The 231,754-nt window shown below is 41.9% G+C and overlaps 9 protein-coding genes and 2 long non-coding RNA genes across 32 annotated transcripts; 5 read left to right on the top strand and 6 right to left on the bottom strand.

Annotated features, from left to right (window-relative positions):
- Positions 1-16,171: 16,171 nt before the first annotated feature.
- On the top strand, positions 16,172-94,219 carry CNOT4 (CCR4-NOT transcription complex subunit 4). 8 transcript variants are annotated; one of them, XM_063396208.1, is made up of 13 exons: positions 16,175-16,559; positions 50,529-50,772; positions 58,030-58,227; positions 60,966-61,052; positions 61,577-61,678; positions 62,417-62,542; positions 67,137-67,261; positions 71,293-71,448; positions 74,103-74,160; positions 74,620-74,869; positions 76,728-77,225; positions 91,806-92,018; positions 92,802-94,219. In XM_063396208.1, exons 2-13 carry the CDS (start codon positions 50,599-50,601, stop codon positions 93,101-93,103), a joined length of 2,289 nt encoding a protein of 762 aa, XP_063252278.1. In that variant the 5' UTR covers positions 16,175-16,559; positions 50,529-50,598; the 3' UTR covers positions 93,104-94,219. The 8 variants fall into 8 exon arrangements, with proteins under 8 accessions (XP_063252281.1, XP_063252282.1, XP_063252283.1 ...); XM_063396205.1 differs by having other exon boundaries at positions 67,137-67,270; XM_063396206.1 differs by lacking the exon at positions 16,175-16,559 and adding an exon at positions 17,259-17,339 and having other exon boundaries at positions 67,137-67,270.
- A 6,483-nt stretch (positions 94,220-100,702) lies between these two features.
- Positions 100,703-108,659, bottom strand: LOC134550016 (sushi domain-containing protein 3-like). 4 transcript variants are annotated; one of them, XM_063396226.1, is made up of 6 exons: positions 107,608-108,659; positions 105,733-105,921; positions 104,578-104,713; positions 102,595-102,774; positions 102,109-102,289; positions 100,703-101,145 (listed from the first exon to the last, which is right to left on the bottom strand). In XM_063396226.1, exons 1-6 carry the CDS (start codon positions 107,783-107,785, stop codon positions 100,879-100,881), a joined length of 1,131 nt encoding a protein of 376 aa, XP_063252296.1. In that variant the 5' UTR covers positions 107,786-108,659; the 3' UTR covers positions 100,703-100,878. The 4 variants fall into 4 exon arrangements, with proteins under 4 accessions (XP_063252296.1, XP_063252295.1, XP_063252298.1 ...); XM_063396225.1 differs by having other exon boundaries at positions 102,109-102,292; positions 107,608-108,656; XM_063396228.1 differs by lacking the exon at positions 102,109-102,289 and having other exon boundaries at positions 100,891-101,145; positions 107,608-108,650.
- A 7,510-nt stretch (positions 108,660-116,169) lies between these two features.
- LOC134550020 (uncharacterized) lies at positions 116,170-117,208 on the bottom strand. Its single transcript, XR_010080232.1, has 2 exons — positions 117,072-117,208; positions 116,170-116,481 (listed from the first exon to the last, which is right to left on the bottom strand). It is a non-coding gene; the product is annotated as an uncharacterized LOC134550020 (long non-coding RNA).
- A 102-nt stretch (positions 117,209-117,310) lies between these two features.
- Positions 117,311-138,999, top strand: LOC134550015 (solute carrier family 23 member 1-like). Of its 6 annotated transcripts, none has more exons than XM_063396219.1 (12): positions 117,311-117,450; positions 120,593-120,742; positions 122,033-122,190; positions 125,098-125,257; positions 126,600-126,781; positions 130,128-130,248; positions 130,568-130,724; positions 130,910-131,163; positions 134,194-134,358; positions 135,204-135,312; positions 136,389-136,484; positions 137,644-138,999. In XM_063396219.1, exons 1-12 carry the CDS (start codon positions 117,397-117,399, stop codon positions 137,910-137,912), a joined length of 1,875 nt encoding a protein of 624 aa, XP_063252289.1. In that variant the 5' UTR covers positions 117,311-117,396; the 3' UTR covers positions 137,913-138,999. The 6 variants fall into 6 exon arrangements, with proteins under 6 accessions (XP_063252289.1, XP_063252290.1, XP_063252288.1 ...); XM_063396220.1 differs by having other exon boundaries at positions 130,481-130,724; positions 135,291-135,312; XM_063396218.1 differs by having other exon boundaries at positions 130,481-130,724.
- Positions 139,000-139,131: 132 nt separating this feature from the next.
- On the bottom strand, positions 139,132-154,300 carry STRA8 (stimulated by retinoic acid 8). The gene is made up of 8 exons (XM_063396230.1): positions 154,111-154,300; positions 152,334-152,409; positions 150,824-150,908; positions 150,252-150,404; positions 147,098-147,380; positions 145,764-145,840; positions 143,970-144,081; positions 139,132-140,438 (listed from the first exon to the last, which is right to left on the bottom strand). The coding sequence occupies exons 1-8, from the start codon at positions 154,216-154,218 to the stop codon at positions 140,364-140,366; spliced, it is 969 nt and encodes a 322-aa protein (XP_063252300.1). The 5' UTR covers positions 154,219-154,300; the 3' UTR covers positions 139,132-140,363.
- A 987-nt stretch (positions 154,301-155,287) lies between these two features.
- On the top strand, positions 155,288-173,959 carry WDR91 (WD repeat domain 91). Of its 3 annotated transcripts, none has more exons than XM_063396214.1 (15): positions 155,288-155,453; positions 157,153-157,332; positions 158,335-158,542; positions 159,383-159,465; positions 161,627-161,751; positions 163,517-163,694; positions 163,957-164,115; positions 166,155-166,369; positions 166,820-166,970; positions 168,411-168,505; positions 169,033-169,201; positions 169,896-170,004; positions 171,443-171,555; positions 172,278-172,475; positions 173,326-173,959. In XM_063396214.1, exons 1-15 carry the CDS (start codon positions 155,331-155,333, stop codon positions 173,488-173,490), a joined length of 2,271 nt encoding a protein of 756 aa, XP_063252284.1. In that variant the 5' UTR covers positions 155,288-155,330; the 3' UTR covers positions 173,491-173,959. The 3 variants fall into 3 exon arrangements, with proteins under 3 accessions (XP_063252284.1, XP_063252285.1, XP_063252286.1); XM_063396215.1 differs by having other exon boundaries at positions 155,289-155,453; positions 166,170-166,369; XM_063396216.1 differs by lacking the exon at positions 155,288-155,453 and adding an exon at positions 155,815-155,977.
- Positions 173,960-175,528: 1,569 nt separating this feature from the next.
- CYREN (cell cycle regulator of NHEJ) lies at positions 175,529-177,884 on the top strand. Its single transcript, XM_063396201.1, is given in 4 exon segments — positions 175,529-175,786; positions 175,880-175,946; positions 176,299-176,458; positions 176,461-177,884. Coding segments are annotated over 4 exon segments (414 nt in total). The 5' UTR covers positions 175,529-175,667; the 3' UTR covers positions 176,529-177,884.
- Positions 177,885-178,037: 153 nt separating this feature from the next.
- Positions 178,038-186,223, bottom strand: TMEM140 (transmembrane protein 140). 5 transcript variants are annotated; one of them, XM_063396198.1, is made up of 5 exons: positions 182,507-186,223; positions 181,539-181,632; positions 180,421-180,539; positions 179,658-179,771; positions 178,038-178,875 (listed from the first exon to the last, which is right to left on the bottom strand). In XM_063396198.1, the coding sequence occupies exons 4-5, from the start codon at positions 179,668-179,670 to the stop codon at positions 178,265-178,267; spliced, it is 624 nt and encodes a 207-aa protein (XP_063252268.1). In that variant the 5' UTR covers positions 179,671-179,771; positions 180,421-180,539; positions 181,539-181,632; positions 182,507-186,223; the 3' UTR covers positions 178,038-178,264. The 5 variants fall into 5 exon arrangements, with proteins under 5 accessions (XP_063252268.1, XP_063252269.1, XP_063252266.1 ...); XM_063396199.1 differs by having other exon boundaries at positions 180,453-180,539; XM_063396196.1 differs by lacking the exon at positions 181,539-181,632.
- Positions 186,224-190,672: 4,449 nt separating this feature from the next.
- AGBL3 (AGBL carboxypeptidase 3) lies at positions 190,673-195,871 on the bottom strand. Its single transcript, XM_063394990.1, is given in 5 exon segments — positions 190,673-191,852; positions 191,854-192,022; positions 192,024-192,195; positions 192,198-192,276; positions 195,785-195,871. Coding segments are annotated over 5 exon segments (813 nt in total). The 3' UTR covers positions 190,673-191,546.
- A 1,279-nt stretch (positions 195,872-197,150) lies between these two features.
- On the top strand, positions 197,151-216,654 carry LOC134550009 (uncharacterized). Its single transcript, XR_010080231.1, has 9 exons — positions 197,151-197,235; positions 203,743-203,836; positions 204,248-204,505; positions 205,115-205,666; positions 208,483-208,663; positions 208,781-209,000; positions 210,685-210,772; positions 211,132-211,417; positions 211,999-216,654. It is a non-coding gene; the product is annotated as an uncharacterized LOC134550009 (long non-coding RNA).
- On the bottom strand, positions 215,395-217,866 carry PDE6H (phosphodiesterase 6H). Its single transcript, XM_063396202.1, has 3 exons — positions 216,641-217,866; positions 216,340-216,380; positions 215,395-215,471 (listed from the first exon to the last, which is right to left on the bottom strand). The coding sequence occupies exons 1-3, from the start codon at positions 216,778-216,780 to the stop codon at positions 215,395-215,397; spliced, it is 258 nt and encodes an 85-aa protein (XP_063252272.1). The 5' UTR covers positions 216,781-217,866.
- Positions 217,867-231,754: the final 13,888 nt, after the last annotated feature.

Genomic DNA, 231,754 nt, shown 5'->3' with positions numbered 1-231,754 from the left:
TAAAATATTTTAATTTATTTTTTAACTTAAAAAAAGATCACCAGGATGACTCCAGAGTCTCTGGTTTCTGATTGAAGTCCCAAAAAATAGAGACAATAATTTTTGAATTTGAATGTCAACTAGGGTTTACAATCTTATATAGGGGAGGGGGGGAAAAAAAGCCAGCTCTTATAGGAGTTATCCTGTGAAGAAAGCTGCATTTAAACTCAAAGTATGTGCAAGAAAGGAGGGGGAAAAAAAAGTACCAGGCATGGAGAAAAGAAAACAAAAAGCATGTTTACACACTTATGGCTCTGGAGCTGAGGAACAAATATCAGTATCTTAGAAGCAGTCTGTGTCTGAAGTCAATTTACCATTCTCTGTCCCAGTAGTAATCAACATCCTTACAGACATTCCCTCCTGTATTACTTTTAGGATAAAAGAATTCCACCAAAAGTACTCATTTTTAGTTCCAGTAGTTTTCCCTCTTCAACTTTATTAAACCAGTATTTCATGGTTGCAAAACCATGTCCAATGAACTATGGGAACCATGGGAAATTGGCAAAATAACTATCTTTTTTTGCTTCCATAGATCTCCTCTATAATGGGATGGCAGAAGGGGTAATAGAGAAAGAGCAGTGATCCTGGGAAAAGAGTGAATTGGCAAGGCAGCTGTAAGAAAAAAGGGACAAAAAACAGAGAAACTGTTTCATTTAGTCAGAAGAGGAGAGAGAAACATTTTAGAAAAGGGGGGAATTCCCAGAGTTCAATAGATGACTCAGTTCTCAATAATTTGGCCTAATTTGTTGATTTAGTCAAAGGCCCCATACTTCTTTGTGATTTACCTTTTCCTGGTCTTAACCATGAACAGACTAGACCTATAATGATGAGAATGATAGTGAATTGTTAATTTTATTGTAGGAAATGAAGAATGCCAGGCAAGAGGTAAATGTAGAAAAAAAAAAAAAGCAGTTAAAGCCCAAGCAGCTGAACTAAAGCAGTCTTGCTACCTGGGTGGGGCATTCCTGTATCTGAGGGATTTACTCCGTGATGGCAGAGTCGGCGACAAAGTATCTCTATAAGCAAAGTAGCAGGGGTAGCACGTGGTTTATTGTGGGGGCCTTGCTTGTAGCTGCTAGACACAACTAAAGCAGGCCAGGAGAGCAGGAACAGAGAACGAGGTTCTGAATACTGTACAATAAATATCTTTCCAGGTTGAATAGTCTGTGCTGGACCAACCAATCTAATGCAAGATAACAACATTTACATACAGCCAATAAAACTGTCCCATTACCTAAGGCAAGCAGAAGGGTATTGTTTAATCAAAGGAGCTGGCCCTCAGCTTAGCACATCATTATTCACTAGCTGATGGCCCTGTACCCCACACCCTAAATCTCAAAGCTTGCTTTCATTTCTATCTCGCTTGATGAACTCATACTCCCAGAATCTAAACCACCATATTTGCAAGGTCTTTCTACTTCATCCTTCCCAACAGTATCCTCTCCTGTGCATCCTTCCCTGGGAAGGCGAAGCCGTAGTTCTGCTCTTGTGCTGTGCTGTCCATGTGCCACCCCAAGACCCCAGACTATGAAAGGCAGGTATCACGATAAACTTGGAGATGCATGTGCATCTGGCCACAGCAAATGTAGTGGATAGCCTGAGGTTTACTTCAGTCTTTCCTTCACAGCGATTCTAATTTTGATCTTTTTCCTTTATACATTCCCTGATTTTCATAAAGTTTAGGAGCTCTCTAGACTTTGGTCAGATTAGGTTGGAATTGACTCAGAAATTGCAACAGGTTTGTTATAAATGTGGAATGGTTAATTCATGTTCTTATAATAAATTAGAAATTTATAAAATTGTATAAAGTGATATCAGGCAAAAGTTTATGTTTTAAGAGATTTTGCAGCAGATGGTGAAACTGACCACGCTGAGACAGCCGGTGCCCCATTCAGAAAAGAACAAAGGAGTTTTCCGAGAAAGCCCGCAGCTGCCCAAGCACCAGGGAGGGGACCCCGAGATAAGCTGGCACCAGCAACTCACACCTTGGGTGCCAGCTTCGAGGACCATCAAGCAACATCCTCGATATCTCGAACACTCATCAACTATAAGGACCTATTGAAATTGGACATTAACATTTGAACTAAGAAAATAACTCTTTTCTGCTTGGTCGGGGAGACTCCCGAATTTGTTTAGTTAGTGGGGAAACAATGGGGAATATGGGGAAATATTGCCAGGGGCAGAATAAAGTGTACAAAAACCAAGCCCCGAACCGGGCTAATTCGTGAACTGTTGGGGGAAGATAGCAGGCTGCCAGACCCTGTATCTCACGGTTCACCCTTGGCATTTCCCGGGAAAGCTCTGTCATGTTTCTCCGCTGTTGGTGGGTTATCGAAATTCTGTGATTTGATTTGTTATTAATAAACTAAATTATTATTTCAAATTGGAATATCTGATTGGCATTTATAACAGGTTCAAAAGTTACTGAAAATGTTTGGCTTACAGTGTGATTTTCTAAGCTGTGTTTCCTTAAGAAACTTGAAGTTTTAAAGAAGAGAAAGAAATAAATAATTGACAAAAAAAAAAAAAAAAAAAAAAAGCGCCTTTCTCAGGCATTAAGAGCTGTCATATTTCTTTTGGCATTCAGATACTGCCCGATTGCACCCACCTTCTTTGAACTCTGTTGAAGAAAAAAATCCTTTCTAGCCACTGCAGATTTAGTATTTTAAATTTCCAGATAACTCTTTCGTCTCCTTGCCAATTGACCTAGGGCCACATAGAAATAAGAAAAAAAAAGCCTGAAATAGTGGACGGAAAGGTGTAGGTCATTGGGCAGCTGAACTTCAGAAGGAAAAATACCACATTTAGCTCCAGCTGCACAGCATTTATTATATTCTTTTTCTGTTAGCAATGTGATATTTTAATGCAAAAATAGTTGTCACAGTTCAGCTCCTAGTATGGATGAAGTAAGGCATCTAGATACACCATACTATACATTCTGCACATATTTTTATTGGCTTAACTGCATCCATCCATCCATGCTTTAATAAGTAGGGAAGTCCATGAATAGTAATTCTTGCTTATTCTTGCTTTATTTGGTGTCTTTTAATTTAGATTTTCATTGTTTACCTGGGATCACTGGCTGGTTTGGTAGTCTATTTTTGACAAGTCACTATAGGGAAAGAATACCTCATTCCACTCCCTAACAATAGCTCTCAGCAAGTTCTGCAACACAGATGGGTTCAAGAAGGGACAATGATGTCTTTCATCCTTAATTACTAGACAGAAATCTGTGAAATATCAAAGGTAGGCTGACACTAAATACCTGGGACGGATATTAATTCCCCTTGATTCCAGGGGAAGGAGGTTCCGAATTGCCTGTAGGGTAGCAAATTCTGCTTGTGTGGTGAGAGACCTACATTATTTTCTATAGGTGGAAATAACTCATAGTAATAATTAAAATAAGCTGCACAGAGGGAAGCTACTCTTTGCAAACGGTTTGTGATGTACTACAGGGTGTAACATTCTCAATTTTTATAGTACTGTATTTTGTGGTTCATAGTCAAATCATACATCAAGATACGAAGATAATGACAATGATATAATTTACTCTCTTTACATATGTTATTATTAGCAGGAAGAATAATTATTAGCCAAAACCCAGTATTGTTCAAATGCCTAAGGGGCCCTGCTTAATTTCCTACCTTTAATCTTCAGCGTCATTATGATCACATCCTTTACATCTGTATCGCATGATGGACAAAAATGAAAAAAGGCTTTTCTGCATTGCAGGTGAAACTAAAAAAGTTGCCTTGTAGAAGTGCATCTACATAAATAGACCAGTCCTTGCATTGTGAAATATGCCTCTTTCCCAAAAAGCCAAAAACATTTCTGGCTACTAGTTAGACCATAAAGCTTCCTGGAGCTGTTGTTTTGACTGACACTAACTCTGTGAATCTGAGCTTACTGTTTTGTAAAAATGGGTATAGCATCTCACAGAAGGCCTGGAATGGCAATTGAATGGATCTTCAGCCTGGCCCCATCATCTGAAGAGAGGAAAAAGAATGTATTTTTTGTGTTATGTTGGTTGGTGTAGTAAAAAAATCCTGAATTGTCTTACTGTGCTGACTAAATTTCCTAGAAACTTCTTAGCTAGCTATAATCCTGTCTTTGCTGCAAAAAGTGTGCTTTATACATGGAGGTAGTTAGCTTGCCATCAAATCTTAGAAAAGAGTCTGAGACCTTTCTATGCAGCATTTCTCAAGGAAATAACTTTGTAATTTCTCTGTCTTCCATCCTTGACATTTCTAGTGTCACCATGGTATCTAAGCTCATTGAAGAAACTGTGTGAGGTTGTCAGTAGCTTATGCAAGTGGTTTATATAGTCAAAAGCAGCAATGAGCTAAATGTCCTCAAAGTTATATGAACATCTTCCTTGGTAGGGAGAAGGGGGAAAAGAACAACAACAAGAGCTGCCGTGCCTGTGTAAGTGAGGACAATTAATGACTATAGGCATCTGACCAGAAATGAATGCCTTGATTATCAATATCCTGCTTGTCAGTTGGGTCTTTATGATCCTTGTCCAGGCTTCAGAGGTAAAATGAAAATACTGTTCTTGGCTGTGTGTTGTATTTGAGTTATTTTTTCCCTAATTCCTGCTTTGGAGCCCTTGAAGCTATCTGTCTTGTTTCTTTTTCTTCTCTATTATGGAATGAAGAATACCCTTTCTTTTTTTGTAATAATTTCTTCATTCAGCTACTGAGGGTAGTGAGGCAGTTATTAGCCCAAAAGGTGATCCCATTAGAATAACGATGTTGCTGTTAGTAATTGACAACATGAGGTGCAGAAACCTGCAATCAAGGAAATGCTGGAAAAACAAAGCATAAGAAAAGTGGAGATATTCGATATAGTAAATAGAATTCTTGGTACATCAACTGCCTTATTGATATTCATTCTGTTCAGGGATTTACATATCAGATTTAAGAATGGTTGATGTTTTTGCTAGTTGTCAGTTTTGCTTATTCAGGCTTTATCCTGTAATTCAGGATAATTCTGAGCACTTTCTAAAGCATGTTGTATATATTCTGCAGCTGACTTATATACTTCTTTCATCCTTTTGGGTTCCCACCCAAGAATGGGTAGGGTGAATAGGTGCAAAGCTGCAAGAGTGTAATGAGTTCACTTGGGCAACACTGAAGATGTGTAAAGTTGCACAAAAATGTCTGTGCTATAAATGTAAAGCAGAGGGTTTCGGTAACTAGATACAATGCAAGAAATGGGAGAGGAAGTCAATTTAAGCGAAATTGAAATAAATCATTACTTTATACTTACAAACTGAGTGGGATTGATATAAGATCCAATAAGCCTCAGCAAAAGGGTATCTTGCAATGCCATCTCTACTGCAATGTAAAATTGCTTCACAAATTATGTTGCTGTTAATTATCTTCCCAGCACTGTCCAGTTCTCTGGAGTTCTCTGGGCAGAAGACAAGAAACATCATGTACACAAAAGATGTATGCAAATTATGGCTTATGCCCTTCTAACAGTTACTAAAATACTTTCTCTGTCATGATGCTCTGAGATAACTTATTTGAAAAAAACTCTGTCCAAATAGGTAGCATAAGAAAGGATTTGCTTTCTGCTCTAGTCCATTTTGTGTTTCATTTAAGTTTGATGAATCAGGAAGAATTATGTTCAGGAGCAAGAATCTCAGGGACATAGACTGAACAAATTCAGTTTCTGGAACAAGAAATTGTATTAATTGGTTCTAATGTCAAAATATTTCAGTGGAAGTCACATGTCTGTTAAAGTCTCCTCCTGCTGTATTTGCATCACTCAGCTGCATTCCTAGGCATCTGCCTGTTAACAGTGTAATTTTGTTTCTCTTATGCATCACTGAGTCCTCTTTAATGAGCAGTCTGTCTGCAGAAACAAGTAGTTATGGTGAGGTCCAGCCCAGAAGAAGCTTGAGGTACTGACTCATTCTGAAACACTGAGGGAAAAGTTTGCTTGCAGGAATATTTAGACTATGCCTACACAAGGACGCTAAGCTATGAGAAACCCCTAAAAATTAGGTGGCCATAGTTTTAATGAGGATTTGATTGTGCCTTTTGGGTGTCTTAGTTTGACATTGTTTTATACTGGATGATGATAAATGTGTTTCAAAGTATGTTTTCCCAGAACTTCTCAGAAAGTCTAGTGTCAGTTTTGAGGCAAGATCCAAAGAGCATTATAGGGAAGATTGATGCCTTCCTTTTACTGGAGGAGTTCAGATTACTTGTTCAGGTAGTGAGAGGCTTGCTAAATTCTTCCCTCCCAGCTTAATATACAACTGCTACCTTCCATGAATGTTGGATGGGTCTTTGGCATTCTACGCTCTCAGTCTCTTGTTAGTGACACTTAATTTTGTGAAAACTTCCACCAGATACACAACTGGAACCTGCAAAATAACAGGGCAGAGAAAATCCCGCCATTCAAAAGGCTAATCTGACCACCAGTTGAAGAATATTTCTCTTACGATTTGTCTCAGTGATCAAGTCGTTTTGACAAACACATCAGCATGTGTTTGACTCAAACAGTAATTCACTGTCTTTTCACAAAAAAAAATATAGCTTATGTATTAACTACTTTGGAGGGTTCTTGAAAGCCTGAGCCATATATGAAAGTAAACTACCAGCTCTGTCAACCTAACCAGCTACAACCTTTTTCCTTTACTGATATTCCAAACCTAGGCAATCTGTATTCATAGAGTAGATTTTTTTTTCTGATTTCAGCAAGAACAAAATCATGCTTTTATTTTCATTGATCACAGCTATACTTCTAGTTTGTTTGCCTACTCAGATAAATCAGTGAGTCATATAGCCCCAGTGCTCTCAATAAACTGATTTCTTGTTTGAAAGTTGTCTTTTCTCTCTATTCATGGCTCTACGAAATAATGATCCAACTTCAAGTCTTGCCTCACAGGAACTTCACGCATAACATGAGAAAAGAACTTCTTGAGGAGCTAGTATCCCTCTGGAATTAACAGCTTACTTCATTTCTAGAAATCTCTGTCTGTAAGTAACTTACCTCCTCTTTAAATACTGTGCAACCACAAAATTGGACAAAGTTACAGAGATAGTTACTAGCTGCCGGTATTTAAAATTGAGGGGAACAATACAATGCAGTACAGTTAAGGGCACACTCAGCTACAGTATCACCCAGGGCTGTGTGGGTTATTCTCACAATGCTTCTCTGCCCACATCCCACATGTTCTCATCCAAATCATGGCTGCAGGCAGCCATAGATAGCTTAGTAAGAAGTTCTTCAATTTAAGCTTGGCTACCATTGTTAGAACCAATTGACACAAGGACTGCTGTGGTAGGACAGGAGTCATCACCTCTTTGGTAACATTTTGTCACATGCTGTGACATGACCAAACTGCTGAAGCTCAGCCATTTCCCAGTAGGACACACCTTGCAGGTAATTGTGCTGTCAGTCTGCTCCATGGCAGTTGTCAGCCCTCTGCAGACTGAGACAAGCAGACCTCCTGTAAGGAGGACATGCCATGCTCTAAACTTTAAAACCCTATATAAGATGAAGATGAGCCACGAAAAACTAATTTGACAACTAATTTGACTCTCTTTATCATCTTAATTCCACAGTTATCTGAGAGGAAAGGTACCAATTAAAGGTGAATGCTGTACCAGAGCTAAGTATTCTTAAGGAAGTACACCGCTCAGAATATTAGACAAGCACCTTTTACAGTTTTGATGGTTCAGCCATGTCAACAATTAGAAAGCAATGCCTAATAAAACTCAGTTAGGCCACCTGGTCCTGTTCTTTATAGGAATGCAACAGAACCATTATTCTTTCAGCAGTTTGCATGTGTTGAGACCTGAGCTTTTTTTTTTGTGCCTGAAAGTAGATGTACCTCAAAAAAATAGATACTTTGCCTTTTTAACTATTTTTAAATAAAATCCATAGTGGCATTTTCACTTAAATTATTACATTTAAATAAACTTCAATTTTAATGAGATCTTGACGATGAAAATTAACTCCCTTGCATTTACTAAGATCTCAGCTGAGATAACTCTGTCCTGAGGTACGAATGTATGACTTCACTCTAGTAGGAAAGGTCTGAGAGTGTTCCCTCTGATTTCTATGTCTTTGAAGTAGGCCTGAGATGAGTCAAAGTATATACTGCTTAGAAGAATGAGGAAAGGTATATATTACACAGAAGGAAGGAAGTCCAATGTCTAGGTTCCTATCTGCAAAGAGGAGGAGTGAAGAAGCAAGCAACCAGGGACTCACTTCTCTCTTGTCCCTGATTTTGGGCATCTTTTTACACAAATGGGAAGCAGCTGGCTACCTACCTAATCTTAATGCTCATAATATTGTACATAGTGTTTTCCACCATGTAGGTCTAATATTCAACACAGAAATCCCGTATGGAAACTTGCAGAATGGAACTGTCTTTCAGAGAAGATGAGTTTTCATTGGCCTCAGGAGAAGTTGCAAATGCTCAGTTGTTTTGGAAATCAGGCTACTTTCATGAGATCCCATGCAAATATAAACACCTAAAAGTTTCAAATTTTGTGGCTTTTATACATTACACTGGTTTGTGTACTGGTCAGGAGAAACACTGCTAGGCATGGACTAAAACTAAACAAAACACTGAGCATATCCTACCTTCTTCCCATGACAATCTGACAACTGCACAGTACATTTCATACAAGGTCCAACATACAAGTTTGCATAAAACAAATTATAAATACTTCAGGCAAGCATGACATAATACACTATCAGTGGGAATGTTTGGGGCACATCTGTTCCGAAGCTTTCCATGCAAAAATTAATTTTGGGTTCCCAAGTATGGTAGCAACAAAAGGAAAATAAACACGAGAAAACAAAATGAAAGTAGTTAAAATAAAAATCAGCAATTAATTTATTTTCTTTAGCAAAATATGGCATCTACCAGAGGTTGACTGGCTGCAGTTTAATATAACCTATTTAATAAGAGGCAATTTATCATTCCTTAAAATCCCTTGAAATGCTGGATTATTAGGAGCAAAACAAACTGGGTCTACCCAGGGTTTCAATTCCATGTCTGGCCTGTTAGCAAGAAAATCTGATATTCATACACTGATGTACCAATGATTTTAAAAGGTTGCCAAGGAAAACATGGTACAATTTTAAAATTCATATGGAAGAATAAAAAAATGTATATTAAAATGGAAAATATCTACCATGCTTTAGGTATCTTGGTTAATCTATAAAATACGGTCAGGATATCAGCTTGGTGTCTGCTCCCTCTGGATATGTTCCCGACTGATAGTGGCTCTTGGCCTGGTCCTGTCATGGTGCAGAGTGCCAGGGGAAAGATGGAGCAGAAGGGGAAAGATGGCAGAGCAGCACAAGGCACACAGCACAATCTTCCCTCTGTTGGCACGTCAAGCACAGGCTGAGAAGTGGAAATGTTCTCTATTAGAATATAAGAGCCAAATTTCTCTGTACAACAAGCAGACCTATGTCATACAGAGTCTCAGTTACAGTGCTGCCTATATGCAAAACTGATCTAATTATTCTGGGCTCTCTCATTTGTCATCCTTATGGCTGGTTTCCTGCAGCTCCTTAAGGAACATATTCCTATTTCTGATTCATAAATGCTTTGACTTTCCTACTTTATCTATTATTTTGCCTATCTAACCTATCTAATCTCAGGTTTGTCTCTCTATCACCATTATTTATATAGCATAAAATTAACTGCAGTAGCTCACATTCTTTTTGGCAAAAGGAAATATATCTGTCTGGAAAATTGCAAGGTTGCAGCTGGAGCTTGGCTGGTGCAATATATTTACAAGTGTCAAAATTCATGCTTTAATGCAACTTGTCATACATTCTTGACAGGTGAGCTCCTGTCACACCTGGCTTATGCAGAACCTGAGTTCCAACACAAGAAAAAGTCAGTGGAAGTTCTTGTAACGGACAGTTCCTATTTATACAGCAGCCATTGAATCAATATGCAGGATAAAGTATTGCATTTTCTCAAGTCATGCACTTTTTATTTCATCTCAACAAATCCCAGTACGGCTGAGGCATTTTTATAAGGATGTGAGCAATTTTGAGCTCTGTGGAAAGTGCTGAGTGCTGTTGGATGAAGCCAGAGAAGGGCAGAAGAGGAAAAATACATTCCTTTGAATGCACTAATATAGACAGCAATTAAGGAATATGACAATAATGAGCAAGTGTTCTGTCTCATAATGTATGTTTTGCTTTAAAGAGCAGGTGATGACTCCCTGAAAACAATAATAAGTAACATAATGAAGTCCTGTCTACACAGACATGTTACTTCAAATATTTCAGATGAGTTGGCTTGAGCATATTTGTAATGATTGTTTTAAAGTCGCTGGACTTTCTCTTTTGTATGAATGAAACCCAGGCTCACCAGCCCTCAGCTATGAGCTGCATCCAGTTTATGAGAGGATTCTGCCCATTTTTAAATAATTTTCCCTCATTGTATAAAGTGATAAGGTTTATTTGCTGTCCGGCCCCTGAGTGCCCTCTTCTGTTACAAGATCATCTGGATCAAGTATGTTAATCTCTCTTGCTAAAGGCTGATGTCTTCCACTGTAATTCCAGTATGTGTGTGCTCCTCCAGATGCACACTTTTTTTTTTGAGCACCACCACTTTGCCTCCCCAATATTGTCTCATGGGTTATGTGTATCAGCATATTCAGCTCCAACTTTATGCCTCAAATATTACTATTTATAACTGTTGATCAAACTAAATGCAAGAGAGGGACATTCCTGAGAAATGGACCAGTGCTGCCATAAAGCAAAATAATGGTGGCTTTTCTACAGGAACTGAAGGGATGTGAACAGGACCTCCAGGACTTCTAACAGGCCAGAATGGAATAAGCTGTGAAAGATTTATCCATGGGAAGTCAACTGCTGAACCCCTCTATTGTAATGGACCCAGGTGGCTTACCACAGCTGTCAAATGATGTCACTTCAAATATGGAGTAAGTATAGAGCTAATATTTTTTTCAAACCACTGAACTGAAATGCAAAGACTGAGGTTACAAATAAGCTGTTTGAAATCCAGAAAGGAGGTTAGACTGAAAATGCTGCTGAGAGAAGTATTCCTATCACATCCTATATTACATTACAGCTCTGCAACTGAAAGCCAGGTAATATCCAGATGCCATCACTGGCAGGGGAAAATGAGCTGTATGAACCATGAGCCTCTTTCCACATGTTTGGTGCCACTTCTCTACAGTAGTCATCATGGTGCACCACAAACAAGAACCCAATCTTGTCTTCCCACCTTGCACTGCTTGCTATGTATCTGGGCTCGCTGCTGCTCTTCTTGTCCCTCAAATAATGTGGCAGCATCCCATGAGTTAAAAGGAATACAGATTGCAGGGCAGGCATATTTATTGCAACAGCAAATGCAGAAGAACAAAAAGCAATCGCAAACATACTTTGGCTCGTAGTTTGTTCAGCATTCTTTAGCTTCCTTTCACATTTTATGAGATGAATTACCAAAATTAAACATTTCAAAATGCTGAGATTACAAAACACTTGTAATCAAACCTTTAGCAATATAAAATTCTTGAATTCAGGCCAATTGCTCTACATTCTGCTCCATTTCAGTGCACCTGCATGTGTTACAGGAGATCTTAGGGCAAAGACTGTGCTCCATTTCTATGCACAGAGCAAAGCAGTGCAGGCCTCTTGGTTTCTTATCTGTATGGTCTCTCTCACTTTTGTAATTGAATATACTTGAGTACCCTTCTATGCAATGCTGCACATCCTTCTGATTTATCCATTGCCTTTTGCTGTAAGACTTTTTCTCAGCTCATGGAAACATGCTTCAAGGTAACATTGCTACAGAGGTGTGTATAAAACTGCAAACTCAAGTCCTGCTACTATTCAGTAGCAGGACACTATCTCTCATTTGCCCAGCATCTTCTTCCCTCCTTCCCATTCCAAGACCAGGCCAGGATTTCTATAGAAAAGAGATGTAGAGAGAGAGAGAGGCTTCTTACTTTTTTACACACTGTGGGGTTCCCTGAAAACAACCACTTCCTAGGGAAGCCCAAATTGGCAAAACAGATGGGAATGACATTCCAAAATTGATTAAAAAAAAATGAAACCTATGATCATTGACACCGAGTTCAATGCAGAAATAACAAATAATTTCAATTTATCTCTGACAACAAAGCCCCCATTATGATGAGGAACTTTAGCCTAACAGTTTGCTTAATGAATAAAATATACGTCAAAAAGGAAAAGGAGGATAAAAAAAAGAAGTTCAAAGATTCTGTGCATGGATTTCAGTTCAGAAGCCAGAAGCAAAAGAAGAGCTGGAAGGATGTTTGTGACAACCTGTGTTAACTTGGACTTCAGTGTCTAGATTCAGAAGAGTTTGGGACAAGGGAAAAAACCACACAGGAAGACTTGCTGTAAACTGTGAAAAAACCACAATCCTCTGAAGAATATTCAAGTGCACTCTGAGGTTAACAAAGAGTGGGAGCTTCCTGGAGGTCCCCACTACACTCTTGCCAAAACCAGGAGTGATTTCTACTTTCATTTGCAAAGATAGGTGCACTTAGCAGATAACGTGTGCTGTGCCAGAGCTATGATGAATAAATAAGGTTATAATGAAAAAAATTGGTTCTCATTTTCCCCTAATAATTCAGAAACATAACAAAGATACATCTCTCTCATATCTTTGGCTATAATGCATTTAGTTTGTCACCACTCTATTCTCCCATTTAAGAAAGAGCAGGACAATTCACTTATCCTGTTTCCCTGAGCAGCATGGAGATCTCCTTCTCCTCTCATGGATTTCCAACAAGACCTAGTGAACATCTGCCACTTGCAGCAAGTATCTATCAGATTGTTTGTAAGGCCTTAATTTCCCAAGAAAGCCCTTCATTATTATTCTACAGTTAGTTAGAACAGTCATGCATTTCCTTTCTCCAGTGCATTTGCCGAGTAAAAGGCATCATTAGTCAGAGAAGCAGAAAGATGTTTTGATGTCCAGGAGTAAGAAAAGGATCGACACATCAATAACATCCATTGCAGTCTGCAGAGCAATTCTTATTTCTGTTTCAGTAAATAAGGCTGAATTTCTAAAAACCCTGCTATTAACCATTGTATATCATTCTATAATAATATCTGTGAACTTTCCTGTAGCGATCCATAAGGCTTTGGAGGCTTTGCAGAAGTTTGAGAAAAATAATTTTTTTTCTATTTCGAAACTAAACTTTAAGTCTGAAATATAGGCACATACATTCGGCCACTGCTGCCAGCAGAGCTTGGGGTCATGATCCTTATAAAACTGGAAGTATTTTCTCAGTACCAGCACAGTGAAATGTACGTGTGATAAATATTTCTAGCACATACTGGTAGACCATTACCAATCCCAGTGAGCAGAAAGTCCACATGTAGATATGCTTCTGTATTGTTTCTTTGTTGCTGAATATTCAGAGTGCAGATGCTTTGCAACCTTTACCAACCTAAAGTCGCAGCATAATTACTTTCTATCCCAGCCAGGCATAGAATTACTAGATCTCCACCTCCTTGTTTTCTGCCACTATCAGTACACCACCATCATGTCTTTCTTTTGTCCTTTCTCTGGACCCTTCACTGTTTTCCTTCAAACATAGCCATTTGAAATGGTGGTGGCTTAACACTGCAGGAATCCTGAAAACAGCTTGGCTTCATGCCAACCTGCAGAATCCTAGCAGGTTCCTATATTTGTTCCACAAGACAGTGACTGGATCATTGTCCGGGAGAACAATTTCCCAGTACATGGTGTGAATCAATGCATGACAGTGAGTATGCAACAAATGTCAGGGAACTGGGGGTTGAACCACAATATATAAATCATATGAACAGACGTTTTTACTCTAGTTAGTACATACTGGTTATTTCCAAGAAAATGTATTCCATAAGCCTTTCTTTATAAACATGGAAATGATTTCTTAGAAATAGTCCTGCTAAGTTATCAGACCCATTCAAAACAGACGAAACCCTAACATTTCCAAAAGTAAACAAGGTGTCAAAATGCAGTTAACTAACGTTATGAAAGCAATTACAATTACTTAAAATAAAATTACTTAATTTTAATATGTCCTTAATTACTTAAGGACATATTAAAATTTTAAAATGGTCACATGATGGTCAAGTGAATTATTTATTTTATTTTATTTTTATTTTAGATTAAAGAAGAGGTGGAAGCAGGGATATGGATAACTTTTGGTAACATCAGACAGAGTAGTCTTCAGCCATGTAGATTTTTTTCCTCCATTATTTTTGGATGCTGCTGCTATCTGTCCATGCAAGTCTCAGCAAAGTGATTTCAACAGATTTTTACTAAGGAAAAACTCCTTAATTCTGAATTAAAAGAAATCACAGAATTCACTTAATATTAACAACCTCAATTCTGACTCAAAATTTGCAGCTTTTAGTTATATTATTTGAAAACTTTTCTTTCCAAGTGAGAGTACTTGCTTTTATTCAACAGGAAATGTTGCTGGGTATTAGGTGTGTCAACAATTAATGACATTACTTGCATAAGTTACTTACATAATGGGTACTTCTGGAACCTAATGGTTTATACATCAGTTGACAGGAAAATGTAAAAATAGTAAAGGTTTTGAGAAATACATTTTTATATACATACATTCACCTGAATTAGATTAATATATACTAACTAGTTACTTTTACATTAATATATTAAGTATATGTTACAGTCTAAGATATATGCAGATAAACACAGAATTTCTCACTTATACAGGTGTTTACATTCCATTTTATGTTTTGTTTTCTGAATAACATTGCATTTGAGTTCATACCAAGACTACTGCTGAGAACAGCGTCTTTTTTTATGCAGACCTGGCTCTTGACTACAGCAAGAAGCAGTAAAGTTAATTGATAGAACTTTCCTGTGGAGGATATACATATATCAGTCTAAAATTTAATATGCACAAGTTAACATTAACTTGTTTTAGGAAGGAGAATAAGCTATGTCAACACAAGTTCTGCTGTTAGTAGAACAGGCATATTGTACAAAGCTGTACTAGTATAATACTTCAAACTAAGAAACAAAAGTAAAGAAGAAAAAAATCCATACCATTAAACGTAATAGTTGTGCCAGTGCATTCGGTGATGAACACCTCTTTGTCCTATCACTTGCTGAAATCAGTAAAATTCTCAGGTGACTATTGTCATGGCAAAAGTAGAAATAGTTTGTGCACTGAAGGAGATAACTGATAATTAAACACCTGGGATGAGGCTGGCTGTGTGGAGAGCTAAGGATGCCAGGGCAGGAAAGCCACAGGAGAGTTATAACGGCGATGAGTAAAAGCACTATCTGTTAGCTGAGGTGATGAGGTCTTTTGTGCAGCATCGGGGATCACACGAAAAAGAGAGGGGTATGGGTGCCATTTGAACAGGTCCATAACCCAGGGTGTCTGTGGTAGAAAGAAGAGATAGAAACAGTATAGTTTCTCTGAGTTTCTACAAAATAAAAAGTGAGAATAAAGCGAGAGAAGAGAAGGGTGAGGCGGGAGGCGGCGCGGGGGTCCCGCGGCGGGAGCGCGGCCGGCCGGCGGGCGGGGCGGCGGAGGGCGCAGTGCCGCTCTGCCGGCGGGCGGGGGCTGGATGCGCCGGGGGGCAGAGCTGCCCGTGGCGGCTGTCGCGGGAGCCTCGTCCAGCCCCGACCGAGCCGCTGACAGCCGCGTCAGGTGTTCTTGGGAGAACACAGCACAGCGCATCCCCTGTTGGTTGTAGCCAACGACCGGCAAAATCCGACGGGGAGGTACACGGGATCGCGTCGACCCGGCAGGGGGAAAAAACCCCAAAGTAACATCAGTGACAGGAAAAAAAAACCCTAAAGTAATCAGTCCAGTGCCTGAAAACCGTGCGGTTCAATGTCCAGCAACAGGTGGCTGAAGTTGCAGGGGGTTTACGGACAGGGACTTCCCGGAACAGGGCGGCGGGGCGGCCCCGCCCCGCGGAGAGCTCCGGCTCCCTGGCCTGGCGGAAGAGGATTGTGCTCCGATAGGCCCGGCACGGACACCACCGCCCCCGTCTCCTCCGGCGCCGCCTGAGCCGCCGCCGCCTACAACTCCCTTCATGCCCCGCGCCGTCGCGGCCGCTACCGTCGCGCCCCGTTTCCTCTCCCGCGCCGCTCCCCGCCCACTGCCGGCAGCGCACGCGCAGCGGGGGCGGTGTCTGGGGCAAGTCTCCCCAATGTAAGATGGTGGCCGGGCTGGCAGCGGAGCGCCCCGAGCTCGGAGATCGCCCGTCCCTCGCGTAAAGGTCGTCAGAGCAGCTGCCTGAGCGCCCGACCGGCCGCCGCCGCACGTCCTGCTCCAGGAGCGCCGCTGCGGGTTTCTCCCCTTCGCTTCTCTCTTTCCTCGCCGCCTCTCTCCTTCCCTCCCCACCCTTCTCCTCCTTTTCCCCTCGCCTCCTTTCCCACACGCTCACTCAGTCACCCGCCCGGCCGCCCCCGCCGTGCCGAGCAGCCTGAGAGGGAGAGCCGCGCACACGCACCGCGGGCCGGGCAGGCAGGAGGAAGGCGGGTGAGTGCGAGCTGAAGGCCGGGCCGGGAAGGAGGGAGGGAAGGAGAGACGAGGAGGAGGCGGGGGGGAGCCGAGCGGCTCTGACTACGAGAGCGCCGAGGCTTCGCTGGGACGGCGCAGGCCGCAGCCCACCCGCCGGTGCAGCCCCGGCGACGGGAGGACGCGCCGGGCCGCTGCCGGGAGCCGAGGGCACCGGGCCGTGAGGGGAGGGCGCGGAGGCGAGCGGGCGGCCCCTCTTCCCCGAGGGCACCAGGGAAGGGGCTCCCTCCGTGTCGCTGGCCGGAGGGGGCTGTATTTATTTCCTCCTCGCTCCCCCAACCCCCTCGGGCGCGGGGAACCCATTCGGCCGGGCCGGGCTACCGGCCGGGGTGGCGGAGAGACGGTGGCCCCGGAACTGCTCGTATTTGCCGGGGCAGGCCGGCGCGGGCATCGCGGCGTGATTCACTTAGAATTTGCGTGGAAATTTCCTCTCTCTCCTTCTTCCTCTTCCTTGGAGCCTGGCTCCATTCCTTCTTGAAATATGCAGTTTTTTCCTGAGGGAGAGGCAAACAGATGGTGAATGGCAGCCTCTTAATTTTGGTGTTATTTTGGACAGTCCGTGCAACCTTCTGAGATCTGTCTGTCAGTAAAATAACCGGTATGTAACTTTTTGTCTCCTGCTTGCAAAATCCTAGAAGCTCTTTCCATTTTGTGTATTAGCAGAAGCAAATGACAAGGCTGTGTATGGGCGCTCGTCCTGCTTCCAGCGACGGTCCTACAGCTGTACCTGCCAGTTTAAAAGTGAGCAGCCGGTACCTTTGTATGTGCAGTAAAGGGGAGGGAAAATACACTAGTTAATTATTTTAAAACGCTTTATTACCATACAAGAAAGGATTTAATTGTCCTTGGCTTGTATGCTTCTGACACTGTGGTAATACCAAGTATGCCATTCATAGAAGAAGCATTTCTCTCCAGAGCATTTGTTAATGTAAGCAAAACCTATCAGCTAGTTAAAGCTGTGGAAATTCTAGACCTACAGATGTTGGCTTACGCCTGTCCAAAAGTTGCAGAAGTTAATGTTGGCCAGTTGCATGTTTACTGAGCCTATACATGTTTCTAACTTGCTGTGTTTTAATTGTCTGTATTTTGTTTTAGTTTTGAAATGTCTTGACTTGAACATCCCTATACTTTGACTGCATATTCATGTAAACATGTTGTCTAGCCCTAATAGAAGAGCACACATTCTGAAAGATAATTATGTAGAAGAATGATTTTTTTTCTAGCCCCCTTCACTGCTTAAAAAGGAAAGGGAAAAAATAAAATACAGGCTTATGAAGAGCAGGGAATAAAACAGCTGTTTGACTCGAGAGGGTGAATTAGTTTCAGATGGCCTACAAATAGTCAAATATACTGCTAGTTTCTTAGCATCTCTTTAATAATGTGATCTAACTCATGGTCTAGGATTCAGCTGTGCTGCATCTTAGGCTTTTGGAATTCTGTGACAGAGTTTCCATGTCATAAACAAGATGAACACATGCAAATGTTTAGAAATACTTGGCAGTTGGACTTGTCTGAATTGCAAACTAAGTTCATTTTAGGGGAAAAAATTGTTTTGGGAAGAGAGAATACAGTGATAAAATTATGTCTCCTTTTGACTTGCATGTTTTTTCAGGTACCTTTTTGTTAGCTTTTAAAATTAGGAGTGTTGGAGGATCCTAGCAGTTTTTCTCTTTACAGAGAAAAGGTGGTGAGTGTCTGTCAGGAATAGTGCTCCACTAGTTTCTTGCTATCTCAGAAAGTTTAGGAACATCCTTAAGAGTGCCCACTAAATAAAAAACTTGGGTTAAAAAGGCTGGTGAGAGAGTATACACAAACATGTGACTTTTTATTTAGTTAAAAATAATCTGTATATAGAAATACATGTTTTCTTCCTTCACGGCTGTTGTTCATAGAAGTTAGGATATTCTTTGTGAGTTAAATGGTTTTGAAATAGCTCTGACCAAGATCCAAAGTATGGGCCCTGAAGGCTTAATTCTGGCAACTATTTCTCTAAATATCACCTACCTCTTTGAAATAAATGAGATTATTTCAAATAGACAGCTCTGTAAGCACAGGTACTGTTAAGTGGCTGATCACAGATTGCATCTTGGGCCTTGGTTTGCTCTGGTAAGAAGATGAGGCTGATCTGTAGGCCTTAACACATGCTGAAAGAAAATTACTTGCTCAGCAAGACTGCTAGGGTCAAGGGTTCCTAAACTTTCACACGGTGATAGTGCCTTAGGTTATACAAACCACCTCTTGTCCCACTTGCAGTTATGCTGTATTGCTGAGATAATTTGAGTAAGTGCATATGTGAAGGACTGCATAACTTAACCTTGCTTCAATGTCCTGAATGCTTTCTCCCTTTAAAGATGTTCATGCTTTCTTTTTTTGTTTTTTTTCAGTGTGTATCTTTCTACCTACTTAGTCCCCTTTTTATTGGATGGTAAGAGTGTGAGGAGCTAGAGCTTTATGAATAAATAGAGTCCCCATCCCTCTGGGCCACCCTCTTGTTTCTTGGAGAATAGTCTATGAATTTATTCCTTTCAGAAGGTTGATTAACATTTGTTAATATTTTAACAACTGTAAACACTTTCCAGACTTGGAAAATTAAATATAGCAGCAAATGATTTGACATGGCTTGAGCTGCTGCTCTGACCTGGTTATTCCTGCAAATAAATTGGGAGGGCAGTGCAAGTGTCTAGCAGGAAATACGAATATAACATCTCTAAGTAAAAGCATGTATGCGTTTTTGCATTAGACTGTTTGGATCAGTTAGATGCATGTTTTTACCAAACTTTTTTTTTTCTGTCACGCGAGAAACTGTGATGTGCTTGGTTATGTCAGATGGCATTTTTCTTGTATGAGTTTGAAAGAGGAACTTTGATCGTTTCTTTTTTTCAAAATTGTATTCAGGATTATACAAATTTAGCTAGCATTCAGAATATATGATTTTGGCTTCTGGTTAGCTGTGATTAGACTGGCTACATCAGCTCAAAGGGAAGAATTAGTGTTTAACTAGTGATTTCCACATATTACTAAAATCAAGTAAGTTTTGTGGTAGTGTGTTTCCTTTCCTTTCCTTGCTTGGCTGTTCTGGGGGCTTGACAACTCCAAGGTATTTCTAATAGGAGTCTATCATAATTTAAATGGAGCTTGCAAGAGTTTTCTAAAAACGTATGTACAAAATAAGGTATTTATAAATCTCATGTGTGTGCTTTAACAACTTGAGGAAGCCTGCATCCAAAGTTATAATGACAAATACAGGCCAAGGGAATGACACTTCTCATCCTTTTCTGATAGCTATATATTTTTTGTTCTGGAGCAGAATATGTTACTGTTGATTTCATAATGATTAATCAGTTGTTAGTGTGTTTTTGTTAAGGTGTTTCATCTGTTGCTGGTTATCAAATTGGGGAAAAATAGGTTGGGACCAGAATAAGGGGTATTTTTTTTAGTCTTTTAGTCAGAGTATTAAAAATAAAGGTGGATGTAGAGATCTAGCAAACATGCTACTGAACTTGGTGGAAAGGGAGCTTGGATCTTTCCTAAGGCTTGTTCTCTGATCAATGCTGTCTGATTTTGATCTGGTTCTGTTCTCTTGCAAGGGAAGAAGAGAAAACTTCATCTGTCTGTGAGTGATCCCAGCATCTGTTTCTTGTATCTGGGTGTTGTCTTAAGAGCAATAGATGCCTAATATGAAGTGGGTTTCACTTGACTACAAAATCTGATGTAAAGGAATTGTAGTTCTGCATATCTTGGTTGTGAGATGGAGGGTCTCTTGTTGTAGAGATCCCTTTCTGGGTTTTGAGTATTTTACTTTTCTCAGTTTAGCAGTCTTTCATTGCTGGAAAGTGATATTGCAGTATTTTGTATTTGACTGCAAGTATCAATTATTAGCACTGGAAATTTGGGGTGGTGTTTTTGTGTTGTCGGGGTTTGGTTTTTTTGTTTTCTTTTTTCAAATGAAAGTAAGTGAAAGTGCGAAAATGGCAGCATGCTTCTGTCTTCACTTCTAATGAGTTCTTCAAATTCAGAACAGAATCATTCGCAACATGAGCTGTATAGATAGAGATGGCCAAAAAATGTGATAGGCATGTGTACTCTGATTTTCAATTAGGGTTTCATCCCAAGTTTTACTTTGGCCCTTTTTTAGGCCTTTTTTGTGGTTTAGTGCTTAAGTTTCAGACTGCTGAGGCCTAATCTTTTCCTTTCTTCACAGAAGGGGCATTTATTTTTTCCCAGTGTGGATGTCCTTAAATGTTTTTTTCCATATAAGATTTGATATGCAAAAGTAGTAACTAAAAGGGTAGCAGTCTTACTCCTTGTAGTATCAGACACACTGCATAGGAAGACTTGCTAAGTTTTCAAGTTAATTTTTTTCAGGAACACTGAATTTAACAGATGAGATTTATTTGAAAGCAGGCTTCATGTTATATTTTGGTTTAAAGTTTCTTTCACCACTATGGATTTAATATGATCCTGCTTGAATAGTGTATATTAATTTTAAATTGTTATATGAGCTAAAACACCTCAAGTGTGAAATACTGTACTTGCAGGTGGAGTAGTTTTGTTATTTCTAAACCTGTCTCTTATTACATGTTACAGTAAGTTGCCATCTTGAAAAAAAATTGAATTTGAGTGTAGGACTGGGAGGAAGTAATTATATTTATATGTGCTTTGGAATTGCCTACCTGACGGGGTTTGTGATAGGAGTTTTGATGAAGGTTATGTCCCAGATAGGTAAGCATGGGGTGGCTTTTGTGTAGTTTGTTTTCTGCGGCAGCCTAGAATTATAGAAAAAGAGGATAGGGAAGAAGCATGTAGCAATAATCACTAGATATGGGGAGAAAGTATTCAGCTGCTTTTTTGTCTTTTCTCCAGATATGATAAATGAAGATAGGTATGTGTAGCTATAGCTATGCCTGTCAGTTAAAAACCTAAAGCTTCTCTGTGATCTGTAGATATTACCTTGGGCTGTTGGACATTGCAAAAATAGAAACTGTTCCCTGTCTTTGAGTAGCTCCTGCTCCATGATGTGACTTTTATTTTTATTGAATGAAATCTAGAATTAGTCTTCAGTATCACATTCATAAAATGTGTCTGTCCCCTGAGAGCCCTTAAACTAGCATAAAATGGAAGGCCAAAACTTGCTAGGTCAAAATTAGTGTTTATAGGCCAGCATACCCAATAGTTTATTCGAATGCATTTCCTTCAATCAGTGTGAACTGTAGGGGCCCCTAAACTCCAGAAGTTACGTTAAACACACTGGTCTAAATAAGAGAGGCCCAGTAGCATTAATCCAATTTGTCTAGTGACTTAAATCTTACTGCCATTTATCATGTAGCTGCTGCTCCTCTGAACAAAGCTTCTTGCATGTGGTTCTGTTGATCATTTAGCATGTTGAATCCCTTTTCCTAAGAAGGTAATCTTCCCTTTTATGAAACTTCATCCTAGGTTAAGGATCAAGTAACTTATAACTGAGGAACCGTGCTAGAGAAGTTAGAGCTTCCTCCTATCTTTGAAAGCTCATTTGCTAATCCTTTCATTTGGTAAAGCATATATTTAACATATTCATGTAGTTTCACAGTTAGTGGCAAACTGGTTCTAGACCATAGGTGGTAGGTCTGAAACCAGAAGATGATTGCTGGTTTTCGTTTAGTAACCGTTAGTGTACATTGAAAATATGGAAGAACGGCTGGGAGGTTTAATGAAGTAGCAGTTCTTGTGTCAGGCTGTCTTCTGCACATGGGTAGTGTTATGGATGGATGGAAACTGGATGACAGTTTCATTTGAGTCTTGAATAGTAGTTATAATTGTAAGCACGCATCAAGGTATGTCCATTTTCATGTTTTCACCAATGTAATGGCTTCCTCCTCTCATTGAGCCATTTTACAGACATTAATTTCTTAAATTTTTTTGCGCATGGTCTCATTCTGATTTAACTTGAGGCTTCGTTATTCTCTGGGGTGAGGCAGGGGCATACTTTGTATGAGAACTATTCTTCTGGTTACTGTGGTATAAAAACATCGCACAGTGAAACTTGGTGAGAGCCAGCTGTGTTGTGTGACCACATGACTCTGACGGTCTGAAGAAAACATCATACCTTGGGCAGAAGGAAGTCTGCAGTGGCGCATGGCTTTTATTCTTTGAGCATAGTTGTATAGAGTATAGGTAAAATGAAGAGTCAGAAAACAGGCAGCTATGGAGTAAAATGGTTATTCTGTCTCTACTCATAATTAATACCAGTTACCGTGAGGGATTTTTTCAAAAATTCTTTGCATATATCAATTAAACTATTGACAGAAGTGAAGGAAAGTTTGTTTTCAAACATATGTAATTTGGTGTAATGAGGTGAGAGGGAGTGAGGTTCCTTTTGGCATTTGCAGTGCTGTAGTCATCCACTCTTAACAAATGAGCCACTTAGTACCAGCTGCTTTTTCTGCAGTATTCAGTGTGTGCCACCTCTGAAAGCACAGTGAAGATAACTTCTACAGAGGTGCAGTGCAGCATCTTTTGATTGTTTTATTTTTTCCTGAAACTTGTAATGGACTCAGAAAATAACATAGTATATGAAAGTATAAGGAAGGAGATGGACTCAGTGCCACTCTGTTTTATTTGGGTTTTTGTTTTACTTTTTTATTTACTAAATATAAAGTCAGATATCAAGAAGCATCTTCTCAAAGCTGACATCAGCATAAATGTTTCTGAGACATCCTTAATCTCTTCATTTTATATTTTGTTTCTTCTGGTTTTAAAGGAACTTAAAACTATCTCCCAGTTCTTTGTTCTTGTAAGGTGATTGTTTGATTTTCTTATGGGTTTTGGTTAGTTTGCGTCTCATATGGGCTTTTAGGCTTCTCCAAAGGAACTGCATTCACCCGCTCTTGGTAAAACCTCAGACCTGTCCCTTAGTATTAAAAAATAACAGCACTTAAAGGACATGTTGGGCAAGTGTATTTGCAGTTAACTTGAACTTTTGTGCTTTTTATAGCATATATTTGTCGCAGTCTGACAAAACATTTGAGATTTCATTCAGCACTTCATATGTACCAAATGACTCCTTAACTTCACCTGCCTGAGTTAATGCAGCTCCAGGTAGTGGAGGTAGCAGGAGAAGGAATTTATATAAATCCAATACTACACATCCTGCTTAAATTTGTGGAAGCTGATGCTGTTACTTCTCATTGTTCTCCCCTTTTGTCGTCTAAGAAATGGCTTTATGTGTGTCTGTCTCTAAAATTTGTTTACTACAGCATATAGATTATCTTCAAGCAGTTCTTTATGTTCTGTTCCTCACTGGGATAAAGGTGCTTACATCAATCCAGGACTTGATCTTTCTCAATTTTGTTTTTTTAGTAACAAATATGTATTTCCCTGAAAAGCAGAAGAAGACAATTGTAGCTTGTGTATTAGATATATGGGAATGGGTATTTATGATGTGGGTGAATATTGTACAAAGCAACTATCTATTTGGATTTCTAGCAGGTATGTGGAATATGAGTGATAAGAGGGTTCTTCCACTCTCTGAAGCTTTTCTGTGCTTCTCATTAAATGAATTGTTTGCTTTTTGAAATAAATTTCATTTTTAAAATTATAGAAAGGAAAATAAAGTAAAATTCTAAGTATTCTCTGTGGAAGCCAAACCAACTCCAAACCGGGAGTGAGTGTGACTGTAACATGGTAGATGTTTTTACCATTTTTTTTTGTCTCAGATGTCAGTAATGTTATTGAAACAGCATCCTGCTCTTGTCTGAAGCAGATGATATCTTAAGCATAGTATTTTGATTTTTCATACTGAACTCCAAGTTGATCTTTCTTCAGCTAATAGAAGTGATAGCTCATTGGAGTTATTTGTTCTTGTATTTTAATTAGATGTACCTTTTATGTTATCCAACTGTTTTATAAATTACTAAAAGAGATATTTTATTGACTTGAATTATGTGCTAGAGAATTTCAGATTTTAGAGAAGCTTCACTCTTTGTCATTTTCAGTATGAAACAAGAAATAAGCCACAGGCCTCATTTCCACCTACTTTCAGATAGTGCCACAAATTTGAGCACAGGACATGTGCTATATTTGGAATTGACTTTACCTCCCAGATACACATCAAGAAAAAGCTGAAATGGTTCACTTATTTATTTTTTCCATCAGGCTTTGTGATTACTAGCTACAGGGGCTGATGTTTTACCTGCTTTCTCATTCTTGAAAAATTCTAAGTGTAGGTACCTTGGTAACTGTAGTCTCTTTAAAGTGGAAGTGGGTTTGTGTATATTAAACTTCTATTGTGTCTTTACAGTTCTGCCATGCCTTTTATATTGTGTAGCAGCAGTGCTCATGATAGGGAACTGTTATAATAAAACTTTTATTTTTGAAGCTAATATTGCAAGTGTAGACTGTTTTTCTCTGTTTCAAACATGTTCTCTAACTACATTATCATCAATAGGTCTATTCCATTGGGTAAAGTTTGCTACTTAAATGTATGTAGGATCACAGGTTTAATTTGTAAGATTTTGGTTTCCTGCCTTGAGCACCGCCTAAATGCACTTAAGTTCTAAAGCATTTCTTTTTTGACTTAGGTTTAAAGTGGAAAGTATAGACAAGTTCATAGAATCACAGAATGGTTTAGTTTGGAAAGGACCTTAAAAGATGATCTCACTCCAGCACTCCTGCTGTGGGCGTGGACACCTTGCACTCTCCTAGGTTGCTCAAAGCCCTATGCAGCCTGGCCTTGAACACTTCTGGGGATGGGATATCTACAGCATCTTGGGACAGTTTTTTTCCAGTGTCTCACCACCCTTGTAGTGAAGAATTTCTTCCTAACATCTAATTTAAGTCTACCCTCTTCCAGTTCAAAAGTTTGACTCCTTGTCCTATCACTTCAGTTCCTGTTAAGAGTCCCTCTCCATACTTATTGTAGGCGCCCAGTTAGATACTGGAAGGCTGCTATCCAGACCTCCCTGGAGCCTTCTCTTCTGCAGGCTGAACAACCTCAGCCTCATAGGAAAGATACTACAGCCCTCTGCTTATTTGTGGCCCTTCTCTGCGCTGCTGAAACAGTTTCCTCTTTTTTATGCTGGAGACCCCAATTAGTTATTCAACTAATAATGTGCTGTCTCCTAGTTGTCCAGCGTTTATTTAAACCTGTGGCTTAAACTGAGTTGCCTCTCCTGACTCCGTAGTGAGGGGCAAACATTGTCACATTTTGCAAAAGTCAGGTTTGCTTTTTTCCACTTGTGACTAAAGATACTGTGTGAATGGCTGAGAGTAAAACTGGGGGCGGTGGCTGCTGTCTCACAAGTTTTAGGATGAGTTTGAAGAGGCTGACCAAGTCCTGCTTATTCCCTGTATTTCTTGGTAGTTTCTCAAGGATTCTGAAGAATGATTTTAAGCCCGTGTGAGGATTTATTTTATTTGTATGGATTCTTTTTTTTAATAGGCTGGATGAGGAGTAGACTTTTTTCTGACATACTTGCTCCCCTTCAGCTGTGAGTGAAATACAGAATGTGGTTTTCCAGAGAAATATGGAGATCTGCGGAGAAAATGGCTTTTTTTCTCTCTAAAGGAAGCATCACTGCGTCTTCCAGTATCTCTAGCCCCGCCCCCCAGCCTTTTCTTTTGAGAGGTGTTGGAACACATTACACATACTGATAGGAGGTATATAAAGCTTTGGAATACATTTCTTCTTCTTCACTCCTTCCCCCATCTCTGGGATTTCTTGACTGATTAGTCATGCCGTGAATTTTAATAATTCCTGATGTTATTTGCTTTGTCAAAGAGTGTGGGACATTCTTCTGAAGAGCTGTTACTGTCCTGAAATATCTTATTGTTAATCTGATGAGGAACTTAGGAGGATTGGGGGGAAGACTGATTCAGGAACTTCTGTGTGTAATTGTTGGTAGGGTACTATACCTTACCAGGAATTTGCTCCATTTGCTGGAGTACTTGTGGTGTCTTCGTTAATGTTTTTACCTTTTTTGTTGTTTTTTGCCTAAACCTACAATTGTTTAGACAGCCATCCTCCCTGATACATTTCTGATCTTTGAGGCTTGGTTGTTGGTTTGATCTTTTCTTTCCCCTTCAGTTCAGGGAATCTTATTTTCTTCATAAGTATCTCTGTGTGTGTATATAAATATGAGCTTGTAAAACTACAACTCTTCATTCAACTGTATGATGATTTTTAGAAGTTTCTCCATAACTTTTAATTCTAGTTTAGAAGCAGAGCTGCAGCCTAAACAGGAGCTGCTCTCTTTAGAGTTGATGTACATCGTAGAGAGGGGTTATAGTGAGCCCAGAAAGGCAGCGTATAACTCATTTTAGTTATCCTAGAGCAGATTTTAGTATGAGGTCTTAGTTCCTGCAGTTGTATCTGGGGATGTACACGGATAAAGGTAACAGCTGCTTTGCATCAAAACTTTGTGTTAGAAGATTTTAAATCTAGCAGATGTGTGTAAGAAATAACAGTTTGCTACAATTCTGTCTGCTGTTAGGGAAATGCATCCTCAGGCTCCAGAAAAGACTTTGAGAAGCAGAATGAACTAATTGTTGGAGTACCTGTGGGCATGCAATTGAGCATACTGAACCAAGCTTACTAGAGTGGTGTGGAAGGCAGGCAAGAGACAGCGGGCATGCATTGAAATAACTTCATTTAAGATGAACGTGTTTCTCTGTGGAGTATTCAGGACAATTCTTGGGACAGGTGAAGGAGATTCTGGAGTGTTCAGCTTTGAATATTTTGATGCCCAGCTTGATAAGGCACAGTATAATACAGACTTATTTTGGTGATTCTGATTTGAGAAGGAGGTTGAATAGAGAACCCTAGAGACCCTTTCCTGTCAGAATTATTCTGTGAATCTGTGGCAAAAACTGTGACCATCCTCTACTTTTTGAGTATAAAACTGTCCATGTTAGAGCTTGAAACTAAAAATCAGTGATGAGCCTGTAAACTCACATGAGGCTTAACAAGACCAAGGGCAAGGTGCCTGCACTTGGGTGGGGCAGCCCTGGGTATCAGCACAGGCTGGGGATGCACAGGTCAAGAGCAGTCCTGCTGAGAAGGATTTGGGGGTACTGGTGGATGAGGGGGCTGGGTGTGACCCAGCAATGTGCACTAAGCCCAGAAAGCCAAATGTATCCTGGGCTGCATTCAGAGCAGTGTGGACAGCACGGTGAGGGAGGGGATTCAGCCGCTCTGCTGTGCTCTGGTGAGACCCCTGAGACCCCACGTGCAGTGCTGCATCCAGCTCTGGGGTCCCCAGCATAGAGAGGACATGGACCTGCAAGAGCATGTCCAGAGGAGGCCACCAAGAGGTTTAGAGGGATGAAGCACCTCCTCTCTGAGTAAAGGCTGAAAGAACTTGGGTTATTCAGCCCAGGAAAGAGAAGGCTTTGGGGTGACCTGATTACAGCCTTATGGTACCTGAAGGGAGCCTAGGAAACAGATGGAGAGGGATGTTTTACAGCATCATGTAGCGACAATCAAACTGAGAGTAGGTTTAGCTTAGATATTAGAAAAAATTCTTTACTGTGAGGTTGGTGAGACATTTGGCACAGGTTGCCCAGGGAAGCTAGGGATGCACCATCCCTAGAAATACTCAAGGACAGGAACACACAAGGAGGGATGGTGCTCTGAGCAACCTGATCTATTGTGAAAGGTCTTGCTGCTCATGGCAGGGGTATTGGAACTAGATGATCTTTAAGGTCCCTTTCAATCCAGGCCATTCTGTAATTCTGTGTTAATAGGCTTAAAGCAGATAGTGTGGCTTCAGTGGAAGTGCAGGAAGGTTTATTTAAACTTGAAGTGCTCCTTGGTGTAAATACTGAAGCTTATGGATGTAATGTAGCATCTCTTGCACTGATGTTTCATCTTGCACAGGATGTTTATCTTCCTAAAATTCTAGGTGATTGCTTAAAAATTCAGTGATGAAATGCTCAAAAGGGAGTGGGAAAATACCAGGCTTGCCAGTGATGAGCAATGGGATGGTGTGCCAAAACTTGAGGAAATGAGTATGAATGGGATCCCTCAATGTGCTTCAGGAGGTGTTTGGCTACAAAGTACCACACCTGAAATGTTTCTACACCAATACAGGCAGCATGAGGAATAAGCAAGACTAGCTCCAAGCTTTGGCCTAGTCCCAGAAATTTGATGTTGGCCTAAGTGAAACTTGGTGGCATGAGTCTTCTGATTGGAGTGCCCTGTTGGATGGTTGCAGGCTCTTCAGGAGGAATAGGCAGGGCAGAAGAGGTGTGAGGGGGGTGAGGGTGGCATTTTTTTTTAATAGTAGGGATGGAATCTGTGGAGTGCACAGTTGTCAATGGCACATTCAAGAAGCATTTGCACAATGATCTCAGGCACGTGGTGTGACTCTTGAAGTGTCCTGCGCAGGGCCAGGAGTTTGACTCAATGATTCTGATGAGTCCCTTCAACTCATCTTATTCTGTGATTCTGTCAACTTTTCTGTACACTGTCCATGGTACTGCAGTTGCAGACATTTCCCTTCCACAGCTGTAGTCAGGCTGAGACTGTGTTGGAATAAAAGTGATGTAGTACTGAAGTTGGGCTGGATTGTATGTGTGTGGGGTGGTTGTGGGTGTTTTTATTTGCAGTTTCCCTTGCAAGATTTTTCTTGTTTGTCCTTCAGATTAGGTACTTCTGTCCAAAGCCCCAGGAAGGGCAGCGATACTGTGTTTGGTTAAATGTTTGTTTCTGTAGTTATGTCTGTGTAGAAAGTGGGAGAAACATACTTTACTGCTGTTGGCTGAAAAGCAAAATATAATTTTGATAATTCAGAGTAATTTCTCCAACTGCAAGTACACTATGGTTTATCTTATGGCAGAATTTAGTCTAAGGCCTTTAGGTAGCTTCAGTGTAATGATCAGGACTATGAATAGAGCTCCTAATGAAAGATAAAATAAGTGTTGAACATCGTAATGGTGTTTCATATCTTCTGCAGAGTCTCTTGGGAGAATGAAGGAAAATCTGGTCCTAGCAATTATCTTCATCTTTTCATTGTACCGATAGATAATGTCCTTTACAGTAATTATTCTAGATTTTGCAGGTATTCTTTCTCAGGCTTGGGAATTTTGTTTGAGTAATTAGAAAAGTGTTTTTAAACTAACTCATTTTTATGTTAGTATTGCTCTTGGATGAAATATGAAGGACATGTAATTTTTCAGCACATTAGGACTTGTATTTCCTTAAAAAACAAAGCACTGGACATTAATTATCACTCTTTTGACTCTTAAGACTTGTGGGGGTTTAATGGCACTTGCAAAGTAGAATTAGGGATTGATAAATGAATAAATGTGTTTGTAAACCTCTATAGAATGCTATGTAAATGTATGTAAAGGATGTATGTAAAAGAATGAATGTAAAGGAAGTGTTTGAGCTTTGTGTGTTTAGTACTATGGTTCTTTTTATCCTTTTTCTTTTCTTGGAATTGTTGAACTTAAAAAGGTGTTTTCTGTTGTGGGTTGTTTGTTTCCCTCCTATATAATTTATCAGTGAATTACATCTGTAATAATATCGTCTTTGTTTAAAAATACAAGTGTAACATCTGTAACAAGTGTAAGCTTTTTTGAAAGGTGCAGTGAAGGCTACTTATATATGTTCAGTTCTACATCATAGTCCTTTTAGAGATACTTAATATAAGAAAACTATTCTGAAAGACAAAATGGCTTTTATAGGTTGATGAAAGTTGAGAAGCAGATCCTATATGTTTTGTGGATAGCACAAAGTAAAGTAAAGTAAACTTTTCAGTTTAAGCTGTTCTAAGTTATTTTTTTCTGTGCCAAGTACATAGTGAGAAGGAATTCTAATCGTACACCATTGCAGTTCTACCTGAAGTACTTGGCATTATTTACATACCTGTATGTAATGAATTTTGCCACCTGTACCCCAAATTTGTTGATCTATGAGAAAAGAGCAAATGTGAGATTTGTAAATATGTTTAAATAGGAAGCAGATGTAGTTGAGATGTTCAGCAATGATAATGCTGCCTATTACAGTCACTGTGTAATGACTGTATAATAGATACTTCAGGGATTTTTTGATCCCATTTAAACTGATGCAAGATGCTTATTTTACTGCTCAGTTACAATATGCTGAAGGCTGTTTTTTTCCTTTTACCTTGTCTGAAAAGACCTTGCTGTAGCAGATAACTTACAATGTGCATGTTCCAAGAGTATCCTAAAGATTTTACCCCTCCAACCCCCTCAGTATAGCTATTGGTTTTCTCTGCCATGATGTAGTTCATTTTAATCTATTTACTTTCCAAACAATGTTTCTCCTTTTGCTGTTCACTGAGAATAATAAGGTAAATCACTATTATTTTTTAGGCACACTGCAAGATAAATTTATCTTTAATGGTGATAAAAATTTGGGATAGTAGTTTTGTATCAAGTGCTGAATGTAAGTTATAGGACTTTTAATATATCAGTGAGTAATTACTGAATTTTTAAAGTGTCAGACTTTGTCATTCTGTTCCCCTGTCCAGGATGAGGGCTGCAAAGTAGCATCTTGTTGAACGCAGAGATAGTTCCTTGTGTTAGACCAATATACTAGTTCATTATGTATGTTGCTTTTATTAAAGATGCAATCTCAACCTACAAACCCTGTGGCTTTTTTGGAGTAGGATGAATGTAGGAGTGTGTGCAAAGCATAAGGATGTCGCTTCTTCATCTTTGGCAGTCTCAGGACTCTGCAGAGGTGTGCAATGCTAGGAGAAGACAAGTTTTCTTTCCCTTCATGTTCACACTCATCTTCTTTTGTGGCTGTCCTTGATCCATGTCCTGCTGAAAGAAAACTGCTGTGGGCATGTGGTTTGTCTTTGGTACCTCTGTGTTCAGGTGTAGCAAAGTGACTTGTTTTCATGTTGAAAACCTTAATTCTGGAGGCATGTGCTATTTTATATGCTGTCTGTGAATTTAATCTAGAGGGAATACTCCATGTCCTCTAACATTCTTAATCTTATGCATAGCCATGTTTTTCAAGGACTTAAAAACCTGTGTGACTATTAATGCCCTTTTTGTAATGTTCAGAACAATTTTTAGTCTTTCTTAGAAACTATTTTCACATGAAAGTTGAAAAACTAAACTGTGGAGTGTTCATTGGAAGATAGTTACTGTAAGTGTAGTTCTTTACCTTGAGATTCCTTATGGAGGAGAAATGATATAAATTCTGGGTGTGGTTGGTTTGGAGCTCTTGCCTTACAGAGAAAGCAGCTAACCTGGCAGCTGTTGCAATCTGTTACCCTAAGGAACTGGGCAGTGGGAAGCATGTCCTTGCCACTGCCTGATGTCAGCATGCTTTCCTCCTCCTGGGAGAGGATGTTACTCTTCTATTGCTCTATAACTGGATTTCTTCTCTGTACTACTTACTCCACTCAATGAACATTTCCTTCCACAAGGTCAGGGAATTGAGTTGCTGACATTCCAGCAGTAGCAAGAATACTTCATCCCTTTCCAAAGCTTTGCTGTTTATATAAGAGGTGGGATTTTATCTGACTGACATTCTGCTATAAATTTGGGAACAGTGATATAGTTGAAACCTACATACATAACCAGGTATTAATAAACAGAATGGAAGCAAAATGGCAAGAGAACACCACAAAACCAGAGGTGGCTTTAGTCACCCTGACTATTCGTTGTTAAATATCTACAGCCATAGTTATGCTTTATGGGCAGTCTGAGCTACCCACATCTTTCTATGTGCATTATGTTATCAACGTAAACTCTTGATAGCATCTGATTTACCTATCTGTATGCATAATACTGATGACAAGCCTTTTCTATTACAATAAGTAAGGATAAAACACAAACCTCTTCCAAAGACAAGTGTCCTGTCTTGAAAAGCAGATAAAGATCTGTAATTTTATTAAGTCAGAGGAGCAAAAGATACTGTATATGGCCTTACGGTCTGTACAGATTACTTTATCCTTTCTTCATTACTGTATGAATCTGGCCCTTTCGCAGATGGGTATTAAAAGAACCTGGAATGTGTAGACTGTTCCTTGTCAGGAAGCAGATAACCATATCCCTGAATAATATGATATTCCTCTGCTGTCTCTCCCAAGCCCTCAGAAAAAATGTTGAGAAATATTTTTGTGTAACTCAGGGAGTAGAACTAATGCTAAGTAAATCTAATGATTTTGTTTTGAAAGGGGACATTGCTATTAGGGACAGTAGCAACCACTCTACTTTGATGCAGGAACAGTAATATGAGTTTTCAGGTTGTTCTTTAAAACACTTAATTACTATTCAGCACCTTGCAGATGAAGACTAAACCACACTGTAAAGTTTCTATTATAGGTTTGGAATCATATGCACTAGCCCACACAATAGTAGCAGTACAATATGACCCATTGTTTTATTTTCATATTTCTGCACATACATTTCAGATGGAGCATCTGTGTCTTTAATTTTGAAAGACTTTTTCTCATCAGATTAGATTCTGTGTTTAACTGTTTTCCTAAAGTATATTGCGTGTCAGATACATCCTGTAGTAAGTACATATAGTAAGATAAATGTAAAAAGCACACATTTGTATTTCATTCTGGTTCATTATTCCTTGGCCTCCTGATGCCAAGACCCTAGAAATTCTTGTAGAATGCAACTGCTGGGCTGATTTAGGTTTATTTGCATATTAATTTCTCAAATACCTTGATTAGCAGGGGTTTATGGCTGTTTATAACAGCTATGTAGGTTAGCCATTTTCCCTTTTAAAATTAGATTTGCAAATTATTTTCCTCCAAACTCAGAGTGTAGGTTGGTTTTTTAGAGAACCAATTTTTAGGATATGTGTGAGTAATGCTGTAGATATGTCCAAGACTCAAATATCATAAATCTTACTGAGTGGAATGTCTTAATGAAGAGACTGACTTGTCAGAAGAGTAGTCAAGAATCGTTAAGCTCTGAAAACCAAAGCACAAGAGTCAATAACAACACGTCTCAACCGTGTGGTCATAGCAAGGGAAAAGAATGTTGTTTTGCTGCACTCTCTGGATTCTGTTCTCAGGGGTCTTGTACACCAGTCTGGACACACTGAACAAATCTGTCCTGAGTAGCTGTTTTACTTGGCCTGGGTTGCTGGAGGAATTAAGGAGAAGTAAAAGTACAGACACCTCTTGGTTCTATAGGTTCTCAGTTTAGGAATTACTGATCCTAAATTGATGTATGTGATAGATTGATTATATGGCTGCATTTAGTGTTAGGCTTGTTTGGAATCTATTGCTCTTTCAAATTGCTTTTTGGTACTACTGGCTTTCTGAATAAAACACCAGGTATTTTTTAAAGAAGTGTCTGCAGCTTGTAACTTTACTTCTTGGTGGCCTGCTTTGATACATTTTTGTATGGGTTCAACTTCTCTATAGAAAACACTAGGAAAGCCTTCCTGAACCTGTAGAGACCTCTTTATGACCACTGTCTTGAAAGAGGAAGGATTGTTCTACTGAAAGTCTTACTATGGATTGCAATACTGATCAAGAAACAAAGATGTTCTTTCTGTATTTAATATTCTAGACTTCCTGCTTTGAGACTTCTCTAGAATCTCTGTTCCTGATGTTTTATCTGGAGAGGACTGTGAAGCTTTTGGCACTGTTCAGCCCTGAGAACTTTTGGTGATGATCATTGTGCTGGCCATGCAGAGTCTGGCACTGTAATAGACCACAATAAACAGAGCGTTTTAGTTGTCCCTGAGAGTAATGTGTATCCAACATAGGTGTACAGTCCAAAAAACTCTCTTCCTGACGCTCACATCTCTGGCCCCAAAGAAAAAATGCTTGCACTGTTACTGATGCAAGACAATTTTCTACTTGTGTTTCTCCCCATGGGGAAAAATGACAGTGATAATCAAGCCAAGGATTTCTTTCTTTATTTTTCAAAGAAAGCTACAGCTTTTCAGGAAGTCATGATGGCATACTAAGGGTTTTTTTTCCCCACTTGCTTTTTTTGATACTTCCACAATCTTTTAACCATACTAGGCTGGATGACGTGAAGCCTTAGTGAGGTCAAGTACCTGTCACAAAGGCAAGGATCTCAGCTGCTGTGGAAGGCTTCAACGCAAACTCGTTCAGCTTGTTTTGTAGAAAGGTAAGAAATATTTTACAAGTGCATTCAGATTTTACTGAGATCAGCTTGTTTTGTAGAAAGGTAAGAAATATTTTACAAGTGCATTCAGATTTTACTGAGATCTAAACATTCAGCCTTCTGAGTCTATTTTCATTGGTCTCTAATACAATTAAGGAATGAGTTGTAGATTTTCCAGGAATGGAGCATACTTGCTGATATATTCTGAAAGCTGATCCTGAATATAAGGGATGTGACACTTAACAATGGTGTGGGTTTTCTGTTGTGGTTTCAAACAATGAGTGTTTTGATAGCAACCTAATCCATAGATAATACCATGTTCTTACAAGTTCTCCTTAGCTCTTGAAATCTCATGTAGTCCTATTTTGGGGAAAATTCGGATGTTTTCTTGTGAGGTGGTGTTACTACAGTCATCTCAGCTTTGTTAGCACCAGCCCTCTGAACTCCCATTTTGCAAGACAGGCTCTATACACATAATGTATGATGTCTCCTTTATGTCTAGTGCAATTGTTGAGTACAATAGGCCTTGTTTAGAAATGAGGGATTCTTTTGTAAAAAAAACTGTGCAAAGAAGGTTGCAGCTTGCGGTAATATGCCAGAATTTCAAGGTTTAATGTTGCTTTTTCACAGTGTAGGTGCCTTGTGGGAGGGCAAGGAAAAGACCTCACCTTGATTCAAGATGCCAGTTATCTGGGGGGGGCTAACAGTAGCGTTTAAAAACAAAATTCTTGTATATTGAGCTCCTTGCAAGTCTTTGATAGTTATCTTGTAAATCAAAAGTTTTTGGAACACATTGAATTAATTCTTAGAACCATGGCTCTGGATTGTGATTGGTTTGGAGTTTTGTCTTCCCCAGGAAGTGATTTAGGCTTTTCTCAAGTTCCTTTAATAGGGCCAGATTTGTAAAGATGAATAGATGTTTGTATGCTGGTTGTATGAATGCCTATCCAGGGACTTGTCTCTCATTCCTGTTTGTTGGTGTTGTAGGTTTGATCATCACCAGAAAAAGTAAAGAGCAACTTGATTGTGGTACTGACTTCTCTGGGGTGCTTGCCCTTGCCAAGGAGACTCGGGCTTTTTCTGAGCCTGCCCAGGCTATGTGTGTTGATTTGTTTATGCTCACTGACGCTGGTTGCAGGATGATCTCTGTACTCCTGCCATCCTCCTCCCTGGCTTGTTGGTCCATTGTGGAGTCTTCCTCATGCCTTGGATCTTAAAAGATTTAGATAGACTATTTTGATCCATGACAGCCTGCTTCCTCTATTTTATACCTATGAAGGCAGAATCAAATGAGAACAAGCTTGCTTTGGCAGCCAGCTGGAAGGATACATGTAGGCTCATGTGACTTGACTTTGATTTACCTTATCATAAATACAGCATTAATGTAAAGTTCGGCCCTAAATTATTGGCAGAACTGGGCTCAAACTCTTAATCTGAACAAATAAATGATTAACTAATTTTCTTCCCAGAAACTTTATCCAGGGCAAAATAAAAATTCATGGATTGAAACACTTGACTATATTGTCCAGCTAAGAGTATTCAAGCAGAAAATGATTGAAGATAATCTTTCCCTACTGAGAGGGATTCTTGACAGGTTTGCTGCCAGGTGATGAATATGGGCCCCACGGACACTGCTCAAACTGGGCTTGTATAGCCTGTGGGTTTGTTTGGTTTGGTTTTTTTTGTTTTTTTTTTTTTTTTTTCCCTGCACGTTTTACATGTAGCAGTACCTGTAGTTCTTCAATCAGCTCTGACTTCTGTGTATGTTGATGCTGCTCTTTTCCAGAATTTACTTCTGTTGCTCTTTAGATTAAAACTGCCCTCTTGGCTGTTGAAAGCCATTTGCTAATAAGAATTAACAGTACCAGCGTGAAAAATGTTAGAGGAGAGTCCTTCTAATTAGGCAGTATGAGGCTATGTAATTTACTGACTGTAGACATGTTGCTTCTTTTTTCTTCAAATGTTTGGGATTTCAATTGACTGGCTGTACAGATTATGTATGAAGCTACAGTGTATTAGGAGGTGTTCGGATCTGGTTATTTGAGATACTGCTGTGTCAAGAAAAAGTTTTATGTGTAGTAACAAGAAAACCAAAGAATAGTATGGTCACAAGCAGCTTGTTCCAAGCGGTACTTAGCAGTAGGTAAGTTAGTCTCTTCTGTGAATGCTGAAATTTTGGAGCTGAGTTATAACTGTTTTTTCAGTGTAATGATGTTCTAGTAATACTACAGAAACATCTGTCCTCCCAGTTTATGAGAAAATCAAACCAATCGCAGTGTAACTAATGTCTATCTCGCTGTTATCAGTTCCTAGTGCCTAGAAGAGCATGCTTATGGACAGTATCTCAGTGCTATGGGTAAATGTTTCTCCATAATAATATCTGGTACTGCTCGACACAGAAATGCTTTTTGCTGTAGATTTGCTTATGATGTCTTTTAAAGTCTTCTGAATGAAAGCAGTGCAATGCAACAGTGAATTCTGGCAATGTCAGGTAGTACCTGTTAGCATGAAAATAAAGGTGATGCAGCTGCAAATCTTTGCATGTAGTGTGAGTGTGGTTACCAGGCTGATTCAGCAGTTTGTAACATGAAATTAGCTTCTCATAGGTTTAATTGATCAGAAACATATTTCATAACATTCAGCATAATTTCCTGATGTACTTCTACAAAGAGCTGTGAAATTTCATGGAATATGTATCTGTTGCCTAACTCCTGGTAACCATCTTCAGGACTTCTAATGAAGTTAGGGTGGGAGAGCTTCCCTCGATTTAAGTTAAACATGAAAATCTTTATACTTTCCCTATCTTTTCTGTGTGAAGTACAGGTTCAGCAGGTAAGAACTGGGCTTATCCTCAGTTGCCTGATCAACATGTGTCACTGACAAGACTTTGTGAAAGTAGTTATAAACTTGTAGAGACAAACCTAGTCAAACTCTTAAGTAAAATGGCTTTTAAAATAAATATAAACCAGAATTTATAGCTCTTTTGCATAAAAGGTTTGGGAAGAGATTTATTCTTTAGCTCACTGAAGTTTGTTTCAAAATAGATCAAGCATTAATTGTTTGTTTTTATAAATTTTCACTCCTTATTTGTCACAAGTAGAACTTGCATTGAAAAATTAGTGAATAAAGAATGAATGTGCATGTATGGAGGGAGAAACTTTTGCCAACTTTTCAGGCCATGTGTACTAATACATTGGAGCTTCTATAGTTACCAATGGAGGCAAGAAATGCCAGTTCTAGACTATGGGTTAATATATTTAAGATCTCTGTAATATTTGGTAATTGGGAATGTCAATTCACGTGTCAGCATTCTATAACTGATTGCTGATTGTCACTCTCTTTCTCAAAGTCTATTTTTCTTGAAAATTCAAAATGCAACTTCATTAACTTTGGCTTGGTGCTCCTAAAGAGAAAATTCTGGCATTGTTCTTCATGTGCTGAGTCAGGAACACAGTCAGATCTGTTGGATTTTTTTTTTCCCTCCTTTTCTTTCTTTCTTTTTTTTCTAAGTGAATTGTAGACCACAGCATATTCAAAAAATGTGAGTTACATGAAGAGAAATTACTGCCAATTTACCTGATTTAAAAAATATCCCAAACTCTTCATCTTGATTTGACCATATGTAATCAGAGTCACTAAAAGGCAAAATACTTGATTCAGACTTGGAAATACTTTAAATAATATAGTGCAAAAAAGCTGGTAGTCTGTCAGAAGCTGTTATTGCTCCAGCAGTTTTCCTTGAGTTCTGTCTTATGTAGAGGAATGACAGCAGCTGACTATTGCTCCTACACCATATCGCTAGGCCCAGAATTATAAAGTGTTTAATAGTTTTTAAGTAAATAATTTTGCTGTTTCTGTTTAATCTTGACCTTTTCAAGAATGGCTTGTACTGTGATTACTGGGTGGGGGTTTGATCATGATCACTACTTACAGTGAGTAGCCATCTGCTGATGCTGCTGTTCCTAGGGCTGACCTGGGTATGGAAATACTGCCTTGAGACAGAAAAGTGTGGTTCCTGTTGGCTTTCCAGGGGAGCAGTAGCAGTTTTGGAGGGCTCTCTGGAGTTTCCTCCATTGTTTTTTGACTCTGATTAAAAAAAGATTTCATTATATTCATATTAGGCTGCTTTTTTTTTTCTTTTGAGTTCTTTTTAGAAACTTTCAGCAGTAAGGCATGCTTCTGGCTGATGTTGTATCTGTACTAAGACTTGCTTCTGGCTGATGTTATATCTGTACTATTTAAACTGTTCTGATTAACACAGTTCATACTTAAAAAGACCTGTGAAGGCTTCATTGCTTCTTGTCATCCAGTAGGACACTGAGTTGTGAGGAATAAAGCTACAATCTGGACAATCAGATGTTGATTCGGATTCTTTGTAAGCATCCACATAATTTCAGAGTGAAATGAATTTTTTCCCCCAAGTTCATGTTAGATATAAAGTACAAACTGGTAGGGAAGGCATTGACATAGGTGCTTCCCAGTTTGTGACCAGGGAAGTGATGCAGTAGTAGTTTGTGTTTTACTACTGTAAGACAGCATTTCCAATGTAGTACTCTGTGTGGCTGTTGACTTGTCAATCAGTGTGTCATACAGCATACTTTATGCCAGTCTTCTAATTTCTGGCATCAGCTGCCAGTGAGTCTCAAGATGGAATTGTGGGCACTGAGAAGTGCATGGACTCTGACAAAGAGTTTTTATTCTTCTGAACTCAGTGCTTTGCATTATTACTTGATTAGCAGAAGCACTCAAGCTGGAATCACTACTCATCCAGAACCTATAGATGAGCTGTATAAGGCTTTCTTTCTCTGTCTTAAACTTGTTTTGGTGCTTCTCTCCCCTTCTAACCCAGTTAAAAAGTCTTTTTGGTTTAATGAAGTTCGGAAAAACGTGAGAGACTTACTACTATTGTTGTTAAGAAATCAGTAATTGGGCTGATGTTATGTTCATGTTTGCTGTTTAAAATTACTTGAAAGTTGCATAATAACTGTTGCTCTGTAAAGGTCAAGTTATTTGAAAATATTGGACAGCTGCATGAGTTGAAGCCTAATAAAAACATTTTCATTGAGAAGATGGAGAGGAAACAAATAAACATTAAGTACTCTACCTGGTTTTTGAAGGTTGTTTTAAATAAATTTTTAACACATAAATAACAAACTTTGAGAATTACTTAAAATTTCTTCTCAGATTTTCTGGTCTCTTAGTTTGCTTTCCTGATTTCAAGGATGCAATGAAAGGGAATTGAGAAATAGTTACTAACCCCGGCTGGATCTTCCATACCCTAGATCTGAAGTGTATTCAGCTGTGTTATTGTAACGTGAGGGGTAGTGGATAGGGAGACAGAGAAATGATGACTGGAGTTCTCTTGATCATGAGACACACAGCCTCTTTTATTGTTCCGAACTGCCTTATATAGGGAGTTCAAAACTTCTGGCCCTAGACACTGATTGGGTTCAGTCTTAGCCCTGCCCAGCTCCTTGAGCAGTGATATGTCTGCTCTCTGGACTGGCAGTGACTGGCTGAGGTGTCAGCACGAGCTCTCTTATTCACCTAGGGACTTCAGGAACAAGCCAGGTCAGCCAGACTGGACTTGTTATGACCAGATTTATTTTGTCTAGTTAAAGACTAGCTGTGACATGTTATTAAGCTTCAGAGTAAATAATTCTTGGTTTTATTTATGTCTCAGTAACAAGGAAAAAAGGTTATCTTGTATGTTGATTTATACTCTTTCTACTCAATAAAAGTATCTCCAACAGTCTGTGAAATCACAGTGTTCAGGGGGCCTCTTGACTAGAGACAAGGTATATTGGATGGTCAAACCCCCACTTATGCATGAACAGAAAAATTAGTACTTGCTGTGTGTCTTGTGTGAGGGCTTTTTGATAATACTAGTATGTGGCTGCTACACTTCCCTGGTTTGTTATCACTTAATATTGCTGTGACAACTTGGCACTTCACAAGGAGAGTAAAGAATTTGGAAGGGTCCTGATACACTTAGCAGGTTGAGAAAAGAAACCATAAGCTGTGATCATGCTGATTTGGGTTGTATAGCTAATTTTTGACAAACCATTTTGGTAATTCTTAGTGGCTGAAGGAATGTGTGTGTGTCTTTATAGTGCATGGTGCTGCAAATAATAGTGCATATCTCTTCAGTGTGATCAACTTCTGTCCCTTTTCTGTGCTTCTTCCTCCCTGCCCTTAGCAGTTCTAATTTTCCAAGTATTATTCCCAAGATAATTTCAGAAGTGTGTGTGTTAGCTACTGGATACTATTCCCCCAAGACCAAAAGTGCAGCCTGTTAACAATTAAAGATCTTAGAATTTTTGTAAAAAATCCTGAGAAAAATTTCATATGTAGTGTGCTTCTGCTCTGATGACAGGTTAGTTTCTTTAATTATGCTTTGTTCAGTAGTGTTTCTGTACCTGCTTCTTCAGGGGCAAATAAGAGATAATTATTCCGCTATGGAGGAAGGCAATTATCTAATAGATACTTAAATCTCTGGAGACCTGTTTGCAGGAGGTTTAACTGAATATTCTTTTTCCTTCATTTGGGTAACATAAATATCCAGGAATTAATAAGAAAACTGCTTACAGATTTTTTGCACTGGCCAGTATAACTGCTGTAGTTTTAGAGAGTACAGCTGGATAGGCAGGCTAGGACTTCTAAACATGCTGCAGTGGTCTTGTTTGTACTGCACTTTGAAAATGCAGATCAGGAGTTTTTTATAATGTAAAAGCTGAGCTGTCCTTGAAGTTAAAAAAAATCATATGCTTCATTCTGAACATACTGTATTGATGGTGTTCTGTGCCACATTGTTCTTCAATGATGGTATAACTTTCAGATCAGAACAGTAGGAATATTAAGTCTGTGTGAACTAATGCAGCTGGAGCAACAGGTCAAAAGTAAATCCTTCTGGAAAATTATCTAGAAGGTGATGAGCGCAGGCAGAGTTATGCAAATAAGATATTCAAATACAGTCTTACAGCCTCAAGTGGGTTGATTTTTCCTGTATGTGTAAGAATTTCTGGGTCATTGCTCCTTAGAGGATGTGGAGCTCTTCAGACCTGAGCTGTTCTTTCTAACTGGATTTGAGAATATTTGCCATTCTTATTAAGTATACAATCTAATACAAGCTAACACTATAAACTTGTATTATAGAATTGCATGTTCTCACTTCTTCTGTGAAGAAAGAAATGGACTGATAAAAACTCTGATACCTGGAAGCCTGGAACAAATGCTGGTTTTTTCATCTTTTGGATGAAGGCATCTTTCAGAAATGTGAATAGCCTGATTGGTGCCAGGAGATCAAATGAAAATGGGAGGTGGTGAGAGGCAGAGAGCTGAAATGTGTCACAGGAGATGGAAGAATAGCCTGAATGGCAGTGCAAAGGGGAAAGGTATTGGTGATGTGGTGACTTGGGGTGGCATGTTGAGTCTTTGTGAATCTTGGAGTTCAAGTTCTACATTGATCTGTAGATCATGTATAGGAGTATGTAGCACCTTAGTAGGGACTAGATAGAACACAGCATTGTGGAAAAATTGAACTATGGCACACTGTGTAGATACCCCAATGGCAAAACAAATGTTTCTTGCTAGATACAGCTGTGTGAGTGTCATAAAGACACTCCATTTCCCAAACAGCCTGTTTAATAGCCACCTGTGGTTGCTGCATGATTGGCAAGTTGGTCTATCTAGATCATAGTTCTGACAGCGACTGGTAGCAGATGCTCTGAACAAAATGTACAAGGAATGCAGTAGCACCGTTTTCCCAGTAATGAGAGATTTAGGGGAATAGTTCGGAATTGTTCAGGTAGAACATATTTCATATTTAACAGGAGCTGACAGATTTTTGGGGTCTTTTCAGTGTTACATGTTATGGTCTCTTCAATATCATTCGACAACAATTAGTGATATATGATTTGCTGTATACAAATGTGTACAGGTATAGCAAAATACATATTTTGCTTCACTTGATGCTTAAGCATCTGCTTCGTCAGGAGGAAATAGCCATGCTGGAATATGTCTACCAATATTACATGGTGTCTGTGTGTGACAGAGACTTAAAATATGTAAACTAATAATTGTATAGTCCATTTCTAATTCATGATCCAATTGCTTTAGATATATCTATATATAATGGTGCTGTAAGTACAAAAAAGAAATGGGGGCATGCAGAAAATGGAAAAAAAGGAATTGCAGAGCTGAACATGAATGAATGTGGGAAAACAATTTTTATGCTCAGAGAGCAATAATATGCTTTCAATTTCACTGAGTGAGATGACCTATATGCTGGGATAATGTTGTCTTGTATAATTATGTCCAGACCCTTTATGAGCTTGTGGATGAATTTGTTGAAATCTTGATTTGGCTTTTTCACTTTCTGATTAAAATACAATGTCTTGATTCGGTTCATGATTAGTAAGAAAATAAGTTATCTGAGTAAATAATATCTTACTTGGCATTCATGTGTCACTGATAGCATGAAGTCCTTTATGCAGTGTTCTGGATGCTGTAACAATAAACCAATAATGACCAATTCTTGGTTCAGTTTAGATGAGAGAAAATTATCTTTTTGTGGTCCATAACTTCTTTCTCTTTGCCACATAACTGCCTTGAGATAGTTTGTGTTCATATTGGGGGGATTTTATAAAGAGTGATCAGTTCCTTTTTCATTTAGCAGTGTCATCTGGCTATTTTTGTTATTAGCTGCTGTCCTGATTTAGGGCAAATTTGTGAGGAAACTTCTGAAGAGGTCCCTCTAGAAAGCAGGTTCAAGTGGCTCCTCCCCTGCTGCTATTATTATTGAATAATATTATTCAATTTTTTTATGCTTGTGAATACTTGGCTTGTTAAATAAACAGTTTTTTCCACTTTTCTCCAAGAAAATATTTTCCTGAACCAGTAGGGGTAGGGGCCACTTGAACATGCTTTCTAGAGGGATCTGTTCAGAAATGTCCTCATAAATTTGCCCTAAACCAGGGCAAATACATTTTTTGAAAGTGTTAGATAGAAACTTTTTCAGAAACTTTTTCTTTGGCTGAGTTTTACACTGTTGCTGAATATTCTGCTTGAGCAGTTGCTACCTCTAGATGCTTGTTTCTGTGTTTTCACAATACTCGAGCAAGCTTCTCTATGGCTCTGTGATGATGGAGATGGAGGATTGATTTAGTTAAATATGACCATGCAAAGATAGTTATGTTTTGGTCTTCCAGTTCAAGTGATGGTACGACTGCTTACGCTGGCAGAATTCTAAGTCTCAGACCATGAGGGTGAGCTCCCTGGCACCTGTAGGGAGATACAAAGCAGAGGAGTGTCTAGAGGCTTCAGTTTTGACCTCTGAGCTAAATAACTTGGGGATAATCCTAGCCAGCCTAAAAGTGTTTTTAGAAATACTGAGATGACTACCTGATTCTTGGTCATACTTTCCAAGCATTTGGGACTTTGTCAACATCTTTATTTTTCTTAGATGTTGTTTGTACTGTGATCAAAATGTAGCTGCAGATCACAAACAGTAATAAACATCCCAGAAGGAGCACAAAAATGGAGGAAAATGGACTTTGTAATTACTGGGCATGATTTTACAGTCAGTAGTACATTTTGCTTTAAATATTCTGCACAGTCAGGAAATAGAAGTAGGAAGTGAACTTTTCATTGGTCTCAAATGAAAATTAACTTGGATGAATTCAGGAGCCTGCTTGCTTGATACTGAAGTGTCTTTGTTCCCAATCAGTAACAGAGCCATAAAACTCAGGAAAGCAAATCCCCTTTTCAGTACTCCTGAAAATTTCGGCTTTCTCATATGTCAGTGTTGCTGACCAGGTGATTGTAAAGTATCACTGTACTTTGATATGAGTGAAGGGCTGATGGGAGAAAGGGACCCTTCTTCGGTAGGGCTCAAAAAAAATGACAGGCAAATACAGGGTAGCCTGTCAAAGCGGTAGAAAATTCTGTGTGAGTTTCACAGATTCTTCTGAATTGTGTGGATGACTTCATGAAAACATCTAGTCTTGTGTCTGTTACAAGAATTTGGGATATGCATTAGTGAACTTTCTGCCGTATGGATTGTCGAGTAATGCACTGAATCTCCCTCACTTCTGTGTGCTTAGATCAGTAGAAATGGGCTTTTCTTTGTGATGTGCCTATGAAAGGTTTTAATGTAAAGCTTCAAGTGGTCACTGCAATGCAATAAAGCGATAGCCTTTCTTACTTGCAGTCTGAAGAAGGTGGGTGTAGTTCTCCTTTCAGCAGTCACTAGTGGGAGCAGATAGTCTTAAACGTGCCTCAGCCACTGTTGCCCCCGTGCTGGCCAGACAGAGGGTGCTGTGGTGACAGAGCTGCTGATTCTTCCTTGATTCAACGAAGGGATGACCAATTATACCTGCTGTCTGTAGTCTGCTTGTCTTTCTCCCTCCAGCTTGTATGTGGATCAACACAGGTGAAGTGTAGAAAGGGAAGTGATGCTTCAGCAGAGTGGGGGCAGGGGTCTTGGAAGGGGGAGCTGCCTTCCCAGTGGCATTATGCAGGCAAGCATCTACATACACTGAGGCTTTGAGACTTCTCATGGCTGATGAGTTTCAAGAGATACAAGGCCATGGAAAAAAAGCAAGGGTTTATGTTTGCGTAAGTTTATTGAGTCCTTACTAAAGGTTCGGTGCATAGACTCTGACCTGTTTCACTTCAAGTGTCAGGTATGTTTGAACTTTAAGTGAAACATTAGCTAATGCTTGTCTGGATTTTTTCCTTCACGAGGCCCTAAGTCTCCAAATACTTTCTGGGATGTGAGTCTTTACTGAGGTTTTTTGTGACTAGATTTTGATAAGTTTTGTCTGTGACACTTTTATTTTCTTAAAGCAAGTAGCAAGGCTAGATTCAGGCCATTGTTTGAGAAGAAGAATGTGTCTTTATTCTCTGGAGCTAGCTGCCCTCCTGGAGGAGAACTTAAACTTGAAGGGATGTGTTTACTAAAATGAACTGCTAGCAAATGGAGATCTCGTGTCTGCTTTGGAGAGATGAGGAGTGTGTGTCAAGTCTCAAACTGCTGAGGAAAAAGAATGCATAACAAGCTAATTTTTGCCCTCCCTCCTCCCCTCCTTTTTTTATGACACATTTTAAAATTAAATAGGGAAAATATTCTGCTGGAAATTGGACTTGCTCACCTCAAGTGCAAAAGGGAAAGGCAACAAGCATCTGCATCCTAAATGGACTGCAATCCCTTCCTATACTAGAAATTAAGTTGTGTCTAGGTGAGTACCCTAAAATAGTAGGTTCATGTCTTCCTCAACCGCAAAATCCAGAGGATTTTATCAGGAGTAACAATTGTTTGGTGAAGCTGGTTAGACACAGCTGTCATCTAAGTAAGCACCTAAAGTTAGTAAAAAATTCTCCGTTTTTTCCATTCTGTATGTGTTTGGAAAATAACTTATTAGTTGGTACAGTAGAAGGGATAAAGCACACAACTTCATATTTCTGTAGTTTGGGTATTACCTTTTGCACAATCACTACACTTAAAGCATGCTGCGGACATTGCTTCTGCTCCATCCCTGTGTGAATGTTTTGGCACAGTGTCCTGCAAACAGGATGGGGAACTGTTGGAGCCATATTTAACTTCAGTTACTGGATTTTTGGAAATGCACATGAAAATTCTAGCTGCTTGTAAAGCACGTGTACATGTGCACAATCTTTCCCCTTTTCTACTCCTGAGACACAATTAACTCAGTCTCTTTGAACTTGATTCCAAGGACAAAATATTCTGGATTAAGCACAGCATGTAATATTGCCTTTTGTTTTTTGCTATTGCTGCAGTACTTTCCCCATGCTGTTAATCTGGAGTTGTCTGGAATAGTGTTAGAGCTAACTAGTTACTCTGTGTTTCTTGGTAGTGCACGAACTATATGCAGAATACATTTTTGATGTCTTACTATGCATGTTATTCCAGTTTTGAAAAAAACAAGCACTATTCTGATGCAGATTCCGGATAAAAATCCCAGTATATAAAGCCTTCTGAAATGGAGACACACTTCAGTGGATAATCTCTAAATGGGATGCTTGAATGGTCTGTGACCAAGTAAATAAATATTTCCTTGGCTTCAAGAAACAAGGCATACAGCTGCTCCTTACTCCTTGTTGTAAAATAATGGGCCATTTGCTGACTGAAGCAAGCTATTGACATTATTGCTAGCAGCTGCTGAACTCTTAGTGTTAACTTAAATGGCTCATAAATGTTAATTATGTTGCAGTTCTGTTAGAGCTCATCTGCATATCCCAGAGGCACTAGCTAATATGTCATGCTTTTTTTCCCCATGAACTGATGATATTTCATAGTGGAGATTCCAAATAATAACTTCCTAAGTAAGTTCAGTAATTTTACTGTAGCAGTGAAAGTTTCTTCAAAACTGCTCTTTTAACTACAGTTTCACTAGTACTAGTATAGCTTTACTTAAATGTGTTTCAGTGGACTCAGAGCTGCTGAGCATGTTGTGGAATGAGTATGCAATAGAAGGGAATGTGCTGGGTGCTTACTGACCTGTTGTTGGGAGATCTGTGACAAAGTTAAATCCAAAGCCAAACTGAACAAAATCTGTTGAGTTTATCCAATGCTTTGGTTTAAAGTCACTTCCATATTGTTATAGTTTTGCTGCTATACAAGTGTGAAAAGTTTACATGAAATGTTTAGAGGTGTCCTGGTTTGGAAAGACAGATATCTGTCAGGGAAAACTGGAGTTTCCCTTGGAATGGAGAATGTAAAACCCCCTCCCTCCAAATTATTACAATTTTACAATTAGGAGCTTTCAGGCAAAAATATGAGAATAGGAGTAACAGTTCTTTACTAGGAATATTAAAAATGCAAATGCAGCAATACAAAAACACCAAGCAAGCAAATGAACAAAGTCCTAGAAAATCCTGACGGGTCAGGAGTATGACCTGACACCCAGTCGGCCAGAGTGTTGGAAGCAGTCCAAATGAATCCTCCAGGAGTGACAGATGTGGTTCTGTTGGAGTAGAGATGATCTTGTAGTGGCGGTGAGATGAGTCCAGTCTTCCTCTGAGAATCCGGTGGAGAACAGGCTGCTTGGTGTTCTTACATGTCAGTTTTCATCTTGGTAGGAATGGTTGGCTCCTCCTCACTGGGTAGAGCATCTCACAATGGGATGATGTAATGTGTCATAGCACTGGTGAGCCTAATGGCCCATTAACAAAAGATATTCTCCCCTGGAGGGTGGACAGTGGTGGAAGAGATAAGAAACACTGCCCCACTTGGTTTGAAGAGATGGTCTGTTATCAGAAGGCATCCGCCCCATTCCCCCCCCCCCCCCCGCTGGTTTTAACAGGTGAAATAGAATACACTATTTTTTTTTTATTACATAACCCAAGACACGGGCTACTGAGAGAAAGTTTGTTACCTGCATAAAAGCCACCTGAATGGTGTTTTGGGCCTTTTAACAGTCCCTCCCACTCTTCAGCCGGTGGGGATGTGTTCTTAAAAACAAAACTCCCAAATATACTAATCCTTTTTTCCCTTCAGGACAGATTCTACTAGTGTTCTTTGTAGAAAACACTGGTATATTTCCAAAACCTGGTTTTGAGACTGTCAAAATGATTGTGAATATAGCATGAATGAAACCATAGATAATGAAATCAAAGGTGCTGTATGATCACTGAAGTTTAACTCTTTGATTTTAGTCATTGTGACAGTCAGAAAGAGGACAGTGTTGTTGCTAGTGCATACTATATAGAGAAGTTATGCTTACAGCATCTAAAAGTTGTTCTCTCATCCTTTTTTTGTGGTCATCCAGTGGAACTTTTCTTCTCAAGGGCAGTGATATATGTTTACCAGAACTACACTTTGTGCTTGCTTCCTACTGAACTAGTTGTAATTGTAGGTAGTCTGGGCTTCTGGTATCAGCCTGTGAATACAGGTTAACGTGGTGACAATGTAGCCATTCCCATACAAAGCTATATGCTCTCTGCTGTGTATTTGGTTGTGATAATTTGGATGATGCATTGGTTGTGTGTATGTGTGTTTGTCCTCCTCAGGATTCTTTCCTCGCTCTTTGTAGAGGAATTTCTGTCCCTGAGGTGGGGGACAGGGTGCAGACAATGACAAATATTGCAGACTGATGCTAAATGGATCCGATCCTGTATGGTAGGGGGTCCCAACTTGAGCTGGAACCTCTTGGTCTTTTTAAGATAGACTTCATGCAAGGAGTATGATATGGGGTGAGGAAGATCAAAATACGACCAGTTGTTTGGTTTTTCCTTTTTGGGGGATGGTGAAAGTATCAAATCAATGCTATGAAAGGCTAACATCAGACCATACTGAAATCTGTGAGCAAGGATTTGATCTCACAACATTCAGTCGGCTTATTTCCAGGGACAGAATTAAATGTGACTCTTCAAATATATGGGTGTGAGAATTGCTTTCTGAATTTGCTCCTACAAGCCTGGAGAAATACTGCACACACAATAATACACAATCTAGTAGCTTTTGGTTAGAAATGAAACAGAAAACTTTTTGGGAAGGTAGAGGAGGACTCCAGAGTGTGTGTGTGGTTCAATTATAATTCAATTACAATTACTGATGTTTTGGGAAAAACATGATTGCAAAAAGAGTTCTGGATTTAAAAAAAACTTTTGAGTTGACTTATTTCTAAAGAAGTGGTGCAGTTCACTAGAGCTAGTATGACCATCCAATTATCAATTCTGGTTACATCTTTTCAGTATCTTTCAATGAGTTTTTAGTTTTTGTTCACTTTTTCCTTTTATTTTTCTTCCAAAGATCCACCTGAAAAATCTGCTGTTGCCCTTGATTTCTGCCCCATCTACTTGCATGCCTCATGCACTGGATGGAGACAGCTTGTTGAGATTAGATACAGTTTCACATATTCAGAGTGGTACTTAAAAGAAATGATAAAGAAGAAAACACCCAAATTAATTATCTCAGTGGTGACTCCAAGTGTCTTGCTTTGAGTCTGAAAGTAAATTTTCTGTACTGCATCCTTAAACTGAAAATAGAAGCATACTCAAATGTATGAATTCAGGAAATAAGAAAATGGTGATTTGAATACTGACCATCTTCAAAAATCTGGTTCAGAAATACCTCCTTGTGGTTGCACTCCAAACTACAACTTGTGTTTTTTCAATCATATGGCATGTATTTTGGCGTTGGCGTGAATTGGGTGCTGATAAAAAGCATAACTGACTTGGATGAAAGTTTAACACATGTAGAGAGATGCATACCTGAAAAATTATGGCTAATGAAGTAGTCCTAAGGCTGATCTCAGATCAGTCTGTGGACCAAAACAATGAGATAGACAAAAGAAACAAATTGTCCTGAGTAAGAAGCTTTCCTTGTTTCTGTTTGTTAAGTCTGTAGCATATTCAAAAGTCTGAATGGATGACTTAAATGTTACTGCAGATCTCATTGTTCTAAGTCTCTGAGCAAAGGAGTAAATCGATCTTAAAAACATTAAGTCCTGCATTCAAGGATTTGACTCTGAATTTGTAAAGGACTTCAAGAAAGCAATAGTTAAAGGAGGTTAACATACATAGCATATGACATAGCAGACAGCAACGTATGGTGTACACTGATTTTTTTTCTCCATCTACATTTTGAAACCCAGTCAGGCTAGTGAACTGCCAAAGTACTTGTCTGTCCGGGTGGGGTGGGTGCATCACCAGTACAATCTTTCATATTATTTGTGAGGCTCTTAAGTAGGAAAAAAAATCAAGTTGATTTGGCAGAAACTTGTGTTTTAGTAGGTAACTTGCGTGGGGAGAAGAAAACTGATGAAAAACTGAAATGTTAAAAGGTACAAAAGAAAAGCTGTCAACCATTTTAATATTTTCTCCTTTTTTTTTTCCTTCTTGCAGATCTTCAAGTGCTGACCTTCTTGGTCTATTAAGTTATTATAAAATTTTGCTGCTCTGTGAACATATAAAGATGTCTCGCAGCCCTGATGCTAAGGAAGACCCTGTGGAATGCCCTCTTTGCATGGAACCTCTGGAAATTGATGACATCAATTTCTTCCCTTGCACCTGTGGCTACCAAATCTGTCGTTTCTGTTGGCATCGTATTCGCACTGATGAGAATGGACTTTGTCCTGCTTGCAGAAAGGTAAATCCCTGGAACAGCAGCTTGTCTTGCATATTTCACAAGGCTCTTGCATTGTGTTGGTACCAAAGACATCCTTTTCCTTGAGGGAAGCAATCATCTAGTCATGGCCTAGATCAGGGGTGAGGTGTTGAAACTTTCAGATTCTGTCTGCATATGTATTGAAGCTGTTGTGAAGCAGCTGGTCTGGGTTCATTAAATTCAGAACCGGATTGATAGGGGAAGCTGTGGATCAGAACCAAGGCATGCTGATGCTGAGAGAACTGCCAAAAATAAAAATCATTTGAGCTGGGGTGCTCATGCATTAATAAAGTCTTTTCAGGAAGAGCAGTGAGGATTCCAGCATCAGGGGTTTGCTGAGAGCTAAGGTTCAGCTAAACTGACAGAGCTGACTGAGAACCAAGTTTGTAAAGCACTGCTTGTTTTGTTTGTGGCTCTGGATAGTGGATACTAAATGTATAAAACCTTCAGAAAAATATCCAGTGGTGTTAAATTTTGAAGCATTTCAAGAATCTAGACTGTCTGTTTGTCTAGTATTCTGATCTTGTTGCCAAATGCTTGAAGGTAGTACCTGATATCTCCCTGTGTCTTGATGTCTGGCTGATTTGCCTGGCCACCACTGAAAACCTCACTAAGTTGCCTGTTACTTCCTTTAAATTATTTTATTTCTCCTTCCAGTCCTTTGCTTAAACTCAGTATTTCTTTATCTTCAGTGTTTAATAAAATTCTTTTTCAGTATCTTCTTGTCTTTAATGACTTCCCTTCACTGTAACTTTCTTGCCTGGCCTTTCTCTTCTTGTAGTTGCAACTACTTATGTCGTCTTGTTCTCCTACTGTTTAATCATGATGTTGTCCCTAGTTTATGCCTCCCTTGTCTTCCTGTCTCATGTTACAGCTTCCTTTTCAGACCCCAAGTAATCTTACTTGGTCTCCCTATCTTTATTCACTGCCACAGTATTTTATAAGCACTTCCAGTCATATTTTCTTGCTGCTCTTTTGAGCTTTGGCTACACCAGAGCTGTTACTGTTCACCTGTGTTTGGATGCCTCTGCAAGCCTGAAGGCTCTACCACAGCAACATGTTTGTTTAGAAATTCTACAAATTTGCTGCAATATTTGAGCTCCACCTTCTACAAGGAAGATCCACATGTCATCAGCCAAATCATTCTCCACTTGGGGATACCTACTGTAGATGACACATGCTGTGTAGTAATTTCCCAAAGTACAAGAAAATTTCTACTCTTCTGATACAACATGAGATTTCTGGGATTTCCTTGTCTGTGCAAGTCGCTTCATTTTCCTGAATTTGTTACACTACTTTTTACCTGTTGGTTATTTGAAATTTGTGAAATATATTTGAAGAATCACAGCAGCAGTGTGCTATTCACTGTCTTTGGGTATCTGAATTCTTTGAAATATGCTGAACTCTTAAATGTGGAATACTCTGCCCTGTGATTGGATGTGCAAATATTTTGGCTGATTGGATACAGTTTGCTCAGAAAAACTTTCATGGGGAAACCTCAAATAAGTGCTACAATTGGAATGAAACATACTGACCATTTCTGGAGAGAAAGGAGACGTCTTCTTTCATAACAGATTATGTTGATACTTTCTTCATCCATGGACTGCAAGATATTCTTGAGCAGATTTGGAGCTGTATGGCTGGATTGTAAGAGGTTGGCATAAAAAGTGCTGGCTGAGGAGGACATTTCTTCCGTTGCATAGAGAAAGACATTGTGATGCAGAGACCACACCAGGATCTTGGGAATAAATCATCTTGAGCTACAGAGTTGCAGTATTAAATAAGAGAAGAAGCCATCTTTTGAAGTGTGCTGGACAGAAGGAACCAGGTATGTGTATTTGTGTTCAGTGTGTCTAAGTAGTCCCTGTCCGTGCATAGTAAGGCTTTTGGGGAAAGATCTGAGCGTTTTTCTGTTTGGAACTGCTATAGTGTACATTAATTGTGGCCTCTTAAAATGCTGAAGCACAGAACACGACAAAGCAACAAATTTTTAGCAGGAAAGTTTATAATAGATACTACATGGTTGCAACAGGTATGCCATATTTTTATAATGAGCGTACACGTGCAGGATACTTAGAGTGGAATGGACTGTGGATAAACGTATATTAAAACAAGGATGAGTACGTTATTCACAGTTACATAACAGAAATTTACTATTTGTGCCAATGTTACTGAATGCCATATGATTTACCCAGTAATTTGGGCACTAATCCATGAAGAGGAGCAGTGAACAAGTTCCCTATTCAGTGGTTTTGGTTGAAGTGTTTTGGGGAGATTTTGGAGAAGTCTGTAATAAAATAGCTGGCTAAATGCTATAGTGGCACTTATGCCATTAGATCTTAACTGTGCATTGCACATATACCCCCATTATCTTCCTAAGTTTTTCTTTAATTCACTTCTAAGTGAAAAGATGTTACCTTGTGGTTTCTTCTACCCGGGAGAGAGTACTTCTACATGTTTGAACTGTTACATAGCTTAACATCTGCACAGGCAGAGTATGTTCATGTGGTTGCAGTCAATTGATTTAGTCTGCCTTAAGTTTCCTCCTGTGAACAATAGTAGTACACAAACATTTGCTTTAGTAAGGTGCTAGTGTGAATTAAATGCTGGTTGGAAACTGGTAGTTCTTATTAAAAACTTTCTGAACTTCATTCGAATTCTTGTGAAATAGACTCGGAAAATAGTCTGTTTCTAGAGAAATAGAAATTCTTTCTATTTAATTCATTAACTGCAAAAATCTCTACTTAAAAAAAATTGAACTGTCATGCTTTGGGTTCCTGATGCCCTTCGGAACTATAGATGTAGCTAGTTGTAAGATACTAAGCAAGGCTTCCTGGTTTTTCCAGTTTATTGATTTCTTAACTGTGAGTGAAGTAGCTGCTAACTAGTCAAATTAGAATGAAAATATGCTGTCTTCAGAAGAGATTTCTGTAGCCAAAGCGGGTTTGCAGGTCAGCAGTCTACCTGGTTCTGATTGTAAAGCCAGTGATTTTCATCTTTGCAGTGATACTTCTGTTTTCCTTTCTGTAAAATTCAGCAGTCTAAACCCTGTTTGTCGTGTGAATAATACATACCATCTCAATTGCTTAATTAGAGTATGCCACTCTCAGCCCTTAGTGTCAGTTTCTGCACTTTTCAAATCTAGCAATAAAAAAGCCTAGCTTGTTCATGTTTCTCAATTGCTTTGTTTTTCCTCAAATAATATAACTTGATACACAGTTATTTCTGTGGTGTGGCTTTGACTTTCTCTCCAGTTCCTTGACTTAGTAACCTTGATTTCTCCTAGAACCTTGTGTTGGAGATGGAGGGAAATAGTACACTGCTAGATGTATGATCAAGAAATTAACATGCTTTGAGCATGTTTTTGTCCATGTTTCTCCTGCTACTTCTATGTAAAAGGAACACTTCATCTTAACGTACAGTCTTCAAATATCAGTGTTTCCTCCTATTTTAATCCCACAACTGAGTAATTTAGTGCAACAATTGATATTTTAAAATAGATAGAAATTGCTTTTTTTTAAATGTAAGTATAATGGTGTATACTGTTCATAAACCTTATTGACTTTCTTTGTATTTCTTGTTTCAGGACCTACTTGGTAGCAAGACAACAAGTGGGAAATGTTGGTGCATCCATTGAGTGGAAGGAATGTGACCCATCTGGAATAATAAGAGCAAAGTCATAGTAAACTGTGATAAATCACAGCTCAGTTTTCAACTATTGGGAAATGGGGAAAAAAGACTGAAAGAAAATGAACCTTAAATAACAAGACAAAATTAGTCAGGAAGATTGAGAATTCATCAAGGGCCATCTCTGATTAGAGAAATAAAGACTTCAAAAGAGAAATTCAAACTTTTGCTCAAGTTCTTGTAGGGACTACCTTGCACTTAGTGTAAAGAAAATTTGGTCATATTCTATGATGGCACACTTGTTTGGGGAACCTCTATGGTTTTTTCTGAAAAGCTCTGGTATAACTTAAGTGAAAGATGTCAGCTAAACTTAGTGAATCAGTGATATTGATATCTCCTAATGTCTTGCATCTGAAAATGCATCAATGCTTATAACACTTGAGGTAGCTACTTTGTTTAGATTTCAAATACTTTGTCAGCCAAGGCATTAGAGACAGTATGTTAAGCAAGCGCATTGTTTAAAAACCAGTAAGATGTGGTCATGTCAGTTGCATTTCCACTCTAGTTATGGCAAGACCTGAGAGCTTCTAATATGTATAGTCCTCTCTCTGTTTCTAATTTGTTGGGTTAGACAGAATAAACAACGTACCAAATGGTGCTGTGAGGTACACCAGCTGTCAATCCACCTTGCTTGGCTTTCAGAGACTTGTTCCGGCAGTCTTCAGTGTATGCACCTGTTTGTAGTTGAACCATCATCCAAGTTCATGAACTTCAGCACTGTGGGAAGCAATGACTCTGAAGATGAAAAAAATTATTCTCCTATCTGTAGACTGATTTTGTCCTTTATTTGGAAGGAAAATGATTTCTAATACTAGAATTAGTTTCTGAAGTGCTGATGCTGTGCTTATTTGCCTTCCACCCTCTTTAAAAGTGCAATATCTCCTGATTTGTTATGCAATGCACATTACATAGGTAGAAAACCATCTACCCCTCAGTTGTGTTTGAGTTATTCTTGGGATTCAAGAGATGTGTGCAGATTCATTTACAGGTCCTGCAAGTCAAGATATCAAACTAGTTCTATTCTTTGGGAGCATTATAAGAATGTCATATGAGTGATATACATGCAAAACATGTGTTTAATACAGCTCTACAATATCTAGTGAAAACATTGGAAGATTACATTGCTCAAACAAGTGTGGTTATCCATGGTGGCAAACCAGTTACTGCTGCTGTTTAATGATTGAAATTCCTATTTGGCTAGCCTCAAGCTTTCTGTTGAGATGGAGACATTTCTCTTCCCGATTCTGAAGTTGCTGCCTAGTTGTGTTCCTACTAGGACTTTTTGTGCTTTCCTGTAGAAATGCAAACTACTCTTTGGACATATAAATGTTCTGTTAAGGGTTATGCTTGAGCTACCAAGGATTTTTCCTGATTCATGTTCAGGACCTCCAGCAGCAAATAGCTCTACAGAGAAGAAATACCCTGTCTGACTTGCTACTCACTTGAGAGTATGCTCTGAATGTAGCTATACTTGGCAAGAAAGAAGCTGATGAATTTTAGCACCTTTTGCTGTAGTTTCCTTGGACCTTCAGGAGCCTTACTGAACCTACTGGAAACCATAAATGCATTTCTTACACAATACCAGAGAGCAAGCACTCTTGCAAGTTTTGCCTTGGATAGTATGGGATGTGGAGTGGGAATTCATCTTTGAAAGAATGGATTGTGGATATGATAGGACATCACTTGATGTAGGGCAAGCCATATTTTTGGAACTGTATCTGTTATACTGGTGCACTTTTCTTCCCATTCCTACCTGAACTCAATGATAACTGAGTTAACTCACTCTTTGCCCTGAGTAGTCTTTCTTTCCTGTAAAAACCCAACATTTTTATTCTTTAGTTTACATGATTGACTAATACAGATTTTGAGAAACTCATTAAGTATAATACTATTCTGCATCTCAGGAATCTTCATATGTAGATGTGCTAAAACACAAGATGATAATTTGCTATAGCAAATCTCAAATGACCTTTCTAGTTGGTCATTTGTGTTCATCAAGTACATTCTGAAATCTATATAATATATTCAGTGTTAACTCAGTGTAACGTATCTTTTTGAGAAATGTTATGGTTTTGACTGTTCTTCAAGGATAACTTGAGTCCTTATTGTGTTTTCATATTAAGGACACCTTCGACTACTGCTAAAGTGTGTTACACATTTAAATTCCCTTGTGACACTAAAACATATTCCAGAGGACTTGATGTTTGACTGTGAGATGCCATCTGCTCAAGTCAACTGTAGCATATTTTAGAAGATATCTCATGTATAGCATAACAATGCTGAACTTGAAACTGAAAAATGGATCTGAATTTGTTTAGTGATGTACTCAGAAGATTATCAGGTCTGAGCACTTTGGTGGCTCTTTGAGTAACATCATGCAAGTAGGAGGAAGATATGGTTTTACCCTAAACATACTAATCTGCTGTAGATTTTTCTCAGGTTATTTCGTATGACAACTGGTTTTGTAGTCCTGTCATTAACATGGGACAGTCAGAAAAAAGTTAAATTGATTTTTGTTGGTCTTGCACACTGAAACCTTTGATTATGGTAGTACAAGCTGAGACCTTAGTTCAACATACTGGTGAGCTTGTGCTTAGCTTCTTTGTCTTAAGTCTTTGTCTTAATTCACATCTCCCGTACTCTTCTCATTTTTACTTCTTGGTGTTTAGAAACTCTTCTTTTTGAGATCTATTTTACGTACTTGTTTTTGTGTTTAACATTGCTTTCTGTGTACAGTGTGAAACCTGACTTTTTAGTCTGAAAAAACTGGGACAGGTAAGGAGTGTGGGACTGCTTTGAGGAGTAATCTGGGGCAGGCGACAGTGTGCTGTAGTCTGCAAGACAGAGCTAAAATAGTGCCTTTATAGCATGAATAGAGCAGTCTTTCTAGGTAACTCTGAGGATACTTATACTTCTGTATACTTTTGAGATTAAAATATAATGTTATATCTGTGTTTGAGGAGTTAGCTGTAGGAGGGAGAGACTGAATTTTGAACTGTTACATGAGTATGGCAAGAATACTGTTAAGTCAGCATGCATTAAATTTGTTGAAATCTGATTCTCCACTAGAAATTGACCATGTAAAGTTTGAGTAGTATAATGGTGTTACTGTCTTGAACTTAGACCACTGAAACTACATTTGCATTTTGATTTCTTATCTCAGTCTTGAGTACATTTAAGTACCCAGATCTATATCAGACAATAAATATAAAGTGCATGCTTTCATCCTGCTTACACTAAGCTCTTGTTAGTGAAATTACAACAGAAGGCTGCCATGTTGCAGCTGCTTGTAATGTTACCAAATTGACTAGGCAGCTGGGTTAGAATGTGGTTGTTGCCCAAATCAATATAATGTCTATAAATAGAAGAATTCCATGGAAATATGCAAGATGTTTACCTTTTCCAAAGGTCTGAATATGCTTCTATAATGTGGGTGGCCATAATATTCAGATCATTATAATAAAGAAATTTTTGCATTAAAACATGGTGATTAATGTTTTTCAAAGGTGGAGTTTTTTATGGGTTGGTTTTAATGCTGTTTGTTATGTTTAGCCATATCCAGAAGATCCAGCAGTATACAAACCACTCTCCCAGGAAGAGCTGCAGAGGATAAAAAATGAAAAGAAACAGAAACAAAATGAGAGGAAACAGAAGATATCAGAGAATCGCAAACATTTGGCCAGTGTACGTGTTGTACAGAAGAACCTTGTCTTCGTGGTAGGGCTTTCTCAGCGCCTAGCAGATCCAGAGGTGAGCAGTTCACACCTGCAGATCTTGCTCTTAACTTGCTGCCTTGAAACATTGGAATACCCTTGTGTCTCCCTGAAAGGTACAAAATGAAGCTGTGTTGAAAAGGTTCACTGCCATGAGGCCCCCTCTTCTTAAGAGAATTTAGTTCCTTCCTCCATAATAACCTCAATAAGTATTTGTCTCTGTTTTAGGGAGTACAGGTGTTCCGCGATTTTTTTATTTGGGTGGGAAGTGGTTCTTTTTTTAAAAATGAGAATTTAGTTTTAAGCTGAAATTTAGTATAAGGACTTTTCAGGTACTCATTTTCCTAGGTTGGATCTGCTGGCACTATACAGCTGTGTGATGAATCACTAATTCTAAAATGGGAGCTTGGTTGGATTACAAAGAGCTGATATACAGTATATATACACAAACCTGTAGAGACAGAAGAAGAAAGCCAACACTTGGAAGTATATACTAGGAAGAACCATAAGGATTATGTCCTTAAGAAGTTGTGGGGGGAAAATTAATAAGAGGAAGACCCTGGAAAAAGTTGGCTTACTGCTCTGCATCATCAAAACTAAGGTTTTCATTTGAGAAAACTGATTATGTTTCAAATGCTTTACTTACTTCAGTCATCAGTCATCGCTGCAGGTGGCCAATGGAGTAAGTGCTAATGCATAAAAATATCTTGAATTAGATATGGAGGAAATGTATTGCAGGATAAGATAGATGTCTTCAAAATTACAGTGCCAGGTTAAATTCACCTTATCAGACTAAATTATCTGGAGAAGTCTCAAACAGAAGTGGCTGTTTCTGAGGTCTCAGAGTATGGTCTTATGGTATTTTGGTAGACTGGTAAATAACAAACGAAAAAACCTGGTTTTAGTGAAGGAGAAAAAAAGGAAGGATAAGAAGGAAAGAGAAAAGATCAAGTTAAAACTGATCTGGTGTATAACACTTCAGTATGTACTAAAATATAACAGCAAGTATTTGCAAGCAGCTGTCAGCACTGGCTTGGGGCTATTTATCATTGAAAAATGCAACATGAATGTACTACTGAAATTTAATTTCTTTGACCAGATGGAGGATTTGTAATTAAGAGAAATAGTAGTAAATACAGTTGATTCCTTTTTTTTTAAACCTCTGAGAATTTTATAGTGAATACTTGAAGTAACTAGGAATGGGTTTATTTGGGGGGTGAGGGTGTACTCTACTAGGTGTATTGGTAGCAGTATTCTCAGTGACATACCAGAAAATAACATGTACTTACTGAATGTTGCATATAGCACAAGATGACTTGATCTTCAAGAAACTTAGCCTGAGAGAGATGAGCTAAAAAAGTACACAGTATATTCAAGTTTTCTACTTAAGCAGGCAAAAAACTCCTTCATAAATTGAGATTATTTGGTGGGAGCTTGGCTGCTATGTGCTGCTTCTGGAAATATGTCTGTGGATCATAATGGAATACAGATGGATCCTCTTCTGTTGATGTGCTTTTAGGAGAATTGTGAAGGCTATGCTGTCATATTGTACCAGGAATATAATCTACAATATGCTTGGGTAAAAGGGAAGTTTCTTTACGGTTGTCATTCTCTTCTGGAATGATGCCTGGAGAGTGGGGGTAGTATGTTTCAAGAGGGTATAGACCAAGTGAAGAGCAGTCAGAAAAGACCAATGAATGACTGGTTGTCTGTACAACATACCAGGTAGTTCTTTGGGATGTTCCAAGTGTGATGCTGTTGGTTGTTGAAGGCATTGATGCTTCCTTGGGAAGGGAGAGGGATAGTTTAGTTCTTGCATCAGTACAGTTTAACTGCACTATCCAATGCTAATATGAAGATGGAGCAGAGGAAACAAATCTTCCTTTATAAACTCTCAGGTTATTATCTAGAACAGAAATGCCTTTATTTTGTCTAGCTTCAGTTTGAGTAGTCTACTTTTGCACCTTCTTCCATCACAGAAATGAAAAAAAAAAGAAGGCCTTTGGTATAAATGTGTCAAATATGTTGCCAATTTCATTGGCACACAGGTGAGGGTTATTCAGCAGAGTTGCTTGATATGCTGGTGATGTTCTTGCTTTGCACAGAGTCCCTAAATGATGTGTTAGTATTAACTGATTACAGGAAGGGCACAGCAACTAATTTTTTTCCTTTATGGATGTGATAGTCACTCATTCATTTCAACATGTTGATTCTGGTATGTTTTTTCTTGTCCCTGAAAATTTTCCTTTATTGTCTTCCTTTACTTAGTCTAGTCTTTGTAAAACTTGAGATTATCTTGAGCTAATTGGTTTACTCCCTTTTTCTTTGGAGTGTGGGGCATGGTAGTCAGGATTCAGCATATTGTACCTAGTAATTAATACAACCAAATACAAGTTTAAGGTGTATGGTTATTTGGAAATGAGAATGAATGTGATTTTTATTTTTTAAATCAAATTATAGATATATGCAGGAACATTTTATGCTGAATGGGATATATTTTACCAGGGTGGGATTTGGGTAATCAGAGTACTGGAAGAATTTTTTAAAATACAGCATGAAATGTGGGATATTTATTGTTAAAGTTCTGCAGTGACAACATACTTCATATTGCAAGTAATCATGTTTTTATGTTTCTAAATCTAAATCTTTGTGCTCTTCTTTTAGGAGAGACCTGTTTTTTATTAGTTAAAGGTTTTAGCTGCACAGTTTCACAGAAGAATAAATACCCCTCGGTATGAATTATAAGTATACCACTTGAACTTTCTTTTCTTGTAGGTTTTGAAACGACCAGAATATTTTGGAAAGTTTGGTAAAATACATAAAGTTGTCATTAATAACAGCACATCATATGCAGGCTCACAGGTAAGTAGAGGTCTTAGTAATTTTTTTTATTTTAGTTCCTTTAGAGAATATATGTGTGCAGAGTGAATCTAGGGCTCCCTGTTTCTGATTAAGCAATAGGTAAGAAAAAAAGGCCCTGCAAGAATCAAATTACTGTTAAGTTACTGAGGCGTTTTCCAACCAGACTCTCAAAGTTGGATGCAAAAAGCAATGTGGAAAGATTGAAAATTGTGAGGCAGAATGAGAAACTTCAAAGGAGCAGCAATGTGATATTTAGCCACTAATCTGTGTTTTAGTGATAAAATGTCTTTTAAGTATTTTTAGAACATTCATGCAACAAACATACTGATGCATTTCCTCTTTTCTTCATTCTTCATGCATCACATATGAGTTTTTATGGCTTCTGCCTTATTTGTCAGTTTCTTACTAAAAACATCAAGCCCTGAATATACCAGTTTCTGAAGTGAGCAGCTTAAAAGGTGACTTAATGATCAGATCTGTCTGGGGAAAGAAAAACAAGTGAATAGTCTATGTTTTCTTCCTAGGGTCCAAGTGCCAGTGCATATGTAACCTACATCCGGTCAGAAGATGCCCTCAGAGCCATACAGTGCGTCAATAATGTGGTGGTAGACGGCAGAACACTTAAGGTGGTAATAGTTCTATGGTCATGGGTATATGTTCTAGAACACTACTATCAGGGATTAGCATACAGTTTTATTTGTATGGGTATGCTTGTATTGCTGAACAAGAATGTTCAGTGCATTGGCTTTTGACTTGTCTTCCTGATATTAATCTCAAAATGGAAGTTCAGTGAGCATCCAGCAGCCAGTGTTTTGGTGGGTTAGCAGATAACTTCTTAAAACAAAGTTTGAGACAAAGATATGTACCTCCTCCCCAAGCTCACAGTGGCTTTTTTGTTGTATAGCATGATAGTACAGTGTGAAAACCCACTGTTTGGTTTCACAGAAAATTTCTGTAGTCCATACACACCTCTTAAAAACTCCCTGGGAAATCAAAGTTTTTTTCCTTTTGGTGTACGTGTAAACAGGTGTTCAGGCTGATTTGGCCAAATTGGTGGCTGTAGAAAATCTAGTTACTATTCACTTCCTGACCCTGCTACTTGCCTCCTTATGATTATGCAAATATTTACTGAGGCTCTTACTTAGGCATTTATTTAGATTGGATGAAAATAAACATACATCCTAATTATCTGATCCTCAAGAATCTACAGATTTCTTACAAATGTACTTTTTATCCTATCTGTATCAAAAATGCATTATGATGGCATTTCAAATCTTGAGGTAATTTTTTAAAATAGAACTCTTTTTTTGTATTATATGGCTAAAGACGTTCTTAACCTCCAGTATTTAATTTTTTTCCTTCAGGCATCCTTAGGTACAACAAAATATTGCAGTTACTTTCTAAAAAATATGCAGTGTCCAAAACCAGACTGCATGTATCTACATGAACTAGGTGATGAAGCAGCCAGTTTCACAAAAGAAGAAATGCAGGTAAGTCTAGTGAATGGGAAACACATGAAATGTGGTATGTATGTCTTACTGTCTATGATTTAGTCTAATATATGTAATGTGTTTGCTGAATGTTATGGCAGCGATGAATTTTGAAATCCTAAAGGTGATTAACCAGTTGGGTATTGCAAAGAACAGTTAGTTCATTTTTTTTCATTGCATGTTGTTTTTAAAGTCTGAGAAGTCCGCTGAGTGTCCATGAGGCAAAAAGATGAAGAAAATCTCTTAGCCAAGAATTCATATAACCTGAGCTGACTATCCCTTTTTTCATACTAAAGTAAGGTAGTGTCATTTTAGATCTCTGTGAATGAAGTTAGTGCAGATCTGGGTTTTACTGTAAAATTCATGTATATGGACAGTTATCATGGATTGACTCTTGTGCTGTCTGACCAGGCTGTCTGAATCCCTATAACCCTTCTAGCCTGTGAAGCGTTTAGAAACCATTTGCAAATAAAATGTTGAGGGTCACTATAATAACACATGAAAGACAATGCTGGGATTTTTTTTACTATCTCAATATCAAAATGCTTATTGTGTAGGGTAGGGAACCAAGTAAATGGATAGCTTTACTGTCTCAAATGTGTTGCATTCTGAGGTCTTTTGGTCTGCCTCCATCCTTCTACATGAGGTATGGTAAAGCTTTTAAACTCACGTATGCCAGCCTTGCATCCATGCTGTAATTTTTGCATGTGGTCTGTCCATGAAGTGGAGGTTCCCCACCCTTAGTGCCAGCACAAATGTTGTTCTAGTAGAATTTTTTTTATGTGTTAGGCTGATGTAAGCCGGAAAATAAAGAAGAATGTCCATATCTATTAAATACTTCCCGCAAATTATTTCTGAGGATTTCAGCAGATAATTGCAGTAGAAGGAGAAATTCAAGGACAAGTTGCAAACCAGGCCACCTTCCCTGTTTGTTTCCCTGTATTTCTCCCACCACCTAGATCTGTTGCATATGCATGTTTGAGGGTAAGTTCCTGCCTAGTCTTTTTAGTTTTTTATAGACCTATCAGCCATGAATTTATTTAATCCATTTTTAACCTGTCGATACTGCCAACCCTTTAGTCTTTTGTGGCAGCAAGCCCCAGAAATTCACTATCTGTTTTCTAAAGTGCTTTCTTTTGCCTGTGTTAAACTGCTAACCAGTTAAGTTTTATCAAGTGTCCCTTAATCTTAGCTTTGTAGTGCTTGCTGAAAGCAAAACCTCTTATTCACCTTATTCATTGCCTCTTTTGATGTGGCAGAACTTAATTTAGTCTTCCCCAGATTTCTCTCCAAATCATAGTTTCTGGTCTTTTAAATTTCTTTTTAAAGCAATTGCTCCATTTCTGTGACAATACCTGTTGCTGTTCTCTGTGCTTTCTAGCTGTTCTCTTTGAGATGCACAGCTCAGGTGCATGATGTGACGGAAGCCAAGTTTAATTTATTGATTCTCAGTGCATTATACATAGTGTGATACGTGCTTTTTTTTCATTTTGTTTTAGATTATTTGAAGTGACCTTCTTAGTGGTGCCTAGCGCATCTTTTGTGGCTAGTGCATAATCAATTAACAGTTTTGGAGGTCTGTTGGCAGTAATCTCAGCATCCTTCTTCTGAGCTGTAACAGCCAGTTCACAGATCAGGAGTGGGTTACTATGGTCTAGACTGCTTTTTCTTTTTTGTGTCATCTAACATGTCCTTGGTGAAGCTTATTTGCCACCATTTGCTTGTTTGCCAATTTCTCTGGGGTTCTTTTGGAACTCCTCATTATCAACATGGCAGTTTATTACCCAAAAAGCTTGATATTGTCAGCAAAAAACTTGCTTTTCAGTCTTTTCTTGTGCATGCTGATGGTGTTGCATAGAACTGATACCAGTCATCAGTCCTCATTGCTTGCTTCTGCACCCTAAGGAGTTATACTTTGAACCATCTTCAATTCACACTCTCTTCTGTGGCAAATTCATAAATAACTGGTGTGAAACCTTACTAAAAACTTCTTTTGGACGTTTTGTGGAGCCTTTTTATTTATGCTTACTGACTCTGTAAAGAATTCATGTTAGTGAAGCAGGGTTTCCCTTTACAAAAGATACTCAGGTTCAATCCCAGTGACTTGTGTGAACATTTATATTTAAAATTGAACCATGAATTTCTATATTTAAAAATTATTGTTATCGTTATTATTACCTTGTAATCTTTGGAAGGGTGGAGGTTTACTTAGCAGCCCATAGTTCACAGAATTTTTTTCTACGGCCTTTTTTGTAGAATTCAGTGGCAAACTCTGGCCTGACTGCTAGTTAAAATTGATAGGTTATGTACCTTTGTCAGGATTTAATTTTCATGTATGAGTTTCTTCACAAGTCTTGAGTGGATTTTTACATCATCTTGGTGACTTACATGAATCTTCCTTCCCTGTTTCTTGTTACATTGCTTAAACTTTTGAATTTCATACTGCTTCATTAAAGGTAATTGGAAATTACACACCTGATAAGTACTTTGTTCTTTCACTATGCCAGCTTTCTGGCATTTGGGTTAGTGTCAGTGAATTACCAGGTTTTTAATGTAATGAGATTGAGTGTTCATTGTTGCAGACTTTGTATTTAAAAAAAAAAAAAATCAAAGGATGAATTTGTATTCTAGGTTAAATAATTAATAGATCTAATTGTTGTGGCAAACTAAAAAGAATTGGTAGAATTCAAGGAAGTCTCAGACTGTGAAACTAGGAATCTTAGGTGGATTGGAGATGCAAAGTTTGCCCTCTGGGTTGTCTGTTATAAATAAAACACAGTTACTGTAAGCTCCTGTATAGGATTTTAATCTTGTTTCTTTCTTGCATTTATGTGGCAAGTAAATGAACTTAAGACTGAGCCCTGATGTACCTGGCCATGGTATTCAGTCTTTAGTCACTGAAGCAAGTTGAGAGATTCAGAGAGGTTTCTTCTTACTCAGCTGCTTAATGTTTGCAAATCGTTAATTGTGCAAATCTGTGCATCAACCTAGTGGCTGCAGTCATAGCTGGATGGTGAAAGACGCATTTCCAGGGTGCAGAATATCTCGAGGTTTGCGTTTAGGCGAGCCATACTGTAGAACCACACTTTTTCCTACTACAGGTAGCAGTTTGGATATAGACACTGACAAAGTGGGTGAGATGATGCATGCACCAGATGTTTCAATCCTTCTTGAGAGGTGTATTAGTTGACTACATAAGGATGTGTTCAGAATCAAACAGCATTGGAGAACTGAGCAAAAGAGAGTAGCAAAAGAATGGAGGCATTGATAGGGTTTGACCTGAAGTATTCCAGTGAGATATGCTGTTGACCTTCTACAGGCACCCATAAGGGAATGTAGTTTATCAGCAATACTATTTTTTTGTAGCTTGTATGTTCATGCTTAATTGTTTAAAAAAAAGTTATATTTTTCTCTTAGGTTGTAAAATTTTTCTTGGGTTATATCCACATTGCCTGTGCACTAATTCCATTCTTGTGCCAACAAAATATTAAGGAATTAATTAATATTTTTAAAAAGTTAAATTTTATATGTACAAGTAGTATGAGAGCTTCTAAATCAATACTGAAGGATGTAATAGATAATAACTTTGGTGTTTCAGACTTAAGAGTCAGAAGACTTGACCATAAATCTTGGCACTTCTTTCCTTTGGTAGAGGACATGTTCTAGTAATCTGGAAACTATAGAGAAAAGCTATTCAAACTGTAGAGAAAAGCTAAAACAAATTCAAATATATCTTGATTCAACTCATAACAATACTTAACTTGCAAATAGTAATTCTTAGATTGGAGTGTCATAACAATATACAAAAACTATGCTCATCTTGAAATTCACATGTTACTTTTAATGTTGGGAGTCGGAGTAGATCTTGCTGGATTTGTTTAATATATTAAGCCTCAGAATGTTATCTGCAAGCTAGACTGAAAAATACTCTCTTCCTTCACTTGCTAGCTTCTAGTACTCTGGTGTTGGATTGGACCTCCAGAATTTCTGAAAGCAATAAGTTGTTCTCAATTGATTCAACTACCTGAAAGAATTTTTCAGTTATTAAAAAAAAAGATTTATCAGTTATTGCTTAGAATATGCTTAACATGTCATACACCTCAGTTATTTTATTAAGCCAATATAAAATTACTTTCTTTTTGGAAGAACTTTCTCTTTAAAAGGAACTCCTTGTTCCTTCCCCTCTTCTGAAAAGTTTAGTACGGTTGAAGTATGAAATACAGGACTGCCTTGGAGATGTCCCTGTTTGTGATTTCCGTGGTATATTTGTGAAGCTCTTGATTAGAACGGAGGAGCAAGTTGTAACAAGGATGTAGGTGCTCTTCTGTTTTAGAAATCTCAAAAAATTGTAAATAGGTAGGTACATCCAAGTGATTTCTTGGCATGTTTTAGAGCCATTGAGATCACATCTGTGCTGAGAGTGAGAAGCACTGTTTTGAGTTTGGCAGAAGTGATCTGATAAGTTGTAAAGACTAACTTACTAAGCTTTGGGACATATTATATATATAGGCATATAATACATATTTTAAAAGTTATAACTATAATTATATATATTAAACCAGTATTCATTCATTGAGAGTTTCTCTTTACTTAGGCGGGTAAACACCAGGAATATGAACAGAAACTACTGCAAGAACTATACAAATTAAACCCAAACTTTCTCCAATTATCTACGAGTACAGTTGACAAGAACAAGAACAAAGTGACAGCACTGCAGAGGTATGATGCGTAAGTACTGATGCTGGACTGCCTGATTAGTCTTTCTGGTTATTCCAAAGAAAACTTCTATTCCTGTCTGATCCTCCAGATTGCCTACTGTTTTTAGTAACCATTACATGATAATATCTGATAGGTTTTCTCTGTGGAGAGATGTATTCTTTGGAAGCAATATTCTCCAATTTAAGGTTCCCTCTGAAGCTGCTCCATTCTTCCCCTGTACCAGGCAGGAGAGGAGAATTGGAGGCACAGAAGGTAAAGATCAGAACAATTCACTGGAGACAGCAGTGAGATGAGAAAACAAACAGTAACAGCACCAATACAAATGGCAGAGGGTAGAAGAAAGAGTTAAATGACTCACAAGTGATTGCTCACCCTATGCAAGCCCCCAGCAGGACTAACCACCTCGTTTGCTAGGCTGTGCTGACCCATAAGAGAGCCTTTCCCCAGTCCCCAGAAAATGACTTATGGTGGTATAGAATTGATGCTTCCTTGTCCTACCCATGCCCCTTCCTGGCTACTGCAAAAATTAACCCTGTCCAGGCTGGAACCAGGACCCATGCACCACTTCATTTTAAAACAGAGTGTGTGTCTGCATTTGGATCAGTAGTTCAGAACAAGGTATTCTGAAAGAAGAGCTTGTATTTTATATTTGCAAAACCAAATGTATTTGTTAAAGACTAGGTGTCTACTTTCTTGCTATGGTGTCATTATACGTGCAGTCTGTATTTTTATAACTAAGATACCTTGTAACCTTATAAGTTTTTTTACATCATGATTTATATCCAGTCCATATATTTTTTACTATGCTGTAATTGCAGATATCACTTATTATGGCTTGCTAGAATAATATTCTGTTGAAGTAATTTGTTCAGTAAGTTGTGGAAAGACACATGTCCATATAAGTATATAGTCACACAAAGATAAATGAATGTCTGAGGTTACCAGTCCTTAATTATTCATTCAAATGTCATATTTAAGATAAAGAAATAAAAACTGTTGGCAATTTCTTCTGCTCCTTTTTGTAGGAGTTTGATAAAGGAGATGGGCAGAGGAGAATGTGAAAGCTAGATTGCACTTCATATGTACCTTGGCCCTTTATTCAGGTTTTGTGTTGTGTGCCAGTTCATGCACTACTGAATTTTTCAGACAGTAGTTTGCCAGTGGCAGCATCACTGCACAGCCGTCTAAACAAAAAAGTGGGTACTGTATCTAAAATACTATCAATGCATCTTGAATGAGCAGAATACAATCCTGAGAACTGGTATTCCAGTTGGTCTACTGGGACTGTTTTCTTTAATTTCTGGAGGCAGTTTCATATACAATTTGACTGCAAGTGCTCAGAGCTTCCAAAGAAATCTTTTTTTCTTAAGGACAGAGCTGCTTCTTATTTCTCAGGCACAGGTTCAATATTGACTTCAAAGGTAAACTGCAGCAAGCGAAACAAATATACCACCTCTTGAATTTGGGTATTGATTATTTTATGTTTGAAATCTGAACTAAATTTAATTTTGAAACCAGCAAAACAAATTATACCAGTGTGGGAAGAATGCGCTATCTGAAACTGCAGCCAACTTTTAAGCCTTTAGGAAGCAATTAGGAGTTGGAGTTTGGCCAGTCTGGGGTGCTAACATTTAGCACTTATGGAAAAAAATGGCATGTTACTCTAAAGGCAGCAAGTGGTAATTTTTGGAGGTAATTTCTCTTGTCAGTTGAACAGCATAATCACAGCTCAGACTCTGTTCTTTGCTAATGCCTGGGTACCACCTTTAGGGATACAAAGTGAATTCCTTGCAGCTGAGATTTTAACATGTTTTGTCAAGACCCATCTCAGTACAAAATGTAGCGTCTGCACTGGTGGATGCACATTGTTCTTTCACAGTTTCTAGCCAATTGGGTTCTTGTAGGATTGGTGTTGTACGATTCATTGATATGATATTCATATTTCTAGAAGTTTGTCACAGCCTATGACAACTCTGAAGTAGTTCTTGTGTTTGTGGGGTGCAGAATTTCTGTTTCTTAATGGAATAGAACAGAAGTTGAGTTCTAAGTGGTGTAGATGCTTAAGTATAAATATCCAGTAGTAGAAAACAGTTTGTTAAACTCTGGTAAGTGTTTTTCTACAATTGTTTCAATTTGAAAGGTTCTACTTGCAGACCTTTTCTTCCTTTTGAAGACAACTTAAAATCCCCAAGGGCCACTTTGTGTACTGTCTCTTGGTATGTTACTTGATAGTCATGGTGACTATATTCTCTTAAAATTTGAGATACATTCCACATTTGAAACAGATCAAGCTTTTTTTATTTTCTTGATGACATTTTTCTTAAGAACTGAAATGAATGTTTTCTTATGCTACAAGAAGAACCAATTATGAAGCACATGCTGATTTTTTAGAGAATAGCCCTTCAGAGACATGCAGCCTGAACTTAACTAACACAAAAAAACCCCAAAAAAACCCCACCAAACAAAAAACCAACAAAAAACCGCACACGAACAAAGCCCTCCACCTCAAAACATAAACCGATTTGTTTCTCCCTTTCTCCTTGGAGGCAAAACTGACTTTTAACTGGCATTTTAAAGTTAGTTTTAGTATAGAGATGGCTTTGCACTGTAGTGAACATAAATTTGAATATTTAAAATAAATCAGTTAATGGATTGACAATTTTGATATACCTAGATTTCAGTTCATTTTGTGCAAGTGAGACTATGAAATGACAGATATGCTGCTGCTGCTGCTGTCTCTTCATTCCCTGATGTCCTGTATCTGATCAACTCACTAGCTCTAACTTAGTGCAAATGTGTGCAAAGCCAAGATGAGATCTGTAAATCAGGTCAAGGTGTTCATCTATGTACCTATTGTATAGGTAGTTGAAAAAAGATGGATACACGGTAGCAAATCTTAAAGTACTAAGATTTGAGGGGAGTTACTATTACTGATTTTATCTGAATAGAAGTAGGAAACATTTGTGTTGCTATAAGCAGTTCATGGAATTTCTGGATTCTGACTGTGAAATTAGTAAATTGACCTAAAGATGTAGAGTAAATGTTGGACCATGTAATAGGAGCATACTAACATAGGAGCATCAGGAGGGACATACATGTTTGTTTTGTTTGGTTTTTTTTTGTGAAAGCTGCTTCCTTACAAAGACGGGACTTGGACACTAAAACTAGTTCCTAATAGAAGCAAATGAAAAGCTACAGGTAATGTAGAAGAGCTTGAGAACACAAAAGCAGATCTTTTATAATAAGATTGCAAGGTTAGCAAGCAACACTGTATTTGGATCCATTTGGTTATAGACTATATTCCATTTTGCTTAAATTTATACAGAATGCAACTATTTACAGCAAAAACTTGGACTTTGAGTCCTCTCTTGAACTTTTTTCAGTTCTAATGTGCACTCTAAAATGAAATTTAATATTACTTTATAAAAAGGAAGTAATTATTGCATTAAACTAGAAATGAAGGGACCAGTAACTTGAACACTGTGTTTGTCTGGCTGGTCTTATGGTCTGTTAGGGAAGCTGTGGATTCCGGTGTAGGTGTAAAACCTAAAACTTCATTTGTTGTGGCCAGGCTTGATAGGGCCTGGAATATAACACATGTATTAAAAAAAGAATGACTGAGCTCATGACTTACAGAACTTAAAAATGGTTATGGGCTAAAGCAGGTAATTCTAAATGAGGTATGCAGAGGTCTGGACACTTGAACTATTGATGGCATTTTTCATTTTTGTTTACATTTTTTTCTTCTCCCTCAAACGAGCAAGTTTGCACTTTAGGATTGGCAAAGAAGCTATCTATTCAGGAAAGAAAACAGAATTCCCTCTGGTTTTCTCTCTACCCTACCTATCCAACTAATTATTTTTTTTAAGTCATCGCCCTTTAAAATCTGAAAAATGATATCCAGATAAATCTATTGTTATGGATTGTCTGGCACAAGGATTTATTTCCCTGGTGTTTACAATTTTTAAAACACTTTCTTCATAACTTGAACTCTTCTATTTTTTTTTTTTTTTACTCTTGCCTTTTTCCAGACCCAACAGTAATAACAAAGATGCCTGGCCATCATTACAGAGTTCAAGTAAATCAGCCAACGGTTTAACAATGGAACACAGGAAAACGCCTCCTATATTAGAAAATGGCACAGACCCAGAACACATGACTCCAGATGGTGCAGACTCAGATTTCGGGTAATTGTGCTGCCTTTTATACTTCAGATAGCTTGCTTTCTCTCTCACTGATTGGTGTGGAGGGAATGATTCTTCAGTCTCTCTGGTTGGAGAGCTGGATACAAATCCTGATCAGGTCACAAAAAGCTGGGCTTACTGTAGCCCGTATTAAAAAGACTGATTGGCAGATTGTGCAGGAGAACCCTAACAGGAAGTTAGTAAGTGACAGTACAGGTAATGGCTGAGAGGAACAGAATAACCAGGGGATCAAGAGCTTGTACAGCTGCACAGTCCCAGTCAGAGCTGAGTCCTTCCTTTTTTTTTCTATACAGAAGCTTCCACAAAAGTAACACACTATTTGCTGTACATCAGGAGGCTTGCCACTTGAAAAAGCTTCAATAGAGGCAAGTTAAATGTTAGGGCTAAAATACCTATCATTTCCTTCCAGTGATGTGTTCCAGAACATAACACAGAGGAAAAGGTTCCCCAGTTACCACTCAGAGGGACAACAGGGCAGCAGATTCAGCTGAGGCTTCTTTGTGTAGAGGAAGTAATTCATCTGCTTACAGCAATCTCTTATTGCCAGTCAACATTTTTTCTTTTTTGATGCTCCTCTTGAATAGAACTGGTGTCTTCTTCCACCTTATGCATCACTTGCAGTTACAATCTTAGTCTGTAATCATGCTGGTTTGTTCTTTGTGGACCTCTTTAGGTAATAAGTGTTAGGCTCATTCAGAGGTTGGATGGGAAAAAAGCAAGGTAAACCCTAATATTTCAAGTAGTGGTGCTGCTGATTAGGTAGCCAGACTTGATTTTAAATGAACTTTGACCAATGCATTAAAATGGAGAGTGTAGTTAAAGGTGGTGCCTTCTTAGTCTAAATAGCAGTCTCATTGAGGAGTGATCCAAGAGTCTGTGAATTGCATCTCAGTAGTGACATGCAATTCTTGGTGGTTTTTTTTTGGGGGGGGTTTTTTCTTTTCTTTTCTTTTTTTTTTTTTCCCTTTTTTTTTTTTTTCTGAAAAGAAAGTATTTAATGTAAATAAAAATATTGTAGTCAATATATAATTAGCCTTATTCATTCCTGAGGGCTGGAAGTCTGTCTTGCAGATAAAGACACCTTAGGCAGGTTGGAGTATAATGAACATTGTCATAATTTAGATTGTCAGTAAAAGTTGTCTTGCTCGTAGCTTTTTAAACTGCAGTATTGTGACTGTTAGCTCTGTAGGACAAGAATTTGGCTGGAATATCAGCTCTTCAATCAGAATTGATTGTGTAATGAAGAGTCTACAGCAAACTTCCGTGCTATAGGTATTTGGAAATTACTTACCAAAATGGAGGAGCTTTATTCATGCTGTTGGATCACTAAGTAGAGAGTATTTGTAAATCTTCACTGGAGTAACACAGTGATTTTTCTTTTATAGTCCTAAATATTTCAGCTTAATTTGTCTGAGATACTGATTCAATCAGTGCTCTTTTTTCACAAAGAAATGTATTGATGATTACTCTTACAGTTTCTTCTAGAATGGAAAGTATTTCTGCTGGGTTTTGATTAGTCATTTTGGGGTGAGGGGAAAAATTACAAGTGGAAGAAATTTTATGAATTGTTCACCTTACTATATGGCTGTATGCAGTAATCAAACTTTGCAGCAGCAAGGGCTGTTTAAAAACAAGGTGTATCTAGAATCTGAAGTCTGCACCTAGTTAAGAGAAATTGTTACATGTATTTTTCAACATCATGACTGTAATTTGACTTGTATCACTTTGTGGCCTCTTAGGGGAAATGAAATTCATGTTCTTACTTCTGATGCTTGTTTGTAGAATCTGTGTATTGGCCTGTGCAGTCTGATGCTTTTGCATCTTTTCTCATGGGTAGTTGAAAATGAGAGTACCTTGAAGTTGCAAAGCAAAGTTTTTAGTGTGAACTTCAGTAATACCATTTCATTAGTGCGGTATTTACCATGATTGAGGCAACTCGCAGATGCCCATAAGAATCTTGAATCCTGAGATGTGCCATTTCAGCCAAGTCACAGTAATTTGCGGTGAATGGCTTTCTGAGGTGGTTTTCTGCTGTATCTTCTTATCCTTACTTTTTGGCAGTTTTTTATGTTATGTTTTTTTCCCCTCTGTCATCTCAAACATCAATTTTTTTTTAACTTAGGACTAGTGTCTGCTAGTTAAAATCTTAAAGGTTGGTGGGAAGTTTAACTTGCCACCAAGACTAAATCGTTAATTTAATGTTTTATCTCTCCCAGATTTATTTAGGATTTGTATGGAAGCTGAAATCTTGTGTGTTTGGAAAATAGATCTTTTCAAGTTTCTTTACAGTAGTATCGTAGATGGAACTGACAGTTACAAAATACTGTCATAGTATAGAGTTCTGGGGTTTTGTATGGCATAGAGTTGCTATGAACACGTTCAAAACTTTTCTTTTGTTCCTTAAGGTGGTCAGCAAGCGGAATGGAGAGTAGTGAAAAGTATTACAGTCTATGACAAATGATTGGAGTGCTTATGATTAAAAAAGCAGTCTCATAAAAAATAAGTGGACTTCTTAATTCCTACTTCTTAATTTTTGTCTTTATTTTAAGGCTTTTCTTCCACTACAAAAGCAAATGTTGATTTTTCACATTAAGTACTTGAGTGTCTTACTGTCTTTTTCCCTCCCACTTTTACAGCCCTATCGATAAACCTTCAGATTCCCTCAGTATAGGAAATGGTGACAGCTCTCAGCAGGTAAGACACAAAGATAAGTGCTGTGAAAGAAACAAGTGGGTTTGAGGACTTAGTGCAACTTGCAGTTGGAGAAGCAAGTATTTTCTGAAGTGTATCATAATTGGGCTTTGGAATGGGCTGTCTCAGGAGGTGATGGAGTCTCCGTCCCTGGAGGTGTTTAAGAAAAGACTGGATGTGGCACTTAGTGCCATGGTCTAGTTGACAAGGTGGTGTTTAGTCATAGGTTGGACTCAATTATTTCAAAGGATCTCTTTCCACTCTACTTGATTCTGTGATAATTTTAAACAAAATTTAAAAATGCTATTGCTAAGTTGATTTTTTTGTTTGACCTTGTGCTGAGCTATATATTAACAAACCTAATTGTGACCAGAAGTTTTGAGGAAACTTTTCATCTGAGTTAGTAAAGAATATTTTATATATAAACTCATGTCCTAATTTTTCTTTCTCTCTTGCTTGTAGATAACAAACAGTGACACACCTTCACCACCACCTGGTTTAACAAAACCCAATCCAGTTATACCCATCAGTTCATCTAATCACAGTACACGGTCTCCTTTTGAAGGGGCTGTAACAGAATCCCAGTCACTCTTCTCTGACAACTTCCGGCACCCTAACCCCATCCCTAGTGGGCTTCCTCCATTCCCCAGCTCTCCACAGACTTCGAGTGACTGGCCCACAGCACCAGAACCACAGAGCCTCTTCACATCAGGTACATGCACAGACTGCATGGCTGGGTATTGCTTGCTTTTGCAGTTGCCTAAAACTTTTACAGAGTTGTACAGAGCTTAAAACTCTGTAGAAACTAAAACTCTAGGTCTTGTTCCATACTGTGCTTTCTGCCCCTTACAAATGGTTACAATTTGTCACTCAACTGCAGATGAATTGCAGTGACCTAAGGGTTTCTTCTTAAAGGAGAGCTTTCAAGCTGCATTGCTAAATTATCAGAGTGCTTATTTTAGTTTTTCTTAGCAACATGCGTAGGATGTGACGTGTATGCTTTAATATTTAGTGTTACAGGTTTTAACTGAGAGTGGGGAAAATACATGGTATCGGTATATATTGGTGTGATAATCTGTAATTCTAATATCAGAAGCTGTTCTGTAGAATTTAGAATTTTCTTAATATCCTGCATAGTTATCTGAAGGTGTCTATCTTCTTCTGAGGTGAGAGTCTATAAATTCGGACAAGTTATATTTAATTTCATCAGCTGAAAGATAGCTGTATTTTTCAGTTACTGTCCTGTGAAATAGCTTGTCATATGCATGAAACGTCATTTTGGTTGTAATTATGTAGTCTTGGGAATGGTTAGCAGTATTTAAGAGCTCATAGATTATAAGTCTGAGGGGAATTGTTAGAAAACTAAATGAAACAGTATCAGTAAAAAATTGAATGTAAATAATATGATATAGTTGGTGTATTTAGTGATTAGTCATTTTTTGAGGTTTGTCTTGCTCCTGGATATCATAATTCTGTTTGTAAATAATATTTATTACCAAGGAAATTCCCTTCTGCTAAGGCACTTGATGCACCAATTTTGTGAGGATTTAAGTAGCAGTGAGAGACGATTTCCAGGTAGTAGAGATCATAGTTAATATAAAGTGTATGGTTGCTGTTTAAATAAGAATGAAAAGGACAAGTTCTTATTGGTTTAGCAACTCTATTTATCGTCATGGATTTTAGAGTGAAAATAGAAGTGTACATTTCTGCTCTGAAAGGATACTGAAACTTCTTAAAGTGGCGGACCAGGTCCCTCCAGCAGAGGGAGTTAATGTTGCAAATGATGCTACCCTGTACTCAGCAGCTTGCTTGACCACAATTTTGAGGAAAAATAATGTGAAGATAGACCAGCGTTCACTGAACCTGAATAACAAACTTAACACAATCATGAAAAGAAGTAGTAACTGAAAATGAAGACAAATTCTGATAACTTTTTTTGCAACAGTGCCTCAAAATATTTTACAAGATCTTGTAATGCAGTTCCCTTTTTTATTTTATCATTGTGTCTCCTCAAGAATTTGGCTTATTTCTCTTTAAAATGGTAAACAGTAGGAGATTCTTTTGTGGGTTTTGTTTGTTGGTTTTGGTTTTGAACTACTGTTCTGAGGTTTCTTCTTTTGAGCGGGAACATCCTGCTTTTCTTTTTTGCACAGCATTAATAGTGAAAGCAGAATATTGAACTGAGTAACAACCTTATTTAAACTCTGCTTGTTCACATTTCTGTGAAGTAATGGGGGTAAAGAGGGTTCTAAGTGAGTGGTCGTTGGTCTCTTTCTATTTAGGATGGTTCCTGAAAATACTTTCTGGATAAGGCTTTTCTATAGTTCAAGAACAGAGTAACTGTGCAGTAAAAAATATTTGCTACTTCTAGCACTTCACCTTTAGTAGAAGTCTCTGACAGTTTGATGTGAAAATGGCATGCTAAGCTGATGCATAAGCTGTCTTTGGGGAATGTAGAAAGTATTATATGAAAGATGGAAGACTACCGTCAGATACACAGGCTGAAGTTTTTATATGGAAAAATGATTTCTAATTCTTGTTCTAAATCCTATTCCTTTCTTCTCCAACAGAAACTATACCAGTATCTTCCTCCACAGACTGGCAAGCAGCTTTTGGGTTTGGTTCCTCCAAACAGCAAGAAGACGACTTAGGGTTTGATCCCTTTGACATCACCCGCAAAGCCTTAGCAGACCTGATTGAGAAGGAACTGTCAGTCCAAGACCAACCTTCCCTTTCGCCCACATCTCTTCAGAACCCTACCCCACACACTACGACTGCCAAAGGGCCAGGTTCTGGATTCCTGCATCCTGCTGCACCCACAAATGCCAACTCTCTCAGTAGCACCTTTCCAGTCATGCCACAGAGGTTTCCACAGTTTCAACAGCATCGAGCAGTTTACAACTCCTTCAGTTTTCCGGGCCAAGCAGCTCGCTATCCTTGGATGGCCTTCCCACGCAATAGCATCATGCACTTGAACCACACAGCAAATCCCACCTCAAACAGTAATTTCTTGGACTTGAATCTCCCACCACAACACAGCACAGGTCTGGGAGGGATCCCTATATCAGGTAGGTGAATATGGACAGCAGTGAATATGACTTAATTCATGCTCTCAGCTTCTCTGAGTCAGAACAGGAAAAGGAAATAGCCAGCAACAAGCAGTAGACTATTATCTCTTGACTGTCATACTAGGTTATGAACAGAGGGAGGAATATTGTTTTAAACAGGTCCTTTGTATAAAAAAGAAAGTAACTGGATATTTAGCCTTGTAAATATTGAGCTTTATAAGGAAGGTGGAGTATTATGTGCCCGCTTAATTTTGTGCCAAAACAGATTGGTACTTTGGTTCCTCAGTCTTGCCAGACTGGCTTTACTTAAGAATAGGCCCTGGAAGTGCATTGTGACTTTCATGTTGGCATGCAGGCGTTGACCAAGGTTCATAAAGTTGTGCAAAAAATTGTAATGATGGTCATTTGTGCCAAATGTCTTGGCTGGTTTGTTCCCTCTTGCACATAACCAAATGGCTGCACAATAAAACATTCAGTGCTGTTCATTTCTGTACTTCAGATGGCCTTAATATTATGCTAATCTTCACTAAATGGATGTTTGCAGTGTGTGTAAAAGGATTCATCCTGATTCTGAGGGTTGTGATGTTGGAGAAAAATAAATGTGCAGTCATGCCAGTTTAGGCTGCCCTGAGTAGATTAATAGGCTCTTGCATCAAACATTACAACTAAGGAGCTAATTGTAACAATAATTGTCTTGATTAAAAATTCACTTCTGGGGTTTGAAATCCTTCCATACTTCAATTTAGCTTGTCCCAAACAAACTCTCTTCTTACAACAGGGGAAAAAATTGTATTACATGAATCATGAACTGCAGGTAGAAAGTCTGTGTTAGCTCTTTGTAACCTTGAGGTGGAGAAAACTGCTCCTTGAGATGTTGCCAGCATTATTTTCTTTTCATTGGTTTTAGAAGTACTAGCTTTACTATAAGAAAGTGACCTAGGAGTACAAGAACTAATTTTGGCTATTACTTTGCTGTACTTTGTCCTCTTTGAAGGCTTGTTGCAGCTGCCATACTGCTGTAGGGTCTTTAGACTGATTCAAGTATAAATATGGTCCATACTACAAATGCAAGTAGTTCAAAACTCTTTATACTTGCAATGGGCAAAGTTTTATGCCTAAAACCACTGATAGTGGTTGCACAAAAAAAAAATTTGTTTCTGGTACTGAGTAACAAAGTAAGACATCCATAGTTGCATTGTTGCTCCCTTTATGGTAAACTACATAGAAGCTGCAGAAGAACAACAGGACATCACTTTCCGACTCTACCACTCAACTGTAAGAACTCCTACTTTTGATGGGTCAATAACAAACCTGTTTTATGGCCTGAGGTACTAGAAAAATCCTTTACTGTTGAAAAGGATCTGTTCATAGTACAGGGTGATTCCAGGTTTGCAAAAGTATTGCATTGTTTTAATTTTAGTTAGAAGCTGGAAAGTGGAACATTTTGTGTTTGTAGAAGAATTGTAGATCTTTTTTTTAAACTTCTGAAGAGGAGTTTGTGTGGTACTGGTTGATGCACAGCCCAGGCCATGTACTTGCCCCTTATGTTTTAAGGTAACAGAATTGATGTCGAAGTATGTCCTTTTTTTATATGCAACTGCTACAATCAAATACTCTAAAAATATTTTTGGCAAATACCACACTAAAAACAAAATAAACACCTGTTGTAGTAACATGGAAAGTTCCTTTGCATTTGTTTTAATCTCTTGTTATAGAAAACATTGCTAGTTGACTGACTGGCAGATAGCAGTTGCTGCCATGCAAATACTTCTCAGCTGATGTACATCAGCTTTTATCTATCTTGAAAAAAGAGTAATTTGCACAAGGACAGATTACTCCTTTCTCTTTTCCTGCTGCCAGAAATCAACTGAACTCTCAGTTCTGGTTTAGTTTGCTGGGTTATGAGTTTGTATTATTTGTATTTATTTTACTGCTCCAACTGCTTCAGAATTACAAATAATTTGAAAGTCAGGAGATGACCTAATAGCTCTTTTCTTGTGTGCTGACTTAATAGTTTCCAATTTATTGACTATTCTTTTTTTTTTTTTAATCTGCATCTCGGCTATGGGTATCTCAGCGAATCCCTTTTATATTCTGTTTGAAAAAATAATTCCTGTTCTTTGTATGCTTTTAATCTATCAATAGTAAGTATTCAATTACAGAATTTTCCTAGTTTCCTTATGTAATTTACAGATACATTTATCTGGTGGAGTTGGGGAAAGAAAGTGGTGTCCAAGTGCAAAGAACTCGTGTATAAGACTTCATTTACAGTCGTTTGTAACATACCCCAGCTGACCTGCTAGAAAGGCAGTTCACATCATAAAGTTGTTCAGCAGTATGGAACAGTTAGTTGTAGTACACCTGAAGCTCCTTTTTCTTGGCTCTTTTATTAGTCCATGTTAGGGGCATTTAGTAAATGTTACCAACTTGGCTGGTTCAGATGTAACAGGAAAGGAAACCAAGTGCAGGTGAAACTTCACATTCTGTCTTGTAGCAGAGACCCTCTATTGCTGTGAAAGACATGTGTTTCTTAAGGTCTTCAATCACAGTTTTTTACAGGATTATAAATTCCTAAAGTAGCTTATACTGGACCAGTTACTGGTAAAAAAATAAAAGCGGGTTGAGAACAGGCACATTAGTCTGTGTTGCCTGCCGTATTTAATCAACCCTTTTGAAGGTTTTTATTTATGTCAAGCAGATCTAAAAACTTCTATAATAAATTCATATGTTATTATAATATTTTCTAGGCTTTCTAAATTCAGGTTGATTTCCTTAGGTGTATTTGTGGTATGGAAGCTTGTATTAAGAAAATGGTATCTTTTAAACTGCCACTGTTTCTGCTTTAGGCATTATTATTCACATGAATTTGAAATGCTTGTGTGTGACATGTTAAATGTAATTTGCTGAAACTGCCTTTTGTTTATTTGATCATCAGAGCTGTGCTGTATTCATAAGCTCACAGCTTAAGCAGGGCTGTTCTGTGATGTGTACCCAATATAAATGGAGGAACACAGGCACTACATTTTTTTTTAATTAAGCTCTCATTTAAGAATAATGTCTGTGTGTAATTTGGTTGCTTAGTTCTTGAAGTAGTATTTATTATCTAATTCTGCAATTTCCAGTAAAATGTCACATGATTTTATTATGCATGTACTTGAAATGTCATATTTGTCCCTAACCCATATTTAAATGAACTTCTAGGTTGATTGATTCCCAAAGCAACTTTTTTTCCCTTCCCCCACTGTATCATTTTTCAAGCTGTAGCAGATGTTTAATGTTGTCATTTTCAGGGACAATTAAGCTTATTGCTGCTCTCCAGAGTGGGATTGATTAGATGGCTTACTGTGAAATTATGAATGTGTAACTGTGGAGAAAAGTTCAGTGACTTCTTCATGGACAGTGTGATTGTTGCTACGAGCAATCTTACCCTAGATTGTATGCAAGCTATCCTAAGAATATTGGCCAGCAGCTATGCTTTGTTCTGCAGATAATGCCAAGAGAAAGATTGATTTACTGACAGTAGTGTGTGGGGGGGTGTGTGCCTTTATTTTTATTTTACTATAAGATAACAGGAAACTCTCTGTAATTTGATAGCTAGTACACTATCATCTTTGCTACCCTACTGCCTGGTGGTGTGTTCAAACATAATAGGTATAGTATGGGATCATAGAATAAGGTAGGATTCAGTTTAACAGTGGGCTTTGAGACAGAAGCTTACAAAATGAGATATAGGCATAGTAATTTGAAAATAGAAATATATAGTTTTATTTCTTGAATTTACTGAGTGTTTGGTAGTCAATTGATTTTGTTACATACAAGTACAGTAACAAACTCAGAGTTAAAAATATTAGGAAAAAGTTGAAAATGGTTAGTCCACTTTCCCCATCAGTTCTATGCAAGATGAAGTTTTGAAACACTGGCTATTACTTCATTTATTAATTTCATAATTACCATGAATGTAAAACTTAATTGTAAGCTCCCTGTAGCCTATAATGAGATAGTTCGAACTCTTCCAAGACTACTCCTACACAATAATATGTATATATTCTTCCCCCAAAAAATCGTTGAAACCTTTGAGTTGGAAGGGACCCACAAGGATCATCAAGTCTAATTTCTGACTCTGCACAGGGCAGCCTAAATATTAAATCATATGTCTCAAAGCATTGTCCAAATGCTTTGAGTATTGAACAGAGGCAATTTTTGTATATCATATGTATAATAAAAATGTAAATAGAGGAAAAAGTGAAGTGGACACAGATACAATGCATAAAGAATTAAACCCTATTTAGGATGGCGAAAAATATTTTATTCATGGTCTTTGAAGATAACCATTGTAAAGTTCATCAAGATATTTTAACCGTGCAGCTGACTGATACAGAAGCTGCCGTTTCTGTGAGCTGTTCCTGATATTTTAGGAATGTGGGGGGTTGAATGTAATAAGTCTGTGTAATAGAATATAATGAAGAATCAAAATTTCATTCTCTTAAGACCTTTTAGTTTTAATGTTGTGGCTTATATCGGTTGAATATTTGCATCCTTATTGATGATATTGTGTATATTTAAAGATGAGACAATAAGCGGGTAGACAGCTCTGTTAATTTTGGATATCCCCCAGCCGTGTCTGTGCTAGTGGTGTTGCATTCCTTATCCAGACACAGATTAGCATATGTGTTTTCATGTCATGGTTGCATTTAAGTTTTTGTGAACCAGTAGCAGGTAGCAGAAAGGACAAAGCAATGACAGTTTTATCAAGAAGGTCCAACATCTTCCCGCTTATTTTAAATACCGAGCTTTTCCATTTCTGAACAGTTTATGGTTTTGCATCTTCTCCTGCTTTAAATTTTCTGGCCTCCACCGTTGAACTTGTCTTGAACATCAAATCCTTTCTTGACTAATGCTGCCTTTTGGACAAGATTTTAGAAAAACAAGGGAAGATCGCTATATGTTTGCTGTAGTTATATTATTTAAAGACTATTTACAGCACAAAAAAGGATGAGATGTCAGAATAAGGGTTAGTATGTTTTCCCTTTAATACTAAGATTCCTTGTCTGACTTGCTGTTTTTCCATAACATAATTGCATTTCCATTTGAGACACGGTTTTTATTTGGTCTTTGTCTTTTTGTCTCCTCTCCCTGGGTTGTTTCTATTTCCTGAAAACCATGCCTTGTTTTATACAATCTTGGAAGGAAACAGAGAATTTGTGGCATAGCAGCTGACATTTTCTGTTAGTCTCAGGATAATAATTTGATATGGGGTTTTGGGTGTGTTCTGCTACTGTGTCTTTTTAAAAGAAGGTTTGGGCCATGTGGTATGGCTGTTGAGGTCAGCATGCTGTAAAAATTCTCCAGTTGCTGTGTAAAACCATTGTTTAATCTCATACTGTAGCAACAAGAATGTCACTTAAACAGTGGTGCCTCACATCCCTTTATTTGGATGCCATGGTCGAACATTTTCCTGTACTTTTCCTCTTGACTTGACAGCATATGAAAGTTTTAATGCCTGTTTTAAGTATTGGTTTCCTTACTCTCAACAGTAAGAGAGGCATTAGTAAATTAATTTTCTGTCCTAGTCTTTTAAAGAAGACTGCTTGCTCACTTGGTGGTCTTCCTTGATATTTGGTTTTTTAACAGCAGCTGGGCAGAAAACATGGCAGCTGAATGACATCTTTTCTGTGCCCCCTTGTTAGATCTATGCCTGCCTGAAGTCTTTCTCTGATTAGGGATAAATACTGAAAATAGCAAATCTGGTGAACATCTTGCTTATACAACTAATAGTTGTAGGTGCCATGCATTTCCAAAGGCTTCTATCATTTCCAGAGTGCAGAGCGGCTGCTCTCAGAAGTAAATATTGCCCTGATAACAGGGTCACTCCTCATTTGAAACTGCTTTGAAGTTGTAAAATGAAAAGTACCTTCTGTCAACCCTCAGTTGTTTCCATTATTGCTTCTACTGATCCTTGTATATCCTAGTTTCCTCAATAAAGGTGATTGTTAGTGCAGCCTTTGCCATAGAATATTTTGTTCTTCTCACCAGTCATTTTGCTCACAGCACCCCATTTTTTCCATGGAGGTTCTTAGTCCTCCATCCTTCCTCTTCAAGGAGATGCTTTGTGTGTGTGTGTATCGTCACCTTGAAATTTGTTCCCCTTTTATTCTCCATCATAACTAATTTTCTGTTTCATTAGTGAAGAAGTGTTCAGCACAATATGGTATTAATCATTTTTGAAAATAAACTTTTGGCTTGCTCATTTCTGTTTCTCTGAAGGAGTTTAGTGGGGTTTTTTATGCATCCAGCTTTAAACTAAATTAAATGGAAATGTGATTTCAGATTAATTTCCAAAATTTTAAATCAATGTCAAGATTGTCAAGATTGAAATATGCTGTGGCTATTCCTTTTCTTAGCTCTGGCGTCTTGTCCCTTAACTACCATACACTTCCTACATTTACTACAAAGGCTTGGCTTCCTTGGTGTAATCTTGTCATGATCTCTGAGAGAATTTCATCCACAGCACCTGTCCTTTAAGTCCTGCTATTTCTTCATCTAATCTCATCTCATACACCCACCCTTCCTTCCAGTGCCTTTTCAGTGCTAATACTGCAACTGTTTTCTAAATCCTGTTGAATTTTTTTCCTATGATTATATAGGTGATATTGCTTCAAATAAGGCTTGATACGTAAATATCTGTCTTTATCTCTCTAGCTTAGTTTTAAGCTCTTACAAAATTTTTAAAATCTTTGATTGCAAGATTTTTAGGTATGACAGTGAAAGACAGGCATCCTGCTTCTTTGGGTAGCAAGATGCCTATTTTTAAAAGCATAATTTTATTTTGGAAGAAGAAGATGTATGCAACAAAGGAAAAAGTGAGAAAAAAATCATCCAACTTGGCTGCAATGTATCAGAGAAATGACTAATCACATTAACTCTACTACATTTGAAATAACCATGGGGTTGGCTGAAATAGGTGAAATAGGTGGCCTGAATAGCTGACCTAGTCTGCATTCTGTACTGTTAGTTGTGACAGCTTCTGTGGTAACTTTCTAGAAACAGGAAGAAACAAGCAGACAGGAGGTTTTTCACATCAAGTGTCATGACTGTTTGTGGCTGTAGCAGTGTCACCAGAGGAGTTTCAGCTACACTAAATGTTGGCTTTTGGCTAGGTTTTATGGATGAAAGGCTGCATTTAATGTTAATAGAACCTCTTTAGGACTGGTTCACCAAAACTTAGAAAGGTTGTTTCCTTTCACAGGTGAGATCTTGGGATGGCCCTGCAGTTGTGTAGGAAGCAGTTCTGTTTTCTTACATAGTGTATCTCCTTCTTCCAGCAGATAGATGCTTAGCCTTGGGATGCTGCGTTCTCTTAGATGCTTTTCTGAAATTACTTCAAAATATGCAGTAGGTCACTGGCATGAGTTAAAGGTGCAACTGTCTTAGTGGTGTTAAAAACATGGCATTTTCCTTTGAAGGACTGGAGTCTTTAAACGGAAAGTGGGTGCACCTGGCACTGTCACCTCAGTGTCTAACAAAAAGCTGTGCCTTGGCATGGACCTGAAATGTTGGCTCTCTCTAAGTCCATTTAACAAAGTACCAGTAACGACTGGTGCATTTCAGCAAAATGTACAGGTAATTCAAATGCTTTCTGCATAAACTTTTTTTAAGTGCTCCAGCTTGAAAAACTGAGAGCAAACATATTTTTAAAAATTGTATTGGGGGAGGAGCATGAATGAATTCTGAAGGAATAGCAGCAACTGAAAGAGCAATTTTGCAAATAGTGTTTCTCCTCCCAGTACTGTCAAATCACATTTGTGGGGGAGAAAAAAAACATTCCCATCCCTTGCCAGCTCTTGGTTTCTTCTACACAGCTTCATTTGAATTTCGTCTTCTCCTCAGAGGAATAATTTCAAAAAATCTATTTTGAAAATAGGTCACTTCATTTAGAAGACAGCATCTAATAATCAGAATTAATTTCATGTCATGGAAGGTGAAAACTTGGCTTTCTTGCAGTTTATCTAATTTTCCCACAGAATTATTGAAATAATCTACAAATATATATAAGCCTTAATTGTCTGCAGATGTGAGAAGATTCAAAATAAGTTTATCATTTGCCAGAGTATGCTTTCATTGTGCTAATGCTGGTCTCAAAGCTTCAAGTCAGAGGGCTAGTTGATTGGTTGGATGTTTCTGGAATCCAGAATCTCTGTAAAAAGATACGCTTTTGCTAATTGTTACTATAGCTTTGAAGATCTAGCACTTTTTTATTTTGCAATTTCTAGTTATTGCATTACCCATAGGGCAAATTTCAAATATTTTGGTTTTATTTATGAGTGTATCTATCCAATTACATTTGTACATGCAGGCTTTTCGTTTGAAGTCGAAGTCTGTTGTATTGACAGACAAGGTAGCCTGGTGAGATTGAACCCATATGCATGATGTGAGAGGAAGCAGTTTATGTTAAAATGAACTTTATTTCTCAGGTAAATGGAATTGCATGCTTTCTGATATTTTTAATCAAACTGTTCTGTCTGTAGGACTCAAGTATCTATTTCATTTGTTTCAGTATCTTAAGTCTTTGTGCTCTTAGATTAGATTTGTGGTAATATTAAAGATTATCAGCACCAAAACCTATTTTCTTATGGAGTCAGTAATAAAAACTAGTGTGATTTTCTAGAAACATTTTGTTGGAAGTCAAGCATGTTTTTCAAAGCAACTTGGAATCTCAGTTTGGAATTGGCTTATAGATTAAAATTGGGTCACTGGCTGTTATAATTATGGTTTGGTCTCTTGGGCTGTGGTAAGTGTCAGTCAATCACAAGAACCCTCCAGAATACTCCAGTAAAACTGGTTTTCTCAAGCCTAATAAAATTCTGACGCTGTACATGCAAGCAAATATGAGTCTTCTTACTGTCCCCATACTCATGTTATAGAAGGGATTTCCCCTGAAAATAAATGATATTTTCTGACTCACAACATATATTTAGTCACAGAAAGCTTAAAAGTTGTACTGTCAGATCATCATCAAAAAGGAAGTTCATTTAGAAAATCTTATTTTTTTTCCCCTATAAGTGTATACTTTAGAGTTAATATATTCTACTTCATAGTTTGGCTAACTGGCAAATTAAATTGCAGTTGGATTTACTTGACATTGAAGAGTAGTGTGCTTCTCTTTACATGGCTGTCCTTTAAATTGGGTGGAATTACTATAACCATGGAAATCAATATGGAATAGAGATAAAATGTGCTTTATTTGTAGTATTTTAAAGCTGAGGTTAGACTGGTGTCTCTTGTCTACCAAAGCAAATTTTCTGTGTATATGTACATAAATTGTTTGTATTTGTGCCTCTTTTGTTTCCCTAGCTCTTAGAGCTCATGACTTTTAAACTCTCATTTGAAATTTGCACTGTGAAATGACACTTAAAAAGCTAGGGTTTGTGAATTGTTTATTTGTTTCCCATGTATAGACAATGTTTGTGAGGCTTTTAAAAGTTCACTGCAAACAGCTTTACCTTCTAGTGCTCCTGTCACTTGATGTCTCCCTAATATGATGAAGGGCTGCACTGCTGTTTAAATGTGGACAGTTTCCATCTTCTCTAATCTGCCAGTAACATTCTTAGGCCTCTGTGAATGAATGAAACTTCGTTGTTTGGTTTAAGCATTGTAGGATTACTGGGAATCATAGATACAAAGAGTCAATGAAGCCGAGAGAGAAATCCTTCAGATTTTAGAAGTTTAAATGGGATTTTATTCGTGGTTAAAAATTTTCATGAGCAAACAAGCTTATTACTCATACTAAAGTGAAGCAGGTATAGTTCTTATCATAACTGTCTTGTTAATTTTTAAGTATATAACCTTTGGATGAAGAGCTTTTGAGTTTATGTAATGTGATGGTCATCGTTTCTTTTTTGGATGTGTCAAATTGCCCTTTCCTTCTCTCCCCCTCAAAGGGAGGTACTTACAACTGTTTTCAAAGCAGAAATACCAATAGTTGAAAGTAATTTTGAGATCAAAATAAAGAAGCCCCAGTCACTTCTCAGAATAGGGTAACAGGCTGTTTCAGGGAAAGCACGTATGATCTGTGCTGTCTGTGAACATGGTAGCACAAGACAGAGACTGGAACCGGAGAAGTCACTTGAAAGGGTATGCTTCTCTGGTGGCCCCATTTGTTTCTAAGTGAATTGAAAGACTTGGTGAACTCCTGGTAGTCTTTCCTGTTCTTTGTTTCTCTCATTTTTCTTTGGCTTCAAAATTTATTGTACCGTGTCCTTGAAGATTTCACAAGGACCTTTTTACAGGCAGGTTGTTGAAATAGCTATTCTATTACTGCATACACTTGACAGTCTCTTTGCTTCTTTTGTTGCCACTCTTTGGTGTCAGGTATGTGGCACTGCCTAGAAGTTAATTTTTCTCTCATATGACTATTGTCCTCTGATTTTATTTTGCTTATTTGATGCTTTTCTGTAGTTGACACACTCTGTGTGTCTTGGTAACACATATGGCATACTGATGGATTCTTTAAAAACAAGTAAATACTTGCAACCTAGATTTGCAGGACTGTTTGCTTTTCAGTGGGACTAGAATATTTAAGACTTGGCGTAAAGATATTAGGTGTTTTTACTCAATTAGCATGAAAATAGGCTTTTGTAATGACTTGGCATATGTTTGGTAGAGCAAAGAAATACACTTGCTTTACACTTAATGTAACAGTCAAGTGACATTTCCTATTGGTCGTATTTACTCAAGCATTTACTGGGTGAATTTTGCTTTGGATTTTACCATAGGCTTGTATCAGAATTGGGGCAATGATTTGAAATGGTCTAGTCACTATGGAATATTAATTTTAGTGGGCTTGTCCACACCAAGAAAACTGGAAATTCTGCTATCCAATCAATATAAATACTGAGTGCATCAGTGTCACCAGAGTGACACAGCCAAATTTGAAACACCTTTGCATCTTCATTGCAGTGTCATTCTCGGAATTTTGGAAGTCACAATACAGCCTGGATCAGTGCAGCAGACAGTTGTGCAAACATCTTTGAAAGTACTGATTATGTGCAAAGAACAGTATTCTGGCTAGGCCATTAATCCTCTTCATGACCTCTCCCCCAAATACACACCGCTTTGCCTGATTTGAAAAAATAGCATTAAGGCATTGCAGGTAGAGAATGAGGTAACTCTGCTTGACTGTCTGGAAGGATGTGATAATGGGGCAATGATTTTATTTAAAAATTCATTAAATCATTAGTTTTATACAAATTGATGTTCAGGCTTCTCAGATGTATTATCTTTCTTAAGTTAACTTCAAATATTTTTTTTATTTGGATTGGATGGACAAGCTGGATTTGTGATGAAGCTTTTCTTTCTTTCCTTTTCTCTTTTTGAGACAGCGGTTGACTTTGCCATTCTTACATACAAGTGCTATTATTTCACGTTGACATACCACCCCAGACAGAAGATTTCAGTGCTAGAACTCTGGGATCTGTTCACTTCTGTATGCACAAGTTTCCACTATACCAGACAGAATTATGAAATGTACATAGAGGGAAGACCAGAGTTCAGGGTGTGTGTTTGAGAATGCTTTTCATGTGAATAGTGGTGCTTTCAGTGATGCTTCACCAGGTTATTCTCTCTTTTGGCGGACAAAGCTAGAGCGTGAGGGGAGGAATCTCATTTACCTTGGTATACAAAATACTTTCTTTGCAGTCAACTAGGTTCTACATTGTTTTCTTCTGTGTTTTCCCTCTATCAGTGTGCATGTTGCTTTAAGCCTTTTAAGATTAGCTTGTGGAAGGAGACATCATTTTCACTCCTTGGGAGAGGGAAACAGTGTTGTATTGGTTTTCACACCCCTAGGTTGTAATGTCCAACTGAGAAGTCTGCTAGTAGTCAGAAAATTACTCCTTCCAACCAGTTAACTTTAGAAGTAAGGGAAGGTAATAGGAAAATGCCCTTTTTAATAGATTGGTATTAACTGACAATTAGTTGTTACTTATTTTTAACTATGGTCCTAGCTTCATCATGAAGCATAGACTTATTTAACAGGAAGAACAAACTAGTGAGGGATGATTAATGATTTCTGAAGAAATTACTTTCCTTCAGTTGGTAGAAGTAACTTTTGTCTCTGGGGTCAATTTGCGTTTTCACTTAGACTGTTTAAAACTTGGCAGACTCCAGCAAAGACATGTGGTGCTTGGGTTTTTTTGTGTCAGGGGACAGTATTTTTGGCTGAGCTTGCCTTGCAGCCTCACAAACATATCTGTTTGGGAAGGCAGTAATTTTTTTGTAATTCTCTATTTTGTCACTTTCATACCCAGGAGCACAAGATTTTATTAAACTTACTTTCTTATAGCTAACTAACAATACTGTTTTGGTAGATACTGAATCCTTTTAGACCTTTCATCTCTTGACTTCTGTGAATCCAAGTTTCTTTCTCCCTCAGTTTCTTATTTCCTGTTTTGTGTCAGAGGATACACAGCAGTGGTGCACTACGCCTGCCTCAGGCAGCAGTGTCTCCTCACCAGAAAGTGCCAGCCTTTTCCATTCCATGAGAGTCTTGTATCTAAACACTTGCTACCTTTCTTGACCCTTAGGTGTGCTGTATGGTGTCTTTTTAAAATGGAGAATAAAATGACAAAAAAAATGTATTTTCCTAGCCCAAGGAGGCCTAATGCCCTATGACATTAATTTTCCTATCCTATTAATTGTAACATCCTGCAGACTTTGTCTTAGGCTTCCTCAGTGACATGTTGCAGGTAGTTTACTGCATGTTAATTTTCTTACATAAGAGTTTTGAGGCCATGTTGGGGGTTAGTAAAATCAGTGACTGAGACCCTAGCTCACAGGTATTGAGATGAGTATGTTTGCTCATGCATGGACCTAGTAAGCATTTTTGTGTGCTTTTTGCATTGCAGTAGAAGTGAATAATTAAACCGATCTGTGTTTCTTTGCACGAGCTTTTTGAAGCAGTAGAAAAAGAAGTGGAAACTAATGGTGTACAATGCAGAATTTGTTGCAAGTTTTTTCTGTGATCGTGAGCTGTCTACTTTTGTTCCAAAAAGTTAATTTAGAACTTGTCTCGAGTGGGCTTACGGATGTTCAAGAGGGTTGTGAACCAATATATCTTGAGGACATTTTCTACTAATACTTTCTAAAAGTTTGATTTATTATTTTTAATCTCAGGATTGTAGGATTTTGATGAAAACCATATGGCACCAAATTCTTTAAAAGCATTTATTTTGTGCATTAGTACTGTAAAGGAAAAAGGAACTGTGAAAAGGACAGGATTTCAAGAAGTAGTTTTTTGATTGGTTTTGGAGTTTTCCCCACTCTAGTTACAAAAAGGTAATTGCTCGAGAGACCACTTTTTTCTGAACATTCAGCTTTACAAAAACTGCCAGGGCAGGTTTTTGATAGCAATTGAGACTGCTTTCTTTATTCTCCAACATAAAGTTGTGAGTTAGGGATATCCTCTAATTTTCCAGGAAGACTTAAATCTCTTCTGTTGTTGATGAAGTAGCAGTATTGTGAAAGTATCTCTTTATAGCAATTCTGATTGAGATAAAGGTTCTTTCTTCAATCAGGATAGGCAGAGGTGTTTTTTAAAAAAAGATTGTATTCTAAATATTTATCAAAAAGACAACCATGTGCCTAACACTTCCTTTCCAAATATAACTGGCCACAAGCTAATAAGGTATGACTTGCTGTATTGGATGATAAATACTGGAATGCTTTGACATACTTTAAGCGAGAGATGGATATTAGAATCGGATAGTCTGTTGTAGGTAGCATGGTGTAACTCTTGTGTTGAGGGATCATTTGCTGTAGTGCTAATAGCCACATTATCCTGTTGTCCTTCATCAATGTCTTGAAACGTTCAAGCAAGTACTTGAGACTTGACTGCTTTGGTGTCCAGCTGGTTTGCTTCTTCCCAAAATTTTGAGGATATTGCTGTGTTGGAAATTATTCTGAAAGGTCTCTAAAAATTTTCACTTACATTCTTCAAGTGCAAGAGCAAATTCACTCCCTCCAACTTCATTGCCATTTTCTGCAGAAGAACATCTATAGGGCTGTGAATAAGCAAGCTTTAACAAAACAAAATACATAAGTGATTTTCCTCAGCCTCCCTGATTTCTCACATTCTGTTTCTATTGCAAAGCCCTACCTAGCCTTTCTTTATTTTGATACATGTCAAAACAACCCTTTTGAGCCTGCTGCCCATCAATAAAGCAGACAAATTGCAGCAGAGGTATTCTCATCAAATACCTGGTAAATTTTGCCCTGTCAGTAATAGAGAGAGAGCCACTATGTCCTTGATTATTCGAGTCTCTGAGTCAAAATGGGGAAATACATATTGGGGAAAGAGTTATCTTTCTCCCATTCCCTCACACTTGGTTTAAAACCTGCCCGCTCCTCAGAGTAATAGATCAATTCTGAAAACATTGACCCTAGGTTTTGGATAGGGAAAGAATTAAATGCTTAGCTTAAAGAGTGAAAGCAAAATCCCATACCCCACCAAAGAAGGACATCTGTTTCTAACTTCAGCTTTTTATTTTTTTATCTTTCATTTTTTTTTGTTGGTAAATCTCCCAGACAGCAGCAGTTCTGTAGAGAGTTTAAATATGAAGGAATGGCAGGACGGGCTAAGGGCACTTCTACCGAACATTAACATCAACTTTGGTGGACTGCCCAATGCTTCTTCCCCCTCCAACGCCAACCACAGTGTACCAACGTCCAACACTGCCACCACCGACAGCCTGAATTGGGACAGCCCTGGCAGCTGGATGGACCCCGCAATCATCACAGGTAACCATTTCTCACTCCTTCAGCTCCACTGGCAAACCATCAAATGGGTATTTGGCACAAACTGACTTACATCTGAGGAAAAAAAAAAAAAAAGTCAGTATGCGGTGGTCTCTTCCAGCTTCCATCCACAAAACCTCAAGGGTCCAGGAATTTTTGTGGAAACTCTAGGTATACCAGAGCATCACTTAGGCCTTTGCAATGCATGCCCAGGACCTGTGCAGGCAGTCAGGTGGATCAGCGCTTTCGTATAGGGTCAATCTGTAAGGTGTCCCTTCTGCTGGATGGCATGTCCGGTATGTGCGTCGCTGGTCCTGAGGCACTGAAGGCAATCACTGGACTTTGTTATTTAAAAAGGGACGTACTCCACTTGTTTATAAAGCTCTCTTTTATAAGGCTGTCTGATTGTATTCCCCTGTTAGAGAGGCTGAAGTGTGATTCAAGTAGTCACAGTAAAAGGTGAAGCATGTAGTACTGGCAGCTTGGTGTGGTAATGTCATAAGGTCACGTTGACAGGGATGCAGTTCTTGAGCAGAATGTTTGATAGAAAAATGTCTGTTTTCTGAAGAAGTGCTCTGAGGGTGAGCTTTCTCCTATCTCAGTTTAATGTTAAATGTTTTTGCGGGCAGGGTAATTATGCATAATAATGTAAAATGCATTTTCTGTACAAACTAATCATGTTTTTTCACTGTTGCTTTTTGCTAGGTTAAATTGACCTCCTTCATGGTCAATTTATTGCTTTTCCTCTGACTTGCCTGTATCCCTGTTTTTTTCTTCTTTTCTTAGGTATCCCAGCCTCCACAGGAAACAGTTTAGACAGCCTTCAAGATGACAATCCTCCACATTGGCTAAAATCTCTTCAGGCTCTCACAGAGGTGGACGGCCCCAGTGCAGCACCATCACAGACACACCACAGTAACCCCTTCGGCACACAGATCCCTCTGCACAGAGCCAGTTGGAATCCCTACTCTCCTCCTTCAAACCCCACCAGTTTCCATTCCCCACCTCCAGGCTTTCAGACAGCCTTCAGACCCCCCAGTAAAACCCCCACAGATCTACTACAGAGCTCAGCGCTGGATCGTCATTAGGAAAGGAGGAAAAAGAAAAAAAGAAAAAAAATAAGACCCAAAACGTTAGAAATGCAGGAAGTGTCCCACCCTGACTCCTCCCCATGCCCACCTACTGTTCCCTGTCATATCTTTCTTTCTGAAGAATCCAGTTCCTGATCAAACTTCCCCCCAAATGCAATGCCATCACAGGGTCATGACCATTCTTTTTGTTAAGTTTCTGCAGAACCGGTGTTTGAAATACACTGTTTGAAATATTTTCTAAGCATTCTAAGGAAAAAAAAAAAAAAGAGAGAGAGAGAGAGAAATCAAAATGCAGTCTCAATGCTTAAGGAGAATATTACTGTCTTACATCTTTTGCACATGAGTATTTCTGCCTAGTAGAAAAGTGTCAATCTGCAGTAGGGGAAAAAGTGCAATGCAGAATCAAAGGAAAGAACATAAAAAAGGTATTTAATTTAAATGAAGTTACTGAACATGTGGGGCAAGCAGTGGCCCAGCATTTATTTTGCATTCAGTGTGGCACTACACAGGGAAATTGCTATGTTGGGGTTGGTTGGTTTTTTTGGGTGTTTTTTTTTTTTGAGCAGGGGATTTTATTGCATCAGTCAGAGTTTGACATGACCTGTGTTGAGAGGCAAAACACTTATAGCTATGAGTAACTGGCATGTTGCTAAAGAGTGGTTTAAAGAGGGGAGAATAAGATTTTTCTTTAATTTTGGCTTTAGATTTCAAGTAAACTTTAATGTTTTAAAAGTATTCACAGATTTAATACCTAGCATATACGTAATATAATTATAAGCAGCTGAAACACGAGTGATATTTACTTCAGTCTTTCTGTCTCCTCTGTCAGTCTCTCTTTTTTTTTTTTTTAAGATTCACCTGATTAGGGCACTCTGGGATAGCACTGCATTGGGGCCACATGATCACCATCAGGAGCAACCTCTGACCTCTGCCTGCAGCTTTTACTTAACCCTGTAGTTTCTGGACATTTGTGCAGTATTGAAAAGACAGGAAAAAAGAAACAGATGAATAAACATGGTTATAACCTGACGCTAAAACTAAAACCAAGGAAATGTACCTCTTTCTTCAGAATTAAAACTAAAATCTTAAATAAAAAAGAAAACTTGATGATGACTTCACGTTTGCTTTTTGGTTTTTTTTAACGTTGGATTTTTAATTACAGGATCTGGTAACAAGTGTATGCCATTGCATGTTTGGGGTTTTCTTCTTATTCATCTAAACCAGAACTACTTTATCACTGGAAATACTGCTTTGTATAGTAACTTCTGTATTGAAGGGTGGAAAAAAGCATAACACTTTAAATCTTTTGAATGAATTCTGTTGTCTGTACTCATGGCAATAGCTAGAGGCAGTCAGTCTCTTACTGTTATTGGTGGTATCCTTTTAAATCTGAAGCATGAAAATCTTGTTTTTATTTTTCCTGAATTAAATGCCATTGCACTCAGGGTAGAGAGCATGCAGTAATATGCGTGAAGATACAGCAGAAAATTTATGACTTGCTGTGAACGTCAGCAGCCTTGCATAAAGGTGTAAAATACTGTCACTGTACAACAGGGGATGAACAGCACTTAATGGACAGAAGGCCTCCAGTAAGCTTTTAGATTTGCAAGCAGACATAAAACCTACAACCTTGTGGTTAGGCTGCTGATTGATGTAGTGTACAAGGTGGCAGAGACCCTGAAATTCTAAAGATGCCTGTGCAGAAGGATTTCTCACCTGGAGTGAGCTGTATAGTTCAGGCTGGCAGCCTCTGAAAAGGTTTGCTGCTGGCAGGGGCAAGGAAGGGAATTTCCACTGATGAACTGTGAACACCTAAATGAGGATGGGGTGGGGTGAGGAACTTGCCTTTCAGGAAGTGGAAACAAATCCTGAGTCAGTCACTGGACAGAGGAGCCAAGTCTTGTATCTGCACAAAGTATTTCTAAATATCCTATTATGCAAACCATCACTTGGTGACTATGTGCTTTTGCTCTTCTCTCATCTGCGTTGCCATTTTAGTCCTGTGTTTATTACTCTGGATTACAGGCCTGTATGTGCTGTTTCTAAACTGGCAGCATTGCTGCAGAGTCCTGTGCCCTGGTTACTTGGGGGAATGTGCACACCCTTTGATGCTAGTGCTCCCCAAAAAGCAAACTCTTTTTATCACCCAGCCATCTCCTGTAACTGCTGGTGGTGGAAAGAGAAGTGCTGCGGGCTGGAATGGCCTCATCTGTGGCAGTCCCTACTGGTGCCCCTGAACTGGGGGTGCAGCCCAGCAGGAATTGTTTGCTGGAGGTCTTGGTGAAGATGTTAATGATACTTGGTTTGGGGTTTTTTTGTGTCTCCTTCCACAGTTGCTAGACGTTTTTTGTCCTTTAACATCTTATTTTAGAAGGGTACCCTTCCTGACCCTGAAAATTAGCAAGGCTCCCAAAGCAGCTCCAACTGGTTTCTATGTATCACAGCAATTCCTGAAGCTGCTGCCTTTTTCAGTTTTTACTTGTCCTTTTGTTGTTTAGGAAGTGCTGTGGCAGCCCTGTGCCCATGGTCTGCTGCCACTGGAAACCAGGCTTTAGCTGTTTGGGAGACACTCACTCCCTGGTGCCATGCAGCAGCTTGTGTGGTTGGCCTACCAACAAACCCTTAGCCTTCACAAAAAGGTTTGCAACTACAATGACTTTTTCTCCCTAGGGTGCTGCTTTCCCAGGAAAGATTTCTTGGTGGGTAACACTGGCATTACAACAGTAAAGTGTATCAGTGATCAGACTGATGTGTGTTGGGTGCAGCTTTTGTTACATTTTACCCTAGTTTTGTGTACTGTCTGATGTGAATTCTGCATCCACACAGTTGTGAACCAACCTGGTGTTGCACTCTGTTCAACTGTGTGGAACTCACCTGGTTTTTTTCTCATGAATTTTTGGGTTTATTGGTAGAGGGGGGAGGAAGGTGGGTTTTTGTTTCTGTTTTGTTGGACAGTTGGAGGATTTGTTTTTTGTGTGGTTTTGTTTGTTTGTTTTTGATTAATTGATGGAGTTTTCTTATGACAAGAATTTCTGTACAAGAATGTATATTGAAAAGAGAAGATCTGTGTGATTGTCTTAGTTAATGGTCTGTTGTTTCTTATATTGTATGGAGACTTGCAGCTCTTTCATGCATTTAGCAAAGAACAGTGCTTGACTGAAAGGCTGATGACCCAGGACTAGCAATACATTTCGTAGATAATGTCTGGTGAAGATAAAGGATGGGCCAGACTACTCTTCCAAAAGAGTATGCGGGCTGTTGAGGGAAGGAAGGGAATTGTTGGCTGTGAATATGTTGGTATAAGAAGCTGTGTGGCATTTTCAACTAATTTACAAATCAGGTGTAATAATTTGAGGGTGAGCAGTGCTGGAACAATAGTAAGGGCTCCTGGCCTATGGCACTTTTCCGCCCCCCCCCCCCCCCCATCTTTTTAATATCGAACAAAAGAATGATGTTTTTCTAGATTACAGCAAGAAATAAAATGTCCCTGGCTGAGGTGAAGAGCCATTGCATGAATTTTATTTTCCTTTAATAACTTTCATTGCTTAGTTGGAAATCAAGTGTCAGCGGGTATGTGGCGTTGGGAATGTAGTGTCTTGACAGAGCTGTTTTAATCACACTTAAAATAGAAAAAAAATAAAAGGGAGAAAGAAAACAGCATTTATAAAAAATATATAAATAAAAATATGCTTGGCCTCCTTTTCTCCAGGGTAAACACCCCCAGTCACTCCTCACAGGACTCTTTAGCTATCTATCTCAGTATATATTATATGTATGTATGTATTTCTATCTCAGCATGACAGAAATACACATGTGCCAGGCATGGACTTTTTGGCCCATTTATTGTCAATATATTGAGGTAACTGTATTAAAGTTCTGTTTGGTAGAGCTGGTCATGCTGCTGTGGAGATTTCTGGCTTTTTTTCTTCTGGTAGGAGGGAAAGGGTTATGCAGCAGTTTCCATCCTCACGCTTGCAAGGGAGTTTAGAAAAATACACTTGAAAAACTTGTAATGCCTGGGTGCTTATTGTTCATCCCTCTCCTCAGAAAGTGTGGAAGTTGCCTTAGTTGCAAGGGAGCTTGGAACTGGTATTGGTCTCTAGCACACATAAATCCAGTGCATGGCAGGTGTTGCATTGCCTGGGACTAATTCCCTCTGGGGAAAGCTGTTACGCTGGAATAAAAACTCATTGCTCAGAACTGAGGTGTGTCAAGAAACTGAGAGGTGGCAGACAGAGTGCTTGAAGGGTTGGGGGACTGGGATTGTCACCAGCCCTACTTGAAGGGCTAGTAGGTACTTGTAACTTCTGGACGGGGATGACCTCTCCTCCAGTCCAGCTGTCATGAGTTTTCAGTGTGGCCAGAGCATGTACTGTAAAATGTTTGGCATGAATCTGTGCTTTGAGTGGTTGTTGCTTTACACCTCCAGCAGTGTGTGGCTGCATGGCCAGCTGTGGATGTGCTTTCCACTTTACTGGTGTATATGGTCAGCTGTGCAAGCTGAATGCAGATGAAGGAACTGTAAGAGCTTGTGCTCCTTGCTCTTTGCCCAAATCTTAGCATCTTTTTTCCTTCTTTGGGATGTTCAACTGATAGTCATGCCTAAAGATTCTTAGCTTTTTCATATATTTGCAGCTTTGTAGATTTTTAAATACAGTTGTATGGTTTGTAGTACTTTCCCTTTTAGAATAATAAGCTAAACCTTTTTAACATATTATTGGAATTCTGTTCAGTCTTATTCTTAAAAAGAGAATTTCTGACAAGGATATCTTGTTTTCCACCAAAACTTGAGACATAACAAGGAATAGGGCAAAGAAGCCCCTGGACCAGCTCCAAGCTTAGGGGCTGACCTAAGAGTGGGTTACTGGGGCAACTGATCTCCTGTTGGATGTGTCTGCTAGATATGCCAAGTAATTAACCTTGGCTATAAAATTTGTAGAAATCCTTTATTACAGATACATATATAGCCATATCCGTGCACCTGAAAGCTTTCATTAAAGAATTGCTTTTTATCTTATCACTCTTAATACTGTTTGGAAAGTTTTTGTCTTTTGATTCCAGGCAACTATAGGAAGGAGCTCTTGAGTTCCCTTCTCTTGATAGTTGAGACCATAAACAAAGCTTCCTAAGAGTAAAAAGGTGAAGTATCATCATAGCTTTGGATTGCATTGTAGGAAAAGGTATAGCCTCAGAATGCTATAATCTACATGCGAAAGTACTGTAAATGAACGAGATGTTCATCTCCCCTACTTTCTGGGCTTTGCCTTTGCCCCAGACATACTGCTGTTATGTTTCTGTGGCAGATTGAAGGTTCTTGAGATGGAAATGACCATACAAAGTTGTTGCCAACATAACAAGTTTAGGGAGCTAGAGTAACTTGCGGGACTCCAAATTGCTGCATTGTGAAGGTTTGAGGTGAGTTGAGTGACCTGGCAGCTGCAGATTTGTTACTGGCTTTGCTGATGAAAAGTACTGGTCTAGGGTGGTCTGATGCAGTGACTAAGATGTGGAAGTCCTTTGAACAGAGGTGGTGGTGTGTCTGCAGAGGAAAACAGTACAGAAAAATCCTTTTTAATCTAAAATCTATGGGAGAGTGGTCTGCCTGACATCTGATCAGGAGGTTCCATCTCCTGCAACACAGATGAGTCTTTCAGTGGGATACAGGCATCATATAGTTACTGTTGTTGTCTCCTGTGAAATCTTGCTAGATTGCTATTTCTTTTTCCCAGTCGTCAGACTTAAAAAAATTGACTGTGTGTTTGAGGTGCATGGTGCTCAGCTCTTTCCTCTTCCTACCACTTGAAAGGTTACTCTGGAAAGCTTGTACTGCCAGAAGGTGGCCATTCTTTTCAAGCTCAGAGTAAGTATCCTTTTAGAATTTCATGGCTTTAGCGTTTGGATGTTGCAGGTCCCAGCATGAATTTTGGTCAGATCTCCAGAGAGTCTGAGACCTCTTCTTCCAGTGCTAAATAGTCACGGTAGGTTGGTACACCAACCTTCACTGGAGAATTAAAGTTGTGACCAAAACTTGTTTAAGTCTTTTGAGATAAGGATGCAGGCTGAAGTTTACAGTGTGGAGTCTGAAGCTTAAAATGCTGTTTAAAAAAAGAACAATTGAGGATGCTTTGTTCAGACACTCAACAGAAAGCTACTACTTACGAGTTTTGCCTGGGACAGAATGGGCAATGAGCTGGCCTTGCTCCATCCCTCTTCAGATGGTTTCCTTCAGTTCCAAGATCCATCTCTTTGCAGGATATTGAATGTATATAATTTAATTTTTTTAAAAAAGGTGATATATGTGGTTCAGTGGATGCCTACTCTAACAGGAACCTCTGAATAACATGGCAAGAATGCATGGGATTATAGTCTAAGAGGTTTGCTTCTTCCACTTTACAAATTACTTACAGCTTCTATATGGTTGCCTTCCTCCTCCCTCCTCATTTGGTAAATAAATGCAAACTGTGCTTCTTGTTGCCTCACTGATGATGCCTTCCTGAGTTGAAGCTGAGTGTGGCTTTTCATGCTTTAACTCAGTTCTTTGCTGCACTGATCCAAGGAACTGAGGCAAAGACTAGAGGGTAGATAGGGAAACACAGAGCTGACCTTCCTTAACCCATATTTCTTCTCTTGGTTCTGCTACTTGAGATGACTTTTGAGGAAGACATGACCATGTGCTCTTCCTTGATGGAGAAATTTGGCTAAGACAATGTTTTGGGATTGAATAGTTTGTTAAGAAGCTGAAATTTGCATACATGCAGAAAAAACAACAACAACAAAACAACAAAAACAAACAAAAACCTCAGGAAAATGTTGTTCCAAGGAAGGTTCATTTTTTTCAAGGAAATAATTTTCTAAATATCAAGTGTATAAAATACTTGTTTCAAGTTGACAGTTTTCTCTATACGAAAAACTACTGTGTCAATTTTTTTATTGAAAATGCTAACTTTTTGCCATGGCACTTCAAAATCAGTAACTTTCTGGACATGTTTGGCAAAAGATTTTTGTATCTGAAATGTGCATCATTTCAGTTTGTAGTGAAAGCAGGTGTCAATCTCTAATATTATGTAGCAAAAAAAAAAAAAAATCACACTTTTGGTTTTAAAGCCTCACTCAGGTCCAGGGAACAACAAACTGAATCCCAAATGTATTTTTTGAACAAAAATCTCTTTGGAGAGAGAGATGATTGTAGTGAAGTGTTTTGGATTAATTAAAACATAGCAAGGGAGAGGAACAGAGAAAGAAATGGATAGGAAAAGTCTCATTCTCATCATATTCAATTTTTATTTTGAACAGCTTACCTTGAAACAGGATTATTCCCCTCCCTGTGCATTAGACTTGGCTGGAAAAAAGAGGGAGGGGAAGGTTAAAGTTAGGATGTGAGCTGAAGGAAAGCTCAGAGCAGGTCTTGTTTTCCCTGTCCTTTCTAAGGCATCGGTTGCCTTAAGAGAATGAAAGATTTTTCTTCTTTCTCGTGCAGTTGCTGGTAAATGGCCACTGTCAACATCATCATTTCCCAGGGATCTGTAAAAGTTTTACCACCTGCTTCCAGACCTCCCATAGCCTAGTCATGTGAAAAAAATTACATAGGAGGGGAAATTGGGATAAATTCCTTTATTATTATTAGAAATAGAAAAAACAGTGTCCATAGCCATCATTCCAGGGAAAAGTGGCAGTGGTATTAACATCTACTATCAAGCCTTGTTTTATCACAAGGAAGTGGTACCTTGCATCTTTTTAAGGCTTCTTTCCTTGAAATGTAATGAAATGAAAAGTCAGCCGACTAAAATTCCCAGCCTTTGTAACAGGGTTGTTTGAGTACTGCAGTTTGGATCCTTGAGCAAACAGGGCGTGCTGGGGGTGCTCATTCTTACTCCCAGCCCCGTGCATGCAACAGTTCCTGGGGCTGCCAGCCCTCCTCTGACTAACACCACAGCGCGTCCCGAGATCCAACAGCACCTCTGTGCAGAGCGGATGCCACGATACTCAGCAAGCCGTGTGTGCCCAGTGCCCCAGGCATGCTGCGGAAGCATCGGTCTGTCCTGGGGAGCAAACGAGGGGAGGTGTCCTGAAGCTGCCAGGCTCTGCCTGGCCAGGCTCTGCATCTGCTGCCTGGAACGTGCCCCTGGGCTTCCACCCAGGAAATGTTGGGCAGAAATAATGGGTTATTGCTTTCTGAAGGCAACTGATGGGCACTTAGGTTAGCTGTTTGAGTCCTGCTATGGGTCCTTATACATGTGATTTGGATTTCTAATGCTAGAGAGAAGGGATGAAACACCCCCAAGATGTTTTTTGGGGTTTTGGATTGGGTTTTGTTTTGTTTTGTTTTTTGTGAAGGTTTTTTTTTGGTTTTGGTTTGGTTTGGTTTTTTTTTGGAGGTGAATGTTGTTTTGTTTGTATTCAGAAGTGCTAGGTTCTTTGTATTAAAGATAAATTAATGTTTTCCCCTTGACTGGCTAGTTTTGCACTCTTGTCAATACATCTTCTAAGTTTGAGATTGTTCGTATAGAAGTGGGAGGATATGGTGAGTTCTGAATGCCAACAAAAAAATCCTCTAAGTCTCCATCTATACTCAAGTGCAGTTAATTGTAAATGCTTCCAGATATCTAATGTATTTTTTTGTTCCTGATAACTGTCTGTTTTCACTTTCAGCCTTTGAAAGAGCCCTAAACAGAAAATCAGACTCATGTTCAAAACCTAGAAGTCTGTGCATAGACTTTAGGTTAAGCTGGGGCTGCTCAGACTTGGCTTTGTTTTATGCAAAAATTATCAATTAAGAAGTTTATAAACCAGAAACTCCTGTTTGAAATGTGCACTGCTGGACAGGAGAGGAAATAAAAGGATTCTATTAAAAAATGCCTTTCAGCATGAAGTGTCAGATTTTCTCCATTTGAAAACCCAGGTGCAGTAATTGGCTCTTCTGAAATCCTTTCCTGAGCTCAAGGAGCTGATAGCGTTAAAAGAAAAGACGGAAGGAAAGTGGAAGGCAGTTTAAATTCTCAAACCGGCTTTCCCAGCTTGCTGAAGCCCCTGTGCTCCCCCGGGCCCGTGTAGCAGAGCGGCAGCAGGTCTCTGGGGCGGTGCGCCGGCGGCAGCGCGCTGCGGGCCGGGGCCGGGCCGGGCGGCGGCAGCGGCCGGGCCTCCGAGAGCCAGCTTTCCAAGGGCAGCTTCGGCTGCTGGGCAGGGCTGCTGGGAAAGGCAAGCGGGACAGGGCTTGGTAAGGCCACGGCAGCCCGCGCTGAGGCAGGGCAAAGGGGAGCCCTGGCCCTCTGGCTTCCCTCCCCCTTGAAACGGAGCGGGTGCAAGGGTTTCACTGCTGCTGGGTGCTAGGTGGGGAGCGTGTGAGGAGGTGAAGTGGGGGATTGACTGCCCAAGCCATGCGAGCTTTTTTACAGCTTGCTGCTGCTGCCTTCGGGCAGTCCGGGAGCAGCTCTTGTCCCCTGTGTGAGGAATTCGGGAGGGCAGCGGCAGGGGGAGGTGCTGAGCGGTACCTTTGGAAAGCCAGGTTATGGCAGCCTGCGAATGCCCCTGGGAACACACAGCTAGAGATGGCCGAGAGGTGGTAATCGCGCCGGTGGTAGTGTTTGAGTCTCCCAAAAGCATTCCTGCCCCTCTCGGGGGTGATGGGGCCACGCTTCCGTGCTCTGAGTTTCCTTCTATGCTGCTGCTGCCTGCGGGGGGTGAGAGAGAGATGCCCATGCAGGTGCTTTCTTCATGCTCTGTGGTCTGGCTTTTATTTACTTACACCCCTGGAAGGATCTGGCATGTTTGTATCCTAAAGAAGCGCTGTCACCCAATGATTTTTACCCCCTTCCTCTGTTCCCAGAGGAAAGGACTGATGCTGTTTCAGCCCTGCAGAAAAGGCTTGCACCACCCAGGGAAGAGCAGGCCTGTGGGGAAAGGTATGGTTTGTGCCTGTTGAAAGACTGGGATCCTCTCTCTTGCTTGCAGGGTTTTTTAACCTCCTTGTCCTTGTGCACTTCTGATAATGAGTTAGGCTCTTGATTAAAAGTGCATTCCTAGGCTGCATGGTCCCTGTTACTGAAATCCTTTGCCCAGGACACAAAAGAGTCCCTGCTGGACTCTGTGTAGGCCAGGAAAACTGGGCAGTGCTGCTGCAGAGATGATGTTCTGTGACTGTGGTCCTGCTAATTCTTCTTGTCCCATCCTGCTTCCCACCACAACTTTTCTCCCAGTTCTGTCCAGAGAAGAATGCTCCTCCTTTCCCTGCCTGGTCTGTGTGCAGACAGTTGCACTGAACTTAGCCTCAGAAAAGTGTTATTCCTGTCAACCATCCTTCATATATTGTCTGTTCCCTTCTTTCTCTGATAATGGGGAGCTTTTTCTAAATCACCAAGCTAAGAGAATCATAGAATAATTTGGGTTGGAATTGACCTTTAAAGTGACCCCAGTGCAATCAGCAGGGACACCTACAATAGATCAGATTGCTCAGAGCTCCAGCCAATCTAGCCTTGAATATTTTCAGGGATGGGGCATCTATAGCCTTTCTGGGCAACTTGTTCCCATGTTTTCATCATTATAAAACCTGTCTTCCTTATATTCAACCTTAGCCAACCCTCTTTCACTCTAAAATAATTGCCCCTTTTCCTATCATAACAGGCTCTGTTAAAAAGCTTGTACCCCTCTTTCTTGTAGGGTCCCATCAAGTACTGGAAGGCTGCTATAAGATCTTCCTGGAGCCTTCTCTGTAGCCTGAACACCAACTCTCACAGCCTTTCTCATAGCAGAAATGCTCCAGCCCTCCCATCATCTTTGTGGCCTCCTCTGGGCCTTACTCAAACAGGTCAATGTCTCTTACTTTAGGGACCCCAGAGCTGGATGCAGCACTGCAGGTGGGGTCTCAGGGGTCTCACCAGAGCACAGCAGAGCGGCTGAATCCCCTCCCTCACCGTGCTGTCCACACTGCTCTGAATGCAGCCCAGGATACATTTGGCTTTCTGGGCTTAGTGCACATTGCTGGGTCACACCCAGCCCCCTCATCCACCAGTACCCCCAAATCCTTCTCAGCAGGACTGCTCTTGACCTGTGCATCCCCAGCCTGTGCTGATACCCAGGGCTGCCCCACCCAAGTGCAGGCACCTTGCCCTTGGTCTTGTTAAACCTCATCAGGTTTCCATGATCTCACCTCTTGAGATCCTTCTGTATTGGCATCTCACTCCTCACACATGTAACAAGAGCCCCCTCTGCAATCAGCAGCATCCCCACTGATGGAAACCCCTTCCACAGTCAAGCATACCTAGGCTTTGGAGCAGTGGTTTAATTTTTTTATGCTTGATAGTTCCAGAATTGTGAGCAGGAGGGTTGTGAAAGGGCACGGGTGTGTCACAAATGTCCCGAGTGGGCGCACCCCGCGTGTCTCAGCAGATGGCAGCAGCGACATTCCTTCAGCTCCCTCAGCTGCTCCTCACTGCTGCCAAACCCACCCCACCGCCGCCCACCACCTCCATACTCACCCGCCGCGGCTCTTCCTCGCCCTGTCCCTCCAGCAGCACACGGCGAAGGACACGGCCAGGGCCAGGATGACGGCTCCGCTCAGCAGCGAGGCGGCCACCGCGATGCGGGACCCGCTGCCCGAGGGCTGCGCGGCGGCTGCGGGCAACGAGTGGGGGCGGTGAGGGGCCGGGAAAAGAGACAACCCCCCACTGCCGGCCGCCGTCCCCCTCGCACGTAACCCCACAGGGGCGTTCCAGAGAACATTTGTTAATAACCACTATAAAAGTTAATGGTGAACGTGGGTGATGCCATGCCGGCTCAATACACCGGAAAGTTAATGGAAAACCCCCCATATTAACACGTCATATTTTCTTCAGATAATTGATATAAAGTAATCACACGGGGCAGAAAATATAAAGCATTTGATGTGTCTTGCATAAAGCGTAAGGGTAGTAGAAATTAAGCCCTAAAAATAGAAAGGAAAAAGATTAAATAGGAAGAATAGAAAAAAATTAAAATGTTTAAAGTTTAAAAAGGAAAAAAGTTTAAAAGGGAGAAAAGTTAAAAAGAAAAAAGTTGAAAAATGTAAAATAATGTAAAAGGGTGAAAGAAAACAGCTAAAAAGAGAAAAAAGTTAAAATGTTAAAAAGAAAATAAATGTTTAAAAGGATTAAGGAGGGCCACTTGCAACTGGCACGTGCTCAGCATGTACCAGGTTACTGTGAAGTTCAGGTTTCCTCCTGCCGTGAAAGCTTTTGGCAGTGCCCTGGACTCCTGTGCCTGGCACCAGGAGTCGGGTCTCAGCAAGTACCAGGTTTTGACCCAACCTGATGACCTGAGCAGCAGTTACTGGGCATGAGGGAAGGTCTGGTTATCTGCTGTGCTGATCTCAGGTGAATTCACCCCCTGGCACCCCCTGCCTTCTGTAGCTCCTGAGACGCTGTTGCAATGCTGCTGCTGGAGCAGGCATTTCAGCGCTGCTGACCACAACCGGCTGGGCCAAGCCGGACCTTCCTTGTCCCGGTTCACCCCACCTCCTGCTGCCCTGGCTGCCTTGGTCAGAGTGAGGAAGCCCCCACGAAGGCCGGTGGCTGCACCTCCCCACCCGAGTCAGCACTGCCCCCGCGGCCCCTGGGGGTGGGCTCAGGGCTGGGTCCCGCCCGAGGGCCCCTTACCCTGACACTGCGGAGGGGGATGACTCCAGGATGAAGAGCTCTCCTGGCGAAGGCAGGCGAGCCTCTGGCTGCCCACCAGCTGGTATCCCTCCTGGCACCAGTACACAAGCACCGAGCCCAAGGAGACGCCTGAGCCTCTGTCCACGTAGTAGTATCCATAGCGTGGCGGGGGGAGAGCTGTGCATGGCACTGGGGCAGAAGGGGACACGTTAAGCGTAGGTGGTGACAGAGGCCCCCCCTAGTGATGCTGTCGAAAGGGCTGCCAGGCCACTCCTGCAGGACCTGCAGGTCTCTGGGATTTTTTGTTGGATTTGCTGGTGTGGTGGTTTTTTTTTTTGTTTGTTTGGTTTGGTTTGGTTTAGTTTTGGTTTTGGGTTTTTTTTTTTTTTTTGTGTGTGTGTGGTTTTTTGCATAGTCCGAAGAAAATTAGAAAGTCTAGCAGGTTTAGCTGGGAAACAAGTTTTTCAGTTGCAGACTCTCCAGTGTGGGCAGCTACTGAACAGCAGAAGTGAAACTGGAAAGGTGCAGGCTGGGGAGAGTATGCAGAGAGCAATTTTTAGGAAGGAAAGGAAGAGCATATTTTTTAATAACACAATATTCTGGGAGAATATTGTTGGTTGGAACTCAAAACAAATATTTCTCCCTGGTGGAGGGAGAGAGGCTTTTTTTCATCCCAGCCTTTAATTTTTTAACTAGTTTGTTATCCACAGCTATTCAGAGGTACTTAGTTATCCTGCTTTGACCATCTCCCCTGCATTGCACTGATACCTAAGGGAGAGCCAAAAGTGAAGTAGGCTCCAAAAAGAATGCCAGTCTGACGACATGCTTGCCATCCCCAGCGCAACAAGGCCAAGAAAATGTGGTAACAGGTATCATAGGTATCAATATCCTAAACCAAAGGAAAATGATCAACTTTAATTTAACCAGGTTTAAAACCCGTAGGCAAGAATGTGCTTTCTCTAGCTTAGGGGGAACTTTTGTGGGGAATTCCAAGCGGAATACTAAAGCTAATGTGAGAGAGAGGTCTAGTTGCCCTCTGCTTTGGATGAGATGGTGTAGGCTTCTAGCCCAGTGGGGCTGCTGAGAAACAAATCATGTTGAGTAAGATCAGACTTTCTCTAATTTCAGCAGTGCTGTTAACAGGTAGTGCAGATGTCTGTATGATTAATTCACTGGTGCCAGGGAGGCTGCTGAATGCCAGGACTGGATCTCGTATGATTACATTGTCCAGCACTGGTTGTTGTGACCATTGCCAATAGTCACCATGATTTGGAGTATGACATGAGCTCTCTGAGCTGCTGCCAGCCCCAGGTGGGTGGTTACCCCACAGCAAACCTGAGGTCATATCTCACTCATTGGGGAATGGTGCGTGCTTTGTCCTGGAAAGTGGATCAAAGAAAAAATAATCATCCTCAGAGTTGGAGATTATTTGTGCTTAAAAAAAAAACAAAAACAAAAACAAAAACAAAACAAAACAAAACAAAAAAATCTCCATTTCTTCCCAAGGGTCCCAGCTCAGCCTCTAGGGATAGGGCACCCATTCCCTGAGCAGACAGGTGGTCCATCATGATATGCACAAATGTTACCATGGAGGAGGACTTTACTCTCAAAGGAAAACATCAACTGTCAAGTTTCTTCCCTGAGCCTCCTGACTGCTTCTGATGCGACACATCTTGCCCATATCACAGAAGCTGCTGTGGCCACCGCACAAAGCCTTGTGGCCCCATGCATGCCCTGGGAGTGCCGTGTGCCCGACGAGAGAAGCTCCATCGTGCCTTCATCACCACGTCCCTGCGCCCTTCCCGCCGTGTGCCTGCACCGTGGGGCCCCAGGCAGCCCGCAGAGGGACAGGCGGGAGATCGCTCATTTCAGTACCTGACATGTTGCTCTGCTCATCGGTCCCGTTGGCGGCGTCTCTGGGCAGCCCCTTTCTGACGTGTCCTGCACCTAGCGAGGCGGTCCCGGGCCCCGCAGCATCACTCCAGGCAAAGCTCAGGCAGCTCCAGGGCAGCAGGCAAAGGACGATGCATTTCCCGAACCTTTGTCCCGTCATGGTTTGGGGAAACACAGCACCATTGGGGGCCTGGCCGCCCCGAGTGCCTGCGGTTTCCCTTTGCGTCTGAGCACGAATCAGCTGGGCTCTTAGTGCATTAAGCCCTGAGCAGCAAAGCTAGCAGCCACTCTTGCCCCGGGGCTTTCCTCTCCTCCGCGTCGGCACAAGCCCTGTCCCTGCTGCTAGCACTGCCAGCCCTGCTCTGGCCACTCGGCTCCAGAGACCTGCAGAGAAAGAAAACAGATGTGGGAAAGGGAGTGAGAAAGAGCAGAGCTGTAGGATCCATCCTTTACGGTCCCTGTCTGCAGAGACGGGCTGTAAATATCTCCCCAGGTGCTGGAACTGCACATCAGGAACCCTCCTCCTCCTCCTCTACCCGCCAAAATCCATGCTCGAGCTCACTGCTGAGACTCTTAAGCTGCAGACCCTCCTGTGCTTGTCTCTTCCTTTCTGCCAGAACCCAAGGCTGATTTTCTGTCAATGGCAGTGGAGAGGAATATGAGCCATGGGAATCAAAAGGGTTTCATAGCAGCAACTCCACTGGTTTTGCCACTATGGGAACTGCAGAGAAATCCGGTTTTCCTTTTCCTTTTTTCTGCTTGGCATCTCTCTGCCTGTCATTTCAGGCTCTGACGTTTCGTAGCTGGAGGGGCTGTAGTAGCAACCAGCTCTTGCCTCCTGGAATGCATGTCGCTCTTACCCTACCTGCCTGGTCACTTGTGTACACCCATTAAATGATCCTCCGTGTTGCCTGAGCGCTCGAGAGCCAGATGTTTTGGAGCAGGGAATGCCTTTGTGCCAAGGCTCTCCCCAGCAGCCAGTGCATCAGCTGTGTGACCAGCAGGACTTCGGGGTGACTTTTCAGAGCATCCCCTGCTGTGGCTCTCTTCTCCCCGCGTTGCATTCCCCAGAGCTCCCCTGGCCCTGTGGCTCTCCTTTGTGTCTCCACTATTACATCTTTGCCTGTTCTGGGACTTACTGGAGGTATGAAGGTTGGAGGCTGTTATGTACTAATAGCACTGGCACAAATACAGCTTTGCATGGAGATGCGTCAGTTTTTGTTCGTTTCTCTTTTTATATCTGTGGCCTTTAGCTATAGCCAGTGCGCTTGGCTGCCTATGGCTACCCCAGTGAGTTCTGAGGGAAGGAATGTTGCCTTGGATGTGTGAGCAGCTTCTATTTCTAAACCCCAGCAGTAGTCTTACCATCTTAATATGAGTTACTGTAATGCATAAAGGAGAAATAACAATGTCAGACAGTATCAAGCACTTGTCACATCCCATCCCAACACAGGGATGCAGATGAGGGCATCTGCAGAGTGGAAGGGAATTGTGGGGCCAGGCAGAGGCTGGACCTTGCTTGCCTTCCTCCCCAGCAGTGGGACCTGCTCCTGCTCCCACTTGGGGTAGTTCAGCAGTACTCTGTCCCTCCTTGCACTTGCAGAGAGGTTTCTTGTCACCTCTATGGGACTTTGGATGTGGGAACGCCTTAATCCTACTCTGGTTTTCCATCCATCCCTCAGTCTCTTATTTCTTTTGGCTGGGCTGGTACTTCTGGGCTTCTCTCCAAGGGATTTACTTGATTTCTCAGAAAAACCTGTTTCAACCTCCCATGACTCATAATGATCTTGCTCAGAAACTACTTCCATTTCCTCACTTTTCTGGTTAATCCTTCTTAACGTGACCTTTCCTTGGCTCCCCCTGGAGAGCAGACCAAGGAGGTATGTTCCTCCCTGTCTCAGTGAATATTGCTGGTTTCTTAGGAGTTTTTAGGTTTTACATTTTTTTCTTTTCTCCATTTGACTGCAGGGATTCTGCTGTTTGCTCATGCAATAAAGGTAGACGTTTTGAGGCAGGTTGGACTGTGTGAGAGTGTAACAGCAGCAGAGGTGCCTGCCTTGGGGCATGCCCTGGGTGCCAACCCTCTTACCTCCTGGCAGCTGGACGCTGGAGCACAGGCAGCCCCCTGGGCTCTGGGAATACCTCTGTCTGGACAGGACCGAGCCTGACGCGGTCCTTCTATGGAGCCTGAGCCTGGAATCTGTGTAACTTCTGTGGCAGCTTATGAGCTGGTTCCTCTGCTGCCGATGGCCGGAGGACAGGGGGAAGAGCCAAGGCAGCGCCCCTTCCTGCTGCTGGATGTGTCCTGACGAGAAATAGCTGTGGACTGAGCACATGCCAAGAGCATGACCTTCAGCACAGGGTTAGCAGCAGTAAGTCTTGTCACGCATGCCAGGGAATGAACAGGCTCAGCAAAACCCCTGGGACACAATAACCACTCTTGTGCTCAAAATGCTGGATAGGTGACATGGATTAACCCTTTGCTAATGCTCTTAAGAGCTGCCCTGTGGCTGAGGGTGATAAAGGGGGTTATTATCACAAAATCAATATCCTGCTGGAGGGGGATTTCAATGCTGTTCCCAGTTCCTGCTTTCCAGAAGCAGCCATCTGCATCAAGCAGGAGAGCTGGTCAACAGAGCAGGGCACCAGACTACTGCTGCAGGGAATGACTATGGGCTCAGGAGAGGAGCACATCCATGCCCCAAGTCAGCAAGTCCTTTCCTTGAGGAAGGAAAGAGGAAGGAGGAGCAGTGGGGAAGCTGTCATGGCCACTAGGCTGCAGCCCTCCTAGCTCCACAGTCTTGGCTGGGGTTGCCCACTTTTGCAGTATATTCCCTGTGGGTGATCTGCTTCAAGGGCTGCTTCTCCATCACAGCAAGGTAGCGCTCAGCTATTGGTTTTTAAAGCTGGCTCAAGTGTCCCTTGTGTTTGCACTCAGATCTCCCTTCTGGCTGATGGGGTTGCACTAAGGGGTGAAACTCTCCTGAGCCACAGTGGCATTTCCCCCTACCTTCTCTTGGGCTCCTTTGAACCTTTTAAATCTTCCCTCTGCAAAAGTGTCCCTCTCCTATACTCCCACTACTGAATTCTGAACTACAGAGAAGTTATGGATGCCCAGAGAAACTGTGAATGCTCCATCCCAGGAAGTGCTCAAGGCCAGGGTGCATGGGGTTTGAAGCAGCCTGGTGTAGTGAAACATGACCCTGTCCATGGCAGGGGGCTTGGAACTAGGTGACACTTAAGGTCCCTTCCATCTCAAACTACTCTATGATTCAATGAACACACAGGCACTAATTTCAAGTCAGCAACCGTGAGTAATTCTCCTTGCTTGTAGAAGGTTTTGCAGACAGGAGGCAATGGAAACAGGTTCTGCCCTCACATGTCCCGATGGCATTAGGGTACACGGCAAACCAGTATCAACTAAATTTTTGTGGCTCTGATATGCCAGGCCATTGGATCCACACAGCCCAAAAGACTCGGTTTTCCCATGCCTCTTCCTGGCTAGAAGCAGGGCCCCTCTAGCACTGTTTACTATTCCCTTCCTGTGCATACATAGTAGAGGTTCCTTCAAGGGGATCTGAAACAGCATCATCACTTCTCTAATAGCTGGTGGCTTGGTCATGGGAGGCTGAGGCCCCCTTCATTCTAGTGGAACCTCCTCAGTGAGTGTTTCCTTGAGCTGCTGCTAGGACAGAAGTGGGTTTCCCATGCCACACTCCCATGTCTTCCCCATAGTCATGCAGAAAAAAACACAGGTCAGCTCGTGGGGTGTACCCTCTCTCTCTAGCTGGGGGACGTTAAGCTCTGACTTTGGGGCCTGTAACTTGCACTGGTGCCACGTGGGAACTGTTCCTCCTCATCTCCTCCCTCATCTCCCTCATCTCCTCTTTAAGTTCCTTAACCACAGCAGACATCTGAGCCTGCATTGGGCCATTGATCATGCTCTCATAATTTCTAAGCTTGCTGGCTACAGAACCCACTGTCTCTCGGTTGTCCTCAGTATTAATTGTTGCAATCAATGTGGTGTATTGAGATGGTCCTAGAGTTGCCAGATTCCACAACATTTGCCCTATGCATCTAACCTTGTTGGGGTCATTATCATGCTGTCCGCTCCTCCCAAAGAGTACCTCCAATACTGCTACTTCCCTCAACTGTTGGATCTTTTCTTCAAGAGTCTTCCAGTGCATTCTATGGTGGTGTTCCTGCAGTCTTTCTCTGTGGACAAACCTCTCCCTTACACTCATTAAAAGCTGCTTCCAGAGGAAAAGGGGCCTTGGCTCCCTTACAAATACCTGATTCAAACCCGAGTCCTGGGTCAAGGGTCCCAAATTCCTTGCCTCACCACTGTCTGGTTGCACACCTGTACCCATAAGGTCCCAGACCCAAAGTAACCAGGCTGTATAAGCCTCATGTCCCCGTCATACAATATCTTTTTGCAGATTATGGAGACTTTCATACGACAGGGACTCGGTGATGATCTCAACCTCTGACTCTCCTGTGGGTTGTGAGGGCCCTCCTTTCTTATCCTCATTACCTGGGTGCTCTGATTTCATCTTATTTTTCTTTGTTTCCACAGGGGCAACTGCTGCTGGCTGTGACTGCCCCTGTGGTTCTGCTGGAACTTGGACAGTTGTAACGTCTGTGGGTTCCACTGCTGCACCTTCAGACTCTCCCTCTTCAGGGCAGGGGAAGGGTTTCCTACCAGCAGGGCCCCATCTCTTTCACCAGAACCCCCACTCAGTCCGGATGGTACATTTCTGTGGTGGGCTGTGGGGCAGGGTCAGGTGGTAGGGCAGCAGCTCTAGACTCTAGGGTAGGTATCAGGGTGGTTATCCAGGTCAATCTCCCCTTATCTCTGAATGCTAAACAGAACAGCCATATCAGCAACACCAGCCACTGTATATTGTTAGCATTTAAAGAAGGTTTGAACCCTTTGAAAACTGGTGGGGTAGACCCAAAGAGCTGGGTTAAGGAGTGGGAAAATATTTCCTCCAGTACCATTTCCTCACAGTAGGTACCATTGTTAAAGTAACCCCAAAAACACACAGTTAGTGTGTGATAGCTCAGAATCCATGTGCCTGCCTTCCAGAGGAAGTTAAAATTTTCCAGAGAAAGTTAAAAATCCACGAATTCCTCACCTTATTAGCCCACAGTGCAAACTGGATAACAACCACAGTAGCCTTAGTTATAGGACCCATGCTTAGATAAGGGCCTACAAATGGGAGAAATATAGCCATGACCATGTGCCACCTGAACCAGGGTGAGCTAAACCACATGGTGTTACCTAACGAGGTTTCTATATCCAGCACACAAAAAATTAGGTCACTCATGAACTGTTTTTCTTTTTTCACCCTTTTGCTTTCAGTGCCCTTCTGGCCCACTCTGGGTGCCAAAATCTGTCTTAGTTTGAAAGACAGGAGTCCGCTAGGGAAAGCCGGAGCCTCCCTTGGAATGGGGAATGTAAATCCCCTCCTTCTGAATAATTATAATTTTGAAATTAATGGGTTTTCAGGCAAAGATATGGAAATAGGAATAACAGTTCTTCCCTAAGAATATTAAAAATAAAAATGTAGTAGTACAAAAAAGCAAGCAAACAAAAAAAGAAAACACTGACAGAGTCAGAATATAACCTGACACCTTGTTGGTCAGGGTGTTGGTAGCAGTCCAGTTAAGTCTTCCTGGAGGGACAGATGTGGTTCTGCTGGAGCAGAGATGATCCTGTAGAACAGTGCAGTTTTCCTCTGAAGGTCCAATGGTGGTGAGATGGGTCCAGTCTTCCTCTGGGAATCCAGTGGGAACAGGCTGTCCTGGTGTTCTGAATCTCAGATTTTATTTAGGTAGAAATGCTTGGCTCCTCCCAGTGGGTGGAGCATCTCACAATGGGATGATGTAATTGTATCAGTCATTGGTGAGCCTTAATGGCCCATAAACAGCAGATATTCCCCTGGAGGGAGGATGAGTCATGGAAGAGATAAAGAATACTGCCCCACCTGGTTTTAACAGCTGGCCCACTTAGAAGATACCTGCCCCCTCCCCTCTGGAATTATGAGGAATGGGTCATAGAAGAGAGAAAGAAAACACCTCCGCAAACAGTTTCAGCAGATGGTAATAGAATACACACTTTTGGTTACATCTTGCATTGCGACCCAAGACAGTGACATAGGTGTTATGCACCTATGCCTTTTGGATGTTACACAAGTTTATACAAATTGTTTAAGAAGCCCTGGCTACTAAATGTCTGGGTCTCATCTGAAAACCAGGTAATGGCAAGACTGAGGAGTCATTGAACAGATGCTGGTCTAAAATTAGGAGGTAGGAGACTTTTTTAATAAAAATAAAAATAAAAATTTACTGGGAAGATAGACTAGCCCCAGAGGAATACTGTGCCATTCTAGTCTAGAACTGGATTATCTTTAAGGTCCCTTTGTCTTGGTTTGGAAAGACAGATATCTGTCAGGGAAAACTGGAGTTTCCCTTGGAATCGAGAATGTAAAAACCCCTCCCTCCAAATTATTATAATTTTTCAATTAGAAGCTTTCAGGCAAAAATATGGGAATAGGAGTAGCAGTTCTTTACTAGGAATATTAAAAATGCAAATGCAATAATACAAAAAAAAAAAAAAACCAAAACAAAACACCAAAACCAACCAACAAACAAGCAACCAAACAAAAGTCCTAGAATACCCTGACGGGTCAGGAATATGACCTGACACCCTGTCAGCCAGGTTGTTGGAAGCAGTCCAAAAAGTCCTCCTGGAGTGACAGATGTGGTTCTGTTGGAGTAGAGATGATGACAGATGTGGTTCTGTTGGAGTAGAGATGATGACAGATGTGGTTCTGTTGGAGTAGAGATGATGACAGATGTGGTTCTGTTGGAGTAGAGATGATCTTGTAGTGGCGGTGAGATGAGTCCAGTCTTCTATCGAGTTCTCTCTCAATACCTCCGAGGGTCCAGCCAGCAGAGAAATGGCTTAATAAAATAGCGAGATGGCTTCTCAGGATATGCTTTGTAAAATAAAGGTTTTAATAACAGCAAAAATAACAAACATTACAAAATGAAAAGAGATAAGCCGAGCACAGTGCACCAAGCACAGTTACACTGGCTAAGGCATTCCCAAAAAGCCCACGTGCACCTATTGTGCAGGCTCTTTAATACTCGATGGTCTAGGTGGGCTTATTTGGCTCTTTGCCCAATGAGATTGACACTAGGCTTTGAAATGCACTTCCAAAGCCCTATCACTGTGTCTGTGCTGGTACTGAGCCAGTTGCAACGAGCAGGCTATAGAAAATTCTAGTTTAACTTCCTTATATAGAAACACCTGCTTGGGTACAGAAATGCACAACTACAGTCTTCCTCTGAGAATTCAGTGGAAAAGAGGATGTCTGGGGTCCCTGTGTCCCCATTTTTATCTGGGTAGGGAATGGTTGGCTCCTCCCCACTGGGTAGAGCATCTCACAATGGGATGATGTAATGTATCATGTCATTGGTAAGATTTAATGGCCCATTAACAGAAGATATTCCCCCCAGAGGGTGGACAGTGGTGGAAGAGATAAGAAACACTGCCCCACTTGGTTTGAAGAGATGGTCTATTATCAAAAGGCATCCACCCTCCCCCACTGGAGTTACAAGAGATAAAGAGAAATAAAAGAAAACATCTCCCAGCTTTCTAAAGATGAAATAGAATACACATTTTTTTGGTTACATAACCCAAGACACCCTTCCAACCTAGCCCATTCTAAGTCTATGATTGTATGATCTTCCAGATCTCTTCTAACACAAACCATCCTATGATTCAATGTTTTTGATGTGTTAGAATTTATCTGTCCAGCAGGTTGTAACTTCACTAATAGTGTTTAGGGTGATGTTGTCCTATTCTGTAATGCAATCATGGTCTCAAGAGAAGATCTGAGAATGCCAAAGCTCTACAGAAGGAATAGGGACTGGAGTTTATTTCAGTTCCATTCCATCCTTCATGGAAACCAGGAGATATTGCCAGTGGTTGGTCACTAAGTGTAGGTGATAACATGCCCCTCTCCTAAGGAGTTCTTTGCAACTGGTCTGGGAAGCTCATTGCCTTAGAAAACCATTTAATTAAATAAGATTTAATCTAAGTAGGGGTGGGGTCCCTGGAATGGTTTGACAGAGCATTAACACTATTGGTACTTGCTAAGAAAAGGGTCACTATGCTTTGGGCCATCTGATCGTCATGAGCTAGGATCTTTAGCTGTATGGGGATAATCAGATGACCTGAAATCATCTTTTTTCAGTCTTATGTTTTCTACACCTCTTTAGTGTCATGTTCTGATGACTCATGTGAAAGGAGAAGCCCCTGCCTGAGTGTTCCAGAAGTCACAGCCACACTCACACCCAGACATCCACCCTAGACTACAACAACAGAGACCAAAATCCCTTTGCAGTAAGCAGCTCCGTGAGCCAGTGGGTGTCCCTTTCCTCACTCACACACACACGCACACACTCAGGTGCACTTCCTCCTCATTCGGGCTCAACCATAGGTTTCCTAGAACAGAATCTCAGACATCAGAATTTATAAAAATAAAGAATTTAATAGAGTGGTACAGCAGCATGTCAGCTTGAGCTGGATGCCATTGGAGAGGGACCATGAACAAAGAAATTCCCAGGCAATTATATGCTTAAGATTACACACCTTCGCGTGCTCTTAATGCACTTTTTTTAGTCCAATGGTAATTTTTGGTCTGGGTCTTCTAATATCTTATTGGACTCTTTCTCTGTCTTCATGCAGGCAGGCCATTGCCTTATTTTATTGAGTTGATGGTTGTAGCATCCTTATCTTCTGTTTTGCACTTGTGCACCTGTTCACTGGCAGAACATGGGGAACTGAAAAAGTGTTAGACTCAGGATAAATATTACAACTAAATCATCAGTGTATTATAAATATTTTTCTCATACTAAAGACAAAACACAGCACTTTTCCAGTTACTAGGAAAATTAACTGTTTTTCAGCCTAAAGCATACCTCTGTGAAAGTCCACAGCTTGTGGCCCAAGGCTCCAGGAAATCCAGCTACTCATGCTAAGCAAGTAAAGCTGAGCAAACAGTATTCTAAACCACACAATATTACAACAATGACTTGTTCTATTTCAAATTTATTTAAGCTAAACAATGTATCTCAATACTTGGTCATTGGTTGCTGCCATAAATAAATTCACAGTAAAAGCTTCATTCTTTTCAGGTTGTAATAGGAGTATCCTACAGGAGGACAATGTTTGTACCTAAGCCAAAATACACAGTAGTTTACACATGAAATAAATGAAACTATCTAGTAACTGAATGTCCCAAAGATGATGACAAAAACCTTCAGACAAGCCCAACCCACACAAAAAATGCAAGTTGCTGTTGAAACAGTAATGAAGCAACAAATTCCAAGGCTGTGTCAGTTGCCTCTCTGATATCATCCAACATCCTTACCTATGGATGAACTTTTTTCTGTCATCAGTGGCTGATTCTCTCATTCCATGGAAGGGCTGCTTTCCAGTTTGATTTGAATGCTAGTCCTCTAATCAGCTGGAGAAAAGGAGTCACTTATATAAGCCAAAGAAAAGGAAATGCTTCTGCAATACAGCTCACATGAATAGCTAGGACTGAGCGCTGTTTGGCTCCTGAAATCCAGCTTCTGCCTCTTCTCACCCCGTTTCTTTAGAGCTGTTTTGACTGGAAGGAGTGGGACCTTGGGAGGCATTTCCTCTCCTGACTGGTTCTTTTTCAAGGCAGTCGGTGAAGGCAAGTGGAAGGCATGACCCCCTCTTCAGACAAAGATCTCAATGGGCTAGATAACCCCAGCTTTGTGGTGAGTCTGCTCTCTGAAGGGTAATTCTTGCATAAACAGGTGCAAGCGCTGTGGAAGGAGGAGGAAGGGAAAGCCGGGAGCTTGGGCTGTTGCAATGATTTTGGTGTGTGGTAAAATTCTGTCTTGGCTCTTATCGACAAGAATCCGAGGAATGATTTCCTCACTACAGCCCCTGCTGCTGCTGCAGACTCAGTATACTTTCTGCTCTCTGGCACCCTTTTAATTTCTTTTCTCTCCATTATTTATAAAATAATAATGTAGGTGAATGGCAGCGCAAGTGTATCTGTACTGAAAAGCAGGTGAGCTTGTGGCTGTGTTCCTGGGTAAAGCATGTCATGAATTAATTAGAAAAATTAAAATAGAAATTTAGCCTAGTAAAGACTGTGTTTCTTTGTCTTTTGGACCTATTTCCAGTGAGGTGAATTGTTAGAAAGGTGGGTGAAGAAGGGATTTATGTGTCAGCTGAGGAGGGCACCGTGTAGAATTACAGAAGTATAGTAAAAGCTGTAAATGATGTGCCTGTCCAGGGGTGTGTGGTACACTGAGAATGCTGCTAGCTATAACAACCATGGGCAAGGTCCTGGGATATGGCAGCCCACTCCCTACCCCAAAGCAGGGGTCACCCCATTATAAACTAGTAACTTTGCTTATTTTCTGTCAGCAGGTGTGAAGGAGTGGGATCCCGCAAACACCCTGCTACCTTGGTACAGATCACCTGTCTGTGCTACCTTGGAGGAAGCATTTAACCTCTTAGTGTACAAGTCTCACATTTCTTGGGTAGCTCTGAGTGAGCTTGCTATGTGCAGTGGAGGTGCTGTGCCAGGTGTGGGCAGAGCCTCAGGGAAGTGCTCAGAGTCAGCCAGTTTTCTTTCATTATTTTTAGCAGGCTCTCCATTTTAACTTGTTCTGCCATAACACATACCAGACTTGTGAATTCTTATGGTTTGAATCACCCTGAAGAAGGTAGAAGACAGAGGTCTGTTTTCAGATTTTAAGATGGTACCTTCTGCATTTCAGTTTGTGTCCACTGTCTCTGCTCCTGTCTCATCCTGTTATCTCCCTTTTTTGATGAGCCCTGCTCACTCCCTGCCAGCTCCTGGAGGGTCAGGCACTCATGTGACGATCATGCGGGGCTCTTACCGGCACAGGATCTGCCTGGCTGGAATATTTCCCTGGCTAATACGGGGAAAATTACAATGAAAAGAATGGGACTTACTGCTGTCTGCCTAGCTTAGCATTGTCTACCCGTGGTGTTATTCAGGAGTAGTTGTCCCCAAATAACTCCATGCATGGGCAGTTTTCAGTACCTTGATGTTAATCCGTGGCTCAGCCTCTCTTGTGAAATGAAAATGTCTGCACAGGGAGTTATTAAGGAACACCTTTTGCTCTTGAAGTTCATGCCCAAGTCCAGTTTGAATTAACTCTGCCTTCACCTATGTATTTTGAAGTATCTCTAATGCTCCTAGGCAAACATGCCTAGGCTGCATAAATATGCTGTTTGTTAAAGAGGCTTTTCCATCACAGGAATCCCAATAGCAGAGTCTTGGGCTTCAAGTTGATTAAGGTAGTATTTGAGTGGTACTGCAGTAAAAAACAGCTCAAGCTGGGTGCCACTGGGGAGAGACCTTGAACAAAGAAATTCATGATCAATTATACCCTTACAACCTGAGTTCCCTACCCTCACACAACAGTTCAGATCAATAGCAGTATTAGGGTCTGGGGTCTTAGGGATTATATGGACTGTTTTCAACAGCGTGGCCTAACATGGGACTTTGGAGAGTCCCATTTTTCAGCCAAGACAATGCAAACCTGGAGGTTTCAGGCAAATGAATTTGGTAATAATCTACCACACCTGCAAAATTTACAACTGAATGCAACATTAATTTTATATCTCCATCAGCAGGTAGACCAGGAGTGTTACTGCAGACACTTTGCTGTTGTGTTGGGTATTTTGGTGTCTTCAGGTTCCTGCAGGATTTGGAGGATAAAAAAAAAAAAAAAAAAAAAAAAAAGAATTTTGGTGCATACAAACTGATTAGGCTTCTCCAGACTGCAGGTTTCTGTTCCTGCCTGATAGAGCAGGGCATCTCAGCCCAGAAAAGACCTCTGCTGCCAGGATGCTGAGGACTTGCTGGCTGGAGATGGGCCGATGAAACAAATACTCTGGGATCTTCATTAGCTTTTGCATCTGGCTCTAAGTGTTGTGGTTTCCCAGGCAGCCTCCTTCTACCCTGTGTGTGTGTGTGTGTGTATGTGCACAGAGGTCAGAGTGGGCTGAAAGGAGGCACAGAAAACCAGAAGAATTTTCTCAACTTAAAAGCTGAGGCAAGTGAAGCAAAGCACTACTTTGCTTTCCTTGGCAAAATTCATCTTTATATAAATAAACTCTGAAAGGCCTACAGCTCCCTGGGAACTCCTGGGGCTTCTGGCTGCCAGGGAGGAGACCTGAGCCTTCCTGGTTAGCAGTTTCAGTGACCTCCTTTGACACAGATGCTGGGATTTCCCATCTACTGGCGTCCCTGTGTTTCACCCAGCTCCTCTGTAGGAGGAAAAAAGGCAGTAGTCTTTATCAAGGCTTTGCAGTAAGACAAAAGGCAGGTGTCTTTATCAAGGCAGAACACTGGTAAAGGTGAGCATGAGGAGACTGAAAGAGAAGATCAAGGAAATCAAATATAAAACATGGTTCTACTCAGTAATTAGTGGCAGCCAGGTGTTTTAGCATATTTTATAAAAAATGCTGTTTGGGTGGAATTGCCAGGAGGTACAGGGACCAGAGGACGGTGCAGTTTTCACTGAAAATCCCACTGGGCACACTTTCTTACTTCTGGTTGCAGTTTCTTCACCCTTAACCAGATTTTAATGACATTAATGCACTTTGTCTGGATGTCCCTTTGAGACTGAGACATCCTCAAATGTTTCTTCAGGCCTAGACATACCAGCATATACAAAAATTTGCCATATATGTTTTGTGCCTCTGTTGTAATTTTTCCTCCTTGTTTGTTTTGGTTTTAATATTTTGGCATTGTTGAAAGCTACACAGGAGGTATTCCTGCCAGACGTGGAGCATGGCTGCAAGAGAGGTGGCTGCTGGGCATCTGCAGGACCAGGCTGTGGCTAACAAAGTGTCTCTCCTGTTGTCCAGGGTGAACACGGGAGCCACTGCCACTCCTCACCAGCTCGTGCTGCCTGGGGCCCAGAGGAAGATGGGGGCTCTGGCCACAGTGAGACCAAGCTTGGCTACACTGTCACAGATGTGCCTCCCTGGTATCTGTGTATCCTGCTGGGCATTCAGGTGAGACGGAGAGCAGGTGGAGGCTGAGACCAGGTGGAAGTTACATGGCTGTTTAGCCAGTTAATTGGGGTGAAACCTGAATTTGGGAGTGCTTTACTTTCACAGGGCTTGACTGGAGCTCTGAGGCTGATCTTAGTGAGTTTAAGTCCTTTGGTCCACATCTTTAGCACTGACGATTATCACCGTGCCCACAGCTACACTGCACCCTTTGAAGTGCAAATGGTCAGGCAGAGTCCTTGGGGCTGGGGTCAACAGTTCATAAGAGCATATTGGGTACCTTGGCTGAAGGCAGCAGAACGTGTAAGGGCTTCTGAGCATCTGCCTTCCCACTGCAACAGGAACTCAGCAGCAAGGCACACACTGTTTTGGCTGGTGTGTGTGCCCAGGTGTGTTAAATGACCCAGTGCCACCAATGCCATGCTGGGCAGGGAGCCTGCGGGAAGAGACCTCAGAGTCACTAAGATAATGACAGACTGTGCTTGGAGGTTGGTGGAATTTTGTACCTTGTTTCCTTAAATGGAAATTCAGAGTGTATCAACCCAACACATCTGTATCATAATTTTAATAAAACATACCTGTAATAAATAAAGTGTGTTTCTGAGTGCCACCAGTTCTACCACTGCAGTCCTGTGCTCCAAAGTGAGAGTGAACAACAAAGGTTAATAATTAAAAAGAGGTTTTAAAGATTATTTTCAGATTTAGTCATTAACGACAGGTCATTGTAGGAAAAAAAAAGTCTGTTACTCTTCCAATAAACACAATGCCCAATTCTTCCATTCTTTGGCACTCACTTTTTATGGTTATCCATAACTGCACTGTGTGAGAAAAGCTACTGATGGCAAAAAACATGTAGCTCCAATGTGCCAACTTTTTATGTTATCCTTTGTGATGCAAATAAAATGGACTGAAATATTTGCATCAAGTTTGCCTGATTGCTCTTTCCCTGTACCTTGGGAGGTCCCCAGCTTCCTGGAAAAGTATGTCCAACAGCTTTGTCTGCAGGTGCTGAGGATAAAATGGTTGTGTCTGACAGTGGTCTGGGAAGTCCAGAGCACTACAAAAGGTCTTTGGACATGCAAAGGAGGAGACTTTCAGTGGGTGCATTGTAATTCTTGTAATTCTCTGCTTTGGAACAGCCCCTAACAGAGCATTACAGCTGCCAAAAAAGGGGAGAGAGAATGGGTAATGCTAGTATTGCCCAAGTACAAACCTGTGAGTTCTCTCAACAACACGTAATAACAGAGCCAGTTCTGTGTCCTTCCTCACCCAGTCTTTCTCTGTGGCTCCTAGCACTTCTTGACAGCCATGGGAGGTCTCGTAGCCATCCCGCTGATCCTCTCCAAAGGGCTTTGCCTCCAGCATGACCTGCTGACACAGAGCCACCTGATCTGCACCATCTTCTTTGTCTCAGGCATTTGCACCCTGCTGCAAGTCCTTTTTGGAGTCAGGTAGGCCAAATGCAAGAACCGGGAATGTGAGCAATTACTGTGTGCTAGGCCACCACCCCGTTGTAGAGTTTATCAGTGAGAGTCATTTGTTACCCCTGGGCAATCAGGGTCCATACCAAAGCACCCTGAAACTGCTGAGAGCTTTGCAGGGTGAATTTTGCATCTCCTGATACTTCATATACTTTTTGTTTGGCTTATAAGGAATCTGTCCTCAGAATAATAGAGCATTGCAACATGCAGTAAAAAGTACCTGCTTGCTCCTTACTCCAGGGAACCTCCAGCTGAGGCAGGAACCTTCTGATTTGGACCCAGGGTCAAGGGAGCACAGATTCTACCAGAAACTTTAGCGGAGGGAATAATTAGGAGAAATTGAAGTCCATCTGCCACCACCTAGGCACTAAGGGAAGAGTTCAGCAGCAGGTCCTGTTATGTGGTGCCACTTCCCATGCTCACAGATCTGTGGTATAAAAGGTAAATCCTTTGCTGATGAGCAGCCAGCAGTGAGATGAGTATGGAGTTGCCATTCAGTATCCAGAAAAAGAAGTATTTAATGAGAGAGAGGACTGCAACTATTCCCCTTGTCCAGAAAGGCCCTGTATCTTTGCTGAGCTTCAAAAATTTTTTCTATTCCCCTTGTCATAACTCTGGGCTCTCTCTTTTCACAGGCTGTTTTTTCCTCTAGTACGGCAGGAACCTATGCTTCTTGCTTAAAGTTAGAAGTTACACATTCTTTGGTTTCTGAAACGTTTTTTCTCCTCCTGCTTCATTCCCTACTGAGGCTTTTCTATCTCAGTCTTCAGAAGTGTCTGTAGACAAACTTCCTGAAGTGTGTTCAGGATTAGTGGAGGAAGGAAGAGCACCTTGACCATGAAAAAAAAAAACCCTGTTTTTTCATCTAAATTCAGGCTGGAGTGCATGACCATTGCAGCTGGTGCAATTCAGGCATCCTGAATTCTCTCAGGAACTCTCCAAATGCTTTGGGGAATTCCTGAGAGCTGTAATGTCCCCTGCTCTCTGTTAGCTGGGGATTGAAAAATAGCAGAGAGCCTATCTCTCCCATGGCTGAATAACTAACTGAGGTACAACAGACCAAATAAAGTGGTAAGGAGTTGTTCCCATGGGACAAACTTGAATGGCTTTTGCCGTGCTGAGGGTGCAATTGCCTTGTTGCTGACTCCAAATACATGGCATGAGGACATTCACAAAGCAACAGCCAAGGGAAAAGTTGACCCACTGCAACCTGCAGTTCAGTCATGTTAAACAGCATGAAGAAGCAGCAGTGGGCCCCAGACAGTCACTGGAGACACTATCAGAGACTCCTGAGGAGATACACAGGTCATTTGCCATTATGATGAGCCCTGCTTCGTAAATGCTTGGAAATTTTATACGGATTATCAAAACATAATATTGCCTTCCCTATTTCTGCAGCTTTCCCTCTTGCAAGGGAAAGAGTTCAGTGCGCCCCATAAGCATCACCTTGGTACCCCCATTTTCCTCTGAGCTTACCCATGGCAACACTAAGCCCATCCATGCCAACACTGGCTGTGAAGTATCTTAAGGACCAAGACAGCAGGAACTATAAATCTATTGTTAGATTCTAAGTCATGGCCCTGCGCCTTCTCTGTTTCTTTTTGTTTCTTTTTTGTGCCTTGCCCAGCAAAATTGTTTCAAAGCTTTGACAGTGGTTCAGTTGTGCATGACTAGTATAAATATTTGGTTTAGGTGACAGAGACATGGTCTGTTAAAGCTATGCCATCTCTTATTTCAAGAATGGTAGAAATTACTCTGTTGAATTGCTGTCCTGTGGCTTTTTTGAACAGGTGCCATGAGAGCTCCTGGCACAAGGAGAGGTTGCTTTGGGGGTTCCTCCTAGAGGTGCTTCCTAAAGGGAGACAGAGGCACCTTGGAGGTTTCCCTTGGCGGTTTCAGGGATGCTGTGCCCACCCTCAGTCAGCTTAGGATTTTTCAAGCACACTAGAGGAATGGTTAAAAAAAATTGCCCTGCAATGGTGGCTTTGAGGAGTCAGTCAGGCCTTTTAGGTCTCTGTCTTCATTTCTTCATGCATGGAAAAAGAGGCTGCTGTAGCTCAAAGGAGCTCTGCTTTATAACTCTGCATTAAGCCAGTGCTGAACTCCTCTGGAGATACAAGTTCCTTGCCAGCCTAAGGGATTCCCAGAGGGAGAGATACTCCAAGGTAGGAGATGTGGTGTGGGGGGAGAGCCAAGGTCTCACCCACTTAGTGCCCATAGACCCCTCCATGCAGGTTTCCTTTCTAGTTTCAGCAGAAATGCAGAAGAGGAATTGGCATTAAAATCCAGTGTACTAAAAGCCAAGTCACATTTTGTATCACCCTCAGACTGAGGATTGTTGTGACATGGAGAGTAGTTAGTGCATGTCCTTGTGTGCATGAGCACATTGTGAAGAAAGCCAAAGCAGCCAAAGGGGACAGAGGAAGCAACTGGATATTGGCAAGATTGAAGCTGAGCTTTTCTTCAGCGTCTCACCATCTTTCTTCTTTGGTCTTCTTCCCTTCCTTCCTTTCTGACTCTGTGCAGGTCTGTGGTCTCATCAGCCATTAGAAGCACTACTTTTTCCTTAACACAGGGTAGCAGGGTTGGACTTGAGCACCGATGTGCCCTTCCATTGCTGGTATTTGAACCTCAGCTCTTACCCCATGTCATTGCTCTTGCATGCAATGGGCAGCAATTCCTGCCCATGGTCAGTGATGGTGACCTGCCACAACAATTCAAATGATACCGTCAGAGGTCATGGGCAGACCGATTTTTAAATTTATTTTTCTTTCTTATCTTTTTTCTTTAAATTTATTTTTCTTTCTGCCATCCTTGTGGAGCAGAGTTTCTAGCATTTTCACTTGTCATTTTTTTTCCCCTCTGCTTTCCTTCCAGGCTGCCTATTATTCAAGGAGGGACTTTCACATTCCTGACCCCCACCCTGGCAATGCTGTCTCTCTCCAGCTGGAAGTGCCCTGCCTGGACACAGAATGCCACCCTGGTGAACGCCTCTTCACCAGAATTCATCCAAGTCTGGCAGACGCGGATGCGAGAGGTACATTACATTTTCAGTGGCACCTGCTCTGAATCAGGGCTGCTTGCCTTCCGTAAAGTGCCTGACCACGTCATGGCCATCACAACTGGAGAAACTTCTGTTCCCAATGATCCTTGGTCCTCATGCTGTTGCAGCTTCCTAAGATCTATTCTCTACCAAAATGTTGGAGCTTCACTGCTGCTGAACAGGGGACATGCAGATCTCCTCATGTGATTTATGGTCCCTGCAAAGTCTCCACTGGTCCAATCAGATCCCTTCTCCATAAAGCATGGTTAGCCTAGAAGAACAAAGGGAGGGAAAATATTTTCAAGGAAAGAATCCTGTCTAAGCACAGGAAACCTAGTCAAAAAATGCAAGGCAAAACCTACTGTAATTATTAAGGAAAAGGGCATTCTTACATAATCAGAAGGGAGGAGGAAAGGTCAGGGGTTCTCACTGCCTTATTCTACGTTGATTGCCTTAATCAGAGCAAGTGACTAAATTTGCCTCTGTTGATCCATTTGTTGGTGTGCTTTCCAAACCACTTGGGAAGTGCTGAAAGCTCACCAGGGAGTTGCTGTGCAGCACAGGCTGCTCTCTGCTGATACACATAAATCTATTACAAGGGCACTCACTGCTGACATATTTCAGCCTGGGTCATTCACTGAGCCCCTGTGTTTCTCTTCCCTTTGGAGTTGGGGGAAGGAAGGACCTCAGCACCACAGAGGTCCCAGCCTGGGCTTGTCCCCAGATCTGAGAAGGCAGAGAGCAGCCTCACCCCTGCCTGAAGCGGACACTGAAGTGAGCAGCATTTTATAATGTAATTGCTGGCTCCTTAGCAGTGATTGTCAAACACAGGGAAGTCCAGGGTGATAAATGTGTTCCCAGAGTGAAACTGACACTCAGGGAAAGAAAAAGAAGCTGTGATGAGTCACTTGCCCCATCCCTGTGCTGAAGAGACCCAAGCCCTTCCCAAAAGGGAGACCAGTAGAGACCATGGCCCTGCTCCTGTTTTTGGAGCAAGAGCTTTTCCCCTGTCTTGGGGGAGCAGGCAGGAGAGGACAGGGCAGGTGATGCATGACTGGGTAGCCCAAAAGGACAGGAAGGAGGTGATCTCTGGAACAAAATTAGCCCTGGTGATGACTAAATCCATCAGCTAAGGGGGAAGTTGCTATGCTGCTGTTTTGGTGGTCCTGCCCACATGTAATTCTCAGCCAGGTTTTACTGGAGTCAGAAGGAGGCCTCTGTGCCAGTCTGTCACTGGAGACTGAGCCTGGATCTTATGCTGGATTTGCCCTGACATGAAGAAAAGGCTCAACAGCTGGAGCTCCTTCCAACCTGTTTTCATCCTCCATTTCTCCAGGTGCAAGGAACTATCATTGTAGCTTCTTGTTTTCAAATCTTTGTTGGATTTTCTGGCCTGATTGGATTTCTGATGAGGTTCATCGGCCCCCTGACAATTGCCCCCACCATCACCTTGGTTGCACTACCTCTGTTTGAGTCGGCTGGAGACATGGCTGGGCAGCACTGGGGCATAGCATTCATGTAAGTCTCACATCTCTGTGGGAAAGCTGAGAGTACACAAACCACTTGCCTCTAATATGAAACTAAGTGTCACAGTCTGTAGCAGAGTTCCCCTGGGTTCAAGGTTTATTTGTTGAGTACCAGCATGTGACAGGCTTGTGCAAGGCAGCCATGTGACATAGTCCTTCTCTTCCAACCCCCAGAAGGCTAAAGCCCTCAGTAACAAAACAAAACTCAAAAATGAGTTAAACCCCCCTGATTTTTGTAAAAATCTGAAGTTCATAGGTCAGTAGAGATAGAAGCCTTTCCCACATGTGTGCAGTCTGTGTCACAGTTGTCTACACACACTGTCTCACACACACATTTAAATAATGTTAAATGTTAAGTTTAAAAAACATTCCTAAAATGACAAAGTTGATTACTCAGAGTTAGGTATTCTATGTTGAAATAGCTTGTGCTTTATGTATTTATGTACTCTTCACATGAGTAGGAGGAATTGTTCTCTCCAGAGAGGGCCTGAGGGGGTCTGAAAAGGTCTATTTACACACATAGCTTTGCAGCAGTGAGTGCTCTTTCAGGCACATTTGCCTGCCCTCGTGCATGAGTGTAGACTGTGGCAAAAATTCCTTGGTAGTTCAGAAATTAATTTTAAAAGGAGAAGTGCTACTGCATGTTTGCCTTGCAGACTTGGCACCTTCAGCTCCCTAAAACAGACTTCAGAATGGGACAGCATGCAACAGGAGTAGGTTGTTAACCTCTCCATGGGCTCCCATTATTTGCTGGTGCTTTCAGAGGTGATTTTGAAGACTTTGGACACAGGCTTGACTGTAGCCCTTGGAAGACAGCACGTTGTTGTGAGGACATGCTCCAGCACACTTCTCTTCTGGTCTCTTCTCCTCCCTGCCCTCCTAGAACCCAAAAGCCATCTCTTTCTCCTTCTCCAGTTCCTCACCTAGCTTGTCTCTTCTCCCAGTCTCTTCTTGGTTTATGATTCCAAACCCTGCTTAAAACCCAGATGTCTTTTCACCATTGTTTCTCCCATCATATTCCTGGTTGTTGTCTTGTTCTCTAGCTCTGGTGGTTTGTCCTAACCCCTTAACTTCGCAGATTTGAATTTTCCTCTTCAAACTGTATGTCCTTGCCTGGACCATCTCCTTTCTCTGCTGCTCTTGTCCAGCCACTAGCTCCTAAACTCAGACCCACACTTGACCTCTTTGCCCACCTGTACCACTCTATTAATGGTGTCCCAGTCCTTCAGCCTGTGTCCCTGCTCTCAGCCCAAATCACCTTTCCATCCTTTCATTTCCGACGCATCTTCTACCCATGATAATCCAAATCCTTTCTTTCATGACTCAGACACCTTAGCCCCAGCCTGATCACTGTGCTCTGAGCCCTCCCAGATGTGTCCTCTTTTGCTGCCTTCTCCATACTCCATGGGCATTGTTAGTGAAAGAGGGAAAGCAGGGATGGAGAAAGAGGAAGACAGGAGCCATGTCGTCTCAGGGCTGCTGTTCAGCCCCACCACATCCTGCAGCCATTGTGATGGAAGATCCACACTGTTGCCTCAAGAAACTTCTCTAGTGTGTGGTGATTTACTCTCTGATGATGATACACATACAGTTAATCTCTGGGCAAGGCCTGGACACTCAGAATGCTCAGAATCTTTATGGTCTGCAAATGCAAAATCCTGAGATGTTTCTGCTGACTTGGAACCTGGAGTCATTGCAGACTGACCTGAGCAGATTTTTGTGAGAAATAACAACATCCTTTGCCCCAAAGACCAAGTTCTACTAAATCTCAAGTTTCTGCTCCAGGTCATAAGGAGATCTTGTTACTGCTTAAGGCAAAATGACCTTTTCAATGCAGGCTATATGCTATTTCCTAAACATCACTCTTTGAAATAGGTTTGATATATATTATTCAAAAAATATTTGCCCTGAGGCAGGCATTTTCCATGGAAATTTTCATCCTGAATGAGTAAAGTTATGTAGAACTATAAGCAACTGAAAATAGAGTTTGTTAGTGGAATGTGTCAGGCAGCCTGAATAATAAGCAGTGACTCCTCCCTGAGACAGATGAGGGTTCTGTGGTGAGTCATAAGGTTGCTGAGCACCATTGTTCATGCAAATGCACAAAATGTGCAGTCACATGGTCTGTCTGGACTCTGTAGTGTTAGAAACCATGAAACCAGTTCCTCCTCAGACTTCCTCCCTCCGGTCATCCATGCTTTGAATTGTGTATGTCATGGAGTGTCTTTGCAGAGAAATGAGGATAGAGGGGTTTTATTTCACTGTTGGAATTTGGCCTGTCCTTGACTATTGCACCTACAGCTCATTACCTTTTCACATGGGGAAAACTACTACTTTTCCAGTGAATTCAGTGCACTTCAGCTGGTGCAATTGATTTCTCACCAAATCCAGATTAATTCACTCAATGTATAAAATTTAGATTTGTTATAAAAGAATGAGGTGCCCTTCAGGGGCCTGGCTAACACAGGAAATGTCCATGGTCTTCTACCAGCTCAGCAACTGAAGTGGGATGCCCAGTCCCTGCCCTCTCTTCATATGTGGTAGCCTCCAGATTCATCTGGTTGGCCTTTTTGGGCAAAAGGCACATGGAGGGCAGGCTGTGAGTGCACCCAGATGTGCTGCTGTTCACAGATGTGTCCCACACAAGGGATGGGAGAGGAGCTGAACCCAAAGTTACTTCCACCAGCAGCAGCCCCAGGTGCTGCCAGGGACACACAGGAACCCATTCTGCCATGGAGGGCCCCTGCACAGCACAGCCCTCACAGACAGAGAGCCATTCTCTCCCCTTCTTGGCTGGCTGGAGGGCTCTGTGGGCACCATCCCCACAGTCCCATCATGGTTTTTCTTTCAAAACAGGGATTTGCACAGCCAAACCAAATCCTCTTCTTTTACTCTGTGTTACAGGAGCTTTTTGCTCCTTGAAGAGCAGCATAGGTAAACTTGAAATCAGGAAACAATACTGTATTTCTAGTATATTTGAATTACACAGGCAGAACCTGAACCTTGCATATCTGTCAGGTCTTTCTTTTACTTAGGAGGCATTTTTAAACTTTCTGCAACTGTGCCATACTCACAGATGCACTACCTGGGGTGTCAGTTTTGAAACATAAGGATGAAAGAGTTATTTGCAAATATGCGGAGCTATCAGTAGATTATGATGGAAAGCTTGTTCCACCTCTGGCTTGGTGGAGTGGGGAGCCACCCTCTGCTGCTGAGAGCCTGTTTTTATGGGTCCTCTGGAGTCCTGGCTTGTTGGGTAGCAGGTCTTCACTTAATGTGAGGAGTGCTGGGCAGCTGGGCACCCACTTTGCTTACGGTCTCATTTTCCCTCCTTCTAGGACTATTTTTTTCATAGTCTTGTTCTCTCAGTACTTGAAAGATGTTGCTGTGCCGCTGCCATCTTACCAGAGAGGCAAGAAGTGCCACCTCTCTCCAATCTACCTCTTCCAGATCTTCCCGGTACGTTGGGGTTCCTGGATACCAGGGAATTGTGACACAGACACTGGCCTCACCGGCCCGGGCGGCCTGGGCTCTTTCGATATGAGTTAGTGCTTCCCAGCTGAGCCTGTGCGGCAAGGGGCAGAGGGGGAAAAGCTCCCTATGGCCCTGATCATTGGGAGGGAGGCAGGGAGAGAAGAAAGGAGGGCCATCGAGAGCTCCTGCTGCCTCTTTGCCTCCATTCCGTGTGCAGGGAAAAGGGTCAGGCGGGGACACCTCGCCCACCCCGCCCGTGCTGGGGACGCGGCCGTCCCCTGAGCAGACCCCTTGTGACGGGCAGGTGCTGCTGGGGCTGTCCCTGAGCTGGCTGCTGTGCCACGTGCTGACAGTGACCAGCGTCCTGCCTGCGGCCCCCACCGCCTACGGCCACCTGGCCCGGACGGACACCCGCGGGGACGTTCTGTCACGGGCGCCCTGGTTCCGGCTGCCCTACCCAGGTACCGCCGCCTCCCCTTCCCCATCCTGCCTGCTCCTGCTCGCACCTCCGCTTGGACTGCCAGGAGGAGATGAAATGTCAAAAATCAGGCGAACACCCGCAGGCATTCCTGCTCCTCTTCCTCCCCCGGGGCGGACTTCAGGGCAAACGTGTCCCACCCACCTAAACCGAGCTCTTTCCTCGCAGGCCAGTGGGGAACGCCAACGGTGAGCCTGGCCGGGATCTTTGGCATGCTGGCCGGGGTGATCTCCTCCATGCTGGAGTCCGTGGGAGATTACTACGCGTGTGCCCGCCTGTGCGGGGCCCCGCCGCCGCCGGAGCACGCCATCAGCCGCGGCATCGGCGTGGAGGGCGTCGGCTGCCTCCTGGCTGGGGCCTGGGGCACGGGCAGCGGCACCACGTCCTACAGCGAGAACGTGGGGGCTCTGGGCATCACCAAGGTGAGCCTGGCTGCCGCGGGGTGGCTCTGGGGCGTCCCGGAGGTGTTCCCGCGGGAGAGCGGTGCACATGGCTGTGTGCGGACCTCGGGAGTGATCGCAGCCCACCGCCCGAGAGGCACGCTGCAAAATTGTGCCGTGGAGCACTGGTGACCAGCTCAGCAGCACTACAAATGACTTAACAGAGGTGGGCAGGGCTTCCCTTTCTCTGCTTCTGGTCTGCGTAGGGAATTGGTGCACTCACTCGTGGCACCTGGCCTCGGTGAGGCTGAAGAAACAATGCTACATCTTGAGCTAAGCTGTACAGGAGGGGAGAGAGAGAGGGGGAGGAAAGGAGAGAAAGGGAAAGGGCGAATATTTAATAGGGCTTCAAACGGAACAACTTCTATTACCCAAGGATGCAAGTCATGTGAAAGGTAGACTATTTCTTCAGGGTTATAAAATGTGATAGCAAAAGTTTGTGTTTTTATGTCTCTATCAAGTTTTGTGAGTCTCTTGAGTATATCAATGGCACTTATCAGGGAAAGAAATTTCCAGAGATAAACTTGACAATCAGATTAAAGATTTTCACTAATCTTTGCAGCCAGAGGATAGGCTGACAGACTTGTAGCTGCTGACTGGACAACATTTTCAAATTATTGCCAAATAAGCAATGCCATGACAGAAGAGCTGTGAGTCACTAAATAAGGTGCAGCTTCCTTACAGCTTCCGCACTATAATATTGCTTATTTCGCTGGATTTTATAAACCTCATTCACAGTAACCATTTTTCACACATTGCAGTGTTAGTGCTTGACTGAGGTGGCTGCCTTGAGCACCAAGGGCTGTCTGGATGTCTGCATGGAGTCCAGTTTAGCATAATCGCCACGTGTGCATTGTCACTAGAAAGTCTGTGCACATTAACCATCTACCTGAGCCAATTCTTTCCAGATATGTAGTTTGCTGCATGCATTGTATATATGGGATGCTGCCCAAATTCATAATTACCAGATTATAGGACACATATTCTCACAATGTATGCTAAGTCCTCCAGGAGGACATGCCATTCTTTGCTGATTCAGGAGAGATATTTCCCTTGGATCTCACCTCTGCTCACTCCCTTCACTCTTGAAAGAGCTGAAAATAGTGTGTCATCTCAGTCAATTTAAATCAGTGTAAACACTCTGGCTGGGGCAGATGGGGATGGTGAGAGCACCAGGCAGATTAAATTTCTTTATTTACATGGCAAACACATTTTTCCATAACAAATGGAAACACAAAGGACTTGTTTCCTCTACTTAAACAGAGATGTCCAGCACCACCTGAGAAGTCTTTGGCGATCTCAGATACATACAGGGGCTGACAGACAAGCCAAGGACAAGCTGTTAGAAGCTGCCAGGATGCAACATCTTACATGGCACCAGGCACCAGTATTTAAACTGCTTGATCAGGCCCAGTATGCCAGTACTGAGTACTCGTATCCAAGAAAAGGAGGATTTTAAAGAGAGGTGAAGGCCTCAGAGTCGCCACACATTGTGGGGAACCCTGCAGTTTCTTCAGCCTTAAGAAAGAGAACTGATTTTATTGTTTTCCTGACATAATTGAAACAAACTCTAAACTAGTGGCTTTAGCAGAATATGGTCAGGACTATCACTGTATTAGGTCTTTTGCCTTTAAGGCCAACTCCGTATACATGATAATTCAACATTTCAGCAAATTGAGACTCTGAATCTTTGTTTTAATCCTGGAACAAATAGATCTGTTGGTTTTTATTAATTAACATTTAGATGGTAATAGTGTCCCAGGGTTTTAAGCCAAAGAGTATAAAAGGCAATGAAGCACCTGAAGGCCATACATGGTTTTATTTTGAAACTCCACAACAAGTCTTTTTAATTTATCTTTTACAATCAAGAAAGACTTAAAATATTTTAAAAGTACATGTTTAAGAAATACTTTAAAAGAGACACTATTAGTTACTGAGAGTGTTTTTGTTGAAAGCATTCACAAAAAACCCCTGTCCTGTAATTAGACATTCTTCAGATATTTAAAGGGAGGGATTAAAATATTTAATTGAATTATAAAATGTTTGCAGAGGATTACAGAGTTTCCCTGACACAAATATTGTAAGTTTATCATGGTTCTTTTAGGCAGTCCAAGTTTTGGTGCGGGCAAGGCATATCTTGACTTGGAAGTTTAACAAATACTGCTGCTTTCCTTTTCACTTTCCATATAAACGTCTATTTCAACCCTTTGTTTGGCAGATACTCTTTTTCCTTCCTATTCATATGCTCTAGCAGATCTGAATGAAGGGCATAGCTTGGTGCTTAATCCCATCTTTGTTGTAGTGCTCAACCAAGAAAAGGCCACCCTGAGTCTTCCTAGGGGAAAAAAAGAGAAATAATGGTTTTACTGAAGATGGGCGATGAGAGATAGAGACAGACCAAGAGACTTCCTCACTTCTTGTTTCTTGACCATAGAAAGGATATATCAGATCCCAGAGCTCAGGATGGAGCAGCCAGCCAGTTCTGGTCTCTGAAATCTTGGTCTCCAGGGAATGGAGGGATCAGTGTGAGACTCCTCAAAGCCACTTCTGGATAACAATCCAAACCCTGGTGGAAGGATTGTCCAGTGAATTGACTGGGGGGTTGCAATGCTAGGCTTGTATGTATGCCAAGATATTTCTAGGCTATAGCAAAAACAAGCAAGAACAAGTGAAGATTACTGTGCTTTTAATTTATTTTTTTTAATTTCAGTTTAATCACAAACTGTTGAAGTTCTGTCAATAGTAGGAGAGAGGATAACACCGAGTAAATAGGTGTGGTGCTCTCAGAGTGCCTTTCATAATAAATATTTATGGTGCACGAATACTGATGCTTCCCTTTCAGTGTCAGCATCCCAGCTCACCAGCAGCTGTATCCAAACCTGTTCCTGAACATCCCATGGAGTGCTAGGGCCAGAGCTGCAACACCTACCTGACAGGCTGGCACTGGAGCCTGCCACCCCTGCCTTTCTCTGCTGGTCAGTGTGTGACTGCCTGCTCTCCCTCTTGCCCCAGGTAGGGAGTCGAATGGTGATCCTTGCTGGTGCCTGTGCCATGCTCCTGAGTGGCATCTTCGGGAAAGCTGGGGCAGTGCTTGCCAGCATTCCCATCCCTGTGATTGGAGGCATGTTCCTTGTGATGTTCGGAGTTATCACGGCAGTGGGGATTTCCAATTTACAGGTAACAGCTGTGTGAGCACTGTTTCATCCCTGGTGAAGGGGACTTAATTTAACTGAAACAGAGAGTCACAGAACAAGCTGAGTTGGAAGAGACCCATCAGGACTGTCAAGTCCAACGGCGGCCCTGCACAGGACACCCCAAGAGTCACACCATCTGCCTGAGAGCATTGTTCAAACACTTCCTGAGCTATATCAGGCTGGTGCTGTGACCACTTCCCTGGGGAGCCTGTTCCGGAGCACAGCCACCTTCTGGGTGAAAAGCTTTGTCCTGATACCCAGCCGAAACCTCCCCTGGACTCAGCTTCATGCCACTTGCTGTCACAGGTCATGAGAGTTAAAAGAGATCAGAACCTGCCTCTGCTTTTCTGCTCACGAGGAAGCTGCAGACTGCAGTGAGGTCCCCCCTCAGTCTCCCCCAGGCTGAACAAGCCAAGTGACCTCAGCTGCTCCTCATATGGTTTCCCCTCCAGACCCTTCACCATCTTTGTGGCCCTCCTTTGGAGACTTCGTAGTAGCTTTATATCTTATGTTGTGGTGCCCAAAACTGCACACAGGACCCCCAGATTCAAATCAGCTTCTTACCAGACTGTGTCAGCTATAACCACACTGCAGCAAATGTGAACATTTATATTGGCAATTCCTCAGGTAAAGATAAGGGGCTGAATCACAGAGGGCTCCCTGGTAAGGGCAGGGCTGGCTGGCACTGGGGCTGCAGGATCACAAATGCCCCAGGAGCACCAGGGCTGGGCCCATTCCTGATTCCAGTGCTTGCAGCCCACCGTGTCTCATGAACACAACAGTAATCCACAGTTTTATGCATGTAATGTATGAAATTTCTCTGTGCAGTATACAAATATGAACTCCTCAAGAAACATCTTTATCTTTGGATTTTCTCTATTTGCTGGCCTCACAATTCCCAACTGGGCAAGCAAGAATAGTGCAGTGCTGGAAACAGGTAAGAAACATCAAAAGAATTTTCTGTAGCATAATACTGAAGGAAAGGCTAACCAGAGAAATCTTTTAAAATAGGTTTTCCTGATAAAGTGCTGGAACCTGTGCTTTGAGTATTGTCTGTTCTGTGAGGGCTGTTTTTGCCTTTTGCTCTGATGCACAGCTCTGGTGCAAAAATCTCTGCTTTTGGTCAGTGACTGCACCTCATCAGATTTTTCTTGGGATAAGGATTGTAAGGATTGCAGAGCACTTCTCTGGGACACATTCCTGGGGCAGGGCAAGAGAGTACTCCAGGGGTGGATCTTGGTCAAGGTTCTCAATGAATGAGGCTTTCTTCTGTGCTCAAACACAATAAAATGCTGTGCTCTCAAAATTCAAGAGCATACTCCTCTACTAAATTCCATCAAGTTCACTTTATTGAAATTTTAAGTTCTCCAGCAGCTGGCCTTTCACTCTGTCTTGTGTGACTAATGTCTTCATCACAAAGGCCAGAGTGTCTTCTCTTAAAGTATACGTGGTGTGCTGGGTGGGCCGATTAAAGAGCTGGGCCCACAAACCACATGCTCTATAGATGATCTGTCAGGTGCTCAGTGCCATTGGGCTTTGCTCATGGCCTTTAGCCCTCAAGGGTAGGTATCACACCTGATGAAATTGTGGTGAAATCCCATGCTAAATATACTCATATTTCTTTGGGAACTGAAGCTTGTGCTCCTGTGGGGAACTGGTGGTTATGTTGTGGAGGTACTGAATGCATTTGGAGCAGAACGTGGCTTTTTCTGACATAGTGCTGGGGCCTGCACTGTTAATGGGCTCTTAATGTATTTATGAGCCACCTCCTGCCCACTGTGGGTCTGTGAATAATCATGTAGAATAAAACTGTAGGTCTGAAACTGGCTGTGAGATAATTTTCCCTTCCACTGTCAAATCTTACATTCCGCTTTGGATTTGCAAGTCTCATCCAAGCAAGCCTAGTCCTAGCAAGCACGCAGCTTGCAGCCTCTTGGCACCAGAAATGTTGCTGGTAAAACAGGTAAAATGCATCTTCCTGCACCATGATCTAAAGCTTTATTTTTCTGTTAGGAATCATCCAGCTTGACCAAGTGATCCTGGTGCTTCTCACCACTGGCATGTTTGTGGGTGGACTTCTGGGCTTTATCCTGGATAATACCATTCCAGGTAGGATTTGCTGAAATGAGCTGCTAGTTTGTGCCTATCCTAGGGTTTGTTCCCTAGTATTTTTTGTCTTTGTGACTCCTGTTCTATGGATAGGAGTTGTCATGCTAGCAACCATGAAACATCATGTGACTGCACTCCTCCTGAAGAGACGTGAGAAACAGGAGACATCACTGAAATGGTCTCTGGCTGGAAAACAAGCAGCTTATCAGAAATTAAATAATTTGCCAGAAACAACCCAGGCTGAGGAAAAGGTTTATTTGGCAAATATGTCTTTCAGGGAAAATGTCAGCCTAAAACCATGTTGCTAGTTAAAAGGAGAGAGGAAAGCAGCTATAATAAGTGAAAGGAGCCAACATGTGCCAATATGAGAGCTTTTAAAACTGAGGCTGAACTAAAGCCAAGGCAGTGGGAAGCAGCAGGAAAGGGTGGTGACCAAAGACAGGCCACCTGCAGCTGGCCCTCATAGGCAGCAGTGATCCTTGGACTTTCATCTAGCATGGGGAGGGAGGGAATAAGAACAGAAGAAGAAACCCTCTTTTCTGCTGCAGGAAAAGAGCTGGAAGGAAGGACTCTCTGTTAACCAGATTCTGTTACTGTCTGAAGCTTCTCAGAAAGCCAGTCTCCCTTTGGCTCATTAATTTTCCTGTAGCCTTCAATCGTCAGCTCCTCTGGGCAGAATTAACAGGTGTGCTCACTCCCTTTCCCAAGAGGGACTTTGCTGCCACAGCAGTTACAGGTACAGGAATTCCTTTGGGTAGGATAAATACCTGTTACTGACTAGTAAGGGCTGGCTAAATCCACTCGGAAGCATCTGGGCACTTAACACCCAGCCTTTCTTTCCCAGCAACGCATGAACCTCCCCTTTGAATAGTTCTTGGATCTTCTATGGCAGGTGAAAACTTCCTGGTATACATGATTCCCATGGAAAGCAGTGGAGAAGGCTGCTTATCTGGAAGCTGTTGCAGGAAAAGGGGTATTGTCTGGAAGCTTGTTAGTGAATATTTGTAGAGCTCTTTGGCACTGAAAGGGTTTAAGTAGAAGGGATTTGTATTTTGTGCTGGGTCTGCTGGGATTTGAGCAGTGGGAGTGAGGCACACAAAGCAGCCCTGTGCTTGACACCTGCTGTTTTAAACACAACAATCTCACTTTGCTGTTGCAGGAACACAGGAGGAGCGGGGGCTCTTGGCATGGAAGCAAAGCCATGAGGGAGGGATGGAGAGCTCTCAGCTCGTTTCCAAGGTCTATGATCTTCCATTTAGCATAGGCACCAAATATTGCTATGTCTCTTGGTTTCGCTATCTCCCTGCTTGCCCCAAAAGACTGTCTTGTGACCAGAGAATGGATGAACTGAAGGCTGCTGGGCAGAAAAAAAGTGTTAAAGCAAGCTTAGAAAGAAACTCTGAGATTAGTGCAGATACAAGGATTTAAGCTGCTGGCCTGCAAGTGAACTCACCTCAGAAGCAGAGGTCCGAAAGTGTGTCTGCAGCCCTCATCATGTGAGTGTGAGCTGGCAGCTGTTGGAGGGGGGAGCAGAAGGATAATGTCTTTCTCTTCCCAGCTCTGCTGACTGCACCACTGATGGCCTCAAGGAAGTAATTTTTTCCTTCTCTCTTCCTGCTGGCTCACTTCTAGGAAGAACCTAATCCCTCCTCAGGGAACACCAAAGCCCAAGAAATGCCTAGGAAAGATATTCTGTTTCCTTCCTTGTACTCATCCTTGGGCACCCTAAGGGGCAGAGCAGAAGGGCTTCCTGTCCCCTGATCTGGCAGCTGAAGGAGCCAGTGGAGAAGACATCCCTGATGTGGGCCCTGTACCACTCTCAGGCATCCCTTGGGCTGAGGTTCATCCCCAGCACCCTAAAGCAACACTCAGCTCTCATCTTGTGTTTCATACTTAATCTTGGCCAAGGGGAAGGAGCAGGTGCTTCTAGGTCGTGATTCATCTCATTCCATATTCCCATAATTTAGCCAGCCAAATAAATGTAGTTGTAAGAGAGGCATCTAAAGTTAATGGGACGGATTGTCTTCTGAACCTGTCTCTTCTGGCTCAGACCACAAAGGGACTTGAGAGACCTTAGCTTCTTCACCTAACAGAAAAAATCAGCTTCACTGAAATGTATCCCACCTTGGAGTGCTGGGAGGACTCTCAGGCAAACCAGTTTCCTGGTGGGGCACCCAACCCTACAAAGATGAAGGAATCCTCATCAAATATAACGGAGAAAGCACTTCTGCTCATAATCTTATGCATCCCTATGCTACTGCTATGTCCTGTGTACCCCTGCTGTAGCTGTTTGGTCTGGTGTGGTGATTGTGTGGTGACAAGCACTTCTCTGGAAAACAGGTATGCAGGTTATTGCTCCTGTAAAGCCATATGCAGTGTGATCACACGTGGTCCTGGTTGATGGTGGTGTGTAATAACATTGTTGCTGTAGCTTAAGCTTGTGTTTCCTTCATTGAGATTAATACTTGCTTTTTTTGTAAGTATAATAAATAATAAAATGTACACTGTAATGGTATTTCTCAGGGTGGTTGCTGTAGCGAGTGGCAGGTGGTATTCCAAGAATCACTTGCAGGCCTGCACCCTTGTGAACTATAATCATGCAAGAGGATTGTTACCAAAGTAACGTGTTCTTCATCTTCTCCTTACCATCATTACAATGCTTCTAGCCTGAAGGCAATGCCAGCCTGTATAAATGAAGCACACTGGAAAGGCTGGGGAATAACCAGGCTGCAATCTGGAGAACTCTGGAGAGCTCTTAAACACAAACAGGACCCCTGCACCCCCACTTTCAAACCCAGCAGTGTGGCAAACATTCATCTGGGGGTGCTACTACAGTTTCAACTGCAAGGACAGAAAGGGCTCTGTAGTGTTTATTCTTCCCTTGTACTTCAGTACTCAGCTCCACATGTTTTTGCCTGAATGTATCATGCTTTTATGCACCAAGGCAATGCTGGGCCAGAGTCCAGGCCTTTTGGACTCAGTGTAAAAGCTGGCTGCTGAAGTTGAATAGCTAGGCACACCAGCTTTAGTTTAGGTTCTAAAATAAAACTTCCATCCTTTCTGTTTGTGATGGCTGGTAGCATGATCTCAGCATAAACCCTATCAGAACACAAATTCAAGTCTGCAGAGAGCCTTTAATGATAACTCAAGAGATATGAAGGACTTTATTCAATTTCACAGCACTTTTAATTCCAAGACACTATCTGAGCAGCACTATTCATCCAAGAATTAGATGTGGAAGAAGAGCACAGGACTGATCACTTGGCTTTACACGCTTCACAAAAGTAAATAATCCAAAGTGTATTACTGTGCCTGCACTTTTCTGGGTGACAGGAGAGTGGGTGCTCATTGCTGCTGTCCTCATAAAGATATAGAAGAGCCTCATCCCACTCTCTGTGAGGAAATCCTTCTTTCCTTGTCAACCCAAGATGAAAAATTGCCCCAGAAAAGTAATCACTGTCAGGAGGTGACTTTTGCAGGTTGCAGTTTGAGACCTGCATCCTGTGGGAATGTGCAGACAGCCTCTGGTCTGGCCTCCCTGCTGCTCTTCCCACACCTTATGCTAGGCAAGGTCACTTAACTGCACATGCCTCAGTTTCTTTGTGAAGCGAGGCTGAACATTAAATAGCAATGGATAAAAACATTTATTAATAAATAGCTAAGACCTTTAAAACTTTAAAAAAGTATAAATTACTCAACTATATATATTACTCAATATATCATGAAGTACTAATGAGGGAAGAAGTCAATGGTAACAAACCACTTCAACACAGTGTCTCCACACTCTGCTTAGCAAGGTAGCTCACTGAAAGAGGTGAAGCCTCCTCATGTGCCCGGTGTACCTGGCAGTGCTTAGCAAAACATTAGTGGAGATACTGCTTAGAAATCTTCATCATCGAAGGTCTCAGTGCACCGCAGCATCACGGTCTCATGATCATAGTGAAGATCTTCTTCCTGAAAGCCCCCCCAAAGTCAAGCAGGATTAAAAACCAGAGGAGTTCACTGAATTTCAAATATACAGTGAGTTGATGTACTAGCAAATGGAGCATGAACCCTCCCTCCTCTCTGAATCAGCCACCAGCACTTGATGAGTTCCTGAGGTGCCTGATGGCTTAAATTTTCTGCCAATTTCCTTCTAAAATCACAGTGCTCCACCCTGTGTCTATTTACATCATCTAGACAGCTGTTACTGACTGTGGTAACAAGTATGTCACATAACAGGCTCTGAAGGTATGAGAGCTTCCTTGAGGCCTTAACTTCTACCAACTTCAGGCTTTGCTCCACTTTTAGCAACAGAAGGAAATGATCTTCTCTTTCACCAGTTTACAGAGAACAAGTGGCTCCTGAGAAATCAAAGTCTGGAAGATAAAAGTGTTCATGCCTGCAGTCCATCTAGTTTGCCTTCTGCATTGATGCAAGACTCTTCAGTGAAATACTGCTTTTAAAAATAGGTGCCGTTTAAAAATGTATAGCTTAAGGAGCACTAAATACCATTTGCTTGTCAAGTGACTCATCTAAAATCCATAATTTTAAAATGAAAGTGTGCCTTTGAAGACACAAAGGTGCTCAGTACTGTTTAGGAAAAAAAAACCCAAAAAAACCCCACTGAGTTTCATTTAGGTAAAACCTTTGGATCTCAGTCTAAATTAACTCTTTACTGCCTTTGGTGCTAAGCTTCTCTTATGATGTGACCTTAAGACAACAGCTCTTGCAAAATTACAAGATTGTTTAACTGATCTCATGCTCAGAAATATTTCTCTATCATATACTGTAGAAGCATGCTCCTGTTCTCATTTTGTGGTCCCTGCCCTTTTAACAGCTCTCCCTTTCCTTGTCCAAATTATTTCCCCCCTTCCCTTGTGAGTCTTTCTGAAGCTTTTTATTTCCAGTGGGGTGCAAGCCCTTGGTAGCCTTGAGAACCAGGGCAGTGGCTCAAGAGGAGCAGTGCTCAGTAACTCTGTGACTGTGAAACAGTGACCATCCACAATCCAACAGCAGTAGTTGTAGTTTGTACCTGGACAGTTAACCAGAAATGACAGAACATGGCAGTGGCATTAATGACCAGCAGTAAAATCCATCACCTCATCAGCTCTGCAGATGAAAGGAGCCATGGGCCACCTTTTGTATTTCAGTGGGGTGCACATCACATGCCTTACCTTGGTACTTACTGTACTTGCTACCCACCTTTGTATCTTCTACAAGGTGTGTGCACAGTGTACTGGGACACTGCTTTTCCTTGAGGTAATTTATGCCAGCACTGCCCAAACTCCTGTGTTAGCATAGCACCAGCACAGGTACCACATCAAGGGAAGGGGAATGGTCTGCAGAGGTTCAGTCATACCCATAAGGTAAGCAGGATGGGCTCCTTTCCCTGTCAAGTCCAGGAGTCTCTGATGCTCTTAGTAGCCCAATTTCTGGGGTAAGGTGAGTAGCCTATACTGATCTCTCTGCTGCTGCCTGAGTTGCTGTGTTTCAAGCTAGCTGGAACATCTTCTATCCCTGCTCTGCAACCACTTAACTGTCTCAATCTGTTTTCTTTGAGATGGATCCAAATTTCTGCTCTCAAAACAAAAAATATCTTGTCAGTCATATTTTCTTTTTTCTACCTTTTTGCCTCTTGGCAGCACTGTCTAGATGTACTGTTCTGCACTCTATACCAAAACAGATCGTGACCTTCATAGTATCTAGCCTGTGTGATTTCTGCTCAAACTCTCTTTTTATTGTCTTATCACAGATAACTAAAAGTTCCTGGTGTAAAGAAGCCTGTGCAGCTTTTTATTTCCTTTTGGATCCACACAGTACAGTCAACTGCCAATTTGCACTACTTTGGGCTCTTTTGCTGCCTGTCTTCCCATCACTCCCATTCTCTGAGTCTTATTTTAAATGTGCCTCTTTAAACCTTGAAAGAGACACTACCTCTTCCCATAACACCTCATCTGGGACCTGTGAGATGGACTTGGGCTCACATATAACAAGTCAGCCCCAAGCAGAAGGACAAGATGAGACCATGCCAGGCATGACCCTCACAGAAGAAATTTAAAACCAGAAAATGCCATATCTTGCCTAAAGCTTTTCTTTATTTTCTAGGCCTGCTGAGTTCATTGTGATTAACTTAAACACAAGAAGAGCTCTGCTCTTACACAGAACATAGCTATTTAAAGACCAAAGGGCTGTGTAGATCAGTGCCTGGTCTCTGACAATATTCAGCAGAGAAGTTTAGAAAAAAGTGCAAGAATTTAGCACACAGTGTGCTCTGTTTTACAGTAAATACTTGTACATTATGGCAATCTGTGCTGAGACACCCTCCTGCACTGGAAATTCAATCTGGACCTTCAGATTTAGTAATTGCCCATGGACTCATGACCCCAGAGTCTAATGTGATAATTTGTAAATGCAAGTATTTTTAATATGTTGTCTGTTCACCTTATTTAGTGCTTTACAGTTCTGGTGTTAGACACAATGAGTAATCATTCTGTGTACCAAATCCACACCATGTACGAATAGAATGGTCTTGCAGTACCCCTCAGTCTTTTTGTTCTGTAGGAAAGTCCTACTCTAAACAGTTTCTATTCAATGCCTTTTCCTGTGCTTGCTGCCATTCTCTGCACCTTCTCTAGTGCTACTATCTCCAGGGTGGGGGAACAAAATGGCACACAGTAGTCTCTGTGATAGATTCAGATGGTGGTACATCTCTAGTTTCTGTTTTGTTTTCTGTTACAACTACCCCTCATCACAAACCTTTTATTTTCCTTCAAAGAAGCATCTGCTCAAGTACCAAAGACCAGAAGGAGCTAGGCAATAGAAACCAGCAAAACAATGGCAACTGTGGAGGTACCACTGACTCTGAACCCAAACAAGCACACTCTGCCTGAGGGGTACCTCCTTTTTGGTTCTTCACCTACGTGCAAGCTCTGAGCCATGTCCATGGCAGGGAGACAAGAAGGAGAGGAGGAAAAATAAAAACACAAATACTTCTGCTTCAGTCAACAGTAGGCTGAAGTTAAGGGGAAGCTCAGGAACTTTTCTTTCAGGAACATGAATATCCTGCTTCTAGGGCCTGTCAGTGTAGGGCTCAGGGCAGGGAACCTGGAACCCAGACAAGCAGAAGGTGGTTCTAACGAGCTCAGAATGAAGCAGCTGGGGGATGGAGAGCTGGAAAGTGAGCTTTACCTGTTCAGAGGAGATCACTCGAGCTTTTTCACAAGGAACTTTCACGCAAACAATAATAATAATAATAATTTACAATTCCTTATGTCATTTGCCATTTTGAATAATATTCCAAGCAAGGTTCACTCACACTTAACCTCTCACAAAGGCAGTCCTACTGGCCTTCTGGAATGACACATCTAAAATGATGAACCCCAAGTTCTTATTTGTAATCATTCTGGAAAACATGATCAGAAGCACTGAATACAAAAATCCCTTTCTGACATTGCTCCTGGAATACATTGCTCCTTCTATAAGGAATCCTTTGGCAAGGCTTACCTGGCAAAACTGTGTATTAGCGAAGAAGAGGTGTTTTAGGAAGTCAGTGACCTGCACATAGAGTCTCTGGTGATCCTCTGGATTTTCAGAAGTGCAGCTTGCAAATGCTGAACTGAAAATGGAATGAGATACTGTATTTAATTTTCTGTTCTGTTCTCCTTACTTTCTCTCCTCCATATTTTATTTACAAATTAAAAAAAATCAAATTGTTTTCAAGATGGTTCTAATATTAAAGACAATAGCCAAGCAAGACAGGGAGGAGTTGTGATGGATGTATCGATGAGGTACTGTTTGCCAAATGCAAGGCAGATATGTAAGAACAGAGAACAGAAATAGAAGAAACTGATGTCACAACAAGGAGATCTGCTGATCATTACATCATAGTAACACTGTTTTGGGGAAAAGTAAATATCCATTAAAATAGACAGCAACAATGGTTATTTGGGAGTATAAGTGTATTTGGTAAGGTTGTTCAGAGCAACAGCTTTGGCTTCTTCTGTAAAGTTTTGGAGTGAATGCAGTAACCTGTGGTCATGAAATGACGTGTTAGTTGTAACAGGCAGGTTTGTTCTCAGGTAACTGTGGCACAAAGCTAAGCTTTTCATTCTGGACCTCACCTCTGTATTCTTCCTGGGATTTAAAAAAGTTCTGCCATCACACCTCTGTCCAGAATTACAAGGTGCAGAACAACAGGCAAGAAAGAGAAAACAATAAATGTTAACTATTGAAATACCAGACTCATTTGGGACCTAAAACAGACTTTAAAGATTATAGTAATACTTTACAGTATTAAGGAATACCTAATCTTATTTTAAAAGCAAATGGAAATAGTGACCTAATAAATGTTATTTGTTAAATAAATATTTGTTAAGCTTTTTCATCCATTCAAGTATATTCTGATCGTCAGCCAAAACAACCTTATTTTAATTTATTCTCTTCTGGAAGTACAACCTGGAATGGTGGTGAAAGGAAGAGATTCTCATTAAAGATCACTCTAAATGTTTAAAACTAAGTAGAAAATAGGATTAAAACCCCACAGATTAAAAACACTATTTGCAAAGAGAAAAAATCCTGACAAAGACTAAGTAGAAAGAATACATAAAAGATGAATCATAATGTGATTTTCCTCTTGAGGAAAACAACACTTTTCTTTTTTTGGTCTACTGGGAAAAATCAAAGGCAGTGCCAGGTTTGTATCTGACATGTTCTCTTCTAGGTAACTCATCTGAACTGAAGAGGAAAGAGATGTTACTATTTAAAAGGTCCTGTGTTTCTTTGGTGTTACTGTTCAGGTCAACCACACTTTAACCTGATCACTTCCATGAGACCAAATTAGGGTAAGACAAGGGAGCAAATGTTGAAAAATTATCATTTTTGTCTCATTAAATGAGACTACAGTTTATGATTAACTGATTTATCAGGTAATGTCTCTTGGTCCTCACAGGCCTAGTAAGTGACAGAGAGAAAAAGAAAACATTACAAGTAATGTAAATTAAAATGACAGAAAGCTGTGCTGAGTGGCAAAGAAAATCAGAAGGACCCCAGTTATCCTAAAGTGATGGGCTGCTCTTAATAAGTGATTCTTACTGATTCTGTTGTAAATGACCATTAGTCATTTTTCTTTTTCCCCTTAAAAGAAAACATTATTGGGAGCACAGTTGCTGGAGACTGCTATTCTGACCATTTACTAAAAAAGGGAGCCATTGTCATACTCCACAGAGTGCTTGCATTGGCGTACTAATAGTGGGCTATTAATGTGCCAAGTCTACCAAAAGGGGGGAGTTTGTAGTTTACCTCTGGCTGGACATTCCCTGAGCCTTGCTTCTGTCAAGGAAACCAGCAGCAACATCAAATGCATCTTCAAACATCACCTAGCAGAGAAACCACTTCAGATGTCAGCATATCCAGCCACCTAAAACTTTTACTTAGGGCATAGTTTTTAATAATGAAGTCTTTAAAAGCATTATATTCTTCCTTTACATTTAACAGGTTTGGTAACAGCTAGAATAAACCCAGAGGTTTAGGTGGAGACGGGAATAAAGTGGAATAACTGTATTTCATGGCTAGGAACACAAGGTCAGTCCTCTCCCTTATGCCTGTGCTTCAACCTCTAGGAATTAGACTTCACATTACATCTCCCAAAAAATCAGTAAAAACCATGAATTGTATCTGTGCTTCAGAGACTTGACTGTGGACTGTTGCTTATGGCTGGAGATCTCAGCTGTACCAGCCAGTCTCTCCAAAACTCCTTTACAAAGGAGTTAGGATGCTCCTTGTCCCAGACCACTTAACTCATTAGTTAACTCTACCATAATGCAGTTCACACACTTTCTGTTCCAGAAATACCATACAGGGAACATTCCCACGACATTTCCTAAGGCAACAGGCAATATGAGTTGTGTCCTGTGACTCAAAAAGAACTTGCCAATGCAATTTGCTTACATGCTAAGGTAACCCTCTGTCCCCTCCTTGCAGCTAATGAAATTACACATACCTCTTTGAGCAGCTAGTTACTTCAGCAATCAGTGCTCCAGGAACCATTTATAGAACTGGCTGTTATTTAATCATCTCTTATTAATAAATGCCCTGGTCTACTCAGTCACTGACTTGGCTCTGCAGACATGCATGGTACAGGCAGTCATTGGCCCTGTACCACTGGGACTGGTCTAAAAATACTTTCTCTTTGCTACCATGTGCTTTGATGAAAAAAACCCACCCAACCCAAAACACAGCAATCTTTGGCAAACTAGGTATCCCTTCTGGATTTAGATCATCTGTGCTCTTTGGAGTGTCTGCAGAGCACAGTAACTGAGTAATTCTTGTTCTTGCTCCCTGTCCCTGGAGCAAGGTAGGAGCAAATCTGACTGTTACTTAGCACAGAAACTGCACAAGTCAGTGGAGACTAGCAGGATTACTCCCATGGTACTACTGTAGCTTGCTTGGTATCTTATCAAGGGAAAATTTGGTGCATTTACTCAAAGACTGCCTATTGTCTCCACTTATGCATTCAAGTGATCTTGAGAAAGCTTAGCTGCTACTGTATGTTTGCAATTAAAAGCTGCAGTGCCAATTAGCATCTGAAGACTTGGAGTTTCAGAGGCAGACTATGAATGTTGCTGAGCACTTACTTCCTCTGGTGTGGAGACTGAGGAACCACTGGCTTCCTCACTGTTACCTCCGCTGTCCCTCACACTACCTTCAGTGCAAGCAGGCTCTGGGCAAACAGCCTTGGGATCCATGAGGAAGTCTCTCTGGCTACAGTACTGCAAGATGCTGTCCCTGCTCTCTTCAGAAAGCTCTTGCCAGAGATGGGAAATAGCTGTTGAGACCTCAGGAAGAGGCACCTCTCCAGTGCAAACAATTCCATGCTCCATCAGCAGGTCCACTGTGTGCTTATAAAAATACAGGTATCTGGAAGGAAGGAAAAGGAGTATCTCTTAAGAGCAGGCTATAAGGCGGCCATCTACTGAAAATTAGCAGGTCACTGGGGAGTAGCTCTGATCCACAACTACTTCACTGACTCTGCCTCCAGGACTTCACACAATTACTGAATGATGCCCAACACTGACAATTTCATCTGCAAAAAGCAGGCTCCAGCTTCAGCCGCAGCAGGACTGCCTCACAACAGAAGCTCCAGGCACTGCAGTTTGCACAAGTTGCACGGGCAAACCTCATTCTGGAATTTAATAAATTTTCAGTTACTTGCCTTAGTACCCTGAACCTTTTGCACTGCAGGTCACTTTTGGTACATTTACTGGCATCGCACTACACGTCAAAGCCCTGGCTGAGGTCATATCCTGATGCATTAGGTACTGTACATGTTGATAGACACTACCTCAGGTCTGGATGCTCTGCGTTAAGCATGGGAGCTCCATTTCCTCCATTTTACATCTAAGGAAACACATTCCTAAGACTAAGTTCTATGCAGTCTGTAGTGAAAGTGGTGGTGGAACATAATTTCAATCCAGTGACTGAATCTCAGAACAAGCTTGCTTCTTCTGTTAGCACTGTGTGGCAACAGTAAACCAAGGATAATAATGTCTGCTTCAGAAAGCAGCACTGAAGGTTATTTTACATCAATCAAATGCTTAGAGAGTCTCAGATGAAAATGAAAAGATCAAAGGAGTACAAACCCAGAGTTCTATAAACAGCAGTCATTGTTACTATGTTTGGGCTCAAAATGATTCCTTGGAAGATGTCCCAAATGAGCACATTTCCTGATTAATGGAATAATATTGCATGAGAAAGTAACTCAAAAGAGGTAATTATTTTCTTTTTTATTTGTAAATATTTGTTCCAGCAAACAAATATTGAAAATATAATTTTGTAGGCAAGCGTAAACCTGTTTAAACCCCAGTTTCCACACTCTAGAGTATTTTCCACCACTGCTGGAGATGAAACACCAGAAGGGAAATAAGCATTCTCATGTAAGGTATTGGACTCACTAAGGTTTCTAGATGTCCAGCTCCAAACAAAGGACCTGGAATTTCTCACGTAGTAGAACATGAACCACCATTAGACTGCTCTGCTAAAGAAATTAGGCTTGAAGCATGACTCAACTCTTTCCTTCCCAGCTGGAAGGAGACAACCACATTTTGCACTGGACAGAATATTGTGAAGTCCTATCAGTGTATCTCCTCAACATGGGAAAAAACCCCAGTCAGTTGAAGCTCAAAGCATTTCTTATGCTTCCCAATAATGCGATTAATTGATCACCAAAACACTGTTGCTTTCTTTGCTGAAGAGTCCTTGTCACTTTATGCCTGTTATAAAAGGTAGTTTTTTGACAAGAATTAGCTATAAACCAAATGCAATCTGCCCATAGACTACAGGATAAGTGCCAGAGTCTGCACAGTACAGGCCCTGGCCTACCTTGACAGTAAAGAACATGAAAGCCAGGTGTTTATGGCTCTGTCGTGCAGTCTTTGATGAAGCAGATTTTTCTAATCCTGAAAATCTTGATTCAGCACATTTCAAGGTCTTCTAAATGATACCTTAACAGCCATCTCCAATTCGAACAGGAGCAAAAGCAGGAGCGGGAAGCTGCTGCCATCTGCTGGTTCAGCTGCAGTCTCCTTTAGAGGAAAAACCCGGTATCGAAGAGGTTTATAGAAATACACAGCAGTTCAAAGCAAAAAAGAAGAAGGAACTGCAGAAGTTTTTGATTACGGTGGTGATGCCATGGAAAAGGATGCCAGCTGCAGCTCAGGATTCTCCTGCACTGCCTGTTGTTAATTGTGGAATGGTTAGAGTGAAAATGACTGCTTGATGGTACAAGATAGATTACACATGCATCTATTTCTCATATCTTGGCAATCAAATAATTGTTTATCCTGGTGGAAATGCAGGACAAAACCTCCTAGTGTTGTCTGACAGGAAGGGGAAGAACATGGAGTATAATACTCAGTTTTATGATGTCAGTAACTTTGGAAAAAACCAGTAATTTTACCATTGTGACTTCCAAATAAAACACATGGACAACTGACATGAGAACAGTAGTCTTTGACTTTTAGGTCCTGCACCAGGCATTTAGGAGCTTAAAGGGTTTACAGACTCACATCCACTAGCTCCAAGTGTAACACAGAAATGTTCAGGTTCCCCCCCCTCCCCAGCGATGCAGACAATTTTGCATTGTTGCAGAATGCCTTTTGGTATCTTCCAGACAACCACTATTCTGCAGACCAGAGGCTGAGGACTACAAGATCTCCCTTAATTGAATCCAGCCTTATCCTGCTCTGATCCCACTAAAAAAGTACTCCAAACTGGCAGGAGCTAAGGGTCTGTTTCTGGAAGGGGCAACAATGTTCAAGCTCCTCATAACAATGCCATTGGAGGAAGGATGAACATCACTGCGAGGAAAAGAATGTGCCTACCTCTGGTTCCTGCACCTCCCTGGAACGCATACAGCTAGACTCTTGGCAGTCATCTGCTGCAGGAATTCTTACCCTCCTAAAATCTAGCTCTGTGGCAGGGATACAGTGGTAAAGTGTGGCAGGGACTGACACACTTGAAAGAAATCTTCTTAAGGGGTGAAAAATTTTCAGGGATTTACCAAGGCTTGAAAAGCTGGGGACTGCTACAACTCTAAGAGTCCATTCATGTGCAAGTTGCAGGGACTTAGGAAGTGATCAGCTCCATCACCTGCAGGGCCAAAGTTGCTAGCACAAGGCTTCTGTGAGGCAGATGCAGGCTCCAGCAGGGCTGCATGAACGGCAGTGCTAGGATGCACAGTGATAATGCAAACAAGTTAAAAAACCTGAAGGCAGTGTGGGGTGCACCTACCGTTCAAATTCCACTAGATCTGGGGATAAAGTGTCTGAAAACGGGATCAGTTCTGGCTTCCCATATTCTTCCAGTGTTTGTTTTTCACATTCTTGAAGCAAATACCAGATGGCAGAGTCACATTCACTCATATCTTCTGAGGCTGATGTAGTGCTGGAAAGAACACAAGGGAAAAAAAGACACATGAATAACTTCTAAACTGGATTAATGCCCTTGTCATAGTTTCTCCAGAACCTAGGGCCATTCTTCCCAAGCCAAGTTTTCTTCCTTCCTTTGCTCTTCAGGCAATGAGAAATCGTTGCCAGAGATCAGCTACATAGGAGGGAAAAAAATGCAAGCACTGACTGGAAATGTGACCAACAACATGCTTAAGAATGTTTGTGCAATCCATGAGATTACAGCAGTCCTGGCCACAAGAGCAGTGGCCCTATTCCCTATAGTCTTTGTCCTTTCCTCATGATGAAAAACCTCTGCTTGGAAATACAGTAGCAATCACAGTTTCAGAGATGCTGGGATGGAAGCAAGTGCAAAATATTATCATCTTTTCTTGACTAGTATGAGCCCTCCCTTACCTGTGACTGCCGAATTGCCTCCTGACATATTCCTCTCTGACTTCCTCCAAGCTGGATGGGCTCTCATCCTCCAGACTGCAGCTCGCTGTTTTCAGCAGAAAGGTTACTGTCACATCAATGGCACTTTTGGCTTCTCTCTCACCCTCAGCCCCAACCAAACAGAATACTGTCAACAACTGGTTCTTCACAAGCCAGAGCTTTTCATTAGGCAAAAATGATGTGAAAGAAGAAACATCTGTCTCTCGTACAATGGAACTAGCACTACTGGGAGTTTATGAACACTGAGGAACTTGGAATCAATGCCTTCTTCTTAACAGATTTTACAGAACTGAGGGTGAAAACAACCTGCAAATCAAACTCTGGGCATGCACTAGTCAATACAGTATTTTTTTATTATCTTTTAATGAACAAATTGAATGTGAAAAACTCTGACATGCAACCTGTGATTCACAACCAGTATGGATTTTACATATATGCAAGTACATACAAGAGGAACCTTGCCTCAAACTCCCCTCACTGCTTGTTAGCATTTCAATTTTGCTCTGTCAAACTATTCTTTCTACCTGTGACTTACTTTTATGGGTTATCCAAGGATGTGGGTTCAGATGAGGCTGTTAAAATTAAGTACTGAGACTTCTAACTGATGCAAATTATTGGAGGTGCAAGTCACATGAATAGCAATTTTTCTTCTAGCTGACAGGAATTTGGACACTTGAAGGGACAAAAAAATATGTTCAAAGCCTCTATCCTATCAGCCCCTAGTCGTGCTTTCTGCCAACAGAGGCAGTGGCCAGCAGCACTAAACAGAAGGCACGTTTTCAGGGGTGTGAGGCCTCGCTGCAGTAGCTGCCACAAGTGCAGACAGTACCTGCTGCAGTGTGACTGAGGGACCACAGGCTGTAACAGAGCAGGGCGTGAGGATGGCTCACCAAGCTGAAAGAAAACCAAACTGTAGCATGTCTCTTAACCTTTTATATCAGAGTACATTCTTAACCAGATGCTTCCATTTCCTACCCTGGGGAAATCCTTTTACTTCACATCAGAGCGTGCTGTTGTGCAGTGTAAGCTCTGGCAGGGCTGGGTGCTGGTGACAGCTGTGACTTACACCGTGCCACACTGCTGCAGCCAGGAGGAGCACACAGTTCCTGCAGGCTCTGAGTGGAAGCCTAAGGATCCAGCGTTGGGACCCATGCCAGCGCCACACCTACTGGGGTGAAGCTGCCAAGGGTACTCAGCCTGAATGGCCTGCTGCCATGGGATAGCAGGAATTGCTTGTTTCCTTTGCTCACCTAGGCTGGGGAGGGGGTAGGAAAGACAGAGGGGGATTTCTGAGATACAGTGCTCAGTGGATTGACAGACTACTCACTATCCCTTACTTAGCGCTATAACTAAAACCACAGATGGCTGCAGTGCTTTAATGGTGCTTAATGTGTACCTCTGTTTCTATTTAACAAATACATTAAAACCAAGTCCAGGCTCCTTGATTAAGCAAATACTTGCATACAGTTACCTTTCATCTTCAGCAAAGAACACAAGGTTTGCTCCAGCTTCTGGATAGATGTCTTAGCCTTATGCAAAACCTGATACTAAACATAAGAAGAAAACAGAACTGATTGTTCTCTGCTCTAAATAGATGCATGTTTTAACATGCCTTCATTGCTTTGCTTTTCTTTCATTTTTACCTTCAATAATTTCCATGTCTCTGTGAAAACAACTGTGTTGTTTCACGAGCTACCCTCATACATATGAAAAGGGGAAAGAATTAATAAGACAGTAAAATTCAATATAGGATATAAATATTTGGGTATATATTACGCAATACATACACATAACACCCAGTCACACAGACATTTGCTACTTAACTCTGATCTTTTTTCATCAGCAAATGGTCTTGTTTGGATCGTTCTCTTCTTGGAGCATGTCCAGAAATACCATGCTGTGAAGTCTTGTTGGATGCCTACCAACTTAAGGCATAAGATTTTACTAATGATTCACCATGAGGCTTTTGCTAGGAGAAGCCTTTGCCATGCTCTACATTCCTGTAACCTGGATTACAGCAGCGTAGAACATGGCAAAAGCTTCTCCTAGCAAAAGTCTGGATTAACAGGATTAACTTCAGTGCTGCACATCATTCCTTCATCATCTATACCAAGCACAACTGAAAACATATGGCCAGTGCATTTAATATTTTCCACACATAACATCTCCAAAATATTTCAAGATTTTTGTAGGTGGTGAGACCATCCACATCTGCCTTGTAGAGCTTTCATGCTGGATATTTAGCCAGGCACCAAGCACTAGGATTACAAGCAACCTTCTGTATTAAGGCTTTTTAAGACATCAAACTTCCTTGGCTCCCAAGAGTCACAAGACACTATGAAAAAGCAATTTCAAGAACTGGCATGTGAACACAGTCCCCTTAGACCAGGCAGAGGCAGTAGTTATTTAGTCTTGGCTTCTGAGATCCTGCAGACTTCAGGTTAACTTGTATCTTCCTCAGAACATGGCAAACTGAACTCAACTTACAGGAGGCTCAAGGGACTCAGCAGGCACAAGCCACATATAGTGATATTTAGCATATTCAGGGAACAGTTCCTGCTAAACATTCATTACGCCCCCTAATTTACAAACTTGAAAATTGAAGGTAACCAATGTAACTAAACGAATCAGAGTGGCAGAGTTAAGAAAATACTTCTGATGTTTACTCCTCTGCCTCAAGCATGGTAATTTCAGTCTTTTCGGTATTATGAGTAAATTTCAACTTTATAAAAATTTTTGCTTAAATAGTTTTCCTCTAGTAGAGGCCAAGAAACAGTACTGGTGCTTGTTTTTATTCTTGAACTTATTTTTCCAGTGTCTTGAAGACAAAGTGCACCTCATAAAGCTGGATGAATTACTCCTTTAACTCTTTCTGTCCCTAAACTCACTGTTCTGATTTCAGAACAAAATGTTGTGACATCAGCTTCATCATGGGATCCCTTGGTTTGTTTCTAAAATACTAGAAAAGAAAATGCAAAGCCATAAAAATGCTGCAAAAAGCCTGTAAGAGAAGTACAGCTAAGGCACATGATAAACCCATGATCCAGCAACTACAAACTGGAGAACTCGCTTAGGCTGAGTTGGCAACTTTAAAGAGATCCAGGAAAGGTGCACACAGTGAAATGACACACATACTGGCACCCATAAAGACACAGTGATCATCCTCATAGACTGGTCCTAAACCTGGTTAAATTTGAACATACTCATGTGTGATAATGATGCATAGAGAAATAGTCACTGTTCCGCACCTTTGAGGCACAGTTGTCTGACTGGGATAAAACTCTTCCCCGCAAGCTGCTGAAGAGTCTTGCCAGAGGAACCCAGTGGTGTGCCTGTGGCAAGTGCTGCTTTGCCATGCAGTGTTCTACCTCTTGTAGGTGTCTCAGGGGATTGAGACTCACTTGGGCATGTGTCTTCCTACAGTCTCCAGCTGTGCCTGTTGAAAGCTGCAATGCAACATTTATTTATACTGAATATTTACATGAAGAGAAAGAAATCTTACAGCCTGCATAGTGGATAGACAAAAAGAAAAAGCTGGCTGATTGACAAGACCTTTTCCTGTAGAAAATCATGGAGTTTGAAATCTTCTCTTTGCCTGAGAGATACCTGCCTGTTAAGTACTTACTAAAACCTAATTCACCACTAACGATTAACAGCAATCCAGCTGAAGCCAGCCTCCCATCTCCTGCACCCTTCCCTACAATGATTTATGTTTAATTTCCATGGAATATCAAGGGCTTGGCTTCACAAAGCACGGAGACTCCTCTGCTCCCACTGATGTTGCTAAATGACAGGCTTCTTTACAATATTGATTTTTTTCCCAGTAAATTGTGACACATGATGTGGGCAATGATGACAGACATACTCTTCTTGCACGAGAGGGCCAGATCCAAGCCTAGCCGGGCCTGCTACAGCTGCCCCGCCGGCCTGACACAGCCTGAGGCGCCTGCCTGGAAAGCCCTTCCCGGTCTTCCACTGGATTAATGCCCCCTGCCTCGCTACCGACCGCAAGCACAGCCTAGAGGTAAGAGTGCCCGCCCCTGCTGCTCCTTCTGAGGTCGGGAGAGTCAGGCCGGCCGGGAGAAGCCCTGAGGCGCCGCGCCGGGAGCCTCTGGGATCGCTCGCTCGCTCGGTCTATCAATCCATCGATCAATCAAGCGATCAATCAAGCGATCCGCACCGCCCGGACCCCGCCCCCCGCCGCCGCGCCTCTGCCGCCCGCGCCAAGCAACACGAGCCGCACGTGGCGGACGGCCAATCGGCACGCAGCCGGCGCCCGGCGGCGGCCAATCAGAAGGCGGGATAAGCGCGGGCTGCACGCGCCAGCGGGGTGGGGCATGGGGCAGGGAAAGTACAGAGGAAGAGGGGCGCGGGCAAGGCACGCTGGGAGTTGTAGTCCTCCTAGCGCTGGGCAGGGCCATCCCTCCCCGCCCGTGGGCGGGCGGAGTTGGCGGCGCCGCGGGGCCCCATGGCGGCCGCAGCGGAGCGCACGGACGAGCTGGTGCGGGAGTATCTGCTCTTCCGCGGCTTCACTGCCTCCCTGAAGCAGCTGGACGCCGAGATCAAGGCGGACCGGGAGAAGGGTTTCCGGGTGAGCGGCGACCGCGTCCCCGTTCCCGGCGGGGCGCTGGGCGCAGGTGCCCCCCGGGGAGGACGCGCTCTCCGGGCGGGCCGCGGGCGCCTCTCCGCGCTCCAGGGGCTGGGCGAGGGGAGCGGACCAGGCGGCGGGGGGAGCCCTCGGAGCCCCCGCACTTCCCCGCAGGAGCGGCCGCCCCGGTGGGCTGGGCCGGGCGCCGGGGCCCGGCCGGCCGCACGGGCGGGACCCCCGTATCGCGGAGGCGCCCGGCCCGCCCTGCCGCCGCTTAGGGACGCGCAGCCGCCTGGCCCGGTCTGTAGCCGCTTGAAGGCTCCTCTCGCTCTCGGCTTCGGAGCTCCGTCCGCGCAGGGCAGGGCGCTCCATCCCCTCGCCTGCCTCCGAACCAGCGGCTGCGGTTGCCGGCAGCCGCCCCGCGCCGCTGGCCGGCCCGGCCGTCTGTGGACCCTGCGTCAGAGCTGGGACCCGCCAGCGAATCCTCGGCTTCGGGACGAGAACAACGCAGACCTGCTGACCGAGAGGCAGGAAGACATTCCTTTGCTCGCATCTTTTCTCGGTCATGAGATTTTTATCCAGCGGCTTTACGGCTCCGCTCCTTAGTTTGTATGTCTTGAGTACCAGCTGCCTTGACTAACGTGTGGAAATTGACACAGAATCTGCCAATCTTAAAAATACAGTTTCAGTCCCTTGTGTGAGCTTCGTTTTCCTGTGGCAACAGTTTTGGGCACCAAATGTAGTACTTTGAACAGTCGGATTTTTCTTTGACGAGCAATATAAGCACTACTTTTATCATTAATAAAGCATGTTGCTTTTATTTTTTAAAACACCAGCACTTTGCTTAGAGATCGGCAAACAGTTGATTTAATCGGAATTGTTGTCCAAGAAGGGTCTGCTGGGGTTACAAACTTCAGTTTTCTAGATCTGTAGGAAGCCACGGAGATAAAAGTTGATTATGTCCTAAGATACTAACTGATGAGGGGAGAGCAAACCACATATTAAACAACCTTAATTTAATTTTATACAGGATGCAGTTTTTTCTTTTTCTGATGCGTGTCTCAGCCATCAGAAACCACTGAACAAAAAATCTATTCCCACACCACCATTCTGCCTTATTCATGTTACAGAAATGATTTCCAAACAGACATAATGACAAAAAAATCCTTCTGCAAAACTTTATGCCTGCCCTGTTAGTAGATGATGTTACTAAATATAAAGGTGCTTCAAAGATTGTAATAGAGCAGAACCATCTTACTCTTTCTGTTGGCTAAATGCAGGTATTTTTCATTTTACTCTAAAAATAATACTTTTTTTCAGATGCTGCACTTGAGTTTTCAACATGAATATTTCAACATTTAATCACATGATTTTTTTTATTATCAACTGACTTAAAAGAGGTAGAAAGTTTTGCCTACTTGCAAAAAAATGCACCAGTTGGGTTCAACAAAATGTGATATTTCTGTCAAAATCTGTTTGACTATGCTCTGTCATGTTTCTTTTTCCTTCATTTGCAAAGTGCTTCAGAGTGGAAGAATGCTAATACAAAATGCAGAGTGTTTCCAGGATTAGAAAATAACTAATGCATAAGGATTGTGCCGTAGTACTTATGCAGTTAAAGCTTCTCAGCACAAAGTTAGAGAAAGTCTTGTGCCTCAAGAGCCCTCACGTGACTGAAGTCTTCCCTGTTTGCCCTATTTAGGTGGATAAGATAGTGGACCAGCTGCAGCAGTTTGTTCAGAGCTACGATCTGGCTGCCCTGCGGGATTACTGGGGTTATCTGGACCGACGCCTTTTCAGCCGTTTGGAAGACGTGTATCGGCCAACAGTGAACAAGCTCAAAACCAGCTTATTCCGATACTACCTTGTGCATGCTATTCAGGTAGTGTTTGATTTTTAGGCTTCTACTTTATAAAGATCCTGGTCTCTGAAGCCAAAGCAATGAACTACCCTTATGAGCCTCTGCCAGGCCTGCTGGATTAGGAACAAGCAATTCATGTGTCATGACTAGGAGTGTGGTATGGAGTTTGATGCAGACTCATGTGATCAGCTTGTGTGCAGAGCAGGGACACTTGGGCAAGAGGGAAACATGGTTTGCTGCGTGCAAGATATTTACATTCACATAAAGACAGGTTTCCCTCAGAAAGGATAACACTACTACTAGCTCATTCCTGCTCAGTTAACTTAGGTACTGGCAGAGAACACAGGGTTCAAATGGGAACAAGGAAATGTGGGAGAGAATAATGAATGTCTTTTTGCTTGCTTTGAATAGAACAGAAAATAATGAGCTTAAAATGGAACAGAGATTTTCTTTTCAAACCCTGGAAAGTCAATGGAGTATATTCTCCCCTTGATTCTTCTTGGTTCCATTCCCTGGCTGAAGATTTGGGTATTGATGGAGGAGTCAAAATCTAATGCATCTTTCCAGAAGTGTGTTTTTTCATGGTTTGTTTTGCCATGTTCTTACCCTGAGGTGTGACAGTCCTGTCTGAATAATGTGTCAGATGGAAATCTTTTCAAGCAGCATCTGCTGTAGACTTGAGTAATTTGAATTATACTTTGGTCTTGTGTACGAATGCTCATGTCTCACGTCAGTGCACTCTGCAGTGGTTTAACTGAAAATCGGTGTGTTTGGTTTGGTTGGTCTCAGCCTTTAAATGGGATTGTGGTGAGTAGAAAGAAGGTTGGATTAAGTGCATTTGTGAGCATCTCAGTAGTGTATTTGGGATTCTTTTGTTTCCTGGTGAGTCTATAACTAACCACTTGTTGTGTCAGGGTGGTGAAAATAGTTGCTATTGTGTTCATAACAAAAAGCAAATGTTCCTAGACCTAATCTGGTGGCATTAACGGAAGTGTGAGCTCTGTTCTTCTTGCTGTGTTTCAGAATGGCCGCAATGACAAGGCGCAAGAGTTTTTCCTCAAGCAGGCCTCTGAGCTCCAGAACCAGGCAGAGTGGAAAGATTGGTTTGTCCTGCCCTTCCTCCCTGCTCCAGACTCCAACCCTGCCTTCGCTACGTATTTCTCACGCCAGTGGGCAGATACATTCATCGTGTCTCTGCATAACTTCCTGAGCGTCTTATTTCAGTGCATGCATATCCTTTTTTGCAGCTAATAGTCAAATCTCCCTTGCCCTGGTGTTATACTTTAAACAGTCATGCCAAGGATATGGTAGTATGGAACTTTCTGCTTTCAGGTGATTTTGTACAGCCAAGACTTAGTAGGAAGTTGGTGTTTACCAGAGGATGTAGGAGTTACTGCTCAATTATCTGATGATATGTTGTATTCCCTGGGCAAAACAATTGTGGTCCTTGCTGATGCTGAATCATCCTGATGCTAGTGACTAGAAATCTTGTGCACATCTTGTTCTGAAATGATTTTACTCTTTGCTTGATACAGTACAAAACAGGCATTCAACCTTGGGTCATAATCCATAACTGTACTGGCATCTTCTGTTAGATCCTTCTTTGGGTACATTATGTTCACAGCATTGCCTAGTGACAGCTCATTTTAATTGAGTAGTTGATTGTTGGCAGAAATATGTTTTTTGCCCCACACTACAGAGTTCTGTCTTGCTTGTTTGGTAATGGGCCGGCTTATGCTGCAGCTGGAACACAGCTCATCTTGAACTGTTTCTTCTGTGTACAGTAAAGCAGTAACAGAACCTGTCTTGCCCTCCACTTCTGATTCTAAAAAGAAATAATCTAAAAATCCTTGCAAAGTCCACATGAAATAGTTTGTGCAACAGCAAAGTAAAAAGTTGACTTAAGTAAGTCAGCTGTTGCTAATCTTCTGGTCATGCACATACTTTTAGCTTATTGTATGGACTGGGCAGCTTTGTTTTTACAGATAAATGGCCAGTATGGAGTGCTGGCGTTTAGAATTAAACCAGGTGCACACAAGTTGTTGCCTCGATTTTCTTTAACATTGCTTACCAGTTCCAGTCATACTGAACTTTGAAGCTGAATGTCTCAGGAGCAGTCTCATTCAAGAAGAAAATGAATCGTTGCGGCATAAGGTCAGAACTGAGATCACTCTTTAGCTGCTGACTGTGTGATGTGAGTTTCGTAATGTTGATTCCATCCATTTGAGAACATTGTAACAGCTCAATTTGGTGCAGTTATTCTAAGGCAAATTCTTTCAGTCTTTTGTTTTATTTTGATTTATCTTTCAGTTGTCTCCAGCAGACTTAGAGTTGTGATCATATTGTGAAATATGTATTTAGGATATTCCTGTCCCTCTGCTGGAGGTGATTGTCTCCCCTCCTTGTGCTGACAGATGACTGAACACTATACAAATCCCCTTTTCTGTTACACTGCCAATTCGAAACAAGGTGAAACTGGTGGCAGGTTAAGGGTATGTGTCGTACAGTTGTAGAATGAGTTGGAAGGGATGTATGGCTGATTTTGTGAATAGTATTCAGTCACTTCCAGATTGTAGCTGATGCAGCAATAGAAGCAATGGAAATGGGCAGTAAGTTCTGGCAAAGAGACAGAAACTTTTATTTCTGGAATAGCCCCTCACCATGTTTGATGTGCACTTAAAGCAATTTAGATCAAATAATGGAAGTGTAAACATCTGTTTCCCAGATCTAGATCTTACAGTAAACCATAAGAAGGGTCTATTGGTTCAGACAAAATGTTGCTCAGCTCCATGTCTTGTGTTTGACAGTATCATCAGCAGATACTCAGGGGAAGGGTGTAATACAAGTTAGTCATTTCCAAGTATAACTTCTGTTAGAGAAATTTGTGAAATCTGCAGTTTTAGAACTTTCTAAACTATAGATCACATGTGGATGATCACATACAAGTAGGAAGGCTTATTCATGTAAGCAGAACTTTAATTTCACTTCCTCAAACATACCAAGAAAAGCTCTTTCTATATAAATACTTCAGTAAAGTTTGTGCCTTACCTCCTGTATTACAAAACATTGTTGTATGTTATGTTATGTATGTATGTGTTTCCTGTTTGTATTGTTGTAATAGCTGTTCAACACTGTCCTAAAAATTGAAGTAAAATAGAATAATTGATTTCAAAAAGGAGGCAGTTTTTGGAGAAAAACCTAAGATTTGTCACTGTGCACAGTATGGAGTTAGTAGGTCAGTCAAACATTGACAGGAGGGTTCTGCAAAGATGGTCAATGAATAGGGACAGAGTATAAGGTATGTTTTGAGATAGAGCTCTTTTATTTCCTCAGATTTGTATTCTTTACTTTTAGTCAAATTAAAGCTATGGTTTGTATTTTGCATGTTGGCTGATATCATTTGCAATCTGGATAAGATTTTTCTGGCAAATTGACAGATGTAAAACTAGACTTTCCCTTTTAGTCAACTCCTCAGGTCAGAGATGGAACGAGCTACCTCTAGAATACAGGTTTTTAAAAAGGGTGTCAATAAATATTGAATTCTATGCTAGCTGAAATTAAGTAGTGATTCTGTTTTATGCTATTGAAACAATGCAAATACAGAAATAGCAAGATACATTTCTAAAGCTCATTTTTCTTCCTGTATTTTCTTTCCTTTAATACTATGTTAAAAAGAAATATATCTGAAAAACAAATGTACAGAAACAGAAAAGCTAGAGGAACTCTGTGTGAGTAAGAGTCACAGTCATAAACCAAATCTGTTCCAGAAAGCTGCATCCTAAGGTTCCTCTCTGCTAAAGGGAAAAAGAGATGATTTTCTTTCTCCATAATGTGGGGAAAAAAATCTCACTATCATGTTTGGGAAGGGGTTGCACAGGGTATGGAGCTGGATTTCAGGGTGACCTGGTTTCACTGACCTTGGTGCACCCTGCCAGTTCAGCAAACCCTTGGCTGTGGGAGGAAGATCACCTTCAAGGCTCCGTGCCTGCATTGCCCTGACCTCAAACTGCCTGCACAGAGAGGGGCTGGTAAGCTCTGCCCTGCCCTGCTCTTCTTTCCCAGCACCACTAACGTCCCCACTGCGACAGCTCAAGGAGAGGAGTGAAGGGTTTTAAGTAGGCTCCAGTTTCATGGGAGTGAAGGACTGATTGTTTTGACTAATTGGACTAATGTGCTGTTCAGCCAGTCAGAGCAATTTTTTCCTTCCCCACCCTTCTAGAGCTGTTGAAATAAAAGGAGTAAACAACTTCAGTGAGTGGGAAGGAGGTAAATATCAGTGACCCTGTGTTTACTTGGCTCTTTTCTCCTGTCGTAGCTGTTTGCTCTGCAGGCTGAATCCTCCCGCATGAAGAAAGAGGAACTGGAGGTGGAACAAACAGTTACACATCACAAGTTGCCTGCATATGTGGCCAACATGGATCGGCTAGGGGACTCTGAACTGTGAGTGCCTGCAGGAGAAGAGCTGGGGACAGGCTCTGCTACTTTTGTTGGGTCAGGGGGGTTCCTGAAGGGTCATTTCCTTGTCCGCTGCCCTGGGTTTCAATGCAGAAAGACATCCAAGCAGAAATTATGGTGACCTAAGTAGGTTTAATGGAATTCATGACAGGTATCTCTCCCATCATTTGGGAGGTTCTTGCAAACCAGTGAGAGCCCAAGCACACAGGGGAGTGATTCTGCTCTACTGTCAGCATTGCATCAAGGTGTTCTGGGCATCTAGGGCACTGGTAGCAGTGCTGTTCTTGCAGTGTTGCTCAAATGAAGTGGATTGTCTCTTGATTCCAATCAACATGAGTACCTGCAATGCCATGGGTGAATGCCCTGTGTTGTTTTGTAGATACTGTTATTGTATGACCCAAAGGGATTCTTGTTACACAGGGATGTTTTCTTGCTTTTGCAAAGTTAAGGGAAAAGGAGCCTCTTTTCTGTGAGGCTCAGTTATGCACAGAATTCCCCATGAACTTGCTGCAGTTAGAAGTGCATTTTATGGCTACATCTATTTTATGCCTATCTCTGGAAATTAGGCAAGATACACAGTGATACAGCTTCTTTAACTGTTATGTTTTTACCCCGGTACAGGACAGGAATAGGATTGGTTAAATTATCCTGTTGCCAGTGACAGATAGAAGATGTATCAGGTACTTCACACAAAATGTTTTCATCTAAAATTTGTCTGATTAAATAGACTTAATTGTCTATTGAACAATCTTGATAACTGCTCTGCAGTCTTTGCACAGGACAGGCTACAGAGTTTAGTTTGTGGTATGTTTTTTTTAACTATGTGGAAAGCTCTGATGCTAACTGCATGTATGGAGGAGTGTGACATGAGGGATGGGGTAATTTATTCCTGTATTTATTTTTGTCCATTTGAATTAGAAAAGTGTGCCTAAGAAGTGGCGTTTCTTGTGTGTGCAACTTGTCTCTTAGTCAACTGGGGGCCAGTTCTGGTTGCTTAGTTTCCTGTCTCTGCTTAACCCAAAGCCCAGCTTTGGTAGAACAGTTCCATCCTTGAAGAGTGGATAGAGACAGTGAAGATTATTGTATTCCCCTTGCCCTTGCTGCCGCTCCGCTCTCCAGGAAGCTGTGGCAGAGTGAGGTCAGACAGTTATGTTCTGGGAAGCCGCTGCTGCTCTTGGCATTGTGGACTGAGAAGAGAGGTGTTTATAATCATAGAAATGAGCTGTAGCTCTCTTAGTTTCTTTGGTTCTAGACTTTGAGATATTGAGGGCTTGTGCTGTAAAATTGTTGCACATAACTTGCTGATTAACAAAGGGTGTTCAGTGAAACATTGGATGCTGAATGTCTCTCAAAGTAGGTCTGTTTTATGCTTTGAATTGGGAATCCTATCTGAATAAGTTCTACAGAAATCTGACTTCCCATGCCTTTTCCTTAGGGTCTTTCTAAACAAACCAGGTGGAGTGGAAGGGGTTTTAGGTGGCCCTACAGGGGATTCAGCAACAGTTTGAGCTCACTGTCTCAGTGGCATCACTGAGAAGTGAGCTTTTGGTTTCATTAACTATAATGACCTGCTGCAGGCACTAACAGGATATTTTCAAATAGTTTTTAGTGCATAGTGGTTCACTGGCTTGGAAATGAACATCTGTCTTCCAGTGGTTCAAACAGCTGCCACTTAACTGGGTGGTCTTTGATCAGGTTACCTTGCTACACTTCAATACTCTGTTTGGTGGTGTTTTGTTTTTTTCATTAGTGATATGACCTGCAATCAGAGGAGTACAGCACATTCTCTTCAGTCTCGGGGAGGCTTTTTGTCCTCTTTTCTCTCCCAAAGTAAAAAGGGCCCTTCCAGACCAACCCACTCAAGTGGGTCTTCTCCAATGCAGACTGGCAGTATGCTGCTGGGGAAGAAAGAACCAACAAATCACCAGGTAATTCTCAACTGAAAGTTGCTCAGTCTCCAAGGAGTTAACTTGCAGCATGGCACTACTCCAAACTTGCTTCCACCTGGAAAATTAAATGTCCTACCTTTCCTTGCAAATGTATGCTGGGCCTGAATGCAGCAAAGAACAGCTATTTTCTAAGAACTTGTAGAGCCCTTGCAGGTGCTTGATTGCTTTGCTGCTCTTTTTGCTCTTTATTCTACAGCCTGCTAGGAGCATAACTTTGTCCAGTCACTTCTCTGCCTTCCAGAGTGCCAAAGGAAAAGAAGGAACAGTGAGCTGTAAGGATGGAAAGAGCCACTTCAGTGGTTTAGTGGCAGGCGAGTCCAGTTCCCTGCAGCAGCGGCAGAAGCGCTTGCAAGAACATGGGAAAGAAAGGAAGGAGCTGTTGTCAAAAGGGACCTTCCAGGTACTGTACTGCAAAGCTGGGAAGCAGAAGGCTTGTATTTCTGTAAAACTAAGTGGTAAAACAAGTGCAAGTGTTTCCTTTGAGCTTCGGAATTGCTAGTCAGAAATAACTGTATCAAAGGTTAATGTCTGTAGTTAATCAACTCCTGTAGTTAATCAACCCCTTCTGCACTTGGTTTACTTCTGTGTCCCTGGAAGTTAATCAGTATTGGCATTTCAAATGGAAGAAGAGCTGTCTTTTGTCTCCCATGATTTTCAATGGCCTGGTCATGAGGCTTCATTAAGGTTTCATTCACTTTTAATATTTGTGTTCAAATACCTTGTTAAAATCCCCATTCCTCAGTGGTAATGAACTTGGCTCACTCACCCAGCCAAAGTGTGTTCTTTTCCTGTAAGTTCTTATGCTGATTTATGCAGGCTCTGTGTGGGACAATGAAAACTAATAGAAATTTTTCCTGGATAGGAATGGAAATTTCTTTTCTAGCAACATTTGCTTTTTGGAATTTTTTGTACTTCATTGTTGCAGTTTTGCAACAAAAAAGCAGGATGTGCCCTGCTTTAAAATCTAATGAAATAATAAAACTATGTCCTGGATTTTAACTGCTGAAGGTCAGCATACTACTTCTGTTCACCAGTGTGTTTCTGGCTTTCAGCAACCATGTTGTCAAAAAATACAGAGCACAAGCAGCATCTCAGCCGTTGTTATTTTGTCTGTATGAGACATTGTGCCTTGTGGAGAGACAGTGCCGAGAGACTGTTGCCTGTTGGCTGGTGTGTGGCTGTTCTGTGTGTGGGAGCACTGGTTAAAGAGATGTTACTCTATCATTCAGCATTTAAGGCCTTGAGAGAACTTTTTTATTCATGGTTCATCTAAAACACTTCCAGCATTGACTGGAAAATTGCAAAGCTGGATTTCACAGTACGTTTCCTTTGACTTTCCTTTTTCTACAATGTTCTGGGATAGGGCAGTGATTTTTGGGCTGTGTAAAGATTCGTCCTTGTGCTTTTGGGAAAGCTTGATACTCTTTAACTTGTGCTCAAAGCATGTGGGCAAAAAGGAAACTGAAAGGTGACACTGTTTCTTTCACATGCATGTCATTCACTGGTTGTTACCTCCCCACATTAACTAGCAGAATGATTCTTGGATTTATATCCTAATCTTTTTCAGCTCTGGTTTCAGATGATTTGATTATGCGGTGCTTGATCCGTTGGTCCTGATGAGAAGCTACTGTAAATTAGACAAGCATGTGTTACAGAACAGAAATTCATAACCATCAATACTAATACCATTTTGGGGACACTTAATTTTCAGAGGATGGCTTAGTAAAAAATGCTAGCAGATGATTTACCACCTTATGTGGTGTATCTGCTTCTTACTTAACTTCTGGTGGCAAGGGAAGACTAAGCTGCTGCCAAAGATTTCTGCAGTGCAGATCTTGTCTCATCCAGCTACTGTCACCTCCTAAAACTCCATTTGTCCTATTTGCCCTGTCAGTTTGGGTTTTAAGCTTTTGGATTAATGTGTCAGCTGTACTGTTCTCATCATTGAATTGGCTGCAGTGGTAGCTCCAGTGTGCACAGTCTAAATCTCTGGTAGATGAAGATAATCCATCCACTGGGGCTTGAGAGCCAAATTTTTGTGCAAGTTTGCTGAACTGCATATTATACAGACTTAACTGATATTGATGAATGCAAGAATTCTTGAAATATGTTGATTTACTTGTGAACCTGTGCTCTAATGGCATGTAAATGGGCCTCTGATGTTGGCTGAGGTATGCTAGAGATGTTGTGGCTCTTTAATTCTTACAGGAAAGTGTATAGCTGGGCACATGGAGGGGGATATAAGGGACTCAACAACTAAGCAGGTCATATTAAATAGTGCATTTGTGCAATACAAGGTCCTTGTACTCAGAAAGATCCCTGGCAGAAGGGGTGTTGGTCTGATAATGCGTCTGTTTTGTTGCAGCTTTTGTTTTTCTCCCAGCAGGCTGGGGTACCTAAGGAGCTTGATATGGAGCTGCTTCCTTGTATTTCACACAGGATTTCTTCCTTCAGGGCCAAAGTGCTGAGAAGAAAACAGATACTAGCATAGCTGACGCAGAACCATGCTCAGAGCTGCATGCTGAGCAAACAGAGACTTCAACCAAAATGCCTGGCAGCAGTGCAGAGGCTGTGGGGGTTCGGCAGGAGCAGCCTTTCATTGTCCTGAGCCAGGAGGAGTACGGGGAGCACCATTCATCCATCATGTACTGCAGGTAATGCAGAGGCAGAAGAGGGCTGTCTTGTAGAAGCCTCTGCAGAAGGATCAGCTGTGTCTGGCCTTTCTCCCAGTCTCTGTTCTGTCCAGCACACTGGACATACACTGTCAGTTGTAGGGCAGTCAAGTCGGTGTGACTGAAAATAGCATGTAGCTTGTGCAGTGAGAATGAACAGAGATTTTTTGGACAGACATGTTTGTGATTGGGCAATGCTAGCCAGTAAGAAACTCCCTTGGAAAGCAGGTATTGCTTAAGGGCATTATGCTTTGCGTCTGGAGCTTAGTGTGCTTTGTTCTGCCAGTTACTGTGAAGTGAGCAGGCAGTAGTGCAAAGAAGTTCTAATTCCTGCAGAAGGAACTAGTGTGTGGACAGGAAAGGAAGGATTAGTGGGTTGCATCTGAGAATTTGAGGGAGAAAAATATCCCATCAGTTTCATTCTACACCCAGGGTTGATTGTTCTGGACGGAGGGTGGCCAGCTTGGATGTGGATGGGGTCATCAAAGTCTGGTCTTTTAACCCCATAATGCAAACGAAAGCTTCATCCATTTCCAAATCTCCATTGCTGTCCCTGGAATGGGCCACCAAGCGTGATCGGCTGGTGAGTAGTCTGCGTGTGGAAGCGCAGCAGATGACTGGGGCTGTGTTGCTATGTGTTTCATGTTCACTTCTAGACAGCTGCACTGTGGATAAAATTGGGGTAGCAGTTAGTTTCCACTTTTAGTGGGACATGGGGAACCAAAGCCTCTAGAGTCTAAGACGAATTAGAGTGAGAAGGGTATGCTTTGTATTAAGCAAGGAGTTCACCACCACTTGCCCTGAAATTCCCAAGCTGCAGTGTGGTACAGCTGCAGGATAGAAGTAGTGCCTTTGAGAGAAATGCCCGTCTCCACACAGACCATGCAGCAACTTGTAAAGACAGGCAGAGGCAACTGAGTACAACAGCCTGTAAGAGGCCTGCAACAGAGCTGTGAAGCTTTATTCATACCCTGAGCCAGCAGCAGAGAAGCACTTGTGGGGGTGGCATTTTACTTGTGCAGGTGTGAAAAAAGCTCCATGGCAGTTTTAGGCTGGTACTTAGAGCTGAGAATTTGTGCATGCATGACGAGCTTGGAGCTTGTTTAAATAACATGGCAGTTTAAATGTTTCCTATATCCCTTTTTCTCTAGTTCTGTTACTGGAGAGGAGCCTTAAATTATATGCATTCTTCTGAGACCTAGAGCTGTTGCTAGTGTTTCATGCCTTCCTTTGGCAGATAGAGGGCTGTATGAAAAGGCTGGCCTGCAAATGAGGCAGTATTTTTCGCATTTTGGCACCAACAATGTGTGGCTTGCTAACCCCAAAATGCCACCTGTGAAGAGCTGATGCTACAGCTTGTCTCTTCCTTTGCTTTTAGAAAGCAAGTTGTCGATGCAGTTGTTGTGCTTTGTTTGATGTGATGATGTTTCTTCTGCTTCGTGGAATTTATTTCCTTCTTGCTAACAGAAAGATTCTTCATTCTGAAATACATGTAGGATTCACCAGCAAATTAGGCACTGAAGTGACAAAGATCTGGCTTGCTCAATTTTCTTTTATAATGCATCTCTCCATGATTTAAATTTTAATTGAAATTGTAACACCACTGATAAAGCATGTGTGAGTCTTCCGGATGATTCATCCTCCCATGGGTGAAAGGCTTCCGCTTGATTTTCTCTTTAGCACACAGCAATCTTCAGCTTCTCTTTCCTGGAACCCCTAGATATTAAGACTCCATACATGTTTTGCATCCTGTAGGGTTGAGCCATGATCTAGGGAGTGGTGTTTATGCCATCTTGGTGCCTATTAGATCTTTTTCTCTCTGGGAATAAGGGTTTTTGCTCTGACTTCTATGGCTTTGGGCTAGTCCTACTCGGTGTGATTGCACAGGATATACCATAATGGAGGAATATTTAGTCTGAATGCATAAATAGAAAAAAAAATGCTAATGACTTGGTGGTTGTTGTCCAGCATCATTGTACTGCTCACTCACACTCTTTCCATCTACTTCCTTGCTGGTTTCAAGCTATTGCTTGGCAGTGGGGTTGGGACAGTTCGTCTTTATGACACAGAAGCAAAGAAGAATCTCTGCGAAATCAGCATTGATGAAGACATGCCCAGGTAGCTCTGGAACACTGATACTATATAACCATATAACTATATCTAACTATATCTAACTATATCTAACTATATCTAACTATATCTAACTATATCTAACTATATCTAACTATATCTAACTATATCTAACTATATCTAACTATATCTAACTATATCTAACTATATCTAACTATATCTAACTATATCTAACTATATCTAACTATATCTAACTATATCTAACTATATCTAACTATATCTAACTATATCTAACTATACTGTAGTGTTGGTTTTAATCGTGAACATCTCAGTGTTCCTACTGCTTTTCTGCAACTGCAGGACTATCCAGCCTTCATCTAGAGGGCAGTCTCTGCCTGAGCAGCATAAAACTGCTCAGTTAAATGGGAGACACTCAGAAACTAAGTACATTAATTCTGCCCTCCTTTACAGTGCACCCTGTTTTGCAGGGTCTTCACGGGAGAGCTCACAGATGAGTGTTTTGCTTGAGGCAGCTGCAGGAGATAGGCGATTCAGACCATGTGTCTGTGTTTCAGGATCCTCTCGCTTGCCTGCAGCCCCAGTGGTACCTCCTTTGTCTGCTCTGCAGCAGCCCAGAGCCTTGTCTCCCACATTGACTTCTCAGTAATCAACTCTGGGGGCAAAAGCATGAACCAAGTTCCTGGGAAGCTGCTCCTGTGGGACACTAAGACGATGAAACAGCAGGTACTTGCTGGATTTCTTTCCTTTCTCAGTCTGCTTGCTGAGAATGAGTGTCTTCTCTTTCAATGTGTAGGAGCCCTCTTTCTAAATTGTGCTGACTTTCTTTTCAACACCCTTCTTTTTCCTCCTTTCCCCTCTATAACATTCAGGATAAAAATAAATAATGTAAGTAGCTGCTGGACTGGGGGAAGTTTTCTTGTTTTATTGGTGTGTTGGGGTTTTTCTGAGGAATTCTTCAGAATAGCCCATGGCCTTGTTTCTATCCTGGCTGCACAGTTTGTGACTGGAAATATCCCAAGTGGATTGAATGATGCTTTGCTCAGGCTTTTTCCAGTTGAGCTGTACTGAAGGGTTTTCGTTGCTGCTCTTTTCCTTGCCTTTCCTGTTTTTAAGTGAAGTGCTGTCTCTGACGTGTAGGAGAAAGCACCATACTCAAGCTAATGTCTGCCAGAGGCTGGTTTTGCAACCTTGAGGCCATGGCCAAGAAAGCTGTGGCTTGGCTGAGGTGAATTGCTGGTTTAGTGTCACAGTAAAATGCTGCTGCCAGACCTTGAAGTCTGTAGTCATTCGAGGTGTAGGGCTCCAAACCAGAGTTCTTGTTACTAAATATCATCTTTGTTTCTTCCTTCCTCTGGAGTTCAGCTCTTCAGCACCCCCAGCTCTGTTTCTTAGCATTAATGCAGATTTTCCCTTCCAGCTGCAATTCTCCCTGGAGCCTGAGCCCATTGCTATTAACTGCACAGCCTTCAACCACAATGGCAACCTTCTGGTCACTGGGGCTGCAGATGGGATTGTTCGTCTCTTTGGTACGGTGGAAAGGGCCCCGGGGGTATTGGTTGGCAGCCAGCTGGGAGGCCAGGTGGACAAGACTGGCATCTGGGCTTGTATCACAAATAGTGTGGCCAGCAGGACAAGGGAAGTGATTGTCCCCTTGCACCTCAAACAGCATGTTCAGTTTTGGGCCCCACCCTACATGAAAGATATTGTGGGGCTGGAGCATGTCCAAAGAACAAAACCAAAGCTGATTAAGGGTCTGGAGTGCATGAGGAGTGGCTGCAGGAGCTGGTGTTCTTTAGCTCATGGAAAAGAAGACTGAGGGGGACACCTTACTGCTTTCTACAACTATGTGAAAGGAGGTTATAGCCAGGTGGGGATCAGTCTCTTCTTTCAGATAACAAGGGATTGGACAGGAGAAAACAGTCTCAAGCTGCATCAGGGAAGGTTTAGATTGGATATTAGGAAAGCTTCTGTCACCAAAGGGATTGTCAAGCACTGGAGCAGGCTGCCCAGGAAAGTGCTGGAGTCACCATCCCTGGAAGTATTTAAAAGGTGTTACAGATGTTGGCACTTAAGGTATAGTTTAGTGGTGCACTTGGCAGTGTTAAAGTAGTTGGGCTTGATTATTTTGCAAGTCTTTTCTAACTTAAATGTTTCTGTGAAACTGAATAGTGAAGTGGTCCCTAGTCCTCAGCTGGCTGCCCCTAGTAGGGAGGCAGCTGTAGGATATGCTTGGAGACCAAGGTGGAAGCTATTGTCTCCACAGGAGCTCTCAGGAGTGAATTGACATAGACTTTTTCTGGAGGACATTGGCTGGACACCCTGGTAGTGCTGCTGGATTTGTTGTTTCTTGCTGAAGAGGAGAGTGAATTTGCCTTTAAGCCACGTGGTCTTAATGCTGTGCCAGATAGCAGTACCATCAGAGGCTGAGTCATAAGGAAAGCAATTAATGTGAGACCTTCCATTTAAGTGCAAGGGCTTCACATTAGTCCTGGGAGCAATTTCTGTTTCTCAGGTTTTTGTCCTCTTCAGCCCATTCTTGCAATAAAACAGTTCAGGCCTCCTGCCTTTGAATGGGGAATCTGCTTCTGGCACAGGTGGAGGCTGCAGTCCCAGGTCTTTGGGTGGACAGAGCTGTCAGCAGCTGGGAGGATGGGCAGGATAACAAGGGGAGGAGGAATGCCAGTGGTGCTTGGATGCAGAATGCCTGCAGTTGACAGTGAGCTTGTGAGCAGGTCTGTAAAGTTGAGTAGTTATAGACAATTATTTTTGGGGCCAAAGTGAAAGCGGGAGTATAGGCACAGCTTGCTGGGACTGGATTGGGCTCCGCCAGGCTGGTTTGGAGGGCTGTCACAGAGACCTCAGGAACATAAAAGGTCTTGTCTATGTTTCGATAAAAGAGACCTTTTATGTTCCTGAGGTCTCTGTGTGAGTATGAGGAGTGTTCAATACTGGTTCTCCCCTCAGATATGCAGCAGCATGAGTGCGCCATGAGCTGGAAAGCACATGATGGGGAAGTCTACTCCGTGGAGTTCAGCTATGATGAGAACACAGTCTACAGCATAGGCGAGGATGGCAAGGTAGGCTGTGGATGACCTCCTACTGGTCAGCTGGCAGAGACCACTTCTGGAATCTTCTCCACATGGTAGGGACAATTGTAAAAATACACTCATATTCTGGATGAAATTTGGGCTGCTAACTGCAGTCTTAGGTGTGCAGTATGCTCCTCTATGCTCCATGCAGAGAGAGTGGCTGAAAAAGGTATTAATATTTGGAGCTGTCTTGGACCTTGTGTGCAAATCCTACTATTGGTGACATCCCTTTCCTGGATAGTCCATGTGAGGATGACCTTTCTCTGCCCCTGAGATCACCACATTTAAGATCTGGGATTCACAGTGAAGCATATTATTGACCACTTTGCATACATCTCATCAGCAGGTCCCTGTTGTTTATAATAAACACTTCAATTTCTGCAGTTCCTCAGTCTTCAGCAGCAGAGGTGTGGCTCAGGGAGGGATCTTGGCTGAGGAGTTAAGTAATTCTCACCAGAGTTCTGCATGCAGTGTGGAAGGACACATATGAAGTAGTGCCTGAGGAAGGCAGGGCATATCTTTGCCAGGATAGAAGGCACTTTTACAGCCTTTGCAGCCTGTGTTTTATTAATATACCCACTTAGACGTAGATGTCAAAATGCCATCTTCTGTGTGTGAGGAATAGCCACTGTTTTGCTTAAAAGCAAAGAAAGGCTTGCATCCCAGATAATTCCATTATAGGCTTTTGTCATCTCTTTTTCTCATTCTAGTTTATTCAGTGGAATATCCATAAAAGTGGCTTGAAGGTATCTGAGTATGACCTTCCCAGGGAAGCTACAGGTCCTTTCATTCTGTCTGGGTACAGTGGCTACAAGCAAGTCCAGTTCCCACGAGGACGACTTTTTGCTTTTGATTCTGAGGGCAATTACATGTTGACATGTTCTTCTACTGGGGGAGTAATTTTTAAGGTAAGTCTGAGAAGTGATGGGGAGTACTCTTAAGTATCCATACAAGCTTCTGTTAATTACAAGGGTGCAACAGCAGCCACTGGAAGTTCTTAAGCAGCATGTACCCATCCTTGCTCTGTCAAAGTTGGCACTCAGTTTCTCAGTGTGCATTTTAGCAGTGTGTGATGTACAGCAAGTGTTTGGGTCCTGTGTATATAGCTGGAGTGTTTGTGCTCCTTCTTAAAGCTTTTTTTTTAGTGTCCAAGTGCCTAGGACAAAGTTTTAATTACTTTTTTAATATATGGATGCATCCCACTTCAGTGCAAAATGTATGATTGTTGACTGGTGCTTATGTTCAATCTGCCTTCTGTGCCTGCTGATTCTATGTTAGACTGAGCCTGATTATCTTCCCTTACTGTGTACTGAAATTAAATGAAGGGTAAGGCTGAATGGTTCCAAGCACCCAAATTTCTGTGCTTCAGTTGCAAATGCTATTGATCACATGCCCATGCTCTTGCAAGGCACATTAGATGGAATTTTCATTTTGCATTTGGGGCACTCAGAGCACGTGAACTAACATGAGCTATAGCTTAGGCTTATGTGCTTCTCATCAATGTATCCTCTTAACCTGCCTTGTTTAATTACTGCAGTTCGGCTAATGTCAAAAGTTGAGCTGCTTGAGAACACATGCTTCTGACTGGAAGCTTCTTTTCATGTATGTGCTACACACATGTCAGTATCTCTCTGATTTTCTGCTTACTTATGCATGCTCTTAGAGATACGGAGTCTCTGTCAGGCTTTGGCTTGTCTTGTCGGGTGCATTGCCCCCCCACTGCAGAAACTTACCTCCTTATGCTTTCCTTCTTTTTAGTTAAATGGTGAGGAAAAGGTTCTGGAGAGCTGCCTTTCCCTGGGAGGACACCGAGCTCCAGTTGTTACAGTGGATTGGAGCACAGCCATGGACTGCGGGACATGCCTCACTGCTTCTATGGATGGGAAAATTAAACTAACAACCTTACTGGCTCAAAAGTCTTAACCTGGACAATACTGAAGGGGGAAAGAGCAATACATTTGACAAAACCAGTGTTAACTCACAGGAACAAACTGCATGGGAGAGAAGGCAAAGCAAAGTCCCTCTTCACGTTGTAGCTTTTGCCTCTTGATAAATACATTTGCCAAACCACTGTGCAACAGAATGCCAGTATGGGACTGGATCAGTGGCAGCACTGAAAAGTAAGTCTGCACTAATCCATTGTGGCAGCTAGACTTCCCTCTGTTAGGGAGTCTTGAGTAGCACATGGCTAAAAGGCTGTGGTCAGGATTCTGCAGAAGAAGGTGAGGCTGGGAGGAAGCAAGCATGAGGCAGCACCGTGGATGACGACAAGATGACTCAAACTGGAAAGGCTGATGAGGAAACAGAGTATTCTTTGGGTATAACATTTGTTATGATTTTGTTAGTTTGTTTTTATTTGTTTTTTTCCATAAAAAGAAAATATTCCCTTGCATTTGAACTCTATGCTTTGTTCAGTAGTTGCTGCAAAACATGGAGGGTGGTGAAGGGCAGTGATGTGCCAAGTCTTTTGCATGCAAAAAAGCCCTTGTGTTTTTACCAGGTGCTTCCAGCAGCACACCTGCACACCAGGGTGAACCAGACATCCAGGAACAAAACAACTGCCTTTGCTCAGATGTATTTTGTTACCTTGCCATAGGTATCTGCTACTAACCAGAGCAGAAATCCTGAGTCAGACTTCGAAATACTTGTGCTGGAGTTCAGAAGCTACATAATGCCTAGCAGCTACATGATGGTGGACAGGAGGAAGGAGGCCAAGACCAGTCTAGCCCTGTATAGGGCTCTCTGTCACTGGAGCTGTCTCTCCCCCTAAACCCAACATCAGGGCAAGTGCTGTGCTCATAGTCTTTGAATGGACTAAGCAGATACATTTCATCTGCTCACATTGCCCTGGAGCTTTCTGCTTGTGTCCATGGCCTATATTGGGAGTTTATGGTACTGCTGTTCCAATGGCAGAGCATACACTGCAGGAAAATGAACAGCCATTCATGGGTAGCGATACACACAGACAGCTGTTCAAGGGCAACGCTGCTGGATACTGAAATCCTCACAACAGGCATATTCATGCTACAGGTACATGTTGTCCATGGAGTAACTTTCTTCTGCTGACTATAGTCATCACATAACCTCACCTTCCAGTTCAGGGGCCTCTAAGATTAAGAAGTCCCCTGCCCGACTGACATCGAAGTACAGGATTTCCACCTCCGTGGGATGGGATAGGAATGGTGCAGCTGCTCTTCATGTCAGTGTCCTCAAATCCAGTGCTGACTTCACACTGGCTTCAGGAATTCCCTGGGTTAGTCTGCAAGTTTAGAGAGCTCTCAAATGGGAGCCTTTGTTGGCCTCTCAAAAGGCCAAGAAAGGTTGTGGCTACATTCTAAGTCCTGCAGGGTTGACTACATTGCATAGGTGTTTTAGAATTTAGAATTACAAAATTATAGAATGGTCTGGGTTGGAAGGGACCTGAAGCTCTTCTAGTTCCAACTCTTCCATGGGCAAGGCCACCTTCCACTTGACCAGGTTGTCCAAAGCCCCATTCAACCTGGCCTTGAACACTAACATGGCTGTTACTTTCTTCCAGATATTATCTTCCAGCCCTCACAGGGGGTCAGTTGAGATTTCTGGAGAGAGACAACTTTCAGGTTTGCTTCATAAATAGGACTGAAAGCAAAACAAATACCCCCAAACAGGGAAAGAAGGTATAAAAAAGAGGCACCAGCCCAAGGCTGCTATGCAACATTATGCATTAGCACACTGACAGTGTGCCAGAAGCCTGGAGGCAAGGAATGAACATGCTGTATTCCCGGAGGGGCTTTTACTACACCCTTGGCCCAAGGCTCTCCTCTCCCCGGCTCGAGCTCCGCCGCTGCGGCGGAGCGGTGCTGCCCTGCGCGCTCGGGCCTGCAGAGGGCGCCCCGGCGGCGGCGGCCGCGCTCTGGGCGTCACCGGGGGACCGCAAGGGAGGCCCGGGCCGCAAGGCTGCCCCCCGGGCTCGGAGGTTGGCAGGCGTCGTTCCAAACGTGCTGTCTGCTGCCCTGATCAAACACGGGGCTGTGTCGTGACTTGGGTTTAGGGCGGCCTGGGGCTTTTCCAGCTCCCCTGCACGCGCAGTCGGACAGGAAGCGGCCTCGGCCGTGAGGGGCATGGCGGCGGGCGCGCGGCGGCGGCAGCTCCCGGCGTGGATGGGGGCGGCGGAGCCCGAGCGGGCGGCGGCGGCCCCGGCCCCCGGGGCCGGGCGGCGGCGGGCGGCGGCGGGGCGCAGGTAGCGCCGCTGGGGCGGGGGAGCGGCCGGGGCGGCGGGCGGGAGGGCGAGCCGGGCGCCGCCCGGGCTGAGCGTCCCCTGTGTCCTGCCCAGGCCGGCGGCGCTGTACTGCATGAACGAGGCGGAGCTGGTGGAGGTGGCCCTGGCGGTCCTGGCCGAGGTGAGCCGGGACCTCTGGCGGTGGGGACGCGGCCCTGGCCGTACCCGAGCACGGCCGGGCGGCAGAGTTTCGGAGGATAGGCAGGGAGCGCTGCTGCTCGCAGTCCCTGGAGGCCCCTCTCCAGGCGGGTCGGAGGGAGCTGCCAGGTGCCGCATGGCTTTCCCGGCCCCCTCCCCTCTGTCCCGGCAGCGCTGCTGCCTTTGCACCCTGCCGGGCCCTGCAGAGCAGGACCGCGGGCCTGGGGCCTGCCCAGGCGTGGCTCCCGGGGATTCTGGGCTGCCCTCCTACGCCTTGGGGTGCTCCCGGCGTGAAGTCTCGCACGGCCGGCGCTTGTTGTTTTCCCTTTGGTCAGAATCTACAGTGCGAGAAAGGTGAAGAGAAGGCCCGGTCCAGGAGCGAAGAGGAGCAGGAGCTCCCGCCAACACCAAAGCAAGTTCCTGGAAGCAAGGCTAACAGGGATGGAGGCAGCGACCACGGTCCGGCACTTCTATCCCCTCCTGGTGCTGGTGCTGATGGAGGACAGATGGGGAGGACTCTGAGGACGATGTCCTGAAATACGTCAGGGAGATATTTTTCAGCTAACAGCACCTCTCTGACTTTCCAAGAGAAGAGGGCACAGTGGAGAGGGTGTCTCCTCCCGCGGCCCTGAGAACGATGGGAGGAGGGCCTGGAGGGGGCTGTGCATCCATCTGCTATGTTGGTGCCCTGTGTAGCTGGTAGGATACCCATGAAGGCCAGAGGGGGAAAGGAAGGAGGTACTCAGTTCTCCCACTCTGTGCTGGGCTCAGTGTGATTTGGTTCCAGATTAGGATGTGTTCGTTTTTGTTTCACATTTCAGAGCATGGACAAATTACAGAGACATTTGGGTTTCTGTGAGTATGCCTTTGGTGGGTCAAAGTTGGGTATGGAGGGGAGCGGGGAGCTGCTGACCTGGAAGACCTTTGCTGGCAGAGCAGCATGATCATGGTTCAGCCTTGGGGGCTCCCTTGTCCTTGTGGTCCCTCTGTCACAGCTGCAGTGGGGCCTGGCAGGCTGTTCCCATTGGCCCTGGTGCTGAATTTGCCTCCACCCTCCAGCAGTGCTCCCCGTGCTGAGGAAGATGCATGGGAACAGACTGGCAGGGGCCAGGACTGGGGGGGCAGATCCCATGGCAGCATGCCTGGGGGTCTGGGAAGCAATGAAGATGGCTCAGTATCCTCTTCCCAATCCAAACAGGAGATGAACAAACCACATGAGGCCAGGTGTGAGAGCATGTATTGAAATGAAGAATCGGTCAAATCAGCGTCACCTGCCTCATCCCCACCAAGGCTGAAGCAAGAGAGAGAACAGCCCCTCATGTCCCTTGAAACAAATTCACTCAGCAGCAAAGGATATCACTGTTAAGCAGGCATTCTTTATTTACCTAAGTTCTCCCAGCCACTGGATGAATTCATGCAGTTTGTATTTACAAGGCTGTTGCATATTCACTACACAGACAAATCAATAACTTAAAATGCCTATTTTGAAAAATGAGTATATGATCAGGAGTTAACTATTTCAGTCTTTTCTGCCATCTAGTGTCCTTTAGGGATTATTACAACCTCTTTAGGGGTTTTGGTGGTCGTTCAATTGTCTTCATCACTTGTCTTTTTATTGCACTTTCTTAATTGGTGCATGCTCAGTCTGTTGTTTTCAAACTACAAAACTGGTTCTTTCTGGTGTTATTTCTCTATCGTCCTAGATGGCTTTCTTCACATCCTTGAAGACTGGTTGTTGATTGGCTGCTTATTTGATATATATCCTGTCTACTTACAAAGAAACTACATATTTGATTACATTTTCCTGAATATTTGTTAGTTCCTAGTTAAACATAATCTACACATCCTGGTTTTAAGCTCCCTTTATCTTTGTTATTTTGTAGGGCTAAAGGTATTAAAAGCATTTTGTTAGTTAATTACAGATTTAATCACATAATGTGAGATACTAGCAACTTTTTTTACTTAGACCTAGATATGGGCTGAGGGCTGTGTCCACTGTGTGCTGGTTCTGCTACCTTCACTGCTCTTTGGGGCCAGAAGTGCTGTCACTTTGATGCTGTGCCCCAAACTGAGGCATGTTACATGTTACACAGCTGTGCTGTGGCTGTTGGTGTCTGCTACCAGCTTGATGCAGGAGTGCTGCACACAGCCATGTGCCAGAGCATGGCTCGACATGAGCCTTGGGACTGGGAATCAGATTTTTGCTAGGCAACAAAGCTGTATTGGGATTACTCTTTTAAATCATGTTACTGATAGCTCTTGTGTCTTCTTCACTGTCATATCTCAGTGAGCAGGGCCTCCTCAGTTAAATGGCTTTGATACATGTGTGTGCTTAGCTGAGCCGAGGTACACAGTGGCAGTGAGAATCTGGAGCAGTAGCAGAGCCTGAGTCCCAAGCAGTGCCAGGAAGCCTCCAGTGAAATCAGAGGGATGAATCCACTGTGAGGTTTGTAAAAGAAACATACCCAGGCCTCCAGACAGGATTATCATCTTGATGAAGAGTATGATGCGGATCATTTTCCATCCCTCTCTCTGCCCTATCGAATTCACATTTAAAACGAGAAGGAGGTGGAAGAGGATGAAGACTAGGCAGGTATACACACAAACCCTGGCTACTGCCATTTCTAGTAGACTGATGCCTATTGCCTGTAGATGCTTGTTGTCCAGGCACTGCAGCTCCCCAGCTGTATCATTCCACAGGCAGAAGTTGTAAAAGCCAATGCATTTGTCAGGGAGGTTCACCAGGTTTCCCGCTTCGTACAGCAGTGCATAGGACATCAAGGCCAAGGTCCCAATGGTCTCCAGTAAAGTCAGCATGTGGAGCAGGTTCTTGGTACATCTCTTTTGCAGCAGACCCATCCTGATGCCTGCATGCTTTCTTGCTACCATGGTAAAAGCTGCTGTGAGGATGCCTGTTGCAAAACACGAAGCGGGGACCCTCAGTTGTTTCCTCTTATGGCACCCTTCCTAGGATGGGCTCTGAGCCTTATGGCTGGAGTCTAGGGACTCCCCTTGCAAATAGGAGTTGTCTCAGCCCTGCCTAGGACTGTGCTACACATGTGTTACTGGGTTGAGGGGGTTGCATTTGGTGCACTTTTGGTCACAGCAGAGGTGGCATAATGATGCCCCATGCATGGACCAGTGCTGGGAGGAGAGTATGACTCAGCCCCACACATGCCCTTTGCACGATGGTCTCACTGGAAAAGAGGCATTTGTCAGCAAACTGCAGGGACAGGAGAGAAAAACTGCTCTCTGGTAAGAAGCAGGATAAGAGCTATTCTAGGATAATGCCTTTCTTTCAGTTTTTATCAGACAAGGACATTCCTTGTGATCTTTGGACTACTGAGTAAAGTGCAGACATGACAGGATCTGAACTGCAGGGCTCCCCTTGCCTCCCTGCCCTTGTCCTATAGCTCTGAGACACCCAGTGCCATTGATACTACCCATTTCCAGCATCTGAGCTCCACATGTAGGTCCTTGCATGCCTGTAGATTTCTGAGCACAGCAGGACTGAATACCTGCAGCTTTGCTACGCACTTAGGCTGGCAGACATGGTGCTCCTCTATCTTGGTTGCCTGGGGACCCGTGCCCCACACAGACAGGCAGGTGCCCAGCTCGGAGAGGCACCATGGATCCACATGCTGCCACTCGCTTCCCTCTGAGGCCCAGGGACATGGGTGCTACAGAGACACACCTGTGATTGCCATCCACTTTGCTCCTCTCTCAGACTGGTTGGCAAACGCAACTCTGCTCCTCTCCTTGGACTGTATACTGTCCTCAGTGCTGTCTTGCAAGCTTCTGCTTCACACTGTAAAACAGGGGAGTGGCATCAGGAAAGGGTATCACTGGCTGCAGAGCCACATGGCAGTGAAGCACTGTCCACCCAGGTCTGCAGAAAGGCATAAACACAGGTCTCAGAGACCTTGGCTTCAAGCTCAGCCTCAGGCTTGAGTCTTGGCAAGTAACTCTTCTTCCCTCTGACAATCTGTCAGAGGGGATTCTCAAATCTGAGAATCATGTACCACTTTCCTTTAAGAAATTCACATTGGCTTTACTGTCCCCTTCCACTGCCTATTATCCAACAGTATATCATCCTTCAATCCTGTGTGGGCCATTACTTAAGAATTGGATTCTGGATCCTTTCCAGTTCAAAGTAGTCTGTTAGTTTGTGATATCCTGGATGTCCTCCTAGACTATCACCCAAAGCTGATTGTGAATTTGGTACAGCCTATGAGTTATTAAAGTGCCAGGAGAGACTCCACTCAATCTCTGTTCTGCACCTGGTGCTGGTGACTAGAGACCTTTCAGCATTCCCCTCCCACTCCTCATCTCTCCCTGGAAACTTGGAAGTGGGGCACCTCTGTTTAATGAGCACAAAGGTGAAGCTTCTCAGTCCAAAACTTCTCCCAGGAGCTGCACACACACATAGAATGGGGGTCACAGTGTCAGACAACAACCTGTCCACTTCCCCTTGTCACTTTTCCCTCACTTCTTGTAGTGTCCCTTGGAGAGCTTCTTCACAACAGGCTTCTGGAGAGACTGGAAGGTCACATGGAGGACGTTCATTATTCTGAATCTGCAACGAAGATGCAACCAGAAAAAATGTCTATGCTTGGGCACAGACTGCACTGCAGAATGAGACCTCTGGCAGATGTAATTTCACCATGGTTTGTCTTGCCCCTGGTATTACCCATTGGTTTTCTGTCTTACGCATGGTGTCCTGCACCCAAGCATTGCTGCTCTTCCTCTCCCTGTTCTGCAAGGGCTCACACCACTCATCGTTCTCCCTGCTGTCCTGCCTCACAGCCCTCAGAGGAAGAACAAGCTGCACTTGGAGGGAGACCTGGCTGACCAGGTCTCCAGGGATTTCTGTTAGACCTCAGGGCTGGGACAACTACAGCCCAGCAGACTCTTGCCTCTGCCCTCCCACCAAACCTTGCTGTCATATCTCTTTAGACCAGTTTCCTAAGGAAGGCAGGCTTGTAGAAATGTGGCTTTTTGTTCAGTCATCTCATGCTTACTCCCTCGGCATCCATAAAACATAAAAGCCATTAAAAATTATCCTAGTCACATGTTTACTAGGGAGGGGACAGAGAATTAAATTCCTATCAGCTTTGTGGTAACATATGGCAGGGAGGACAGCCACCTCAGAGACCCTGTACTGCTATGTGATCCCTGCATGTATGAGGACCTGGGGAAAGCCCATGGTATCTCTGCCATCTCCTCTGCTTTGAGGCTCATGTGTATAAGGACATATTTTCCCAGCAATGTCCCTCTCTTCACTACCAGATTGCTGGCATCTTTGACTCCTGCCGCCTCCCCTGCCCAGCCCAACCCAGTGGGTAAATTCCTGTCCCTACATGTGACTGATAGGACCAGAAACATGCCTAGGATGGCCTTGTGCCAGCTTGGATAGAGAACTTGTGACTGGCCTGGAGGCAATGAAGGCTGAGACCTGCACACTGCCACAGTGTAGCCACAGGTAGGACATTTGTGAGCTCTGCAGCTCATCACTGAGGCAGGTTTGGCAGCAGCCTGGCTGAGAAGCAAGGGACAAACAGGAAAGAACTCTCACCCAGTGTACAGCTTGGGTTTTTCTGAGACAGCAGCAGCCTCGCTGCCTCTAAGGAGGTGTTTTCGCCTTTGGATGGGAGGCTCTGTAGCTCTTCCTCAAAGGTACAAGAAAGAGGAATGTGAACATGGCAGAACAAGCCCTAGCCTGGACTCAGCCTCCTTGTTCCTGGACTGGCATTGATGGAAACACTGGGTTTCACCATAAGAGAGCTCTGTGTCTCAGTCTCCCCAGCAGAGAGAGGCCCCATGTGAATGGCTCAGGAGCTCCCTGAGGTCTTTGTGTGGGAAATAAGGCCCCTAGGCACCCTCTGTGCTTTTGGGATTGCACAGCCCTTTCCTCTGCTGCTCACAGGCAGATGGGCAACCTTCCCAGGCTGGGGCTGTGCCTTCCTCCAGCAAAGAGCTGGCAGAGTGCCTGGGTAAGGGGACAGGAAGGCATGCAGCTCCGGTACAGGATCTGGTCTCTGTGCAGGGCCGGGCATCTCTGTGAGCCACTGGCTGCCGCTGCAGTAGCGCTGAGTGCAAAGGAGCGAGGGAGTGGGCATTTCCTTTTGCACTGAAGAGACCCCGAGTTCCTGCATCCCCTCTCCCATGCTCCTGAGGGGAGAAATGCTGTACTAGAGTGATGGGAAAGTGTCAAGCTTTGGACATGACACTTTTCTTTCAAGACATCTATTCTGTTCCTTCACCACCTCCCCACCCCAGCTATCTGGATTGTCTTTCCCCCTCAGGCAGGATCAGCTGCAGAGAAACTATGGGTGAAGAAAGGCCACTGACAACCTAAAGATTGCTGGTAAACAGAAACCAACCAGTGGCAAATGGACTGACTGAGGGAACTACCCTTCAAACAACTTACAGCTGGGACTTACAGCTCCAAGATATCTGCACCCTACAACACCACTTCTCCTGGCAGTTCTCCCCAATGCCAGTGACATTAAAAAAGTGGGGGTCTCAGTGGAGGATACTTACAGGCTGCCCACTTGAGTGGGTTGGAGCTGAAACTTGCTGGAGAGGGCTGTGCTGCTGTTCTAGGAGCCAGGCGGGTTTGTGTCTGCTGTCAGTCCTGTGCTGGCTGGGTGTCTGTCACCGCAGCCTGTTTTGTCACAGGCAGATAGTTATCTGCTTTCTCTTTCGGTTCTGAGGGCAGTGCTATTTACCGGTACCAGTCAGCTGCTTGTGACCGAGAAAACAAGCCAAGCCCGTCTCCAAGATCTGAGCCTTTCCTTCTCCTTGCTGTGCTAACCAGCAAGAATACTGACCAGGCTAAGCTCACCCAGATTGTTGTGCTATTAGGGAAGCTTGGGTGTCCATGAGGGCTTAGATGAATTTATTTGGTTTTGTTTGGACACTTCTTTAGAGGTGACTGCATGTCCCAGCATGGACCTCAGTACCTCAGCGCTTCCGGAGTTCACTGCCAACGTGGTTCTTCTTGCACTTTGGACGCTGATCCCCTTTTTCTGCTTCCCAAACACAACGTCACCCAAGTTCCCTTGCCTGCAGCCACTGTTCTTACACAGGCACAGTGCAAGGTGCCAAGGCGCCTGCTGCTACAGGGAACCACTGAAATCTCAAGTTATGGAAGGGGCAAAACTCTCCTTCCTTTAGTCCTCCTAGGGAGATTTGTTTGTCCTACTAGCAGTCTTTGTGGTGGGTATGTTAGGAGGCTATGTGTTGAGGGTTGATGCATGCCATAAAGCTGTTCACAGATTCTCACCTAGTAATTCCATGTTTAGGCATGGTCTAGAAATATCCATGTGGTACATGTGTTGTGAGCCTGTAACACTGGCACTCACATCTAAGAGCACAAAGTAAAAGAAAACAAATATGGGAGGAAGTCCTAAGAGAAGCTTAGTGGACAGACATGCAAGTGGCAGTGGGGGGATGCTTTCATATGTGCCTCTGTGTGTGGAATAACTTTAGCATGGAGAGGAACAAGGATCTGGATCAAGGAAGTTCAGATCATGGATGGGTTCTGGTGAGTGGGGACAGAAATCCTGCAGTAAATGAAGCCCAGCAGTCCAGAGCTGCTGAGCTGAAAGTGGAGAAGGAACAAGGGGAGCTCAACAAGGCCATCTTCTAGCATTGGGGCTGATGGCTGGGAAACTGAGGAATAAGAGACTTCTGAGGCAAGACCTCTGATTCAGTGAAGTAACATGCTTTGGCAGGATGCATGTTTATCCTCCCAAGAGGAAGGTCATACAGTTTGGCAACATGCTGTTTATTTTTCTGTCATTCAGGGAGAAAAAGGGTCAACCAGCTCCTTAGCTGATCTCTGCACCACAAGTGAAGCTGCTGTTTCACTGCCATGGGCAGAAGGCACAAGTAGCTCCTTCAAAAATATCCTTGCTTTCACATTGGGGTCCTGTTTGCTGAGGTAATCAGGATGACTGCCGCAGTGGGTCTGCTCCATCATGCCAGAGCATTTCTCCCTGGAGCCACTGTCCCCTTAGAGGGGTGGCTGTTCCAACACCAGCACACCACACACATGTAACCTGGCATTGCTTCCACTGGGCATCCACCTTCCGTTTTTGACCTTTTTTCCCCAAGAGAAGATCCCTGTTCAGCCAAGCTGATCCACTGCCTCACTTGCTTGACTTCCAACATTTTGGAATTGCAGGCTGGAATGTGCCCTTAGGAGGTGATGTTTAAAATGTTTAAATGTTTAAAATACATCATTTGGGAATGTTACTCTTGGAGTGTGGCATCTCACTGGCCAGAGCTTGTTGCCTGATTGTGCACCTGTGGCAAAAGGACTTTTCAGTGTTTCCTGAGTGCCCTATGTCTCCCTCCCAGCAGAGTCTCAGTCTCTGCTGCTTTTAATGTCTCCTGGGATGCCTCCTGGGATGCCATAGTGTCTTGGTTTGAAAGACAGGTATCTGCTAGGAAGGGGGCAGGACCTCCCTAGAGATGGAGAATTCAAATCCCCTCCCTCCAAATTATTCTAATTTAAAAAAATTAAAGGAGCTTTCAGACAGAGGTATGGGGATAGGAATAACAGTTCTTTACTAGTATGTATGACAAAACAACAAACAAACAACAACTACAGCATTAATAATAAACAGAACCAAAAACCTTGAGGGCTTTTTTTTTTTTTTTTTTTCCCACAAAAAAAAGCCCGGGGCAGTTTGATCTCAGTGCCCCTGCAGGACTCCAAGAGGCCGAGCTGGGAGGGAGGAAAGTCCCGGGCTGCTGGATGAGATGAGGAGCCCTGTGCTGGCAGCTGGAGCAGCAGGGGTGTCCCGGCAGGGCTGGGCAGTGCAGGGCTTCAGAGTAGCAGGGGAACCTCAAAGCTCCGAGGAAGCAGCGGTGGTGGGGGGAGGCTGGAGAAAACGAGCTCAGGATTCCTGGGTACAGGAGCAGATGACGATAGATTTCCCAGGATGAGGCAGAGGCAGAGTGATGGCCGTGAACTCTTCCTGCAGCGAGGGGCAGCTTGACCGTCCTCCTCAATGCTGAGAGCAAGAGTGAGTTCTCCTCCCCCAGCTCTGTCTTTTTACCTTTCCCAAAGCTCATCATCTCTCCCCTCTGAAGGACACTCCCAGAGACTTAAAAACAATAGGCGTAGCCTTGTGCTTCCATGTCCTTCAAGTACTCTCTTTTGTTCTGATTAAGTAGTCATTAAGGCTTCTTGGAAATTTATGGGAAAAAATTCTGTAAGTGAAAAAAAAAAAGCAAATCTAACCCCCAACACATAGCTACCAAAAGGGAGAAGTCCAGTCAAATTTAACTCAAGGCTTGCCCTTGGTCCCAGCTGACCTTCTGATTCTGGAGGCTCCCTTCCACACCTTAGGCTGCCTTTCCAGCAGGTAGTTCCCCCGCCTTCTCCTTCCAGGTGTTTGGGCAGGGAAGATTGTGCCTGAGCAGGATGCAGTATGCCTTTCCATTCTCCTTCCTAGGGACATTGTACAGGTATGCTCTGACTGCCTTTTGGGCTTCCACTGCCAAAGTCTATCTGATTGATGGAATGGTTGGGAAGGATAAGTCTGATGGGGATGGGGTAAGCAGGGCAATGATCATAAACATGTCTCATGGAGAAAGAATGGGAAGGGAGAGGAGAAATAGAGCAGGGCTTCTACTGGTGCGTGCCTGGAGGTAGGAGAGACTGGATGGAGTGTTTGGGCTGCTGGATCTTGTTTTCTGGTGGGAAAGGAGGGCATGTTCCAGGAGCCAGATTCTACTAAATTCCTGTGTGAGTGTTGCTTCCTGGAATTGTTTCCTGAAATAGATATCATTTCTTGCTTGCACTGAGAAAGTTAATGTGGCTTTAAAGTGGAATTAACTGCTCTTGTTCTTGATTTCTCATTGTGCAGTTAAAGCAAACACTCAGCAGTTTAGTAATATTAGCAATCACAAGGAAAGCATGAGATGAACTGTGACTTTCCAAAATTTTTTGCTTATTTTACCTTCCTGTTTTAAAAATAAACTACTACACCTTATCCCACATATGATTCTGTGGGATAATACTTCAGTCTGGCTATAAAAGACAGAAAAAAATATTAGGAGCTGGGATATTTATTTATTTGTTTGTTAAACTTTCTCTAAGCAATGCCAATTCCGGGAAAGCCTAGAAGAATCTAGGCCTAGAAGAATCTAGAAGTGATTTATTACATTTCTTCCCTTGGGTATGGTACACAATATCTAGGAATGAAATCTGCAGCTGGGGAAGGAAGTGCCAAGCCTGCAAAAACATTTAAAGAAACATTCTTTATTAATCTCTTTCTTGGCAGGCTTACTGATCATAGTGCTGCAATATACTCAACTGTACCATACTTAGACTGTACTTGAACTCAACTGGACTGCCTGTCCCACGGAAGACAATTACAACTGTAATGATTTGTGTCCAGACTTAGAGGCTGGGAGAAGGAGACTCCCTTTTAACTTCATCTCTTCGTGCATACTGTGGATGGCTAATTTGTCTTTTTTCTCAAGAGCTGGATCTCCAGTGCCTTGACTGCTGTGACAGGAGTACCCCCTGCACTGCTGGCAGGTGACCATGTCCTCAAGTGCCCAAATCAGTGCTGCAGGCCAGGCCCCTGGGCTCCCAGCATGACCTGACCCAGCAGAGGTGTCTCACCAGCTGGACATGGGCCAGGTTAGCTGCAGCTGGCGTGAGTGCTGCATGGCAGGTACCTCCCCTCACAGAACCACTGGGTGAGGTCCATGATCAACAGGTGAGATGAACCAGGTCTGACAGTGTATGGGGTGGTGTGTCCCTTGAGAAACAATGAATATTTACAACATTTTTAAACACCTTTTATTCTAAGCAAAGACGTAGCTTTTATAGTTGATACTGAATTCCATTATTAATATTTAACCTAGCGAGCACATTTTTACAAATGCATGTACCCTACTACCAATAGGGAAAAATACTTTTTAAGCTCTCTGGAATTTGCCTTGGGTTAATTTCTTCTTCAGTGAGATTGTTGTCAATCAGAAAATCATGGTGTAGTGATATGATGAAGACAGTTTAAATTACAGAAAAATGAGCTCTTCCAAATGCTGAGATTGAGGGAAATCCCAGCCAAAGAACTCTGTACTTATCTTAGTGAAACATGCTCTTTACTGAGGTTTGAGATTATAGAAAAAAATGGCTTATTGGTATTTAAAGAATTGAACAAACCTGTAGTGTTTACTTTTTTTCACTGGCTCAGGTACCTGAAATATCTTAGGATGAATATCTGTGCCTTGAGTCTGTGAAACAGAGCTTCTGAAAAATAATAGAAACAGGAATGAATCATTACTACTAACAAGTTCCAAAAGACTGGCTGACTGTGGGATTGCAGATCCCCCCCAAAATTTAAACCACAACAGCTGACCAAAAGGTATTATCTATCAGTCAGCCTCTTTAGGGGCTGTTCAGGGAGTGTACATCAGTCTGGGACAGGAGAATCATAGTAAGAGTTCAATAACTAATGGGAAAACAGTTATCATGTAAAGGTTGGTATTTTTCTTTTGGTGACAAAATTGTTTGTGTAAAGTAATAGTGATTAAATTGTCATATATCTGTCTCTGGTCAGAAAAAACTCCCAAGCAGCCATAGCATGTTCCTCCTGGGATGAAAAATATGTGTATTTTTGCTTTTATGACTTCTGTTCTTAGCAATGCTGTGGAGATATTCTCTTAATATTTTAGTGGATTTTTTTCTGGTGTCTTGGTAACTATTTTGATTCATAAGGGAATATTACTGTTACAAATTAAAAAAGCCCCAACAAACCAAACCAACAATTGTAAATAAACATGATAATCACAATGCCAGAAGGAGTACACGTAAGAAATCTGCTCAAGGTTGAATCCCTTATGCTCTTCTTTTCAGCAAATATTTATGGACCTGGATACAAACATATCATATTGACAAGGGAGCTCACTTCCTACTCAATATGACTTGTTTATTTTTAGTCTGGGAACCTGGACATCTATGCTTTCTCACTAGTATTAATTGCCACTGCTCTGTTTTTCTTAGGTTTGGGCTTCTGAAAAGAAGAATTGGCATAAAATGCAAAAAAGCATGAGAAATGCTGGTCTGCTTCTTGAACAAATGAAAATAGTAATAAAGCAGTCAGCATTATAAAGTTTATGTACATAAAAAAAGTATTACTCATTGAAATATCAATGTGACTTCTTTCCAAATAACAGTTTGCTTTCTCTAGGCAACAATAACAGTACTCCTATTTGACATCTTGGGGCCATATAGTTTTCTAGGCTGAACATCAGCAACGTGTCATTGAGGGCTATGTTCAGCTCCAGCATAAATTTCTGTCAAAAATTCTACTGCAGCTGTGATATCCCTTCCTATTCACCTTTTTTCAAATGCCTTTAACGTCTTTCATCAAGATCAACAACAGAAATTTTGTTAAGTCTTTTGATCTAATCAACTTACTTAGTCACTGAAGTAAATCTTCATGGGAAAATGCACATAATCATGAGTGGAAGAGAATTAAGAAGATTCTTGAAAGTATCATGATCCATTTGATACACTGTTGTTACTTACTTTACATGGCAACAGCATCACTCTGACAAGTTTTGCTTTGGTACACATCCAGCAAAAGAACTTTATTCCTTGAAAATAAAAGATGCATATGCATGAAAGATGTATAAATGCAATCCATACAATTTCATTGCATGAAAGATGTCTTTGCTTACATTTTAGTGCCAAATGGACAGAACAGGATCTAGTGAAGCTTGACCTGATAAATAGTTTTGCAATGTATACTGGTGTTTATAGGTCTTGGCAAGCATAGCCTTATGGGATCAGGCTCTTACTTAGCCAAAGTGGTGTTCAGTCCTGAATATCTCCTCCTCTGCTAAGTTTTCTGTTGTTTATTTACAGTATTTATGTCACAAACAGGAACCAACAATTTGCTACATACAGGAACTAATATTATTGGCTAGATTTCATCCCCAAGCTTTCTAAGAGTCATTCACTCACAAGAGTTTGCTTTGCATATCTATGAGTAATAGTATGGCAATCACAGGCACCAAAGAAACGAACACCAAGTAAACAAGGAGAAAAACATGCTTCAACCCTTTTTTTCTCAGCAAAACCACTAAATATAGGTTACAGGAAAAGAAAATGTCTCTTAATCCTCCTGTGAAATCACTCTTTTAAATCTGAGACTACATTTGTTTATGAGCTTAGATGTAGGCAATGGGCCCTTAGTAACACTGTGATAACTTCTCTGCATGTGTGAGAGGAGGACACAGCTCCTGAACACTCTGAACTGGTGGTTGCAAAGTATGACTGACACCAAGGTACATGAGCATGATGCTTCTTGTGCTTAACACCAGTGCCCTTCCCATCCTGACCCTGTGACTGCTTACTCAGCTGTACTGCAGAAGCTGACAGGTGAAAGCCACCTTCTTTGGAAGAAAACCTGCCTTCCGATGATCAGGGTTAAGCTACAGGGAAAATGAATACTTCTGGTCTGCACTGCTCATTTGACCTAGTTCTCTCATGATACATCAAGATCGTAGAACATCATAGATCACAGAGTGCTCTGGGTTGGAAGAGACCTTCAAGATCACCTAGTTCCAACTCCCCTGCCATGGGCAGGGATACCTTCCACTAGACCAAGTTGCTCCAAGTCCCATCCAACCTGCCTTGAACACTTCCAGGGATAAAGCATCAACAGCTTCTCTGGTCAGCCTGTTCTGGTGAGTCTTCATCCACACAGTGACAATTTTTTTCCTAACATCTAATCTAAACTTATGCACACGTCTTTTTATTTCTTTGCATTTCAGCACCAGTTGTGCAGCTCAGATCTTAATTTCGGTACTATGGACATCTTAAATTTGATGAGCTAGATCCAACCTAATAATGTTTCCCCACAAAAAGAAATGTACAAAAGTCTTATTCCCTAATAAATGACCACGTTAGGGCCACAGCTCTTCATAATACACAATGCTCACTCCTCTAAAATCACATGTACCTCTAATCTCCCAGTATACACAGGAGGAGCTGATTGTGTTTAATAGGTGTATCATTTGGTCAGTATACAGATCCTTGCTCTGCTGTCAGTTACCCTGAACTTAACCACTTTTGCTTAAAGCAATCAGAATAGTGTCTTCCATGGTTAATGAAATAAGGTTTACACAAAACCAAATAATACACCTTTTATTGTGTCTAGATTGATCTGCAAAATGTAAGGCTACAGGGGAAAAAAAAAAGGTATTGATTTAAGTGATGCAACAAACCAAGCTCTGTATCACCACAGGTTTTTTCTCTGCAGAAAGGCCACCTGGCATAAATGCAGTGCTTTGCTTCTTCCAGTGAACTGCCAGTTAAGGCTTGACTGTAAGGTTTGTATGCAATCTTTTAAAAAGTGTTAAATTAATTAGTGTAACCCTTGAAAGTCTAGTTTAGTAACATTTCTAACATTTAATCTGGCATTCTTTATTAGATACAGAGAAGATATAATAAATTGTGGCATATCTGAATAGTTTTAAGTTACCTGGAATTCCAGTTAAACACATCAGAATTCAGGACTTTGGAATTCACCCTGGCTTGCTGTTTGACTATCTTCTCATGTTCTTTCAGGTATAGATAATAATAAGAAATACCACAAATTTAGTTTATTGCTTAGAGAAAGCCATTATCAAATTTGTTATTGCTATAAACCTACAGACTATTATGTTTTTCATAGCTGGACTAATGAGGCAAGAGAAAAAGCCTTGGGGAAACTTCCATTTCCTGCTTGTTATTTACACAGTAGTCCAAGAATACATGGTGGAAATACTGTCCTATGGACTCCAAGTCTTTCATATTAAAAAGGGTGTTTTTTCTGCAGCCTGAAGCATCAGCCTCCTGTACATTAGGGATCTAGAGACCAAAACATTCATTTGAAAGAACATAAACATTATTTAAAACAGACTGTAACAACTTGAAAAACATGAACTGTACTAATTGTGACGCTGGCTTCCTGTACAAGAGCCTTTTTTGTGTTAGTTTGTTATAGGAGTTAAACTGGAGGGATTTAGTTTACTGGTTTAAAGTTTAGTTTAATAGTCAAAGGTTTAATTTTATAGCCAGTATATCAATGTCTTTGTGAGTGCAAGTCTGCACAAGAAATCAAAGCCATTTGTAGCAAAACATACAGCAAACTTGGCAATCTTTGCTGTCTAAAGGACATCTGGGATCTATTCTGAACCTAACTTCATTCTCAAAAGTGGTTGTATGCCAGAAAAGAAGAAAACGAAAGAAATAAGGAATTTGATAAGTAAATTTTTGCAGAGGACATGGGGGAAAATACACTGAAAATGTCTTGAAGAAAACTCTTTTACTTTGAAGATATTACCAGAAAGGAGAAAGTATATTCAAGGAAAACCTGCACAGTATTGAAGAACAAAATAACCCACTCTGAAAAAAACTTAACCTCAAAAACGTAGTCAGAAAGGCTTGGGTGCAGTGCAAAGATGTAAACAACAGTGAAACAATGAGGGACATAGAGACATCAAACTAGCAAAGATATAGTGGAAAGGAGAATAGAGTATTCTAAAGGGAAAGAAAATGAGATTACCTTTTGACCTTACTTTGGTTATACCAGATGGAAGGGGATCATTTCTTGACAATAGATCTGTATTTGAAGTACAACCTCTGGCCTGTTAAAATGCAGTGGTGATTTCCCACAATCAAACCACCTGGATTTAACATAGGTACTGCTGTCAAGACAAAATTGTCCCATAGGAGTTGAGCTTTGCTTGAGTCACCAAGAATGAAATCCATAAAGCCCTTTGTTATCCAGGAATTCTTAGTTTCTCCGGGATGAACCCTCACTATCAGTATCACAGTCTTCTGCTCAGTGCCTGTGCCACTTTTGGAGTGGGATAGTGGTGATGTTAGTTAAAACATACACAGTGTTTCACATTGAAGGGCATAAGATGTGAATCTTGCAGAATGTGGACACCACTGGACCTTTAGAAATGGCCACCAGGTACTCCTGCAGGTTGTTGTAGGTGTAAGGATAGTAGCGGGCAAAGTAGCATGTGGTCAGGGAACTGGAACATCCAAGTGAGTGGGAAATAATGATATCTGTCTTACCCCACACTGTTTTTGTAATGCTGGATTTATTTCCAGTCCTTTACCAGCCATTTCTTATGCTGTTCCTTAGTGCTGGTTTCTGAGTACAACAGTGGCCACAAGCCATGTTTATACAGGCTGTTTACTTGCTAAAGTTGTCAGTAGTGAAGCACTAAAGCATCCCTGCCTGTGTATTGCTTGCTTGGAAGTAGTACACTCTGTGTGTCTGTGTTTGTGTGGAGGTCAGTGTGGGTTCAGCCAGTACTCAAATACAGAACTAGAAGGCAGAGCACACAAACAGTGAGATGCTGATTAGCAGGATAGTGCTACAGCTATTAGCATGAGGTAGTGTCAAATAATGTGCAAGGCCATGAAAAGGCACCCTGCAGTGAATTAGGTGCACATCTGATTCACAGTGTTAACAAATCAAAGTCTAAGTAACTGCCAGGAAAAGATGCCTAATCTCACCAAGCATGTCAGTAATGCAACTGGTATCTTGGTTAGAACTCTTAGTAATAACTAGAGTTTCTTAAAACTTTCTCCACTCTATGCTATAAAAGGAGGTGCTTAAGAAATGTGTTAAGTTTGTGTGTTTGATTATCACCTAGAGAACACCTTCAGTGCTAAACAAGCACCCGTGTTTTACTGCAGCTTGATGCTTGCTATCCCAGGAATTGCTAACTGCTTGTAACTGCCTGCTTATCATTCCTCAGGAGCAGGAGAGACAACTGGCCACACTTAAAGGCAGCAGTTTTCTGCCCCTTGGTTGGAAAGTTTCATTAATGAAGGCTGAGAATCACAATACCACAACACCCACTTTGCTGGAGAGCTGTACAGGATGAAATAAGAGTCACTTCCCATTGCCTGTGCATGAAGTTCAAGTCAGTAATAAAAAACATAAGGCTGCATTTTTAAAGAACAGCAATTAAAAGACTATAAAAGAAATCCCTGTCTTTGTTTACAAAAAGGCAGGGAGCTGAGATTCCAAGTGTTTCTCCTCATCTTATCCCTTGCAGCAAATTAGCATCTCTGGTTGCAAAGGACACAGGTTCCTTCCTACACAGCAGTTACCAGTTCTTCTGGCCACCAAGTGTAGCAACCTACTCATGACAGGTAATATGCCCATGCTGCAGAAGTAGCTAATTTCTAAATGAACTAATGTCAAAGAGTACCAGTGCTTTTCTGTGTGTTACAAGCCTTTACTAATTGTATTTGCTTCAAGAAAGGTAGCAAATCCCTTTCAGTTTTGTGCTTCTGAACATTTTGTGGCCACAATTAGTTATCCTAGGATTGCAAAACATTATAATCCTTTCTTATCCATGTAAAAGTATCCCAGGGCCAAAATTAATGACTGCCAGAAGTTCCAAGTTCATCCAAGGCAACTGGATCAACTTAGCAAACATAGGAAAGAATAAATAAATCTGATACTCAAGCAGTGACAGTGGAATAAGGCAACTAACTCTCTTCAACTCTGTCCAATGAATCCTTGCCAGACAGAGAAGCCTGTATTCACGCACTGATCCAATCTGAGCAGGTTTTGTTTATAAATTTTGGCAGAAACAAAATATTCTTCCAACACAGACAATCGTTGATGTTGCAGTTACACAGCTCTCATCTTTTTCACTTTCTTTTTTGGCTCTTATCTTTTTTTGCTCATATTTTCTCAACAAACTCATTTTAAGCTGGTTCATATTATTTTTCACTGAGAACAATGGCTTGAGCTGAGCTGGACTTCTGGGATAAATAACAGGACAAGCAGAACTTAAAGAAAATGAGGCAGATGTGTAACTATGTGACTAGTTTCCTTCCCCATCTATAGGAAAATAATTTATTCCCAAGTGCTTTAAAATGACATGGAAAATCACATTGATTCATCCAGCTTTGAATTATATTTGTAAAGGAGATCAAAGCAAGTGCTTAATCTACCTTCATTTGGCAGCAAGGTTTCTTAGGCTGTCCCTATCTTTTCCAAGATAAATCACTTCTAGATAAAAACTCCTTTGTCAGGAGCTATGGCAGCATTGTGTCCAAACCTATTGTAGAGTACAATGATTCAGGGATAGTGAGTATCCACTGTGAAATAGGTAGCAGAATAAGGGCATAGGTGTCTCAGTCCCACCTCTATGCATTTCCAGGGTTTTTTTTATTATTCCTAAATTGCAATTTGTTGTATATATAAAGCACACAAACTGCCTTAGTCTTCACTGTCTCAAAATAGCCTTGCACTAGGACTGCTGTACAGACTGCATAAAATCAGTTACTAGCTGACATTCATATTTAGCCCTATAGCCCTGAAATACAGTACTGACACTGCTAATAACCGGACATGAGATTTTTGCTGAATCTGTAAGACCTCAGGACTAAAGTCTGAACTTTATCTGCCTGCACCTTTGTTTCACTTAATTTAGTTGTGACAACAATTTCTCTAATTGACATGTATGGCTGATTTGTTTTATTTTGTTTGCCTTTGTGTGGTACAAACATAGGCTTACACAGACAGCAGTAACAAGGGGTTCTGTGTAGAAAAGTAGGCCTACAGCTGGACAAACTGTGTTCTAGGGGTCACAAAGAGACATCTGAAGCTAGTGGGGGGTACTTGCTTGTCAGCAAGGAATTCTTTGAAGTTGGGAGAAGCCACTCGAATGAGAACATGATAGGCAGAGAAAAGGCTTTGAAAGAATCTGTTAATTAGATGATTGGGACTGCTGGTACTGTGCACTGATTGCAACACTGCTCAGAGTTAACTACTTGTCATAGGATCATAGATATGAAAGGATACCCTTTCAAAGCATTCTCTATGCTTCCTAATGTCTCCTTATATCAAGCCAAAAGATAGAAGTTTGGTTTCATGCAACTTTATATTTGCTTTGGGTCTAAATCAGAAAGCAGCAGCAGCAGTACTTATTTTTTACTAGAAAAAGAATTCTCATTGCTTTAGGCCTGGTTTCTAGATTGAATTCTCTTCACAACAGACAAAACCCCATAATAAACAAAAGATTTTTACTTACAGGATCTGGTTTCAAGTGTAGATGACATCATATATATATGAGAAGTAAAGGAATTAAACACAAAACAGATGAACCTATTTTTAAACTGAAGTGGATACCTAATTCTCAGGGATGCCTGGGTCAGTAATGGGTGGTTAAGGGTGAGCTGCAAGGTGAGACCAAGATAAATACTCACCTAGGTCAAGAACCAGTAAGTATGAGTAGATGATTTTCCAGTTTTGTTCGGAGCTTCAAAGTAATGGGATCACTAATATATTTTCCTTTGCTTTTTCTTCCACCCTGAGCTTTTACAGGGAAAATTTACGGGAATAATTGAAAGGGTCTTAATATGTAAGAACAGTGCTGACTATCATCTGTCACAAATCAGCTGGGGGGGGGGGGGGGTGGTGGTGGTGGTGGTGGTGGTGTCTTTGTCCTAAACCAATTACATTTAAATACTAAAATAAAACAGAAAGTCTATAGCAAGATAGTTTGGTTTTGTTTATTTTCAGAGAAGAGCTGCCTCTTTTGTTTTTTATTTATGGCCTGCAGAAGCATTAGACCTAGTGTCTGTAGTCCGTGTACTCCACTATTATCCCATACCTGGGTTATACACCTGCCCCTATATATCTGAGCCAGGGTACTTTCCAGCTGTTGGAAGAGGCATCAGCAGGAAAGTCTGGTGGATTCTACGATGAAGGCCTAACAGAACAGAAAGGTCAATGTGCACAGGAGTTCAGGAGTAACTGTGGCATTGGAGGTCACAGCCACCTGAGCAAACTGGCTGGACTCCTCCAGCTTCCTCTGTTGTCCGTGTTGTCCATTGTTCCTCATGTACTCATGAAGAACAATTCAGAGCACTCGTTGTGGATCTGCTTGGGTTTGCTCTCTGGAAGACCTGCTTTTCCTCCACTGGTTATAGACACACCAGTGGTGAGTTCCTTGGCTAACACAGGAGTCCAAGGTGGTTGTGTGTGAATAAACATTCCCAGGATTTCTCTGAATTGCAGGTAGGCAGGACTGTCCAGCCCCCTGGACCTTGCCCAAAGCAACTCACAAAGGGGATATATGGCCACAGAAGGGGCTGTGGGTGGTGTGTTCTTTACTGAGCAGAAGAGAGAGAATTCAAACCTTCCTCTTAGAGTACTTAACATGTTACTGTGTGCTCTTGATCATGGATACAACAGAAAACCTATGAGCTCCACAAATAGTCTCGAAGGCTAAACAGTCACGGGAGTTCTGCTGCTTGCTGCCACAAGACAAATGCCATGTATCAAATGCTCTGTATCAACAATATTTGTTATGGTTGTATCCGTTTGTATGTGGCACGAGGGACTGACCAGTGGGTCTTCATACACGTAGGAAAGTTTCTTCCTGTCATAATCGCACTCCACGTATGTCAATACAACCCCCTCTAGTCAGACTCTGCACCTTCAGCACTGGAAAGCAATGGATGTCTCTCTCTGTAGGGAAGAGAGGCCTGAGAGGCAAGCTGCTGTGGAACATCTGGGCCATGCTACTAAAATATGTGAAATAAATTATATATCTGAGAAAAGAAATCATGTTTCCCTACTTATAATGAGATAAAATTGTGCATTTAATATAACTGTATTTACAGTACTACTGTGTGCCTCGAGAAAACCTTTGTAATATGAGCAAATAGTGGGAAAAATCCCGAAACTGGCCTTAAAATTATTCTGTTTTGCAGGGTGAAAATTAATATTAAGTGATCAATATCCTGTGGTTTTCCAGAAAAAGTTACTTTTTTCTTTTCCCAAAATGCCAGTTGAATGATCAGATTTACTTCCCTTGTATAAACAATAATTTCTGTAATCTAATCACAAGCAAAATAAACTTAGTCATATGCTCTTATTTCTATTATCCAATTTTATTTCTATCAACTTTATACTAAAAAAATCATCACCTCAATCAGAATCATGTAAGGTGCAGTGTTTTGCTAAGAGTCCACTCTTCATTTAGAGAGGTGAACAGGAGAGGCAGAGAGGGCAGGGATAGAAGGCAGGAATGACTGCCCAGAGTTTGGAGTGGAAGAACTGCCAATGAAAACGGTATCATAAATCTGTCTTGTCCACTGGGCAGCATTATCCCTTACAAGAGCTCCAAAGTTTGCTGCTGACAGGGGAACTTCACAGCCTAAACTTTTAGTCTGAGATCCCCAGGAAATTGGGTTACCTCTGGTGAGAATTTTTGTATTCTTTCTTGGGAAAAAAATGCTTGTGTTGGTAGCAGCTTGATTTAAAATGTTTTCTTTAAGCTTTATACTGCAAACTGTTTTTCTCTCTAAGTCTTAATTTGTTTCTGAGTGAATCAAGGATGCCAGGAATTCAAAATGAGTGCACTAAAGCTTTGTTTGATATTGAAGAAATCATTCTTCACAAATTATTAATTTGTTTTTAAAGGATCTGCATTATATTTCCTTAAAAGAGTTTTGTTTACTTTTGCAAAATGAAGTGATGGGATGCTATTTTCAGATCCTTGTGTAAACGTTATGAAAAATGTTTTGGACACGTTTTTCTTTAATCTTCTTTTTACAGTGTCACAGTACACCTAAAGTTCTTTGGGTTTGCTACTTCTTTCCCAAAGAATCGTTTATTTCTAGTGGAACAGCTAAGAGGACCGGGGAAAAAACAGAACTGGCTTTTGAAGAGTCGGGTGCTGTTGCCAACAGAGAGAACAAGAATGGCCACGAGATGGTAGCATCTGTCAGAGAAGGCCAGGAGATGGGGCTGAGCTTCTCTTGATCCAGGGAAGCAAATGTGCCCTGTGTGCCTTGTACCTTACAGTGGAATATTTGCAGTGTACAAGCAGAGCTATTTTAGAACTATTATTTTGAATTATTTCCCTCTGAGGTAATCTTGTGTGAGGTAAAGCAATAAAACGTAGCACCATAGGCTGGTACACCATGACTCAAGCAAGGATGCCAAGTGCAAATCCATTTTAAAATTGCCAGTGTAAGCTGACATCTGGGATTGTGTCCAGCTCTGAGGTCTTGTCTGACTCTTTCAGTCCTCCTTCTAGGGCTGTCCTCACGGCATCCAGGATGTCACAGCCCCAGGGTGCAGTGTTGAGCTGCCCATACGCTCCTTCTGCCCTCTGGGATCCGTTCAGAGTAATGCAAGGGGTTAACTTCACACAGCTGGGCCCTGTGAGAGATCAGGTGTCATCCACTCTCCCCTGCCTGACATAAACTTCATGTTAACAGAAAAAGACAGTGAAAACTCCATCATGTGCTCTGTCTGGTTTGACAGAAATGCAGTCATATGCCTACACGCGATCAAGATTAAACTTGTACTGCAGAGTGATCTGGCAATGTGCAAACCCCTATTAATGTGCACAAACACAGAGTTTCGGGGTAAAAAAAAAAAAGGAAAGTTTTTACTTCTCTGCTTCTGCTATAAGATAAAAGAGAAAGGGGAGCTTCTAACAGACTGCTGGGGCAGAGAGCTGCAGGGATCATTTTGGTCTGGGTTGCAATTACCAGAAAAGATACAGGAGATTGTTCTGTAAACCACTCCACTGTGAGTTCTGGCAGAATTTCACCCTTTTTTGAAGCATGGAATTTATGGGAAGGTGTGTGAAGACTGGCAACACTTATCTATCTTGCATCTGTCCTACATCATGTTTGAGTGAGGTTATTGTGTGTCAGCAGGCTTAATATAAAGGCAACATTCAACTTACAACATTACAAAATTAATTTAATTCTTGTGAGACCTGCACTTCTTGTTGCATTTCTATGTACAAATGCTAGTTGTGCTGCAAGTAGCAGCAGTTTCCTTTGGGCATGGTGCTCAGATATGAATGCTCAAACACTTTCCAGCATGCAGTTAAATATTTCAAAGCCAGCAAAACGGTATCTGTATTGAACTAACTTTTGTGATCATTTGCTTACTGAGAGCCATAACCAGCAGTCTGAACATCCTTTTCCTCCATGAAGTCCATCTTTTGTGTAAGTTTTTCTCCTTAGTGCTAATGATTTAAATACCTATTCATTACTCAGTAAGACTCTGTCCCTGGAGGCAAGGGAGGAGTCTAAATGTCACTTTATGTTGCAAAAATGAAGACTTGGTTTGTATGAGGTGCCTTTCACCCAGTGCAAACGTACACATGCTTTAGATTTCTCTCAGCTTCTATAAGACTATTCTTAGCAATGCAGTGAAACATGGTTATGTTAAACATACTACAGAGAAAGTTCAAAATAAATCATGTCTTGATTTGACCTGATTCTCTTCTTTGCTGTTTTCCTTTGGCTATAATATAGCTCACAAAGGCATAAAATGCTGCACTGAAAGTAACAGTATCATTTGTTTTTCTCTGATGCAACTGTTGACACATTTTCCTATTTCTGACTTAAATTCCATGCTTTCCTTTGACTGCACAATTCTCAAAGGTGCTTCCTCCATTTTACAGAAAGCAAACTGGTTAAGAATATACATTCCACATACTTCTAGCTAAATAAAAATAATATACTCTCTGGATACTTATACAACTGGGTCACTTAAGGGATTTGGTAAATCTGTGTGAATTTTTACAGGTATCTAGAAGCTCCAGGTCAAGAAAGCTCCTTTAAATCCAGTTATTTCTGCTTTGTTCTTTTCTGTTCTTTGCAGACATTTGCAGACATTTTATTTTCTCAGGCCATCTCACAGCATCACATCCCTATCTGCCAATACTGATTCTTGTGTCCATGGTCCATGTTTAGGTTTCTTTTTTTTCTTTTTCTTTTTTTTTCTCCTTCCAGTTTCAACTTTAATGAGCTCTCTGGGCTTTCTTTGAAGATTTCATTTGCAACTGCAAAGAAACCCTTGTGTATTCCAAGTCTTCTATGTGGATTAAAAGTGTTTTAAAAGACTTTATTTTAAAGACTCAACATAAGAGTTTTTGAAGATACATGGAGCAGGGTACTTGACTCACACCTGAACTCAAGCCTGGTACACAGAAAAATTAAAAACATGTGTAAACATTTTTCTACTTTCTTTAACAAATTGCTTTGAGCCTGTGATAATGTTTAAATTCCTTTCTTTGTTCACTGAGATATAAAGGAGCTCTGTAAATATATTTCTTACCTATTTTCCTCCAAATGTACTGGTTCTTGTATGTATAGAGACATTTCTTCACATATGTGAGCAATAATTCTAATATTTTTCTTTGTAACTTCAATCTGTTTTAAAGACTTGGCTGAAGTTCTTGAGACTTGTTGAAATAACAAGATCACATAAAAGGAAATCTGAAATGTCATAGTACAAACCTGGCCTTGCAATGTCAGAAAGCTTGCAAGCAACCATATATGCTTTTGTCTGAGGCAATGCTGTTTTAACACAAAATGCTTGCCCAAATCATGTTACTGTATTCCAGCAGAATCCCTTGAAAGAAATGGGCAATACTGAGAAACTTTTGGAAATGGATGGGGAAAAGCAGACTCACAGAAAATGGATGGTGACCACACATAGACCTTACTCCTCCTGCACATGATCTTGCAAGACTGGGAGTGTCTTTTTATTATATGGTTGTGCAGTGCTTAGCACAGCAAAGCTTTGAACCCTGCTAAAGGTTTTTGGATGTTATGGGAATGCCAGTAAATAATGTACTATTTAACCAATGGTTATTGTAGAGCTTTCAGAATTTGTTTTGTTCCCCCAGGTTTTATTTTTATCCACATTCCTCAGCTGTGTGTTGGTGTGACTATCACTGTCATTGTTTTGCCAGAATTGGTCCTCACTGCATTCTAGTCTACTTTATTCTTGGATTCTGTATATGGCACTGACCTCTAATCAAATGCAAATGTCCTTGTCTGAGCTAGGCACCTTATGATTTTTCCCTTGTTTGTGAAGAGTTAATCAGGGTAGCTGAGACTAAAGCACAACTCATCTCATGCTGAAGCAGATGCCTGTATTTGGTTAGATGAATACATCCTTCAGCTCTAGTGGTTTAATTGACTAGATCCCCCTTGGCAGTCATGCTATAGACACCTAAAGCCAGGAGAGATGAATCCCATCCTTGGAGACCTGTACCATGCTGCCTGTGTAACTAAATATAGGAAGATGGTGTGTAGAGAGTGCTTAACCCAATCCCCATCAGAGGGCTGGAGACTGCAGGGGCTGTGCCCACACCCAGCAAAGGGGATCCTCTCAATTTTTCCTGTTCTATGAATCTACCATAACCATGTCCACAGAGCTGGCCACATCCAGGGCAGAACACGAGCTCCAGATACCAATTTCTGTCCCTTTCCTCCCTCTGCCACATCTTCCCTCTCTGCCCTGTCCTCCCCTTGGGCTAGTCCCTGCTGCTATTCCCAGTGCTATCGTTGTGCCCATAGCCATCTGGGGTGATTAGGGCCTGGTGGAAGACCAGTGGTAGCAGGCTGATGAATTTCAGTGTTGGTACAGAGTGTGAGTTTGTGACTTGCAATAAGGATTTCCTCTAATTTAATACTCAGCCATCCAGGACATGGATGCTCTGGGATAACCAGGCTGTGAAGGGTCTTGTGTCTTAGAAAGATCTCTGTAAGACACAGTGCAGCCAGAAGTTTTCTTTAGCTCAGAGATTACACTCCAAAATTTTAGAATGGAGGCTGATTCTGAGCAGCAATATGATACCAGTGCTGGGAGGAACAGTGACCAGCTTTCCAGAATGGCACGGAAATGAGATGGAAGAAAGAAAAGCTGATATGGAAGATGCTTTAGGGTGTGAAAAGTTTTGTTTTACAAAAGGGAAAGTGAGCAGAGTGTATGTGCTACTGATAGCAAGCCCTGATCTTATGGCACTGCACCAATAAGCAGGAGCATTTAGAGATCAGCTATCCTGATTGTATAGCCTGTTAAACACCATGAACTTGGACCAACATTTCCAGAGAACAAGAGATGGAAAAATATTTTGTTATTTTCTCGTTTACTTCTTTGTGGAAACATGTTGTCTAGAGGTGATGTGGTCTGTGTAAAATACTCTGCATGCCTTCAGTGATTTCTGGACTAGCACATGGGTGTCCTGTCTGTATTTCATAGCTCAGATGTTCTGGGCTAGCTCCAGTTAGAGCTGCAATACCTGAGTAGTGCTGTGCTGAGATAGCAGAGAGAGAGAACAGCACAGCAGTTTCACTGGTGACTCCTTTTCTCTGCAGGAAAATTAGCTGACCAGGCTGCTGTGCTGAGGTGTTAGGCTGCTTCCCAAGGCAGAACTATTTTTCTGGCCATTACCTCTGCAAACTTTGCACCAGGCTCTGTTGCCTGTTTTTGCACCAAACAGAGCTGTGATGTAACAGACAACATGACAAATACGAACACAACTCAGGTTATTTTAGTCTCTCTGTTGTAAGATAGATGTACCCAGATTAGGACAATATGGAGTAGATCTGGTGATGCTTAAAAAGTCAAGAAGATTTGGGACTGGCTGTGTAAATCAGCATAGCAGATCTATAATGCAAAACCAAAAAAATTCAATAATGTTCCTACTTTTAAGGTAAAAGCAAAGCCTCTTGGCTCACTGAAATGACAACAGCCCAAGTAAAGTAGCACTGAAAAGGTAATGAAACCACTGCACTAGCTTTAAGCTATCTGGCATGGATGCTGCTGAGAAAATTGGTGCAGCAGCAAGAATTCTGCATGGGAGTGCAAAATGCTGCTGAGAAGCTATACAAAATCACCATAGTTTCACATTTCAGATAGTTGAAACACTTACAGCCCAGAAACTAGCATGTATGAAATAAATTCCTGTTCTTTAGGTGGCTTCATGGACTTTTCTAGACTGCCTCCAACCTTGGATGATTTCTTCTATCTTTTCCCTAAAGATTTAATTTTTTTTTCGAATGGACTGACCATGAAATCAAAGCACAGTGACAAGCATCTTGCTTGCCTTGAGGGTTTTTCCTGGATTCTTTAGAAATACTTCATGATGTCCCTGAAGACTGTAGACCACAGACTGAAAATCATTTAATAATTCTCTTTGCATATGCCTTGCAGGTTCCTGCAACACAGCATGCCCTTCAGCAGAAATATCAGGATGATGCCTCACAAATGCTTTAATAGGTTATTTGAGACAGAAGGTGTGGGTTTAGGTCAGGACAGAGGAGTGTGTATGGCAAAAAACCCTGATAGACAACGAAAGGGCTAAGTGACATTTAGAATATGATAATGAGTTATGTTCTTAATTCCTTTTTGCATTCAAAAATATTTCTTTATGAGATGAGAGGTAAGTGAGTTCATAGAGTAAAAAACACTAGAGTTCCTCTGCTGTGGTTTGGTTGGGTTTTTTTAATGTTAAATTTGAGTTAGGAACATTCTTGTTGTTACTTTCTTCTTCAGTTATATTTTTAACTTTTGGCAAAGTCTCATAGACTTGAAGATGTTTATTTTTATAGATATCACAAAACAAAATAAATAAAAACAAGCCATTTGTATCTTTGTGCTTGTATAATTCAATGTCATGACTATGACTTTCTCTGGTCAAAACCAGGACCCAGCAGCTGTTACCTTCTGCAGTTGTGGAGAAATTGGATAATGTTAACACTTGATAGTGTTAAAGGTACAAAATATTTTCAAAAAAAACCCCATTGTCTTTGCTTCCAGTAAAAGAAAGTTCTTATTTGTGCAACAGCTGCCAAAAGATGAAACTCATGTTATGACACTGCGTTTTTCCAAGCAAGCCCATCCCAGCAGCTGGGGAGGGGCTTACTACTCATTTTCCTACTCTAGGAAATACTTCCACACAGTGAGAATTTATCCTGAGATACAAAGACATCGTTGTGGATGAGCATCCTGGACCCCTCTGTGCTACTCCTCGCCCCAGGTACTATGGTATTCCTCCCCTCCTGCATGATAGGGTGGGTTGTGCGAGGCAGCTGGACTCCTTATGCCCTGCATTCAGATGTCAGATACTACTGATCCTAAGATTCCTCTTCCATCAGCTTTGGAAAAGCTTCTAAATGTTTCTGTGGATGGAGAATTTCTGTGTGTTTTAGAGTCAGAACTGGGAAGCTCAGAAAGGTCTTTGGCACAGCCTCACTCAGAATGATTTTGCCTCAGGGCCTGAGAAGCGTGAGCTAGTAGGGCAGAGGTTTTAGGGCTCAGTTTTTGCAGGGATTCTTAAAGAAGCCCATTGTCATTAAAGCAGCTTTCTGATATTTCTGTCTCTAAAAAGTCCAATAAAAATTCAAGTGGAGAAACATACCAAAGTCACCCTTATTTTCTGTATTTATAGCTCCAGCTCTTACAATACACCACAGACATTACTGTCTAACCATACAATGCTGCATCCTCAATAAGGACACGTGTGTTGACATCTCCTGGAGTCTGGCGTGGCCAGGAGCTGAGTGCCCAGCACTGTGTGCAGAGGGGAGACCAGGCACAGTGGCCCTTGGAGGAACAGCAGGCAGAACCAGTATCAGCACATCAGGACCCCCGTGAGAGCACGACGTGTTTGGCAGCCACTGTCACCATCCTCCAAAGGGACCTTAAAGTAGGCAGCTGAGTACAGGGCATGGGGAAGGACAACTGGGGAGGGTGCTCTCTCCCACACCTCAGCCTTGCTGCCCCCAACACTGAACAGGAGCTCTTGTCACAGTCTGTGCATTCTACTACTGACTGCAAATCCAAGACATGGACTTACTTCTGCAGCTGGACTTTGCTCTGAGGGAAAATGGGTGTCCTGGATATCCTGTTGTTAATGAAAAGTTATTTGCTATGAATAAATTAGTAGCATCTCTCTGTTTTGAATCTCTTGGGACTCTGCAGTTCTCCCTCTGCTTCTGCTGTGCTTCTGCACAGCAGGTACTGTGCCCAGGACCCTACCTGCTGGGCACAGCACTTGCTGGGTTAATCACCCAGTTTCTGTCTTAGGTGTGCCCTGCCAGCTTTTCTGAGGCAATAATTCCCCACCTTAACTTTGCTTTGAGTAACCCATAAAATGTAATATACTCAGTTAAGATACTAGTGAGCATGAGACAGTCTCCTCTGGTTTGCCATAGAGGGCTAAAATATTAAACCAACAGCTACCTCGTCTTCTCTAAAATGTTCCTTCTTGCTAATTATTTGTTGAAGGCTAAGAACTTTGTGTTTCTTTCCACAGTAAAGCCCTCTGTTTCAAAGTGCCACTGTTTCAATGAGCCTAGATGGGTTTTACTGCTGCATCAGCTGCCAACACTCTGGAGAAGATGGAGGTTGACAATTGGAATGGTGATGCCTCAAAAACAAAATGTGGGAAGAGACTACTTGCTGGAAGAAAACACAGTTCCTTGAAACAGTGCACCTGGGACCACCTGAGCTTCTCCCAAGGACCCAGAAAGCTGGCCTTGTGACCAGCTGCAGTACATGTATGGTGACTTATGGGAACATGGTCAATTTTCAGCAATTGTGGCTCTGATCCTGTGTGTCGAGAATGGCTGTGAAGTGTATTTTTTAAATCTTGAAACTACTGCTAGAACACAGCAATTGTGAATATTATTTTATCTGCCCACAGGAAATTTACTTAACCATCTTCCAGTAACTTCTACTTATCTTCACCATGTCCTGTCTGAATTCTTTAAAAGCTGCTCCTAAGTAACACTGACTTAAAAGAAAAAACACCCTCCCTCTGCATTTTGTAACTATTTAAATAGAGAAGGTGTCCTGACCTCTCTAGGTAAGAAATAATATGGAGTTTTAATAGTTGTCGAGTAACACTATTCTAAATTGGAACCCAGCATTTGTAGTTGATTACCACTGGCCAAAAAATGAGTGACCACAACATCCTCTTTCTGGGACACCAAAAGTAATAGGAATAGGTTACTTTTGTCAATATAGTACTCTTGTCTTTTCCAAGGGAAGCACTGAGGAAACTTGCAGGCAGCATCAAGTAAAATGGGTGGGGGGTTTATGCATTCTGAGAGAGAAAGGCCACAGATCTATTTATTTCTTCTTTTAGGTATGAGGGTTTATTGTGTGAACTCCTTAACTAAGGGTACCATAGATAGTAAAGGTCTCTATAAGTTCAGAAAGTGTCTCTACTGCATCATGAAGGAAAAATTTACCATGTGCTATTGTACACAAATACATCATCTCTGGCTCAGGATGTCCTTGAGTGCAAATCACTAGAAGCTACTAGATATGTTAGTGACATGATGTTATATATGTAATTTGTGTCTTGTTCTTTGCAACCATTACTGGGTACAGCTGGAGACAAGGTACTGAGTCTGAGGAACTTTTTTCTTATTTGGTAGAGACTTTTAACTCGTGCTTTTCTGCACATTTGTCATTTAAATTAGACACACAGCAGGCAGCAATGAAGACCTATTTTGCCTGTTCTATAGCAACAGGCTAGAAATTTTGCAATGCCTGTGTTTGGCTCAGTGGCATTAGTTTAACATACATGCCAATCTCCATTCTTCCAAATGCTTTTGTAGGAGTATACAAGTTATTGCATTCAAACACAACTCTTGCTCATGGAATCCCACCTGCGCACCAGTGGGTAAGCATGGGTATTAGACTGTCAAACACAGCTAGTATCATCCTAATGACATCCTGTGCAGTTCTGACTTGAAAGCTTCTCCAACGGTCCTGCACAAGAGCTCTGAAATGCTTGAGCCACAGATGTTACCCTCAGCATATCTTCCTGTCACACACTCTTGATTTGAGATCTACAGGGCACAGATCATGTGGCAAGTTGTTTCTGAATTACATTATTGCCTCTGTGAGAAATTAGCAATATGGTTCTTATCTGAATTTGCCAAACCAGCCACCAGATATGATTTTACTTTTCTGCTGCATATAAGAAAGACCCATATCCTATCAGAAATATATTCCCATGAAGATATTTCTGGGTCTGATCAAATGGCCTTTTGGTCATCACTTTAGTAAACTAAATGGGGTGGAGGACCTCTGATGAAAAATAACAAAGCTGGTTTGAGTTACTGAGTACTGTTCAGCAGTTGAGCCGCAGTAATGGGTTGCTCTTGTGGTCTGAGCTTGCTGCAAGCAGAGACGACGTGCAAGCCTAAGTCACCATATTTTATTTGACAATTGGAGCAGCCAAAGAGGTCACTTTCTCTAACCCAGTCATTGAGCAGCAACCCCCTTGGTTTGGATTTGTGTCCAAGCTTTGGACTGATTTATCCTCTCTGTACACATTCAATGCCTTGTCACAAAGCTCAAGGGACCAAAGAGGCTGTAATACAGATTTCTCATTTTTAAGTAAAGTCAAAGTGAAGACATGGGAAGGGCAGAGAATGGATTTTGTTATGTAGCTCCCAGCCACAATTACAGTTTGAAAACAAGACAGAGGATTTGTACTATTGGGAATACTTGGGACATTTATTTGAGGTTCAGAGAGAAATTCCAGGTAGTTCCCACAGTATGACTTTTCTCAGACCTTTGAAAGAGGTGTTTTAAAATTTCCTCTGTAACTAAATAATTATAACTAGCAACAGCTTCCTCCTGTTTGCAATTTAGTTCATGTTAGATTTGTCTCTATCATTTTGTCTGAAGGAACTTGGGAATCCAGTTCATAATTAGCTCATTTAGAGAGATCAAGAAATAATGTTCTTCTGAGTGTAGGCACCCAAAGGCTTCAAACTTCTCATGTTCAATCACCATATCAGCCTTGGGCTGGGGTAGTGAGGGTAAGGAAATATTTCTTCCTGAAGAGGTTATCAACAGTATCTTGGCATCAGGGTAGCTAATTATTCTGGAAAAATCCTGCTTGAAGTTCTGGAGTTCTTACAAGTGCAGGCTTTATATACACAGAAAAGCTGTTGCAAGAGAAAATAAAATCATAAAGCCTTTTCAATCAGGTAGTTCACTGGTTTGCAACAGGTTGGGGTTTTTTTGGAGGTTGACTTGATCTAAAGCTTATGGAAGTCAGTGCAAAAACTCCAAAGAAAATCCTGGCTTTAATTCAAGGAATTAAGTTGTATGCCTTAATGCCATAGGATATTACTGCACTAAAGAGCTTATTAAGATTACAATGGGATTTGGCATTACTATGAATAAATGCAAAAAGTTTACGTGGCTGGGATAAAGATTCAAAGCTTTATTCCATATTTCAGGGAAATGGTTCCAGACTGAAGTGAAGAAAAAAAAATTACATATCATAGCATTACAAACAACAAGGTGCATGTTGTGCTTTCCAAAGTGAGAAATCTGGCACTAATGGTAGGATGTAGAATAAAAATCTTGCTGCATTTTCCAAAGAAGGAGTTCTCACTGAAGAGTAAATGAAATGAAAATGAAATGAAATGAAAATGTCTCATGTGCTTCCATGATCTTTGTTTTGAGCTTGAGATTTTTGCTGTTTTTTTATATTAATTTTTCAGCAGCTGAGAATCTGTCATCTTTGTGTCTTAATATCAGAAGCTTACAGATGGCTGCTAAACAGAGCTTCCTATGTATTTAGCATTGATACTGTAATGGCCAAGCATGAATTTCATATGAAAAGCAAACTTACTTTCTATACATCACCAGTGTATAGCTTGAGGGACAACAGCAATGGAGATGGCCTGGCGTGACTCCTGCAGGAACTACACCTGTTCTGTACCAGATGTTCTCTGCAGGGGATTCTTGGATGCTTTCTACAACACAGCCACAAATGTACTGAGTGTCAGAGCCTTCCCAGTTCCATGGGGCCCATGTCTTCCCAAGGAAGGTATTTGTTAGGACTTCTTGATAACAGCTACTTAATATTTTGATGTTATTTTCAGACAGTTTTTCCTTGTTTCATCCTTGCTAATATTTTCCTTCCTTTGTTATCTGTACCCTACAGCTACCTCCAGATGGGAATCATAACTCCACTGGACTGTTTCACGGGGCTTTGCACGCTAGAACAACTTTCCTGATGCCTGTGGAGTTCTTACTCCTCCTGTCTTCATTTTTGTTTACTCTTCATCCCCCTTCTACATGAGTTCAAAATACAGAACAGTTTATCAGCTTCTGTCCTCAAAATGCCTAGAACTGGATGGAGCCTTGTGGATAGGGATGCAATGGTATTAAGTTCCTCTCAGATTTATCATAATATAGCTCCTTGTGGTACTCTTTCAGTACAGGCAGCTTTAGTTCAAAATTGCCTCCTTTGCTGGCTATATTTCATTCCAATGTAATTATTGACTTGCTTTCCCTTTGCTCTTGTCTGAGACTGCTGCTTACCAGATCAGCTTAAGGTTTGTGTTTGAAAGGACTTTCTCCATCTGCATGTTCCTCATCCCAGCTGTTTATAGGTGACCTGGCCATACACTGACATTTTCAAGACTGACTGTGCTGCATCTCTGCAGTGACCTCTTATTAGTGAAGTTCAGTATCCTCAGGCTGGAATAATACACTTGCTTGGAGACCAGGGTGATAACTAATTCATTAGTTCACAGTGATGTACTTAGGAAGTGCCTAGCATGGAAAGACCTTGATCCCAGGGAATGTTTGTGGTAAAACTGCAGTTGCTAAAGCCAGATCTAATACAAGTTGTTGTTTTCCACATGACTGGCCTTCTGTTATCTTTCTTCCCTTACTTTCAGACCTGCAGCCAGTTTCCTGGCACAGACGCAAGATTGCTATGCCCATGCCAGCAGCTGTCTGGATGATACAGATTTTAGTTGGCTTGAATCCAGATACCTCCTGTAAGATAAGCAAATGATTTTGCCTTCTCCTTGTGCCTAGAGAAACCAATGCAGCGTTTTGATCAAGCAATGAGAGTTTGTGCCTCAGGTCACTGGTGGGCAGAAACCTCTATGGCTGAGAAATTGGCCTTGCCTTCCATCTGCCTAAAGCCTGTTTGCCCCTCTACAGCCCCTGTAAACTTGTCTAGGTCATACTTCCAGGAGATGTGTTCCAGCAGCCCTCAATGGTGGAGGTTTTAATGATCCTGGGATTTCTATCTGTTGCTCCTTTTGGTGTCCTGTCCAGAGGTGAGGGAAAGTAAAACACAGGTTTATTGAGTTCTAATTAATAGTACAAGACATAGATTCTCCCACTGATGTTATTCCAGCTTACCTATTCTGCCACCCATGATTACAAGGTCAGTGTGGTTGTTGTCTGCAGCTCCCACACGTAGATGTGTTTTTCTCCTAGCTCTGTTCCTTCTGGAAAATTGTGCAGCCACTACCTCCCAGAGAGAGCAAGGTCTCTTCTAAGGGACCAAGTTCAGCTTGCTCAGTGCTTTATAAATTATTTGTGCCTTGTGCAGATGCTCTTCTTCAGTATCAGAACAGGCTCAGAATTCCTGAAAGTGCTCCTTGGCCAGCTGCTATACCCTCCCTGTGTGGCGCAGACCACAGGTCAAAGCCCAGCGTATGCCACAGGGCAAAGCAGCCTTCTGGGGCTTCACCACATTCCTTCTCTGTGTTCTCCGTCCTTCCTGTGGACTTTTCCTGTGCTGACCACTGTCCTGACCAAGGTCTCAGGGTAACAAAAGCATTCTTCTTATTCCCAGTGTCTTACTCCCTGTCTAAAGTCCTACTCCTCATAGGGTACCGTAGTTCATCTATTTCTGTCATATTCCTTGTCTGCTCTGACATCTGGACAGGCTGTTGTATATTGAATATGTGCTGGTGATTGCTATGCTCAGCCACTTCATTTACAGCGTCAGGAATGTGAGAGGCCCTCAGAAAAATGCCAGAGGCAAGAAAGTGTTTGAAAATTCCCAAAGGTCTTGATAGAGAAAGTATTCTTTTCACCCAGCAGGAGCAGCAACGACCAAAATTCTCACCATAGTTATGCTAAACTTCAAGAAGAGGAACAACATAAAACGTGAGAGCATATGTTAAAGGTAAGTTGAAATTTGCAACTGACAGAATTCAATTATTATGTACCCCCAACACAGAGGCTTCAGCCATCCCACTCCCTCCAGGGTGGATTACAGTGTGGAAAAAGCTCAAAGCCATGAACACTCCCTGCCTTGGGCTATCAGGATGAACTTCAGAGGTGTACGTGCCTAACATTAGGATACTGAGCTGATCCAGGCTTCAACAGCCCTGACAGCACTATGGGGACTGGGAATAAGGTTTCAAAGTCAAGCAGTCTGGTATGAGGAAATTCCAGAGTTGAGCACGTTTCTAAACATGTGATACTATCTTTTATTTTAATTGCATAATCTTATGTTGTTATTTTTTTTTAAAATCTGTCTAGATTTGCATCACAGTGGTGTGATGATGCTGAAACAGACTGTTGGCTGGAATAACCTGCCCACCTTATGGAGCATTACATAAGTGCTCTCAAAAATACAGACTTCTGTTCCTCAGAGCTCCAAGCTAAGGCCCTGGATCTTACTGTCTGAGTGAGATCTGACTCAGAGAGAATGAGATTCACTAATGAGCACTTACAGCTGCAACCACGACTAATGAGAGCTGCATTTTAAACTTCAAGATAAAATGTTGAGAACTCTGAAAAATCAAGCATTGAAGACCTAAAGATGGTGGGTACTGTTAATTTACCCAACGCTCAAAATCCCATTTAAAAAATAGAAAAGTGCCCCACAAAACATAGAGTGATATTATCAGAGTACATTTTTTAACCTACAACTTATTGATCAGTACCATAGGAAAATGTGACAGTGGCTTGATACTGAATGAGGTGCCGATTTGAAAACTGTTGGAGGATGGTAATATTGCACTAGTGCTCTTCAAATCTCCAAGAAGAATCCAACCTACATTGAGGGTTTGGGGTTTAATATTTTTATTTAATTTTATTTTTATTTATTTCAACTGAGATTCCTGAGATGATTTAGATATTACAGGGGGGTAGGGGGAGAGGGAAACAAGATGAGTGCTTCTCACTTTTCTCAAGGTTCATTCTTCTCTTCTTGCAGAGATTTGGGTTTAATTAACCTTCTCACTCGAGTCAGAAAGTGGGGTCAATGAGGATGGGACTCAAAAGTTGGTTACGGCTTTAATTAGACATAACTATGTGAGAAGATGTTTTTCTGGCTTTCAAAATGTGATTGGGAAGGAGGTTATAAAAAAGCCGTCCTGGGTAACTCATATTCGTTTCTTACAGGATAGAGAACATTCAAAGACAAAAGACTTTCAATTGGACACTAAGTGATGAGTTGCAAGAAAAATCGCCAAAGATGGCACGAACGAAAACACTTCTAAGGCTGACATTTGACAGCATAACACAAGAAGGTAATTGCACTTGACCATCTTGAAACCCTATGAACACCTTGAAAGCGCAGCAACAGAAAGAAGCAAGAGGACATGAGTGTTTGCAACTCTGTCTTGCAGTCATGGCAATGAGAAGGAACTAAGTGGCATTCACATCTCAGCAATTTTTTGCTATAGGGTGGAAAATAGGCTGACATTCATTTGCACAAAGTCCCAGAAGATGTAACTGGCTAAAAGATTTCAGCCTGAAGGAAACCATGTGCAACCTTTTGGGAGAATATACCAGTTGTCACACAGGAAAAAACTGCTTCTCAGATGATATCACAGTCAGTCTTTATTGCCCATTGTTTGGAGATAAATAGCTGAAAGTGATAAGTGACTTTCAGGGCTTTCCCCAGGAAAGGAAAGGATTTCAGAAGAAAAAGCTAAGTCATCTGCCTTTCCCTGGCTACATTTTGTAAGCAAATCAGACTACACTCTTAAGATTTTTTAAAACATTTTTATTAATTTTTATTCCTCTTGACAGGTTTTTATAGTAAAAGAACAGAGAATAACATATTACAATGCATATGGACTGAAGTCCTTCAACAAGCTACATTAACACATTTTCTTTCTTGCACCATAGCCATCTCTCCCTGAAGAATGGAAGGTTCAGGAATTATGGCTCATTAGAAAAAACTCAGAACCTCAGACAAAACAACCATGAGTGTGTTTTAAGACTCTTCTTCTAAGCCTCAAAATTCCTTACAAGTAAAGGAATGAATGTAATTCCTATTAATGAATAGAAATTATTTTTAAAATAACTAACAAACTGTGTTGGCTCAAAACATCCATCTTCTGATACAGCTCATCAGCTAGGCATGACAGCTGGGTTACGTGTGCATTCCTGTTGGACTCCTCTAGGAAGGAGAATGGAGTAGCTCTCTGATGGGAACTGGGGCTATGGCCATCAGATGTGGAACTACACCAGGACCTTCTGATTTACTAAAACTTCAGTCCCTGGACTAAAGAAAATTTTGCTTTTACCCCAGTATTTTCTGACAAAGTATCTCACTGTCTGTGGACTGTTTTCCCAAGGTCTGGGATGAAAAGGGAGCAAAAGGACTAATTAAAATTTCCTTCTCTTGTTTTTGTCCTGCTTAGAAAAGCTTAAAAAAGGGAAAACTCAATTATAATAGAGGCAGCCAGCTTGAAGGATTCAAAACAGGACCTAATGGGTCTTTTCCCAGAGAGAAGAGGACAGACTGAGATGGTGGAATAAGGATCATGTGTAACAAGATGGCATAATGGGAGGCAGAACATGAGACTATTGCCATAGGAACATTCACATTTAACTGCAGAAGGAGAGGGCTAGTACATGAGCTTGAAAAAAAAATGAAATCAGTTCCCTACAGTAAAAGCTAAATAAAACGTCATTTACATAAAGAACACTTAAGGAAAGAAGAAAAGCATTAAAAGGTGAGAAAGGCAGGAGAAACTGGAAGTAAGTGGAAAGGACAGACTGCCTCTGCCCAAGAAAATAGCTGTGGGCTGCAATTAGCTAAATGGTACACGGCTCTGCGCTGTGTTAGTGCTGCAGTTCTGAACCACTCCATGGTTTACTGCTGTGTCTAATGGCAGGAGTGCTGAATAATAAAAGCTGTATGCTGGACTGCCAACAGGAATTAATTTCCTTTAGCTTTTGGTGCTCAAGCTATATTTTAACTGAAAACTGCTAGCTTTTCTTTCTGGAATGACAGTAACAGATAACTACGGCACCACCATGGGTTTATAGCAACACTTTATGCATGGGGATCAATCGTTTAGACAGGATTTGCTCTCGTCTCCACAATCACTCCTTGCTCCCATGAACAGGCTCAGCATAGGAAAGATAAGATAGGGGGAGGCAGTTCTTATGCAATGAGGCTTCTTAAGCTAAAGGCAATGATTAAAAATTCCACCTCCTCTTATGAATATTATGTAGCTACAATAAACTTGCTCCTTGCCTGCAAACAAGCCAAAAGCCCTTCCTTAATGCCAGGGCCACAGGGAATCTCGGTGCCTGCTCTGAACATCTCAGTGGTTATGGGTGCCTCACCACTCGGCAGCACTCAGGCTGCCAGAGCCCAGCAGACAGATCGATGGGGTTAAGTGGATTGTCTCTGTGCTTGCCTGTGTGTACACACCCCACCCTTCCCCTGCCTCCCGCTACAGCTACTTCTCTCTGGGGACACCGTTTGCCTGCTTGTCCAAACAAGCTCCAGAGCTTGAAATTGCCAGGGAATGAAGAGAGAAAAGTTTTCCTGCTTATGTGGGGCAGGGTGAAAGGAGACATGTCCTATGCTAAATACAGGGAAGAGGGAGCAATTACTGCAATATAATTTTCTGCTGGATGTGGCAGGACCAGTCTGGTGACAGATCATAAGGATTTGCTGTCTTTATAAGCAGCACACATGTCCTAGGGAGAAAATATCTCACGTAAATATGTATGGGCACAGGGACAAGTGTCACACAGGGCTTCCCATCAAAGGAGAGGAAACGCAGCATCATTTGGAGCGCTGCTTCTTTGGAACTGCAACCACAAAGGAATGAATAATAGGATTAATTCACTTAGCTATTGATCTCAGACGCACACATTTTCATTTAACATTATGAGAACAGCCAGACTCTCATGGTTCATAGCCTGTGGGCAGTACAGCAGGGACAGCAGGTGCAAGCCCTTTTCCCCATTTGCTGATGATGTAAATCTTAGCAGCACATTCCTTATGGTGAGCCGCTGGGGAAGGATCTCCTATGGAAAATAACCTAATGTCTGGACTGGTGACGCTAATGCTGTTCTCTACAGATGCACTCTGAGCAAATAATTGGTAGGGGCCTACCCATGGAAATTCTATACAGAAAGCTGAAGAAAGGGAGGGAAGGAAGAAAATAGAATAGGCTGATTTAATTAGGTCTGGACATACATGCACACAATTTCTCAGCTAATCAGGGAAAAAGTTCAAATACAGCCTCCCCATACCACCATAAACATTGAAGATCTATGACAGTGAGAAAAGAAAGAATATGGTGCAGGGAGACATTAAGACATTTTTCAGTAGTTTCATCACATGGAACATGAGGTCTGCTCAGGGTCCTGAACAACTTCTTTGCCAAATTAATCTGCAAAGTTAAGTTTCTCATAACTAGCTCTTACAAAACCACCCTGCCCATAAGCAAGTGGATGCAAGGGCCAAAAGTAAGTGTCAAAGGTGGTAAAGACCATGCTGGCATGGTGGAGTCACCAGGTGACACCAGTAGAGATGCTGACACCTTAGATGATCCCAAACTGGGCCAGCTCGTGCAGTTCCAGATGGCTGAAAGCTTCCCATGGGCAAATCACGGTGATATCTGCAAAAGAGAGGAAATGACAAATGTGTTCTTGTCAATGCACTCCTCAGATTTATTTTTTACTAATGGAAAGGCTGATTTATTCAAGAAACATTAACAAGAATTAGATTCCATTTGAAAGTTAAGTGGGCAGATGAGCATTTCAAATCTGGTACTACCTGTCAGACCAAACCAAATCAAATCTCTGTGAGAGAACAAAAGCAAGCAAGCAGTTCCTAGTCTCTTCAGTGACTATGTAAACTGGTGTAAAAAAATCATTCCAGTTATGAGGTGTTTCCTGTTCTTATAAATTACCTGTAGCCAAACTGTGATCTCCTTGAAGACGTGCGCAGTTTTAGATCAGATGCTGAATAATTTGGCCTAAAATATTCAGGATCTGTAAATCTCTCTTCATAGATACTTCAAAGTCCTGACTGGCTACAGCTCATCCAATGCATATTTCTCAATCCCAGATGGGTACATAATATTCTTAAAATTAGGATTCTGATGACAACAAAAATACTTAGCCATCTGGGATTTAGTTTCTGTGATTTTTTGGTATTAATAGCTTAGCATTTAGCATTTCTTTGAGAATCTCATGCTGCTGAAATTCTTAGCCAGAGTATTAGCAGAAAACAAACAAGCATTTCTGCAGCCCAATGTAAGTAGTCTGAAACTGAAGCATACTTAAATGGCCCTTCCTTCACGTAGTGTATGTAAGCATAAGCATGAACATGGCAGCCTGGGGAGGCAGAACTAGTCTTCTCCAGTGACCCTGAGACCTGCAGACAGGCCAGGGAAACAGAGGCCACCCCAGAATCCTCTCCCATGATCAAGTTTTTCTGCATTAGTGCTAAAGCAAGGCATAACAACATCCTGCAGAGCTTACCTGTGCCCAGCCCCTCCATGCCTGGGATGTCATCTCCAAACCTAGAAAGGAAAAAGCAGGTAAGGAGTGAGTTTGGGGCAGCAGCAAGGAAAGGGGAGATGTCCTAAACCCCCACCCAAGGAAGAAGGATTGTGGGGAGGGAGCAGAAGAGAAGCAGCTCCAGGTTGAAGAGCTAATGGCACCTGGAGGCAGCAGGAAGCTGCCTGGCTCCTTGCCCAAGGGAAGATGCACAGAAGAACAACTGTAGCTGTGGGGAGCTACTTAACTAGCATAGTTTCTTTTCTTTCCAAAATTCCCTTACCCTCTTACTCCTTTTTTGGGGGGCTTGCTCTTGAACTGCCTTGTCTGTCTCTGCTTGAACTTGGGAGGCCCCTTGCGTGGTGTGGTGGGACCAGTTGGAGCATCTCCAGTGTTGAGGTTGGCAGCTGGGGTCTCACTCATCGCTGGGCTGTGTGCAGCAGGCACGTGCCTCTCTCAGATCCCTCTGTCTGCAAGATAACAGCAAGGACTGACACAACACTCTGCTTATCTTTTCTAGGTATCAGGAGCCAGATGACAGAACTATGGAAAATATAATTGCGACAGGATTAAAGATAATGGTATTAAAGACAGATTGTTATGAGTACAAATTAGGCAGGGTAGCACTGTCTTTCATCCAGCATGCTAGAATTAAGACACCAAAAAAAAGGACACTTGAGCTAAGGCCAAAAAGACATTTACCCCATGGTGCAATGTCTTGTAGGGTCATGGAGACTAACACCTTCTTTTGTCTCAAACACAGTTGCACTCTTGGAGAAAGGTTGCAGAAACCTGTGCTACAGTTTAGAGAAAATAGGAAGTTTATTGCCAATGCTGGGGTTTTTTTCTAGCTAACCTTGGAATAGCATTGCTGAAGTTTTTGCTTACTGGTTCAGGGCCTGATTACTACAGGAGCCATGAAGAGACACGTATGGCTTAGAGAAATATCCTGTTCTTGAGAATAACCATGATACACTTCACCTGTTCTCATACTTGTGCCTAAGCATTACCTTTAGAACACTGATGGACACGGGACGCTGGGCCACATGGGTCCTTTGTCTGGGTGGAGCTGCAACTAAGGCCCAATGTTTGTCAGTACCAAACTTACAGGAAATAACACAAGATCGTTGCAAGATTATACAGAAGGCTAAGGCAACACACTGGAGACTGTCTTTTAGGCAGACGTTAATTCAGCAAATTTCTCAGGATTTAGAGGAGTAAAGCCTGTAACTTTCCCCAGGATGTGCACGTTTTGGTATTTTTGAGCATTACATGTGCTGACCCCTCTTCACCAACTGTACATAAGCCAAACTCCACAGAGGATAAATAGCTATCAGGGTGCAATTTCTGTTCAGGAGACGTGTCTCCTGTCTTAGATGGCAGAACTGCTGCACTCTGAGCCTTTTGCTTCCGTCCCAGAGAAGACAGCAATAACTCTCACCAGTGCCCAAAGGGAAGTTTACAGCTCTTCATCAAACATTGTTCTAATTTGTATGCCAGAATGGTCTGAACAAGTGCATTTATGAATAAAAATAAATGCAGATTTTTTCTTCCTTCCTTGAAGTCACGTTCTTTCCCATGACTGTTACATATCTCTTATCTCCAGGTGTGGAGATCATCTCTCCCTGTGCATCCAGGCTGATGTAATCGCTGATGGAATTAACTTCAGGATTTGGTTCTAAAGACTAATCTCATTAGGTCACCATAGTACTCTGGCTTAATCCCCAGCATCACCTGCCATGGTACTCTGGACTTTAAATCTCAGAACTATAAATGTCATCGAAGATTTTTTTCCTTAGTCTAAAGTGAGTTCATTCCTTTGTCCTGAAATAGCTGGAGTGTTGGAAAGCAAATCCTTATATACTAGGAGAAAGATAATCTGAACAATCCTCCTGTGTCACTTCCACATCCATGCGAGGTGAAGAGCCACATTTCTGTATCTTTGGCAGTCTGGAAATACTTCACCCAGGACATCTTTCCATCTGTGGTGGCAGTAGAATGGTTCCAAATGATAGCACCTAGGGGCAGGCTAGTTCTTCTGTTGCTTGTGGTCAGGCTTCTGTCTTAGCTGTAATATCCCAAGAAGGAGACTGGACTGGTTCCAGCAACCCCAAATGGAGTAGCAGATGGTTGTGTCTGAAGCTGAAGTATGCACAGATGCTATTCCCCCACGTGTAACACAATGCTTCCTAAGCACACACTGTGCCCACAAACACAGAGATCAGATCAAACTGTGGAAGTTCCTTATTTGGCTGCCATCTCTACAGCGCCTGAACAGTTGCCCAGTATTTACAGCTTTTTCTTTTTCCTCACAGATTGGTGGCAGGACAGGCAAACAGTGTCACATTCTCCTTTTCCAGAATGAGAATGGAAGTGCAGTGATAGGTATGACCTGGACTGTACTGCTAGGAGGAGAGATGAAATCTTTTGACTCACAGACTTTTAGGGTCAAACTGAGAGATGGAGGCATTTTGCCTCCAAAATAAAGACAGAATTTGGTCCCTCTTTGTTACTCAGGATGGGAGGAATTCAGATTATACTGCCCTATAACAAAATGCTTTGCATCAGAAAGCTGCTCCATAGCATGTCTACCAATGCACCAAAGTCTATTATTATGGCTCTATCTCAGGTGCAGTTCTCATCAGTATGTTGTTGTCTGTCTCAGTGCTAGACCCCACTCCTGAACTGAAAGGGACATGCATCCACTTTTAATTTAACTTCCACCATGTTAATCTGACACACAATTTACTTGGCACTCTTCTCAAGGACTACTCCCAAAAGTACAGCCAAAAAAACCAAACCAGCTAACAGATTTCCATCCCTTAGGACTGACATCCAAAACTTGAAAGATGAATTTGAGCTCCATCTCCAACTGAATTCCTGCCCTGCTTCAATAACATATGCTGTGCACTGGCATGTTACCTTAACCATAAATATGTCTTTGAGGGTCAAAACCTCTTAAGTCCTTGAGTCCATATTTTGCCCCTGACTTCACTCAGTAGATGAATAGCTAATGGAAAGAGTCAGCCCTTGAAGTTTCTTTTTTTGTCCGAATTTGAAGTAGTTATATCCATCTACCAGATATTCAACAACCCAGGATTTGGTAGGAAAAAGGATCTGCCCAAATCACACTTCATCCTCTCTGCATGAATTCAATTAAAAACACTCAATGAATCTTTTACTTACGAACATTTCTAACATTAGGGACAATTCTAACTTTTTCCTTACTAATATCCCTCTACTTCTATTCTCTCCATGCATCACTGAAACAATGACAGAGGATGGAAAGCAACCTTAATGCCACATAACAACTTTCTTCTTGCTGCTGAAATCAAGCTGCCTTCCCACCACAGAGCTGGTGGGACTTGCTTGCCATCGTAAGAGTCAACGAATTCTCCATTCATGCTGGAGGGCCCTGCCCCACACCATGGAACCTTCCCCAGTTCCCATGCCTTGGGAACAAACTGCTCCTACATATAGCCAGACAAGCACCCCAGGATCACAGATATGAAAGAAACGCTAACAGCAGCTTCTTCCCATGGGAATTTCACGGCCTTTTGTCTTACCGTATCTGGTTACTTGGATAGTCCTTGACACCAGATCAAACAGGTGGCTTGACAAACTTTTTGAGTCTCCTTTAGATCTCTACAAGTGCTATGCTGCCTTCTCCCATGCAGCTCCTGGGCAAGAGCTGATGGCTGTGGATGCAAAGACTGTTGAGGCATTAGATCCTCTGCCATGCACTTCCTCTGCTCTCTCCTCTGAGGAGGTGTTACCTAATTGCCCCTGACAGCACTTCTGCTCAGTCAAGGGCTTAATCCTCTAGGTAAGAGCTTTGCTTGCATCTGAATGCTAATTATACCTAATACGCATTAATTGGCTTATCTCAGTTGCGTCAGAAATCCCACCTCGGGGTTGTTGGCCAGGTTAATCATCCTTCTTTTAGTTTGATTTAAATTTAAGGGAGCTTGAATATTACTGACAAATTCAGACTCTTTAATCTGCCCCATCCTTAATCTCTGACTCCCTATGGAAGATGTCCCTGGCAGATAATGTAGATGCCTCACTTGATCTTCTTCAGACTGTTTTGGTGTAGGAACTCATCTTCCCCTGTCCGAAGCTTTCAAAAATACAGATTCCTCCATGTGCACTTGTCTTACACTGCCTCAGAGTGTCAGACACAGAACATCCATAAGCTGTGGCCCTCCATGCAGATACACTTCTGTGAATAGAGAGAAACCAGGAAGAAACATCCTTGTGCTCACGTTCTTTTTATGGTGTTCTTGCAGGCTCAGATCTTGGCCTCGTGAGAGCCATTAGCATCATCCTTTCGGATTTTCATCAGGGAGTATTGAATCCAGTGCCTTTGAGGAGTCTCATAGCTCCAGTCTCAATTGCTTGAGTTGTCTAATCATAGTGATGGGAAAAGCCCCATGCAGGTTCAGCCCTTTCTGCTCCTATGTCTTACACAGGATTTCAAATCCTTCCTTCTAGCAGCCATTTTAAGACCAAGAAGAGGTGAAAGAGGATGCACTCGAAGAGACAGAATCTCATTTCCAGTAGAACTATATTCCCAGATGGGGATCACTGGAAAGACTATCCCAGTTGAAAGAAGGGATTCAGTAACAGCAGAGGTACAGCATCATGTAATAAACTCCTCACTGATGTGCCCTGCATGTGCAGCTGGGCGCTGGGGCAGGAGACACCTGCTGCCTGTCCCAGCTGCCCTTAACAGCAGCCCTGCAGTGCTGCTCACATGCAGGCTCAGCCAGCTGAGGACACAAGCCAAGGGGGGTCCAGGGAGCCCCAACCGAGGGTGCCTAGCATGAGGAACTGAGCAGCCCCTGCTCATACAGCCAGCTTTGAGCTTTGAGACAAACCACTGCAGCAACACCTGCCCTAATGACAGAGGAAACAGAAAGCAGCCACATAAGAATCCCAACTCCTTCTCCTAGCTACTGGATCTGTTCATGCTCTCCAAGCACAAACATCCAAAATTTTCCCCCAGTGAGGATTTGGACTTTATCTGGACTTTTCTCTCCCCTGGGTTTTGCAGCCAGTTCCTTTTTCCTCCCCCTGCCCCCCTTGTTATTGCTTTGAGCTCCTAGGGAATACTTACAGTGCCAAGGGCTCCTCTTGCAAATCATTCAACTCCCGTCCTCCAGCCTGTGTAGAAAGAGTCTCGAGGTGTCCTTTGTCCTCCAGATATACCCTGCCACCAGGTGACATCAGGGCATCAGTTGTGGGCGGGCATCTACACGGCAGGGGTGAAATGGGGGGAGCACTGTCAGACCAGAGTTGTGCAGGCACAGCTCCAACAAGGTCTGGAGGAGCAGCAGAGCCTCATCACACTCCTGAGGGGTGATGTGTCCCTTTTTGCAAGAAGGTTGTGAATTCTGTGGAGCTTCTGGGGGGACATCTCTGGAGAAGTAAAGAGAAATAAAGGAATAATCTGCTCTTTGAGTGGTGCTGTTTCTTGGGAACACGTGTCTGCATATGTCAGGGAAGGGAGGACTCCTTATCCCTCTCCTGTGCTCTGAATGCCCGAAGGAGTTTCCAGTAAACTTCTCAGAGATGCTGCAGGGACAAAGACCGAATGATGTATGCATGCAGTGTCAACAGGGCTGAGTCCACTCAAGGGAGCCATAGGGAATGCTGCTGAGATGCTGCCAGGGCTCTAGAGAAGCAGATAGGAAGGTGGGGGGAGAATGGGGAACCTTTGCATTGCATGTGGGTGGCCAAGCACTCACCCTGAGACCCAAGGTGTTGGGCTGAGGTAACAGCTGTTGGGCTGAGGTAACAGCTAGGTCATATCTGGATACCAGTAGCATTGTTACTGTGAGAGGCCTCCAGAGGTAGAGCTCAGCCCATACTCCAGCCCAACAAAATTCAGTGCGTAAATTATGCATACTATTTTACACCAAGTCCTTGGTATCTCTCATGTGTTTTAACAGCCTGTTGTAACTGCCTGGAAGATCAGTGTCAGAGATGTGGAAAGAGTTGGTGAAGTCTCAGGATGAAAAGAGAAGGTCCAGAGTCCTGCAAAAAGCTGCTGGAAACTCATCCTCATCCTCAGCTGCAGCAGTGTCTCAGTCATGGCCTGTAATTGTCTGGCTGGAGGTGTAACCACAAGGTTAACAACCCTCAGGGCTCTTGTCCCTGGTGAAGCAGCTTGCACTTACCCTTGTTGTGCATCCACCACACTACGCAAGACCAGGGCTAGCAGGACTGAAAATAACCCCAGTGAATGGAGTAGCACCAGGAGCATCAGAGCAACACAAGGGCTGAATGAAACCAAAGTGTAGGATTGTTTATGATGGATGGAATTTGTCTTTGGGTGAGGTTGGAGGAGGGGACTTTGGAGCAGCCATGCCAGCCAGGGGTGTGACTACAGGTGACCAGGAAGGGATAGTCTCTCACTGGTGTGACAGACCCTGGCAGTGAACATCAGACCAGCACTGCACTGGTGCTGAGCAAGAGTCCCACAGCTGAGGCCTCTGACCTTTCAGATGGCTGAAGTTAGACAAGATAAATCCTTCAGTGAGACTCTTAACTTACATTTAAAAAAATCAATAAGGTCCTAGCACTTGAGTAGCCATTGAGAAGCTGGGAAGTAAATCCTAGATGTAGCTGAGGGGCTTTCAAGCTAGCAGAGAAGGAGCAAACACACCTACATTCCCACACACTTAAGACAATCACACAGCTTTCAGAGGCTTGTGCAGTAATTTCTGGGCACAGGAAAGAGAACGGGGGCAGCATCATGTTGGCATCTTCTCTTCCCTGTGCTGACTAGAGCTTGTATACAAATGTGTGAGATTGATTGCACTCATCCTCTTCTGACAGCAGAAGTGATTACTGTGGGCAGGGACCTGCTTGTGTGGATATAAAGAGGTGCAGCCTGCCGGCAGCAGACTTACTTCCATCCCTGCTGCTCATTCCCATGCCTCCATCTGCTGTAGACAGGTTTCCAGGGGCCCCCCCTCCCCTTCTGCCTTCTATGTAGGTAAAGTTGTTCGGGAAATCAGCTGTGCAGGCCTCTACTCCTCTTTCCTGAAGCTTAAAAATTTGCATATGTTCAGGCTGTTTGTTTTCAAAATACTCCCTTTGTTTTCCTGTTTTCTAAATGAAATCTGTCTCATTTACCTTTAACAGAAGTGGACTGTGGGAAAAAAAATTCTGTGGTGTCACATGAAGAATTTTTTTTACCGCTGACAAAACGTAACAGAAACTCCCTAAAGGACCCCACTTCTCATGTTTTTTCTTATCTCCCAGGATTATCAGTCCTCTCTCTCCTTCCCTTCCCCTCACAAAGCGGGTGGCATTTACTTTGCGGAGTTGTGGGCACACAGCTTTTTTCAGAGCAAGAGGCACCTGCTTCATGTTCGTGCCTGGCTGCCACACCAGATGGATGACGAGTCCTGCCCAGGGACTGAGTACCCAATCCCTGTCCCTCCCTGCTCAGGCTTTTCTTCCCCAGGAAAGCCAGTGCCAACTTTTTTGGCCACAACAGTTGCTATTTGATCCAGACCAGAGTTGCCCCAGAAACCATGGCGTCTAGGTGGTAGTAGGACTGCAGTCCTCGTGGCCTCAAAGGAAAACTCATGAGCTTCACCACCTCTGGCCAGATTTCATTCTATTCCAAGGAACCACTTAAAAAACATCTCCAAGGTTTCTGACCCTATTTATGAGCTGGTGTAGCTATGGAAACGGTAGTTATGCCAGAAATAGCAGCTCACTTGAATGACAAAGAAAACACAAGTTTACAAGACACTGATTTTTCCAGAGGCTGACTGAGCTCATGAGACTGTGGGAGGAAATCCCAGCTGAGGCACAGACTCAGGGATGCAGCTGATAAGGGTTGTGGTTGGTGTGGGCCACAATAACTTTTGAAATATATCTCTACAAGCTGTGCCACATACTTGGGAGACTTTGTGCCTTATTGATGGAGATTTATCAGTTGCCACAAAGATACACCTAACTGCAAGTGAGCAGAGAATTAACCAGGCAGTAAAATGTTGGTTTCCCTCCTGAAGACAGGCAGCCTACCAAGTGTCTCTGGATCCCTGGTGAGGGAACCATGGCATGATCTGGATTTAGAATGGGATTGTCTATTGGGCTCATAGAAGATCAGTGAGGTTGTCAAGTCAACAGCATTTTGTTGAGAAACTCAGTGTAGCAAGGTGCCTGCAAATGAGGACTCACATGCTGTAATTCTGCAGTGCTGACCATGCTCCTAAGCCTCATGTTGTTTGTGCTAGTGTAGACAAGAGAAACAGATACAGGGGATTGGGCTTTCCCTGGCACAGATATTTGGTTATTTTAATACATGCAAATCAGTCCATAAAAAATGCAGAGAAGAAGGCATGCTTGTGGAGAGAGTTATCACTTTTCCTTCAGGAAATCTTAGTATTTTGGAAATCATAGTTATTTTGGTGTTGGGATTAAGCATCTATAACAGCCTGCAATAAAAGGGGTGTGCTGACTCTGGGAATCTGTGCTTGCTGCTGGATACAAAAGTTATGGTCAGTGTCACTGATCTCAGCTTGCAGAAGAGCCTGATCTTGATACTCATTTCCACTCATACCCTGGAGGCTTCTCTGGCAATGGGGCAGAAATGAAAAAGGCTGAGGTCTGTTTTTCCACTACCAGGGCTCAAGAGGGAGACTTCTGTGACCTACCTGGAGAAAAGGGTCCTTTCAGGAAATATAAATCAAGTGGTAAATTTTGCTGAACTATCACTGATGGCCCTGTATCTGCTACAAACTAGGTATTGGGGACATAACTAAATCCTCAAGACAAAGGGCTCTTGCCAAGGCTTCTTCAGGAAAAATGAAGTCCCTGCTTTTCTTATTCAGTTAAGGGCTCTTGTGCATGTCAGAACACCATTACAGGCCCCAAGCTTCCAGGCACAAATGCTTTAGGACATTCTCGGGCTTTTTACAGCAGATTATATAAAACCATGTAGTCTGTCCTACACTTCATTAGTTACCAGAGTTATATTTTCTTCTCGGTAGTGAGTCTGGCCTTTCTTGGAACAGATAACCAAGCCTTAGCATCTCACACTCACAGGACTGCTATGTTAGCATGATTTTAGTAACTTATTAGAAACTTCTCCCTGATTGACATAAATAAAAGGAAAACCAAAAGAAATCCTCTCCTCCCTCTCTCTCTCTCTCTTTTTATTTTTTTTAAATAGCCCTTTTCACAATCAGCTCTCAAGAGAGAGAACTACATTTTTTAACATTCTTATTTGCAAATATAGAAGAGATGATGGAGAGAAAGTTCACAGACCTGTAGATGAGACTCAGCCATGCAGACATCTGCTGAGGAGACTGATGTTCTTGGCCATGTAGCACAAAAAGCTCAGTCGTTTCTAACTGCTTTGTGATTAATTGTTTAAGAGCATCCCCATGCTAACAGCAAAGTTCTCCCACGAGAAAGCAATATCATTAGCGAGCATCCTTTCTGTGCACTAACTTTGCTTAATGTCTGCATTCCGGCTGTTGGCAATGACAAAATAGGACTGACTTGGTTAGACCATTTTAAAAAGCATCCTTTCTTTCCTGTTTTCACTGTGCCCACAATTAAAATATCTGATTTTTCATTTATAAGATTATTTTTCTCCTGAATGACATTTACTGAACAAGCTCAACATTAATATATTGAACTAAAACTTAACATTTTCCCCTTTTTATCAAACCCAGGTAGTTAATCTGGTTATCTATGTGACTGCTATAAATCAGACCTTGTGGTTGCCCTTAAAAATGTACCTGAATCACAGTTTCCAGAGCAGTATCTCAAGGGTCTTGTTTAGAGTTTTCTCATAATTGATTCCTTTTGTATGAATTACATGCCATGTACCTGTGAACAGTGATTAAATGGTACAGTAGCACTCTCTAAAATGGTCATGCATTGAAGTAAACAGAGAAGTAATACTGCCTTGTCAAAGAACAAAAGAAGTGTGTGGGGTTTTTTCACAATAAAAATTAGATGGTTCCAGAGCTTTATTCAGTTTAAATCAGTGAAGCAAATGATTCAGTATCACTGGGCTAAGGAGAAGAAACTATACACAAGTCAGCTCCAGATGTCTTCTTTCCTGTCAGCTCCTTTTCTCATCTTCTGTTATTGGGTTTTTTCCTTGTTGTTGGGTTTTTTTTTCTTTTTTTTCTTTTTTTTCTTTTTCTTTTTGAATGATCAATACTTTCTCCTTGGCAACCAGAAGCCCAATACAGGAAGGCTTTCCTAAACATTTTGGTAAAATGTTTCTTTCTTCTTTTTCTTAAGGGGGCACGTATCTCCCCATGGCCTTCGCACCATGCAATAGACATTCTTCTTTCCTCCTCCTACCACATAAAAGCACTGCTGTGCAATCTCAATATCTCAATCAGTTCAGCCCTTTGCCACCATTATTATGATTTTTTTCATGTAAGAGTTAAGGCTTTCAGAAGGAAATGATTGCTTCTGGGGAGCATCTCACACTGTCCTTGGGAACATTTGACTAATGGGCAGAGGAGGCAGCTCTTCCTGTTCCATTATCTTGTCTCTTGGGTTGCTGCTCACCTCCCAGACACATGGATGCTAAATGGTCTAGCTGCCATGTGATAGCAGATCCCTGCTGGAAATAACTGTGGAAGGGGAAAAGCCAGGGGATGAAAATCTGAATCAATTAAAAAAAAAATCTTTTATTGGTTTGGTGTACTGCTGGTACTAAGCCTTCTGTTTTCCGCTCAGGATCTTGCACAAATGTAGAGCTTAGTGTTGTAATGTTTGTTTGTTTGTTCATTTGTTTTTGTTTTTAATGGCCTTTCACTCTCAGATTCCAACCTTTTTTAAAAAAAAATTAGATCCTCTACAATCTTGTTCCCCACTGGAGGTACAAAGTGCATTGAAGTTTCTTACTGGGAGGCTGCTAAGGATATTTCTGTGCCAAGGACCTGGAATTGCAGCTTGCTTTCTGGTCCAGTCAAGCATCATAATAAACACACAGAAAAAGTGAATTGTTTAGTAGTCATCATTGCACATGGGCCATGCACATGTTGCACAAAGAATGCTCTGACAGTTTTGTATTCACTGAGATTCATTTGTGGCACACTGATGGTGTACTTTGACTGTAATGCTTCAAGTTATTTCTAGAAAGAAAAAGAAAATAAAGGAAAACAAGAGACACAAAAAGCAGAATTTTTCCCCACTGGCCAGCTTTGAAGGGCAATGAGGGGGTCCCATAGGAACAGCCTCCTCTGAGGACTCTCTCCAATGTTAAAGAGAATGACAGTGCAAATGACCAGTATGATGATTTCTCGCCATGTTTTCCCTTATCATGATATACTTTTTATCAAGACCCACTTAAACTCCTATGGGTTATTTCTGGGTGTGTTTCTATTAGATCTGGGAGCAGGACACTCATCATGTGCAAATGTTGCACATTCATTGCTTGTTAATCTTCTGTGAACATGTAAAACTGGATAATATTTACTGAGACTTTAAACAGCCGTTGGCTCTTTTGTTGAATACCATGTTTGTTTTTCTGCTTTATACACTGAAGTCTGCAATACAAGAGAAAAAGAAGGAATGGGAGGAACAGCAATTCTCACACCAGTTCTTCCATGAGAATCCACCATAATAACACTGTGGGGGTTTACTGTGGGAGGCAGGGCTGTGAGAGCAATAATATGTGAACAGCACAAGTGCAATGAAGGAAAACATTGCCACAGAGAGGCTGGTAATTACTGTCTCATGGCTTCGAGAGATGTCATATAGCTACAAGCAGCACACCCTGAGCTACAGGTAAAGCACAAAGGTACATAAGGCACTTTAGAGCCAGCCAGAGGCTGGACACAACCTGACTAGAAGCCATAAATTCCAGTTCTTTGTTGAGAGTAGTGTTTAGCACAGGAATGTCAGGGTGCAGTGGCAAGGGAGATTTCCCAAGGTCAGCAGAGGAAGAGAGCATGCCACAGCTCTCCTAATTTAGTCCCAGCTTCAGCTCTGGCTGTTTCAGTGGTAAGCTCAGGGAAGAATGCATGAATAAATGCCTCCTAATACTCTTCTTTGTGATCAGCTTAGAACTGAGATTTGATTACACTTGCTGAGATTTGATCTTACATAACCACCTGTTTTCTGAGAGGTCCTAAAATAATCCAGTCCCCTTTCAAATCCAGCTCTGGAGGGTGACTTCTCTAGGACACCTTCACCTGCAGAACTTCTGCCACAGCACCTAGTGAGGGATGGAGAGCAAAAGCTGCTCTCCTGTATGCTAGGCTCTGGAGTGCAGGGGATGTAGAGAAGGCACCACGGCTCCTCGACAACAGGAACTATCCTCCCTTCACCAAGCCCTGTCCTCTCACTCACCCCCTCCCACCAACTTAGCTCTCCCTCCCTCTCTCTCCTTCACTGAGCTGCTCTGTCCATCCTCAGCCTTTCTCAGGTTAGCCCCTGGAGGAAACTGGCTCTGTTTTGTCCCTACCCTCTCATCCCCAACAAAATCCTTGTCCTTCCTCTGTCTTCCTGTTTCCCTTCCTCCCTCAGGGGATTGTGAAGTGACATGTGAAGTCTTTGCACACCTTCAGGCTTGTGACAGGGTTATGGGATTAGCACTTTAACAAGCCTGAAAGCTGCTTAGAGAAGTATTAAATCTCCAATCTCTCCATCTTTCAAAGAAATCACTTCTGGAGGAGCTGGAGAGATGGAGCACACAGTCATGTTTTCAGGGGTCAGCTCTTCATCCAGCTGAGAGCCCTCAAGTCCAGTGGCTGGGTCGTTTGAAGGGATTTCCATGGGATTTGGGGTTGGGAAACCCAGTTAAACCCTTACCAGGAACTCGGTGTTGACACCTCAACATGTCTTCTCTCTCCTTGCTCTCCATGCTGAATACTGGCTTCCTTGCCTGGCATTTTATCTAGCCTTCACCCCTTTCTTCCTTTCCCACCCCAAGGGCTGCATACCCCTTTGCAGCACTTTAGAAGGGGTGAGTAGCACCAAGTAAAAAGAAAACAGGCACCACCTCAGCTAGCCACTACCAGATCAACCTTACAATGACTGATTTTTAAAGCTAATCCTGGGGCAATTTGTGCCTGTGTTTTATTCAGAGGGGATGAATTCATGCTTTGTTGGCTGTATCACCCTGTTTATCCCACTTAACTGAGAGTCAGAGAAGGCAGTGCTGGGATTACCAGAGTTGGGTGGTGCAGTGAATGCTCCCCCATACGGCAGGGAAAGTCTCATGTCTAAGTTCCCTGACCTGTCACCTTGCCCGTTCCCATCCCCTCGTGACTGCCTCAGGACCGGATTACCTCCTCCCTTCTCTGGAGGGAAGAGGATCTCTGCATGTAGTGAGGGACACCATCTGGGGACACCATCCAGGGGACACCCACGGCCAATACTGACACTTGCAGCACCTGCTGACATGAATTTGCTGAACCGTGAGATTGTCTTCCCAGCCTATCACCTGTAGCCCTCCTAGAGACTGTAAAAACTTGAGGAAGAGGCGAAAGCCATGACAGTGATAGGATTCAGCAACATTTTTATTACAGAGAAATCAAAGTTAGTAATGCTATGTACCGAGTTCAGTGAAAATATGAATTATTAGTTCCAAAACAAATCACTTTACAAGAGCAGCTTTAAAAAGTATTACTCTGTTGAGCCCCTTCAAATTATGAAAACGGATTTCCTACCCAGACTGAAATTTCTTTATTTTTCCCCTCAGAGCTTCCAGCTTGAGAAATTTCAGCTCCACATTTGACAGTTTTGGAAATTGCAAGTAGATGAAAATAAGACATTCTAACAGGTGATTTTTTTCTGGATTAGTCACTTCTAAAGGTCAAAAAGTAGTTCTGTTCCTCAAACACAGAGATCTGTTCCACAGAAGATGGAGATACCATTTATCAGCACAAAGCTGCAATGTACCGCCACTGTAAAAAAATTCAAATCCAGAAATACTGGATACCTAACAGCAGTAATCCAAATTCAAATAGGAAAAAAAAAAAGGCCTAATTTTTTAAATCTTATAGTTTTTAAAAAAGTCAAGGTTTGTTGTTTCCAGTTGGGTGCTACAAACATATATGGCTGTTGAGGGTACAGGCTGTGTAGTTGAAGGATATGCATTTAAAATTTTGCAAGAGCTTTTTGAAATAAACTTTGACACTAGTGGTTGATCACACCTATTAATATGGTCTACTAATTCTACAATCAACTATTATCAGTAGGGTAAAATTAAATAAGACCTAATCATAATATTTTAAGTAAAAAATACTATTTTCCAAGTGAGATCATATTTGAAATTTTACCATGTTTTTTGCAATAGAGCAGGTACACTTTAGCTGTTGTCCCTGCCTCCTTCTGTCACAGACAAAAGATCTGCCTGGGGTTGGACTATGTCTGCCAAGAGATGATCTTCATGGCATGGCATCAGTTTGTCAAAGATGAAATACTTGGTGGTAGAGATTTGCTTTCAGTGATGTTCTGCTCCACCGTGGTTCAAACCCTTCCTTTCCTCCAGCAGGGCAGTGACGTGGTTCCCCAGCAGGATGCTGGATATGCTGACCCAAAGGATCCTGCCTGGCTTCTAAGTTCCCATCTGCTTGGCATGGTGCAATTCCAACATCTACAGCTCCTTCTCACACTGCTTACCAATAGGAAGAGGAGGCACAGAGCAATTACATGATGTCCCCATGATTACATACTGACTAATTTCTAATTCAGGAGTAAAAGCTGTTTCCCCTGCATGCTAGGCAGATGAACCCATGTAGGCTGAATGTACACGGTGGCACACAGCTACACAACCCTATACCTTTACACATATTTGTGAATAAACTGATCTTAATTTATGCTCACATCTGTTTAGAAGTAGTGTGTAAATAGGTACACAAAGGCACATGCAGTCTGGTGTTTAACTAAAAAGAAACCCACAAGAGACCAAGCTAATCTCAACTACTCCTCAGCAAGAATGATTGCAGTAAAACTACTTACAATTGCACTGAACCCAGTCGCTAAAACCAAAAAAATGTCTAACCAAGCCATGAGTGAACGGTAACTTCAACCCGCACCTCCTCCCAGCTCACCCGTGTTCAGTTTCTAAACTGAAATCAGAGAGTTAGTTCAGACAGCAAAGAAACCAAGACAAGAAGCTGGTGCACAAGACACCGGGACTTCCTCAAAGCTTTCCAAAGTTAACACATCTAACTCTTCACAGCTTTCCCAGGCCAGAACTGCTTACATGAACAATATGAGCTGCCGTAAAGTGACACTGTAGTTGAAAGAATTTGCTCTGTCCTTTCCTCATCTCCATCCCACTCAGACACTGGTGCTGGCATAAAGGTTTAGCCACATTTGTCCATTATGAACAAGTATGAGAAAACCTATCTGGGCTGAAAACTCACCAATATATACTTACAGATTTGCT

The sequence above is a fragment of the Prinia subflava genome, chromosome 4 (genome assembly GCF_021018805.1).
Source record: "Prinia subflava isolate CZ2003 ecotype Zambia chromosome 4, Cam_Psub_1.2, whole genome shotgun sequence".
NCBI lineage: Eukaryota > Metazoa > Chordata > Aves > Passeriformes > Cisticolidae > Prinia > Prinia subflava.
Note: the sequence above shows the minus strand (reverse complement) of the source record. Positions and strands in the feature narration are given on the sequence as shown.

Bases quoted from the DNA above. Each gene is read 5' to 3' on its own strand.
- LOC134550015 (XM_063396218.1), top strand. From the start codon at position 117,397: ATGACCCCCTCTTCAGACAAAGATCTCAATGGGCTAGATAACCCCAGC. The intron at 134,359-135,203 runs GTAACAGCTGTG...TTCTCTGTGCAG, and splicing joins TGGGGATTTCCAATTTACAG to TATACAAATATGAACTCCTC. The intron at 136,485-137,643 runs GTAGGATTTGCT...TTGCTGTTGCAG, and splicing joins CCTGGATAATACCATTCCAG to GAACACAGGAGGAGCGGGGG.
- LOC134550016 (XM_063396225.1), bottom strand. From the start codon at position 107,785: ATGACGGGACAAAGGTTCGGGAAATGCATCGTCCTTTGCCTGCTGCCC. The intron at 105,922-107,607 runs GTACTGAAATGA...CTTCTGCCCCAG, and splicing joins TGAGCAGAGCAACATGTCAG to TGCCATGCACAGCTCTCCCC. The intron at 102,775-104,577 runs GTGAGTATGGAG...CACCCCCCGCAG, and splicing joins GCGAGGAAGAGCCGCGGCGG to GCAGCAGCAGCATAGAAGGA.
- WDR91 (XM_063396214.1), top strand. From the start codon at position 155,331: ATGGCGGCCGCAGCGGAGCGCACGGACGAGCTGGTGCGGGAGTATCTG. The intron at 166,971-168,410 runs GTGAGTAGTCTG...GCTGGTTTCAAG, and splicing joins CCACCAAGCGTGATCGGCTG to CTATTGCTTGGCAGTGGGGT. The intron at 171,556-172,277 runs GTAGGCTGTGGA...TTCTCATTCTAG, and splicing joins GCATAGGCGAGGATGGCAAG to TTTATTCAGTGGAATATCCA.
- PDE6H (XM_063396202.1), bottom strand. From the start codon at position 216,780: ATGAGTGAGACCCCAGCTGCCAACCTCAACACTGGAGATGCTCCAACT. The intron at 216,381-216,640 runs GTAAGGGAATTT...TTTCCTTTCTAG, and splicing joins CCCAAAAAAGGAGTAAGAGG to GTTTGGAGATGACATCCCAG. The intron at 215,472-216,339 runs GTAAGCTCTGCA...TCTCTTTTGCAG, and splicing joins CATGGAGGGGCTGGGCACAG to ATATCACCGTGATTTGCCCA.
- CNOT4 (XM_063396205.1), top strand. From the start codon at position 50,599: ATGTCTCGCAGCCCTGATGCTAAGGAAGACCCTGTGGAATGCCCTCTT. The intron at 50,773-58,029 runs GTAAATCCCTGG...TGTTATGTTTAG, and splicing joins TTTGTCCTGCTTGCAGAAAG to CCATATCCAGAAGATCCAGC. The intron at 61,679-62,416 runs GTGGTAATAGTT...TTTTTCCTTCAG, and splicing joins TAGACGGCAGAACACTTAAG to GCATCCTTAGGTACAACAAA.
- STRA8 (XM_063396230.1), bottom strand. From the start codon at position 154,218: ATGGCAAAGCAGCACTTGCCACAGGCACACCACTGGGTTCCTCTGGCA. The intron at 147,381-150,251 runs GTAGGTGCACCC...CCTTCCTTCCAG, and splicing joins GATCTAGTGGAATTTGAACG to ATACCTGTATTTTTATAAGC. The intron at 145,841-147,097 runs GTAAGTGCTCAG...TTTCTCTGCTAG, and splicing joins CAGTCTCCACACCAGAGGAA to GTGATGTTTGAAGATGCATT.